The following is a 256,789-nucleotide window of genomic DNA, read 5'->3' as shown; positions in this document are numbered from 1 at the left end:
CCACTGTGTTTGAAGAGGAATTGAGGAAGGAGAGGAAAGCCATGTTTGCACACATTAACTCTCCCTAAAAAATGTGATATTTACCCCTGTATAAATGTATTCCATGTCAGTACAGGTGAATTCATACAGACACACACACATTGAGCAGAATATAGTTAGTAATTAGGATACGGTACTTGGGAATGTGCACATGAAATCATAGAATGGTTTGGGCTGGAAAGGACCTTAAGATCATCCAGTTCCAACTCCTGCCATGGGCAGGGACACCTTCTACTAGGCCATGCCACCAAAGTCTCTGTCCAACTGCCAGGGATGCCACTCCTTTTGGCACCCTGTGCCAATGCCTCACCACTCTCACAGGGAAGAACTTCTGCCTTATATCTAATCTGAACTTCCCCTGTTTTAGCCTGAACCCGTTACCCCTTGTTCTACTGCTACAGTCCATGATGAAGAGTCCCTCTCCAGCATCTGAGGTCAACCTGGATTATTGGGCAGATTGGACCACTAGATCAGGGCTTGGAGCAACCTGGTCTAGTGGAAGGTGCCCCTGCCTGTGGCAGGGGGTTGGAACTAGATTAAGGTCCCTTCAACCCAAACAAGTCTGTGATTCTATTAACTTAACTATTATAAATCCCACCTTCAATCACACAAGTTCCACCTGTAGAAAACAGCCACACAAACATGTTAAACCTCATGCAGACTTGCTTGAGATCAGACAGGACATCCCCTAAAATGTTAAAAGGGGTAAGGGAAATCAGCTCACTCAGCCAAAATTTATTCAGTATCAAAACACAGCCCTCACTTCACCCAGTGCCGACCTGAAGCTACCTTTTACATATGAAATCAGAAGCAGCAAAGGGTTATAATGTCTACACTTGGGTAAGATAAAAACCCAAGAGAAAGAGCCCCGGATCCAATTGCAATTCTAACAGAAACATAGGAGCACAATTGTCTTGAAAGCAGCCTGTGGATGTAAGCCCCTGCTTGGAACTGAAGCAGCAAGGCAGGTGTTGCCAGGTCTCTTTGGCCCTGCATGGTCAGAACTGTACTGCTACAACTCATTGCAAAACCTCCCTGGGTTGTAATTTCGTTACAGCATTCAAACACACCAGTGGCAGAGGCATCCCAGGGACTGTGTAATTCAAAAAAACACACGTTCCAGCAATTACTTTTGAGGGGTGTTGTTTTCTTTGTTTTCTTTTGAAAGAAAACCTGATCTTAACGGTTTCAATTCTTTTTCATCCAGTTGCAGCCTTAGGATGATGCGGAGTTTTAAGTACGGGCAGAAAACCATTGGGAAGAGGACGTGAAATGTATGTTTTTATGTACTAAAATATGTATAAATCCGGGCCATAAGAAATGGACTGCAAAGAATTGCATGGAACTAATTCTACCCAGGGAGGGAAGGAGCCCACAGGTTCACTCACCCAGCTTATGAAATCAGTGCAATCCCTCACTGGGAGTCATTTGCTTCTAAATAACTGTTGCCTGACTGTCCTTCTGAAGCACATCCTACATCTTCCATGTGGAAACTGATACGAGTCTAAAAGCTTGCCTGCATGCAGCCTGCTTGCCTTCATCCAGGGAAGAAACACAGCCTCCTGAACATGAAACCGGAATCCAGGACTTCTAATATTCTTGGTACTGGAAGAAGTCAGAAGCTATGAGTTTGCTGGGTGATATTGGGAAAGGCTTTTCCAGCTCCAGCCTGCCTCCTTCTGTGATAGCTGGAAGGAAATGTTTCACATAACTCAACCCACACTGTTTTAAGAAGTCAATCCAGGAAGATATTTGAGGTTTTGATAGTTTTCCAAAGGCAAGGCAGGATTTTTTTCTTTCTAAATCTGGAAGATGTCTCCTGGGACAGGAACATGACTTCCAAGGAGGCTCTTGAACCAGTTATACTTCACGCACTTTCATATCACTTCCCTGCAAATCCTGAAGCTCCAGGCACTTTTCCATAAGACCTATTACCTGCAACCCACAGGCTTGCCTGAGCTCCTCATACCCTAGAGAACCATACACAACCCATCAATTTAACCTTGCTGAGGAAATTAGGCTGCATCTGCACACAGTCCAGGGCTGGTACCACCGCTTGCCCACACATCAAATGCCCCATGTCTCTTGATGAAGAGCTCCACTGCTCTGACATGAGAAGAGCAGCATCCCTGGAGAGATGCTGCTGACAGGCCAACTTAACATGGCTTTATGATAACGTTTCTGTCCTGTGGAAATCTCATGAGCAGTAACAGAGTGATTTAGAGGAACAGGAGATGTTACTCCAGTAAAGTCAAAGCTACACTAGAACTGAAATCCGTGGTAATTTCAGATAACAGGCAGCTAGTTTGGATGCTCATCCCAGTTGATAGAATTCATAGTTCCCTTTAAAATCCAAGTAAATATGCTTACTGAACTTACCCAGGACAGACAAATGTTGATGGGACACTTAGCAGAGGTTCTCTGCGGTCATTCACTTGGCCTTAAGTACAGCGGTCAATATCCTTATGAGAGCTTCATGGGGATATATCAGCCATACTGACAGTAATCATGCTAGATCATTGGGACATAAAAGGCATGGTTAAAATACTGGTTTATGTCAACTGGAAGAGGAATTCCTGCCACATCTTCCATTGCAGTCTCTCTGCACATCGAATTACAAGGGGGGGTTGCATCTGGACTATGAACTGCTGGGAAGCAGGAAGCACGGTCATGTTTGCACACCTCCCAGAAGGATGGAACGGCAGTGCTGCTTGGCACATGTGAAAGTTACTGCAATATGAAGAACAATAGCAACAATTTGCTTTCTTCAGCCTTCAGGGGTTGGAAATCGTGGATATAGCTGGAACTTTACACGCAGCACGGGGGACTGATTTAGGCTGTAGCTGAGGATGCTGCATAGACTTGGGAACTCATGATAGAAATGAAGCTACAGACCCTTTAGTCTGTCTGGGAATTGGTGCCTGCAAGAAAACAGGGAACTAAGAAAGCAGAGCCCCTTGGATCTGGAAATGGGCTTTTCCTTTATTTTAGCCTGTTGAGAACCAAAGTACCTGCCTTATACTACACCAGAGCCCCCATGACAACCAGGTGTTCTCCCTGGATGAACCTCTCTCAGCTGCCCCTGGAAAGTAAAGATGACCAGGACAGATCCCCCTGTTATCACTCATTTAAGGGGATCTGCACTCAAGGGAAGTCTGCGCCTCCTTCTATCTCATGCTCTTTCCCATTCCCTGCACGTGCTGCTTGCCTGTGCCAAACTAGTGATGTAGTGAAGCTAATAACACACTGATGCATATTCATGACTGTCAGATAATATGTTAATGACACTATGCAAGCACATTCAATTAAAAAACAAAACAAAACCAAAACCCCAAACCCCAGGCCACTTTGTTTTGGATCATGCTCTTGCCAAGCTTTCCAAGTAGGAGGTTTTGCCTTGGTACAGGTTACTGGATGCCATCTCCTATTATGTCTGCTCCCTCTATAGTTGGTTTTGACAGTCATGATTTACTCATTATTTCAGACAGGCCATAGGTTTCTGCTCTTTGTGCCTTGGGGATGGGTCTTCTGGGGCTGGCCATGCTATCCACAATGGTGATGAAGAGGGTGTAGAGCCCTCTTCAACAGGAGTAATTCCCACCTGCTTTGAGAACTCCCCAAATGGATTGATCCCAGGGGAACAATTGCTTTTTTTTAAGCTCCATGGTTGAAATAAATGAAACAAAATGCAAAGAAATGTTGTTTGGGGTGGGTTTCACCAAAACTCATTCTTCTCAGACTCCCTAAGGACTGGAAATCACTGAGACCAGGTAGGCACATGCTGATCACAACAAACTCATGCTTTTCACCTCTGAATATCAATAAGAAATCGAAAGGTTGACCAAAAAAAAAGGCCATTCTCTCTCCTTGGACTCATATATACCCAGCTAGGGAAGGTTGCTTACCTTGATGTTTGTAAAATACCCCATATGGGCATCCATAGACTATTGAATCAGATTCAAAGCAGTGATTTGAACAAGGCTGTCTCATCTTTAAGGGCAGGTCTGCTGAGGGAGAGAAGATAAGGCAGTTGGGACTGCAATGCCTGCAGCTGAGACAGATTAGGGTGCTGGTCAGTGTGAGGAGAGGCTGCAATGAACACACATTGCTTTGAGTTCATTGCACTCCCACAAAGGGCTCTGCCCCCATCACAACTCTCAGCACACTCTATTAGGGGCAGTGGTTCAGGAATGATGTGGGGAAAGGAGAGTTATTGTCTGAAGACATTATCTGAACAGCTTCTGGTGTCTCCTACCTGTCCACAGAACAAACATGACCCTGGTTAGCTTGAAAAAACACAATCGTGGCTGCCACCACCTTGCTGCACCCTGGGGAAGAGTCCTCAACCAGCAATTGCTCTATTAGAATAGGGAGGGATCAGCACCCTTAAAGGGGCTTGTTGCTGCTCACCTGGTCTAGTGGAAGGTGTCTCTGACCGTGGCAAGGGATTGGAACTGGATGAGCTTTAAGTTTCCTTCCAGTCCTAACTATTCTGTGATTCCATGATTCTACGGTGCAGCCTCTGCCTGTGCCAACCTTGGTCTACTGGCAGCAGTGGGATGTGCTCTCATGAGTCAATCAGTTATTGCCTAAAAGTCCACAAAGAGCAGTGCAAAATGTTTTGGAATAGCTCTAATCTGGAGACGAACACAGCAATTGCATCTCTTCATCTGCAGCTGCCCCATGATAAGCTACCACAGAACACTACAGAGATGCTCTCAACCTCTTTTTAATCAAGGACAATGAAAAGATACGAATAACCTGTAGCTGCTTGTCCTGGTGTTACAAAAGCATGTGAAAACAAAGGTAACATTCAAATGTTGCTTTGTTTTTCCTCCGTTTTATTTGTCCACTTTTGGGTTCAGGGTCATACAAAAAGGAAAGGTTTGCAGACATTACAAAGCCATGCTGTGCCTAAGCACCTCATCATCCAAAAGGTTTGAAGTTTCCTTATAGTGTTTGCATCCCCATGGCACTGTTTTCTCCAGCATCTTTTTTTCCCAACAGGAGCAAAAATACCTGGAGGAGGATGAAAAAACCCCTCACACTGTGAAAGGGAGAGAATGATGCCTGGCCAGGTTTCCTCCATCTAAACTTATGCGTCATCAGTTCGAATGCATAAATCTGAGCGAGTTGTCTAGATGCCTTTTATATAGTAGATGGAGAGAAAGAAGAACTTCCCAGGTGCAGTTCAGCTCGGCTGGGAGAGATGAATTGTGCTCTAGAAGGAACCATCTCTCTTTCCCCATCGTAAAGCAAAGTCGCGGCGATAAAGCAGCTCAGACATAACCGCCTACCCCTCAGCAAGCTGCAGTTAGCTGAGAAAAACCCCACTCAAAATAACCCACAAAAAAGCCCTGCCAGCTTCTCTAAACAGCTCTTATGGTGTAACAGAATGAAAGCATCCAGGGGAGAACTGTGTCTATGCAACGTGTTTCCCACCGACCTTAAACCAGCACAAGCCCCTGACTGCAGTGAAGGTACCTGATCTGCTCGAAACCCTGGCTTTAATGCACTGGACCAGAATCTGGGGCTCCTAAAGTCTTGAGAATAGAATTTGGTGTGCTTGAGGGAGTTGTACTGGCTCAGGTTGTGGGTTTATAGCAGCGGAGAAGCTGGACAGCATAAAAGAGGCTGCAAACTCTCTTTGTGGGCTATTCATGTCAGGAACAGCATCCGACTCCCAGCAATGCAAGGGCAGACCACTGCATTACAAAAGGAGTAGGATTTTGCTGCAGATTTCCCTGACAAAAGAGGCTCCACCTTTTCCTCCTTCCCAAACATGGGAAAATTCCTGAAAACCTTTCCTGTGCTCCGTTGGAGGCTCCACCAGCACGTACACATACACTAGGTACACAGTCCCTCCCCAGGTTTGCTTTGCACATTTGCCTATTGACATTCCCCCTCCTTCCTTCTCTCCATCTCCTGCTCTTCACTTCCCCCACTCCACGGAGGCACGACTCGGTTCCTTACAACATTCACCATCACTGGGAGACCCGGGGCTGCTTTGGAAAATAATAATAGTAAAAAAAAAAAACCACCCAAAAACCAGGAAAAAGGGAGCAGAGGAAAAAAAAGGGAGATTGAAAGCAGAGAATGCCTGTCAGCTCCAACCCGCTGCCGCACCGGCGTGCACAGGGGTTGCCTTTTGCTCGGTGCACATCAATGCCTCTTATCCTCCGAAGTTATTTCCCCCTGGAGTGAACCTATCAAAGATGTTCAGCCCCTCTGGAGAGAGCAGTTCCAGATAACGCTGGATTCCCTTGTCAATTCGTGCCTACCAGGCTCTGGCAGCATTTTCTACCTGACACTCTGATCTTGACACAGACGTACAGGAGGAGCCCGTGTGTGCGCTTCTGGAGCTGTTTCCCCCTGCTTTGTAAGCAATGCAGCTGCCTTTAGACTGCAGAGAGGAAGGGAAAACCCAGTAACACTTGGCATCTGTATAGCACCCTCCTCATCTGTGATTCCTGTAGTGTCTTGCCCTCCTTTATAATTACAGTAATTAATATAATTAAGCTAATAATAATGATTATTATTTAGGGTGTGCCAAATCTTTCCTAATACGGTTCCTTCGCTGGAAATCCTGGGCTTATATTTGTAAAGAAAGTCGCTGTAGGATTTCCAAATAAATGTTTCCCCACCAAAATCCTGCTGGGAAGTCAGGATCACAGAACCACAGCATGGTTTAGGGTTGGAAATGACCTTAAAACTCATCTACTTCCAACCCCCTGCCATGGGCAGGGACGCCGTCCACTACAGGTTGCTTAAGGCACTGCCCTGAAATAGTCATCCGCTCTCCTCACCTTGATGTGACAACAGTGCTGGAAGGACCAGCCACTCCAACAGGCTCCTCACATGTCCCTAATGGTTCAGATGAGTCTTTCTGGCCACTTTGATATTTCATTTTTGGGTGGAGGGGAGACAATCTTACGATCCAATGGTACAACAGCCCACCTGGGTGGCTTGGTCACCCTTCGTCAGCGACAGCACTAAGGTGAGAGGAGAGACATCATGCAACCCTTAAATCAGCATCCCAAGAAGCCGTGTAATTACAAGGCTTTACCTAGAAGGCCCAGAGCTCATTAGCCTCAGCAATAAAATAAGCAGTTTATAGGTGCCGTAATTCAATGCTGGACCAAAGAGTGGGCACGTTGCAGCACAGCGAGCTGCAAGGCACAGCAGCCTGCCTGTAGCTTCAGCCCTAACCAAGGGTTTTGTAAAGCTCCAGCACAGCTGATGCCTCCTATGCAAAACTGGTGCCCCAAAATGTAGAACCATATGTGCCGATTGATGACTTCTTTCTATTTCATGTTTTCCCCCTGGGCTTTATGTCCCACAGAGCCTATGGAGACAGGCTGAGAACACTGGGGCTGTTGAGCCTGCAGAAGAGAAGCTGCTTGGAGACCTCAGAGCAGCTTCCAGTGTCTGAAGGGGGCTACAAGGATGCTGGAGAGGGACTGTTCATTAGGGACTGGAGTGATAGGACAAGGGGTGATGGGTTCAGAGTGAAACAGGGGAAATTCACGTTAGGTACAAGGAAGAAGTTCTTTACTGTGATGGTGCTGAGGCACTGGCACAGGGTGCCCAGAGAAGCTGTGGCTGCCCCATCCCTGGCAGTGTTCAAGGCCAGGTTGGACACAGGGGCTTGGAGCAAGCTGCTCTAGTGGAAGGTGTCCCTGCCCGTGGCAGGGGGTTGGAGCTGGAGGCGCTTTAAGGTCCCTTCCAACGCAAATCAGGCTGGGATTCTATGTTTCTGTGACTTTCCACCCAGCTCCAAAGTGGGCTGCGATCACCAGCTCAGCTCCCACACTGAGCAGGAAGATAGTGACAAGAATTGACTCTGGTGTGTCCTCCTCTTTTACTGGCAATGCTATCCTCATCCTGGGTGGTAGAAATCACTGCTCTGCAGTTAAACATAGTCCTTAATTATTCACACTGTATATATGATCTAGCTTTCTACATATCACCCAGGTCATGCCCTGGAAATAGCATTGCTACCAAAGGCAATGTGAGACCTCCTGAAGGTGTTAGTGGTGTGGGAGGAGGATCCTTATATGCAGCTGATGGTTGCTGTTACCAGCATTAGGTTGTAACATTTCCACATGAGCCTAATTAAGTTCTGTGGAGGAAAGGGAGGCCCAGAGCCACCTCAGCACCCCTTGGATACTTGAGTGAACCACCCAGTCTAGGAACCCCTCATCAGCATTACATCAGGACTTCATCATCTTGTGTCTTTAAGCATGCACACTGGTTTTGCCCCAAGGACATCACTTCTCCAGAGGTGACTGGAGAAGTAGGAGGAAGGCAAAAGAGAAGGTCAGTGAGGCAACTGTGCTAGGGAGAAGGAGGATGGATGCTACATCTAAGGCCAAGTTGGATGGGGCTTGGAGCAAGCTGCTCTAGTGGAAGGTGTCCCTGCCCATGGCAGGGGATTGGAACTAGGATGAGCTTTAAGGTCCCTTCCTATTCGGACTATTCTCTGATTCAATGGTCTGTGATTCTGTGGATTCCTGGCCATCCAAACCAGACTGCAAGGCTTGCTTGGCTGCCTTCAGCCAGTGCTGCTGTTCCAGCTGCAGTGACAGTACCCCAGTTACCCCACACACAATATCTCAAACCTAAACACTGCTATAACACTGATCACACTCCCATAGGTATCTGGGTCACCATCAGGCTTGCCTATAGAGGCTGCTGGTGTGCAAACCCCAGTGACACCATGCAGGTAGAAGAGTCATCCTGCATGCTGTCCATATGGGCTCTTCCAGCCACTGGGAGACATACAGACACCAAATGATTCCTGAAGATCTTCATGCTGAAACCAAGAGCTTGGTTTGAAACTCAGCAGCACCATATAGACCCTCAGTAGCAAATCCAGCCCTGGAGAGGACAGTCTTAGTGGCAAGCTTTGCCCAAGGGCTCACCTGTGGTACTCCAGCCCTGTAAATATAGATTGGAGACCTGAGCTTCTGCCTAGTTCATGCTGCTCCTCCTCTGGGATTTTCAATGTTTGCCAGTTCCAGGAAGATCCAATAACATTTTCAAAGCAGGATGTGAAATCGGATTATGTGGGACTCAGCCTTTGAGCAGAGAAGAGGTAACTCTCCTTGAAGGCCAACAGCTACCTCTCCTTTTTCCCTGCCTGGGACCTTCTCTGGACCTTGAACGGTGAAGCACGCAGTTATTCCATTTCACCTTGCAGCTGGCTTGTTATAATTGATTTTATTTGTCAGCTCTTTCTTCTTTAAATGCCGTGAACGGATTCATGCTACACTTACACATAAACCAGAGTTGCTGCCCTGCGACAGCAGTTCCCTGTTCTCTGTTTTCTGCTCAAAATGGGAGAGATGCATCCAAATAGGACAGAAAAATACTGCCTTATAAACCAGAAGGAGGAGTGCAGCATCTAATCCAGCCATCCATTGTCTCCCTGCTCTAATCTGTCTAAAGTCAATGGGGACAGAGAAGGAAGAAGCAGGCAACAATAACAGTATCATGGTAACCATGAGAGCAAAGCTGGAGTGGATTATCTGCTCCAGGAGTGCAGGGAGAGGTGTGCAACCTCACACACCGCTTCCCCAGGCTGCATGTCCTGGGTAAGCATTAATCAGACACAAAAGGGCATGTGTCACACAAGAATAACTCTGCTATTATTATTATTTATTGCATGTAATGCTTTAGTTTCTAGTCAGGTCAGAGCCTTGGTCTTTTCCTTTGGAGACTGAAATAGCTGGAGGCATGCGTGGCTCAGAGCATATTCTGCAGCCCCACTTTCAGCTCTGCTCAGGGATGGCACTCTGTAGTCAGACACTTCCTGCTATGTCCCCAGCAGCTTGGGCAGATGGGATGTCCCCGTGCCACCAGGCATGTCATGGAGCTGAGGGCCCAGCTCAGAGAAGGGAGGTGTGAAGAATCCCTTCCCTCCCAGCAGCCCCAGGAGGTATTCCCCCAGGGCACAATGGCATCCTGGCAATGCTCAATGTGCTGGTGTGAAGTGAAATTGGGGCAAGATTTAAAGTAAAAATTATCCAGGGAAGTTTCAGCTTTGCAAAACTTGCAGTTTCCCCCCAAATACCATTTCAAAGGGAAGCCTGGTGTCATAATGAACTGCAATCACAGCCCACCACTCCTCCTCCCTCCTCCTGTCCCAAGAACGTGTCCAATGATGGCAGAAGGAAGAGTGTTGGCCTCATGAATCATCTCAGACCTACAAAAGGCATCACCTGATGTGAAAAAAAAAATCCCCAAACCTAAACTATTTGGGGTTTTGGTCCCATCAAATAGAGCACAGGAGGCACAATTTCATCTCCTTAGAGTTGTTGGAGTCCTCTAATCCTCTCTGATGTCCAGGTACCCAGGAAGGAACAAAGGGAATCTGTAGTAGGAATTAACAGGGTGCAGAGTAATTGCCCAAGGCTCTTTATATACACACACACACACATATATATATATAGGGTCTTTAGAAATATTTCCAATTAAAAACAGACAAACCAACAAAACAAACCCTGAAAACCAAACCAGGAGCACTCTGGGCCTTCATCCTTCTCCTCTCTCTTCCCATCTCATTCATAGGATGCAGGGTGCCCTCTTGCAAGAAGCTGCAAAGACAAGAAGCCAGGAGAGACAGCAGAGCAAAACCACATACCCGAGGGCTATGCTGCACTGCTACTTCTCTCTGTGGCTTTGCAGGAGCTGCAGAGATGTGACAGCAAAATGCAGCAACTGGAGCTGAAGAGCCGCCAGCATCGTGATGGTGAAGTGTGAACAAGGGACACAGGAGAAGCTGTTAATGCAGGGGAGATGCTGAAGCAGCCTTATTCCATTTGGCAGATCAGTGCGTGACACTGCATCAAACAGTGCATTAGAGAAATACAGTGTTTGGTTGGAGTTTGGCAGGGTGTGATTTGCTTTGGCTAATGTACAGTCTGCAAGAACAAAGGAGAGAAATCCTGGTGTATTCCTGCCTCTGCATCAATGAGGCACTTTAAGGGGTGCTTAGGCTGCATCTGGATGGCAGAGGTGGCTCCCATACTGCTCTCTCTGCTCTCTTTTCACAACAGGTCTCTCCAGCTAGCACATTTAAGTCCAAGGGTTTGATTCACCAGCAGATTGTCACACTCAATGGTTCATGGATGGGACTGAGCCCAAATCCATTCTCTGTGATACTCAGCTCTGCCTCTGCTATTAAACCTAAATAACTAGCAAGTTTAGTGGCTGCAAAAGCTGCCAGGCCATTGCAGCTTTATTTAGCCACATAGCAGGTGGATTTTGGGAAGTGTTTTTTGCAGTCCTCCTTCACACGTGCATGCCACAGCCTGTCTGTGAGGTTAGCCTACCCCTAGAAGGATTAGGAGTGAGGACCAGTCCTTCCCATCTCTACTAGCTAGCAGAGCATCTACTGCAGGGAGTATTTGTGCAGCTCAAAGGTGTCTCTGATGCCATTGGAGTGTCTCATAGTGGGTTTGAGAACTGGCCACCAGCCTTGGATGGGATCTAAAAGCACCAGAAGTCTTGGAGGGGTGGATGGGTGGGTGAATGAATGGATGGATGGATGATGGATGGATGATAGATGGATGGATGCATGCATCAATGAATGGATGGATAGATGGATGGATAAATGATGGATGGATGGACACATAGATGTATGATGGATGGATGATGGATGAATGGATGGATGAATAGATGGATATATATGGATGGATGGATGGAGGCATGGATGGATGATGGATGGAGATGTTGCCAGCATTTGCCATTGCTAAACCCCAGAATTACCATGACAAGGTCCTATCCAACAATGACCTCTATATTTAGAAGGCTTTCGTTTACTTCTTCTTTCGGGAACTTGTCCCATGTATGTCTTATACCTATACCATAGCTGGCTGAATCGCACCCATAGGGTTAGGGGTGCTAATTCAGCCTCCTTCCCACACACCTCCCTTTGCCTGTCTGCAAACGCGGGCAGCTTCCCCACTTCATGGCATTATTTAGAAGCTCAATTAGTTAATAGCTGCAAAGTGCTGGTAAGATGGATAGCATTATAGAAACAGTGCTCTTGGGAAGTACTCCTGCTATTTTAAGCAAATAAAGAATGCCACCTGCCAAATCCGTGTCTAGAAGGGACAGGATATCAAAAGAGACGGACGGGGCATAACTGAAAAGGAGACAGGAATGATAATTCATCTTCCAGTTGGCATTTGGTTTATCTCCACTTCGGCTTGAATGCTCAAGAATAAGGTAGGAGGAAGGAGTTTTGTTACTGACTTACTAATGTCCCTGATGAAGGACAAGAGAGAAACTGAGCAAGAGTGCATAACTGACGGACCCACTCTATCTTCACATTGCTGCTTCTTCTTGGTTTTACCATTTCTAAGGTAAAAAGCAGGGAGGAAAACAAAAAGGAAACAAAACAGCTGAAAAAGACCTCCTGAGGTTATTTGTTAACATTGTAAAGAAACAGAAAGGGGAACTCATCCTATTACTGCTCTGTTGTGAGTCAAAGCAAGTCAGCAAGGTGCATACTTCTCTACAACACACTTTTAGCTCTGCTTTTGGCCTGTAGCCCTTTCCAGTGCTGCAAGCCTGGCCAGTGTCACAAACCAGTGCCAAACTTACACAGCACTCAAGGCTTCTACGAGTTTTCCCTGCTGCGTGCCATCATCTCTGCCGTTTGCACAGCTGAATGCCTGTAATACCTGAGTCAGGGCTGAGCGCAGTGCAAATCCCCCCGGCTATCAGGAAATCCAATTTTATGGACACGGCTAAATTTGTGTGATGTGTTGGTGGATTAATTCATGAAGATCATTGCCTGCTCAGTCCTGTAATTCAAGCTCTTTTCTTACAGGGCAGAGAGGCAGGCACACGGGTATTTTCACATCATGGGGCCAGCCAACAAGTGTCACAGCGGGATGCAGAAGCAGCATGGAAGATTGTGCTTGGCCGAAGGTCAATACGACTATTATAGTGCTGCATGGGAGTGGGCAAAGGTTTTAAATGAGCAGTCCAGATAGCTTAATTCTGATTTCACGAACATTGATGGGTCAAAGGCTTACAGCAACTCCAAAGAGTGTATGCATAGACAGTCCATTCTGGGATTTCTTTGCTGGGTAGATGTAGACTGGCCTAAATCGTAGAATCAGAATGGTTTGTGTTGGAAGGGACCATAAAGCTCCTCTGGTTCCAACCCCCTGCCACAGGCAGGGACACCTTCCACTAGAGCAGCTTGCTCCAAGCTCCTGTGTCCAACCTGGCCTTGAACACTGCCAGGGATGGGGCAGCCACAGCTTCTCTGGGCACCCTGTGCCAGCGCCTCAGCACCCTCACAGGGAAGAGCTTCTGCCTAAGAGCTCATCTCAGCCTCCCCTCAGGCAGGTTCAAGCCATTCCCCTTGTTCTGTCCCTACAGGCCCTTGTCCAAAGCCCCTCTGCAGGTCTCTTGTCAGCCCCCTTTTAGGTATCAGAATCAGTAAACCCCACCTGCTTTGTGGGTCAAGATGGAGTGGAAAAGCTTTTATCTGGGAGGCAACATGCTGCTTACACTGTCATACTGCCCATCTCCTTCTGCTCTTTGCATTTGTACGGTGCTTACTCCTTTTGTGCCTCAGTGGCAAACCATCACTTACCATTATAATTTGTCTTTGCCATGAAATGCACATGAACAGGGACATGGTTAGAGGTGTTACTAGTGTTAAAGGGAATCTTCATGATTATGGGGCAGCTCAGGATGTCAGCTTAATAGGATCTATCATCTGTATCTTCCGGATCTCCCAGCAGGTCAGAACCTCTCTGCAAAGCAGGACCATCAGTTTGGTGTTGGGATGGATCTCAAAGCACATCACAGAGGGTGGAGAAATAGAGTTTGATCTGTTTCTTGGATGGAGAAAAAGATGAGAACAGCAGAGACGTAACATGTCTCAGGCTACATGGGATCAGTTGTTGACTTGGGAATATATCTAAGAAAAGGATGGTGCCTGTACCACCCTTTTGAGCGTGTATGTGCCCACAAGGGTGGGTCCCACTAAAGCAACTGGTAGAACTTCCATTGTCTTCTCCAGAGTAAGGATTTCATCTAACAGCTCAATCCTTCTATGACTTATACGAGCATCCTTCATATAAACACTGTACAGCCCTGATGGCCAACTGGTGCAGCTGATTCCTGAATCTCACCTAATGCCCTCATTCCTGCATCAGTTTGCAGCGTGGGGAATCCCTGGAGCTTTGCAAAGTGTGATGGGAAATGGCAGAAGTGAAAACCTAAAGAAGGTTTGATCTCATGGAGGCTTACCTTAGAAGAAGAAGGGGAAAAGATGTTCATTACATGATAGGAGGAAGGACCTGATATCACCCTACAAGACACCTAAAACATCTTACAGACTGAAACACCTACAGGAACGTGGTCTGCTCTTCCTGCTCCCACATCATGCCCAGTCTCTCCCCACCCATCTCATTTTCCTTTCAACATCTAATATCTCTAACCTTCTGAAAGCAGCCAGACATGGTTCAAGAATGACCTTCCACCCCCTCCATCAAAGCCTGTCTCCCTCTCCCTTTCTTCATACCCCTCTTTGAATCAGTTTCAGATGAATGGAGGAGGCCCACTGAAAGTGCTTTCTGGGGAATTTTGTCACAATTTAGACTATTAAATCTAATGTATGATATCAGCAAAGTGAGTAGTATTAAACAGAGTAGTATTTAGCCCAAAAATATATTTAGAATATTAGAGATTGGGATTGTTTTCTCTTTCCAGTGCTTAAAATATGTTGGAAAACAAGGGAGAAGTGCATTAGCAGAAGGATCAGGTTGTGATTCAAGGCTGAAGAGTTAAGGCTCCCTGGACCATTGTAATTTTGACCCCTTCTCCAAAGCATTATGCTAGGACATAGGGCCTTTAATTACTTGAGAATATAACACTGGGCTTTGGGAGCTTTAGCTCTGCATTTTCTGGCTCTTGTGGGTTTAAATAATAATTTAATGTTCCATTAAAGTAGTTCCTTTTCTTATTTTTTTCCATTAAAATAGTTCTGGTTCTTATATTTTTTTCCCCCCCAATGAAGGAACTTGGAGAGGTTTTCGAGAGTAAAAGGAGAATTAATTAGAAAATGTGGGAAAACCAAAGAGATTGACCCTATTCTTCCCCAAAAGCCTTTTTGGGGGTACTTTAGGGGAGGCGAACACCTGATGAAACCAGGGTGAATGATGCCGTGAGACCTTTGGACAAAAAAGAATCAGCTCCACATGTTAATAACGACAAAGCAATAAGCCCATCAAAAAGAGAATCTTCACTTTGTTTCATGTGAGAGTACGTTTCAAACACATAAAGAACACAACTTTGTGGGCTTAGGGGAGGATTCTTCCACCTTTCTGTCCTTCTGATTTCACTTCTCAAATCCTTCATTCCTTGTTCCTTCAGTGAGTTAATTTCCGTGATGCCCTCTGCTCCCCTCTCATCCTACACCATGCATTTGCCTCATTTCTGCAGTCCCTATAGATTATAGGGATTCCCCTGAGAAGCCTCAAGCTTTTTATTTAAAGCTTTTTTGACAGAGAAAACATATTTCTATGGATTTGCAGAACACCTGACAAATACACAATTATTATTCTCAATTTTAACATCTTCTGTGCAGGGTTGTGGGTAAATACACCATCAGGTTTACAACATTATTGGGCTAGATATTGCTCATCCATATGCTACATATCCCCCTTATCAGACAGAGCCACGAGGTGCGGTGTCCTTCTGTTGGATGGTATTGTGAGCAAGGGATATGCCATAGGTTTTTGTGTACTTGCTTGGACATCATGACTCCTCTTAACTTGTCCAGGAGTAAACTGTTAGCAGTACATAACATCACAGCTATTAAAAGCAGAGACAGAAGATTGCATGGGGTTTAATGGATAAAATGGTTATAAAGATGGGGAAAAGGAGTGACAATCACTGCTGGTCCACAGGACACGGGGCTCCTTTCTGTTCCTTGCATCCAGGCTCAGGACAGTGATGCCACACCAAGAAGTCTAGTAGAAGGCCAATCCTGGTATTCCCACACATGTTGCAATTATGTCTGTTGCTTGCAATGCAAGGATATCCCAAAATGTATGACATACTCCACAGGGAAAACAAATTGGCAGATAGCAGGAGGAGAGAACAGGGTGACAAGTGTGTAGCAGGCACTGAGAGAAGATTGCAAGGAGTTGTAATCATAAGCAGACACTATGACTGCTGGTATTCTTGTTATTGTCATTGTTATTGTTATTATCATGAATATTAAGTAAATGTGGAGTACTGACATCAGCCCCTTTCCTACCAGCATGACCTCAGAGTCTTCTGGGCATCTTAAATCAAGAGTTAAACCATATTGTTTTCCATGGCCTTTGGACCAGGGCATTTCAACCACAGTAAAAACCTGTTGCATTTCAGAGCTGTGACAAGAATACCAGGAAGAAAAGAAGCAGAGAGAGAGTTAATAGAGTGATCTGCTGTGTGAGGTCTGAACGAAACTCATACTTATAAATGGGGACAAACGCTGAGACTGCGGATGGTGTTTGCTAAAGTGGCAGCCATTGGCCAATGTTCCCTTTCTCATTATTCCTCATTTGTGGAACAAAATCAGACATTATCTCCAGGGATGTTTTCAGATGTAAATAGATGAGGAGACATGTTCAGATGATTTTTGCCATCCCTAGTGTTTATGTTTCGTATCATTTCATGGGCACACTTCAATCAGAATGCAGCGAAACCTGTGGCCAGATGAGGGGTGTTTTGACTGAAATGAAGATTAAGCGTTACTCAAGACTATTTACAGCCACCCAAAACTAGATCCAAAAGGAAGCTGAACCATTTTTCTGGCACTTTCAGAGCCTCAGGGGTAGGAAGTTTTGTGCAGATTTATATTTTTCATATCTATATTCTTACAACTGCTCACTAATGAGAACAATTTCTCACATCCTCAGTGTGTGTAGGATGCCAGCATCGCATCCTACATACATCCTTCAACCATGGGGCTAGATATGAGCACATTTACATCTGGGCACATCCAGAGTAGCTGATGAAGCAAGCAGAGTCTGAATCAGACCCACAGCTTCAGGTCTGCAGAGTCACCTACCAGCTGCATCCTCCTCTTCATCATCCAGCCTGTTTGCTCTAGACTTGAATCATACCCAAACATAGCCAAGCTTTGGAAAACTTGAGCTCTCAGTTCCAGTTTTTCAGGCTATATCTGTAGGTTTTACTCTTTTACTTCGGTCTCCAAGTTACAGCAGGTAAAACACAACATTTCAGCAGGGCTTTGTTACTTGAAGAGGAGCGTTAATTTGGGATCTGATGGGCATCACCACAGTTACATCCCACTCAGAACTTTCCAAAGCTAACCAGCTCTTAGCAGCATTCAGATTGGGTCACCATGTGAGCTGGGTATTTTAGAGGCAGCAGGAACACACTCTTTGCACCCTTTCACTGGTCCCTTCATCTTTGGATGCGTTTTGATGTTATTTGCCTTATCAGGCCTAAACTGTAAACTGTTTTGCATGCTGCTGGGTCTGGTGGTACAGGAAAAAGGCAAGTTGAGGAGTCATGCTGCTAAAGGAGAAGCATCTTCTTAATGTGCCGTAACTTTGCAATGGCCACACAGTGCCATGGGAAATCTTTGGGGTGTTACGGCCCCATAACGGGACAGGTTGGAACTATCCTCAGTATATAACTGGGGAAACCACATTGAGAGAAGATGCGTCAGTGCACTGCATATCTTCATCATATCATATACGGTCTGGTGTGAGGCATCCCTGCCCATGGCAAGCGGGTTGAAACTGGATGATCTTCAGGTCCTTTCCAACCCTAACTTTTCTATGATTCTATGATTCCCAATTGCTAACTTGAATTACTAATAGCTTTACTTTTCTTCTCTACTGTTTATCCACATCTCACAGCACTTCGCTGTTCCTGCCTGCCTGTACTCAGATGATGAGAACCAGGGTTGTGCATCTGTCTGTCACTGCTGCTGCATGAAGCGAGCCCTCCACATCGCATACAGATGAGACCTGATGCTCACCTGTGCAGGAGCCAGAAGGAAACACGCAGGAATCACAGCTCCTCAGGTGTAAAAGTGTGACAATCACCCCCAAAATACATTTACAGTTTGTGGGGAACTGGTAGGAGACACTCTGCCAGCAAGGCAGAGCCTTGGGTGACATGTGAGGTGTCCCTGCCCATGGCAGGGGAGTTGGAACTGGATGATCTTAAGGTCCTTTCCAACCCAAACCATTCTGTGATTCTATGGTTCATTTGTGATTTTACTGTCCACCTCACAACGTCTTGTGGTGTCTTGAACCAGTGAAAGGACTGTACGTTAAACAGCAAACACCATGAGGTTGTCTCTAAGAAGCAAAGCAAAGACACATGAGCCTTCCAGGGTGTGAAAACAAAGGGCTGTAAAAGAACTCCAGATGTCAACGCTTTTCACATCCTGAATTGTTTTCCTTTTGCCCTTAGGATTGGCAATGGTGAGATTAGAACCTGGATTGTGGCTGTATTCTCCATAGTTTCTGGCTATAATGTCTGATCCCTGAAGATTATCCCTACATCTTCTTCAAACTCTTGCTATTTAAACATTTCCTTTACAAAGGCAGCTTTCAACCCTGCGTTTGAGAGAAATATTAAGCTGTTGTGTCATAGAAGAGACACATATCAGAAAGGGGCTCTTTCTGCAGCATGTGCCTCAGACCTCCCCAGCTTCTATTTATGCTGCTTTTGAGCATAAGGATAGTTTGCTTTTGTCTGTCCAACGGATTTCTGTTGCTGTCATCGTTTCTCCCCTGGGAAAGGTGGCTGTGGCTCTTTCCACCACCACAAAAGACCCCTTTTCTTTTTGTCAAGAAGCCAACGTCACAAATCTCCTGCTCTCTCACTTGGGGGTAGTGACTGACTTGGAAAGAATATCTCAATTGAGTATTAGTTTCCCCAGATGAAATATCACTTACCCTCTCCTTTGCAGTGCCAGTAATACAAATGGCCTCCAACCACTGTAATTGCTTCGTGGTAGATTGAAAAACAGAAGGAGCAGCTTTGCTGATTTGTGGTTTAGAAGATGTACAATATACGTGTCTCCAACTGATATTAAAGATGACAGATTGAAATCTGAACCACCAAAGATGGGCGCTGCAGATGATAAATTGCCCTCCAACTTTGAGAAGAGCTGGATCATGGCTCAAAGTGCAAGGGAAGGGCATACAATGAAAGCTAGAAGGCCAGTGTGTAATCTCCACAATTAGTGTAAGCATCCATCCTGCATTTGTAGAGTGCTTTCCATTTCCATATGGGTGTAAGTGAATTAGTGTGATGGGGGCTGATAGCCCCATTAGATAGCCTGCTTTCCTTTAATGGTTTGATAAAAGGAAGGTGACAAGAAGATAGATAGAGATAATACTCCAGGCTTCTTGCAGGAGAACCATTATCATTAACAACATTAATTAGCCTATAATACACTGTACAGAAACACCAGATACAACCAGTCTAAAGGGAAGTAACCTGACAATTGTCAGTAACGTGATAGCTTAGCATTAGCATATACTGATCATTGAATATCTTTATCTTCCCAACCTAGCCTTTTGAATTCCCAAGACCGCTTTACAGGCAGCATCTCTACCCAAGTCATTAAAAAGACACATGATTACTGAAGTGGAGCCACAGGGTTGGTAGCCGACTCCAGAACCTTTTGCCATCGAGTCAGCCCATGCAGAACTAGTCTAGATTTACCCTTTGGGAACTATTTGCACTTCAGGGCATATTAAAAGTGGACTGAATTGCTTCTAAATCTGACAGTCTTCCCCAGCAGGGACATGGTGGTGCCTTTGGAGAGCAACACAGAGTGCTCTGGTAAAGAGAAGTGCAGAGAATAACCCTCAGTTTGTCCATAGGAGGTAACAGAGAGAGATATATAGATAGGAGTATAACCCGACACTGCCTAAAGTCAGCCCTAGCATCCTGCAGTCTGGATGTGGAGAGATGATACATTACACTAAGGGAGAATTAAGCATTTTACTGTCACCCCTTGCAAGCAGCTAGCCAAACCCCCTAAAGCTCCTACTAAGAAGAGAAATCAACTGTGGAATCAGTGTTTCTTTTAAGGTAATCATCTTTCTCTGCAAGGGATGCATCAAGCCACTGTGTCACAGAATCACAGTTGAGTCCCTTGGACCAAAGCTGAACCAGGCACATCAAGCTCATGCTTAATATTAACTTAAACAGGGGAAGTTCAGGTTGGAGATAAGGCAGAAGCTCTTCCCTGTGAGGGTGCTGAGGCGCTGGCACAGGGTGCCCAGAGAAGCTGTGGCTGTCCCATCCCTGGCAGTGTTCAAGGCCACGTTGGACACAGGGGCTTGGAGCAAGCTGCTCTAGTGTGAGGTGTCCCTGCCCATGGCAGGGGGTTGGAGCTGGAAGATCTTAAGGTCCTTTCCAACCCTAACTATTCTGTGATTCTATGATTCTATATCAGCATTTTGTTACGAACACGGTTTCTAGTCTCCCCTAAAACCCAAACTAAATCTTCTTTGCTGAAAATTAAGCTCATTTCTTCTTATTTTTCTCCCATCAGACTAGAAGAATCGCTCTTACCGCTTTCCCAAATATCTTCAGTCTCCTGGAAGGCTATTGCTCTATCTCCATTTGGCTTCTCTTGGCTGAAGAAATACAATCCCTTCAACCTATTTTGATGATTACAAAACTAATCAAACTACTGGAGAGGGTTCCCTTGCTCTGAGCACAAACCCTTTCATAGACAGAAGCCCCGAGACTTCCTTTCATCAAGCTTTTCTGCATGCTGCTTCTTCAGCCTGTATGATGCTTTCTCCCACCAGCATAAATGCATTGAAAGAAATACTGAGGTTTAATCTAAGTGCTTCTGGTGTCTTAACAGCCTGAGGCATGTGGGCTGTGGAAACCCTCCTTGGGTTCTGGGAAGGTCTGCAGGGGTTAGGCTGATATCTGAGCTGGTTTATATTGCCTGACACCAGAGGTTATCACAGGCCTCTGAATCAGACACAGCTTTGAAACAGCCTTCACAGGGAGCTCCTGGAGAAAGAGTGAAAGGATTTTAAACTCGAGTTTGTTGGAATAAAAACTTGATTTCTCAGCTAGAGGATGGAATAAAAGTGAAATCTTGAGGGCATATTTCATCTCTTAGGCTTGAATGATATTCTACTGGATGGACACCTAAGGTTTGCTCAGCTCGGACACCCAGCCTTTAGATGGCCTACATTTGATGAGATGTGTTACATGTCTGTGCTCTATTTTTCTTTGTCTTTCCCACAAACACCTCCAGTCCAAAGAGAAGGAACTATGTATGTATGTATATATGCATGTATGTGTGTATTTATCTATCTATGCATCTGGCAATAGAGGCAAAGTTTATGCTCCTTATAACTTGGGTTGCAGCACTGTGATATCTAAAAGTATTTCTTTGCCTTCTGAAGTGGGTGCTTTGACCAAACAAACCATTCCAAGTCTCTTCTTGAAGTTATTCTGTATGTGGTTTCAGACAGACTTCAAGCTCAACCACTCTGCCTGTCTATGCAACCCCCAAAACCCTGGGCATTACGCACCCTTGCCTACAAATGCCATGGAGGGATTTCTAGCTGACTAAATCCTCCCTGATTACCTTCACAGCCAAGAGGCACAAGTAGGCACTCACAGCATGAAGTTCATCTCCAGGCATGGATGTCTCCTCTATAATGAGATGATTCTTGTCTGAAAGACTCTAAGTGGTGCATGGAAGAAGCACAAGGGGACAAATTCAGATGACTACCACTTTGGACCTCATCTCTTGCAATGATGGAGCATTGACACTGGAGAATGGTTTGTACCAGCTTTTTGCTGGTGATCTAGTAACTGCTTTAGTGAAGTGCAAAGAGAAATGCTGCCCATTCTGCTTGGGAAGGAAGGGAGGGAAGGAAGGAAATCTTCCTTGGGAGATGAAAAGTATGGAAAATGAAATAGAGCAGACAGTAGAGAGATTGACAGCTGGAGTCTGCTGGATCTATTGCTATTGACCGCAAGCTTGGTTAAGGTGGCAATTATCAGCTATGGTATCAACCCTCCTAAAAGTGGAAAGCAAATATCAATACTGAAATGTTTAAAGCACGTAAAAAAAAGCAGAGCAGAGAGAGAATGTGGGATAAAGGGAATGCAATGATTAAGACAGACAGACAGTGATGTTGCTGCAGTGACTCTTGGCAGTGCTGGGAATGAAAGTCTATGTTTCAGTGTGAGAAAACACAAAAGGAGATTAATTTGCTCTCGTGATGCCCACAGATTTTGGTAGACTGCAAAACAGATTTCCTGGGCTCTCTGAAGGAATTGCTCATAGGAAATACCCAAGTCAGGAGGGTTATTCTCCTACTTACAAAAGATACCTGGATATAGTACCTATACCTCCAGTCTGGGGGCAAAGGGATGAATCCACACCTGCCCATACATAGGATAAGGTTGAAACGGCTTGAGGTCGGTGATTTCACAAGAAGAAAACCCAAACCATCCATTGGGTTCTTGCTGCTTTGAACTTGCTGTCTATTTCCCGTGCTTGACGTGAAAATCTGCTCTGAAACTGTGTACGTGCATCAGCGTGTGTATGCATGTGAAAGCAGGGGTCAGATGGGCACGCAGCATTGTTATAAATAAAAGGAAGTGCCTGTCTTTCTGCATTGTGCTCAGAACCAGGGCTTATTTCCCTAGAGGTCCACACGTCCCCTTTTATTTATGACCTTTAATGGCACCATCCCAAATGATGGCTGCTCCACAGATGGGCCTAGTTCCCCAAAGGGAACTGTCCCGTGAGTGAAGCTTTTTGGCAGAACCAGCCACCTCTTCCTCGCTATTTGGTGCCCAGCAGATGTGCTATTGCCTGTGGACACCATAGAGGAGCACAGTGCTTTGGGATGAGGCTCATTTTGATTTACTCTCTTGAAGAGATATTGGGCACGCACAAATCCTGAGGATGCTTTTGAAGAACAAGGCAATGAGATGCCATGCAAAATGTACCCTTGCGTTGAAAGGTTTCAAGATTACAGCTTTCCAGGGTTCTTCTGTATTCAAGATCAGCATCCCAGATCCATCAATCTTCTCTTCTACCCCCATGGCAGCTTTCAATTTGTGCATCTTGCTTTCACAAAATCTCTTTTCCTGCTGCAAAGTCAGCTTTGGAAACCTCTGCCTCCCTGTCCACCTCCGTCTTCTCACATCCACAGAGTGGGCCAGGAGGCATGCTTGTCGGACCATGCCAAAAACCATGTCACTGAAACATCTGGGTAAGAGAGAACCTTCTGGAGGCTGTGGGCTCTTTTTTTGGAGGTGGAGATGAGTGTTTAAGGGTTATTTTCAATGAAGGTTATTTAGCAGATTTTCCAAATCATCCCTACTCAAAAAACCAAGCTTGCGATGGAGCAATACCTGCCCATGCTTCCTAAGATGGAGGCAGCTGCTCTCTCTTATTCTTTCACTCCCAGATTAGCCCCTGCAGTCCCAGAGAGGTTATAAAAATTAATGATGACAGCAAGAAAAAAGGATCTGCCCTGACTATGCAATAGCTGCTCCAAGACCTATGGGCAATGCCTGTGGTGTTGCTGATGAGGCCAGGAAGAGCCCTAAGGAGAACATCCCTTCCATCCCCATCCTGCTGAGAAAGCACCCATGTCCCCTGTAGCACCCAGAGAGAGCCTTGATTTACGTCTGGCTCATACTGCTCTTTTCAGATGAAGGGGAGGGAGAAATGGGGAGGAAATCTTGTTTATAGTGATGGTCAGACACAAGACCAAGGGGAGCACGAATATATGCGAGACTATTCATATGCATCTGAGGCTTTACCTCCTAAATAATGCTAAGGGTGACAGAAGGCAGCAGTGGCCATCTCCCTCTTTCCCCTGCAGGACTAGCTTAGGTTTTTCTTTATGTCAAGTTTCCAAGGCTACCTCAGGACCTAAAGCCAAACTTCCTGCACCCTCCACCTCTTCTCCCTACGTTTTCCAATGTGTGGGGTGAAAACTGAGCAGAGGGGACCAGTAACTGCAATTACAGCTCTCAAACTAGTCATGTGCAAAGACTCTAGGTAGTATATATCTAGATATTAGTAGTCTCTGTCCACAGGATGGGAATAACCTACCTCTGTGTAGCTTGTGAAAGAGAGTTACTGTTTTAACAGGGGAGTATTTCCTCAGCTGGTATAAACCAGCATAACTTGATGCCTTTCTAAAGGGCAGGATGGATGACAAAATCCCCACGGTGATTTCCCACAAAGCTTCACAGAATCTGAATGAAATCAGGACAATTCATTGCAAGTCCTTAACAAAACAAGCACACAGCTTGGTGCTTATATTTCCTCATCACTGCTATTTTTATGGACAGACAGCCACTGCCATAGTTATTTGCCCAGCATCATCCTTGCTTGCTTTACAGGAGCAGGGTTTGACATACAGGGTGTCAGGCAAATAACTTGCCCAGTGCTTCAGAAAGTCAGCAAAAGAATCAGGAATCACAGCCTGGCACCATTCAAATAAACATATCCATCCCCTGGATGCATGGAAAACTGCAGGCGTGGGATTGAAGGGATGCTGAGGAATGAGGGTAGAGAGAAAGGTGCAAAAAAGGAGCCGAGAACAGTGCCTGCTCAATGCATGTATTTGAGTGGGAGTCAGCTAAAGGCTGGCTTATGGTAACTGCATCACACATTCACATTCATCTTTCTTGGGAATGTTTTGAGTTCCCTTTACTCACTACCAAGGCAACTGATTCCTGCAGGGAAACAGAGCGAACTCACACAGAGCAGTTGTGAACAGCAGTGAGCACAGCGTCACCGCACTTGTGGGTGCACAGTGGCCAAGTCCAGAGCGGTTCAGAAGATTCAGAGGAAACTTCTGAGCATCCAGAAACCCCCCACCACCAACCTCTGGGGCTGCACAGACCAATCTGAATAGGCCACGCACGGTCCAGCCGCATGGTGCGCAGTGCTTCAGATGCGCCGCTCGGATGCTGATGGATGCTCAGCTTCAGCAAACAGCACTGCTGATGCTGGCAGAGGTTTCTCTTCTCACATCTGACTCCAAGCTTCACCCACCCTCTTCCCCAGCTCAGCTGCTCTGAACAACAGAGGAAGAAGAGGTGGCCTTGGGGAGGAGCTGGGAGCAGAGCATCTCCACTCGCACTGTTAATGGTATTGATCTGACTTATGGGCACTGTCAGAGCCTAGACTTGAACCTTCACATCCCACTCTGGGACAGAGGGAGAGACTGTCATCATATGTCCTGGAAGGACCCCTGAGCCCTTTGCTTGTAGCCCACTGTGACATGATGAGGAGGGGGCAGCTTCGGCTGTCACCTCTCCCAGCAGGGCTCACAGACATCAGCGCTAGAGCTCAGCTGGCAGAGCCTTGGCTTAGTTACAGCATCAGTGATGACCCTGTGGCCTCTGTGAAAAGTGTGCTCGGCTCCTGGGTTGGAAAGGTTGGACACCTCTGGCTGATTTATCCAGGGGCACTGACACAGACAAGCAAGATCCCAGCCTGAGGAAGTTTGTGGAAGATGGATAGCACAACAATATTAACAGGCTGTAAGGGAAGGCAGCAGAAAACCTGAGGAAGCTGCTGGTACCTGACACTTGCCTCTCAAATATAATTGCCTCTTGTCTGGTTGATGAAGGGATTTGAACCTGGTGCTTCCAGCTTTGGAGGCACAAATCTCCAGAGCCTGCATGAAAGAGCCAAGACATCACTGTACTGCTGACCCATCCCTTCAGCTAACAGCAAAGTTCAAACCTTGAGTCTCCAGCCGGCTATTCACAATTAGCAACATGCACACACAAAAGCATCTCCATATTAACCCATTGTTGTCTGCCCTTAGACAAGCCTAAGAGCAACTGTTTGCCCACACAGCACCAACCTCCTCAGTGACTGAGCAAGTTTAAGGTCACCATTGGCGCAGCCCCTTGTTTGTTGCTGTGCTTCAATCCATAGATGTTCAGGGTGGGTTTCTATCCCACCAGCCATGTCCAAACTGATCACCTGGTTCAGAGATGATTCTTGTTCCCTCAAGACAAATAACCACAAGTAAGTGCAACTCACACTAAAATACAGTTCATAAACAGAGCAGTCGATGTGAACTCTGGAAAACACTTGTCCTTCTCCATTGACTAGGAAGGGGGAAAAGGCTGATTAGCTCTGCTATAGTATCTGTATCATCTCACCATAAGACCCTAAAAAGTGATGCTGGAGACAGATCTCATGAAAAGGGAGCCCTAAGCCACAGCATCTCAGAAAATCCAACTCTAGAAATAAAGAAGAATAGAGGTAGGGAGCTGATGAAGATCAATAAAGCAGATAGGAATCAACAGTGCTGAAAAGAGAAGCCCACTACCAATTGCAATGTGAAGTTTCCACTCAGGTGGAGGAGGAGTAGTGAGGCAGGACAATATAATGCATCTCATCTTCTGGCTTCGAGTAACTAAAGCTGTTTGGGTGTTTCTTTTTCACAGGGTCAGTTTCATTGTACATTAAAAGGGATGGAGCTTCAGGAAGCACAAGCCTAACCCTCTGTGTGTCAAATCCCTCTGAACTGTTTCCTACAGCCCATTAAGTCCTCTAACTTCACTCAGAACTTGATTTCCAGTCCCTGTACTCCAGTCTATGCTTGATTATTCCATATGCACCATCAGCTATAAGGCCTGCTGCTTTTCAAGGTATGTCCACTGTGTTTCAACTTGAGGTTTTACAACAGATTAAGGTATCTGGTCCCTACACAAAGTGGGGGAGAATGATTTCCCTGGGTTTCAAAGGCAAAGAAGAGGAGAAGAGCAGAGAATGACTGAGAGCGTCTCAGAAGAGTTTGCACAGAGCAAGAATGGCCTCCTGCATCATGGCCTTACAGGTTGAACTGGGCAGCTCTCCTGCCCTTTGTCTGGGCTCCTCCAGCATCACTCCAAAGTCAACAGGCAAACACCAGATGATGATTTCCTGGTACTTTGCAACCACTCCTTATTACACTCTCTCCACTCCTATCTCTTTTGGGGTGCTGAGCACTTTGGACAAGGGTGGCCAGTTGTACACACACCCAGCACCCATCCAGAGTATGATGGGTTTGGCGCCATCCCATACGTGTGCAGGGTTGAACCCTTCAGATTCCATCCCCAAGGAGGTTCTGAATGCTCTCCCCACCCCATCACTAGCGCTGTGATTTGTCTTTCCTGATACACACAATGTTATGTGATTTTAATTTTCAGGTGAACGATGACAACGAAAAAGATAAGGAGAGATTCACATAATTCTCTCTGTTGATAAGATACATGTTGTACTCATGCCTCCCTCCTCCTCCTTACTCTGAGCTTTCACTGATTCAAGGACCTGTAACTGCGTACTCGTTGGAAACAGTTTGTCTCTGTTTACTGTCTCTGCAGGAGATATTATTGCCTCTCACAGCTTAAATTCATCATCTCTTCTTTCTGTTTGTCTTTTTCCATCTCCAGCCTTCCTTCCTGCCCTCGTTTCCTACTTGGAGAGCACTTGGATATTCAAACTACTTTTGAGACAAACCTTATTGCTTATCCTTCACGTCAAGGATATTAAGCATGTGTGCAAAACAAGAGGTCACATTCAGATAGTCTACTCTAGGTGTCTTGTTTTGGTACTACAGTGATGGAGCATCACCAGCAAAGGGCTATTCAGGGACTCACCCTCATTGTAACCCATAAAGTCAAGAAGAGAAAAAGATGCAACCCCAAATTTAACCATCTGCAGTTTGCATCACCAGTCTGAATATGGGACCTGACTTGTCTCGCACAGACAGTGGTAGTTGTTTGTTACAAGACCAGGATGGTCTTCTAGCAGAGAGGGAGTGACCAGCTACCCCGGACTCCAGACAGAAGATCTGACAGTGACTTCATACACAACCTTCATGTCCATGGGCACCCATGTGCCTTTGATGTTTTTCCACATGGGTAAAATGGAAGTAGGATTTCTCACCCCACTCTGTCAACTGTGAAAGAGCAAGATCACAGCAGTTTTCCCTGGGGAAAGGTAGACCTTTTTAGGTACTGTTAAGATCTTACTTGTGTGAGAAGGGTGTGCACCAGCATAAGGGACACAGTGCGAGGAGACCAGGCTGAGACACCAAATCACTGGTTGCATGGCTCATTTTGAAACAACAGTTGAGCTGTAGCTCTGTTATCAGCTTGATCACTGATAATACAAGAGCATTATGCTGCTGTACTCCTTGTCTGGCTTTACAGGTTTCCTAGGGTCAGTTTTAGACTGGATTCATGGCCAAGACCATTAGAATGGTCTGCTCTGCTCCTCCTCCAGCATTCACTGTCACTGTGCCAGCAGAAGCTCACCCCAGTTTAGGTAGAAATGATGGGAACATAGCACCAGACCCAGTCTGAGGATGCTGAATAAGGCGGATGGCTAACAGCCTCAGCTCCACTACCTCAGTGCCCCTACTTTGGGTTAGCTGCTGTTGTTCCTACCTAAAGAGACTTTCTGCAGTGGTGGATGGTTAGATACAAGGAAGAAGTTCTTTACTGTGAGGGTGGTGAGACACTGGCACAGGATGCCCAAAACGTGGTAAATGCTCCATCCCTGGCAGTGTTCAAGGCCAGGTTGGACAGAGCCTTGGGTGACATGGTCTAGGGTGAGGTATTCCACGGCAGGGGGTGGAACTGGATACTCTTAAGGTCCTTTCCAACTCAAACCAGTCTATGATTCTAGGGGGGCGGCACGACTCACCCAGCTCATTGCAGCAAAAAAGGAGAGCAAAAGGGTCTCGTGGCCACAGTAGAGCCAAACGAGCAGAAATGGGAAAGCTCAGCAGAGAAACTGCTGGTAGAAAACAGGCTGTCACTGGCTCCACTGGCCCTTTCCCTCTGCTGAGCTGATACTGCGGTTTTCATTTCCAGGCAGCAAGCTGGAAACGTTTCCTTCCCTGTCTGCAGATGCCAAAGGTGCCTGAGCCGAGACAGAAGCTTTCAGGATGGCTCAGCATGAAATGCACCACGTTAAACCCTCATAGTGCTGGTGCTGTGCTTCTCTGAGCACCGTGCGTGCTCCCTGCTTCCTCCGCTGTGCTGCACAGCAGCCTGTCAGGAGTGGGACACTCACAAGCCTTTGCCTGTCAGACTGGGGGATTTCTCTCCCTGTCTCTGTGCCTTTGGTGCAATGCAGTATTTTCTGCTCTAGCTGCTTTGCTCACTGGAGCCCTGTGAGTGCTGGGGAAATGAGGGGGTTGCTTTGCAAAGCCTCCCTGCATGTGTGCACCGTTCCCGTCTTCAGTGAGTCCATGCTTAGCCCAGTGATGGAGCAGGAGCATGAAGATCTTTTATGCCCTGGTTCTGCTCATGCTTTTAGCAAAGTAAAGACTGGGAAAGGAGGACCAGAAATGACGTCCAGTGGGGAAACCCCGTTTCTGGGGAGCTTGTGTGCAGAGCAGCAGCCTGCAACTCAGAAAGCATCTCAAGATGTTTCTCCTCGTGTCAGCTGATGTGGAGAGGGATTAGATTGTACACCAGCAGTGTATAGTTTGTCACATCTATATTTGACATCTGTTTGATGGAGGAAAAATAGCTGGGTAAATTCAGGTTTTTATCACTGCCAGTGATAGGGAAAACCCCATGCGCACCACCTCATGGCTACCCCCTTCGTGGAGGGTTAGCCACGTCCGCCCCACAGAGCACCAGACCCATGGCTTGTCCATGATCCTAGAACACCAAATCTTGTTTTGGTGGATTTTAATTTCAAAAACATCCCTCCAAAAACTGTTCTGGCTTTGTTTCAAAGGTACAGGGGGATTTGCATGCAACAACTGTGAAGTGCTAAGTGAGCTAATGGACATGTAGTGTGGGGACCAGAGAGCAGGAGCTACCCAGGAAGTTAAACTGAGGATGTAGATACATCTCATTGGTAGAGGCTGCAACCCAAAAATGCTTGGGTAACCCACGGATTGCTGTTGCAACCATTTCTGGCAGAAACTCAGCCCTACTGTATGCATAGGAGTTAGAAAATGCATAAACTGAGCTGTGGTTTCCTGCCCTTATGTAGGAGCTCGCCTCCATCCCTTGCACTGCAACAACTCACACCTTCCAGCCAAACCTATAGAGCTTCGTCTCAGAGTAGCAGTACCCTGCTCCTGCCCTACTGCTCGTTCAAAGGTACAGAAAGCAGTTTTAAACCTCACACAACACTCAGGTGTGCTCAGTAATGTGTTTAATGGGGGAAGGAAGGAAGGAAGGAAGGAAGGAAGGAAGGAAGGAAGGAAGGAAGGAAGGAAGGAAGGAAGGAAGGAAGGAAGGAAGGAAGGAAGGAAGGAAGGAAGGAAGGAAGGAAGGAAGGAAGGAAGGAAGGAAGGAAGGAAGGAAGGAAGGAAGGAAGGAAGGAAGGAAGGGAGTGCAGACAACACAGACCTGCGTCCTTCTTTCTCACTCCTGTCCACTCTAATGACAAGCAGGCAGTTTCTCCTTTCCCAGAAGCCATAGAGCTTGTTTGAAGCAATTTGGAGGCAATTGAATGAAAAGGAAGAAATGAGTAAATATTGCAGTTTATGGATGGCTGAGTCAAACCCACAGGCGATAATTAGAGGCCAACAGTCCCTTTTATGCCCGCAGTAAGAAAGCGACTTAAACTTGTTCCATTTTAGTTCCAAATAGGAGGTGAAGCTGTAGTGGGCTGGATTGTCAGTTATGGCACCTTTTAATATGCATCAGGAGGAAAAACCAAAACAGAACAGGTTTTTACTTTAATCTAAATGCAAAGTAAATTTCTCTGGTTTCAATCCTCTCCTTCTAGTTGAGATGCAAAGAAATGATGCTGGGGGAACAGAGAGAACACAACTATAACTTCCTTACTCTTTTCTCCCTTCATCTGCCCTACAAATAGTTTTTGACACAGCTGTTTGCCCACCTGGCCCCTTGTTGGCACAATTTATGATGGTTTCTTGCCTTCCTCCTTACCTACTTGCAGTCTCAGCCTGGCTGAACAAACACAGCTCCAAAGTGTGGACAAGCTCTTCCCTGTGAGGGTGCTGAGGCGCTGGCAGAGGTTGCCCAAATAAGTGGTGAATGCTCCATCCCTGGCAGTGTTCAAGGCCAGGTTGGACAGAGCCTTGGGTGACATGGTCTAGTGTGAGGTGTCCCTGCCCATGGCAGGGGGTTGGAACCGGGTGATCTTAAGGTCCTTTGCCTTTCCAACTCAAACCATTCTATGATTCTATAAAAGGTATAAGGATTTGCTGTGTAATGAAGTATATCCCTGAAGATACCCAGATACAGAGACTTTATAATACTTCAGTGGAGATACTTCATTGCTGCTGTTAGAAGAGCATGTACAGCATGACAGAAGCTGAAAAACTATGAGTGGAGAAAGAGCCTTTACATTACAAAACTCATCGGCAGCTCACAAAGTACAGATGGCAATCAGGGCACCACTCCAGTGGTTTTTAACCTGACCACTTCCTTACGGCTAGACTTACCAAAGAACCCAGCTCCTGAGCTAGTCTGTTGCTCCCATAAAACATACTGAGGTTTCGTTAAAAAAAAAAGACATTTGGAAACAGCATATTTATTAGTTTTTTAAGGAAAACTCATGCTCTCTTTTTGTTGAAAACCATTTCTGAAGAAAATTGCACTTTCACAGGCTCCCCCCTTCTTTTTTTACTTCCTTTTCTCTTTCCTATTCCTTTCCTTTCCCTTTCCTATCCCTTTCCTTTCCCTTTCCTATTCTTTTCCTTTCCCTTTCCTATCCCTTTCCTTTCCCTTTCCTATTCTTTTCCTTTCCCTTTCCTATTCCTTTCCTTTCCCTTTCCCTTTCCTTTTCCTTCTGCTTTTCCTTCTCATTTTTATTTTCATTTTATCTTTCTTCTTTTTTTTCTTTCCTTTTTTTTTCACTCTTCTTTTTCCTTCCTTCTTTCTTCTTTTTTCTTTTTTTCCTTCCTTCCCTAAACACTAACAGCAACAGAACTCAAGCAAACAAATCCAAGAATCTCCTATGCAAAAAGCTCTAAGGCTCCTGACTAAACACCCAAGTGAGGAGATTTCCCACAAATGCCCAGACTCCAGGAGCCCCCATTTTTATCAGGAAAACTACAGCCATCAGAAACTATTCCTGGCTTTATGTAGGGACTCAGCCAAAACTCTCTGGATTCTTTGCTCTTGTAAGAGGTAAGATGCAAGATGTAAGATGCTGTGGTCAGCTTTTGGGTTCCATCACACAGGAATAACTGAAGCTCTTTACAAAGCAACTCCAATCATAAAATCAATCATTTGGGTTGGAAAAGACCTTTAAGATCATCAATTCCAACTGCTAATCCAGCACGTCCAAGTCCACCACTAAACCATGTCCCCAAGCACCACATCTATATGTCTTTTGAATACCTCTAGGGATGGTGACACCAGCGCTTCCCTGGGCAGCCTGTTCCAGTCCTACCATAGGACAGAGAAGATGAATACTGTCACCATACTGCTGCAAACACCAGTCCTGCCAACTGCAGAGTGTCGGGAACCACTTTCCCACCTCCTCCCTCCTCACGAACCATTTGGAGCTCAGCCACAGCCTTGGAAGAGGGCCCAGATATTTATGTTCCTGGACCTTGGCTCATGGCAGCCAGTGTTTGGTTTTGAAAACAGCTGCTGATTAAACAGAAATCCCCTGCCCAACAAACAGAAAAGAATCTTTTTCTTCCCCATTTTTGCCCATCCGGTTCTATTGCCTGGGCTGGAACAGGACTGCCCTGCTGGAGAAATCTCTCCTTGCCAAATTCCGGCAGTGGATGCACTGCTTTGGCTCACACCTGTATTGATGTTTCCAGGGACTAAGAGCCTGCAGAATCTGGGAGATAGTTTGGATGATGAAGGAAAAGGCTTTTCTCAAATGGATAAACCAACACTCGTTAAAATTCCAAAGAACCTTCATTTCCATCGACTCCGCAGGGTGTGATTTCAGTCTCTAACACCTTTGCTTGCAAAGCAGCCTTCACTAGTGACAGCCACTGCAGTCCCCAAATAAGCATCTTACAGAGCCCTTCATAATGCTCAGTTTCCCAAGATAGAGCAGTGATGTGACAATTCCAAAGCACCCCAACAAGCTGCCATTTTGACACCAAAACAACTATGATTTGGCCTCCAAGAGACCACGACCACCCTTTTCATCTCCAGCACAAGGTTTGGTTACCCCCAACTGGGCCCTGTGCTTTCACACTGATTTTGATTTGTATTGCAGGCGACTCGAGTGCTTTCAGCTTTGATGCAGACTTTGTAGCGCATGGTGCTGTACATGCTCCAAACATTTATAAGTTAAAGAAAGCAGATATTGTTTGGGAACAAAAATAATGTGCCATTTTGAAGGCAGGGTATGGCTGGAGGCTGACAGCTCTTTACCATGCGCTCATCCACAGCGTACTTGTTTCTCGTACTTTAGTTAAAGTTAGTTCTTCCAAAGGCAAATTGAGATCTTGTCTTTGAACTACAAAAAAAGATGCTGGAGGATTTCAGTGATGCAATTTCTCCTCTTTTTGCTTAGTCATTTCTGCTCATCTCTGCACAAGCAGCTGAAAAGACATCCAATATGCCTTGGACAAGTGACCACCAGACCTGGCCAGCAGTCCATGACATTCAACCCACTGAATGTCAATACCCTTCAGTTGGCCGTTGCTCTAGTCTGGGTTAACTTGTGAGCCAGTGACCTGGAGGTGAAAGCCCTTCCTATTCCCTTACTAATCATGGTCAAGCCGAAGAAACTCAGAGGGCATGGTTACGGGAAAAATGGAAGTCGATAGCAAAGCATATTCACAAGTATTTTTAGTCCTGAACATCAAGGAGCCACTAAGTCTATTGAATATAGCTCTGAAGATAATGTGTATAGATAGAACTAAGTAAAGGAAGATAAGAGCTCTTAACTGGCATATTTCTTGTCAGGCACCATGGAGCACTCTTCCCAGAGGATGTGTAAATGCCCTGGTCACTAGAACTGCTTGAAACTCTCTTGCCTTCAGTAAGTACAGAAACAATCTTGTACTGGCCATGAAATGATCTATCAGATCCTTCTGACTCTCATTTCTAGCATTTAGTCCCTTGGGTCATCTGTTCCCTTCAGTGTAATTGCCTTACTTCCTGGTCTGAGGTGGACTCACCTCTAATCCACAGAACAATGATGCTCCCATTAGTTTTCATACTTGGTCATGCCTTCATTGTACAGCAGATCCTTACTATGGTTACCAAGAAAGAAGAGAGCAAATTAGTATCTTCATTTGCAGTCTACTGTACATGATGCTGGTAGACCAATCATAGCTTTCCTAGCTTTTGCATGCTGTATTTGGCAGGAGATGGAAAAACTTACTCATAGCCATACCTCTATGCAGAGTATGTCTGATTCCAGTCTGCTCCCATACAAGACCACAGGATCAGCTTATGACAACTGAGAGGGAGGTGAAAAGCCCTAAAATAGTCTTCCTCATCCACAAGTCCTCATATTAACCCTCAGAATAACATAAAATAAACGTAAATGCAGTAGATCTGTCCAAAGATCTTCCTCCCAGTGCACAAGCCTGCTTCCAACAATGAGCAGATACCTAGAGAGAAACTATACAGAACTGGGCAATTATAGAATGATCCATTCCCCAACTTATGCACTCAAGACCCCATTCATCTTTCCATCATGGCTGCACTTCTTCACTGGGATGACATATTTGGTGGGTAGGTAGCTTTGAGGCAGGCATATGTTCAAGTACGTTACTCTAACTCTGATTTACATCAGCCTAGAAAATCTAGAGACTGATGGCATTTGGTGAAAGAAATGAAGTGGCCTTGGAAGAAGTGAAAATGATTCAAATGGAGTGAGCATCTTGGACAGGACCCATTATTTAGAAAGCTCAGTTACCGATAGAAACTGCTTTTGGATTAAGGTAACCCAAAGGATGTTCAAGGGGCGAGCTAGAGAAATGCTGCCCTCGAAGGTCTGAGTCCATGTGTCTGGCTCATATTTCATAGGAGATTCTTTCCTATCCTCACTTCTCCTTGGATGGAAAAAGGAGTAATTTGCTGCATTTGACTCAGGGACCAGAAAGTACAAAAGCAGCATTAAAGTCAAGTATTGAAGGAAAAAAGATTAACCCCCCCCCCCAACGCAGTTTGTTAATGAGGTGTAGGGCAAGTCTTGCTCTATTCAGAATCCATACACCCAGCCCAGTGATCTGACAGTGGGAACAAACTGATTTCAAAACTCACCAAGAAATAGAAAGCAATTGAGATAGGTCTTGAACCTAGAAACATAGAACGGTTTGGGTTGGACAGGACCTTAAAGGTCATCCATTTCCAACCCCCAGAGACACCTTCCACCAGACCAGGTTGCTCAAGGCCCCATCCAACCTGTCCTTGAACACTGTCAGGGGTGGAGCATTGCAATTTTATTTCCCCCAAACCAGGCAATTTCAGATCTGACTCGTCTCAAACTGGGATGAAGCAAGAAACCGTTCCCACACACGTATCTCAGTGGTGCACAACAGCCTCCTGCAGTTTTGCCTCTGAAGTTTCCTCCATACGGGTGAGCCCCCAGGAGCCGGTGCAGGGTCACCCTCTTCCTTCCCCTGCCTGCCCAAGTACTTCACTATGTAAACGATGCAGAAACACGCACGAGCTACCCCCTAGTCACTCTGAGCTTGAGTTTAAGGCCAAAAAAAGAAGCAGCTGCCTCCAAGTGCAAGCCCACGATGCCGCCCGTAGTTAGATGAGTATTGAACTGCCGCGCCAGCGTTTTTTACGGCAGTTTAAAACGCTATCAAGGCGGCATCAAACTGCCTTTTACATCCAAACCCAAATGGCTATGGAATGGAGCCCAGAGTGAAATGCTAAATTGGATCCTATCAAATCAGCATCAGATCACACCGGCTAAGTTGTAATGAATGGCTCCTAACGACAGAGTTCATCATTATAAAGTAATGACAAAAGATACATAGCCATCGAGGGCTCCAGCAGTGCAACCAGCCGCCACCCATCACCTACCCCTTCCCCTCTTTCTGCTGCCTGCTGTTTTGTTCCTATTAGGGTGAAGCCTTTTTTTCTGGGGAGTGTTTTGCTCCCTTTAACTGGCAAAGGGTTTCAGGGCTCATTCAGGATAAATTATTCAGTCTAAACGGATGCGCAATAAATCTTCAATGGCAAACAATAGATGATTCTCCCTTTAGACACACCGAGCCTACAAATCTAATCTCTTGCTAAGCAATACCGTGTCCCACTACAGCTGCTGATGGCAAAATTACAAGGGCAGCATTTGTTCCCTTATGTGCATCTAGATTTAGATTGCCATAGGGCCTCCCCTTCCCACAGCAACACAAGGCAACCCAGCACTGCATGTGTGAACTGGTCACCGTGGGAGAGAGAGACAAAGAAATGGCTCACTAGCCTTCAGTTTGGAAAAGAGCCAGTCATGCAAACTTTGAGCTATTTTGCTTGTTAAATAAGGATGCTTTAAAAGGATAGAGCAGCTTGTGTAAGTGAATTAGGATTAGTAGTCCCGTGTATTTTGCTGAGATTTAAGCCTCTCACGTAGCTGAACTTGCACTTCTTTTCTTGGAAAGCATGGTCTTAGCATGACATCTGTACTATTTACACCAATTTTACCCACTCTGAACCCAACAGACCTGTCTGGAAGAAGGTGAAGCCTCAGACCCACCTACAGCGCTCAAATCTCTGCCCTGTCACTGAAGCCAGCTCCTTTTTCCTCCACCACAACTGACAGCACAGACTGATTTTGCAGCATCTGGAGGGTGGTTCTGCTCCTTAAGGAGCTCGAAACACAGAAAACCCCCATCACAGATTTAGTGCCAGGAATCAACTGAATGAACACTGTGGCTAGCACAAGCTTCGGCCACCAAGTGGAAATGGCTGTCAGTGGATCCTCGGCAAAGCCACAGTTCCCCTGGCTGAGGACTTGGCCTTCTGTGTTTAAATCCTTCATCACATTGCACCCACTTCTTCCTGCCATCTGCCAGAGGCGCCGTGCCCTGGGCCAAGTCTGGTGCCGGCTGCTTCTCCCTGCACAAGCCTCCCTAGCCCAATATATGCCCAAGTGCTTTTGCACACTCCAACTGCTCTTCTCAACCCATAAAGAAGCCAAGTTGGGAGCTCTGCTGTCATTTCCCCTACCCCCACATCAGCTGTAGCAGGAGTGAGCAACTGCTTTGGCTTCTCTTTACCTTTCAGGGCCATCTGCACAACCTCAGACCTCGTGCTAGGGGAAATGGAGGAGGGCCAACAGCACCTTCATGATTTCACCCAGGAAGCAAGTTATAGCCTGGAAGCAGGAGGTTTATATACATTCATGAAATACTCAGGGCTTCCTTACGCTTCTTTATGGCTGTGGAGTCCTCTGGGAATGGCATGGACTCCTAATGGATGCTGCATTAGCTAATCCAGTGATTCAATTACTTCTAAATACTCTCTGGTGGCCGGGGCCAGTCTTCCTGCTCACTTACTGGAAATAGTTGCCCTTCCAGGGGGAGGGGAGAAGAGCTCCCTTTATAGGAAACATCCCCCTCTTTCTTCTGTTCATTGTCTATCCACAGGTACTGATCAGCCTCCAAGGGCACAGATGGAGCCAGACAGACCTAAGATCCAGTACCTGTCTCCTCAGAGGTCCAGACACAAACCCTTTCTGGCTCCACTATCAAAAGAGATGAATGAGGAAGGTAGATTATATCAGCTCAATAGGCACAGCAATGCCCCGATGGCCATCAGCTTGTGGGAGCTGGACCATATCCATCTAGCACAGGGTAAAGCCAGAGGTGCTCAGTCTTGCTGACACTCAACTCTGTAGGTTTGTCCATCTAGGACCAGAATCCAGGTGATTTTAGGGGTTGCCCCATCCATTTGCTGCAAGGTCATTTTTCAGCTGGACACCACAGAGTCCAGTTTTGTGCCCCTCACTACAAGAGAGACATTGAGGTGCTGGAGCAGGGCCAGAGAAGGGCATGGAGCTGGTGCAGGACCTGGAGCACAAGTGGGATGGGGAAGGGCTGAGAGACCTGGGGGGTTCAGTGTGGAGAAGAGAAGGCTCAGGGGGGACCTGATGGCTCCCTCCAAGTGCCTGAGAGGAGGATGGAGCCAGGAGGGGCTGGGCTCTGCTCCCAAGGAACAAGGGATGGGACAAGAGGAAACGGCCTCAAGCTGCACCAGGGCAGGTTTAGATGGAGCTGAGGAGCAATTCCTTCCCCAGAGGGTGCTCAGGCATTGGAACAGGCTGCCCAGGGCAGGGCTGCAGTCACCGTCCCTGGAGGTATTTAAAAGACACGTAGATGTGGTGCTTGGGGACATGGTTTAGTGGTGGCCTTGGCAGCGCTGGGCTAACAGCTGGACTCGATCTTAGAAGTCTCTTACAACCAAAATGATTCTATGATCACTAAAGGGGATGACAAAAGTAGGGGTACAAGACTCTTATCCAAGCAATCACTATATATTCCGCTTCCCAAATTCCTATTGCAGTTTTAATGGGACATTTCTTCATCTCTTACCCTAAGCTCTGCCTCTGTGGATGAACACAATTCAGCGCTGCATCTCAGACAGTCATTGTCTTAGGCATATGCATAGGCATCACCTGAATGTCATACAGCAAATCCATGCTCTTTTCACTAATGCTTTGCTGTATGGCCAGAGCTTCATAAGCCTAAGAAGAGCATTACTCTTAGTTCTTGAAAGCACAGAGGAGATGAAAGACAAATTCAACACGCTCAGAGAACTAAGAAGCTCATGCCAGGGAAGAGCAGGTTTGATCCTGTAATGAAGGAGGGCTGCAACCAGCTTCATTTGGCTATACACATACAAAATACTGCTCCCCCCTGGAAAGTAATCAGCCAGACCATGGGAGGGTCTGCTTTTAGCCTCAAGTGGGTTTTACATCATAATGCACTTCTTTCTTAGAAACAGGCACAAAAAATGAGGAAAGATATGCACAGAATGGGAGGGCCAGGTACAATTCCTTTTGATTTGTCAGGGATGAGCCATCAAAGAAGATCCACTTTTGGCTTTACTTTTACATTAGGATTGCTATATTCACTTTTGACCAGGGAAGTGCTAAAGTACATACAAAAGACATTGTTTGCATAGTCTCAAAAGGGAAAGATAAAACCTTACAAGCTTCTTCTACCGAAACCTTCATACGGCCCCAAACCACAAGACAGACATTCATACATTGGTTCATAACCTTAAAAAGCAGAAGAGATCAAATATATATATTAAAAATATGCATAATATATATATGTAATACATATGTATGTATATACACAATACACATGAAGTATTTCAGAGAATTCCCTACGGTGAAGAATCAGTGTTTGCAACATGCTGCTGCAGAGCATGGAGTCAAGCGATGTGGAGCCACATTAATTACAGTTTCACTCAGTGCTTGGCCCAGGCTTGGGCTTTCGGGAAGGAATTGCTATTTGCAAGTGGTTTAACACCCCGCTGCCACTGCTCCCGAGTTCCCATCTCGGAGGGGCAGGAACAGTGCTGCTTGCAAGCACTTCAGCTCACTGCTGCTGTGACAAAGGGAGAGCAGGGAGCATTTGCCTGAGTGATGTTCCCAGGAGCAAAGCACGAGCAGGGAGCTCAAATCAGGGCTGATCTTCCCATCTTAACAGCATAGGGCAAAACGTTCAAGACTCTGCCCTTCAGAGCTGGTCCAGTATTCTCAGAAAGCTCAAGCTCAGATACTAGACTCAAGTTTCAATAGAACAAAAGATGTCTTTTGTGTGAGGACCACACCGAGGCTCATTTTGGAAGGAAAGTTCATGCTGAGGGCTTAGTTTGGATGGAGACATCTGGCTTTGCAGAACACAGTGTAGGTACGTGGATGTGATCTGTGCTGGGCCACCTGGTCTCAAACGACCTTAGACTGAATTACCGAGATATATCCATTGCATGGTTCTGTTAGATAACTTATTCCTGACCGGGTGGGATTTCCATGGAATTTAGGGCCAGCGCTGCCCTGCCAATATTGCCCACAGCAATTTGCTTAAGAGCTGGGTGCAGTTTAAGGCAGGCTGCTGTAGAAGTCCTTTTTTAGCATCAACAAAAACATAGCTCTTTCACCATTATCTTTAGGGAAAGGCCTTAGGCTAAATCCTTCAGTCACAGGTGAGACACAGAGTGTGGACGGGAAGGAAAGCCTGCATAAGTGGCAACACAGGACATGCAAAAGGCTTAAATTCAAGGAGAATCAAACAGATACAGCCTGAAATTCAGATATAATCAATTTTCTTTGCATTGTAGAGCTAGTTTAGATAGTGGAAATTACGAATGAGGAAGGATTGGGATAAAGTCACCTTGGAAGCTGGAACAACCGAAGTATGAAGTAACTTGGTTCTCCTAATCCAGGAGGTGCAGAGGTCCTGCCATTCATTGCCTTGGTAGGCCTGGAGGCAACCACTTGGTTGTGGAGCCACAAGAATGGGCAACCAGGTGATGGACATGCTAGACTTTAAGCTACCTGCCCTTGCCTGTGGGTTTAATTTAGGGCTGTACTATGATGGTTTATGTCAAGAGTGATTATGACTTTCTGCTATCCAAGGCTGTCAGACCATCACCTCCTTCTGTCAACGCAGAGAGGCTGGGCAGGCTGTCCAAACAACCACTTTAATGCACATACTTTGAATATGAAGCCTACCTCCCTCCTTCAACTATGGAAAACCTAAATGTGGTGGTCCTATGTAATTCACAATCTGAGGTGTTCATCACTATTGGAAGCAAGCTGTGTACTGCAGCTGGTACCTGCATCATTCCTGGAAATCATAATGTGGGTATGGCCCTGTTTGAGGAAATTCTGGACAAACAAATACACTGTCTGCACTCCACAGCCATAAAACACTTCTCAACCTCAGGCATTTAGAAGGAGCCATAGAGGAGGACCAAAGGCATTTTCTAGTACTACTTGTTCACCCCACTGATGGCAATGATGGAGTTAATACAGCTCCCATCTACATGTTGAGCAGGCAGCTTGCCACAGGCTTGAAGTCTGGTAAATAAGCAGGCACATCTTGGCTCACTGGGAACAGATTGCTAACTCAGTTCAGCTCAGGGTGAGATGCACCACTGAGTGGCTGTCGTTAGCGGAGAGGATTCAGTGGTCATGACTGCGTGTCACTGTCACAGGCAGAGCTGCACGGGACTGGAGACCCGGTAAAGAAGAAGTGGGTTTGGTTCTTGACCAAGTCTTGACGTCCTTGCTCCACCAGTGCTCCCTTTCCTGGTGTCAGCCTAACCTCTGTTCAGTAGGAGTAGTGGGTGTTTTGTGTTCCTCCCCTGGCAACCAGCCTATGAGCACACAAGGCTGCTGCAGCTATAGTTACTTCTCAAGGGCTGAATATTCCCTGGATCAATCCCTAGACCTTTCCCTCGTGCTGATTCCAAAGCAAGGACCACCAGGTTTGTTAGTATTGCTGACTTACTTATCTGAGGTCCTGCAGAGGCCTGCTGGAAACAGGAGAGACCCCAAGTATCATCACACTATGGCAGAGATGACATACAGGATTCAAACCAATTTAGTCGAGTTATGGGACACTGATGGGCTTCCCAGGGCAGAGGTGCAATCACCGTCCCTGGGAGCATTCAAAAAATACACAGATGAGGCCCTTAGTGACATGGTTTAGTGGTGGGCTTGTTAGTGCTGGAGTAAATGCTGGACACGATGATCTTAAAGGTCTTTTCCAACCCAGTTTATCCTATGATTCTATGATGGAAAACTGAATCTTGTAAGGGTCTAGGTGGGGGTAAGGTGGACACATTAACCATCCCCTCTCCATGCAGCCACCTCCCCATGGCTGCTAGAGGTTGTGCATCTGGGCACCTCCTAAGGACAATGAACAAGGTCCATGAGGGAACTTCCTTCTCCAGTGTTCATTCTGGGACCAAACTATCAGCTGGGTTTCAGCTAATGGAGTCTTATCACCAACCCCCCTTCTAAAACCTGCCAAGCCAGGAAATACAGATACCAGGAAACCTGTGCACTGCAAAGGCAACTTAAGGAACACGACAGGCTGAGAACATTGGGGCTGTTGAGCCTGGAGAAGAGAAGCTGTGTGGAGACCTCAGAGCAGCTTCCAGTGTCTGAAGGGGGCTACAAGGATGCTGGAGAGGGGCTCTTCTTCAGGGACTGGAGTGATAGGACAAGGGGTGATGGGTTCAAAGTGAAACAGGGGAAGTTCAGGTTGGAGATAAGGCAGAAGTTCTTCCCTGTGAGGGTGCTGAGGCACTGGCACAGGGTGCCAAAAGAAGTGGTAGATGTTCCATCCCTGGCAGTGTTCAAGGCCAGGTTGGAAAGTCTTGGGTGACGTGGTTTAGTGTGAGGTGTCCCTACCCATGGCAGGTGGGGTTGGAAATGGATGATCTTAAGGTCCTTTCCAACCCGAACCATTCTATGATTTTATGATTATACATTTATGGGAAAGAAACCCAGCAAATTCACAGCTCACCCTTTGCTGTTGCCTTGAGCTGGAGCTCAGACACAGAATTAAGGACTTATTACGTGGGCTAAAGCTAAAACCCCATGAGAAGTCATCGGCATAGGGCACGCAGTGCACATTGGAGCAGTTCCAGCTCAGTCCAGCAGCAGCCGGGGGGATTCCATCTGCTCCAGCCAGCCTTTAGCAACACCACGCTTGCATTTCATTTGTCCCTCCCCCGTGCAATTATGAGGATCTACACGGGAACCTTGTCTGCATCCCCCCTTTGCTCTCAGCATGCAGCAAATTCAAAGCTGTGCTGCCAACATCACAGGGCATTGGAATCAGCTGCAGTGGCACGAAAGCAGCTGGAAGGTTTGCAGAGCTGCAGAGGGGTGGGCCGGCTCCTTGCTCTCTGCTGCTAAAAAGCCTGAAGAATGTTTCCATGAAATCCATTGAGGAAAACCCCAGGATCAGTGATAGAAGGGGACAAGAGGTTGTTATGGAGAAAAAAAAAACCTCTCTTAAACCACACAGAAATGTGAAGAGAGAGGCTCAGCAGAGGCACAACGAATGGTGAGAAATTATCAACAGCTTCTAGAAATGAAATGACCACGGCACTATAAGAAACCAGCTCTAAAACCCCAATAGGAGATGGAATCCAGACTGCGTAACGATGCGACTTTACCACAGCCCCTACAGTGATCAGCAAACAAGCCTTCCCTTAGCTCAAACTGCATAGCTTTTGGGGTAGAAAGGTTGGGAATTGCATCTCTGCCAAGCTGAGAGCAGAGAAACAACTGCAGCGAAAGCTTTGCAGGGCAGGACCTGTCTCTTATCACACTGACTACTTGGTTGATGCTTAAATAACATAATGAGAACTGCAATATGGGGACAAGTCCTTCTGCAGCTGCTGATTGCCTGCTAAACCCAAAACAAACCCCACCAGCTCCTTGAATCCACCCCAGTCCATATCCCTTGCTCACTGATACAGCTTTTTCTCATATCCCTTGCTTACTGATGCAGCCTCTTCTGTTCCTTAGTTCTGCTCCTCCACCCCTGACCAGGGATTCAGCTGTGCCTGTTGCTTTCCCAGACCCTTTCTCTGATGTGGTACCTGATGCCACCTCCTGCCCCTTCTCCACTCCTTAATTTTGGTGCATGCATGTCCACAGTTTTGTTGCCTTCCATCCAGCTCTAGCCATACATCCACTTGCCCTTTGAGTAGCAACACTAATGATGTGGGGACCTCAGACAGTATGGAGGAGAGCTAATTTGGCTTCCAATAACCCACACTGTACCATAGAGAAGCTCGAGGTGTCCTCCTTTCATTCCAATATTTGCATTTGCAACCTTACTTCTTGAATGCAGAATTTGATAGCAACCTGGCAAAAGAATGATGGTTTAAAACTAAATGCCAAGTGGCTTCACCTCCGTGGAGGATTTCTGTGGCAGATACTCAGTAGAGTTGATTAGACAGAAATAGTCTCTCACTCTCAGACCAGGCCTGGCCCTCCCTCTCAATTTGGGTGGTGAAAGGGTCTGAAGAGGGAAATCTTTCTCCTTTTCAAGTGCTTCCCCCTCCACACTACAAAGTGTTGTTTCCACCTTTGTGTGGCCTGTGCTGAGTGGGAGCATGCAGCACATCAACCTTTCCCTAGGAAGCAGACTCCCAAGGAACGAGTTGATGCCATTTTGTGAACTTTAAAGAGGAGGAAGCCTTTGTTTCTTACATCCTTTTAGGTGCTGATCAATAGTGAAGCTTCAAACCTCCACAAACACGCCTTTCCCTGCAGTCAAACCAAGCCTTGAGGCTGCCTTTGCTCCTTCTGACGACGGGCAGCCTTTCTTCTAGCCTTGCTTCACCACCCCTCCTGGAGGGTCTGCCATCAGAGGAGGACCCAGGATGTGCACGTTCACTATTCAAGCCAGCAAACAGCTCCACCACCTACAGAGCCAATTAGTAAGAAGGGATGGCTGCCATGGGAGCAGTGACCGACCTGACTTACCAGGGTGGGCGAGCAGAAAGGGTGACATCTCCGTGACACAGGGCAAGCCATCTCAATCCCAGCTGCATGTCCACCTCGTTCATAATGCAGCTGGGCCATTCACTGCTTTTCCCTGTTGCTTTCGATACAGGATAAACAGGAAAATCACTGATCATTAGCAACAACAGACAGAAGGATCTCAAGGGCAAACTTTCCGTATTAGTCATAAAATCAGCTCTCCTCTCAGGCAGTCTGTCTCCCTGTGGCAGGTCTGTTCCTCAGAGCATCTTTAAAAATACAGGTTTTATTTCAGCCGTGCCAAAAATCAAGGCCGCCTTATGCTAGACACAACACGACTTAAGCAGATCATCTCTGCTCTGCAGAGCTTAAAATTCACATAGTCAAGGCAATGTGTAAAGGGACCAAGAGACACAGGGCGGTGAGCTGACTTCCAAAATCATATTGCAAATGGGTTTCAGGGCTGGGAATACCACCATGGTCTCCAGCCAGAGGCAGGATCACTGCAACACAGTGCGACTGCCCCATTAGTGATGCATTTAAATACTCCAAGTGCTGAAGTGTCTATCATTTTTCTTGCACCCTGCTCTGCACCCTGATCACCAGGAACTGATACCTCTGATACTGAGCCTCAAGTACTACTCTCTCCTCATCATAACCTAGTTTACTGGACAACATAGCGTTCTCTCCCTGTTTTTCACACACTTCAGAGCTCTTTTAGTCTCTTAGGGTGAACTCTGTCACTGCCTAGCAAAACCACAGGTCTGCTCTTTCCTAAATCCCTTTGGTTTGTCAAAGTCACACAGGATAATACTGTGCCAGATCACCAATACTGACACTGCAGTCCTTTAGCGGTACATAGAATAGTTAGGGTTGGAAAAGACCTTAAGATCATCCAGTTCCAACCCCCTGCCATGGACAGGGACACCTCACACTAAACCACATCACCCAAGGCTCTGTCCAGCCTGGCCTTGAACACTGCCAGGGATGGAGCATTCACAACCTCCCTGGGCAACCCATTCCAGTGCCTCATCACATGCACAGGAGCAAATTACTCTTATTTGTAGATTTGCAATGAATAGTGCTTTCCACCCAGAATCTGTGCCACTCCTTCCCCAGTTACTGACCCACAATGTAGATACATGACAAAATGGCACCAGCATGTCACACATTGAACTCAAGCCTTGGCAAAATTGGGTCAATTTAAAGCAAAGCACTGACCTGACAACTTCTTCTCATCAAATGAGGTGAGATCAGCAGCATCCCTCTTTGGGATGCAGATGATCACTCAGGCTGGATTTATAGGGGTTAAAACAATACCTCTGACCTCCTTTGGGACCCACAACACCTGATACCAGACCAACACCACATCCAAACCTGTATGTCACTGCTAAATCAAAGCTCACGGTTAAAATAACCCTCCATGGTTGCAACATCCTTTGATGAGAAGACCATTCCTTTGGCCAGCAAGGGAAGAGGCTTTTGTGCAGCATTGTCCACCTATATAGAAAGAAACTAAAGCAGCCATGACTCTGTCTTTTCTCCTTTTTAGTTTTTTGTATTTGATCTTGTACAAAAGTCATTTGGAATCATGTTCTGCTGGAGAAAAATCAAATCTCACGTGGATCTTCATCTGGGCTGGTAGGTGGCACCCTGTAATGTTTTCTATTAATGATTCAGATATGGGAGATCATTGAATTTGCTGGAGATAATGAAGGAAGGGCAGTGGTTAAGACTCAGAAGGACGTAACCATTTTGCAGGCTGATCTTAACAGAGAAGGTGAATAGGCACTGAAGTAGAATATGAAATTTAATGTGGCTAAGTGTGAAGTGGTGCACGGGGGTAAGAGCAATCTCTGAGCTAAGTGCATTTTAAATGATGCCGAATTAGCCACACGAAGAAGTCAGAGCCAGACTTAATCAACAGAACCAACATTTACTGTCATTGTACAGTGGTGTGATAGAATGTCTCAGGGTCAGGAGTCCTCAGGAGGTCAACACGAGAAGCAGGTGAGGGCAACGGTGGGCTCAGCTAATGACTTTCTCCTGATCCAAGCATCATTCTCAGCTGCTACTTAAAGCTGTCAGGCAACTTGGGCTGCTCACACTCTGTTTTCTGATCTTTATTGCTTTGCCAAAGTTTAATTGGCCCAGCTGATGCTTCCCAAGCTGGGTGTCTGCTGCAGGCTGGTTAGTTAGTTGTGCTCTTATTTGCCAGAGGAGGTGGAAGCAGGGAGGAGGGAAGGAGACTTGGGTTTCAATACGAAATGAGTGCAACTCATTCCAAGGCAAAATGCATCAAGCAAACCATTAAAAAAAGATTCTAGTGGCTTTCTAGGGGAAGCAGCATCACCTCTTCCCTCCTTTTGAATAGTGATTTGACATGAGAAAGGAGAGATGGAGTCATTCTGATGCCTGGGGAATGGCATTTCCTGATCCCTGAGGGCTGTGCATTTGCTAAGTTAAAAACCTCCCCAACTTCAGCTTTTCAATTACTCCAGAAAGGCTTGGGAGTACATGGTGACTACACCCCCTGAGCCATTTGTCTGCACTGATCACGCTCCTTACCCTCATCCAGAAAACAAGGACACTTTAAGACTGGCTAACCCACCACAGCGAGAGCAACCTGGAACTTCCCTTGCAAGAGTCCCCCCTCTTATTTAGGACAAGAACTTGGAACAAGGCAACTTTTGGCCAGAAATTCATTAGGGTCTTGTTTTGCTTCCCAGGCAATGACTGAAGGATAGGATAGGATAGGATAGGATAGGAGGATAGGATAGGATATTTCAGTTGGAAGGGACCTACAATTACCATGTAGTCCAACTGCCTGACCACTACAGGGCTGACCAAAGGTTAAAGTAAGTTATTAAGGGCATTGACCAAATGCCTCTTAAATACTGACAGGTTTGAGGCATCAACCACCTCTCTAGGAAGCCTGCTCTAGTGTTTGACTAGCATTTTGATAAAGAAAAGCTTACTCATGTCCAGTCTAAACCTCCCCTGATGCAGCTTTGAACCACTCCCAAGCATCCTGTCCCTGGATCCCAGGTAGAAGAGCTCAGCACCTCCCTCTTATTTCCCTCTTCAGGAAGCTGTAGAGAGCTGTGAGCCTCCTTCTCTCCAGACTAGACAAACATAAAGTCCTCAGCTGCTCCTCACAGGACGTTCCTTCCAGCCCTTTCACCAAAGAACATAAAAACAATGAGGTAGAAGAAGACATTGCCATAAACAGATGTTGGCTGAGAGTATCTGGAGTGATGGGACAGACATTTGCTGCAACCCAAACCATAGCAAGGCATCATTTGGGGACTGTACTAGTGGGTTTGGACCAAAACATAACCAGAAATCATGCTCACAGCCTGGATGATCGCATGTTGCTGCTGCCAGCCCAAGCCTTGGCTTGTGTTAGTTTGTCAATGCAGATATAGGCTGGTGCTCCCATCTCTTCTCTGCTGTCACAGACTCACATGCTGATCAACACAGAGCACCGTGTCATTCCATCAGGGTTAGCACAAGCAAAGTTGTCTGCAGGATGAGTCTGAGTGACAAGTCTGAGTGACAAATCCCAGTGACAACCAACAGAACAAGCAAGAAGGAGGAATTCATGGAAATACAGCCTTTATCCTTAAAAAGAAGAGAAAGGAAAATATTTATAAACCTGAGACAAAAGAACAGTGGAATTTTCAAATCAAAGCTAGGAAATGCCAAAATGACCAGGGTGCCTACTTTAACCCAACCCCTTTCATACATACTCGTTATATTATAAACTTAATTACATGGTTGCATGGGTTTTATCTCCAGCACTTGCCTCACAGGATACGAGGTGCTTCTTGAGTCAGGCACCAGGGTTTCTCCCTGTCATTCAGTGACCCCATCCCTTACTTTCCTGCACACGAGCCTTGCTCAAAAGGCAGCGTTATACCTTTCAAATCCTTTTCTCTGCTGTTCCCCCATGCCAGAGGTTTCACTGGTATGAATGAATTTACTTTCAAAACACTCTCCTGAGACGAAGCTGTAGTATGATCTTCCGAGTAAATGCTAGGAGCTGAGATACAGAGATAAAAAACAGATACCCATTATGGCTGTTTGATTAGAGCTTGCTGTGACCCATTTTTTTCCAAAAGGTTAGCCTTTTTTTCAGAGCTTTCTTTGTTAGATCCCTAAGGTGCCGTTCGTTTTAGTTGCAATTTTACCTATTCAACATCCTCACAAAGTCGACTGCTTGGTTTCAGTGAATGGTCATCAAAGAAGATTTTAGTCTAAATTATGCGTGATGAAAGGACTTTTGTGGTAGAGTCAGGGCTGAAACAGGGCTGGCCACAAAACAAAAATCCTCTTTTGAATGAGGAGAAATGAATAATCAAGATTTCATTTTAAATCTATTTTAATGAATGGGACATCTTCTGCAGTGGATGAGGGGGCCAGAAAGAATGAGAGTCGTGGGTAGGTTGTATTTCTGGAATGAGCTAAAGCCAAGCTTTAGTCCTTGCTCTGAATCAAGCAGAATCAAGCTCTCCTGAAATCATTCAAAGTTTTAGCAAAAGATAAATTACTGAACAAGTCACAATGTAAGAGGCAGACTAATGGAACAATCACACACCTCTGAACTTCTGGGTTTTCCCATCTATAAATGAGTGCCCAGTTACCTGTCACTTAAAGCCTTATCCTATACATCATAAGCCTTCCTGCCTATGCACCAGGAAGCTTTTCCACCAAGAAAACATATGGGGACAAGATTTCAAACCAGCTCTACATTTCTCTGCCTGAATCTTGGCACTGGCTTTGCTCCCCTTCGGTATCCCATCCACTTCATCACTTCTACCACTGCTGTAAACCCAGCCTTCATATCTCTGCACCAAAACCCACTTAAGAAAATGCGGTCTTTAGGGGAGTTTTCCATCCCTTAATAAGTCAAGGAAACTGGAGATTGGGTAAATCCTAAAGTGAAAAGTGAAAATGCAACACACTCAACGGGAAACAGAGTAACTAGGGCAGGAAGGGACCTCTGGAGCTCTCTGGTCCAGCTCCCCATGCGAAGCAAGGCCAACTCCAAACTTAGTTCTACCTTTGAATTTAGATGAGGTTGCTCAATGTCATCCCCTTGAACTGTGGCTTTAGCAAAGAAGAAATCCAGTGTCATGGTTTAACCCCAGAGAGCAACTCAGCCCTGTGCAGACAGTTATTTATTCTCCCACAGTGGGATAGGGGAGAGAACTGGAAGCTAAAAAGTGGGTTGAGATAGAGACAGTTTAATAGGGAAAACAAAAGCTGTGCACACGCAAAGCACACCAAGGAATTCATTCACCATCTCCCATCACAGGCAAGTATTTATCCATCTCCAGGACATCAGGGCTTCATCACATGTAATGGGGACTTGGGAAAACAAATGTCATCACCCCAAATATCCTCCCCTTTCTTCCTTCTCCCCCAGCTTTATATGCTGAGCATGACACCATATGGTATGGGATATCATTTGGGATATAGCTGGGATATAGATGTCTCAGTTATGTTCCCTCCCAACTTCTTCTTCACCCTCAGCCTCCTTTCTGGTGGGGTGAGGAGCAGAAAAGGCCTTGCCCCTGTGTAAGCACTGCTCAGCAGTAAGAAAACATCCCTGTGTTACCAATACTGTTTCCAGCACAAACCCAAACCACATTCCCACAGCACCTACTGTGAAGAAAACCAACTCTATCCCAGCCAAAATCATCCAGGTTGGAAAGGCTCATCAGCTATGGGTAAACACTAATCTCAAGGGGCTCTTCTGCCTCTTTTCAGAAGGTTTCTGAATACATTTGCCCTATTGCAACAGAGCAATAAATTGTCTTGTTCACATCTCACCTGCAAGATGTGCACGTCTCCATGCTTTGCCCTATCCCCAAAATATCAGAGCTTTATGAACCAAATCGGCTTTACTTTGCAGGTGGGATGACTGCAAACCACACTTGCTCCTCCCTCTGAAGAACTTCACAGGCTCTGTCTAAAGCACAACCATTTAACTGCATTCATCAGTATGTTCAATGCAGCGTAACGCCAAAGAAACAAGTACCGAGCATGTAACTAGCCAGATGCATGAGAAAGGTGATCTGCCAGGCCAGGGGAGCATCTCGTGAGAGGCAGCCTAGATGATAACCTCCTGTCCCCTACCGCTGTGGAATTAGAGCCTTTATCCTAATGCATGTACCCACGTGGGCACCGGCGACCAATATCCTGCCCTTTCCCAACTTTTGAGAGCTTGTCTTTGTAGCCTTAGTGTCCCCTTAATGTAGACTTTTTGATGGAATTATTTATTTACATGACCAAGCAGCCTAGAGGGGCTCGCTTCCAAGGCTTGCGTGAGAAGGCTGTGATTACTCAGGCTTTGCAGAGGATGATTAAAGCAGCGTGACTAAAGTGTTCAAAGTGATCTGTCCTAAAAAAGGGCAACGCACAAAGTGCCCTCTTCCTGCACGCTACAGCTGCTGTCTGTATTCACAGACAGATTTGTTAACTGCCGTGACAAAAGGAAGTCCTTCTTTCTTCCCTTTCTCATCGCTTTGGCATTAATCAAATGCAACGTGCACTGGGTTTTACTCCTTCCAGTTGCCTGCCCAAACTGTTGACTCATTTCCAGGTAGCTACACGTTCACCAGCCTCTTGACAGCAGTGAGATGGGAGACGGGTCCCCAAAGGCATAATTTGAAGACAGTGTATTTTACAGAGCTGTCAAGAAGTTCTTCATTTGGGCTGCTGAGCCTTTATTACTAGAGACGTCTTGTAAGACAGAGAGGACCCAACTTGCATCTTGGATTTCAGGATGAGTTTGCAAGACTGATAGAAGAAAAAAAACCCAACAAACCAACAAAAAGAGCCCTTCTCTTTGAGCTTATCTGAGCTGCTACTTGCCAAGTGAGATAAACGTGGGCCCTCACAATCTGATTATCACAGTCGTTTCACAGGCTTGATACCATCTTTAATCCAAGGGCCACTATGAAATTAAACTGGCTGATCTGGTTGGATAGTGGCAAGGGTTGAATAGCTGAAGGATGAAAAGGAAGGGTGTAAGAGGGGAAGATGAAGGAATTTCTTTTCATTGCTTGGTTTATACGAAGTCAGCCTAAATATTCATTGTGGGTGGCAAAGTTTGGAAGAAATAGTGATGGGGGGGAAGGAATACAGCAACAGAGAATCTTCATATGGGGAAGATGAGTTTGATCACACATATATTCCTTAAATCTAATGCTTGTTCACATGCCAATGTTGGATGGTACTTGCTTTTAGTATGCAGGTGGAATTCGCTCCCTGATCCAAAATGAGAAAGGAAGGAACAGAGATGGAATTTAAAAGTATTTCCTTGGTTTTAGAGCATTCTCCAGCTGGACAAAGTGGATAAGATGCACCTCTGAATTGCAAAATGAGTCCTGAAGAGCAGTAGGTGCCTTTTACCCCAACCTGTAAAGGTTTCCATGAAAACTGTGTGGTCCTGCAGGAAATAAAGTATCAGCACAGGCACAGGGCCTTATTCAGAAGAAGGTGCCCAGAAAGGGGAGAGGAGGATGAAGCTGCATCTGAACATGGGCTTGAGGTTTACATGTACAACAGTCGCAGGAGGCATCTCAGGAAGGGGCCAGTTTTCCACAATGCAAGACTTATCCTTCTAAATAATTCCCTCCCCATCACAGTCCCTAAGGTAAAACTGCCCCAAACTGTTACATATTTTTCACCTTCATTTTTCCTCAAATAGAGGATGAAAGGGAGGAATTCCAATCCACATTGTTTGATTTTTTCCACAAGTGACAAACCAACTCCACCAGTTTAGTGGACTTAGTCAGGTTTGCACTGATGTCAGTGAGATGAGAGGTTGGTCTTGGTGACACAGAGTAGTCCTCACATAGTCACTGTCACCGCGGGCATCTGGTTTGCTTCTGGTTCTGTTTAACTTCCACCTCAGCAGCACCAGCTCCACAAAACCAGAAGCAGCAGGGTTCTGATGGAGAGGTGCATTGGACTGTAAGGCTTTCATGAAGGGAGATGGGGTTTTGTCATCTCATCTTTGAAGAGCCAGTGCAGCAGGCAAGTGTTCGAGCTTGGCTTGTGTCGGCTTTTACAAATGGAGCGATGTGAAGAGTTAGGAATGGAGGGAGCTTTTCATCTCTGAGCGAGCTACAAATCGAAGGTGAACCTCATTAACTTGGACACTTTGTGTGTGCAAAAAGAGAAGCATTTCACCTATTGAGAAGCTCTTAATAGGTGTTGGGTTTTTTTTTTGCTAAATTATCATATTAGCCAGCAGATAATTAACAAGCATTTTCTTAATGTGATGCTCTACTGATAAAATCTCATTGTCTATAAATCATCAAGCCACTACTCAAAAAGAAGGGCTTTTTAATCATGCTGGGCATTATGGGCAGAAAATACAGGACAATTTTAATTTTGGGGGAACTTGAAGGCAAAGACAAGAATCTCGCATCTGTTGGGGGCATGCATGGGGTGCCTTAAGGTAAATGAAGCACTTAGGGCTGTTTTTAAACCACTTTAGAGTACTTAATGGCCACTGATATGTCATTATTGAAATGGCTTCCTTGGAGGTACCCTGGCAGAAGTTTAAGAGCATATGACAGATCCAAGTGATACTTTAGAGGAGATGGGGGTGGAGTTCCTGTAATTGAAGAAGAACCACAGAATCATAGAATGGTTTGGGTTGGAAAGGACCTTAAGATCATCCAGTTCCAACCCCCTGCCATAGGCAGGGATGCCTCACACTAGCCCATGTCGCCCAAGGCTCTGTCCAACCTGGCCTTGAACACTGCCTGGAAAGGAAAGTGAGCCAAGATTAAAGCTTTAAGGTACCGTTTGAAAGTGGCATGGGATCCTTAATGACCATAGAATCAGCTAGGTTGGAAAAGGCCATCTGGGACTTTTTCCTGTCAGAAAGATGCCTGCTCCAGCATTATGGTGGTGTGTTGGCTCCAACAGCAGAGAGCTGCTAATGCAGCCATCACTGCATGGCTTGGACAGCAAAGCTTGGGGAGTTCCCCTAGCACCAATCCCTACATCAGTGGCCAGCAACACTCATTATACACCATGTCAGAAGGTATTGCAGGTGGCTCACCAGTAAACCCAGTGTTGGCAGACAGGCTGGAATTAGAAGCATGCTAGTCCCATTTGCACATGAAGGAGCTCCCACACTCTGCAGCTCAATGGTGCATTTCATTTGGGTTTCTACCAATTTCTACTCCATGTAGCCATCAAAACAGTATTTAAGAGTGTTCTATGTTAATTCTAGTCCCCATCTCTACATTTCTCGCATGAAGTGACTTAGGAAAACTGTGGTTAAACCAGAAGTTGACCTGCAGTTTCCCAAGTCCTTCATGTTATTCCCAGCCTGATAGGACAATGTCTACACAAGAGCATGGTTTTCACTTCTGGCTACATGAGGAGAGGTGGACAGAGGTACCTCTGAGTTCCTGATACCAAACACACTCCCCTTTTCTGGGTTGTTTGATGGGGCATTTGACAAACCTTCCCTCCCAAGCATAACCGACTTGTGACTCATTTCCACCCAAGTGCATCCTCCCAACTCTTAGCTGGTGTTTCCTCACTGAAAAAGATCCCTAGTTCAGTCTTTCCTACAGACACTCCTGGTGCCAACCCAGAGCGTACCAGTAAGGCCAGGGATGGATGGGGTTTTGATTAACCTGCTCTAGTGAAAGGTGTCCCTGCCCATGGCAGGGGGTTGGAACTGGATGAGCTTTAAGGCCCCTTCTAACCCAAACCATTCTATGGTTCTATGAATATATTTGCTCTTTCTGCAGAGCAACCATGGGGTCATTGGCAGCAATTTCTGAGGTGTCCTCATAGCTTCCCTTGAACTGCCAAATTGCTTTCAGCCTGTCCTCGTGGTTCTACTATGTCACGTCTCTGCCTTTCACATCATCTTTGCCCTCTGTCTGCAGAGGAACTGGGGCAAGGGAGGATGTTGCAGGGAAGAGAGCTGGCAGAGGATGAGCTGAGACGAGTCCAAGGCTCTCCTTGTCCACATTTCCCTGACACCTGCAAACTGCTCTGGCTCCAAGTGACACGGCAGCAGCTTTCTTCTTGGCATCCAGCCACTGTGACCGCTTGCTGCTGGCACTGTAGGCTCACAGCCAGCTGGCCTGGGTCAGAGGAAGTTGTGCATGGATCAGAAAGTGAGACCAACCAGAGCTCAGAAGCAAAGAGAAGAGGAAAAGAGCAGAACAGAGAGAAAACCTTCAAGGCCAAACTGTTCCAGGGGTCTGGGTATTAAGATATTAATCCTTCATTTCTAGTTGATAATCCATAGCTATGCAGAAAGTCCAGCTGCCCTCATGAATACTCATGAGGCTGTGGGCATGGAAACAGACCTCAGATCTTTTTGCTCATGTGGAAAGCTAACTACTGCTTGAATGAAATGAGACTCCCTTCTGATGGTCCACAGTGCCAAAACTGTGATGCATCCATTGCTCAGCAGTTCTCAGCCCATCTGGCAAACAAGCATGAACCTGTGCCTCCAAGGACCGCAGAAAATTAACTTAGTTCATGGAATCATAGAATCATGGAATGGTTTGGGTTAGAAAGGACCTTAAAGACCATCTGGTTTCAACACCCTGCTACTAGACCAGGTTGCTCCAAGCCCCATCCAACCTGGCCTTGAACACTGCCAGGGACAGGGCAGCCACAGCTTCTCTGTGCATCCTTCACAGCGATATACCAGTACCCATTACATGTCCACATCCTTAAGATATATAACCCACCCTTATGTGGCCAGAAAAGTGCAGGACAAATATCCTGATGCTCCAGCTGCTTTCCATCCTTCCACATTTGATGTATGGAGATGAGAAGCAGAGTCCCAGTGCACCAAACACCCAGAAGTCTCTAACAGTTCATTGTGAGATGCATCCTAAAAGGGAAATGCTAGAGAACCCCCAGGCACAGGGGAGCCTGGATAGATACTGGTGAAGCAGAGCTTAGCTCCTACAGCCTGGAGATGTGAGAAGTGAAAGGCTGGTTTCACAGCAGGACTTTTACACAAGGAGTTTGGCAGGGGATGGTTTGTCTTGTGCCCCAGCCCTGGGTCAGCACAGAGCGAGTGGGTGCTGCTCTGCCTCTTCACAGCTCCCATAATAAAAGAAGGGACAGAGCTGAAGACACAACATGAGGATCAGAGTGAAAAATCACTCAGATGACTGCATCAGAGTGAAAAATAAGGCGGGGGGGAGGAGGGAAATAGAGCTCTCAGCATGATCACATGTGTTGGGAGGGCACTGGGACCCAAGCATTTGTGACACGCACTTGGCACTTGGCACTTGCTTTTATATCCAGCAACAGAAGGACTTGTTAGAGGCAAATAAAGACCACTGGGAGCCTTCATCCAGAGCTCAAACAGTGAGTGGAAACTCTTCTATTAACCCTCCCTCCCTGCCAGCTCCTCTCCTTTTCTTTGTTATCCTACCTCTAGGTCACAGCCAGCATCTCAACTGGAATTACCTCCGGCTGCTGCTGAACAAGCTCTGACCTCTGCTGCAGAGATTCTGGGGGCAGAATGTCCTGGTTGATCAGTGTGAGCCAATACACCCTGGCCTGCTTCTCCCTCCAGCCAGCAACGTGATGGGGTGAGGAGGGGGAGGTTGTTACAGCAAATCTACTCCATGATTTATGGGAAAGGAAAATCCACTTGGAATTTAAAACCGCTATTAGCTCCTTTCGGCGTGCATGTGCCTGCATGTGTATGAAATATATATATACAATATAAACCTTTATAAAAAATAAAACATAATAAAGAGGGGAGGGGGAAGAGTGTTTGCAAGCCTTGCAGGCAAAAAGCACTGGAAATGTGCAGCAAGATTTATAATTACCATAGCATTTGGGCACAAAAGCTCGGAATTGAATTGCTTAGCATCCCTTTCTGTCTCCCTGCACTCTTCCTTGCATCACAAAGCTCTGAAGCACCATTTGAAGTTTCAAAAGGCACATTTTTGTGAATGAGATAATCAGCTCTGACTAATCGGCCACGTGTCCCAGCGTGTAATCCATACACCTTCCAAGGAAGGGAACAAAGCCACGTCCAACTAATCCCCTTGGGTCATGCCTTGAAGTGTGTCGCATGGGCCCTATGGCAGAGAGGAAGCAGGAAGGATTATGCTGTCAAGAGCAGACCTATGTCTGTGTTCTTACATCAACCAGGACCTCATTATGCATAATTCCAGGTAATGAACTCCAGGAGGGATGCTGTGCAGCAGTGAGCCATTTGTCACACTTTGGGCCCTATAGTGATGGTACAAACATGACCCTATTGACCGGCAATGCAGAATCCATGTAGGAAAGCACCCAGTGCTGCGAGCCCCAGAGCCCTGTGCCCTGCAGATGGGACAACCTGGGAGGTACATCTCATCCATGAGACTGCCATCTCCTCCATCACTTGAGAAAAGGTCTTAGCTATCACTTTGTATGCTGGCTCAGAGATGAAATCACTTTCCAGCCCATAAATGGTGCCAGGCAGCTAGACTGAAAGTTGCAGAACCAGGGGGGAAGGAAAGATGGGGCTGCCGAGGCTGTATCCTTGTGCTTGAAGTACCCAACAGGAAGAAGAGGAGCTTTACAGGGGTCTGGGCTGCTCATGCATTTCACATACAGAGCCACTGGATCAAACAAACAGCAAAACCCATGAACAATCTCAGGAGCTCTTAAATTCCCTACCTCCTCATTGCTGTGGAAGAGGCGTATACTGTGTGGGGAAGGGTGAGCAGGAGCATGAGTGCACTTGTGTGTGTCTGTGGTTGGCAAAGAGCACATTTCTGACCCAGTGGCCCATGCCACATCATCTGCAGGGGTAAATTTGCTGGTAAAAGCAGACTCAAAGCTGCCTCGCTGAAACAAACACTCAGGAGTGGTGAACATCCTTCCTAGGGATCTAAACTTGCTCTGCTGTTAACAGACTGCACCTCAAAAAGGCATAAAACTTCATTCTCTGGTCTTCAAAATCCACCCCCAAAAAGAGAAGCTGTTCCTGTTACACTGCAATGAAAACAACCCAGCCAAAGAGCTTTGGAGAGCCCTACTCCCTCCAGACAGGGGAATCTCTCTCCCTGAGATGCTCACAGCCATACACGGATGACTCTCCATGACTCTCCAAAGGGAGCCATCAGTCTCTTCCAAACGCTCGCCAGTAGTCAGCAGTGAGAGGCAATGTAATAATCCCTTTTATTGGGTCAATACATCAGCTGGAAAACAGAAGCTATTCCTTTCTTTAGGTGATGGCCAGAGAGTGACCTATGTGAGCGTGCAGGCTGGTATATTATAGCTGTTCGGCTGGCCCGCCTGGCAGGATGGTGTATTTACCTCTCTTGGTTTGTCTCTTGATGCTTTATTGCATTTCCTGCTGTGAGCAGCCTTAATAAAGCATCTTTCTGAAGGGCTCTCTGCTGCCTAGTAAATATCCTCCCTCATCTCCAACGTAGATAGGGATCAATCAATCAGAGGAAGTCCCTTGGGATGCCATGGTGCATCAGTAAAGGCGAGGGACCAGACAGGCAGGTGACAGCAGAAGGATTGCAGTGTTTCTGCTAGGAATCATCCCCTTCCCTCCTGCTGCTCAGCAAAGAAATAGAAACAAGAGGATGGGAGAGTCCTCCAAAGGTGGGAAAGGTTTCCTCTTTTCTCCTCAGCAGCCTGGAGGGAAACCCACCTCCCTGGAATCAGGCATATGGGTGGCTTTGTGTAAAGAGCATTAACACAGCAGAATGCCCTGGGCTATGCTCCAAACAGACATTAAGATCTAACCAGGGATTGAGGAATACCACACATGCAAGGATTTGGGAACTTTTCTGTTGACATGTGGGTCAGGACTAGGGTGTAATAATCTCCATGGGTAACGTTTGATGGTGCCTCGTTGGCTTTGTGCTGCTCAGGAACCACGTGAAAGGTCTTTTCTAGGTGGTGAGCCAAAGGATGGCACCAGCTTGGTGGGTGCAGAAGCTGCCTGTTGCGAATCCAGCCTGGGTCTGCTGAGTGTCAGACAGGGCATCTCTCCTCATGGATAGAGTTTCACTACTGATAAAGCCTTGACAATGTTTTATCGCTCCCTGTGCTTCCCAGCATTTCAAGCATCTCCCATACAAACTCTTTGATGCCTTTCAGAAAGCAAAGATCCAAAAGGTTAATTTATTGCTCCATTATTAACACATTACAATGTCAATATCTGCCTTTGGTGGCCTGCAGTGCCAGATGGGAGAGTGGAAGCTCTCCTGGAAGGAAGCTGCAACCATAAGTAACAATGACCTTTTAATTGGCCCATTATAAGATTGGAGCCTGGCCACTACATTGGGAGAGTTCACTAAGCAGTTAATCCATTTAGTAGAGTCCGGATCTTTGGAGAGGATGTAAGTGGTGTGGCTGTTGTATGAGCTGCATTTGAGAGTCATTAAAGGGTTCCTTTCTGCAGGAAGAGTCACATTTTAACAGCATTAGCTCCCGGCTCCACCAGGCAAGCCCTTGTGAATTATCCTACACTGAAGCTCCAGCTATAGATTTCATCTTATAGTTTCATGTGTATAACAAACAACAGCTCTCAGACATCCTAGAAGAGGGCTTCTAATGCAACTGGCGTGTGGGAGCAGACAGTACATCCAGACTTGGGAGGGAATTAAACCCAAGCTCTCTGCAGATGGCTCCTCTCCAGCTGGCTGGAGGACAAGAGGCTGTGCGTTGGGTAGGGTATTCACAGGCTGTGTTTCATTATTTGGCTCCTTGCACGCTGACCAACGTCTGGAACAGTCTGCAAGTGTGCATCCAACATGTGCTTCCACCTGTAGGTGTTGTGGACAGTGCAGGTACCTCTCTGGCCAACTGGTCTATGCTCCTCCATCACCACATCTGTGAACAAGCTGAGCTGTTTCTGTGCTGGTACCAACACTCGAAAGGCTTGTTGTAAGGGGGAAGTGTCACTGTTTAGTTATAAAACCCCCTGAGCAGACAAGACCTGCCAAATTCTGTCCTCTAACAGGGAGTTCACACGTAGCATAAAATAACAACAAATTCAGAAGGATGTGGGATTAGGTCGGGGAAGGAGATGAGGCTGCATCTCATGGGTGACTGGGTGACAGGCACCCTGTTCTCCTGTCCTGCATGGTGGGGATAATTATCAGGGGAGGAATAAGAGGGGCCATTCATTAATACATATGTGTTTTAAGGCCCTTCGGTGGTTAAAATGTAGTTAAGCCTATGCAGGAAACAAATGCTGAAGTCTGAAGGCATGATTTGGAGCTCCAGATTGTTCACTGTATGGTGAGTCAGTGGTGCCAAGGGACTTAAAAGGCCACATGGCAGGACCTGGACACAGGCTTGTAATTCTGGCCTTCAAGACCCCCACAAAGTCCTTTATTCAGGTAGCATGTCAAGGTGGTGAACAAACCAGCGTGAAGACCAGCAAGCAGCACTTCACCACTGCATGGGCTAACTAAAGAGATGCTACAGACAGAGAACCTGAGTTAAACCTTGAAGCCAACGGAACTAGTTCTGCTTCCTTTCCATGTCTGCCCTACCTGTCTTTCCCTCTGGTTTATCTACACCAGGCTGCTGTCCCCTTCATCTTCCAAAAATGATTATAGCTAGTTGCAGGGAACCCTCTGAAACCTCCATGGACAATCCTGGCACATACTCAAAGACCCCCGAGTTACCAAAGAAGGATAAGGATGGATGGTAGTGCTGGACCAGCAAGGACAATTGAGGGGAACCATGGTGTAGGGGATGAAAGGGATGAAAGCTCATGCTAGGGAGATGCATGGCCAATGGGATGCCCTCATTGCTCATGTGTTGCGAGGTTACACCAGGGTGACAAGGCAGACTTGAGCCGCCCCTCGCTTCTCCTGGCAAGCATGGAAGTGGGATGAACTGCCCCATTGACAGAGCTGTAACTTGCCCAATCTCCACCCATTCATCCTTGCACACTCCTATCTCTCTAAGTTTCTTTTCCCCAGAGGAGCTAATGATCTCGTTGCCATGACCTCCCACCCCGGACCTCATCTGTATGGCAAACCCAACTTTCATGCTCAGCAGTAGCCCAGATTAGTGCCTTGTAAATAGAAGTGTCTTTGTGCCCAAGCACTGACCTTTGACTCAGCTCCTGACCCTAGCAGATTTGATGTGTCTGGCTATTTGTCTTGCTGCTCACTGGGAGGAAGAATAGGAGAGGGGAGGTGGCACATGACTGGGAGCTGATCGGAGCAGGGCTCTATTCTTGGCTCCATCTCAGACTTCCTCCCTGACCCTCAGCAATGACTTACTCTGTCTATTCCTGGGTTGTGCAGGGTCATGCTCTTCTGTGGTGGGTACCCACTGGAAGTGATTGTAGCAATGAGAGGATCAAAGGGAGTTGGATGCAATTTGGCTGGAGCCTGTACTGCTGCACTTGAGCCTAAAATCGACTTTCCAGAACCTCAGATGGCCAGGGACTGGGAGGGAACTGTGCAGTTTTACTGCCATAGCTTCATCATCATCACACCACAGCTCTCCAGAGCACAGCCTCCTCCTCCCCCTTGCAGGTTAAATCCAGACCCTACATCTGCACCTCCCTCCTCATCACTGAGGACACTGGTCTTACTGCCATCCCTCCACCTATTGCTCCTGTGCACCTGAATCCTGCCATCATCTCTGCAAATCTCTACCACCTCTCACCCTCTGGCTGGTCTCATTCTTTCCCTGTTCCCTTTCCTTTCCTCTCCTTTGAGGATTAAGAAGCAAATTTAGTCCATTTCTAAAGAGATACCAAGTCCCAGTTATTCTCCATCTCCTGCCCTCTCCACGTCTTGGTTGTCCCAGAGGCTTGGATTTCTCCCCTTATCCAGTCTCTGCAGGAGCCCTCTCTCACAGAAAGTCAAGGTACAGCTTTACCATTACAATCAATGTTTCCAGTATGACCAATTGTGTCTCCTGGAAGAGGGACAAGTTAAATAATCCATTAAAATGAGGGGAATGGGAGCGATTAGAGAACTATAGAGGAAAATGCTGGCACAACTGTGTGATGGGAGTCTCATAGAGTTGACTCATACTGGAGCAAGGCTCAATGGGGAGATTTCTTGTCCCTACAGCCATGCCAATGCTGAACTCTCCAGTTCATGAATCACAAAGAAATGATGCCATTCTGGGCTGGATTTGTGATGGTGAGCATCAGGCAATACACTGGTGTGAAACCTACACCCAAGAGGTCTGTGCAGACCCTCAAGCAACACACAAATAACATCACCCAGATACCAGCTCCAAGCCCACTACCTAGAGAGATTTGCTGGTCCTACTCCCATATCATTAGGGCAGGAAGGATGAACTGCTTTTAAGACATGGGGTTGCCAGTTGCTTCATCATCAGCCTCGTATCATTCACAACTGTATTTCAGAGCATTCAGTGGCAGAAAGAACAAGGGAACACAAAGCTGAGCATATTCCCAGCTGGGGTGGATGCGTTATCCCCCAGGCTGGATGTAGGTAATGGTCTGATTCCACTCTCAACACCACAAAGGTCAACGCCCAAATTCTTGGAACTCATTTAAAAGTCCAGATACAAGATTAATTTGACCTTAATTGCTTTCAGCACTAATGAAGTACATACACTTGGCTTTGCTTAATCAGGGAAACTTCCAATGGCATTAAAATGTCTAAGAATACGAATCCCTGGAGATTTAAAAGCAAATAGTTAAAATCAACTTAGATCCAATTATCATATAAATCACTAATGACCTGGGTAAATTGGAAGCTCTTTGGCTCAGCCTCCAGGGAAGCATAAACCAAATAAAAATGTACATGTTACCTGGATTAATACCCAGGCTCAGGGGACTTCATTGCAAATATTCCAATCGGATTTTTCCCCGGTGACGTTGTTATTCATTGCAAAACCCCAGTATTTCAAAGCAAACCGTTTCCAGGGGAAGGATTTGATGAAACTTTCAAGCAGGAACATTCATATCTTTGTGTTCAGCATCCAAAAGCTGTGTTCACTCAAGAATAGGCAATCATTCATTGCTGGGCACATTCCTGCTGCATACTTTAACTGGAGGGCAATTAGTTATTTCCGGTCCCATCTTTCTGTGATCTGCTCTTCATCTCACTCATGGTCACAGCCTGATGCTCCATTTATAAAAAGAAAGAAGGGAAGAAAGAGAAGGTGATTAAAGGTTTCGGTTTCGGTCTAATGAAAACAAAACCTTGCAGATGTTTTGCTACGTGCCCCCACATGATCAGATCAAGTTTTCTAGATGAGTTAATGAAAACAGAATTATAGAATCACGGAGTGGTTTAGGTTGGAAAGGATCTTGAAGCTCATTCAGTTCCAATGGGCAGGGACGCCTTCCACTAGAGCAGCTTGCTCCAAGCCCCTGTGTCCAACCTGGCCTTGAACACTGCCAGGGATGGGGCAGCCACAGCTTCTCTGGGCACCCTGTGCCAGCGCCTCAGCACCCTCACAGGGAAGAGCTTCTGCCTAAGAGCTCATCTCAGTCTCCCCTCGGGCAGGTTAAAGCCATTCCCCTTGTTCTGTCCCTACATGTTTGCATAAAAAGTCCCTCTCCAGAGTTTTTTATAGCTCCCCCTTAAGGCATTGAAAGGCTTCAATAAAGTCTCCTTTGAGCTTTCCCTTCTCCAGGCTGAACAACGGGCTGAAAATGCTCAACAGTACTTGAGTGGTGTAGATGTGGGGATGGAGCAGACATCAGGATGGACCTATAGGCCCATGGGAGAGAAGGTTTCCTTTACCCATCTCAGCTGGGTAAAGGAAACTCCCTGGTCTGTGTGTAGGCAGAGCCATGAGAGATGATCACTGCCACCGTCACGGAGTGGTGAATGAGATTGATAATGCAGCGTATTGATGTGAAATGGGAAATACCACCTCAGTGGTACAGCTTACCCATCACTGAGCCCACAGCGAGGAACAGAGACACTTGCCACCACCCGAATTGTCCTCAGGGCCAGGAGGAGGAATGTTGGCTAAAGTGGGGCTGGAAAGCTGCAGCTTCAAGGCTTATCGTAACAGGAGCTCCTTCCAGCTGGTGAGAGGATGAGTTTGCTCCTAGAACAGGAGATCTGCTCTGATCCTATAGTCCCCTATAAGGATCCTCAACAAACTGATAAGGATCGACCTGATCAGATCCTCCCCAAGGGCTCAATGGACATGCCTCAACACCAAGGCAAGTTAGGGAGCTGAGCACCAACCCTTCCATGTGCAGCATTCCTCCCAAAGCTGGGTCTGATGGTGCTTTGAAAGGCTAAGAAAGAAATCAAGCAGGGCTGCAGTGTGTGGCCTGAAAGGACACCTTCCTCCTGACCACTGTGATTAGATGAGATCCTGCTGCAGGCATTGATTACCCTGATGTTATTCCTGATGAACTACATGCTTTTAGCAGTTGCTTTCTACTTTCTTTCACTGTGGTCTATTACGAAACTCTTGGATCTCATTTCATATTCATGTATGGCCACTGCTGCATCCAGGCACCGTGTGCTGAGCTCCCCACCCAGACACTCATCACATCAGGCAGTGCAGCACAATTTAAAGCCCGCCTAAGCCAGTCCAAGTCCTCTCAGTTTGTCTCTGAGCCTGAATAGCAAAGCTAAAGGAAGATCTTTATATCTTTGCAACCACCAAGTCAGCTGCGTGCGCACAGAGAGGGATGCTTGAGGGTGGAAAACCACATCCCTCCTCCCGTGACATGTCACATTTGGCCTGGAGAATTTGCTTTGCTCTGGGGAATCAAGTATTCATCTGTAGGCAGCTCATGACATAAAAATAGGTCAGATCTTGTTTCCTCTCAGCATCCTGGGATGTATTTTTTCTCCTTGTTCTGGAATTACTCTCCTTGTGATCCCAGCAAGCTGAAACAGGGATTTCCCTGTACACAGTGCAAGAGGAGCATCCGTCTGCACACTTACGTGAGACTATCAGCTTACCCAGGCTCTTTGTTCCTGGGTATCACTAACAGAATCACGGAATGGTTTGGGATGGAAGGGACCTTAAAGCTCACCCAGTTCCAGCCCCTGCCATGGGCAGGGACACCTTCCAGTACACCAGGTTGTACCAAGCCCTGTCCATCCGCTTGGGATGGAGAGACTGGAATTTGCTCTGCTGGCTGCAATCCATCCAGCAAACCCCAACATTTCCAAGGGAGTATCCAAGGCCAGGGCAGCTCAGCACCCACACTGGAGCTTCCCTGGAGTCAGTGGGATGCTGAGACATCCCCATCTCCTCCATTGAGTCTAAACATCGGAAAACAAGGATTTGGCTGTTGCTAAGCTACACAGAGCAGATCAGTGCAATGGTGAATGCAGGGCTGTGCAAACTCAGGTCCTAAATCCTGGGGTGAGCAAAGGGGCTTGTCTGCAAGCCCAAGGACATGATGCCCGCAGCACTGTCCAGGTTGCAAATGCTGCTGCTGCATCATGCTGCTGGGGCTGAGAAGCCAGTGTTACCCTGGGGATGGGCAGCAGGCAAGGATGCTTTAAGATGTGTGTTTTAAGATGATGAGGGCTTTAAAGAGCTTAGCCCTTTGCTGTAAAAATAAACCCAAATGCCTTTATGTAACTCCCAGCCCCTCTAAAGCTTCAAACACATCCATGGAAATTAAAAAAGGAGAGATTTAAATCTGGAAAACCCCTCAACCATCAAAGTATTTCACCTTAAAACCAACACAAAACCCCACAGGCAAAAGGCCCTAACAAACAACAAAACTTCAAGCAAAGCCAATAGAACCCACACCCTGAACAGGGGCAGTACAGCCGAGCTGGGAGGCTCCATCTCCCACCCTCACTGGTAGCCCCCTAAATGTCATGGTTCAGACCCCATCAACATCAGGGCAGACCCTTGGGTGCTTTGCCTGCAAGTTTCTTGCAGTGGGGGCTTTTTCTTGTCTTTTTCCTTTCCCACCACTGCTACTTAATGAACAAACCCTAATCAATACTCATAATAAAGCTTCCTAGGTGGTAGGAGGGAAAGAGACAGCTCAAAATGATCATTGTAATGGGAGGATTGATTCTCCCTCCCGTAACTCGGCTCTGACTTCAGCTCACAAACCTGACCTCCTGCTTCCATCGGGCTGGTTATGGCCTTGCTAGTGTGGACATCATAGAATCATGGAATCAATAGTCAGGGTTGGAAGGGAACTTAAAGCTCATCCAGTTCCAACCCCTGCCACGGGCAGGGACACCTTCCACTAGAGCAGCTTGCTCCAAGCCCCTGTGTCCAACCTGCCCTTGAACACTGCCAGGGATGGGGCAGCCACAGCTTCTCTGGGCACCCTGTGCCAGCGCCTCAGCACCCTCACAGGGAAGAGCTTCTGCCTTATCTCCAACCTGAACTTCCCCTGTTTCAGTTTGAACCCATCACCCTTTGCCCTATCACTCCAGTCCCTGATGAAGAGCCCCTCTCCAGGCCACATCACCCATCGTGCAGACACCCTGAAGGCTCTAGCAGAGCAGGAACCGCAGCAGACAGCCCATGATATTGTCAGCTACAGCCTGAAAAGATTCTTCACCACCCATCACCAACACATTATTGTTTTCCTACAAACTGGTGGAGTTAATATTACATAAAGCCACACCATCTCTTCATAGGGGCTTTCAGGAGCAGAGCTCAGACTGGCCTGTGGCCAAGGAAGAGATGTATTAGGCTGACTGGGGAAGGTTTATCTTAGTGCCTCCAAAAGAGGGATTTTAGGGATATTTCTCATTGGAGCTCCTTTCCATGTTACAGGGTTTTACAGCAAGTGTTTTCTGTCTCCAGAGCAACACTGCTACACTAGCACAGATCACAGACAGGCTCAGTGTGTCTCTGTGGGGGAAGAACCAACTTCCCTTGATAACCAGGATCCTGGTTCTGCCATAACCACCAACACTGGGAGCAACTAGTGCCTCTGCACAAACCACTGGAGGCTGGATCTAGGGTGAATAGCACCAGCAAGAGGTCTGCAAGCTTCTGTACAAGGATAAGAGATGGCATTTGAATAGCGCTTACTGTGTTAGATGAGGGCTGGCACATGCACACCCCGATGTGGCTTCATCAAGCTTTGGTTCTCAATCCAATTTGCCTTTACAGCATCATTGGCCTGGGCTGGGTTTGAGTCTTCTGCTCCTCACAGACTTCTCTAGGGCTACCCAGGGGACCCTGTACTATGGCAGACCTGTACCAGGCACCTCTTCTTGTATTACTGATAGAGCAACTGTTGAGAAATGTGCCAGGGATGAATGTGAAGCCTGTTTTCTGCGCAAAGGATGTAGAGAGCAACAGTGTCCCTTGCTCACATATGGGCAGTGCAGGGTATGGATGTCTTAAGCTAATGAAAGGGTGTTCAGAGCAGGCACGTGATGGACATCATTCACCTTCTACCAAAGAGAGAACTCACATCTTCAGTTTCTGGAGCTACCCCAGTAGCTGGTACTTCCAGGATGCTATTGGATGTACCTTTAGCACAAACACTGATGCTGCTTTTGTTCCACGGCTAATAGAGATGGAAACAAAAAGGGATCGCAAGCTGCAGCGACACAGAGAACTTAAGAGGGAAGAGATGAATCTCTCCATGTTCAGGATGCAAAGGACTTGTTTGAACACAGATGCATTGTTCCATCCACACGCCCAAGCGAGCTCACCACCACCCTCCATGGGAGATGAGCATTCCCAGACCCCCGGATGATGAGCAGCCAGCACAGTAAGCAGAGATTTGCTTTAATGCCATGTTTTTTGTCCCTGCTGTGTTCCCAGCAGCAGATTTAAACCCACCACAGTCTGGCAGAAGCCCGGCCACAAGCCCACAAAGGAGCAGCCAAGTCGAAATGAAGACGAAGCACTTGGAGGGTTTGATGGACGAGAGGCAGAGCTGCCTCCAGCCTGAGCCACTCATACAATATACAAACGAAGACACAAATCAATGCAAAGTGTTTGAGCTCCAGAGAGAAAGAAGAAATCAGCCCATCCATCACACTCAGACACACGTCCGTTTGAGTCCGAACCCTGACAGTGCTTTTTGACAATGGCAGCAGCTGGATTAATACAAACTGGGATGTACATGAGGCAGGACATGAGGTCCCACTCCCTTCCCTTAGAGGCAAACACTTCCCAGTCACCTTCAGCATCATCACTGAGACACAAGGATTCTCCCAGTCCTTGAAAGAAAGGATTTAGCCCCACTTTAAGGAAGGGACAGTGAGGAGGTAAGTGCTACCCCATGGCTGAGCTTTAGAAGGAAGACTAAGGGGGGGTTAGCTGAAACAAACAGCTGAGATTGGATTCAAAAAGAATGGAATCAGCACTACAGAAAAGGTAAACCAGCAAAAGGTGACACCAAAATCTGCCTGACACAAGCTCTGCTCACAGCTCTTGTCCCAGCATGTTCCTTGGGATCCAGTTCTGGCAAAGCTGGTCACACTGGAGAAGGAAATGGGGCCATGATCGGTCAGGCACCCTCAGCTTCCAAGTATCCCCTTGCAGATGGGGATGGAGAGTGGGTGATGAGCCTGCAGACCATATATCCTCAGTTTCTAGCTCTGATGGAGTACAGAAGAGACCCTCAGGGCTTTCTGTCCATCTCCTTGTGTCAGCGCTTTATTAAGGAGGTGGCTGCACTGAAGTGAATGCATGACTGTTAAGGTGGCAGTCTGGGGTTTATTAAGCTCTGTTTAATATTTATTCTTTTTTGAAGGGTTCTGCTCAGTGATTTGCATCACTGGGGGGTTTGGGGTATACAAATTAAGCATTAGCTGGCTTTGACAGGGGCTGGGTGTTAGCTTTTATCTGATGCTGGGCACTTCTGCAACACTGAAGGAGGCGGTTGTCTTCTCCTCAGCCCAGCTATCTGAAACATGAGGGTGTTTTACAGCCTGCTACTTCATCCAGGCTTAGTCATCCTCTTCTTACTGCAAACTCACAAATAACCCATCCTAAGGAATAACTGTGGCACCACTTTATCAGGCTTATTAGGACCGCGGCTATGAGACAGCTCTGAGGACTTCAAAGAGCCCAAGTACAATGAACAAATGTAGAAAACAGATTTGAGGATGAGGAGGAACTTAGTCCTGCAGAGCATCTCCCTGTGCACTGATGTGTGAGTCCTCAAGAGAGACTCTTCCACATTGCATTTGATCTCTGGAACACCAAGGAGACCAGTTTCAGGCCATCTGCAGACCCCAGTGGGTGCTTTTGAATTGCTCGTACTTCATCATGGTTTCAACCTGCCTTTGCCCAGAATAATGCAGAAGTGCACATCTGGATTGGGTGATGCTGATCCAGCCTCCAGCTCAGCTGGTCTGAATCTTGTCCAGGAACACTAATGCAGAGGTGCATTGAGATCAGTAAGAAACAAGCTCCCGAGCATGCCTAAGGCTGACCAGGGTCACACAAGGAGACCAGCAGCAGCTCAGAATTGAACTCAGATTTAAAACCACAAACTTATTTCTAACCCTGAATCGCTTTCAGGTCATTCCCCCAGCTCACGAGGCACAGAAGGGCTGGAGCAGGAGCCTCCCAAATGCCTGTGAGAACCAGCAAAAGGAAGACTCGAAGTTAGCCCGATGGGCACCCCAGTGATCCCTATAAGGCCCAGGAGACACGTTATGGGGAGCACTGGCTCCCTGCTGCCACTGGCTGCAGCTTGTACACATCAGAGCAATTTCAAGGCATTACCCTGCAGAGAACAGCACGTATCACAGCCAAGGCCAGGTTATTTCAAGCCCTCTCCCTCCTTCTCCTCTGCTGCTGGGTTGCGAACCCATCACTGATTCACCTTCAACTGCGAGCAGCTCCAAGGTCCTAGACCAGCAGCAATCAAGTGGCATTAAAGACAATATCAGTCATCCCTTTTAGCAGGATGGCTAGTGTCAGGAGAGCATCTGCAAATAGAAACAGGAGGATTGGCTGTCCCTTGTTCACTTACCTGCCTCTCCATCTAGAATGCTCTGAGACCCATTGATTAATACTTGGCACGTCCACAACAGGTTACAGGTTCCAAGTGCTGTGCAAACATTAACTCATTAACCCCCTTGCCGTGCTGTGAGGAAGGGGAGAGCTGTCATCTCCATCATACACGTTGGTAACGGAGCCTGGGGTTACTGGTGAAGAGGAAGAACAGGCTGGTTTGGCATCAAGGCAACAAGCTGTGAGTCCTCTCTTGCTATTCGTGACCACAGAGCAGTTGCATTCATTTCCCTTCCTCTGCAAGCAGAAGGGATAAACCATCCTTTTTCCCTGAAAATGGGAAAGGGCAGAAACAGTCTCCATCAGAGGCTGCAGCTCTTCCTCTGGTCTTGTCCAAGAAGACCCATGTCCTGATGGGACATCCATATATGCCAAGACCAAATCGAGCGCTTCCCCTTTGTGTCTGATTCGTGGCAAGACCTGATGAGAAACCAGAAGATGGACTCATCAAAGACACTGGTCGGACCTTAAACTCTTGGATAGAGGGAGCACGTTTTGTGCCAGCCCATGTGGTGCTATCAATGATGCTTCAATGACCACATTGATGCTTCAATGACCACAAATGATTCCTCTTTAATGGGCAAAGTTAGAGTTTGTGCAGTGGCCAAACATCTATCAGGAAGGGGTGAGGTGGGTTTCATCCTGCGCTAGGGTGGGAAAGGATGTGGCATCCCTTCTGCACCTTCTGGAAGCACATAGGGTCTTCCAATCTAAACCATTCTACAATTCCCTGATTCATCCAAAACATCCAAAGCCTTTTCTGCAACAGCTCCTGAAACCTTTCCCTCACCAACCTCCCAGACAAGGGGTTTCCATGCCCAGCCTGCTCTGACAGTGCTTCTTCCTCTGCAGAACATGCCCTCAAGCCCCAAGCACTACAAATTAATGCCCAGCAGCTCTGCTTGCAAAGAAAATGCTCTTTTGTTACTGTCTGAGACTGAAAGAGCCATTGGGATATGCAGAACGATGCTCTGATTCCATGCCATCCTCACACAAAGCAGCATCTCTCCTCACCACGCCTGGGCTCATCTGTTTGTCTTCCCTTTCTACCAACATAAAGTTGGTCAGGAAGAGATGAAAGCCAGGGCACACCACTTACCAGGCTCTGCTATCTCTCCCTGAGCACCCCATGCTGCCCACCCCACCTCAGAATCTGAGTCTTAATCTCCAATGACTCAGCCTTCCTTTGCTCCACACCCTCACTATAGGACCCCAATGTCCCATTTTTTGTTTAAATCCCTTTCACCCGTCAGGAATACCCAGAAAATGCCTGGAATAAATGTCTGCTTTTTTAATAAGAGCACACACTAGGATTCAGCACTGAGCTGAGCCCAGCAGCTGTGAGCAGATGTGCCCTAAGGTCAATGCAAACCCTATTGTCATTCACCACCGCTGCCCTGACAGGAGCAGAGGTACAGAGCTATATCTATTAGAGCAAACTAGACAAGGTCAGGGCACAGGATCAACCTCCAGCACACAATTACCCATACCTTTAAGCTGCTGCTGGGTTGTCACAGTCTTGGACCACAGTGTGCAGCTTTGCAGATGCTGGCCGGACCTTGGAGGTCTTCGTGGACCAAAGGAGTCTTCCCAAGACATACACTGGGTTTGTTCACCCTGTTTTGGAGACCAAGAAAATATAAGCGTGAGGATAAAACTATGGCATGCTGTCCCATGTTACTTGTGATAATGACAGGCAAACAGCCCTGGGCTTATCTGCAACTGCTCCTTTGAAAATGCCACCTCACTGTAGAGTTTGCCTAATGCCAAAGCATCACCAAGGGTGGAAGTCATCCTACTGCATTTATAACAGAGAAGGGGGTAAAGAGAGTTGAAGGAATAACATTGCCTTCTGTATGGAAAGCAGACACCCATGCTATGCACTATAAGCTCTAACAGTTGACAAGAGCATGGCCCCTTGTAGGAGTGGTCAGAGCTTAGTGTGACACCACATCTGTGGTTGGCCACCATCCTCCATGCCACCAAACGTCCTGCTGGAACGAAGGGACTGGGTGATACAAGACACAGCCCCTGCCTGCCTCTGATGGTCTGCTCATTGCATCTTTGTCAGCTGCTGAACTCAGAAAGCCCCCATGAGTGGTGTTTGAACACAAAGGCATGAGAAGCAGCAATGGGGAGAGGAGGAATGGAGAAAAAGGCCAGGTTGGACAGGACTTAGAGCAAGCTGCTCTAGTGGAAGGAGTCCCTGCCTATGGCAGGGGTTGGAACTGGGTGAGCTTTAAGGTCCCTTCCAACCCAAACCGTTCTGTGATTCTATGACATCTTTAGGGAGGACGGCTCCCTGGCAGTGGGCTGGATGGGGCAGATGTAACGGTAGGACATATGTGTGAGGAGCTGGGGCATAGACTGGCTCTTGTATCCGCTCCCACCATCCAAGCTGGCCAGACTGGGGAAAAGAACACGCTGAGAGATTTTCAGTGTGCTGCCTGTTGCCATGGAAACCCCTTCCCCAGCATCCCACGGATGCTCACCTTATGGGGTGGCCACAAAGCCCCTGGAGAGGACCAGCCCTTGGGAATGGCATGGGGCAGGAGCAGCAGAGAAGGGGTGGCCGTGGCACTCAGAGGTGTTCAAGCAGGATAGGGTCAGGTTCTGCACACCTCCACTGTGGGGAACTGCAGCGGTGATCCCTGTGTTAGCACTGGCACTTCCTGGCACTAAGCAGGAAGACTGGGATAACACTGAAGAGCCTGCAAGGGCATCCTGGAAGACAGAACGTGGATGGGTGTTAAGACAGGGATGCTGCCAACTGATGAAAACTCCCTTTGGTCATTTCCTCTGGAGTTATCCATCATGGAGTATGGAGACACACAACCAGAAGTGCTCAGGTCAGCCAGAGCAGGGTGAATGCAAGGCAAGAAGTACATTTAAAATAACCTGCTTAGCATCAGACATATCCATATCAGCTGTCCTCATGCATCTGCCTGCCATGGTACCTTTCAGAGGACACCTGGTCTCTTCCGCCCATCCCACACTTAGACCAACACTGAGGTGGGCACAGAAACAAGCCCAAACGCAAAGGTGTTCAAAGGGAGAGTACAAATCTCCTTCTCCTGTCTCCCAGGGTGGTGGTGAAGGAAGAACGGTCCCAGCATCCAGACCCGTGTTCACAACCTCCCTCTCCTCCACCACCTCAACCAGTTCACATAAGTCTTTGCAAGTCCGTATCCGCAAGGAAAGGAGTCTTGGGGCAACTCTGTTGTCTCTCAGAGGTGCTGGAGAAATGCTTGGAGGTGGTAAACCCCACCTCAACCCATACACATGGCTTTAGATTGATGCTCAAAGGGAACCTGAGCTCACACTCGATCAGGACTCACATTCTGAGCCGTCATTTCAAGATGTTGCAGGTTTGGTGTTTGTTTTGTGCTGCACAGTATTTATTGTGTGTTTGCTGCCGTGTTTTACCCAACTGCAAGAGATACATAAACAGCAACTGATCAAAGCAATGCATCTTTGCCATCGAAAAGCAGGCGAGCCAGATGGAGTCAATTAATGAAGATGTTTAGCAAGACTAGAGTTTAGTTCATATGCAAACAGGTTCTTCCTCGAAGCATCAATCTAATCCAATAACCAATGTGTGGGGGTGTAAGAAGTGCTGCTTTGTTCCGTCCTTTCCCTTACAAAGAGCTGAGTGAAACTTTTGTTGTTGCTGTTTAATCCTGGCGAGAGGCTTGGAATGAGCAGCGCCAAAAGGTGATTCCAGCCTCACCTTCGTGGTTTGGTCCTGCTGCTTTCGGCAAAAGAGGAGTCGAGCATTCAAAAGCAAATTCAACGCTCAGCCTCTTCTCTGAGCCTGCCAACAAGGGAACTGATTACAGTCAATAGCAATGATGTGGACATCACAGCACATGCACTGCACCCGGCCCAAATCCTGTCCCTTATCAGATGCTAATTCAAAGTGTTATGTCAGATTTCATTTTGATTCTACAAGATATTACCAGACATAAAGTGTTATAATGCCCCGAGTGACAGCCCCTTCCATCACTCGGAGCTCTGATCCACCCTATAACTCACATTTACAGCCCAGCTTTATGCCACGCATTACTGATCAATTAGCTGGGGTGCAGCAGTCAGTGATGCCAATCCCTGCTTGATGGCAAGACAAGAGGAGCCAGCAGCCTCTTCCAGGACTGTGGCTGTATGCAGACCCTTCCATGGGGTTATGAATTCCCAGGGGCTGCAGTGATGAGATCCCATCACTGTCAGCATCTACTAGAAGAGAGAATGAAGTGCTTTAGCTGGCTGGAGAGGAAGGAGCAAAGCAGAGCAAGGAGGTGCTGGGACACTGGGGGCCAAACAGTGATTCAGGGCTTATTAAATGGGTCAAACTTGTCCTTTCTTTTCATTTGAATCAAAAAGAGGAGGAGAATGGCTCTGGCTTTCTCCATGGCAGGTCATTGTGCCAAAGAGTCTGCCTGTCCCAGCAGCTATGCACCAGAGGTGGGTCTCATAGGGAAGCTGTGCATTTGGCCCCTGGGATGCTCCAAGAGCTACAGGAGAAGGGATATACTCAGGGACCTCACATCTCCTGCTGCTGAGGAGCCCCAGGCCAGCCCTTGAGTCAATACAACCCTCCTGCTTCCATGGCTTTTACCTGCCCTTCCTTCCCTTGTCACACTGAACATGAAAGGTTTTGAAGTCTGACTGTCGCATGGGGTGGAGAGGTGGGATTTGATTGTAGCAAACCCTGGCTGACTAAACACAGGTAGCACTGCGCATAGCAGGGTCTGGAAAGATCCTTCAATTGGGCATCTTCTGATCTTGGGATCTACAGAGGGTCCCTTCACCTTCACAGACCAGTGAGCTGGTTACAGCCCTCCCCAGTCCTCTCCTGGACCTTCTTTGGAGATGGCAATACGAAGCTGTCACTACAAAATACAACAAGCCCACCAAAGTCTCCCATCCTCCTGCCTCTTTTGCCACCAAAAAGTGTGACTGAGAGGAAGGTGAGAGAGGCCCTTGTCCAGCCGCCGACCAGTCCTACTCCATCAGACCCTTTCCTGCTTTGAGACACATTGAACCTGAACCCTAATGTGGCAGAAGGCTCAGGGGACCTCTTTATCCAGGAGAAACACTCTTATTTGGTGTTTATCCTCCTCATAGTTACTATAAACCTGCCCTTGAGGCAATGCTGCTTCTTCTCCAACTCCCCCTCCATCCCATCAAGCACACACTTAGAGTTTGAATACACCTCACCCAGCAATGGAGCCATCTATCTCCATGTCTCACCAGACCCTGTGCTCAGAAAACCCAGGTTAAAGATGCACAGAAGCAGATTTCAGACTTTCTCTGTGTAAAAATCAAGAAATACACCTTTTCCTTCAGCGAGGACCTGGTTTGGTTCCCCCCCATGGGATGGCAAACGGAAAACAAAGAAGAGGTAGATTTTAATGAGAGATGTGTGTGCTTGTGTATGTGCATTCCTTTAGCAGCCATAACTCTAGCAACAAACCAGCCATCCTCAACTTCTAGATAACATGAAGTTTCCGACCCTAAATGAGACCCAAAACGGCCTGAGATTTGCCCATGTCATTCTAACACTTATATAGGAAAGGCCAACACTGTTCTAAAACCCACTGGTACCCTGACTGTGCTGCAGAGCAGACACCTCCCCAGCTGCCTCAACCTGCAGCAAGCTTTCAAACCGAAGGGATCAATAGCAGCTCTTACAAATTATCATCCCGAAATGAAAGGCTTGGCACTGCACATCCACTTAGGAGCTGTAGCTACAGCAAATGAACATGAAACCCAAGTCGGTCCCAAGTGAAGGCGCGTCTCTGAGATGCTGGGAGCCTAAAATGGCTTTTATCACTTAAATTTATATTAAGTACAAGCAATCTTTGGTGCTTCCTTCTTTAGGGTTTTGCTTTCAGTTGGCTTCTTTCCGAGTCTATTTTAATGGGAGGTTTCCCAGACGTGGAGACGAAGCTGCTGTCAGTCATGTTTCTATTTATGCTTGCTGAGGATGCTGATGGGCACCTGAAGGTACAGAGTAGGTCTGGTTAATAGAGGTGAGCGTGCTCAGGGCTTGGGCTTGAAATCTCTCTGTTCGGAGTTATCACAGAATCCCAGACTGGTTTGGGCTGAAGGGACCTTAAAGCTCCCCCAGTTCCAACCCCTGCCACGGGCAGGGACACCTTCCACTAGAGCAGCTTGCTCCAAGCCCCTGTGTCCAACCTGGCCTTGAACACTGCCAGGGATGGGGCAGCCACAGCTTCTCTGGGCACCCTGGGCCAGTGCCTCAGCACCCTCACAGGGAAGAGCTTCTGCCTAAGAGCTCAGCTCAGTCTCCCCTCTGGCAGGTTAAAGCCATTCCCCTGGCCTGGCCCTACAGGCCCTTGTCCAAAGCCCCTCTCCAGCTTTCCTGCAGCCCCTTTAAGCACTGGAGCTGCTCTAAGCTCTCCCCTTCAGGAGCCTTCTCTTCTCCAGGCTGATCCAACCCAGCTCTCTCAGTCTGCTTTGTTTTAACTTCATTACAAGAAGGAAGAACACCACGCTCTCCATGCATGTCCAGAGGGCTATGGATTAGGATGCCTGGCTTGTGCTCTTGCTTCTTGTGCTGCTGCTGTGGAAGCAAAAATAGCAAGAAGCCCATTAATTGCACTAGAAAGTGCTCTGATCCCCATCCACGAGGGTAATGAGGCATTCAGTGCACACTGATTTCAGTGGCACAGGGGTACCCAAAGCATTTCTGAGGATGTGGACTGACTGTGTCAGGACCTGTGCTCCTGTGAGTAAGGGGATGACTGTGCCATGTGTGGGTTTAGGGTCTGGGAGGCTTAGCTCCAGGATGAAAATGATCTGCACTTCGATGACCTGCAGCAGAAACAGCCAAGAGAAAAGAGGTTGATAAGGAATGGTTAACCCCCCCCAAGTTATTAATATCATAACATTACCTTCTGGGTAATGCTGTAATTACCTTTAGGGCCACGAGGATGCTCAGGGGCTGGAGCACCTCCTGTGTGAAGACAGGCTGAGAAAGTTGGGATTGTTCAGCCTGGAGAAGAGAAGCTGCGTGGAGACCTCAGAGCAGCTTCCAGTGTCTAAATGGGGCTACAAGGATGCTGGGGATGGACTCTTCATCAGGGACTGGAGTGAGAGAACAAGGGGTGATGGGTTCAAAGTGAAACAGGGGAAGTTTAGATTGGATATGAGGAAGAAGTTCTTTATTGTAAGGGTGGTGAGGCACTGGAATGAGTTGCCCAGGGAAGTTGTGAATGCTCCATCCCTGGCAGTGTTCAAGGCCAGGTTGGATAGAGCCATGGTTTAGTGTGAGGTGTTCCTGCCCATGGCAGGGGGGTTGGAATGGGGTGATCTTAAGGTCCTTTCCAACCCTAACTATTCTATGATTCTATGATGCTGGGACAGGGAGTACTGCACTGAGAGTGGTTCCTGAACAGGAGGATGACCCCATGTTTTCAGGAATGGCCCAGCACAGCACAGGTACTTTGAAGACCACTGAGACCCCTTCTGGCCTTCCTAGGACTGTGCTACTGCTTCTGAAACAGCTTTTGCCATTGGGTGGGATTCACTTAACCTCAACCCCCCGCATGAAAGAAGACCATCCAAGATCTATGGCAAGAGGAGCACATCAAAAGGAGTTCATATAAACCCAATGGATGAGCTGAAGCAACCTTGGGATAAAACACCTTTGTTCATGAAGGGAAAGAAAGACAAAGTCCCTTAGCCTAGAAGCTCACAGATACAGCATGTTTAGATCCCCAAGATGAGATCCTATCTTTGATGAGGGGTCAGACCATGCAAACACCTTCAGGAGTGCCAGAAGCCTTTGTACAAATGAAAGTTCCTGGTAAACGGGCACAAAGAGCTAGAAGAGCCCTAGGACAGGGCAGCTGAGACCAGCAGAGCTTGTTATTATGTACCTGGCTAAGGAGCCTTGATCCTGAGTGTGTCCAAGCCATCCCTTAGCAATAGCCCTAAAGGCAGAGCACAAAAAGGGTGTTTCCCCACAAGGCTGGGAATGAAGAACTATTTCCCGTCAGTAACTTCTCCTTTGATGCTTCTTTAGGACCATTTTTGTCCTTCTTGCAGACTCACAAATGCTCTGCAGGGATGGGGTTCACTTGAGCATCCTAGAAGGGGCACCAGTGAGCTGGGACACCTTCATTACCCCATTGTGGGGTGATGTCCCCGCATCGCCACATTCCTATTGCTTTTCCCAGGATGGGAACATAAAAAGGAATTCGGATTCGGTTCCTTTTCCCTCCCCTGATTCCCTCAGCAAAGAGGAGGGAACAAAATGAAAGCAGGTTTGAGTGACTTTCGCTGGCAATATTTCATGCCCCTAGTCTGTTCTTCCCCACTGAGTATTCCCAGCCTGAATATTGAGTAACCCAGGCTTCAAAACACACTCGGAGGTGATGGATTGCTGCTGGATGCAGGCTGAAGTTTTAAGCCAACAATTGCTTTTCTCTGAAGGCTTTTTTCCCCCACCAGAAACCGGAGGAACAAAACCACCTTTGAATTGTTTTTATGCACAACGCTGTCTCCTGCACAGTAACCGGGATCTTCAGAGGATGCTGGGTTATGAATAGCTCTCATTACAGGGGGAAAAAATGCCCATGGTTTCTGTACGTGCGCCCACTGTGTGTGCAGGGGATTAATCACCCCTCTTAAAGAGGATCAGAGCTGAACTGATTGGAGCAGAAACCTGATGTAAAGATGAAGGAGGTCACTTAGAGCCTGCCGGGGAGTCCAGAGCCTTCTCCTTCCCCCTCTTCTCCTGCAGCAGGGAGGAAATGAGCCTCCCCAGAGGCAGACAAGATGGACCTCAGCAAAATGAAGGTCTCTGTAATGCCATAAATCAAGGGGTGAGTAACTTGTGCCTGGGGGAACGGATTGCTTCAGAACCGGAGGCAGAGTCAAGGGCTGAAATTCAATGGAGGGGCAGAAGACACCTCCAGGAGCACGGTATCAGTTTGGTGTTTCTGCTGCTTGGTTTCAACTTGGATGCTGAAGCTGCCACGTTGTGCATCAGCCTCAAAGTCAAAGTGAAAAGAGCAATAAATGCTTTACAGTGAGGGTGGTAAAACACTGGCACAGGTTGCCCAGAGAGGAGGTGGATGCAGCATCCCTCCCTGGAGACGTTTGAGGCCAGGCTGGATGTGGTTCTGGGCAACCTGATCTAGTTGGAGATGTCCCTGCTCATTGCAGGGGGTTGGACTGGATGAGCTTTGAAGGGCCCTTCAACCTAAACTATTCTATGATCCTAAAAGGCAAAAAAATCCCCAAACTAACCACATCAACCACATTTAATAAACAGCTGGTCCTGACTGATGGACATTAACTTCCCACAGGCAACTTTTGGGTCTCCCTGGGGATGCCATTGCCTGGCCTCAGCAGCTCCTAGTCTGAGTAAGTGCCCTGCACTGTCACAGGCTGAGCTCCAGTGAAACAAAGCAAGTAGCACATGGCCCCACAGGGCATCGAGAGCAATAACAAGTGGTGTTTTGATAGTCGTAAATCAGGCTAGGGAAAGTGGTTATTGGGGCACTGCTGAGCCAGGGGGCAGAGCTGCTGAGACAATTCAGCTTTCCAATGAACTATGGGTGTCCCAGGGAGGAGAAAGTGTTTCTGTCATCATCATCGACTGGTTTGGGTTGGAAGGAATGTTAAAGCTCACCCAGTCCCAACCCCTGCCATGGGCAGGGACACCTTCCATCGGAGCAGGTTGCTCCAAGTCCCTGTGTCCAACCTGGCCTTGAACACTGCCAGGGATGGGGCAGCCACAGCTTCTCTGGGCACCCTGTGCCAGCGCCTCAGCACCCTCACAGGGAAGAGCTTCTGCCTAAGAGCTCATCTCAGTCTCCCCTCGGGCAGGTTAAAGCCATTCCCCTTGGCCTGGCCCTACAGGCCCTTGTCCAAAGCCCCTCTCCAGCTTTCCTGCAGCCCCTTTAGGCACTGGAGCTGCTCTAAGGTCTCCCCTTCAGGAGCCTTCTCTTCTCCAGGCTGACCCAGCCCAGCTCTCTCAGCCTGGCTCCAGAGCAGAGCTGCTCCAGCCCTCGCAGCATCTCCGTGGCCTCCTCTGCACTCGCTCCAACAGCTCCACGTCCCTCTTGTGCTGCTGCCCCAGAGCTGGATCAGGACTGCAGGGGGGGTCTCCCCAGAGCACAGCAGAGGGGCAGGATCCCCTCCCTGAGCTGCTGCTCACGCTCACCTTGACCACACATCTTGTGCCTCCAGAACAGACCAAACACAACTCTTTGGTTCAGCTTGTCCAAAGCAAAGCTCAAAAGAAGGAGTAACACAGCTACAGAGCCCATTCTGGTGGGTAAATTAAACATTTTACACCCACAGGTTCTCTCCTCCAACACCTACAGAGCATTTTCCAGATGAACACAGTTACTTCCTCCAGGCTGGGGAAAAAAGGACTGAAAGCGCTGGACAATACACCCAGAAATACTCAAACCAGGAATCACATTCCCTGCTGCCTCAGTGATCCCCAAGAGCATTTGGCATCGCTTGCATGGACCAAAAGCAGTGCTATGGTTGGTTCAAGTCATGGGAAGCAAGGTGAGACCGCCTTCTGGACCCCTTGCCTCGGGACCCATCACCTCAACTTATGCACAGGGTCCCCTCAGACCTATAGGAACCTCAAACCTAGCATAAGGAAGAGGACATGGAAGACCATGAGGTCCAAAAGGCTGACCCCACGTAGCAGGAAGGCAATAGAGAAAGCATTGCCTCCCCAAGGTTCCCTGAGTCACCAAGGTTTGGTACCCACGGGCCTAAGACGCTATTTGGTTTCTTGGTAACAGCAGCAGCAGCAATCATCAGCTTCATTCTAACCCCCCCAAAGTGCCACGATTAAAAAGCTTCCATTTAAAGAGGGGAAAGAACCCCCCAAACAAGACCACGAGACCCGATGGTGATTCATAATGAGCCTGTTCTAGAGGCTCCCCAATGGCTGCACCCTCCATTCGAGGCAAACACACGGGGTGTGGAGTGAATGATTTTGCTGGATGGTGCCACCAAGGCAGCGTGCTGGGGCCAATAGATCCCAGAACACACACACACACACACACTGCTTACCGTTAAGAGCAGCAGCCACACGTTACCCCTCCCTGGCAGCCTGAAGTGGACTCACAACCCTCTTGCTTTACTGGAGGCTGTTTCGCATCCTCTTGCTGCTGACACGCAGCCTTTGCTCCTTCCTCTGCAAGAACAAATACCACAGGCACAGATCTGGTGCACTGCTCCCTTTGCTTCACCCAGATGGCAACTGGGGAGCAAAGAACAAGAGCTGGGAGATTTCCTTTCTACTTGGTGCTAAAGTAAGAAGGATTTTGCCTGCTATGTCACTGTGTTACCATTTATCTGCTCTGGCCTCAGCTCCTATGTCCCATGCTCAGCATTACTCCAGCATTTCCTATTAGACCCCATCCCAGACTGGTTTGGGTTGGAAAGGACCTTAAAGCTCATCCAGTTCCAACCCCTGCCACGGGCAGGGACACCTTCCACTAGAGCAGCTTGCTCCAAGCCCCTGTGTCCAACCTGGCCTTGAACACTGCCAGGGATGGGGCAGCCACAGCTTCTCTGGGCACCCTGTGCCAGCGCCTCAGCACCCTCACAGGGAAGAGCTTCTTCCCAATGTCTAATACGACAGCAACAGGCTCAACTTCAAGGTGCTAAATACACGTGCTCTGCTCCTTCTGCCTCTTCTGTGTGCCTGGAGCTGTGTCTGGATCCTGCTCACAGACCTCTCTCTGCGATGCCGATTTCTTCAGGCAAAAGCAGAGATTTCCCTTTGTCCACCTGATTCCAGGGGTGGAACCTTCAGTGAAAACCCAGATTACGAGCCCTTTCCTTACCCATAAGCACTCAGCTGCTGCCACTCAGACCTCACCCACCTCTGCAAACACCTCCTTTGGAAAGCATCGGGCTCTGCTATTTAAAGGCAGCTACGGTGGAATACAGACTTCTTGTTTGCTTGCTTTTTAAGAAGAGCCAGATGAGGAGGTGTTCGAGCTGACATTGACCTTTCCAAAACAGCCCAACTGTTAATAATGTTTAAACTGAGAGGGGAAAACCCTCCCTCACTACCTGACATAAGAAACAGGGGAGACAACAGGGAATTCTAATGGGAAGCCTAGCAAAAAAGCTTTCTGTCCATTAAGGTCTACAGGACCTCATCTCCTTGCCCTGCTCTCCTTCATCCACTAAACCCTTTGCAGAATTAAACCCTTATCTCATAATATGATAAACCTGTGGGCTACTTTGCAAGGAGATGATGCCCTGGGTTAAGGAATGTGCAAATCTCTTGATATCAGGTTTTAAGGAACAGAGAAGGGCTCCAACATATGCCAAATCCCTTCCAGCCCTGCTATTTCTATACCAGCAACAGGTGAACATGAAGAAGAACCTGCTCAGCTTGCAGTTTACTTGGGAATACGATCCACTTCTTGCAGCTCCAATGCCAGCGTTCCCAGATGAGGACCTGCAGTTTGATCTGTGCAGTCGACCTTCCCTTTGGGATAGTGGGAACAGCTGCTCTGCCCCCGTCCACCTGCGGGACTTGCAAAGGAAGGAGGGATGGATCCTGTGTAGGGGGTTCAGAGAGTAACTGTGCTTTCCTATGATGGCTGAACAGGGAAAACTTGCCTCCGGATCAGCCTGGAGAAGAGAAGGCTCCTGAAGGGGAGACCTCAGAGCAGCTCCAGTGCCTAAAGGGGCTGCAGGAAAGCTGGAGAGGGGCTTTGGACAAGGGCCTGTAGGGCCAGGCCGAGGGGAATGGCTTTAACCTGCCAGAGGGGAGACTGAGATGAGCTCTTAGGCAGAAGCTCTTCCCTGTGAGGGTGCTGAGGCGCTGGCACAGGGTGCCCAGAGAAGCTGTGGCTGCCCCATCCCTGGCAGTGTTCAAGGCCAGGTTGGACACAGGGGCTTGGAGCAAGCTGCTCTAGTGGAAGGTGTCCCTGCCCATGGCAGGGGTTGGAACTGGATGAGCCTTAAGGTCCCTTCCAACCCAAACCAGTCTGGGATCCTGTGAGGGTAGCCCACAGGTGAAGGGTTGTACAGGATCTAGTACAAGGTGCATTGGAACAACCCTCACCTCCCAAGAGCAGCAATGCCATGGGGACACATGGAAATGGTTGTCCAAAAGGTGCCCTCAGCAGCCTTAACACCACCACTGGGCTATCAGCTGACTTAGGTCCTCCCCTGCCTATGGCACAAGGGCTTTTAGATGTCATTGGAAGGCAGTTCAAAGTATTTGGGGCACAAACCCAATGGGAAACAGACCTTTTAGGGATACTTTCAAACCATCCCTTCTTCTCAAGGTCAGATGATGCTTCACACAGAACAAGGGTTAACCTGGCGTGGGGTGGCTGCAGCGCTACAATTCAAGGTGCTCCCTCCAGCACAAGGCTGTGTTTTCTTCCCAGCAGTTACTGGCTTGAGAGCCAATCAAACTAATTACCTTAGTGATTATCAAACCAATTTCCTCTCTAATTACCAAGTGTCTGTGTTTACCCTGACCTGACATCCTTGCAGAGGAGCCCTGGCTCAGTACCCCATGCTCTATGGGAACCTGCCTCTTCTGCACTGACTCAAAGACCCAGGTCCTCTTCACACCTTGGTCCTCCTCACACACTGTTCAGGATGTCTCTCTCTTCCTCAGAAGCTGATCTAGTTCCTTTGGCTGGTGAATGCAAGTGTGCATTGCAGTGGTGGTTTTGCTGTCAGGCAGACTACAGAAGGGCACACCAGACTATGGGAGGGCACATTACCTTTGCTGCACATGGGTTTCTCTGGTAAGAATATCCTGAGCATGGTGCTGTGGGAGCAGAGCCACAGTGATGACAAAACTAGAGGTGTACTTGACTCCAGGCACTATTCAATTCCTTTCTCTCTTGATGAGTACAGCAGCTGAGAGGAAACTGGAAGGTGACTTGAGATGACAGATGTTCCTCTCCAACACAGAGCTGAAACCAGCAGGGTGTTCATACAGCAAAACCCATCACTGTCAACTGACCTCACCTCCCCAGGCTTACTCCTTTGCATTTTCCAGACCTTTACTTGAAAGTTGCCTTGGGCTCTCACAAGCCAGGGTCTGACAGACACTCACCACTCTCCTAAACCTCCATGTGACAGTGGGTGCTTAGCCCTGAAAATCCCAGACTGGTTTGGGCTGAAGGGACCTTAAAGCTCCTCCAGTTCCAACCCCTGCCACGGGCAGGGACACCTTCCACCAGAGCAGCTTGCTCCAAGCCCCTGTGTCCAACCTGCCCTTGAACACTGCCAGGGATGGGGCAGCCACAGCTTCTCTGGGCACCCTGTGCCAGCGCCTCAGCACCCTCACAGGGAAGAGCTTCTGCCTAAGAGCTCATCTCAGTCTCCCCCCTGGCAGGTTAAAGCCATTCCCCTTGGCCTGGCCCTACAGGCCCTTGTCCAAATGTCTCTTTTAGGCAGACCTAGTGCTTCCTTGAACAGAAGTGTCCAACATCACCTCTCAAGTCTGTTTCCAAAGAACAGTGTCCTGCTTGAAGTCCAGACCAGCAAGAAGAAAGAAGTCAAAGACTGATGAAGGGACAAGGCTGCAGGTACTCAAAAGGAGGGGATGGGAAAGGTGGAAGAGGTGGCAAGCAGAACCTCATCCCAGAAACATTCACAGAATCACAGAATCAACCAGGTTGGAAAAGCCCTTTAAGCTCACCCAGTCCAACCTTAACCCAGCACTGCCAAGGCCACCACTAACCCATGGCACTGAGGCCTCGTCTCCACGCTGTGTGAACACTTGCAGGGACGGTGACTGCAGCCCTGCCCTGGGCAGCCTGTTCCAATGCCTGAGCACCCTCTGGGGAAGGAATTGTTCCTCAGCTCCAGTCTATTCAGGGCTGCTGCTCTACTTTAAAGGCAAAAGATGTCCACAACAGGGACAGTTTTAAAGTCTATACCCTGTTTGTTGCAATCAGCCCCCCCCCCAAGCTCAAGCAGCACATGCCAGAGATGCTACCATTTATGATACAGAAGACGTTTAAAGAACACAACATCTCAAATGAAGCCCAAAACATAGCTGGAACAAAGAAAGCAAGACTGACTCTCATTGCTCAAGGCTGTCAGGATGGGAAACCAATAAACATTTGGCAGTAACACAGACCTTCCCTCCCGACATAGCTCTTCTCTTGATTTTAGAGTCATCTGGCCTGAAAAACATCTGCTTTTCCTCTGTGCTGCATTGTGCTGCCAATTCTGAGGTTGGCAAGGATGGATCTGCCAACTCCTTGGCTCTCTGTTACAAAAGAGAACATTATGAAGGAGAATTTGTGAGTTAGCTGATTTGTAAACATTACAGCAAGCCACCATGTAAACACGTTGCTTGTGTCCTTATTATTTCTCTCAAGCAGTTTACCTGGCACCTGATGCTGAACTCCAGGATCTTCCTCTCCACCTGATATTACTGTTGCTTCTTCTCGTAGGAATAAAACATAACCCTTAATTAAACAGTGCTCAGAAAGCATCTTGATAAAGAGAATAGAAGAGTCAGTGGCAATATTGTGAACACAGCCTAAATGAGATCCACAGGTGCACTCACAGTTGCATAGTGGGATGCAGTTCAACATGGCCAATTAAAGACACAGAAGAGGTAAATAACTAGCAGAAGGCACATTGCTTATTTGACACTGATGCTGTTACTATTGCAGATCAAATCTTTCCTAAGGTTGCTGGGTAAGATGAACGCAGCAGTTGGTGTCTGAACAAACCCAGTTAAATCACACTGGGTACTTGCGTGAAGATGCTTTGCAGGTTTAGGCACTCCATGCCCTTTCATTCACTTCTCAAGGAAGGAAACTTGTGGTGCATGAATCACAGCACACCATCACGTGGGATCCTTTTAGGTTGCTGTGATGGAAAACAGTTCTATGTCAGTCCTGTTCCTGAAACCGAGGTTGGTTATGCAGAGAAGTTCTATGCTCTAAAGCTTTGTCAATAACATCTGCTGGTGAAACATGATTGACACAGCAGAGGGAACACCATCCGCCCCTGAGGAATGGAAAGAGAGACAGACTGAACCATCAATCTTGTGCATAAAATACATTTATTGTTGGTACAGAGTGAGGCATATTCGTCAGTACTTGATAGGACCGAGGAGCACAACAGAATCATTTCATGTAAATAAAGGCCATGATACATCTTAAGTGTTGGATCATTAACATCATTCCAGCAGAAGGCCCGGAGAGAGACTTCATTTAGTGACATGATTTGTGAAATAAGTTAAAGCACAATTTAAGTCATGACACATGGTAAGGAAAACAGGCTGTACAGTGAGGAGCAGGGGCTGACCTGCTCACAAAGTGCCAGCCCATCCCGGCACACCAAGTGTTACATACCTGGGCCTTTGACAGGGAGTTTTAGAGGAGATTCTACAATGAAATAGCAGCATTTGTAGGATATTTCCCCTTTCTCAGGTCGGTGAAAGGTTCTTTTCTTTTCCTTCCTTCAATCACCACTAAGTGGATTTTACTAAGACTGAACAGTATCTTCGGCTCTGTGATTTCTGATGCAATAAGATACAGGTCTTGGCTTTTCAAATGGTCACACTGATTGAGCCGTGATGGCTGCTGCTCTTGAAATGGCTCTTCCAGTTCTTCTCTTTATTGGCCTGCCCTGTAAATGGGCTGTCATATCATTCTCGGGGTAAAAAATGCTCTTCTGCTGAAATTAGTTGATGGTCTTGTGCTTGATTTGGACAATGCCTTTATCCTCCTCTCCCAAGCATGCTCTGCTAAGAAAATGGTCAGGGAAGGGGGAAGAGAGAGGGAGAAACACGTTTTCAGTAACTCAGACTTATTCCAGAGACTCCCTGAAGTTTGGCTACAATTCTTACTTAGGATTTGCAATTGCTTAAATAAAAATGCAGAAAAAGAAACACTGTCAACACACACATCATCACAGAGACGAGTCACGGGAGCAGAAGGAAGCTATCTGAGGAATCCACAAGCCAGCCATTTGGAGACTTGCAGTAATGATTCCTCTTCATACATCCTAATGCTGTCATGGCTCTAGTGCCATTGGCTATTAAGGAAATTAAAACTCCTGACCTTACAATAAGATAAATCCCATTCCCAGCAATTACATACTCAAGGAAATATACCCTGAAGTCATAGAACGCTAAGTATCCCCCCTGCCTACCTCCTTCCTGTGTTCTGAGTCATACCCAGAAGCTCAATAGTCTGAACATGTTGCACTGACCTTGTCCTTCATTCATCACCTCCCTCCCATGCACAATTGGCCACCGAGAGCTAAAGTAAAGATCTGACAAGTGGTCCAAGAGTTATTCTTCCTGCCACACCAGACAGCTCTGCCATTAAGGTCTTGACTCCAGACAGGCCCTGGCCTCTACTGTGAACATGCAGACTTGCAAGGATAATATGTAAGGCTCTACTAAGAGCTTCCTACTGCCATGATCTAGAAATAAAGGGTCTGCAGAATGGGGCACAGGTATGGATACTGCTTGTCTAGATCAGTAAGGAGAACAGGCAGCGAGATGTAACAGGACACTGATAAGCTAAGCAGTAAAAGCATGCTGGGGGCAATCTCTGCTCACTAGAGGACTGTGACATTGACTGAGGCAATCAGCATAGAATCAGAGAATCCCAGACTGATTTGGGCTGAAGGGACCTTAAAGCTCACCCAGTTCCAACCCCTGCCATGGGCAGGGACACCTTCCACTAGAGCAGCTTGCTCCAAGCCCCTGTGTCCAACCTGGCCTTGAGCACTGCCAGGGATGGGGCAGCCACAGCTTCTCTGGGCACCCTGTGCCAGTGCCTCAGCACCCTCACAGGGAAGAGCTTCTGCCTAAGAGCTCATCTCAGTCTCCCCTCTGGCAGGTTAAAGCCATTCCCCTTGGCCTGTCCCTACATCCCTTGTCCCAAGCCCCTCTCCAGCTTTCCTGCAGCCCCTTTAGGCACTGGAGCTGCTCTCAGGTCTCCCCTTCAGGAGCCTTCTCTTCTCCAGGCTGACCCAGCCCAGCTCTCTCAGCCTGGCTCCAGAGCAGAGCTGCTTCAGCAATCTATTGTTCTCCCTACAAAATCCATAAAATGGGGAAGACGTAAGAGTCTCCTTACAAGAAAGGGTAGGAAGGGATTTGCTAATGTCAGGAGCAAACACAAATGTAAACCTTGAAGTCTTACAGGAGACCTAAAAAGGCTGATCGGGGTATCTGAGCATCAGTATCTGGCCAGACAGGGCACAGTCTTGCAGCCTGGACTGAATTGTCAGTGTCACAGAAGTTAGGATTTAGGAAAATGAGAAATAAAGGGACTAAAAAGCCTGTTCTCAGGTATGTCTTCAACCAAATCCTCCCAGTACTACTAAAAATAACCCAGTGAACCATTCAAGTAGATCAAGGAGTGTTCCTACAAGGATGAAGAGGTGCGCCAAGGAGCAGGGAAGCGTGCACATGAAAAGATGGTGAATGTCCTTGTGATCACAACATTCCCCAGAATCCACGGAGGAGAAGTACATGCTGACAGAATGGAAGGAGCTGGTTTTATGCTCCCCAGGTGCCATTACAGAGAAAAATAAGGGAAACTTGTATTAGTTAACAAAATCTCCAAGCTCAGTTTGACAGCATCCCCATGGAGATTGCAGTAAAACTGATGAAGGCTACTTTACCTTTACTCTTTGTGCAGTGCTATTACAGAACTTGCTCGAAGCCATCACTGGGTTGAATATTAACTTTACATAAATTTAACACTGCAGAAGTTAAGGTAGGAAATTCCCCAAAGATCTGAGTAAAATTGTGTTACTTTTATTTAGTATCCTAAGGAAAGAAATCACAGGGATTTGTTCATCACACACATATTTCTCCCCACAAAATTTGATCTTCAGACAAATGGGAGTCTTCTAGGGCTTTGGTTTTCTCTACATGTTTGTGTTTTTTTAGTGTTCTTTGCTGACTCCTGATCACATAAGAACTTAATGTATTTTAAACATTTTCCTTGTGTTTTTTCACACCACCAATGAAGGGAACCTGGTCTGACTCTTCCATAATAAACTTCCTTCAATAAATGCAGTGCTGCATGGAGATGTCAGAGCAGCTTCCAGTATCTGAAGGGGGCCTACAAAGGATGCTGGAGAGGGACTCTTCATCAGGGACTGCAGTGATAGGACAAGGGGTGATGGGTTCAAACTGAAACAGGGGAAGACCTGGAAAAGAGAAGACTGCCTGGAGACCTCATAGCAGCCTTCCAGTATCTGAAGGGGGCCTACAGGGATGCTGGGGAGGGACTCTTCATTAGGAACTGCAGTGACAGGACAAGGGGTAATGGGTTAAAACTTGAACAGGGGTAGTTTAGACTGGATATATGGAAGAAGTTCTTTACTGTGAGGGTGGTGAGGCACTGGAATGGGTTGCCCAGGGAGGTTGTGAATGCTCCATCCCTGGCGGTGTTCGGGATCAGATTGGACAAAGCCTTGGGTGAGATGGTTTTAGTGTGAGGTGTCCCTGCCCATGGCAGGGGGGTTGGAACTGGATGATTTCAAGGTCCTTTCCAACCCAAACCATTCTATGATTCTATGATTCTAAGATGTTGCATGTACTGAGCCTGACTCCAGAGAAGAGGTTTCTGTTCATCTTGTATCAGAAGTGCTTTCTTCCCGGAGCAGAGTGAAGCATCTGGAATACAGCAGCATGACTGCAGCCTGTGAGGGGAGCAGAGGTCACAGCCCCTTCTTGTGCTCTTTGTCACACAGGAGGTAGGGTGGTGGAGCAGTGCTGCTTTTGCTTTTGTCCCAGGACACTTTAAATAAACCAGCCCACAGCACATAAAGTATAACTGTGCTGTGGCTTTGGCAGTTGCGTTCTTGTCTGTGCATCACTCCAACCAGTGCACTGCAAGCAGGGATGCTTGCTGTGCAGGGATAATGTCTGCGCTCTTCAGGAATGCTTCCACCCCAGGCAGGGCATCCTGCTGCAGTTCACTAACACATCTTTCACTAACTCATCTTCCCTGTTGGTGCTGTGGTTGCTTACAGACCCTTCAGGGACATGCACTCAACTCTCCCTGACGTAATGGCACCCAAGCAGATTGATGATGAGGGCAGGATGTTTCATGATGAAGGCTCTTCCTTGCAACACCTCCAGCCACTGTCATGTTGTGTTTTGGGTAATGCCAAGACAGGATGTACAGCTGGGAGCTTGGAAGATGCTGGTTTGTGAAAGCTGTGTGGAAGAGAAGGCAGTGGGACAAGTGGTCTTTAAGGCCTCAGAAACCCAGAGCCTCTTCCCTGCTGAACTTCACAGCTTTTTGGCATAGTTTGTCCTGCCATATCAGAAATGGTCACTGTCTAGACACCTAAACCCAGGGAGAGGAGATCATGGAAAGAAGGCTACTGCTGGAACTGACCTGCCATTTGTGTTTTGTGAAGAGGAAACAGAGCCTAGGACCAGCTTTAAGGTCTCTTCCAACCCAACCCGTTCTATCAGCCTCTGATCCTACGATTCTGTGTGGCACTCAGGGACGTGGTTTAGTGGTGGACTGGGCCATGCTGGGTTAATGGTTGGAGTCGGTGACCTTAAAGGTCTTTTCCAACCTAAAAGATTCTATGATTCTAAGTTCAGGTTGGATGTAAGGAAGAAGTTCTTTACTGTGAGGGTGATGAGGCGCTGGCACAGGGTGCTGGCCATTAAAGACAAGGCCTTTTCATTGCATTGCAGTTCAGTTTTTTCAGCTGCTCTGATTTCACATATTGTTCTGTTAGAGTAGGAAAAAATACTGGAGGAGAAGGTTAAAATAATGGTTTTATTCTGAGTAGGATGCATGATTAAGAACCACTCCATCCTACAAATCACAACGATGGCTGAAACAATGCTGAACAGGCTGAGGAATAACATTTTGTAGCTGTCAAACACCAGAAGCTGTTGGTATCATTCTTAGAAGTACTTTCAAATCTCACTTGCCTGCAGAGACTTGCATCCCTCTGGAATTCAGAGGTCTAATAGGAAACCATTGCTCAGACTTCATTAAGGTATAGACTAGTTGTGTTTCCATATATGAATTTGGAGTCCATGTAGCCCAGGGAAAAATAAAACGAGGAAAGAAAAATGGCATTTTAACAGCCACCTTGTCCCTATCAGTGGGCAGCAGACCAGGATAAGTGATTAAAATGCCACTGGATGGTCTGTGTTAGTGCAGTGACTGAATCTGGAGTTACTTCAGCAGTGGGAGCACAAATCTATGCCACAGACAACCCTAATATCTTCCCCTTAATGGCTCCATTAGGTAAGTTTTTCTCTCCATTACTATTAGAATAAAACTCAAACATTAATAATGGAGTTTAATTTATCTCACTGGCTTCTCATGACTTTGGGAAAAGATCTCAAGCGAAGATACAACAATGTGTCACACTCCTCTGAATTAACAACTCTCTGGGCTTTTCTAACAAGGGGAGAAAAGGACAGATAGAGACATGAGATTACCGACAGGATGAGAAATAAGGAGCATACAGAAGAGAGGGTGAGATAATTATAAGCAAGATAGGAAAGAAAGGGGAGTCAATAAATTCAATTTATGAAAGGCACAGAATGTGCTCAGCCTGAGCACAAGTGCCCAGACTCAGCGCCAGGAAATCGGATTAGTTAACTTATTTGCTTTGCAATATCTTGGTCTATTCCCTCTAGCAAATTTTCTTCTCCCTTTGTTTCTTGTAGGCAGTGTCAGTTAACTTTTTCATTCCTGGCTCTGCTATTTCTCCCACTTCCAACCAAGCACACAGAGAAGGTAATTTTGAGGCAGTTTCTAACAGCATCTAGCAATTATTTGGTCTGGACTTCTGGGCAATCAGTGAGTAACAATAACTACAATTACAGCTGTGACACACGGAGGATGAGCTAGAAAAGACTGATGCTCATGATGAAAAGCAATTGCTCCTGCTTGCAAATGTATCCACCATAAAAGGCTTCTCTTTCTCTGTTATCCCTAAGAGAGAAACCTCTCTGAATTCTAATCCTGAAGCATGTGTGAAAGAGAAGAATAAATATTTAGGGAACACTTTTAACTACTTGACAGGTTTGGTTGAAGATCTTCAACAAAAAAAAAGGTGTTTAAAAGGGTTCAAAAACCCAACACTCGTATTTATGCAGTTTCCTTTTCCTGCACCTTCTGAACATGAATTAATTCATCCTCATCAGAGTCTTCTGAAGGAATTTCTATCAGATACAAATTGCAGTTATAGCTTAAACACGTAATGCAATTAAGCTGATTTTTTTTCAGTTACTTGAAAGAATAATACAAATTACAAATACAATAAATTAGCATTCCAGATGATGGAAGCCACGGTGTAAATCTAGTCCACTTCGTAAGAACAGGTCATCTATCTATGATGGCTCAAACCCACCCATGGACATGTATCTTGAAACTGGATTCTGGAATACAAAAATCACACAAAAGGAAAACTTACGAAATAAATTAGACACCAGTAATCCCTTGTCATAGGAATGAATGGAATAGATTCAATTTCAAGGAAAAGAATCCAGTTCAAAAGGTCATGAAGAACTGCACAGTGTAGGGAAGAAGGGGATGAACAAGATTTTCCAGCTGGAGCCACGGCTCAAGGATGGCACCTTGACAAAGCTGGTTGGACTTCTCATGCCTGGGCATCTAAGCATGGCTCAACCATCGTTCCAAACTTAATACAAAGGGTCTGTAGCTTTCTGAAAGACAGCCTCAGGCTAGGAGAGCAGGAAAGAGTTCCATGAGCAGGGAGATGTGGGAGGCTGGAGAGTTTCTGAGGACAGGCTGAGAACACTGGAGCTGTTGAGCCTGGAGAAGAGAAGCTGCGTGGAGACCTCAGAGCAGCTTCCAGTGTCTGAAGGGGGCTACAAGGATGCTGGAGAGGGACTCTTCATCAGGGACTGGAGTGATAGGACAAGGGGTGATGGGTTCAAACTGAAGCAGGGGAAGTTCAGGTTGGAGATAAGGCAGAAGTTCTTCCCTGAGGGTGCTGAGGCGCTGGCACAGGGTGCCCAGAGAAGCTGTGGCTGCCCCATCCCTGGCAGTGTTCAAGGCTAGGTTGGACAGAGCCTTGCGTTACATGGTCTAGGATGAGGCATCCCTGCCTGTGGCAGGGGGGTTGGAACTGGATGATCTTAAGGTCCTTTCCAACCAAACCCATTCTCTGATTCTCTGATTCTATAAATGAAGGAGCTCAGGAGCATAAACAAGTGGGCAGGAGGATGTACTGACAAAGGATATATTGAAGAAAATGGCTTTGAAAGGACAGGGTGACTTTTATTTGTCATCACATGGGTCCTCTTTAAGTTTCTCACTAATGATAGCAAAATTTAATATCATAAAGTGATTTCAGAGCTGCCCAGACAGCCAGACAAATTGTCCTCATCCTGCAGTGTTCAGAGAACAACCACGCTACAGCTGGGAGCTGAATTTGTCTTGCAGACTGCCAATGCAGCCAGGCTGCCTGTGCAAAAAGGAGCTCACTGACTGTATAAACAAAGAACTAACAGTAATAGCACTGCAGAAATGTATTAACCACTGTGGGCTGAGGAACAGCTTTAGCAATGCCACGCAACCATTGTCTCCTACACAGAATCACAGAATGAGAGTGGTTTGGGTGGGAAGGGACCTTAAAGCTCACTCAGTTCCAACCCCGGCCACGGGCAGGGACACCTTCCACTAGAGCAGCTTGCTCCAAGCCCCTGTGTCCAACCTGGCCTTGAACACTGCCAGGGATGGGGCAGCCACAGCTTCTCTGGGCACCCTGTGCCAGCGCCTCAGCACCCTCACAGGGAAGAATTCCTTCTTTGTATCTTACCTAAAAAGTGTCATCAACATGAAAGAAATCAAGACTTCCAACTGGTGAGCAATCTAGTTTGAGACATCCCTTTGTCATACTTGTGCCAAGTGGCACCATGTAGTTTAATCCCAGTTTTTTTTACTGCTAAATCTGCAGATACTGGGAAAATTATGCCAACAGTGACAGCTACTCCACTACACAACAGCTTCCCAAGGGAAGAGATGGAAACCCAGCATTTAAATACATTGAACCTGGACTCCACTGAGAGTACACACACACTGGGAACACATAAGAAGGGCTAATCAGATATTCCCATAGTCTTCCTCTCTTCTTCATCCCATCATTATTTCAGCGGCAGTATCTCTAACTCACCTGTTTGGCGTGATTGACACAGTGCAGGTACTGGCTAGCCAGGGCAGAGCAGCTCAGGGTCTCCTGAGCGTGCTGTCGATAACACTGAAGGATCTTATCCTGCAGATCAGCGCAGATCGGATGAGTCTGGTATCTCCTGGGGAAAGAGAAAACAGCCTTTTGGTTCCCTCCTCAAAAGGATTTCAGGAAAGATGCAACTCTTTTAGTTGTTTTTTTAAAGAAGGGAACTAAATAGCGAAGGAAAACACTTTAGAGCAATAAAGAAAGGCTTTTTCTAGAGCCAGCTGGGTTTAAGTGGGTGAGATCTGATGCAAACATCAACATGAGCTGCAGAAGTCTCGCTATTAGGACCACAAGTGTCCTTCTGATGCAGTAGTCGGGTTCCAGCTGGCAAAGAAAATTAACATCCAACTTCATATGAGTACACACTGAAGCAATGACAAAGCACACCTGATCTCACCTGCCTTTAAGACAGTCAGAAGCACAGGACAGCTTCATTCCTCTATAGCCCTATGACTACATCATGTTGCTACTTATTAAATATGGCCCCTGTACAGAAATGAAATCACCCATTAGGCTGACCTGGAGACTACAAAAACCATGCTACCTTCAGCTAATTTCACCATCTACTTTTGCTGACCCAGTAACAGCCACTAATTCTGGTGCATCCTCCTCACCATCACCTCAATTTTAATCCTGACACCAGATGTGCAAGTTATTTAGGAATTTTGTCCATTTTCTTTATGGATTTATTACTTTTACCATCTTTTTGGCTGGTGCAGTACACTTTCTGCCTGCAACATAAGCCAAAGGAAGGGAAGCTTCTCTAGTCTACTTTGTAAAATCCAGTCTCTTTTGGACAAAGATCTTGTGATTTCCATTAATTCATAAAATGTCATCCACACTGGTAGTGCCACAGAATTAAAATGGGAATCAATACTTCCCTATCTCAAAAGGAAGGGGGGTGGTGAAGTGTTTCAGAGACAAGAAGTCAATTGAAATTTAAAGCTAACAGGACATTTACTTTATAAATACTTTTTAAGGTTCTGATTTCTGTGAGAGACACTCAAATCAGAGTTAAACCCCTCTCACATCAAAGATAAAAGATTTCAACAGTAGGAAAAAACTCCATGAAAATGTAAAGAACCATTTACAGCTCCTATGCCTTGAAAACAACCATCTTCTTTATGGGTGTGAACGACATCTTCCCATTTAGCCTACGAGGAAAGCCTGGCAGTGGCTGCTTTAACATCCAGCTCACATTATTTTTAGTTCAATAAGGTTGTACAAAGCCCTGAGACTCATCAGCCACAGCATCCTTGGATGAATATTCTGTTCCTTCCCATTTTGCTGATTGGCCAAGGCAGATCTCTGCTACAGTAAGACAGTGAAAGGCGAAGCACGATGATGTTCCTTAGGGGGACTGACTTCTTGGCAATCACTCAAGATGTAGTACTAAGGAAAAGGAATGTTAAATCACCTTGATTTTACAGCGTGTACCTATATAAAACATCCCTCTTACTCTTTTCATTCATTACCCTACGTCTGTGACTACCAGAATTCAAATGCATTCCCAGGTGCTTACACACTTTCTGATCCAACTTCTGTAGAGTCTTAGGTATGAGGATTTTCCCTTAATCCCCCCCTCTGCTGATATCAGCAAGCACTTCAAAAGAGTGTCAGGCATCAAAATGTGTGACCATAAACTGCTGCACACTGATTACGGAGGGGTCTGGATCGGGATGGAGCACGAGAGGAAGCACCACGTACGCTCTCTGTAGATGTTAAGACTCACAGCGGTGACGATTCAGGTCCAACTAAACCAGAGCTCATTTTAAATGCCTGAGAGCCTGGTCTGGATTGATAAACCAATAGAATAGACCATGAGTTAACAAAAAATACACTTGGAACATCTAGCTGTGCCTTTATTCACAAGCCATTTTAAAGTGACTTCTTCTATAAACGTGAAGGGGGAAGGAAATGGGCTGCTGGACACTTTGCTATATAAACTCAGTAAATGTATTTGAAGCCATTTCAAGAGGGGTACTCAAACCCACATTAAGGAGCTGTTTTGATTGCTTTATTCCCTGAACCATGCCATTAGTGACAGTTCCAAGTCCACGTATTATTCTTTATTTGAATGCTTCAATGGACTCTTTATGCTGCCAACCATACCGGCTCCCTATAAGACACATCATCTCCTGCCTCACAGTTACTTGTTCTCATACTATGACTTTTTAGATGTGATTTTTTAAGACATGCTCTCAGCTCATTGCCTGTCCTTCCAGGCACTGCAGGCCCAATGCAGGTCAATGCAAACAGGGCCACTTCCTTCAAGTCAACAAAGTCCATTTTCTTGGATTAAGCTGTTGAAGGAGAGCACCGTTTCCATATCGATCTGCTGTGCTTGTTACGTTACCCTAATGCACTATTTGCACTTTTGGGAAAACACTAAATGAGATTAGTGTCTAACATTAGATGGCCATAAACCACACGCTGCAGGATCTCCCATTCAGGAAAGAAGGTTGCATCGTGCATTATGGTAACCCCACCAAAGGGTCTGTGATTGATTTCTCTTTGGTGGTGAATGACAGGACTCTCAGATGGATGGTCAGAAACTGCCAACAGCAAGGAAACTCCTCAAAAGGGAAATGAAATACCGACCTAACAGAGAACTTCCCTGAAGTTCCTATAAATAAGGGTCATTTTACAGCATTATTTAAAGAAAAACCTTGTAAGTCAACAGCGCAAAACCAGTAATTATCACAGAATCATAGATTCATTATATAGAATCTATAGTGAAAACATGAAGTTTTAAATACCTGAATGGATAAAGCAACCTGGTCTGCTCCCGGAGCTGACCCTGCTTCAACCAGGACATCCCCTCCCTGAACTATCCCACGTCCTGAGAGAGAGACCTGTGGTTTTGGGATATATGGCAGGGAAATTGTCCCCCAGTTCTATGTATTTATTCTCTTAGGAATTTCACAACTAAACCGAAGGTCAAATACACACCTAGGAGTGAACCAGGGAACCCTGCCACGCCTCCATCTCCAGTGCAACTCAATGACTACCTTACAGAATGAACGCACGTGAAAGCTCAAATGCCTTTCTTGGCTGAAGCCAATATGAACTGTGGTCTGATGTGCACCCTGCACCACACGGCACGCTGATAACAATGGGGTTTTCTTATGTTTACTTGATCTGCTTTCCCCTTTTCCAGCTGCTCCTCAAGCACCTCGCATGCCGGCAGAGTATTTGTGTGCGCTAGAAGAAAACCTCCGAGGAGCAGCACCCCCACCTCTTCCATCAAGCTGATGCACCGCAACCTCATCAAGGTAAGAAGATGAAGACACAAAAGAGAATGAGAGAGTGTTTTAAAGAGAAATATTCTATGCTAAAACACGAAGGGAAACTTTAATGAAGGGAACTTTGTACTCATGTAGCCTCTCTCAAAGAGCATAGCTTATTGTACTCCTGGGGGCTCCGAGAAAGAAGCCCCTTCATGGCATTCAAACAAAACGTCTACTAAAGAGGAAAAGGGAAATCACCATGGTAAGCTGTACAAGCTTTGTGATAAAACTGACATTGTGACTGAAGGAATCTGAATCGCTGATGAGCTTCCAACTGTGCAGGTATCTGGCATAATCCCACCAGATCGGGACTTGAGGCAATTGTCACTTAATACGGGGGGAGATAAAATAGCATGCAAGGCAAAGAAAAACAACAGTGCCATTAGATGGCCAGAAGTAGCCAGGGCTTCATTTTATTCCTCATTAAAATGCTGACACCTATCAAAAGCATCTGGTTTTATTTGTGTGACCTTTGGCGTCTGAGGCTACTTCTGTGCTACTAAATAAAACACAGCAGAGATAATCCTCTGGGTCCAGCACAACCTGCATCCCTCCAGCATGAAATCTTGCTTTCCCTTCCAAACAAGCAGCTCAGCACATCCAAATCCAACCAGCAAACTGGGGATAGTCCCCAGCATGTGCTGGAAAGCCTTAGCTCCAAAACAAACCCCTATAAATGAACGTGATACCAATGACACCCAATGCACCAGCACAGGAGGGTGCTGGAGCTGATGTCTTGACCTGTTTTATTTACTCCTCCTGATGTGATCAGATTCCAACTGCACTAGGGAGCGTGCAAAGCAAAACAAAGAAAAGAGGATGATTCTGATCTCAACGGGCTTATAATGCACACAAAGATAAGAAACAACACATTGAGGCCAACAGATGGTGAAACAAAAGGAAACTGAGGCAATCTGCACCATCACAAAACAGACAAGAGGAAAAGGCCTCAAGTTGTGCCAGGGGAAGCTTAGATGGGGAATTGGGAAAAAAATGTATTCACCAAAAGGGTTGTCAAGCATTGGAAAAGGCTGTCCAGGGAAGTGGTGGAGTCAGCATCCCTGGAGGGCTTTCAAAGATGTGTAGATGAGGCCGTTAGTGACATGGCTTAGTGGTGGACTTGGCGCTGCTGGATTAATGGTTGCACTTGATGGTATAAAGATCTTTTCCAACCTAAACAATTCTATGATAGGCAGCCCACCAAGTATAACAACAGCCTAGTTGTTTTCAAGTGTTTGTGAGCAGCCAAGAGGAGTTTTAGAGGCTTTTGTGGGCAGCGAATCGATGAATGTTGTCTATGTCTAGCAGAAATTCCTTCTGAGAGACACTGAAACGTGGTGCTTGTTTGAATAGTGGATGAGTGAGAGATAGAAGGGGGCAGCACGCACGGGTCAGAGAGAAAATAAACAGCGAATTGGAAGCAGCATGGAAGCACAAATGGGACATATGTGGCTTCGAAAGTGAAGACGTGTGACTTGCACGGGATCACAATGATGGGGAAGCCAGTGGCAGGATGAAAGGAGATGATGTGAATCCAGGGTAGGAAACAGCACTGCTTTCAACAGGTATCATCAGGGCAAGATTTCAAAGCGAAAATGAATGTTGCAGTAACTGGTAGCCTGAGTAGTGATGGATTTAGCTAAGCAGATGGACAAGAAAGGCTGTGTCTGAGATACTTTACATAGAGTCAGCAAGAGCAAAACATAAGCCTAGCTGAGAAGACCTCAAGAGAAGGTCAGCTCAAAGATGAAGCGTAAGCAACAAGTCTGGAGCAGCAGCAAGACAGTGGTATTTTCCATCCTGACACAAAAGGTGGTGAGGGGGTTATTCCTTTTTTAAGGGTATCTCGTCCAAACAGAGCCACTTCCAACAGCATCACTGCAGAGTGAATACGCAGGACTTGTTCATAGAACAGAGAAGAGCTGCAAAACAGATAGTGGGACAAAAGGGCATATGATAATGAAGGTCCTTACTGCTGCAACCAGTATTTTTAGGTTTGAAATCAATTTACTCCTTATATTAAATTATTTTTAAACATTGTCTTCGCACATGAAGTGTAGGTGATGACTTGAAAGCGCATTATGAAACATGCAAAGCACAAACCAAATGGTTCTGTTCTTCTCAAAAATCATTTGGAAGTTAATACTGCAGATCTGAGTTCTGAATATCTACAAGTGATGCTATGAAGCAGTCCATAATCAAGCTGTGCCCACACAGAGCCCTCAGAATTACCGTGTGGGAAGTGCTGCCAGCAAAAGATCAAGTACTGTGGAGTTGATTCTTGCTTTTATTTACACATGAGTACATAGTGTGACTTCTGCAAAAGGTGTAAAGGAAAGAATTTGCCTAATGAATCTATGATGAAATGGTGATCGAGAACCACAGTTGTTTCTGCTCTACAGCTGAGAATGCTAAACACGTGTAGTAATACTAAATAAATGTCTTCTGCACAAGTTGGAATACAACTTATTCCGCCTGCTGCTATACGTATCTTTTGTGCTACTAGAGATCAAGTCCAGTGTCAATATTGCCCCTGTTATTTTTAGCTTCTTTTGCCTAAAATCCCAGCACTGACAAAATCATTGGCAAATGTTTGTCATCCTCTCATTTATTTCATCTCTCCCCCAGGCTTCTTCAAATAAAAACCTATTTCAAACGTTCTGACCTTTGAAATTTAAGGACGGAGATGAGGAGGAAAGATTCCAGCATATTCATACACTCTGCTTGAAGACAGACATTTAATTATGTCTGAAGAGTACTAAGTCAAGTTCAGTAGGTGGACAAAAGCCTGGTTTAACAACAAAGCACAGCAGACAGTATGACTGACCTTTACAGATGCTTTTTGTTTATGTAGTAAGTATTTCCCACCTGGTACATTGGCAGGATATCAGCTTGTAGTGTAAGCAAAGTGGAAATCATTCCCTGTATTGCAACAACTTATTTATTGCATTCAGGGAGGAAAGAGCATCTCTAAGATTAACAGAGAGAATTTACAATCTCAAATCTGGCAGAGCGCATAAATACGAGCAGAACTTCAAGGAGTGAGTAATTCCACATTTGCATGTGTAAAGTTATGCACATTCTTAAATCCCTTGTTGGGCTGGGACTTACAACAGGAAGACATTAGGATGAGAACCAGAAAAAAGATTTTCTGGTTGTGAATCCTAATTAGACTGATGAAGGAGTTGCCAAGGTAAATGTTCAGATGTTTAGGATATAATATTAGGACTAGATCTCATCAGGCTTGAAAGACAACTGCAAGTGAACGTGAGATGGATCTGTGAAATTATCAATGGCAAGAGATGAAGCTAGTGAGGTTTTTCTAGAAGCATTTACGATGACAGAATAATTCAATCCTTTCCAAACAACACATCATGAAAAAAATCACGGTGAGGCCCTAGCACAGGGTGCCCAGAGAAGCTGTGGCTGCCCCATCCCTGGCAGTGTTCAGGTTGGACACAGGGGCTTGGAGCAAGCTGCTCTAGGGGAAGGTGTCCCTGCCCGTGGCAGGGGTTGGAACTGGAGGAGCTTTAAGGTCCCTTCCACCTCAAACCATCCTATAATCCTATGAAAAGCTGGTACTTACTGCTAGAGGATACTGGGGTTACCATAAGTTCAAAAGATAACTACACAGTAACACAAGAGTCACTGTATAGTGACAAGTCCATCAAAGAGATTCTAAACAAAAATACAATGTTTGGCTCAGGAAAGCCCCACTCCACCACTTGTTGGAAGGCAAAATGGTATCACTGCATAATTCCCCCGTTTTACAGTGTTTCCTAAATACCCACTCCTACCCATTGCCCGATAAGCTAAGGGGACCTCTGAGCTGACATGCTGTGACTGCTTATACTCCAAATAGCTTGATGAGCAAGTCATCAAATGAATACAAGACTCCTATCAACCCCTACAGACAAAATTAGATTGAATACTTTGATTTAAATTGGTCTGAATTGACTTCTATTATCCCAAAGCACTATTTGTATACAAAATCCCTCTCCCTGAAAAAAAAACAACAAAGGAACCCTTAAAATACAAAGTACATCAACATATTATTATACAAATGTACCTTACACACAGCTGGTCCTTGCAGCTGCAAAGGGAACAACGTGTTGGAATTACCCATATTTAGGATGCACATTTTTTGTACTTAGCTTAAGGAACAGTTTTTACTGAATGCCAGGATACTAAAATAAATAATCACAGATAATGATATGAAATTTAGACTTCTAAGAGGGACGTGAATGTCTCTACAGTGGGAGAAAATAACATGGCAATTATAATCTTTAATCGGAACAAACCCTGGAAGGAGCAGTTGAATCTACATGGAATATACTGTAGCCATGTAATGTATCTCTATGCCAACCGTATCCTGGGCTGCATCAAAAGGAGTGTGACCAGCAGGTCAGAGGAGGTGATCCTGCCCCTCTACTCTGCTCTCATGAGATTCCACTGTGTGCAGTTCTTATGCTGTTGTCCTCCCCATAAGAAGGACATGGAACTGTTGGAATGAACCCAGAGGAAGCCATGAGGATGATGAGGGGCTGGGGCACCTCCCAGATGCAGACAGGCTGAGAACATTGGGGCTGTTGAGCCTGGAGAAGAGAAGCTGCGTGGAGACCTCAGAGCAGCTTCCAGTGTCTGAAGGGGGCTACAAGGATGCTGGAGAGGGACTCTTCATCAGAGACTGTAGCGATAGGACAAGGGGTGATGGGTTCAAACTGAAATAGCAGAGATTTAGGTTGGATATGACGAAGAAATTCATTAATGTGAGGGTGGTGAGGCACTGGAATGGGTTGCCCAGAGAAGTGGTGGTGAATGCTCCATCCCTGGCAGTGTTCAAGGCCATGCTGGATGGAGTCTTGGGTGACATGGTCTAGTGTGTGGTGTCCTTGACAGGACAAGGGGCAAAGGGCTTGGAACTAAAAGGGTCTTAAGGTCCTTTCCAACCCTAGCTAGTCTGATTTTATATATAGAGAGAAAGAATTTCTTGGTCTTGCACTGATCAAAACCAGTTCTCAAGTTTGGCAAGCTGAGAGACAAAGATCAATCAGCTCAGATACACATAAGTCCGTCCAACTCAGCGGAACAAAACCCAAACCAAACCCACCGCAAGAGTCAAATCTGCTCCGTCTGAGCTGAGCAAAGCCCTCCACTGCCATGCCTACGTGATCAGCATATCAACACTTGCATTGCGAGCCTCCTAATGTAAATCACAGATTATTTTTAGAGTTTGCATGTGGCATCACTCGAGCTCTGTCTCATTACTCCGCCCTCAAAATTATTTAATGAAGAATGGCAAGGTTCCACTGGCTCAGCTGTTCGTGAGTAGACCAAAGATCATCGAGGCAAACAACACCAGGTGGTGCCATTTCGTACCATTAGGACTTCTGGGGGCTTTTTGGCACTATGGAGATTTAGGCTGCAGCAAGCAGCGAGGGAATCAACCCTTCTCTTTAAATGCAGCTAGAGCTCATGATGAGGTAGATTGGGTGTCTGGGAACTACAGTTAATGCTTTGGCTGATGTTCGTCATAGAAGTGGCTGATGCAGTGGTTTGCAATCGTTGCCGTTCCAGGATTACTTGGCTATATTAATGAGCATTACATACTATGTAAAAATACAGTGCAGTATTTCTGATTTTTAAATGAAAAAGAACTTAGTAATAATTCATCTCAGTCTCCCCTCGGGCAGGTTAAAGCCATTCCCCTTGGCCTGGCCCTACAGGCCCTTGTCCCAAGCCCCTCTCCAGCTTTCCTGCAGCCCCTTTAGGCACTGGAGCTGCTCTCAGGTCTCCCCTTCAGGAGCCTTCTCTTCTCCAGGCTGACCCAGCCCAGCTCTCTCAGCCTGGCTCCAGAGCAGAGCTGCTCCAGCCCTCGCAGCATCTCCGTGGCCTCCTCTGCACTCGCTCCAACAGCTCCACGTCCCTCTTGTGCTGCTGCCCCAGAGCTGGATCAGGACTGCAGGGGGGGTCACCCCAGAGCACAGCAGAGGGGCAGGATCCCCTCCCTGAGCTGCTGCTCACCCTCTGGGGGTGCAGCCCAGCACACGGGGGGGTTCTGGGCTCAAGCGCACACTGAAGCCGGGTCATGGGGAGCTTCTCATCAACCAACACCCCCAAGTCCTCATTCCTGCCCCATGTTAATTTTCCATGTACTGTTACCTCCCTGTGCGTGTAAAACACAGACGCACACACAAAAAGAGCCAACAGACCTAAATAAAGGCCAAAAGCCCAAATGTGCAGCATAAACCAAACACACGGGAGCACACCATGTTTTAGATTTATTACTGCCACTTATTTCCCAGGAGCTATACAACTCACTTCAGGCTTTGTAAACCCCTGAGTAACATGGTCATCCCAAAACGGTGCTAATAAAATCTTCACAGCACCTTACCCTACTGCACTAAAACCCCAGCTTTCCCTTATATAGGTTCTATATAATGTGTTCTAATAAGAAGAGCGATTTCTCATCTATAGCAAAGGTCAACTACTGCACTCAGCGTGAAGCACCACAAGACGCTATCTCGTGGCACGTTATTATCCAAATATTACTCTCTAGAGCAATATAAGTTTAACTGTTTTCTTCAGCCGTAAGAGGCCCAAAAGCCTGTTACTGACCACAAAACTAAGATATTATCAGTGGAAGGAGCGTACAGAAAAAGCAATCAACAGTTAAACACTTCAAGCATCGTCGCTCCTCTGGGTGATGATTACTTGAGGGAATTGAAGGTTGCAATCTTAAGAGAGAGGAGAATAAATGCCTATTTTTCATTTGGGCATGAAGTTATTTAACAAACAAGGCTTGGATTCACCCTGACAAGCTACAGAGGCTCCGTGCACTTCCCCAGGTCTTGCTGTGGCGAGCCACCCTTTCCATACAATATAATCAGCTGGGCTGCAACAACAACAATGTGTTAGCAAACACACACAGAGAGTAATAATCACCCTGCAAACATGTTGATAATAAGCTGGTGCTGGACCTTGCTCTAATATATCTTGGTATCTTAGTTTTAATGTGCTTGTACAGCGTGCTATGGAACTATTAAAACATAACGCCCTCTTAGCATCCTACTAGGGAAAATGCACTGTTCACCATGAACAGATAATGAACTGAACTTGGTGATGAGTTCTAAAGCACAATACTGATGCTTTTTTTAAATTATTTTCATTACTTTTCATTATTTTAAATAATTTTTCACTGCCTGCTAATGGATGTTTCCCTGAGACTAATACTAGACATGATGGTACCTGGAAAGCAGTTTAACAACAGAAGGTAGAGGGTATTCACAGAATACTGAAGTAGTTTGGGTTGGAAGGGACCTTGAAGCTCACCCAGTTCCAACCCCCTGCCACGGGCAGGGACACCTTCCACTAGAGCAGCTTGCTCCAAGCCCCTGTGTCCAACCTGGCCTTGAACACTGCCAGGGATGGGGCAGCCACAGCTTCTCTGGGCACCCTGTGCCAGCGCCTCAGCACCCTCACAGGGAAGAGCTTCTGCCTAAGAGCTCAGCTCAGTCTCCCCTCTGGCAGGTTAAAGCCATTCCCCTTGGCCTGGCCCTACAGGTCCTTGTCCCAAGCCCCTCTCCAGCTTTCCTGCAGCCCCTTTAGGCACTGGAGCTGCTCTAAGGTCTCCCCTTCAGGAGCCTTCTGTTCTCCAGGCTGCCCCAGCCCAGCTCTCTCAGCCTGGCTCCAGAGCAGAGCTGCTCCAGCCCTCGCAGCATCTCCGTGGCCTCCTCTGCACTCGCTCCAACAGCTCCACGTCCCTGGTGTATTGGGGGCCCCAGACCTGAATGCAGGGAAACATCACTGCTTACTTGTTGGAAACATTGCATGGAAACATCATTCCTAAATCTCAAAGGTCTTACGAAGGTCTCTCCTTGCACAGCTGCTGTGTTCTGGCAGCATTAATTAGACACTGGGTTATTTAATGGAACTTCAATCTGGTCTAAGAAAGTCATTCTGATGCTTGGTGTTTTATAACCTTATCCCCTATGATTTTTAAGTCGCTATTTCTTTTTGCTAACATCTTCCAGTAGTTTGGTAGCAGGGTGCTTTTAAGTTACAGTACCTCAAGCTTGACAAACTTTAGATCAACCACTAACATCTTTCACAGTTAGGTCATGCCCCTTGATTTCAACTGGTTCTCACGGGAGGTTTACTACTAATTGCTGCTAACTTTCTGCTGCTGTGGCACATCTCCTTACAAAGGATGGTACCAGGCTAAGAGAAAGACACTAATTCTTCTTGCCATTTGCAGATGGAAACTGGGGATCCTTGACATCCTGCTGGGAACTTTGGTTTTGTTTTTAAGGGGTCTAAATAGAAGACAGCCTGAAATAACCCTTACAGGAGAACAGTAAGACGTGAAAAGAGTAATAATGTAGGGCAAAAATACCCCAGTGATGCAAATTGTAACAGAAACAGCATGTTTTTTTCTACAGGTCGTTCCTCCTTCTCCTAGCATCACTTCTACAAGCAGGTAAAATTTAAATGACCTCTTTCGTACCATGCCACAAACAAAACCGGTCTCCTTTGGGGTTGCTGCTTACACAGACTGGCAGGATCTTACCACGCTCATCCCACTTTGTGGGAAAGGTGAGTCTACTGTAAAGCTAACATGGCAGCGAGTGCAAGCACCCTAGCAAAGGTCCAGAGAGCTGAGAGAGGCAGTAATGAACATAATTATAGCTAGTTATTGTTTGGTCTACTTACAGCCCAATTTTATAATGCTCCTGCCAGCAGAGCTATTTTCTGTGATGTCTTTTTCATGCAGCAACCTTTTCCCAAATCAAAGGCAAAGCAATACTCGGCGGTTTCTCCTGCAGCCTGTTTGACAATAAAAGTTAATACTGAACCTTGACTGTTATCAATCTTCATAAACGTGTCCATGATACAGCAAGCCTGTTCCATATTACACCGAGTCTGTTACTAATGCATGCACAGGAGCAACCCGGCTGCTTAATGGATCTCCTAAATGGCTTGAAACTGGGACCCGTGTTAAGTGACAAGGAAAGTTTTAAAGGAATAACTGCTTTTCTCATTTCGCTCACTCTGTGATAAAATGATTACAGATTAGATCAGGTCTGTCCTGAGAAATGTGTCTTGTACTATGATATGAATTTACACAGACAAAATAGAGACCCCTGGAAAATATACATAGTATTCAAGGAACTATAGTGAGAAGTGTGAATTATCAGTGTTATTAGTTCCTTTTAGCAGAGATCTATGGGACCAAGGATTTTGATATTCAAGCACTGAATTCAAAGCCCGATGGAACAAACTTATTTGAGTGGCACACACATCCTCTTAAGGAGAAGAAGGGGGAATGCCTGATCTGTATTAATTTGGGTATTATCTGAAAGCAATTAGTTTACAATGCTTATCCAGGACAAGAGGGTGCTGAGCTTGACCTTCCCACATCTGTACTGCAAGGATCCTAAATATGAGGTTTACCAGGTACTGAGGAACTTGAAGACAACTTCTGCCCCACACAGTGTCATGCTGTGCAACCCGAGAGGAGAAACAAGTCCCCAGGTTTAAAATAAAGAGAACCTGGGGTAGAGCCATTACATAGATAAGCTTCATCCTTAATCAATCACACTACCAAAACCTCTTTGCAGACTGTCCAGAAGAGTATCTGCAATTCTCTACCTAAAGGAACCAAAATATTTAATAGAAGAGCTGGTGAATTGGCTTTGACACTGAATTTCTCTATAAAGAACTCGGTTTAAAATCTACATTGATGCTGCAACTGCATCTTTATATCGAGAGGGTTACAACCATTTTTTGGCCAAACTACTGTGTCTAGTCAAGGCAAAGGGGAAATACTAGATGTGATGGAAGAGAAGGGAGTGCATCCCATCAGCCCATGCAAGAGCAAGATTTCACTCACAGTAAAGCAGTGTAGACAGAGGGAGTCTATTACACACGGATCTATAAAGCCTGTCTCGCAAAACCTTTCGATCCTGATCTTCTTTTGCTTCCAGTAATGTGTACAGCACAGTGCAGCATCTGCTATGGAATATTATCCATCTTAACATACCCTAGACAGGGGAGTCCATCTTTATAGAGTTTATAGCCACAGACATGGCACTCGAGTGGTCTCCTTAAAGATACACTTAATAGTTTTATCTGCTTCATTCAGTTCCTTCCTCCAGGCTTTAATGTGGGCTTTAAATGTTCCAGGACTATACTTTGATTTTCGACTGCAGGTAGATGAAGGGGAAGGCAAGAGAGTGGGAAAGCAGCTTTATGACATTTTTTCTTTAAACATTGATAAGTTTTCCAATTTCATTTATAGATCCTCTATAGAAACACACAGCACTTGAACTGACAAAACTCACTGACACTTCACTGCCCCATCAACAGTAATGGGAAAATAGTTCTCCTACCAAATAGCTTTGTGTCTTCTCCTATTCTATTAGGGTTAGAAGGTGGTGTGCTTTTCATGCTTCTGCGTGTGCAGCCTGCCACCCAAATATCAGGTCACATCTATGCATCCGAACTGTTTTAAAATGCCAAAGTAAATCCAAAATACTTAGGAAATCCTCCCTTCAAAAACAGCAGGAAAAGAGGTTTGATTTGCTAAAGAATGAAGCTCATGTTGAAGAAAATCTGATAATGCATTTATCAGATACTGTAAACACCTGTAAAACATCAGTTAGGGCATTTCATAACCAATACATGTATTCTCTATAGATGTCAGGGCTCATGCTTTAAAAATGAAGTAATTTAATAACTGAGAGAATCAAAAAGCATGTTCAGAAAAGAGTTTAGCATTTTGCACGCAGTGACAGCACAAGGGGTGATGGCTTTAACCTGCCAGAAGGGAGATGGAGATGAGCTCTTAGGCAGAAGCTCTTCCCTATGAGGGTGCTGAGGCACTGGCACAGGGTGCCCAGAGAAGCTGTGGCTGCCCCATCCCTGGCAGTGTTCAAGGCCAGGTTGGACACAGGGGCTTGGAGCAAGCTGCTCTAGTGGAAGGTGTCCCTGCCTATGGCAGGGACTGGAACTGGAGGAGCTTCAAGGTCCCTTCCAACCCAAACCAGTCTGGGATTCTGTGATTCCTATTAAAAATGCCAATGGAACAGCAACAGGTTGCTGGGTGACTGTTGGAAGATACAGAAACATTTCTCGACCACCACAGGCCTCATGGACACATTGGGCTGAAACCCTGACTGCTAAACATGGCTCAGATCTGATTGAGATTCATCTTTATTTAGGCAGCCCTAAGCAAACAGGACTATAAAAAGCAATATTGGAAGACAAACTGTAATTAAAAGTGCAGCTCTGCTCAGAGAAGAAGCCATTAGAGCATAACTATTCTCTGCATGCCTTATGTCTTACCTATTTCCCAAAGTAGAAAAAAAGCAATGTATTTTTCATACCATTGAGTCTTTTTAGATCATTTTACCTTTTAGCTACAGAGTAAGGCTGGTGCAATATACCTCAAGCCAGGATTGTCAAGCCCAGTAATACTTTTTACTACAGGAATTAACGTTTTACTCTTGAACTAATATCACAAGAGCTAGGAGGCAACCAGGCAGCTGAACTACTTTATGCAACATCCTAACACTATTTGTACAAACCTGCTTTTCTGAGTATGCCAGCACTTTGCAACAAAGCATATGATTTGATATTTGTTTAATGTGTACTTCGGCTTTACACTGTGATTTCACTTAGATGGAGTCCAAGTAGAATGACTGCGGTTTCTTTTTGACCCTGATTTAGCCCGACACTACTGGAAGGGAGAAAGAGAAAAAGAGAGGGAAGCCTGGTTAATTACAAGTGGTAGCAAATGAGCTGTAATGGAGGTGTTATGAATGTAAATCAGTGACACCCGATCCAGCAAGAGCAGCATCTGTGCATGCAGCTTCCAAAGTAATGAGATCATGCTGATGTACTGGCATCCTGCTTTGATCACTTCATCTTGTTCGAGAGCTCTGATGGGAAAACAAAGGTCAGTGGCACTGACCTCCCTTCCCACAGCTTGCACACGCACTGCTATTAGGGACTGATCAAGGACTGCTGTCTTTCCACCCCATGATTTCAGATGGTTACATCGTTGGGGGCCTTAACTAAACAGATAGCACAACCTCCTGCCATGTGCAGTGTCATGTTCTAACATGTAGAGGTAATTGGCAATTCATTCTTCACCCTGTAACCAGACAGAGGTGCGTGCTGCTTAGAGAAATCATACCATTAATGCTGCAAAACATGGCCCCTTCCAGAAAGGGAGGTTCGCTTCTGTGTGCTCCCAAGTGGGGGCTGTGAGATCTGTAGGCTTTGATCTCACAGATGGCTTGGACTCATAAAAAACGTCCTTAGGAAAGGTATTTGTAAATCTCAGCACCAGAAGATTACAAAATACAGAACAAATTAATAACAGAGACTGAGTTTAACCTTCCTGGGCTTAATACTGTAATTGGGAAATCATCTACTCGTGTTAATACAAAATCCCAACAAAGGATGCTTAAGGTATTAAAACAAGAGGCTTTAGTCCCTGAGAAGGAGCATGAAGCCAGATGTACCACTGCAGTGAAGAGTCAGTCCTCGTTGGCTGTGCGTGGCTCACGGAGCTGCAGTCAGCAGCAAGAACTGCCCTAATGAGAGCATCCATCAATTTTCAGGAAACTTGGTGGATTTCCAGCACACCAAAAGAGGGAATGTGCCAATTTAACTATTGGCCACTGATGCGTGAAGGAAGAGTTTCCCTCACTTGCTTTCATAAGGAAGACCATAAAATTACTTAACGTTTCAATGTAAGTAAATACAGAAAACCTATGGTGGGCTGAAACGTAGAACCATAGAATAGTTAGGGTTGGAAAGGACCTTAAGATCATCAACTTCCAACCCCCCTGCCATGGGCAGGGACACCTCACACTAAACCACCTCATCCAAGGCCTTGTCCAACTTGGTCTTGAGCACTGCCAGGGATGGAGCATTCACAACTTCCTTGGGCAGCCCATTCCAGTGCCTCACCACCCTAACAGGAAAGAATTTCCTCCTTAGATCCAATCTAAACTTCCCCTGTTTCAGTTTTAACCCACCACCCCTTGTCCTGTCACTACAGTCCCTAATGAAGAGTCCCTCCCCAGCATCCCTACAGGCCCCCTTCAGACACTGGAAGCTGCTATGAGGTCTCCACGCAGCTTCTCTTCTCCAGGCTCAACAGCCCCAACTCTCTCAGCCTGTCTTCATACAGGAGGTGCTCCAGTCCCTGATCATCCTCGTGGCCTCCTCTGCACTTGTTCCAACAGTTCCATGTCCTTTTTATGTTGAGGACACCAGAACTGCACACAATGCTCCAGGTGAGGTCTCACAAGAGCAGAGCAGAGGGGCAGGATCACCTCCTTCGACCTGCTGGTCACGCTCCTTTTGATGCAGCCCAGGATACGGTTGCTTTCTGGGTTGCGAGCGCACACTGAAGCCGGCTCATGTTCATTTTCTCATCCACCAACACCCCCAAGTCCTTCTCCGCAGGGCTGCTCTGAATCTCTTCTCTGCCCAACCTGTAGCTGTGCCTGGGATTGCTCCGACCCAGGTGTAGGACCTTGCACTTGGCATGGTTAAACTCCATGAGGTTGGCATCAGCCCACCTCACAAGCGTGTCAAGGTCCCTCTGGATGGCATTCCTTCCCTCCAGGGTATCAACCGAACCACACAGCTCGGTGTCATCGGCAAACTTGCTGAGGGTGCACTCAATCCCACTGTCCATGTCAGCGACAAAGATGTTGAACAAGACCGGTCCCAACACCGATCTCTGAGGGACACCACTCGTTACTGGTCTCCAGCCGGACATTGAGCCATTGACCACAACTCTTTGCGTGCGGCCATCCAGCCAGTTCTTTATCCACCGAGTGGTCCATCCATCAAATTGATGTCTCTCCAATGTAGAGACAAGGATGTCGTGTGGGACAGTGTCGAAGGCTTTGCACAAGACCAGGTAGATGACATCAACTGCTCTACCCCTGTCCATCAGTTCTGTACCCCATCATGGAAGGCCACCAAATTGGTCAGGCAGGATTTCCCCTTAGTGAAGCCATGCTGGCTGTCACCAAGCACCTTGTTGTTTTTCATGAGCATGCTGCCTTTGAACCCATCAACCAGACTCACCAGAAGAGGAAAGGGATGATCAGATAAAGAGGCATGTTTGCCCTCATGGTTATCCTACTACAACATTATCTGATAATAACTATAGAATCACTGAATGGTTTGGATTGGAAAGGATGTTAAGAGCATCCAGTTCCAACCCCAGCCACGGGCAGGGTTACCTTCCACTAGACCAAGTTGTTCAATGCCCTTTCTAACCTATCCTACTCTTCCTCCCAGAATATCTTTTGTTATTTTAATTACTAGGTCATATCAAATAAAAAATTCCTAGTCATGACTTTGTGCTTTACTGAAATTAATTTCAAGATTGCTTTCTCCATTCCAGGCCATAGAGTAGCTAACTGTGTGAGAAACTGGTGATACAGCCCAAGGGGAGCTTTAATGAATGGACCCACGACTTCTGGAAAGGAAACAAAAGGGATTATAGCAAACATGGAAAGAATTGGCTTTATTCCCTTCATTAATGTGCTAAATTATGAATAATGGATTTTTAAAGTTAATATAACTCACAAAACAATTCAATGCCTCAAACCTATTTCCTACCCAAATAAGCACATTTAAACTTCACATGACAGCTCAAATAATTCCATGAAAACACACATCCCCATGCAACCAGACTCATGATTTGGGGCTTACCAGAAAAACACACAGTTATTATGCCTGAATCCCCCTGCTCCCACTCGCTTCAGAATGAATCTGCATCTAGCTAAAAAGTGCACAATTAATATTTCATCCTGTTGAGTACTCTCATTCCTAATGGACCGTATTGATCAAAGGAAGAAAGTTAAATATCTATGTTGCTGTCGGGAAAACTAAAGTTGTCATTTATGAAATGATCACCGTTTCATAGATAAATGTACTGAATAAAGGGTTTATGGAATTTAGATATTGGGAAGCTGTTCAAAGGATATCCTCTTATAGGGGTTTGTGGGTTGCAGAGCAACTGAAACAGGGGTAACTACTGAAGCCAAAGGCCCTTCATGAAGCCAAGCTGCTGAAGCAATAGGCAGCTCTATCCAAAAGGCAGAAACACGTTAATTCTTGCCTCCTCACTCTGATTCAAAGGCATGCATAAGGCATGCATGGTGCAGAAGGTTTCACCAGTCGAGGGAATGTACTGTCAAAGCAAAATCACTCATATAAAGTAGTAGCAGAAAGTCAAACACATTGCTCGAGTGAGCTCCACCACGGCAGCCCTCAGGTAAGTCTATTGGGACAAAACACTGGCTGAAAGGAGTGAGCAAAGAGAACAGATCCTGTTTTATTCCTTTAGTATTCAAAAGGAACAGGATTTTGGATGTATGAGAGAAGTAAGAGAGACTGAAAAGATCTGTAGTCTCTTTATCAGTTTCTCTTCCTACCTGAAGCGGGTCTACGTGTTCTGAATCCAGACTGGTTTAAACCTAAACAGGGGTGACAATGACACCCACTCTGCAAAACACCATTTACACTTGGCTTGTGAAGTGCAATGCCATTAGGTAGCAGACAACAGCACTGCTGAAGCTAACGTGAGAAACTCTCACTGCCATGCCACCCTCTGCACAGTATCAGCACAACTGCCTGTGCAGCTACACCTGGGGAAACAAAAAGGGGATGGGATGGAAGAGTAGCAAGAATGAGAAATAAGGCTCTTCAAGACCTTCTGCTGTTAAGAAAAGCTCCATGGTTTAAGCTGGATGGATGGTATTTAATTCTATGCATTCCTTATAGCATGGCTTACAGACACACCAGTCTTAACACTCTTGTGTGGGATACTGTGGATAACTTGGGACCATCATCTCCAGCTGTATCATGTGAAAAAAGAATTCAGGCTAAGAAAACAGGGAGACAGGCTGAGAACATTGGGGCTGTTCAGCCTCGAGAAAAGAAGGCTGCGTGGAGACCTCAGAGCAGTTTCCAGTGTCTGAAGGGGGCTACAAGGGTGCTGGAGAGGGACTCTTCATCAGGGACTGGAGTGATAGGACAAGGGGTAATGGGTTCAAACTGAAACAGGGGAAGTTCAGGTTGGAGATAAGGCAGAAGCTCTTTCCTGTGAGGGTGCTGAGGCATGGGAACAGGGTGCCCAGAGAAGCTGCGGCTGCCCCATCCCTGGCAGTGTTCAAAGCCAGGTTGGACACAGGGGCTTGGAGCAAGCTGCTCTAGCAGAAGGTGTCCCTGCCCATGGCAGGGGGTCAGAACTGGATGAGCTTTAAGGTCCCTTCCAACCCAAACCATTCTATGATTCTATAATATGACCAGCAATAGTATCATTAGGTCAAACAACACCAAGACAATTGTTTCATGACAAAGCACTGCATGTATGTGCTATACATGTAAGAGAAAAGATTAAATCAGGATGTTTCTATTTAAAGCCCATCGTCTTTAGCTGAGCAAAGGGAGCTCAACAAGAAGGCAACAATCCTGCAGGCTCTGCCCAAGGATTTCTAAATAGCTTTCTGTTTTCTGTTACTAGAGGAACACTATAAAGTATTTAATTAACAACTTATGATCTGTACCTTTAGTTTTTAAAAGCAACTAATGTTAATTGAGGTAGCAAAAGCAACTGCTAGAAATGGGAGTTTCTCACCAGCGCATCTGCACAAGCAGAAACAAAGCAAAAACAATTTGCCTGGATATCTCCAACATGGATTTCTGTGTTATAGTAGTATGTGAGCACAACAAGATAGATATTGAAGATATCTTCATTAAGAAACTACCAATATTCCTGATATACAGATAGTGCAGAGGTGCCTTAAAAGTCACCAAATGTGCCAAACATCAGCAGCGTAACAAGAGCAGTGAAATAAACCCACATTTCTCTGGTCTCAGCCCAATGTTGCCAATAAAAACCTGATTTTCTCTTTAGCCTTTTGGGTTTTTTGGTGTCCAGAAAACTGGCATCTCTGCTTTGTGAGATTATTACATTTGAAGACCCAAGTGTCACTGTTACTCATTTTATGTGGCCTCATTACAAACTTCCTCAGCTTCACTTCCCAGTCCAAAAGAATCTTAGGTGAAACACAACTTAAACTCCTTTTATTTCTCTATGTTGACATTGAAGCATCAAACATAACCATGCTTTAAATTTTATTCCCAGTAAACGTTAATAAACCAAGCTTTGTGATACAGAAGTCACCAATTAAAGGAAGAAACTGATGGTCTGACCTTTATTCCTGTTGACTACATCCTGAATCAAACCCCCACTGAACACACTTTCAAGGCTGTAATAGCTGTTGCTTGCCTATCACTGAGCCCTGACTTCCATCGGGGAGCAGAGCAATGGAAAAGATCGAGGACAATGTGAACCATATTGACTTGACTTGCAAAACTGTTCTTAAAACATCAAACTGTGTGAAAACTGTACCATGTGAAGCAGCCTGAGCAAAGCCCAAACCAAAGGTGCTCCTCCAGTTCCCAAAAGGCATTCCTCCTGATGCAGGGTTCATGATAAAAAGTCTCGTAGTAAGAGAATGAAACTGGGGAAATTGAGATGGGATCTTATGAAGTTCATTCCTTTGAGGGTGCTGAGCCACTGGCACAGGGTGCCCAGAGAAGTTGTGGCTGCCCCATTCCTGGCAGTGCTCAAGCAACCTGCTGTAGTGGAAGGTGGCCCTGCCACGGTTGGAACTGGATGAGCTTTAAGGTCCCTTGCAACCCAAACCAAGCTAAGATTCTATGATTCGATGAATAAAGCCATCAAAATCCATAATTCAGAAACAAACACCCAAGCTTCCAGATGATGCGAAGAATCCTGCATGATTAAAACTGTCAGCGCTGGATCATTTCATCCAGGAGTCTATTGTCCGCCCTACCCTACCCTACTTGTCCTGGGTGCAGCTGTATACATAATAACATAAAATAACATTTATTTTTCTCCTTCTTAGTAGCTGGTGCAGTGCTGTGTTTTTGACTTTCAGCCTGGGAACAGTGCTGATAACACCGATGGTTTTAGTTACTGCTCAGTCATGTTTACTCTGACCAAGGACTTTGTGAGCCTCATGCTGTGCCAGGGAGGAGGGGAAGCCGGGAGGAAGCAGAGACAGGACACCTGACCCAAGCTGACCAAAGAGGTATTCCATACCACAGCACGTCATGCCCAGTATATAAACTGGGGGCAGTTACCTGGAAGGCCCAGATCACTGCTTGGGTCGGCCTGGGTATCGGTCGGTGGGTGGTGAGCGGTTGCATTCTCTTCCCTTGTTATTTCCCTTATCATTATTATTATTGGTGGTAGCCGTAGTGATTTGTGTTATAACTTAGTTACTAAACTGCTCTTATCTCAACCCATGGGAGCTACATTTGTTCATGCCCCTCCCCATCCCTCCTAGAGCAGGGGGTGAAAGAATGGAGGGAGTGAGTGAGCAGCTGCGCTGTTCTGAGTTACCAGCTGGGCTTAAACCACAACACCTACCCTACCCTATCCCATTTGACTCTATTTCAATCTACTCCATTCCATTCAGTTCTATATAAACCCTGTGTCATGATGCACAAGATCCAAAATCTGGCTCCATTGCAGACACAGGAGTTTGGAAGTGACACTGAAGGGACACACTGAAATACCAGGAAAAACCTCCCCCTTGATTTATCGTGCACAAACACCATCAAAAGGAGCAGTCAGTCCCCAAAGAGGACTTGAATTGTCTATCAGGAACTATGTTCTTATCAAGAAAACAGCAGCAAGAAGCAACTCCACACTGTCTATGGGAGAGCAGTGAAGGAGCAGAGGAATGACTAGCACTAGTGCACGGCTACAAAGTCTATTCTCTACTGTAAGAACCAAGACTCACAGAAAAGAAAGTAAAAACATTGATTGTAGGCTGAATTTGCCCCATCTCTATTCCTAAATGAATAATGAAGATGTTCCTTGGCTCTAGACATCACGAGGGAATAAAACATCGCCACTGCAGCTGCCAAATTTCCCGCTCCCAGCCCTTCAAATTAAAGACAAAAACCCACAATAGAAACACACAATTTGATTAGTAAAAGTTCAGCTCTTTGCCCAAAGCCCAGCTCTTCCTGTAATATCGCATTCTTTTCTTCTTGTGTAAACTTCTCATTAGAACAGAGACATCTTCATAATATGATAATTCTGGTTGTAATGTAACCGCGGGTAACATAACTCCTACATTAGAAAAGGCAGCATGCTCTAGTAATGTTGGTTTAATGCAATTTGTGTACTGCAGGAACTGACTGAATCTGGTCATTTAGGATTTGATCAATGTGAATTAGTGTCTTAAAGAGATGAACCATTTGATAATTCAGAATTTGATCAATGTGAATCAGGCCCTCGCAGAGATAAATCGTTTATCATGGATATTTTGGAATATCAGTCTGATCCAGGCAGCGCTGGAAAAGGTAATAACCAGGCATCAATAAGGACTGCAGACAAAATACAGAAGACCTGCCAAGCTCTGTGATACAACTTGATGTGGGATATTTGTTCTCTTCCATTTTAATGGAGCAAATTATCCCTAAAGACTGATAAAGCCCCAGCTGATGTAATTTCGGGGACTAAATGGAGGGAGGAAAATCCAGGAAATATTTAAGTAATTATCCACTTCTCTTTGCTCTTGAAAAGAAATGTGGCTTCAACAGTCGAAGAAATGCAAGTGATCTCAATAAAACTTCGCAACTAATTCCCGCCATGTTTGAACTAAAGCGAGACCGTTTCTCAGCGATACCACAATTAGATCGATTAATCTCGCACTTAGAACCTGAAATCACCCTGACACGCAGCACATGGGTTTATGCATTAACAAAATTCAGCAGTTCAACCTTATTTAATTCCCCTTTTACAGCCAATTAAACCAGCTCTTTAAACAAGCCGTGCTTGAAACTCTGTCCTCAATCCTCACATGCAATTAAACTGAACATGAGAAGTGCCTGGTGACACCAAAAGAGCATCATCTTTAGGTCTCACTAAATCATTCATCATTTACCCGTCAAGTTACGTACAAAAGGCAGCGATAAAATAACATCTGCTGAATTGCAACCTCCAATAAAAAGACATGGCATTTCAAAGGGTTTTCTATCAGGAAAACTTTGAAATGATAAAGTAGTATCGATATTTCATGCACTTTATCAAATCTCCCACAATTTATGCACATACTTCAAGTACCTTTTTCTTTTCATTACATTTTCCTCTTGTTTTTTTTTTTTTAAGGCAATGGACCAAAGCTAATCAAAAAGCTCCCAGTAATTTGTCAGGAAATTCAGCTTCAAGTGCGAAAGTAGCACAGCAATTTCAGTAATGGCATTATAGCAAAGACTAGTCAAAGAGGTGATTTCTATTGATACCTTTAATCTCTAGAAAATTAAGAAAAGACCAATCTCATCAAGTGTTAGGAATCTCCGATTCCCTGTCTAAATCCCTCACCCGTAAATACTCTTTGCTTCATGCAGATAAACTGAAAAATCCTTCAAAATGGTTTTCTTAAAGTTTTTAGACATTGCCTGAGGCCCCTGCTTTATCAACCAGCTCCATTTGTGCAAATATGAACCCCAAAGTATCTGATTTACTGAACAAATCATTAATACATTAGGGGGAAAAAAACAAACCCAAATCCATTTCTTCCATCTGGCACAGTAACTACTTAGAGCTATCAACATGTACTTAAAATCACAAGAAAAGCTTGTTTTGGAATAATGAAAACAAGATTAGGCAATAACTAGATTTCAACACCTGAAAATGCCCCGCTGCAAGAGAGGAAGGGGAGATTCCCCCTTGATGGGAACCTTATCATATGAACGACAGCAAGTAACAACGTACTGGGCTTCTTATACAGAATGGGAAACCCTCCAAATTATGCTTAAATCAGACCTCGAGTCAATGACCACCCTGTCCCTCTTGTTCAAGGAACAGGCAAATTCAGTCCTCAGTATACTCTGCACCATTAACCAGTGCAAAGACTTTATATATATACACTAGAAAATACTAAACAATTCATGATGCTAAAAGACAAAATAGTTATCTTACACTTAAGAACTTCATTGATGTCATTATCAGCAGCTCAAAAGGGCCTTTTGTTGCTCATCAAAACCCAAAACAAAACACAAACCAGAAGAAAATCCCTCCATAAATCTAAAAATCTCCACAGAATAATGCATTTTATACAGCAGATTTTGGTTACTGTAAGACTAAAAGGTTGTAAAAACTTCTCTCCGTATCCTTACTAAAATGATAAATGGAACCTTCTGCCTACCAGATGAACCAGCACAAAGGGAAGAGCCCAAGGCTAAGGGTCAGAGTCCCTTTGATCCATCAATTACTGTATCTTCATTTAACTATCCTCAGCATTAATAAAACTTATTTAATTTGACCTTCTGACCATTGTTCAGGGCAAAGGGAAGTTGCTCATTTAAATCTTTCACATCATACAAGCAGAGGGTGAATACTATTGTAATGCAAAGCTGGAGCTACATTTTTGGTGCTCCATTAGAGAAATAAAGTTAAGGAATGGATGTTCTGAATAGTTCATGCATCTTATCAAATATTAATTAATTAGTATACTAATAACCACACATCTAATTTCTATGCAGCTTATGGATACTATGCCCTGGCTTCCAAAATCTACGAAACTCTCTCATTTCAACAACCAGCACAGACTGATGAGATCTGTAATAAGAGGAAGGGGAACTGTGTTGCAATTTAATGTGGATAAGAACTCAATTAGGTGCCAGGCTCAAAAATAACTGGAGAGAAGACTTACTTGTACCGAGATGACACTTCATCAGCAGCTTTTTGGTACTGCTCCGTGGTAACTTTGTAGAACTGGGCACTCTGGAAAGTTGGAAGAAGAAAATAAATACAGATTTCATACAGTATCATTTATATACATGCTAATATCTAGTAAATAAAGCTAATTTGGATACTTATCCATTTTAATTGCTCATTAAAAACCCCCAAACCTAACCCTCAAATCAAGTACTCTACAAAGTTTCAGAGACAGAATCACACAATCATAGAATCTTTTAAGGTTGGAAAAGACCTGTAAGATCACCGAGTCCAACCATTAACCCAGCACTGACAAGTCCACCACTAAACCATGTCCCTAAGCACCGTGTCTACATGTCTTTTAGCTATGTCCATGGATGATGCCTCAATGATGTTTTATTGTGGTATTTGTTGAAATCAGTGTTTCCTCTTGGGTCTGGAAGGTTATGCAAAAGAAATGGCTCTTAGGGAGGAAACTATAAAGAGACAAGGAGTAAGAATCACATATTTAGCACTAGGTGCTGTTGGAGCTTTTCAAGCTTCTCCATTAGAAAAAAACCCAATCAAAATAGTAAATCCTTATTTCTCTGCATGTTCCTGTCTGTGTTACTTACACATATATCTCTACCTAGCTTGCATTTGACAGTCGAGTCAGTCGTCAAAGTTGTGCAATAAATTAACTACGGCTTTACTCTCTCTTTTGCTCTTTGCCTTGATAATGCCTCTTGCAGTGAGTTATTTTAATATTCCAAACTTCTAGGTCATTTCAGTCCATTTCTAATGTCAATTTTTAAAATCAGGCAGTTTCAGGACGTATTTTCATCTCACCTAAAGCCAGGAATGCCCTCCACTCGGTTCCACCAAGGCAAGACAAGAGTGAAGCATCAAGCAACAGAACTTTTCAATACTTAAAAATGGCAAAGTTTCTCAGGGATATAGGATACCGGGTGCTTTGGGATGCAGTCCTGAAAGGTAAAGGAGTCCAAGAAGGCTGGACATTCTTCAAGGAGGAAGTCTTCAAGAAACAGGAGCAGATCATCCCTGTGCACTGAAAGATGAGCCAGTGGATGTGGTTTAGTGGTGGACTTGGCAGGGTGAGGTTAATGGTTGGACTTGATGATCATAAGTATCTTTTCCAACCTAAATGATTCTATGGTTCTGTATTCAAAGAGAAATCACTGTAATGTTGTGATGCTTCATGTCTAGGTAATATATACTTGGTATTTTTCATGAGGTTTTCATGGCTTTAGCACAGTTGGACTTAAGATGTAATAACTAAGGCAACTGGCTTCACAGCTGGAGGAATAAAAGCAGCTCAAAACTTCTCTAAACCCATTTTTCAGTGGTGGGGCAAACAGGTTGTGGAGATGTATAAAGGTTTCATTGGTACTTGCAAGAACTCACCCATAGCTTTGTTACTCTTGAGTCACCTGGCATTCCATGTTAACATGGCAACAAAAATCTTCCAGTCACACTCATTACATAAAGACCATTCTGAATCCTTGTTTTAACAGCCTACCTCTTTATACCGTGGATTAAAGTTATTTATGCCACAACATTGACCTTTAAAACGTTTCACATAGAGGCATGGCACAATGCAGACCATGGAAAGCATAATTTCAATTTTATTTTGGGTAAAATAAGCAGTTTTATGTATCAAAGACGTTGATGTATGAAATAGTAACATGCCTAAAACACTGTTAGGGAATAACATATTAACCCCCCCTGTAACTGGCGAGATCAGTCTTGTAAAAGTCAAAGATGACACGGTCTTCTTATCATTGGGTTAGTAAACCTGCCCTGTATCAGTGCCAGAATATGTTATGAGAAATGCAATTAAGAAAGCCCACTACAGCAGAAACACTTGAGGGGAACTCCAAAAGAAGGCAGCTTTACGTACAAAGCTAAAAGCAAAACTCATTCTTCCTTTCCATTTGAGGATCACATCTCCTGAGGTTCTTCTCCTTCATGAATTCCCATCTTGGTACGCACAGAACTCCCTGACAAAGACTCCCAACTCCAGACACAAAATTGCATTGCAAGTCTCATATTTTACCACAAATTATAACAAATTGTGTAACATCCACCGCAGGCAAAGGTCACGCACAGATCACAAAGAACACGGTGGCCTCACCGCACCTCTGTTTCGGAGGTTCAGACCTCATCATTCATTCGCACTGGAATGGAGGTTTCCACACGTGTAATTTGGGGTCATTTATTTTTTCATAAATCATCGTTGGCCAATAAGAAAATGAAAATGAAATCCTCCTCACACCAGTGACCCCCTCGCATTTACCAATCTCAGCTGCCCAATGACAGTCACGTCCAGGTTCCCTGCATGTAGATGGAATCAATAGGTATGCGATTAGACAGCAGACTGACTACGGTGTGAGTGTGGACAGGTCACCGTTTGAGATGACGAATAGCTCTCTATCATCCTCCAGTCCCCAACCATGCTAACATTTACCATAATCTTATTTGGGCTGCGATTTATCTTTCTTTTCCCTGATCAATAAAGATGAACACAACAGTTGTAAGGATCGATTGCCATTTTTTATCATTTTCAAGCACGAAGGAGCATTTCTGACACAAAGACAATATTCTGAGGGTACTTGTTCTACTGTCTAATTGCAGCTCAAGCGATCACCTGAGCTGCTATGTATGCCATGAGGTTTTAATCCCACAGTAGAGTTGAACTACCAAGAAATCCTTTATTATCTTCACGTGTGCCATGTTTCTTGAATCAGATCTTCCTCTGAAGTTCATTCAGGCTCTTTTAGAAATATACTCTATACTCCACAGAGGAAGTTTCATTTTATAAGTCCTCTCTAATCCTCAGTAAGAGCTCAGTGGTCATTCATCTAAATAAAAAACTATAATATAGCACCGTTAACATCGTATCAGTCTCCAGATAAATACATGTATGTACCCTGTGGTACATACAGTCTGCGTATTCATGCACTGTTTAACTCAAGAGGGGAGATAAAAAGCTACGGGGTCCAATTCTCAGGTTATCAGCAGTGGCAAATGATCAGAGAGTAGCTGTATCAGGCCTGTGGATCTTCACAGTTCCAGCAGATGCTGGTTTGGCCCCAGAGTGTGCACGGATAGGGAGGACAGAGGGAAGGGAACAGAAACGACTCTTGAAGTTCTACAAGGCAAAGCGCCTTGGGTCAGTGCAATCCCAAGCACAAATACAGGGGAAGGGGAAAGAAAAGGCCTTGGGGGTGCTGCCTGATGAGAAGCTCAACATAACCTGGCAACATCAACTGGATCCCGGGCTGCATCAAAGCAGCATGAGCAGCAGGTTGAGGGAGTGGACTCTCCCCCTCTACTCCACCTTTGTGTGATACCACCTGGAGTTCCAGTTAACTCTTCAGTGTAAGTCTCCTACGCCTCTCAGTCTCACAGCATTGACACAGCACATGGTACTTGGGCCGTTCTTGCCATCTGGGCTTTGGACTGGTCAGCATGTATTTTGATAGTCCAAGAGTAACAGTTCTCAAGGGATGAGTAAACCTGAACCTTCACTAGCATTTGGGCAGCAACATCAAGTAGATAAATACACTGTGGGAAACACTGTTCTTCTCTGCCTACCCACCTGGATCTGTAGGGCACAAGGTTTTTGTAAGATAAGCAAAATCTGAGTCAGAGGAGGGAAACTATTGTATTAATATATGTGTGAACTCATGTTTTTATAGGCATATCAGTTGTTCCACTGGAGTAATAGAAGCTGAGTAGATTTTCCAAGGACTAGTAAAAACCAGAACCTACAAAGTATCCAAACTGCTTAACTCTAGCTTCCCTAAAGAAAATTCTGCAAATGCAAAGCTCCAAAGTTACCTATTAATCATCTTTTCAAATACTATAACATTGTGTTAGTTACCATACAGTTTTGTTGAAGAACCTGCAAAACTTCACGGTGTTTAATCAAGTGACATGTGTAACATTAATCTAATTGACCTGAATAGGACCTCCATGGGTTAAATTATTTGCTTAAGTGTTTATGGCCTGAAAAATCACATATAGGTTGCAACTAAATTGACTGACAAGTAGTTTTTCTATGCTTTTCAATTCACAGAATCTGTCGTGGTTTAAACCCAGTCAGGTAATTCGTTCACTCACTTCCCCCCCTTTCTTGCCCTCCCCCTGCTCTCGGAGGGATGGAGAGGAGAATCGAAAAGAATGCAACTCCCACAGGTTGAGATAAGAACAATTTAGTAACTAAGGTATAACACAGATCACTACTGCTACCACCAATGATAATAATGATAAAGGAAATAACAAGGGAAGAGAATACAACACCTCAGCACCAACCGACCGATCACTCGCCCCCCAAGCCCGACCAAGCTCCGACCGATACCTCCTCCAACCCTGCAGTCTCCCAGCCCTTCCGGCTCACTCCCAGTTACATCCTGGGCATGACGTGCTGTGGTATGGAATACCTCTTTGGTCAGTTTGGGTCAGGTGTCCTGTCTCTGCTTCCTCCTGGCTTCCCCTTCCCCCTGGCAGAGCATGAGGCTCACAAAGTCCTTGGCCAAACCAAAACATCTCTATCAGCTCTGTTCCCGAGCTGAAAGTCAAAACACTGCACTACACCAGCTACCAAGAAGGAGAAACATGACTGCTACTGCTGAACCCAGGACATTATCCACCCCTTATTCCATACCATTCACGTCATGCTCAGATCCCACATTTTCAATATACTCTTATCTTAGTGCATGGAACAGTCCCTATAAAGCTACTGAGTCCATCTGGTCCATGATGCCAGGCTCCATCTCTTGTAACAGTCTTTCAGAGCAGGAGAGACTGTGTGCAGTGTTCACACTTGTGAATAACCTGGGCAATAGTGTCCATTGTTAAGTCCACCCCTCGATCATGAGTCCATCTCTATGTTGCATCTCTGCTCTGATGGCCTGAAGTGCCATGGGCCCACCAGGCTTAAAATAATTCACTGTCCCCTTCAGCAGTTTCTGCAGCTTGTTGCTGGGGACTCCACACAGCTGCCTTCCATCTCCGATGCTTCCAAAGCACTGGAGGGGCCCAGTGGACTAGATACTTGCCCATACTGTCACACACACCCTGCCACTCATGACTGTCCAGCCTTGGGGAAAACCTCTTGGTCCCCCTATATTGTCGTCTAATCCCAGACAAGACCCAAACCTGACTCTGCTTAACTTTTGAGATCAGACAAAATGGTTGTGGGTAGAACACAGTCTGTGTGTGTGCCATTCTATAATAGAATGGTTTGGGTTGGAAAGGACCTTAAAGCTCATCCAGTTTCAAGCCCCCTGCCATGGGCAGGGACACCTCACACAAGATCTTGTCACCCAAGGCTCTGTCCAACCTGGCCTTGAACACTGCCAGGGATGGAGCATTCAAAACTTCCTGGGGCAACCCATTCCAATGCCTCACCACCCTCACAGTAAAGAACTTACCTCCAACCTGAATTTCCCCTGTTTCAGTTTGAACCCATCACCCCTTGTCCTATCGCTACAGTCCCTGATGAAGAGTACCCTTCTTCTAAAAGAAAGATGGAGGTTAGTTGCTCTGGAGGAGGAAGTGCCTTTTCAGAGCTACCTTGAAAGAAGGGGAGGGAGAGAACCTTAGGCTGGCATTGTGGGAGAGAAGCTAAAGAAAAGACGACTTGAATTTTAAATCTACCCAATTTCCCCTGGGAAACACAGAGAGCCAGAGCAAGTGTAAATAATGCTACAATTCGGGTAGAGCAAAATAAGACCTGACCATGGGCACAAGTATTTTCATTGTGTTTGCCCCTGAATTAATCTTCTCTGAATAAAAGAGCAGAAGTTCCGTAAAGAGCACATAGGAGCAGAATTATTTTGCTATCCAGCTCTGCTTTCAAAGGCCTGGGTAAGAAACCGCATTCCTGCCGAACCTCGGGTCATCTGTTTTGTCTGCATGTGGGACCTCAAAGCACGAGTGCATTTCTGACTCGGTGTTGAAGAAAAACCTTCAGATTTGCATCCAGAGAAAGTTCTGAAAGCTGCCGTGTCATCCAGGCTGAGAAAAGGTTATCTGAGAACTTGAGAATCCTCATTTAATTTCACTAAAGACACATCACCTGGATGCACTATTGGATTCCACATGGGCTGAGACTGTTTTTAACCGCAGACACACCACGACTTATCTCGGCACTGAAATCTTTCCTTTAAGCACTTAGGATCTTAAAGCCCTGAACAGATTCAATATAAGGCAGTAACAATCATGCAATCTATTAAATTTTCCCTTTAATTTAATAGTTATGTAGTTAACAGCTTCTTTGACAAAGACGTGCGACTTGCACACAAAAGAGACAAATCTGGCCTTCGCTTCAAATTAGGGCTGGGAAAAGACAAAAACTGAGCACAGCTTGACTTCAGCTCAGCTCAGCACCTGCTCCACCCACCAAAGGAACCAAGAGCTTGGGCTGTTTGGCACCTTTGAGAATCAGGGGAGAAGTTTTAATTTAAAGGCTTCTTTTCCCCTTGTTATCCTCCCCTCAAAGCATCGGCAGGCAAAGATTATCATGTTCCCTGGCTGGCACATTGCAAAGTTTTCTTTGCTTCTTTTTTAAAGCCATTTCTGCTGCAGTTAAGCTTTCTTTTACCCCTTAATTGAACTTCAGGCCATTTCATCTTGGTCTCTTTTACAAACCCATTTGGGGATAATATGAAGCATTTTGTTTTATTCATTCTGTTGATGCACAGCCTGAGATTTATGCTCCTTAAAACAAGATTTCCAGCACCAGGAGGAAGGAATAGCTCTTTAAGCCTACAAAGTTGCTTCACAGATTTAAATCCAGTATCAAGGCTGACACAGATGATATCCAGAACAGCCACTGCTGTCCAAAAAGACCTATTCCAGCAGTTGTGCACAGGAAACTCATGCAGGAGCATGCTTGGGGATGGAGAACACACACTGTGAAAGGTGTATGATCACCAGATCACGTCCCACTGTTATGCAAAGTATAAACAGACCATATGGATTACAAAGGAAAAGCCAAGATTAACTGCTAGAAGTACATAATGGGTGGAGAACGGATTGAGAGCAGCCCTGAGGAGAAGGAACTGGGAGTGTTTGTCAACGAGAAGCTCCCCATGACCTGGCTTCAGTGTGCGCTTGAGCCCAGAACCCCCCCCGTGTGCTGGGCTGCACCCCCAGAGTGTGAGGGACGTGGAGCTGCTGGAGCGAGTGCAGAGGAGGCCACGGAGATGCTGCGAGGGCTGGAGCAGCTCTGCTCTGGAGCCAGACTGAGAGAGCTGGGCTGGGTCAGCCTGGAGAACAGAAGGCTCCTGAAGGGGAGACCTTAGAGCAGCTCCAGTGCCTAAAGGGGCTGCAGGAAAGCTGGAGAGGGGCTTTGGACAAGGGCCTGTAGGGCCAGGCCAAGGGGAATGGCTTTAACCTGCCAGAGGGGAGACTGAGATGAGCTCTTAGGCAGAAGCTCTTCCCTGTGAGGGTGCTGAGGCGCTGGCACAGGGTGCCCAGAGAAGCTGTGGCTGCCCCATCCCTGGCAGTGTTCAAGGCCAGGTTGGACACAGGGGCTTGGAGCAAGCTGCTCTAGTGGAAGGTGTCCCTGCCCGTGGCAGGGGGTTGGAACTGGATGAGCTTTAAGGTTCCTTCCAACACAAACCAGTCTGGGATTCTATGAAATACCATTAAAACATCAAGCCATCTTTAATCAGTGAAGCTGCTACTGAAAGAAGAGGAGGAATTGTGGAAGGAGATACCAAAAAGAGAAGACGCCTGTTCTGTTGTTCTATGATTCTAACATTCTATGAACGTTACCTACTATAGTGTGCATATATCACAGTTCCAAATTATATCAAGTTACAGCTTTATAAATATATGACCATTTTTTACAGCATCTTTATCTGAATTAAAAAGCTCTATTTGTCTCTAAATTGATTTTAATTAGCTATTGAAAACCAGGCATATAACGTCATACAGCTCCCTAAGTAATAATGCATCTTTATTCTACCTCAAATGCTATTAAAATGATATATGAATGAAGCAATTTCTTCTGAAATGTCACCAGATTGGGCCTTTGCTTGAATGTGTAAGTTATTTTTCATATGAGTTATGACTTCCCTCATTTGGTCCAGCTGCACTATTCATGTAGCTCTTATGGGGTTTGACTCCAAAGATCAAACGAAGGATGTTCAACTCCTCATTCAGGGAACCTATGTAACGCTTATGACTTCTGCTCTCGTTTAGGTTTCTAGGTGCTATTATGAGCTCCTTTTGAGGGGACTGATAGCCCTCATTGGAACTGTCATGAGAACCCACTGGGTGGACAAGAAAGTTCTCTGTCCCTGTCCTAAGGTTGAAAATAATAAGGATTGTAGGAAAATCTATTCAAATGGAGCATCTTTCCATGAAGGAATGGTTGCTGCCCAAAGCAAACCAGGATTTCAATTCTGAACTGCAGCATAAACGTAACCTTCAGAGAAGCACCCAAAAAGATCCCTCAATGAGAGGCTCTGACCATGTAATGAGGGTGTTCAGGACAATACAGGAATAGCCAGAGGCTAAAGATGCATGGACAGATCAGGGGATGTGCTTTCATAGCAGAGGAGAACATTTTATGTGCAAGAAGTGGGAATCGTAGCTGTAAGGCAGGAAGAGAGAAGACAAAGTGGAAGAGAAGCCCCATGATTAAAATTCCCTTCAGGGTAGTGATCTGGTTTCCTGAACTAAGCCTACAGAGGACATCTGGATATTAGGAAAGTTAAGGCTAAGGCTCATTTTCAGGGTTTTGGTGGAGTTTGCCTGAAGATACTTATTTCTCATATAGGCTCAAATTCACCCTCTCTTCTGCCCTTTAAGCCCTTTATAAAACCTCATCTGCCCCTTCTGTCCTGGCTCTAGATGAGAGTCCTCCTCTGATAGATGTCTGAACTATTAGGGATCGAAGGAAGGCTTCTGGACACCCATGCCACCACACAGCCATCTAAAGAGAGATAAAACAGCAAACAGGTATCCAAAACAGTGCTGAAGATGCCAGAGACCCACTCAAACACAGGAAGCAAAGGAGAAACACAAGCTGCATCTTGACAAATACCCGGCAAGAAAACAATTCACTTCCCCACATCATTTGATTCCATGATGTGTGTGTTTGTGGAAGAGAAACATTGAGTGCGCAGCAAGTGGGGCAAAGCACTTAACTCAGTTATCAGTAGAAAATGGGGGGAATAGCGTATTCTTTGACCTTTTCTTTTACATTTCCATTTCTGTTTTTCAGGCACCAGTAACTAATATCTTTAACTGCAACTATTAATGGCGCTGAAGTTTCTCCCAAGATATGCTTCGCTTCCCTTTTCTGCCCTGGTAGAACATTGATCTCTACTTTTTTAACGCTCAGAGCTGCCACAGAAAATGAAAACCTTTGTGAAAAGGACAAATCTATTCAAAGTTCCCACAGGTATTCAGCCAAGCATCTAATCTGCATGTAATTGTGCTACAGCCTTTAATACAAATGTTCTCAACCTTAGAGATGCCCATGTAAATGCACAACTGTATTTACATCTCCTACCGACGACAAGATGCCACCTCTAAATGATTCCTATTTACACTTTTCCTTCTCAGCCTCTCCCCTTTTCACTGTTACACACTATAAATTACATTCTCCCTAAGGTACCAGTGGGTATTATTTCTCCATGCCCTAAAGCAAACTTCCCTCCCCAAAATGGCATAGGAACATGGGAAGTTGCCAACTGCTGAAGCACATTGGCATGGGTATTGCTGTTTCCAGAGGTGATGGCCAAGAAATCTAAATTGATAAATCCTTTCTCTCACTGGTATCAGGTACAGACTGCAGTGCTAGGAATAATACATTCATAAGAGAAGACAATCTGAAGTGACCCAGGGAGATGGCTTTGCAAACCTGTAACAGAGATAGCGCTGGGTTCAACGTAGCTCTACTACAGCAGCTGTATTTTGAAGATCATGCTCCTCCATCCTCTGCACATAGAGAATTAGCTGGGAAAATCACTTGAAATACTACCTGTTTCAAAGTCATTTTGGACAGCTTTCAGAGGCAGACTGATATCCCAGTTAAGTGGTTAAAAGAGTAAGAGAAAATTGCTTTTCTGTGAATTATGGGTGAAAATGTGGCTGGATCATCAGGGTCTACTTGGAGGCCAGCTACATGTGGGGGCCTACACTGCACCCATCCCTGTTTAACATCTTTATCCATGACCTGGAGATGGAATGCATGCTTACCAAGTTTGCAGGGGACACCAAATTGGGGCACATGCCCTACAAGAAGCCAAGGAAATATGACTTGTTTAGCCCAGAGGAAGATCTTAGGGAACTTAACAGTAGCTTTAAAAGCCCTTAGAGAAGTTTATCAACAAGATGGAGACAGGCTCTCTACTGATGTGCAGTGGGAGAACAAGAGACAATGGCTGTAAATCAAAACAGTAGAGCTTCAAAACAGATGTAAGGAAAAATATTTCCCTCCAAGGCTTAATAAGCAGAGGGACAGGGATCTGTAGGGGTTGTGCTATCTCCAGCCTTGCAGGTCATCAGAGATCCAAGTGGACAAAGCCTTCAACAACCTCACCTGTCTCAGTGTTGATCCTGCCTTGAGAAAGGGGCTGCACCTTCCAAGGCCCCCTCCAGTCCAAATAATCCTAGGGATATACATACTTGCAGTCAGTGATATATATCCGATATCAGAATGAAAATCTCTTTTGGCTCGTAGATGTGCAATCTGCTCCGCAGCTGTACGTGAGATTCATCTTGTGGCAGAAGCCCAACATAAAGAATCACAGATTAGCTCCATCTTCTTTCAAATAAATGGAAAATAGCTGGGTTTAGCTTTGTTTATTAGATCCACCACTATCACTGCTCAGTCAGATTGGCTGCCTGAGGGCATAATGAGTGGAAGATTACCATTTTCTGAAAAGCACAATGCTGCCACAAAGAACACTTTTAGGCAGCAACCCTCAAGAGATCAAGAATAAAGTTCTGGAAAGAAATGCTAAAATATTCCATCTCTCTTAATGCAATTGCCCTGGCGAAACTGTCACCACGCAGGCTTGGTCCTGTCTCCCTGTCACAGCTTTAAAGTGTTTTGTCTGAACTGATACCAGGTTGTGGTGACTTTTCTCAGGCAACCATCTCAGCACAGGGAATGCTAATACTGAAACTCATTAACGAGTTGGATGCTACCAAACTCCTCGTATGGTGGAGTTATGAGCTGCAGTATTCAAGTAAGATAAGCTTATTATTCAGGACCACTTTAATATAACATGAGCCGGCTTCAGTGTGCACTCGCAACCCAGAAAGCAACCGTATCCTGGGCTGCATCAAGAGGAGTGTGACCAGCAGGTCAAAGAAGGCGATCCTGCCCCTCTACTCTGCTCTTGTGAGACCTCACCTGGAGCATTGTGTGCAGTTCTGGTGTCCTCAACATAAAAAGGACATGGAGCTGTTGGAACAAGTCCAGAGGAGGCCACGAGGATGCTCAGGGGACTGGAGCACCTCCTGTTTGAAGACAGGCTGAGAAAGTTGGGGCTGTTCAGCCTGGAGAAGAGAAGCTGCTTGGAGACCTCAGAGCAGCTTCCAGTGTCTGAAGGGGGCTACAAGGATGCTGGAGAGGGACTCTTCATCAGGGACTGTAGTGATAGGACAAGGGGTGATGGGTTCAAACTGAAAGAGAGGAAGTTCAGGTTAGGTATAAGGAAGTTCTTCCCTGTGAGGGTGGTGAGGCACTGGAATGGGTTGCCCAAAGAAGTTGTGAATGCTCCATCCCTGGCAGTGTTCAAGGCCAGGCTGGATGGAGTCTTGGGTGACGCAGTTTAGTCCAAGTTGTCCATGCCTGTGGCAGGGGTTGGAACTGAATGATCTTAAGGTCCTTTCCAACCCTAATGATTCTATGATTCTAATATTTGTATTTGGTCAGACCAACAGTCCTCTTCAGATATTGCTGGCACAAATACTCTAAATACTGGTATCTAGTTGTCTACATCACTGTCAGGTGAAAGGCTTCTGCTGATGCCAGGACCTGCAGGTCAGTAAAGAGGAGGTGAATATGGAGAGATCATCTTCTCAGTGTGCGAAGCTCACAATCCATGTCAAACCACCTACAAGTTGTCAAGGCAAGGTCTTTCAATCACAACTTATCGACTGACTGACAGCTGATGCTGTACAACAAGACCTAAGCAAAACTACTTATCAATAACAGGTTTTGGTGATTCTAAAGTGCTTCAAGGATGGTCTTTTGCAGCTGCTTTGAACACCACGTGTCAGCAGTGAGGAAATACCAGGACTGGTACAACAAGAACGCTAAGGGTATAAAATATTGCTTGGTGAAAAACATTGTGTGTATTTGGATGAGTGATAAGTACCTGAACCCAAGAAAACTACATTTTACACTCACTCTGGATTGAGAACTATGCTTATATTTAGCGAAGCAAGACACTAAACGAGCTCTGAACATGTTTAAATCAAAGTAATGTGGGAAATTCTCTATGTTCTTACAACAGTGTGTCCCAGCAGACCCATTCTGTTCAGAAACAGCCTTTGGAAAGAAAAGCAGCCAAAACCAAGGCAGGTGGCCTCCTCACTTAAAAACCTGCTAAAAAAAATACAGGAACTAGGAAAAAGAAACCTATTAAGTGTCTCAGTATGCCACAGTGTAATCATCAGCACCGAATTCATTGCTCTGGAAGTTAAAAACATGGGTCTACTGCTCTCAAGTAATAAGGCAACATGCCACAGAACTCCTACAGCTGGATGATACGTTAGGCTAAATAATTCAAATGCAGACCTCTGAAAACAGTCATAACTTATAACTATGTTTCATGACCTCGAGAGATGATTCCCTCTATTTACTGGGCTTCTTTTTCCTGCATTCTTGGCAGGTGCTGTTTATTCCTACTATCCATTTCAATTCTCCCTCCTGCAGCGCTCAGTGCATCTTCCGAGCCGCAGCCATTCCTGTGCCTTTCAGCCATCCCACACAGGTATTTAGTGTATGTTCTGGCCTACATCCGTATATTCTCCCACTGTTCTTCATTTTTACTTTCCATTTTAAGTGATCACTTGTGCTATACACCTCTTATTTCTCCAGACATCCACCGCCTTTCACCTCTGAAGAGCATTTTAGTTGCCTTGTGAGAACACACTCTGTTACAGATATAGTGTCGTGCCCCCACCCCACATCCACTTACCTGGCAAACATTATGAAGCTGTTATGAAGCAGGTCTGCTAATCCTTCTATCCCTGTTGGCATTTGTCTCTTTAGGATGAGTAACTCAACCACAATCCCTGAAGGTATTTAAAAGACACACAGACATGGTGCTTAGGGCGATGGCTTAGTGGCAATGTTAGGTTGACAGTTGGACTCAATGATCTTAAAGGTCTTTTCCAACCTAACCAGTTCTATGACTGGCCATGCCTAACCTCAGCTACTTATAGGCAGACGTTTAAACTGTTGTTCTTTAGTTTCTTCCTTCCTAGTTTGTTAACTGTGTCAATGGACAGCAAAACATTCCCTTTCTAAAACAACGAGATGGTTTCACCAGACTTCAGTAGTATCTATCACCAGCAGCTACTGAGTGAAGCCAGCTATTTAATGCAGGCTAGATGTTTCCACTGAAAGCTAAGTGACAGGAAATGCATCAGTGCCACAGACTCTCACCAAGGAGGATGTAGAAAGACATTGTAACTTAGACCGACTTCTCTGCGGCAATTACTCTGTTTCACACTTGTACTATGCCAATAAAACAGCAAAATAATACATAACAGCTGAGAGAACAGTTACACACAGAAGCTCTTTTCAAAACAGCAGAAACCCAACTGCAGTCGTTTATAGTTCTTTATTCCTTACAGCAACAGGTCTAGCTAGATAAATTATACCTCTGTATCGATTAACAGTTGCCTGATAAACAGGTGGAAGTACCTGCCAGTTCTGATTCTTGCACTGCACTCTACATAACAAGTTATGTGTATAATCACGTATGGGAGCATTCAGAATGCACTTGATATAGTCAATATTTCTTCTCTTCTTTTTTCCTCCACAGTACCAAAGCTACACAACAAAACCTTCCATACCTCTGATTTGGTCAGCTATCTGAAACCCATTATGGGAGAAACATCCATGTTCCTATTACAAGATCTAGAAATAGCTTGTGGGATCTATACCACTGTAAGCTTACTGAATACTACAGAGCAGCTCTTTGCGATGCTGTGTGCACTGCTGTAGTTATGTATTAATTTTCTCCTTGTAACAAGTGAATCTGTAGCTTTATATTGTTCACTCAGAATAATACAGGAGGCACCTTCAGAGGCTGCTCATTCCACCCTCCTAGCTCAAATCACATCCAACTAGACCAACTTCCTCAAGACCTCGTCCACTTGAGTCTTGAACACCTCCAAGAATGATTCCTCATTTATAGTAACCTGTCTCCTGTGGATCATGCCACCAGGAACTGTATTTATGGTACCTGTACACTGAAGCTATTTACTCCATCTCCATTTACTCATCTTTCATACTATTTCTGAAAGCCTGGACAAGAACAGAAGTAAAATCCTGCCAGTAAACTCAGAGCCACATGAAAATAAGTTCATGTATCTCAAAACTTGGTTTAATTACAACAAGTAGTCAAATAAAAAGACATTGTATGGCCCTTCAAATATGGTCATAGAATGGAATCACAGAATGGACCGGGTTAGAAAGGATCTTAAGATCATCCAGTTCCAACCCCACTGGCACGGGCAATAAATCCTTGGTCTGTTAACCACTGGTAAAACCCCCACTTCAAACACATTCCACACACGGTATGGTACAAACACACCCAGCACCTTAAGCTTCATTCTCCAATAAGAAAGCACAGGTCTCGTAAGGCTCTTTCAAGTTTTTATGAAGTTCGTTCAGTTTTACAGGTACCTGAAATCGTCTCTTGTCAGTTCATGGCAACAATTCAAAGACAAAAAAAAAACAACACTGCAGTTTTCTGCATTTAAAAGGGTCATTTTCTGCTTTTGGAAAAGCATTAAAAGAAAAACCCTTCACATTTTCTAACAAAAGGAAGCCCAACCTCCGCTGTTACCAATAATTCACCTTACCTACACGCAGCAATAGGCTGTTTTGCTCAGTGAAAGCCTGCTCAGCTGCAAGAGATTCTCAAGCCTTCAGCATCCTGCACCTTCTTTTAAACATATAATTAAGGACAGCTCCAAGAAATTAAGTGACAGCAGTGGCAGTACATTCTTAAGAAGGAAGGAAGATAATGAAAGCTGTTTGAAAAGTGCAATGAATACAGTATGCTGTGGATTCATTTCAAGGGGTGTGCTGCGCTGGCAATGTGTTATTTGGTAGGGTTATGTCAAAAAAGGAAGAGTGTATTTATTCACTGGTATTAAAGGAGAGAAGACAGCCAAGATACCAACAGTGTTTCCTATAGACACACCAAACTGAACGGCTTCATCTACAGGAAACTGTCTGAAGGTGTTAAATAAGGAGGCAGAGCTGCTGAGCGCCTGACACCCAGGGTAGGAATGGTACCCCCTCAAAAAGGGCTCCTGGTCTCCTGATTTAATACCATGGCTCTTCTCTTATTCCAAAGTATATAAAGCATATAAAGCTTTTCTTTTCTCCTTATGCTTCACTGAACAATACACAGCTTCTAAAAAAAGATTATGAAGATGCTGCGAGGGCTGGAGCAGCTCTGCTCTGGAGCCAGGCTGAGAGAGCTGGGCTGGGGCAGCCTGGAGAAGAGAAGGCTCCTGAAGGGGAGACCTTAGAGCAGCTCCAGTGCCTAAAGGGGCTGCAGGAAAGCTGGAGAGGGGCTTTGGACAAGGGCCTGTAGGGCCAGGCCAAGGGGAATGGCTTTAACCTGCCAGAGGGGAGACTGAGATGAACTCTTAGGCAGAAGCTCTTCCCTGTGAGGGTGCTGAGGCGCTGGCACAGGGTGCCCAGAGAAGCTGTGGCTGCCCCATCCCTGGCAGTGTTCAAGGCCAGGTTGGACACAGGGGCTTGGAGCAAGCTGCTCTAGTGGAAGGTGTCCCTGCCTGTGGCAGGGGTTGGAACTGGAGGAGCTTTAAGCTCCCTTTCAACAGAAACCGGTCCAGGATTCTATGATTTAGAAGCCTGTTCAACAGGTTAAGCAAGAAAAGAGTAACTCAAAATCATGCCTACATAATTGTAGACATTTTGCAGGATAAAATGGTTAATACATAAGACTGCAGGTTTTAACTCATTTCTCCAGGCAATTAATTGTGCAATATCTCCCATAGAACTTAACAGAGAATTCACTCTCAATATATTTGGTGATTGCATTGTTCTTTCCTTGCTCAGAGAAACTGAGGCCATGAAAAACTGGTGGATTTTCAAGGTATGAGGCAGAACATTCGGATTTTCTGTTCAAACATTTACTTGTTACTCAAAGGCTGAATTGCCACTTATTAAACTAAATAGAGGCACCTTCTATAACAGAGGTCAAAATGCAAGTATTTATACCTGTGGAAAGCAGCAATTACAGTTTACAGCATGTTACTGCTACCAGGCACAACGATGCTTCTACTTCGAAGCACTGAAGGGAGGGGAGGATTAACTACTTAAAACGGGAGCAAACTTGGCACCAACAGACATGTGAGCTGGCACAGAGCAACAATTATCTGCAATGCTTTTAAAAATACATATGGTCTCAAACACCCAAACCCATATTCTGTATTACTGTTACAGCCTATTAGGAATGAGGAATATCTTCTTTGGGCTTTGATAGATGTATAGACAAGCACACAATAGATTTTGGTGTAGGAAAAGACATCTTTAACCGGATTATAGTGGTACCAGATATGGAAACATTGAAATGTTATTAAGGTAAGGCATTTAAATAACATCTAATTCTTTTCTCAGGATTAAGACATATGTTTGCACTCCTCTGCTATGGTTTATTTGAACCGCTTCCTAATTACTGCAGCTCTGTTTGTGTGCTGTAGCGCGCATAAATCCATATTCCTATGGGATGACAGCCCATGTAAGGCAAAGGGTTAAGCTCTGACATGGGGGGGGGGGAAAAACCCATAAAGATTTCAAAAGTGGCAGGAGAGTGTCTGCTCATTTCAAACACATGATTATCTCCCCATATTTCAAAAGGAAAGGCCTTCTGAGGCAGAGAAATATGCATGTGAATAGAAGCATATTGAAAAGTCGCAGCATTCAGGTATAATGCTTTTCAGTTGGAAAGGCAGAAGATGGGGGGACTTTCAATTCTCTCTGACATGTTTAAAGAGCTGAACATGCCACCAGCCTGGTATTATCATTTCTGTCCCTTCTCCCAGCTGCTGATGGCTTCCTTCCTCTTTTCCTAAGCGGTGGTGATATCCCAATTAAAAACTACAGGAGCAACAGCGATCCCTTCTGCAGCTGAGCTGGATCTATTTCATACAGAGCACGTTATCAGACACAGACCCATAAACAGCCTGAAAAGCAGTTAAAACAGAATATGAGAGAGAAAAAACCTTCACCTTGGAAGTATCAGTGTAAAAATGACACATTATTTCTCCAGGAAGGACCTCGCAAATACAGAAACTCAATGCCACCTATCTCATCCCTTCTGAAGGAATGGGGAGCAAGGGATTTTAAAGGAATCTGGGTAATGCCCGAGACGAATTGGTTTTGTTCTCTTTAAAGCAAAAACTTGGCTGCAAAGAAGCTGCCACCAAGTCCATTATTCCGATCGTCTTTCTTCTCTCACATTTTCCACAGTCTTCCTCCTAGAAACCCTTCTGGTCATCTTGAATCTGAGTTCCTTCTCCCACTCTTAAAGCCCAATACTTTTAATTTCTGAAGAGTTCCATAGAATATAGAAAAATATGGAAATCTGCATTTACATACTGAATTCTCAACACAGGAAAAGACTTCATCTTTCACTCCCATGGCAAAGCCTGGCCAAGGCTGAGATCCGTGCCACAAACGCTGTTACAACACAGTCTTCCCCTCTCTGCAGTGGGCTTAAAACGTGATCAGCATCCTAAGACTTCTGCTCAACTGGGACATCTGGTCCAGGTCATGGCTTGCCTAGAAAGGCTGGACCAGATGATCCTTGAGGTTGCTTCCAACCTGGGATTCTGTGATTCTACAGCTCTTACTGTGGTCACACTCTCCCTGACGTTAAGACCCCCTTGCACATGATGAACACAATAAAAGGGCAATGAGAAAGACTATGCACCTGTATGAGGACACTGTAACACAGTAAGGAGCAGTGATTTCCTCAAGCATGGTGTTACCTGTGTCCTTTTCACAAAGCCATCCCAGGCAGCAGCATTCTCTGTGCTTATCCTCAGTAGTGCTTAGTCCTCAGTACAGGGAAGACATGGACTTGTTGGAGAAGGTCCAGAGGAGGGCCATGGAAATGCTGAGGGATGGAGCACCTCTCCTGTGACAGAAGGCTAAGAGAGTTTTACCAGGAGAAGAGAAGGCTCCAAGGGGACCTTACTGTGGCCCTTCAGTTCTTAAAGGGGCCTATAATAGTGAGAGGCTTTTTAGCAGGGCCTGCTGCGATAGGATGAAGGGGGATGGCTTCAAACTGACAGAGGAGAAATTCAGGCTGGATGGGAGGAGGAAATTCTTTACAATGAGGGCGGTGAAACACTGGCAGAGGTTGCCCAGAGAGGTGATGGATGCCCCATCCCTGAAGACATTCAAGGCCAGGCTGGTTGTGGTTGTGGTCAATCTAATCCAGTTGAAGATGTCCCTGTGCATTGCAGGGGGGTTGGATTAGATGAGCTTTGAAAGTCCCTCCCAATGCAAACCAGTCAATGACTCTACCCTCCAGAAACAAGGATGAAATCCACTCTCCCTTCTTATCTGCACACATGGTGAACCATCAAAACCTCTCACGGAAAAGGCTGTGTCTGAATCCCAGCTTATTGCCCAGTGAACCTCAACCAGCCCCACAATATCCATCAGTTCCAGATGTCAATGGCCTGTCTCTAGCCTCGTGTTTCAGCAGCTCCTCACAGAGCCCTCTCCCACCGAGGGCCGAGTTATTAAGAAGTGCTTTGTCAACTCAGATTGGCTTGATCGTTTATTTCCCAAATTCCTTTTCCCATCATTTACTCATTATACGCCTCCTCCTGATATAAGAGGACATTTATTAGCTTCTGCATTTATTGTGCTGGCAAATAGAAACATTCTGCAGCATTTCCTAGGGATTCTCTCATTTATCTATCGCTTACAGGGCTGAAGTATTTTTAGGGGCAGGAAAAATTAAAATATCACTCAGACTGACAGCAGTGAAAATGAAGCTGGTGTGTGCTCAGGAAGGTTATTGCAGCCTTTAGCTTTACAAGGCTATTTACAACAACGTATGGAACATTTCACATCAACGTTATTGCTTTACAATGGCAAAAATCACTAACTACTGCTTAGGCAGGAAAAGGACTCATAAAAATCACAAGATTCGTAAAATCACAGAATCATCAAATCACAGAAACATAAAATTGTTTAGGTTGGAAACGCCCTTTAAGCTCATCCAGTCCAACCATTAACCCAGCACCACCAAGGCCACCACTAACCCATGGCACTGAGGCCTCGTCTCCACGCTGTGTGAACACTTGCAGGGACGGTGACTGCAGCCCTGCCCTGGGCAGCCTGTTCCAATGCCTGAGCACCCTCTGGGGCAGGAATTGTTCCTCAGCTCCATCTAAACCTGCCCTGGGGCAGCTTGAGGCCGTTTCCTCTTGTCCCATCCCTTGTTCCTTGGGAGCAGAGCCCAGCCCCTCCTGCCTCCATCCTCCTCTCAGGCAGTTCAAGGGAGCCATCAGGTCCCCCCTGAGCCTTCTCTTCTCCAGACTGAACCCCCCAGGTCCCTCAGCCCTTCCCCATCACACTTGTGCTCCAGGCCCTGCACCAGCTCCATTGCCCTTCTCTGGCCCTGCTCCAGCACCTCAATGTCCCTCTTGTAGTGAGGGTCCCAGAGCTGAACAATCACTGCCCTGGCCCTGCTGCTACACTGGTGCTGGTACAGGCCAGGATGCTGGTAGCCTCTTGGCTGCCTGGCCACAACCTGCTCATGCTCAGCTCCATCAGCACCCCCAGGACTGCAGGTCCTTTTCCTTGAGCAGTTTTCCAGCCACTGTTCCTGAAGCCTGTAGCATTGCATGGGGTTGTTGTGACCCAAGAGCAGGATACGGCACTGAACCTTGATGAACCTCATACAACCGACCTTGGCCCATGGATCCAGCCTGTCCAGATCCCTCTGCAGAGCCTTCCTACCCTCCAGCCGATCAACACTTACACCCAACTCAGTGTCATCATTTTAAAGAGAAAAGGTGCTCAGAGAAAGCTTTAATGCACATACATTAAGACATCTTTAAATGGAAAGTATATTTAAATGAGGTACTTGCATGAAGGACAGAATAGAAAATATGGGAAAACAGAGCCTGGCCTGAATTCCACTCTTTCACATCCAAAGCTCAGCTTGCCCGAAGTAAAATTACTGGCAATTAAAGTATAAATATATTTAAAAGATAAATATGTTCAAAGGAAAACATTTCTATCAGATTCCCATGAAACTGAAAGAGCCTAAAGGATTATCTCTGGGGAGTTATTCCACGTCTCATGGAAGCAGTAAATTCTCAAGATTTAGTTATACCTATATTTATATAACTAAAATCTCTAGAAGGAATCCTAAAAATTCAGCGTTCGACTTCTCAGGTGGTTCAGTTTAGAGGGGCAGTTGTCCTGGGTTCAGCAGTAGCAGTCATGTTTTTTTTCCTTTGTGTTAACTGGTGCAGTGCTGTGTTTTGACTTCTAGTTTTGAGAACAGCGTTGGTGAAGCCGATGTTTTCGGTTGTTGCTAAGTGATGTTTACCCTGACCAAGGACTTTGTGAGGCTCATGCTCTGCCAGGGAGGAGGGGAGGCTGTGAGGAAGCAGAGACGGGGCGCCTGACCCGGGCTAGCCGGGGAGGTATTCCATACCACAGCACGTCATGCCCGGGGTGGGGGGTAACTGGGAGTTGCCCGGAAGGACACGGGCTTCCGGGTGGAACTCGTTTTCTTGGCCGGTGGTATCGTATTCTCTTCCCTTGTTATTTTCCCTTATCATTGTTTTAGCTGATAGTAGCGGTGGTGATTTGTTGCTGGACTGTTCTTGTCTCAACCCGTAGGAGTTGCACTCTCTCGATCCTCCTCCCCGTTCCTCCGGGAGCGGGGAAGGGGAGAGCCCCGGTGCAGGGAGGGGGGGGGGAGACGAACACGGACCTTGATTGTTGTCAGCTTGGCACCACTCACTGGGAGTGAGTGAACAAGTTACCTGACTGGGTTTAAACCACGACAGTTTTTTTTTTGGCGCCCAACGTGGGGCTCGAGGGGTTGAGATAAGAACAGATCTGACTGGATTGATAGTCACTCGTCACAATGCTGATTTATTGGCTCTCAAGGTTTTTCCTCTTGATCTCACAGTTTCAGTATACCATATCTTACGTCCATCCGGTATTGGCTGTATTAGTGTTTTTCAAGTGTGGGGCTTGGGCTAAGGTTTTTATCCCATTGTACTTTATGGTAATGACTTGTAATACAATAGAATCATTGATCATGAAACTGATCTGGTTTATGTTCCCAGTGTGGTCACCACCTTTATACTTTGGGAGGTATATGATGGAGGTGCTTAGCAATTACACATCTTTTTTCTCCTTCTCAGGTGCTCAACCTGTGAAGGAGACATCCTTTTACCCTCCTAGTCGTCCCCCCAGACCATTTACATTTGAGAGTTTTGAATTTTTTAAATGGCCTTTTAATGCTCTTGAGACTTGTTTGCTGATGGTGATGGGAATCACCATGCTAACACGCATACAGAGTGTGTTTTGCCCACTACTGATTTCAAGAGTTAAGCAGATTCAGGTTTGGGTCTTGTCTGGGGTCAAACGACGATGTAGGAGGACCGAGAGATTTTCCCAGAGGCTGGACAGCCATGAGTGGCAGGGTGTGTGGGATAGTATGGGCAAGTATCTAGGTCAGTGGGCCCCTCCAGTATTTTGGAATTTCACTACCGAACAACTGCAAAATCCAGAAGAATTAGTAAAACACTTAAATGAGGTGTGTGGTCATTCTGGCCATACCAGAGATGGACAAATCACGGCAACGTGCTGGGGCTTGGCCTATGCTTACAGGGCCTTGTTCAACACTATCCAGCACCTTCAAAAGGAAAAGAATGTCGGCGGATTTGAGGGCAAAGCGACAGTCGCTACTCAAACTTTGGCTGCAATGAACTGCGCAGCTACCCCAGTGGCAAGTACAGCAGCTGCTCAAACTTCAACTGCAACAGACAGCGCGGTTACCCCAGCTCCAAGCACGGTAGCTACACCACCCCCAGCAACAAGTACAGTCGCTACTCAAACCACAGTGATAATCACTGCAGCCAAACCAGAGGACCAATTCGTACCAATATCAGTTGCCCCTGTACGCAAGAGAACAAGCAAAAAGGAGGCAAAAAGGGTGAAGCGAGATGAAGAACCAATGAATTCACCACCCGGTCCAGAATCTGATCAGGAGTCATCCTCACATGACGAAGAAGAAGAAGAAGTAACTTCTCGACCTCGGACCTCAACCGAGCTGCGGAATATGCGAAAAGATTTTACCCGTCAACCAGGGGAGCACATCATCACCTGGTTACTCCGATGCTGGGACAATGGGGCCGATGGTCACGAACTAGAAGGTACAGAAGCCAAGCAGCTGGGATCACTTGCTAGAGAAGGGGGAATTGACAAAGCAATTGCAAGAGAGAAAAAGTCCCTCAGCCTTTGGAGGAGGCTCTTGGCAGCTGTGAAAGAAAGGTTTCCGTACAAGGACGATGTTACGAGTCGTTCGGCCAAGTGGACTACTATAGACAAAGGCATCCAGTCTCTGAGGGAATCGGCCATCGTAGAGATGATCTATCACATCAAGCCGAATAACGGGGATACACCTATAGATCCAGATGAAGTTGAATGTACACGACCCATGTGGCGAAAACTTACACGGAATGCACCGTCATCATATGCCCATTCATTGGCAACAGTGACCTGGAATGACATAGTACCACTAACAGTGGATGAAATGGTTCATAAACTCCGAGAGTTCGAAGACAATCTCACTCCTTCCATCATCTCAGCTGTGAAAAAACTGTCCCAGGACCTCGACAAATTGAGGGACGATGTATCTGATTTATCCAGCTCCTCACGTGTACCAACACGCGTCTCAGCTATTAACAAAAGACGTCCTATTGTTCAAGAGAGGAGATACAGAAGGTATACGCCACGGGGTACCCTATGGTTTTACCTGCTGGATCACGGAGAAGACATGACAAAGTGGGATGGAAAACCTACTTCAGCTTTGGAGGAACGGGTGAGTGAACTGAAGAGGGGAGCAAGGGCCAAGACTGATCGTCCCATGAGAGCTACGGCTTCAGTCTCTGGTGAGCAGTTTCCCAGATGGAGTGGAAGAGCTGATTTTACTCCAGCTCCTGTGATAACGAAGAATAATCCCTTTCAACACGACTTAAGTGTCCAATGCTGTGACGACCATTAGAGGGGCCCTGCCTCCAGCCAGGTGGAGGTAGGGGACAATCGGATTTACTGGACTGTGTGGATCAGATGGCCTGGCACATCAGTCCCACAGAAGTATAAGGCTCTAGTAGATACCGGTGCACAGTGTACCCTGATGCCATCAAGCTGTCAAGGGGTGGAACCCATCTATATTTCTGGAGTAACAGGAGGATCCCAAGAGTTGACTGTGCTGGAGGCTGAAATCAGCCTGACTGGGAGGGAGTGGCAAAAGCACCCTATTGTGACTGGTCCAGAGGCTCCATGCATCCTCGGCATAGACTACCTCAAGAGAGGGTACTTCAAAGACCCAAAAGGGTACCGGTGGGCTTTTGGTATTGCTGCTTTGGAGACTGAGGAAATTGAGCAGCTGTCCACCTTGCCTGGTCTCTCAGAAGATCCCTCTGCTGTGGGGTTGCTGAAAGTTGAAGAACAACAAGTGCCAATTGCGACCACAACAGTGCACCGGCGGCAATATCGCACCAACCGAGACTCCCTGATTCCCATCCATCAGCTGATCCGTAGACTGGAGAGTCAGGGGGTGATCAGCAGGACCCGCTCACCCTTCAATAGCCCCATATGGCCAGTGCGAAAGTCTAATGGAGAATGGAGACTAACAGTAGACTATCGTGGCCTGAATGAAGTCACACCACCATTGAGTGCTGCCGTACCGGACATGCTAGAACTTCAGTATGAACTAGAGTCAAAAGCAGCCAAGTGGTATGCCACGATTGATATTGCCAATGCATTTTTCTCCATTCCTTTGGCAGCAGAGTGCAGGCCCCAGTTTGCTTTTACTTGGAGGGGTGTCCAGTTCACTTGGAACCGACTGCCCCAGGGGTGGAAACACAGCCCTACCATTTGCCATGGACTGATCCAGACTGCACTGGAACAGGGGCAAGCTCCAGAACACCTGCAATACATTGATGACATTATTGTGTGGGGCGATACAGCGGAAGAAGTCTTTGAGAAAGGGAGGAAAATAATCCAAATCCTGCTGAAAGCCGGTTTTGCCATAAAACGGAGTAAGGTCAAGGGACCTGCACAGGAGATTCAATTTTTGGGAATAAAATGGCAAGATGGACGTAGACAGATCCCCACAGATGTGATCAACAAGATAACAGCAATGTCTCCACCAACTAATAAGAAAGAAACGCAAGCTTTCTTGGGTGCAGTGGGGTTCTGGAGAATGCACATCCCAAATTACAGTTCGATTGTAAGCCCTCTCTATCATGTGACCCGGAAGAAGAATGATTTTAAATGGGGCCCTGAGCAGCAACAAGCCTTTGAGCAAATTAAACGCGAGATAGTTCATGCAGTAGCCCTTGGACCAGTCCGAACCGGACCAGATGTAAAAAATGTGCTGTACACTGCAGCTGGGGAGAACGGTCCTACCTGGAGCCTCTGGCAGAAAGCTCCAGGGGAGACTCGAGGTCGACCCCTCGGCTTTTGGAGTCGGGGATACAAAGGATCTGAGGCCAGCTATACCCCAACTGAGAAAGAGATACTGGCAGCCTATGAAGGGGTTCGAGCTGCTTCGGAAGTGATTGGCACTGAAGCACAGCTCCTCCTGGCACCCCGGCTGCCCGTGCTGGGCTGGATGTTCAAAGGCAGGGTCTCCTCTACACATCATGCAACTGATGCTACATGGAGTAAATGGGCTGCACTAATTACACAACGAACTCGAATAGGAAATCCCAGTCGTCCAGGCATTCTAGAAGTCATCATGGACTGGCCAGAGGGCAAAGATTTCGGAATGTCACCAGAGGAGGAGGTGGTGCGTGCTGAAGAGGCCCCACCATATAATAAACTGTCAGAAAGTGAAAAGCAGTATGCCTTGTTTACTGATGGCTCTTGCCGTATTGTGGGAAAGCATCGGAGATGGAAGGCAGCTGTATGGAGTCCTGGACGACAAGTTGCAGAAACTGCTGAAGGAGAGGGTGAATCGAGTCAGTTTGCCGAGGTGAAAGCCATCCAGCTGGCCCTGGACATTGCTGAACGAGAAAAGTGGCCAGTACTTTATCTCTATACTGACTCATGGATGGTGGCAAATGCCCTGTGGGGGTGGTTGAAGCAATGGAAGCAGAGCAACTGGCAACGCAGAGGTAAACCCATCTGGGCTGCTGCACTGTGGAAAGATATTGCTGCCCGGGTGCAGAATCTGGTGGTGAAGGTACGTCATGTAGATGCCCATGTACCCAAGAGTCGGGCCACTGAGGAACACCAGAACAACCAACAAGTGGATAAAGCGGCTAAGATTGAAGTGGCTCAGATGGACTTAGATTGGCAACATAAAGGTGAATTATTTTTGGCCCGGTGGGCCCATGACACTTCAGGCCATCAGGGCAGAGATGCAACATATAGATGGGCCCGTGACCGAGGGGTGGACTTAACAATGGACACTATTGCCCAGGTTATTCATGAGTGTGAAACATGTGCTGCAATTAAACAAGCCAAGCGGTTAAAGCCTCTTTGGTATGGAGGACGATGGTTGAAGTATAAATATGGGGAGGCCTGGCAGATTGACTATATCACACTGCCACCAACCCGCCAAGGCAAGCGCCATGTGCTTACCATGGTGGAAGCAACCACCGGGTGGCTGGAAACATACGCTGTGCCCCATGCCACTGCCCGGAACACCATCCTGGGCCTTGAGAAACAGATTTTGTGGCGACACGGCACCCCAGAGAGAATTGAGTCAGACAATGGGACTCATTTCCGGAATAACCTTATAGATATTTGGGCCAAAGAGCATGGCATTGAGTGGGTATATCACATCCCCTACCATGCACCAGCCTCTGGGAAAATCGAACGGTACAATGGGCTGTTAAAAACTACACTGAGAGCGATGGGTGGGGGAACTTTCAAGCATTGGGATACACACTTACCAAAGGCCACCTGGTTGGTCAACACCAGAGGATCTGCCAACAGGGCTGGCCCAGCCCAGTCAGAACTTTTACATATTGTAGAGGGGGACAAAGTTCCCGTGGTGCATATGAAGAATTTGCTGGGGAAGACAGTCTGGGTTATTCCTGCTTCAGGTAAAGGCAAACCCACTCGTGGGATTGCTTTTGCTCAGGGACCTGGATATACTTGGTGGGTAATGCGGGAAGATGGGGAAGTCCGATGTATACCTCAAGGGGATTTGATATTAGGGGAAAACAGCCAGTGAACTCAATTGTATGCTGTTGCCTGCTGTGTAATGCTTTTATAGCCCATCAACTAGATGTCTCCAGGTCACCAGCGACTGGCCCTGACTTCCCTCCAGCCATCATCCCAACAGAGAATGAACTTGGAACATCATGGACCGAATGGACTCGGCAGCATTATAGGGATTGGTCCATGCACTAAGAAAATGATTTTTTTCCTCTTGGTCTGTATGTATATGGATGTATATATGTGGGAGAGCGATGGTGTATTGAAAATGTGGGATCTGAGCACGACGTGAATGGTATGGAATAAGGGGTGGATAATGTCCTGGGTTCAGCAGTAGCAGTCATGTTTTTTTTCCTTTGTGTTAACTGGTGCAGTGCTGTGTTTTGACTTCTAGTTTTGAGAACAGCGTTGGTGAAGCCGATGTTTTCGGTTGTTGCTAAGTGATGTTTACCCTGACCAAGGACTTTGTGAGGCTCATGCTCTGCCAGGGAGGAGGGGAGGCTGTGAGGAAGCAGAGACGGGGCGCCTGACCCGGGCTAGCCGGGGAGGTATTCCATACCACAGCACGTCATGCCCGGGGTGGGGGGTAACTGGGAGTTGCCCGGAAGGACACGGGCTTCCGGGTGGAACTCGTTTTCTTGGCCGGTGGTATCGTATTCTCTTCCCTTGTTATTTTCCCTTATCATTGTTTTAGCTGATAGTAGCGGTGGTGATTTGTTGCTGGACTGTTCTTGTCTCAACCCGTAGGAGTTGCACTCTCTCGATCCTCCTCCCCGTTCCTCCGGGAGCGGGGAAGGGGAGAGCCCCGGTGCAGGGAGGGGGGGGGGAGACGAACACGGACCTTGATTGTTGTCAGCTTGGCACCACTCACTGGGAGTGAGTGAACAAGTTACCTGACTGGGTTTAAACCACGACAGCAGTATTGCCTGAATGTGTTACCTTGAGAAAGAAACACAAGCAAACTATCTCACCGAGTGCTGTTTTAACACAGTGTTGATTCAGTACAGTATTTGTTCCCAAACTTCAGCTTCTGTCAAGGAAAGCGGGTGGGAGGAGGGAACAGACCTGGGTGAAATGAAAGCTGCTTATTCATTAACTCCCCATATGTTAAAACATTTTGCCACATCTCATGAATACGCTCAGCTCTCTCTTTTAACATTCAACTGACAAATTTCTTTGGTTTGTTCCATTTTGCCTATTAAAATTTCTCTCTCCTGATACTTTTCTTTGCTTCTTAAGAGGAGAAAAGGGACAAGCAAAGCTGGAAAGATAACTGCAAACAGATGTGGAGGCAAGTGCTAAAGGAGGCTCAGGCAACATGACATGTTTATGTTTAACTGTAAGAATCCACTGGTTTGTATTCATAAAAGTGAGCAGTGCTGGATGAACAGCCTGCCCAGCCTTGTTAGCATCCACTAGTTGCCTCTGTGGAACAGCCATCCCACAGGAGAGATGTGCTTGATCCCACACCATGCAGTCAGGTCCCGTTTGCTGTGATTTTCAGCCCTTCCATCAGACAAGGCAAGCAGTCGCAGAGGAAAAGTGTTATCCAGCTCTCCCGACAGCATGATTTCGGACACAGGAATAAGGAGGAAGACTGAAGGAGCTGCCCAACATGCTGCTTTCCAACAGCTTTGGTTTTTAATACTGCCTCGTGTTAGAATCAGAATCATTTCAGTTGGAAGGGACCTTAAAGCTCACCCAGCTCCAACCCTCTGCCATGGTCAGGGACACCTTCCACTAGAGCAGCTTGCTCCAAGCCCCTGTGTCCAACCTGGCCTTGAACACTGCCAGGGATGGGGCAGCCACAGCTTCTCTGAGCACCCTGTGCCAGCGCCTCAGCACCCTCATCTGTACTTTTCATTTATAGAAGGAACACGTGTACGTGTTCAGACTTCACAAGCACCAAAGTGACTTCAACACAAACTGAAACTCTCTCGGGGAAAAATAATGATTACTGATGACCAGTTATCATGGGACCATAAATAAATTCCTATTTTTTAAGTATAGCAGGAGGTCAGTGAATGCTGAGATCTGGAGCAGTGATAATTGTATACCTGAGGAAAAGTTAAGGATAAAGAACCCGTAATTCAAGCAGCGAGGACTTAAGAGCTGCAGGAACAGAAATGGGCTTTTGAAAGAACTAATCTTTATAAAGCCAGATGATAGCTGGACAAACACAAAGCACTATATAAATAGCCAATTCCTGAGAAATACGATTTCCTTGTTTCTTGGGTCAGTAAATCCCCTATTAACTACCAAAATCCCCAAGAGTTTGAATTGTAAAGGTTTTGAGCATCCTTATTTCCAGTCAAAGCGTATCCCACCTCTCTGAGTGTACCTCTGCATAATACAGACAGTACCTTTCCCCATATCTGAGGCAATATCAGTGCCAAAATTCAGTAGGAAATTACACTGGGGCATCCTATAGGCAAAAAAAAGAGGCTTCAGGGTGAATTTAAAAGTGCATTTTAGGCCAAAAAGCAGAATGAAATATAGCAGGAAGAGTGGAGGGGGTTGGAACTAGATGATATTAAGCTCCTTTCCAATCCTAACCATTCCATGATCATGTATCAGAGTCAGTTCTGGACAGGTATGCAAGAAAAATGTAGTAAACCAGAAGAAACTTGGGAAAAGAAGGTTGTAAGAATGATGATGGGTTACAGAGAGATACTGATAGAGATAAAAGAAAGGAAAAAAACCCTATAACTCTATTATAAAATATACAAAGTATTAGAAGAGTCTTTAAAGATCACATAGAGACATCCCTGATGCAGGACTAAGTTAATAGTTTGCATCCAGTGCACCATTATCCTTTGGTCTTCTGCGAAACAAAACCATGGAATTATTCAGCTTCTGCCCCAAACTAGAACTACAAACAAAGCAAAAACCATCCCAAACCACGGGTTTGCACACAAAGAGGGTTGCAAACAACCTATATGAAGCTAGTTGCTTGTTAGAAGTTATCAGGTGCCTTATTGCACAAGGGCAAAAATAATGGCATGTTAGTTATCGCACCACTTTGGGACTCCCTTTATCTAAAGTCAGACATACAGAATGGGCAACTAATCTATAAGCAAACATTTAGAGAAACATCACTACTACTATTCAGTGTGGAACAATTCCTTATTTTGTTATTAAGCAGCATTCCAGCGTTGCTATTGATTGGATATGTGATAGTGAAGGGTGAGAGTGAAAAAGGTATGTTTCACGGGGAAAACGTCTCGGAAGAAAACACTGTGTATTTGGTGGGCTTAGGGAAGAGAAATAGATGGGTGAGGTGTGTATTTAATAACAAATATCTTATCTACTGGTTCATATATAGTAAATAAGAGAGAATGAGCAGGAGAAAAATAAACCCAAGGCTTAAAACCAAGTGTTCCAAGCACTGGCTGTGGCTCAGCAAGATACGGTGGTAGAGCATTAATGCAGCACTCCAGTCAGAAGGCTACGGCTCAGTCTGCCTTTGTCAATCACGTTGAGGTTTCAGATATTGTAATTGGTAGCAAGTTGCCTAATCTCAACCTGCCAGGCAAGAAGCATTCAACAAAAGCTCCAGCCCCCAAATATAATGACATTTGAAGAGAGGAATTTCTCTAATATTGGCAACATGAAGCAAGATCACAGCTTGGATTGACAGCTTTATTATGCTCAACTGACAAAAACATTATGCGCTGGTCAGTACTAAAAAGGGTGGTTTTCAGGAGCAGTGTGCCAATACAAAGCACTGGGAAACTCTGATGAACTCCTACTTTTATCTCCTTGGTGCAGCATATGAGCTCAGACACAGGAAAGGCTCTTGGCCCGAGTACAGAATGAGACATTAAGATGTCTTGATTTTATATCCACGTCTCCAATTTGGGGAGAACAGCAGGAACCTGCTGTGGCAGCTGAATATCTGTTTAAAAAGCTAAAAGATACCAATAACTTGACAGAAATAATACAATTCATTAATAATGATAAGATATAGGGTGGAATTTGCCAAATGGAAGCCATAATATGTGTTATCGCTTCTATCTGAGAAGTGGAAATGGAGTTAATGTACTGAAATACAGGCTCTGTATATCAATACCTGTGTGTGTATATACATACATATACATATATATATAAACAGCTATTTGATACGGGGGGGGGGGGGGATAAATAGATAGGCAGCCAGATAGAAACAAGAAAAAAAACAAAGAGAACATCTCATAAAACCAGAAGGGGGTAGGAATGATGGAACTGTTTTCTTTCAAATCATGGATATTTAGAGACTGCTGCTATGAAGATGGGTTAAAATTCAGTATTATTGTTGAGCAAGATAACACAGGCATGCTCACTTGGAATTAAAAGAGAAGCCTATAGATTGCCATTCAAGCAAGTCTATTCTGAAACGTGGGAGTTTGGTTAGGTCAAAGAAAACAGAGATATTACTGGAAGCACCAGTTTAAAAAGCAGAAGAAAAAGACCAAGCATCTTTAGCTGTACCACATTTGCCAAATTCAGCTCTCCAGAGAAAGGACTAAGAAGCATCTCAGTAGAGGGAGCCTGGAGAAACTCTGAATGTTGAGGAAGTTACAAGAGATTCTCTCTTATGGAGCCAGGCTGAGAGAGCTGGGCTGGTTTAGCCTGGAGAAGAGAAGGCTCCTTAAGAGGAGACCTTAGAGCAGCTCCAGTGCCTAAAGGGGCTGCAGGAAAGCTGGAGAGGGGTTTTAGACAAGGTCCTGTAGGGACAGGCCGAGGAGGAATGGGTTCAAACTGAAACAGTGAAGATTTAAGTTGGATATAAGAAAGAAATTCTTTACTGTGAGGATGGTAAGACACTGGCACAGGGTGCCTCGAGTAGCTCTAGCAGTGTTCAAGGCCAGGTTGGACACAGGGGCTTGGAGCAAGCTGCTCAAGTGGAAGGTGTCCCTGTCCATGGCAGGGGGTTGGAACTCAATGAGCTTTAAGGTCCCTTCCAGCCCAAACCATTCTATGATCCCTTTACAGACCATGTTATCAATGTTGCTGGCACTGCGCATTACAGCTGCTTTACTCATCCATGGTAAGAAAGATGCAAAGTGTAAGGCAAATGTGGAACAGTGATTACTCCGGTTGCTACAGGTTCTGTTTAGAACAGAAATCTCTTTGAGCAGTGTTTTGTATTGCAATGGGCAAACTGGAAAATCCTGCTGGTATTACGTGTGTCCAACACACTGCACTTCAACAACAAGTACAAGCTGGCAACTCCGTCTGCTTTGCACCACAGCTAATTCCATTTCTTTGCAGGAACAATGACAAAAGGTTTTCTGAGCTTTCCCCGTGTCTCCCCTAAGTGCTCAGTACATTCTACCACCAGCCAAAACTGTTTCCTAATCTGCTGGATTCAGCCTCAAGTCTCAAAACACGGAACCTACATCGCTGCTATTTGATTTTGAGAGACATGAAAGAATGCAGTATGGATGCGTGGAGAGTAAACATGTTTGCTCTAGCAAATACAAACTCCTAAACACAAGAGGTGAGAGCAGAACCATCCTCTGCTTATGGAATCCTTGCTGATACAGTCAGGCAAGATCAAAGGAAGGGAACAGACTGATAAAACAAATAGAAACAAAAAACTTTAAACTGCTAAAATATGTTGCAGGGCATAAAAATGGTTGTGGTTGTTATACTGCCTCAGAATAGTCCCCCCTCTGTTATCTACATCTTGCAAACTACAGCTGACAAAAGCCATAGCAAACAGATTCTGGTTATTTAGTTGTTGAGATCTGAAAAGGTAAACAAGGCTCTGAAGCCTCAGAACAAATGTGGAACTCGCATTGTTTCCATCTCAGCACTTATGTTCATTATGAACACCTACAAAAAGCCAATACTTTGCTGTGAAGCTGAATCGTGCATCGTCTCCTTTTCTGAGCACCGGGACTCGTGCTGCAATGTTGGTCCATTCTAAGCCTTGAATAGAAAAATAGGAAGAGATCATTAAATTATCATTCCCCTGCACAATTGGTATAAGCATTTCCTACCAACAGGATTAGTATGAACGCAGGACCCCCGAATAAAGCTGCTCAGCGCAAGGATGGCAGTTTAGCGTCTAGCAAATTTGATTTCTCTGAAAATCCTGACACATCACAATAGCAAAATCCTATTTACTGTGGCAAGTAGGATGGATAATACTATTTAACACCTGCTATAGTATGTGCCATCAGCTTTGTGTGCTGGGTGCTCATCTTAGCTTAAGGTTAATGCTCCTTGACAGCCTACATGGCAAGTAGAATCCCCAAATTAAGTGCTGAACATACGATTTGCAAATCCTTCCTTGGAATTTAAGGCATGAAAGAAAAGGATGCAGATAAGAGCATCACATTGCCAGAACTTAGGTCTACATCCCCAGGCTCTGATCTGGCACTACGCTCTGTATGGGGCAGGGGTGTCCTTGCACAAGGGCCACTAAAGTCATCAAGGACACGCACAGACATGATAGAAGGGGAAAGGAAGAACTATCAGGGCAGTAACTCATTGACTGTTAAATCTGTAGCACATCTAATAATGCTGAAACCTCCAAATGCTAAAAGAATCTATCATAGAACTTAGGTTGGAGAAGACCTTTAATATCATGAAGTCCAACAATTAACCCAGCACTGCCAAGTCCACCACTAAAATAAGGCCCTAAGTATGACATCCACATGTCTATTAAATCCTCCATGGATGGTGACTCCATGACTTCCTTGGGCAGCCTGTTCCAGTGCTTGACAACCCTTCTGGGTTGCCTACTGTTTTCCTCCCAAGATAAATTGGGGCTACTCAGCCTGGAAAAGAGAAGCTGCCCAAAGATCTCACAGCAGCTTCCAGTATCTGCGGGGGGTACAAGGATGCTGGAGAGGGACTCTTCATAAGGTACTAGTGACAGGACATGGGGTGATGGGTTCAAAGTGAAACAGGGGAAGTTCAGGTTAGGTATAAAGGCAGAAGTTCTTCCCTGTGAGGGTGCTGAGGCGGTGACACAGGGTGCCCAGAGAAGCTGTGCCTGCCCCATCCCTGGCAGTGTTCAAGGCCAGGTTGGACACAGGGGCTTGGAGCAAGCTGCTCTAGTGGAAGGTGTCCCTGCCAGTGGCAGGGGGTTGGTACTGGATGAGCTTTAAGGTCCCTTCCAACCTAAATCATTCTATGACTCTGTGATAATATCCAGTCTAAATCTCCCCTAATGCAATTTCAAGCCATCTTCTCTTGTTCTATCCCTTGTTCCTTGGGAGCAGAGACCAGCCCCTTCCTGGCTCCATCCTCCTGTCAGACAGTTGTAGGGAGGGATAAGGCACCCCCTGAGTCATTTCTCCAGACTAAACCCCCACCAGGTCCCTCAGGCGCTCCCCATCACACCTGTGCTCTAGAATAACTCTATCACCTTATACCACACACATATTCACATGGATACTACTTAATACTACTAGTGCAAGTATTTCTATGCACAAGCATAGCAACTTAGCCCGAGTGAGAAATACCCTGATTAACATGGGGATACATATCTTGTTCATTCACACTGATAAACTAAGTAGTTTTGTCATACAGCAGTGTATTAAAATTAATTTCCTTCTGCTCCTATGACTAGGGGCATGGTTCTGGTAATGATGCATAATAGTATTATGAAGCAGCAGAACATGAAAACAGTTGGATTTGATGATGAAAATTTGAATTAGGGAGAGCTGCATCATTCTCAAAGCAGTAGAAGAGTGCACAATCACACCTCATCACACACCTCATCGCATGTGTGATGCCAGAAGTAGAACCAGAAGCAGGAGAGGATCTAGTCACACTTCCTTCATAGCAAAGATATCCAAAAGGAAAAGCAACTGGGTGAAGGCATGACAGGGTGTGAGCTGCTCTGCAGGCAAAATTAATGCAACTGCTGATGTTGACTGTTGAATTGTCCCAAGGAACAAGGGATGGGACAAGAGGAAACGGCCTCAAGCTGCACCAGGGCAGGTTTAGATGCATCTGAGGAACAATTCCTTCCCCAGAGGGTGCTCAGGCATTGGAACAGGCTGCCCAGGGCAGGGCTGCAGTCACCGTCCCTGCAAGTGTTCACACAGCGTGGAGACAAGGCCTCAGTGCCATGGGTTAGTGGTGGCCTTGGCAGGGCTGGGGAACGGTTGGACTGGATGAGCTTAAAGGGCTTTTCCAACCTGGCTGATTCCATGATTCTGTGACTGGAATTTACAATGTCAGACATGCAGAGATGGTTCTGAAGCCTACAGCCACCAGGGGTTGGAATTGACATGGAAACCAGCATCATAAAAGGACAATGGACATGGAGAAACTGAACAGAACAACAATAAATATAGCGGGACAGAATCACAGAATCCTAAGGGTTGGAAGGGACCTCAAAAGATCATCTTAGTCCAACCCCCCTGCAAGAGCAGGGTAACCTAGAGTACATCACACAGGAACTTGGCCAGGCGGGCCTTGAATATCTCCAGTGTAGGAGACTCCACAACCCCCCTGGGCAACCTGTTCCGGTGCTCTGTCACTCTCACAGTAAAGAAAGTTTTCCTGATGTTCCCATGGAACCTCCCATGCTCCAGTTTACACACATTGCCCCTTGTCCTATCACGGACATCACTGAAAAAAACCCAGCTCCATCATCCTGACACTCACTCTTTACATATTTGTAAACATCGATGAGGTCACCCCTCAGTCTCCTCTTCTCCAAGCTAAAGAGACCCAGCTCCCTCAGCCTCTCCTCATAAGGGAGATGTTCCATTCCCTCAATCATCTTTGCTGCCCTGCGCTGGACTCTCTCCAGCAGCTCCCTGTCCTTCTTGAACTGAGGGGCCCAGAACTGGACACAATATTCCAGATGCGGCCTCACCAAGGCAGAGTAGAGGGGGAGGAGGACCTCTCTTGACCTACTAACCACACCCTTTCTAATGCACCCTAGGATGCCACTGGCCTTCTTGGCCACCAGGGCACATTGCTGGCTCATGGTCATCCTCCTATCCACCAGGACCCCCAGGTCCCTTTCCCCTTCACTACTGTCCAGCAGGTCAGCCCCCAGCCTGTACTGCTACATGGGGTTGTTCTTCCCCAGATGCAAGACTCTACACTTGCCCTTGTCGAATTTCGTCAAGTTTCTCTCCGCCCAACTCTCCAGCCTGTCCAGGTCTCGCTGAATGGCAACACAGCCCTCTGGTGTGTCAGCCACTCCTCCCAGTTTAGTATCATCAGTGAACTTGCTGAGGGTACATTCAGTTCCCTCATCCAGGTCGTTGATGAAAATAGTAAACAGCACTGGTGCCAGCACCGACCCCTGAGGGACTCCACTAGTCACAGACCTCCAGCTAGATTCTGCCCCATTAACCACAACTCTCTGCCTTCTTCCTCCCAACCAGTTCTTGATCCATCTCACTACCTGATCACCAAGCCCACACTTCCTTAGCTTATCTATGAGGATGCTGTGGGAGACAGTATCAAATGCCTTACTGAAATCAAGAAAAACCACATCTACCGCTCTACCATCATCCAGCCACCTAGTTACTTCCTCATAGAAGGCTATAAGGTTGGTCAAACATGACTTCCCCTTGGTAAAGCCATGTTGGCTGCTCTTAATGACCCCCTCATCCTTGATATGCCTAGAGATGGTGTCAAGAATTAGTTGTTCCATCACCTTTCCAGGGATGGAGGTAAGGCTGACCGGTCTGTAATTACCTAGGTCCTCCTTCTTGCCCTTCTTATAGACTGGCGTGGCATTTGCCATCCTCCAATCCTCAGGCACCTCTCCTGTTTCCCACGACTTACCAAAGATGATGGAGAGTGGCCCAGCAATGACCTCCGCCAGCTCCCTCAGCACCCGCGGGTGTATTCCATCCGGACCCATCGATTTATAGATGTCCAGATTGCTTAACTGATCCCTAACCCAATCCTCATCCACCAAAGCAAACTCCTCCTTTATCCTGACTCCTTCCGGGGCTATAGGAATCTGGGTCCCCCGGGGAGAGTCTGCAGGAGTAAAGACAGAGGCAAAGAAGGCATTCAGCACCTCTGCCTTCTTTATATCCTCTGTCTGCAGGGCACCCACCTCGTTCAGCAGTGGGCCTATATTGCCTCTTGTGTTAGCTTTATCTGCTATGTATTTGAAGAAGCCCTTTCTATTGTCCTTGACCCAACTTGCCAGATTAAGTTCCAAGGAGGCTTTAGCTGTCCTAATTGCCTCCCTACATCCTCTAACAACTGCCCTATATTCCTCCCAAGTGGCCAGCCCCTCCTTCCATAATCCATAGATTCTCTTTTTCCATACGAGTTTGCCCAGCAGTTCCTTGTTTAACCATGCTGGTCTCCTGGCTCCCCTCCTTGACTTCCTACTCATTGGGACACTCTGATCCTGAGCTTTGAAGAAGTGGTCCTTGAATGCTGACCAACTATCTTGAGCCCCTTTACCACCTAGTACCCTTTGCCATGATACTTCCCTTAGCAATTGACTGAAGAAGCCAACGTTTGCCCTTCGGAAATCCAGAAGCGTGTGGACACACATGAGACAACATCAGAGAAAGAGGCTGTAGGATTGGGATTCCAGGTAGCAAGCTGCTCCATCCGCCCCAGATGTTAGCTTCCCTTTTTCTTGCTTTGTTTTAAAAGAACAATCAAATGGTTTAAAACACCACTAATGCCACCTTATTAGAGTAATTCATTAAGACTACGTAGGGTACACATGTCCATGATTTGAACACTGCTACCTCTGGGTTGTTTTTTTTTGCTGTAATGAAGATACACCATCAGCCTGTAAGCAGACAATGAAAAACACTGACAAATTCTTCTCCAAGCTTAATGTGCAAACCCTTAAATAACAGCTTTCCATCCCAATCAGATATATCCTATGAGAAGGTGATTCCTTAACTCCTTTGTTAAGCTATCTCACTTCCGTTGCTGCCGTGGAGCATATAATAACTCATATCTTATGTGCCATCTTTGACCTAGAAAGACTGGCAGCTGTTAAGGGAATCGCTGGGTTTTTTGGGGAAGCATGAAAAGGTTTTTAGCACATAAACCAAATTTATGAACAGATATTGCCCTGGAGAATAGAACTGTTTATGTTTTAGCATCCCAGCTGTCAGTGGCGCACAGTTACTTGGGCCTGTATTAATCCCCTGAAAAGGCTGAGCATCTTCACTGAAATAGTTTATAATTGACAGCCTTCATCTGGCGCTGAATATGGAGAATAATTCTCTCCATAAGGAGCACACTGTGCTGACACTAATCTGTTCTGTTGTCATCTCCCTTTATTATCAACGTCTGCATTGTTTTTTTTCCAGCAGCACTGAAGAACACAAATAGGAAGCGTCTAATTGAAAAAGGTAAGTAATCAAAAAGCCAATTAATCATCCAGATGAGCTCTGACACTCCATGATGCAACAGACAGAAATACCGCATACAGAACTCGAGTACCTTTAAAGTGTGCTTATTTGATGTAAGAATCATCTGAGAATGTCATTAGCATTCCCTGTCACAGGTGACAGACTCGTACTGCACATTTCTTCACCCCGGTGTTACTTCTCTACTCTCCACTTACTCCATGCTCCCATCCTGCCTCCCGTTCCCATCTTTTCCCTGCTCAACAACTCATAGGCTGACTCCCACTGAAATCAGGACAAGTTCAGGAGGTTATTGTTATTAGGCTCTGTAATTTCCAGCACGTTAAACCTTTCCAGAGCTTTTCTTCCTAAAGCTCTATTTCTATCCAAATGCTCAAAAAGCACCAACACAGCATCTCACAAATGACCTTAGTAATGGCTGCAGGCCCAGCAGCAGTGAAGCTGGGATTGCAGGAGACACGACCCCTCCGCTTTTGCAAGTTTTCATTCTATAATCTCCCCATCTCTGAAAAGTTCAAAGTTAGATTTGGAGCACAGAGTTCACCTCCTTTTAAAGCTCAAACAACTCTTTCTTAGCGTAGAAGAGATATGCACATGTACTCCAAAACCAAACCGGATGACAACTTGGCAAAGCGAAGGTTTCTTAGCTTACAAATAAAGTCAGAATGAGAAGACAAATGTTAGTATTATGAAAGCTCCCGTCTGAAAACAGACCAAACATCATCCATGGCAGAAGACACTCAGCTCCAATCTGCCTGCTGCAATCCTGGAGACTTCCAAGTCCAAGAAGAAAAAACAAGAGATGGCAGAGTTCCTCTATTCCACACTACTTGGGGGGGGATGATGCTTCAGTAGTACTCAATACAGTTGTTTAAATTTAAAGCCCATTATCTCACTTGCACACAACAAGGATATATTGACACACATGTAAAAACATGATTCCACATTGCAAGTCTTCCCTTACTAAGGGCAACCAAAGACACTGTATCAGTGACCTACTTCAACATTAAAAATAGCTATGAATACAATCTTATTTAGTGCATAGCACCTTAAAAAGGTAAAAGAGAAGCTTTCAAATGAAGAATCACAGCTTATCACGCACCCTGCACTATGAATGACTGCCCAGAGAAGCTGTGGCTGCCCCATCCCTGGCAGTGTTCAAGGCCAGGTTGGACACAGGGGCTTGGAGCAAGCTGCTCTGGTGGAAGGTGTCCCTGCCTGCGGCAGGGGGTTGGAACTGGATGAGCTTTAAGGTCCCTTCCAGTACAAACCAGGCTGGGATTCTATGAATTACTCCACTGTAACTATAAAATGGAGGGCTGATAACTGATATCAGAGGTACAAACACCCCATAAGAAGCTACTCTGGATGAGATACTGAAGATGCTTTTTCCTCGAACACTAGCAAGTTATTTGGGAATAAAGGAAGGCATTCTGTAGAGGGGTTTTTGTGAAGGATCTTCATTTTAACTGCTTAAATAATGCACCATTTTAGAATCATTAAACTAATTTAATCTCATCCTTTCAAACTGTTTTTCATTGCCAAGAACATGGACTTCATTAATGTCATCTTCAAAAAGGTAGGACAAAACATGGAGACAGTATCTGATATGCCCTCTGTTTAAAATATTCATTAAGACTAATTATACACACTGATAATTCATGCAACATGCTCTTCTTCCTAATCCATAAAAACAAGGGCTTTTCTTCTATCCTACTAAATTGCATAAATGAATATAGATCTTGTTAATACTGTTTTCAAAACTAACTAGAAAGGAAATTCATATTAATCAACAATAGGTAGGCTCAGGATGAAGGCAGAGGGGTACAGGAAGAAAATGGATTCAGGCTGAAGATTACAACCAACCTGGGATCTGGAAAGTGATGACAGCAGTAATTATTTGACATTAACAACCTATAAAATAATACCCTATAAAGAATAAGAATGCTAAGAGCAATATGTTAAAATACTGTAAGCATGGCACACAGCTTATCAAGCTGTTTTGTTCAGTTTTGAGTCTATGGGAAAAAAAAAAGGCTTTTTAAAGCCTTTTAAAAAAGCATAGAAGTGCTTTTTAAATGTGGCATAAACAACTTCAAACTTTTCAACTCATTTAAGCTCTACATGAACTGGTGGCTTTGGGAGGAATCACTCCAACCAACGAGAACAACTGGATTTCAATGACAAATCAGTGTCTTATCTCCACACCTCACAGGTAATTTTAAGACTACTTGGTGATACTCACTTACACTGGCTCTTCATCAGTGCTACTACAAAAGTTACCTTGTTCGGATCATGTCTCTGTATGCAATTACTAGGACAGATAAAATCACACTGCAAAAGCGAGAACTTAGTGAAGCAAACAATATTCCCATCTTTAAATCTTATCAAGCCAGAAGCAGTAGCAGTCCATACAGAAACAAACCCCTCTGGCACAGCTTTAAGCTTGATCTCCTTAGAAAAGTCATCTTGTTTAACAGTAAAACATAACCAGAAAGTCAGCAGCGGAAAGGAACAGAAAACTCTTCATTAAAAGGGAGAAGAGGCTCACCCTTTCCTCCAGTCGAGCCAGCTGCTCTTTGTAGTAGGCATCGTGCTTCTTCAGTTCTCTGTCCTTCTCTTCCAGCTGCCTGGCCTAAAAAAAGAAAGAGAACCATAAAGCTGGATCAAGAAAGAGCCTCACTTGCAAAGCAAAACATCCACTATAAATTGTACCAGTAAGGAATGTAAGAACGATTGAGAACTGCAGTCTATTAGCTTTTGCCAAGCGGTACATTAATCAGATGATGATTGCTGCATTGAAAATGGAGAGAGATTGTCTATTGTACTGGGCTTTCTCCTTCCCCTCCACAGCTGTGCCACAGTTTGTCCAAATGCAGTTGGAAATGTCACGAAGACGGAACCAAGCACACTCATGCTGAGATGAGTATTTGGGTTTGGATTGGAATTAACTTTGCAGATCCCTCCTGAACTTGGGGAAACTTCCTCAAGCTACTGAAAACAAAGATATGTAGAGCTTGAATATTTAACTTGATTTGGTAAAGCTACAAGTGGGCATTTTTGACTTGAGAAAAGCTGAACTTGCATCCACCTATTTCTAAGCAGCGGTTATAAAGATTTTCTTTGTTGTAGCTGTTTTGCCTTTAAACCCCCAACTCTGGAATGCATTTAGCATGTGCTTAATTCTAAACACATAAATCTTTGGGAAGAAGCAAATGCCTATATATTGGCAAAAGCGGATCTAAAACATACATCTGAAACGCTGATGTCCTCTTGAAACAGCAATCCTGCCTCTGGTCGCTCTGAGATCAGCTGAAGTACCTGACTAAGCAAGTTCAAACCCTTTACTGTAGGATCATCCCCATGTGGGCCTACAAGAATGCTGGAGAGGGACTCGTAATCAGGGATGGTAGCATAGGACAAGGGGTGATGGGTTCAAAGTGAAACAGGGGAAGTTCAGGCTGGAGATAAGGCAGAAGCTCTTCCCTGTGAGGGTGCTGAGGCGCTGGCACAGGGTGCCCAGAGAAGTGGTGAATGCTTCATCCCTGGCAGCGTTCAAGGCCAGGATGGACAGAGCCTTGGGTGACGTGGCTGAGTGTGAAGTGTCCCTGCCCATGGCTGCGGGCTGGAAATGGATGATCTTAAGGTCCTTTCCAACCCTAACCATTCTATGATTCTATATCCAGTAACTTAAAATAACACAGAATAATTCTGAACATTTATCTTTTGAATACTAATATGAGCATTCATTTAAGAGATATTACCTGTAGCAGTACCGAGCAAGCTGACAGCTTTTTGGCTTTTCATCTGTAGTATGTACCAATATCTACTATTAAGGGGACTCGTTAAGTACCACGAAACACATTCAAAGAGCACACATGCCCACAGAATACATACAAAGCTCTGAGTTGTCCAGAGAAAATACTAGCCAAGTGTTTTTTAACAAGCTATGGAGGATTTAATGGTTAAATCACCAGCACAAATTCACTGCAGGCTTGGAATGTTTTAATAATAAACTACCTTAGTGACTAATAATTAAACTATCAGTGGTCATTACCACAACTGCCTGTTCAATAGTAGTCATTTACCTCTAACATATTATCTTCACACAGATACTGAGACTACAAAGCCAACTTCCTGTTTTAGCAGCATCAAAGGAGGAGATCCTGTCCCACTTGCAGCACTGTGTGCAGTTCCAGTGTCATCAGCATAAGAAGGACATGGAGCTGTTGGAGCAAGTCCAGAGGAGGCCCCAAGGATGAGCAGGGGCTGGAGCACTTCCCTTATGGAGACAGGCTGAGAACATTGGGGCTGTTGAGCCTGGGGAAGAGAAGCTGCGTGGAGACCTCAGAGCAACTTCCAGTGTCTGAAGGGGGCTCCCAGTCTTCATCAGGGACTGGAGTGATAGGACAAGGGGTGATGGGTTCAAAGTGAAACAGGGGAAGTTCAGATTAGATATGACTAAGTTGCTTAGTGTGAGGGTGGTGAGGCCCTGGTACAGGTTGCCCAAAGAAGTGGTAAATGCTCCATCCCTGGCAGTGTTCAAGGCCAGGCCGGACAGAGCCTTGGATAACATGGTCTAGTGTGTGATGTCCCTGCCCACGGCAGGGGGCTGGAACTGGATGATCTTAAGGTCCATTCCAACCAAAACCATTCTATGATTCTGTGATGTAAAATGCTAAACTGTTGTGCTTTTGCTACTACAGATCCAGACTGTAGAAGCGCATCAGAAATATTACACAATGTACTGTGCTGTACTTCCAGAGATACAAGACTTGATTCTCTTTGTCAAGATTAGGAGGTGGGCTTTGGTTTTGAAGGGGGTTTTGGTAAACAGCAAAGGAATAAAATGAAAACCGCGGATTTTTGGTTGTTCTTTGCTTTACTACTTACCTTTGCTTCTATATCCTGAAGCATGTAAAAAAAATAAATCAAAGTGTCCAATTAAATTTATTATATAATGGGGAATAGAAAGAATGGAAAACACATAATGCATCAAACATCTCTCTAACACAACACATTGCTGAAAACTACTTGGCAGTTGTTCTTTTTTAGCACAACTTCCCCCCTAATTCCAAAAAGCACAAAGCCAAGTTTTAATGCTACTTAGGTGAACCTTCTCCTCTGCCAACCACCCCAGCTTCAGTATAGTGCAATGAAGCACATGCTACAGCTCTCTTCAGCACCATTTAAATGAGCCTTTATTCACTAATTACAGGTTTTTACAAAGCTGATTAAACTAAATGTTCTGCAGCCTAATACCACGCTTTGGATTGATCACGGTTTGGCTTCTTCTAGATAATCCCTGTATGACCTCCCAGAGCTGATGGTTACAGAAACAGCTGGAAAATCACTGCAGATCGTGCCTCCCCAAAACCATCCTCTCCCAAATAGCTAAAGCACTACTTCAGTGCACTGCCATAGTTACCCATACATGAATATTTGATGCTTAACCACTTCATGAGCCCCCAAATGTTTGCGAACTCAAGAATATTCCTTTTGTGCAAATGGAGTTAAATAGGGCAGGGACAAAGAAAATGTGCAATTAATGTTCCATAACACTCAAGAGAACTTGGTTAAGTTTTAGTTCTTACAATTCAATAGTGCTTCACATGATTCTACTGATGCCCTGAAACCAAGCAGCAAAACTGACTTTGAAAGCCAGTAAGACAGAATAAAACCCATGCAAGGGCATCACAACTTAACTCACTCGCCCTATTACTGGTGACTCACAAGAGTAGAAATCTTCAGGGTGTCTACACACAACAGATCAAGGGCACACTAATGATGGAGGAGATGAAACACATCCTCTTCCCCTGAGTCCAGCTGAGTTTGAATTCTTCTCATCTGTGTCCTGCTTCCTGACCAAATCATATCATAGAATGGTTTGTGTTGGAAGGGACCTTAAACCTCATCCAGTTGCAACCCCTGCCACGGGCAGGGACACCTTCCACTAGAGCAGCTTGCTCCGAGCCCCTGTGTCCAACCTGGACTTGAACACTGCCAGCGATGGGGCAGTCACAGCTTCTCTGGGCACCCTGTGCCAGCGCCTCAGCACCCTCACAGGGAAGAGCTTCTGCCTAAGAGCTCAGCTCAGTCTCCCCTCTGGCAGGTTAAAGCCATTCCCCTGGCCCTACAGGCCCTTGTCCATTCAAATAAGATAAATGGATTTGATTAACAGTGTCTGATCACTCAATTTACATATATAAAAGACAGTATGAGCAGGAGAATGCAAATAACACCCATCTGGTGTTAAGTGCCCTGGAAAGTTTGGTTTATTCTGGAAACTGTTAGCTTTTTGGGTTGATATTTGGGTTTGGTTGCCTGACCCCTAGGATATCTAGTGATCGAAACAGATGGACTAAAGATATGGAGGCCAAGAAGTGAATTATAGTCATGCTGCCTATTACCCTGATCCTATCAAAGCTTTTATACCACTGATAAAGTAGAAATATTAGATTATAAGAATACTAAATAATACATTTATCCAATGGTCTCATTCCCTATAGTGTGAAAGGAATTGGAAGATTTGGTAGACCAGTAAGAAATCCAGAAATCAAAAAGCTTCCATAGAGCTACAGCCCTGGCATCTGTGCAGTAATGCAGCCACAGCAAAGTTCAAAAGATACAGTAAACAGAGGATGATTCATTTATACAGGAGACAATACAAAGATGCCAACGGGAGAGAATTCACTGCAGAAATAAAACCCTGTAAGGTAATAGCATATTTATGGGGCCACAGCAACATGAGCCCAGTGAATATCAATTAGCTGTAACAGAATAATTAACAGTAGCCATGTATTCAATTAGCTGAATGCTGCACTCGAGGTGTAAATGAGTTATTGGACCGGTTTCATTTCTTCTTCACAAAGTAACTCTACTAAACAAAGCGTCTGCTTGGGTGCTGTTTAGAAAAGAGCTTCCAAAAGTGACCTTTGAGAGGCAGCCCATCTTCCCATGAGTACCCAAAGTGAGAATCCCAACCCAGCTCACTGATGTGAAATACGGGTGCTTCAGAATCACTGGGATGTTGGGCTGAGGTCTAATGGCCAAGCTAGGGTTTCATTTTCAAAAGGAGTGTCTGGATTTAGGACAGCACTGGGATGAGTTTCCATCACCCCACAAGTGGGTGCCTGCCTCACACACTGCTGCAGGGACACTTGCAGAGCCGTGCCAAGCCAAACTCTTCTCATGCTGGATACAGCAGGTACACATGAGCTGATTATGAGCTGGCAGTGTGTCCTTGTGGCCAGGAGGGACAAGAGTATCCTGGGGTGCATCAGGAGGAGAGTGGCAGCAGGTCGAGGGAGGTGATCCTCACCCTCTACTCGGCCCTGGTGAGGCCACATCTGGAGCACTGTGTCCAGTTCTGGGCTCCCTGGGACAAGAGAGACAAGGAGCTGGTGGAGAGGCTCCAGTGGAGGTTACAGAAATGATCAGGGATCTGGAGCATCTTTCTTATGAGGAGAGATTGAGGGAGCTGGGCCTGGTTAGTCTAGAGAAGAGCAGACTGAGAGGGGATCTCATCAATGCACATCAGTATCTCAAAGGCAGGTGGGAGGAGGATGGCTCCAGACTCTTTTCAGTGGTGCCCAGTGACAGGAAGAGGAGCAACGGCCATAAACTAAAACACAATATGAGGAAGAGCTTCTATTACACTGAAGGTATCCGAGCACTGGCACAGGCTGCCCAGGGGAGTTGTGAAGTCTCTCTGGAGACATTCAAAGCCCTCCTGGATACAACCCTGTGTGCCCTGCTCTGCGTGGCCCTGCCGTGGGAAGGGGTTGGACTGGATGCTGTGCAGAGGGTCCTTCCAACCCTAATGCTTCTGTGACTCATTTTGTCCTTTCTAAGGTAGAACAGCAAATAAGCAGCTGTCAGATAATGTATGTTAAAACATAAAGGATTCAGTTAGCCGGATACAGCAAGGTTTGAGGTGGGTGCAGTTTGCAATTGCTCTTCTTTAAGGAGCTGCAGGGTATAAACCATTATCAGGCAGTTTAGGAGAAGTTTGTAGGCAGGTTTCAAAACCAGCTCTTGAAGCACTTGTAAACCCAGGTTTACAGCTGCCGAGCTCTAAATCCATTAACATCCACCAAGTTTACAGCTGAACACCACTGATGCGGCTCCAGTTTGCATTTTGCTATCAGAAAAGACTAATTTGCTGCAAAATACAGTCTCCAGCCTTAGATTAAACTTATAAATCATTATCAGCCATCTGAAAGTGCCCTGCCTAGGTCTTGCCAAGCTGTGTCATGGTCATTTCCTCATCACCCCCCCCAAGAACATCACAGAACAATGAAAGGATGGATCTCCCAGGCTACATTTGAGGCTGTGAGCGAGGCCAGGCATCGGGTCCAGGGGCTGCAAGAGCATCCTGTCACAACGGGTTTACAAGACTAAAGGGGTTTTGCCAAATGAAATGCTAACTACAGCAACGAGGGCTTTTCTCATGGGAAAGGTCACATGAAATATCTCTCAGGCAGGCCTGTGTACTCTGAAGAAAAGGTTAATGGATTAACAGGCAAAAGAAGGTGGCAGAGGAGGGCTGGCCATCAGCAGTGCCAGCAGCACAGCCACTTCACAGGAGAACTGTGATGTACTGCTACTACAAGAGAGCACACCTCAAAAAGTGATCTTTCACCTTTTTCTACTGTATGCTTCACCCATTGTTCACTATGAGGGTACCCAAGGAAGCTGTGGCTGCCCCATCCCTGGCAGTGTTCAAGGCCAGGTTGGACACAGGGGCTTGGAGCAAGCTGCTCTATGGAAGGTGTCCCTGCCCGTGGCAGGGGTTGGAGCTGGATGAGCTTTAAGGTCCCTTCAACCCAAACCACTCCGGTTCTGTGATTCAGGTCATAAATAATAGTGAACCTTGCCAACAAATCTGTTAAGTTGTGCCTTTATAAGCCATATTAAAACTGCCTTTGCTAAGACCTTTGCTGGTCATTCTTTGAGCCACCTTAAACCACTCGCTTCACAACACACCATTCTGTTGCTGGAGATTGTACATTCATTTCCCCACTTGAGGTCTGCTGGATGAGTTTACCTATAGCTTCAAGCAGGGTGTGAATCCATAGGCTCCTTGACACTGACGCCACTCAGCTACAGACACTGACTGTCAGTTGTGAAGCAGTTATTCAGCATTTGATGTGCTGTAAATAGCTCTGCCCAGAAACCCTTTCGCAGTGGGATCCATTCACCCATCACACATAGCCCCACGCATTCATGTCTGCACACTGATAAAATCAGATTAAAATCGTTTCTTATTGTGTACCTTATTAAGGTCAGCAAAACTGCAATGTTCATTCACTGCCCATAGTGTCCCCAATAAATATCATCAATTTCTACATTCAGTATATGTTCAATTGAAGCATTTAAACTGCCAATCTTCTATTTCCACATATAAATACACGTCACTCTGAATGAGCACCAGGAGTAACTTATGGATATTCCTAGGAACATATGCTTCTCCCTTCCCCCTCTAATAATTCCCCTGTGAAGCTATTGCTATTCACAAAATCCCTCCTAACCACAGAAAATGGTCCAGACACATCACTTCAAAAACCCCTGTGTTCATTTCCACTTGCAAAGGTAGAGAATAGTTTGGAATTAGAAACAGCAGCAACAATAACGCATCATAAAATATATCCCTTGACAAGTGTAATTAAACCAAGCTTTTATAATTACTGCTACAGGACGGTGTCTAAAAATAATGAAGCCCTAAAAGAATGAGTAGTGCAGATAAAGATCACATGAGAGAAGGCTAATGGAGAGAGATTAAGAATTGAATTAATGACAAGTTAGGCTCCAGTCTGTACCGAACCTGTGACACTGAGCTTCATGTATTAACTCCAGTTATAGACCAAAGAAACAAAAAACAAATGTAGATTGTGTCAAACAAGAAAGTTATGGCTTCAATTTCCAATGTAAGCCAGAGGAATAATGCAACTGAAATCAAGAACTCATAGAATCCCAGACTGGTTTGGGTTGGAAGGGACCTTAAAGCTCATCCAGCTCCAACCCTTGCCACGGGCAGGGACACCTTCCACTACAGCAGGTTGCTCCAAGCCCCTGTCTCCAACCTGGCCTTGAACACTGCCAGGGATGGGGCAGCCACAGCTTCTCTGGGCACCCTGTGCCAGCGCCTCAGCACCCCCACGGGGAAGAGCTTCTGCCTAAGAGCTCAGCTCAGTCTCCCCTCTGGCAGGTTAAAGCCATTCCCCCTTGATATAATCACTTGATACGATCACATCATCACTTTAGGGGGATCCAGGTTTCTTCCACCCCCATTTATGTTATGATCCTATCCTCAAAACAAGGGGCAGAAAGATCAGAGAATTGTACCAACCTCCCCCAAAATGAGCAACATGAGCACTACAGAAAAGCTGCACTTAGAACCAAACTTTGCTCCTCACGGGGTGAACCATCTGCTTTGTGCAATCTGAAATCAACAGATTCTGAAGATTTTAGTTTCTTGAAAAAAAAAAATAAAAGAATTAAAATACACTCTTGCCTACCACATTATTAGCAAGATGCAGAAAAGCCTCATGTTCGCATGCAAGCATAGTTCAAAGTATAAAAGAGATGCTAAACAAATCTGTGTTGCATACATGCATGTCAAGGGGAATAAAAGGCAGGCATGACTTCTTTCCAAAAGCGTGTACGTGCTTTCCATTTAACTAACACAGTCCAACAAGATCAAACGTTTTATAGACTATCTGTACTGCTGCCAGGTATTTGTAGCAATTCAAATAATGTCTATAACCATCTCTGACAGCGTCTGATGCTTCAGTCAGATGTCAAATATGTACAGTTTTGCACTAATCTTAAAGAAGCATAGACTGCTGTGTGCGAGCCAAAGTGGATGGCTTTATATAGAAATGGAGCAAGAGAAGTATTATCCTGTAAAAGTCAGGAAAAATAACTGCTGGTAAAGACTATGTTCAACTTCAGCTTTGTTGTTGTTCCATTATAAGTTATGAACGTTTCTGTTCTTTTTTATTGTGTTCAGAATTCATAGAACCCCAGACTGGTTTGGGTTGGAAGGGACCTTAAAGCTCCCCCAGTTCCAACCCCTGCCACAGGCAGGGACACCTTCCACTAGAGCAGCTTGCTCCAAGCCCCTGTGTCCAACCTGCCCTTGAACACTGCCAGGGATGGGGCAGCCAAGGTTCTCTGGGCACCCTGTGCCAGCGCCTCAGCACCCTCACAGGGAAGAGCTTCTGCCTAAGAGCTCATCTCAGTCTCCCCTCGGGCAGGTTAAAGCCATTCCCCTTGGCCTGTCCCTACAGACCCTTGTCCAAAGCCCCTCTCCAGCTTTCCTGGAGGCACTGGAGCTGCTCTAAGGTCTCCCCTTCAGGAGCCTTCTCTTTCCCAGGCTGACCCAGCCCAGCTCTCTAACAACAATGCCACAGAAGTATTATGGATTTCCTGGATGAAATGAACAACAGAAAGATAAATAAAACGTACTAGTAAGCACTGTGAGCTAATATGTGATGTACTTTAAAACAATACATCACATAAACCAAAGGAGAACACTAGGAAATTCCACCCTTCCAGAAGGTGTTCTCACTCCAGTTCACCACCAAAGTCAAAAACCAAGTCAATGAGCAGAAACTTGCACCTCAGTTGCCTACCACCTAAATATTCAGAGCAGAGAAAAGCTTTCCATCTAAGAATCTTTATTCTTGCTTCGAGAATCTAGCAGCACTTGTCACTTTGATATTACATTATTACATTTCTAAAAGCCACAACTTAGTACTTCTGCCTTGTGAACTGAAGATTCAGTAGATGGGAGATAAGCAGCGAAATAATTATTATAGATGCTGCATTAATACAAGCAATGAAAACTCAACATCTCATTGAAGCCCACTTCAAAGTCAATCTCATCTGAAATCCTACAGAAAACTGACTGTATCCTGGGTTTATCAGAGTCTAGTGGCATCAGGGACCACGCGTTCTCCAGTTATTTTCCATTATATCCTGCTTCTTGTCTTAAATGATCAAAACTACATATGAATTGATATCATCTCCTTCCAACAGAAGCTGCATCGTTGGAACTGGCTGCTCAAGTCTGTTATCCTGGTAACCAATTTCCACTAAAGGCAAAAAAATTATGATGCCCAAGTAGGTAAATCCACCTCTGCATACAAAATAAGAACACATTTATTTCTTCTCAGCTATTCCAGTTATTGATTTCTGCTTAAGACGCAGAATTGAATCACCTGTAGCTACATCAGGTGTTTCTCAATGTGAAAGATACATTATGAACAGGACCCTGGATGTTTAAAAAAGCATTAACTTAAAAATATCTTTAAGACAATAGGCTGTCTTTTGGAAATTATATCTTATTAAACTGAGCTTTGTAGCAATAAATAAACCACCAAAACTCATTGATTCCGTCTCAAATAATGCAGCCATACTGCTTAGCACTATTCCAAAACAGAGAGTTCTTCCTACTTAGGTTGATAATACTGCTACTAGTAGGTGATTCATCAGGGACTACAGTGATAGGCCAAGGGGTGATGGGTTCAAAGTGAAACAGGGGAAGTTCAGGTTGGAGATAAGGCAGAAGCTCTTCCCTGTGAGGGTGCTGAGGAGCTGGCCCAGGGTGCCCAGAGAAGCTGTGGCTGCCCCATCCCTGGCAGTGTTCAAGGTCAGAACCTTGGGCAATATGGTCCAGTGTGAGGTGTCCCTGCTCATGGCAGGGGGTTGGAACTGGATGATCTTAAGGTCCTTTCCAACCCAAACCATGCTATGATTCTATGATTTAAGACAAAAGTTGTAACTGAGAAACAAGCTCATCTTTTAAATGGGGAATATGACTTCACAGTGAAATATTTAAGTCTTTAACCCCAGCATTGCCAAGGGAACATCAGTTTGGTCAGTGTGGGGAACACTACAGCTTTCACAAAAGATCTTTTGCCATCAAGACACATAAAAAGATCCACATGATAAAGAAAGCATTTATAGCTAATTGGTATGTCATCTATATCAAGGCTATACAGAATTTATCGCCGGTGAATAAGTAATTGCTTTTTATCTCTTTTTTACTCCTTGTAGTGTCTTAAAAACTCAATTCAAGCAAATAATAGGACAGTTACGCAGTTCTTCCCATTGTATCTCTAAAGTACTTCACCATGAGACCCCCATGTGATAAGAAAAGGTACTATACTTGATTAAATTACTAAATACAAACTAAGATGGAGCAAAGTTAGTAAGCAAAGCCTTGGGAAAGTGAGGGAAAACAGCAGGAAGGGGGATACAACACATTGAATGTTCCTTCTATTTTAATTAGCAATCTCCAATGCTAGTCTTTCAGAATGTGCTTTAAAGTTTCAGCAACTAATAGTGAAATAAACCCACAAGAGAATTACTGCCTTGAATAAAGTAGCTCTGGAAGGAGCGGGGATTGATTTATTTATTGATTACTGGTGAGCATCTCCCTTTTATATCATCCTATAGCACGTGTCATTGAATTTCTGTGTCCAACTTCCACTCACTGCACTTTTATTTCTCTTCTCATTTGATTGCAGAGTCTCTAGGGCAGAGCCTGGAACTCGCTACACATCTGTGCAGTGTTTAACGTAATTATACTTCAAGCTCTGCTGGCGTTCGTATTATTCTAACTGGAATAACTAATATTCGAAGCCCAGAGAATATATCTAAAATTGATGGGAAAAGCAAACTTCATACAAGAAGGAGACAAACGCTTCATTTTTGTAAAGACAACGCTGGAAAAACAGATGAAAATGATTTATATTTTACTTTTTCAAATCTCTGCCCAGTTCAGATGGCATTTATTTGAGTGTGACAGTTATTTAGGACTAAGCAACTAAAAACCCCCAAACTTATAAATATCATAGGAGGCAGATAATGTATGTAAGAGAGGGTCCGACACTACATTTCTGTTCCTTCTTCTGACATCCTTGTTATGGAAATATGTTGACACAACATTTAGAGTGATTAACATAGCAGGGCACAGACAAAAATGTGGTTACAAAACCAACAATCTTTCTCACAACGGGAAAGAATAAGGCAGTTTTCTAATGGGATATTCAACAAATAATCCAATTCTATCTTATACAAGGGAAAATGCAAAGTGAATAATCATAAAACCCAATTAAATGCTCAAAGGTTTAATATTACTCGATAGAAATGGCCAAAAAATCCAACCAGAGAGGATTATGTGGTCAATGTCCAATATTTCAGGCAGTTTATGACTAAGATGATGACAGTTATGTGGAGAAAGAGATATGTTGATAGCAATAGGGAATTATTTTAATCATGATAAGCTGTTGGAGTTACAAGGCCTGGGCAGCCTGATGACAGCAAGGATGAATGGAAGATGATACAACATGGAAGCAAAAGCCTGCACCAGCCACGTGAAGCATCTATATTCTGATTGTAAAGCACCAGAAAAAAGACTTTTCCTGTAGGCAAGCCAACAAAAACTTGTCCTGTGTGTAAAAACAGCCAAATAAAAACACAGAGAGATTTCTGAAGGGGAAAAGAGAATCATAGCATCAACTGGGTTGGAAAAGCCCTTTAAGCTCATCCAGGCCAACCGTTCCCCAGCCCTGCCAAGGCCACCACTAACCCATGGCACTGAGGCCTCGTCTCCACGCTGTGTGAACACTTGCAGGGACGGTGACTGCAGCCCTGCCCTGGGCAGCCTGTTCCAATGCCTGAGCACCCTCTGGGGAAGGAATTGTTCCTCAGCTCCATCTAAACCTGCCCTGGGGCAGCTTGAGGCCGTTTCCTCTTGTCCCATCCCTTGGTCCTTGGGAGCAGAGCCCAGCCCCTCCTGGCTCCATCCTCCTCTCAGGCAGTTGGAGGCAGCGATCCGGTCCCCCGAGCCTTCTTTTCTCCAGATTAAACTCCCCCAGATCCCTCAGGCATCACACTGAGATCGTGTTATTTGACATAACCAAACCTCCAGATCCTCCCAGAGCCCTGGTCACTACAGCCCAAAACTTCAGAGAAGAAAGAAGCTGGGGATACCTAAAGACCAAACCCATCAGAAGTACTTTGTGTACATCCTAGATGTATACAACATAATTAAATGTTCAGAGGAGGTGAGTCAGGCTTCTCTTATTTACTCCTTCCCACAATACAAGACCGAGGAGATATTCAGTGAACAGTGAAATTGAAAAGCAACAAATTTGAAACCAATTAAATGCATAATTAACCTGCAGAACTCATTGCCAGGACTTATCAGAGGAGCCAATCGCTGAGCAAAACCCAGAAAAGGTGAGAGGTTTGTATGAACTCTGCAAACATCCACAGTTACACCTATAGGGTAGCAGAGCCTCTGGATTCCTTTGAGGACTGTATACCTCATCACCATGATAATAACTGGAAATATTGAAGTCTGTCATGCATGAGTTATAAGAGATTAAGGAGAAAACTTCATCCTTTTTGTAGCACCTGCATGGCCCCAAACCTACTTTGTTTCTTGTGGCATGTGACAAAACCCATTATTTGAGTCCAGAATTTGAGGCACTTGCAGTCAGCTGCTATGATGCTGCATCAACATAACCAAGAAAGACATAAAAGCCCTCATAAAGCCTTGCCAACTCTTTTCTTTCACAATCAAGATGACAATTCATAGAGGGATTGTACAGACCCATACAACAAGCTTTGGGAAGCCTTCTTGCAGAAGTGCCTCCCATCTCTGTGTTGGTAACAGCTAAACAGTGTAAGGAACTGATCTTAAACAAAACTCAAGGTGTAAAACAAAGTATCTAATCAGCAAGGGAAAAAATAGCTAACAAGTTCATTTCAATCCGGCTGAGACAGAAAGTGGAACGCCAAACTGGTTCAAATGACTTGTACAGAAGGAAAGATGCAGTCTCTCCACTCAGCGAATTTCCAACCATCAGCCTCATTGTTCTTAAGACAGAGAAATTCACACAGCACAAAGCACAATTTCCCAGCTTAAAGAAGAGAAAAAGTGCTGAGAAGCACACTGAAGACAATGACACTGAATCATAGATTGGCTTGGGTTGGAAAGGCTCATCCAGTTCCAACCCCTGCCACGGGCAGGGACACCTTCCACTAGAGCAGCTTGCTCCAAGCCCCTGTGTCCAACCTGGCCTTGAGCACTGCCAGGGATGGGGCAGCCACAGCTCCTCTGGGCACCCTGTGCCAGCGCCTCAGCACCCTCACAGGGAAGAGCTTCTGCCTTATATCCAACCTGAACTTCCCCTGTTTCACTTTGAACCCATCACCCCTTGTCCTGTCACTACAGTCCCTGATGAAGAGCCCCTCTCCAGCATCCTTGTAGCCCCCCGCGCCTTCAGATACTGGAAGCTCCTCTGAGGTCTCCACACACCCATGCTCTGAGCATTCCATGCTCTCAGTTTGCCAAAGCAAACCAACACTGATGGCTCATGGGGCCTCTCCTTCTTTACCTTCCCCAAAAAGCATGACAACAGCAAAACTATCATCACAGCTATAACTTACACCCTGCTCCAACACTGCAGCTGCTTAACTACCCATCAAGGGTGAGGAGAAATTAAGCCTGTAATTTCAATCAAAACAATAAGAAGTCAATCCCTTGAAAATCAAGTATTATCGCTGTAAGGGCTGGGTAGGAATAGGTGAGAAGGTCCCACTATGATCCATCACTAGAGGAACTAGTAATCACCATATTAGCTGTGCTTATTGCTGTAGCACAAATAGAGCAGCTCAACCTCAGCCATGGATTAGGATACAGCTGTGTTCAGTGCAGCACGAACACAATATGGACAATTAGTGGAAGAACACCTGCAAGATTTAATGTAATATATAATCAAGAGAAAAAGTGGCAAGAAAACAATGAAGTGAACAATTAACATCCAATAAGCCATATTGTGGGAATTTTTTCCATCCTTAGAGAGCATGAGTGGTAGAAGGCACAATCACAAATAGCAACAACAAAGCTATTGCTGTAAGCTATGAAAGTGCTGAGGCACTGGCACAGGGTGCCCAGAGAAGCTGTGGCTGCCCCATCCCTGGCAGTGTTCAAGGCCAGGTTGGACACAGGGGCTTGGAGCAAGCTGCTCTAGTGGAAGGTGTCCCTGCCCGTGGCAGGGGGTTGGAACTGAATGATCTTAAGGTACTTTCCAACCCAAACCTGTGATTCTATGATTTATGGAACTTACCCTACCAGTTATTATAACCTGCAGAGATGGAAATGTTATCAGTCATCAGGACTATCCTTTCATTTGTTTAAGCAGAAAAGAATTAGGGCTCCAATACAAACAGCTCCTGTCTCAAGGCCATTCCCTATCAACACAGCAGTCTTACAGCATCCCAACACATGACCCTCAAATGGAGTAAGCATGGCCCTGGGCTGCAGGAGCACAAGTTGGGCCCTCCCCTTCAACTGCTTTTGCCACCTCAACAAAGATTTCCTTCCTTTTCCTTTCTCAGATCATCAGGGATGCCTGCGAGGAGTCTGTACAGTGCTTGAGAATCTACAGTCCATACATTTGATGAAGGAATACTATTACCTTAACATGACCATTTTATGTTGTGGGTGAGAGTATGTAAGTAAGAGCAAGCACTTAAATGTGCTTTATAGAAAAGAGGTTTCATCCCAGTCAATAGAATGCTTCAAATATAAGCTGACAAGTACTTTATAATAATGGCCAAAAAAAAAACCCTCTTACACGTGGGGAGCTGCTAAAACCTGTCAGTTCTACACAATCTTTGGGCTTCCCAACATTTGGAGTGCTAGAAAGCAAAGCTCTTGTCTGAATCTATGAAGTGGGGTTTTTTAACTGCATGCTTCAGCCTCATTTGTCATGCAATACAGACTGTTCTAGCTCACAGTGAGAATTAGTGCTTAATTTTGTAAGCGTGGAGCAACATACCAACTACTTGCAGGAGTAACGCCACTGCCATTTGCGTGGAACTGAGAAGAGCAAAGAATTGGTAGAATTAGATTAATTCAGAACTGGTAGAGAAGCAACATCTTTCCTGTGTCCTTAAAGAGGAAATAAAAGCTTCTGCAGAACAAAATGTGACAGATCATAAACAGGTAAAAAGATGGGATAAAATGTGTATCCATCCCACATAATAGTAAGTACAAGACACCCCGGTGAGGTTTCAGATGCTAAACCAAGATAGAGCTTTGCAAGGAAAGGAGAAAACCTGGTCTAGGGATTGAAGGACTCTCCCTTGTCTTCCAAGTGCCTCGGTCTGGTTGTCAGATAAATACAGGAGTCGTGGTGACAAATCAAGGCAGAGTGCTTGGGAGATTGACTGGAAATGTCAGGCAAGGGCGGAACTCTGGTTTTATCCACTTCTTTCTCCTCTCATCCTGTCTTGTGAATTATAAGGTAAGGCAGATTTCAGAGGCAAACAGCAGAAAAGAAGTATATAATTTGCTTTCTATGTGCTGCTCTATGTAATTCTTCATTCAGGAGCAAAAGCACCTAAAGCCACTCTAAAAGAGATCCTTCTTTTATGCAACTTTGGGTCCAGAGGACTAACACAGACAATATAGGGGAAGAGATTTCAAAAGGAACTCTCAAAAGAAGAAAAACATCATTACACTACAGAAAACATATATATATGTATCTTGTATATATAGAAAAATACATTTAATTGTGCTGCTACTATCTGCAAGATCTCACATCTATCTGTTTCACAGCTATTTAATCTTACCTGAAACTCTACCTTTATTTAACATGGCCAGGGATGCAGGGGCTAAAGAAATGAATTTCCAACAGAAATGATATTTTTCTTACAACAGCACTCATTGTGTGGCAACCTCTGACCACACAAATATTTATGTGTGAGAAAATACCCAGAAAAATTCTGGTACATTTATCACCACAGAATTATACAGTAACAGAATCCCAGACTGATTTGGGCTGAAGGGACCTTAAAGCTCACCCAGTTCCAACCCCTGCCACGGGCAGGGACACCTTCCACTAGAGCAGCTTGCTCCAAGCCCCTGGTCCAACCTGGCCTTGAACACTGCCAGGGATGGGGCAGCCACAGCTTCTCTGGGCACCCTGTGCCAGCGCCTCAGCACCCTCACAGTAAAGAACTTCTTCCTTATCTCCAACCTGAACTTCCCGTTTCAGTTTGAACCCATCACCCCTTGTCCTATCACTGCAGTCCCTGATGAAGAGCCCCTCTCCAGCATCCTTGTAGCCCCCTTCAGACACTGGAAGCTGCTCTGAGGTTTTGTGGTCACCATTCCCCCTTCTCCACTGTGCTGACTTCCAGGCAGCTAAACATGGCAGGGGCACCAGGATGGGAAGGGGACAAGCCCCTCATCAGAACAGGAATTATCCAGACCCCTGACCTGCATCTCACTGGAGGAAGAACAGCCTGGATACCATCATAGCATTGCCCTCATAACAAAGTGCTTTCTTCTGAACCACATCTTTGGTTCTGAATACACCCTCAAAAGTGACAAGCTCATTCCAACTTTTGGAGTTTCCAGTGCAAACAGTTCTTACCTTTTAGGACCCCACTGCTGCCAAAAGCTTATCTTACTCTAAGAACTAAAGAAATACTCTAGAAAACATTATTTTTACACCAAAATATATGTTCTAGCAGCAAACAAGTACATCTTCAGGGAATGTTGGAAGGATTTCACATTCAGGACACCCAAAGTGTAGTAGAGCTCATAGTGTAGCTCTAAGCGACTTGTATAAGAAATGCAGGCAGGGATTTGGGTGTAATTACATAAAAAGGAAAAGCTGGAAAGCAAATACACCTGGTTTAGGCAAACAGGCTTTTTTTTTTCTCCCACCCCAAGTATATCACTACAAACATTTTTGTATGTGCGTGAGTAAATATTTAAGTATTTATATATTATTATATATTCATATATAAAATACATATAAATACATATTTATGCATTCATAAATTTTTATATCATAGAATCCCAGACTGGTTTGTGTTGGAAGGGACCTTAAAAAGCTCCTCCAGTTCCAACCCCTGCCATGGGCAGGGACACCTTCCACTAGAGCAGCTTGCTCCAAGCCCCTGTGTCCAACCTGGCCTTGAACACTGCCAGGGATGGGACATATACATATATTCATGTGTGTGTATGTATATATACACAAATATATATATACAAACATATATATGTGTATATATAAACACAAAAAATCTTCCTACCTTGAACTCAACAATTTCAACAGTGAACTTCTTGCATGTTCATTCTCAAAATTAAAGGATTAAGACAAAAGCAAAGGGTTTCCACATGCTGTTATGTGAACATTTCTAACTGGCACTTGGTTAAAAAGCAGTTTCTTTTTGAGGCTTCAAATTTCTCCCATTTTAATCCATGTATAAGGATGCCAACTGATACCAGGATCCCATCTGAAATCTACCAGTGAATTTTGTGGTACCAAGCCTAGGACCTTGATTCATCTGCAGGGAGGGTTGGTTGTTTTTCATATAACAGGGAGTATCAAAGATGCTCAGTATTTGACTCATTTCTTTGTTCAGCTCCCAAAATTCCAAAGCCTTAACCCAAGCATTCCCAAACTGCTAAGAAGCAGCAACAGGCTTTCAAATGCATTTTGTGCACAACAACAAAACAAAATCAGAAGTCAGATAGACAAAGACCTACCCTCGTAATTGCAGGCTCCAAAGGATGCTCTGCATAGAAACAGTACAAACTAACAGCTCGATTGGGAAGTGTAAGCTCAGGTACACTCAGGGTCTTTTGACCTACCTAAGAGCAAGACCTCTTCTTCTCTCCATACAACTACAGTTTTCCACCTGACATGTATGGGAAGAATAACTCTGACAAACGTTATATTCCTCTGCCTGCCTGTAGGTATACAGAGGTTCACAAAGAAAAGCCACTCATCTGAGGCTGAGTACCACAGCATGAGTAAAACCATAATCAGAGCTCATCTCCTGGTCCAGGCAACCTGAACCTCTTCAGATGTTATTCAGATCAAGACTGTGATAAACGATGAAGACACAGAAAAGTAATACATGTGGAAGTATTTATTAGGGGAAAAATGGGAAAACCCAGAAAGATCCTGCAACAATATGTAGAGAGATGATATAATCCCCCCCTAAAAGGAGACAAAAGATCTGAAAGCTTCACAATATGGCTAGGAAGGTGGGTGAGGAGGTAGAAGATTTATTCCTCCCAAAGCAAGTGAGAGAAAGAACTGGAACCAGCATCCCAACTACTGCTGGGGAAACCAAAACTCATGTTAGAGATACGAATCACAGACTGATTTGGGTTGGATGGAACCTTAAAAAACACCCTTTAGGCACTGGAGCTGCTCTCAGGTCTCCCCTTCAGGAGCCTTCTCTTCTCCAGGCTGACCCAGCCCAGCTCTCTCAGCCTGGCTCCAGAGCAGAGCTGCTCCAGCCCTCGCAGCATCTCCATGGCCTCCTCTGCACTCGCTCCAACAGCTCCACGTCCCTCTTGTGCTGCTGCCCCAGAGCTGGATCAGGGCTGCAGGGGTGTCCCCAGAGCACAGCAGAGGGGCAGGATCCCCTCCCTGAGCTGCTGCTCATGCTCTGGGGGTGCAGCCCAGCACATGGGGGGGGTCTGGGCTCAAGCGCACACTGAAGCCGGGTCAACACCCCCAAGTCCTTATCCTCAGGGCTGCTCCATCCAGTCTCTGCCCAGAAAGATTCTTTCCTCTCCATTTCCACAGGGATAAAAAATAAGCCCTATCCTACCAGCAAAACAATTATCATAGAAGAAAGACTAAAAGTTGCCCAGTTCCGCAGCATAGAATCACAGAATGGTTTGAGTTGGAGGAGACATTAAAGCTCCTTTAGCCCCAAGCCCCGACCAACTTGGCAAAGAAGAAATGAAAGACAAAACCACGCTGCTGCTTTCCTCATGATGTCTGAAGTAAAATTATTTCTCATATGCCCAGAGTTAGAGAAAAAAGATACAAAACTTGAGAAATGCATAATTACTCTTGTAAGCAATGCAAAGATTGCCTTGGTACGAGAAAAACCCTCTGCATAAAACAGAATCAAAACATCTAAGAGATTAAGTTAAACAGAAGAGGTTAATAATTTCTACTATCGTCTCACTAAGGTTTATACAGCCATAAAACCATCGTGGCAAGAAAATTTAGATTTAAAGGAGATATTATGGCTACAAACTTTCCCACTGTTCTAAATATTAAATTTTTATAAATTAATATGCTTATTAGCAATATCATACCAGAACCGTATCAGTGAGGCTATTCCCCCTTTTATTTCTACACTATTCCCACTACTGGTGAGCATGGCTTAATGCAAGCACTCTTTGCAATAACGTATGATCGCAGTGAATCAATAAAACACGTTATCATAAAACCTGGCTCGACTCTGACCTACTGCTTTCACCCCCAAATGCTCATGTATTTGCACATCAGAGGAAAAATAATCTACATGCCACCCTTGCCTACACTTGGGAATGGGAGACCTGAAAACACTGCTTCAGGTTGTGGCTTAAGAGGCAGAGTGCAAAGGTATCCTCCTGTCTGAAATCACTGGTGGTGGAGCTAAAACTCCTGAAATGCTTCATAAAGAAAGGAAATAATAATGGATTCAGAAAGGGGTTGGGTTGGAAGGGACCTTAAAGCTCCTCCAGCTCCAACCCCTGCCACGGGCAGGGACACCTTCCACTAGAGCAGCTTGCTCCAAGCCCCTGCGTCCAACCTGGCCTTGAACACTGCCAGGGATGGGGCAGCCACAGCTTCTCTGGGCACCCTGTGCCAGCGCCTCAGCACCCTCACAGGGAAGAGCTTCTGCCTAAGAGCTCATCTCAGTCTCCCCTCTGGCAGCTTAAAGCCATTCCCCTTGGCCTGGCCCTACAGGCCCTTGTCCAAAGCCCCTTTAGGTACTGGAGCTGCTCTAAGGTCTCCCCTTCAGGAGCCTTCTCTTCTCCAGGCTGACCCAGCCCAGCTCTCTCAGCCTGGCTCCAGAGCAGAGCTGCTCCAGCCCTCTGCTAAGGCCAAGGAACTGAGTTACAAACACTCCTTTTTTAGGAGATTTGAGTGATTTTCTTTAGCAGAGCTTTTTTAAAAAGCTTTAAACAAACTGCAGTCTTTTTTTAGAGCTGTGGAGTATATTTTTCTTTATAAATAATAAAAAAAGCAAGCACTCAGCATGCAATAATAACCAAACATCCAAGAGCCCCACGCCTTGAGAGAGATCTAAGACAGGAACAAATTAACTTAATCCTATTACTTGAAGGTCCAGGCCTGAAAAGAGCCGCTGAACCCTTGTGGTGAACCTGTGTCACTTTGATCTTCATTGTAACAGAAACAGCAAAGTGACATGCTTAAATGGAAATCACTGCTAACAGATGAAAGCAGGGCAGAGCACCCCATGGATTAAGTGTGTTTAGAAGAGTCAGAGGGTGAAAAATAAATAGGAATCATAAGTTTTCAACAGCTCTCTTCCCCCATCTCGGGTCCTTCTTCTCAACTGCTTCCCAAAAGTGCTTTGAATCCCTATAAATATGAATCACATAGCAAGAAGAATGTGGGAACCAGGCTGTGAAGTCCAGCACATCCACAACATGGTCATTTATCTCTTTTTTTATACCAAAACACAGAAGCTGGTGTTAAATTATCGACCGCATGGACAACTATTACATGGATTACACCCAAATGATAATGGAAGGGCATGTAGATAGGAAATTAAATACAGGAGACGCGATGATGGAAGGAAGGCTCAGTTTGCTGAAGCTTATTCTCCAAAATCACTGCTATCTGAGCTATCATCTGCACTCACCAGTTGAAGGTCACAGTCTGGTTTCCTCAAAGAAATTCCTATTATGAGCTGCAGCCCTTCATTTTAATTTTGCTGAGCTAATAACCAATATGTGAGAACTGCTGATCGAAACAAAACTGTCCTTTAAAACTGCACCGACATTACAGGTAATATAGAGAAACACAAGGAAAATTTCATACACATAAAATTTACACCGTATGTATGAATTTTTATATAGATATTTACATTTTATATATGAATTTAGATATACACATTGTATATAAACGTGTATTTTTATATATATAAATGCAAGTGTATAAAAAACATTGTCTCCAATCACTGAGGAGCCAGCAAAAAGCCAGTGCCAGGTAATTCTGCACATATTTAAGTACTTTATATGAGAAGCCCTTTGAGGAATAAAACCTCCACTCTCACAAAATAAACCTGGCTACGGAGTTCTTCATGGGCACATGAAGAAATTAACCCAAAATTCAATACCCATCACTGCAGAGGGTTAGAACTATAAGACCTTTGGGGGCCCCTTCCAACCCAAGCTATATTATGCTGAGGAAACAAGGGATTCTACAGAGCCCCTAGTGCAGGAATGAAGCTGCGAAACTGAATGTCATACACATGCTTACTTGGGCATAGTGCTGCAAAACCTGTCTTTTTATTGCTAAAGAAGTACTCATTTTCTTTTGAGGTACAAGATATTATCAGCCTAAGCCACCTTCACTCTGTTTTTCCTACACCCAACTTGGATTTCAAAAGGAAAACGGAAGTATTTTAGCAAATACAGAACAGCTAGGTCTATTAGTAAATACATACTATAGCTGAATTTGGGGGTTTGTATTTTACACATTATCACACCCTCCAGCTTTAAAATCATTTCCCACCCCAAGCAGAAAAAAGAAAGTTAAAATAAGTACAAATAGGGAAAAGAAAACGCATTCTGTTTGCTTTCTGCATTATTTTTCTCTCCAAGTAAAGCCTCTCCGTTTATACCCCCTCCATCCCTTCTGATTGCCATATCTGACAAGATACAGAAGAAGATGATCTTAATAAGGTCCTTTCCAGCCCTAACGATTCTATGATTCCTGCAAAGAATTAAAGCAGTGAGGTTGCTGCACTGCAGGGAACTACCACATGAGGGATTCCAAACTGATGGGAACAACACAGGAAGTCCAGCGAGGGAAACCCAGGAGATCATGACATGGAAAAGGTTGAAAATACAATGTTTACTTTTAAAATGACAGGTCAAACTATGCACATTTAGAGAGATGGTCTATGTATTTCTTACTGACTTCCTGCTCTAGAAAGCTACACTAGGTTGTGCTGCTTTCTGAAGCTAGGGCTTCATTCGTGCATTGCTTTTAGCAGGATAAAAACCACAAAAAAAAAAGTCATTTAAACTATTTTCAATATTTGAAGCTTTTCCGTTCTGCAGAGATGTCAAATCGAAACCAAAAATCATACAGGCTGAGAGAGCTGGGCTGGGTCAGCCTGGAGAAGAGAAGGCTCCTGAAGGGGAGACCTTAGAGCAGCTCCAGTGCCTAAAGGGGCTGCAGGAAAGCTGGAGAGGGGCTTTGGACAAGGGCCTGTAGGGACAGGCCAAGGGGAATGGCTTTAACCTGCCGGGGGGAGACTGAGATGAGCTCTTAGGCAGAAGCTCTTCCCTGTGAGGGTGCTGAGGCGCTGGCACAGGGTGCCCAGAGAAGCTGTGGCTGCCCCATCCCTGGCAGTGTTCAAGGGCAGGTTGGACACAGGGGCTTGGAGCAAGCTGCTCTAGTGGAAGGTGTCCCTGCCCGTGGCAGGGGTTGGAGCGGGATGAGCTTTAAGGTCCCTTCCAACACAAACCAGCCTGGGATTCTATTAAATACACCCCCTGACACACAAATTTATGCATGCACTCATTTCAAATTCATATTTCACACTTCCTATTTTCAGCATTATTCTAAGAACTCACACAGATTCCCACCTAGCGCAGTGACTCTGACGTCTAAACTACATTTGAGAGATGTCGTCCTTTAAGCAAATGAAAAATGGTTTCACTATACTGCTCGGGAATACGGGGCAAGAAGGGCAAACAGCTTTCTTCCATAAGGCCAAGCTCTGGACAGTCTTGCATGACATGATCTAGCGTGAGGCATCCCTGCCCACGGCAGGGGGTTGGAACTGGATGATCTTAAGGTCCTTTCCAAACCAAACAGATCCTGTAACTGCCATTAGTATCAGTTATTTGGGTACTAATTTGTAATTCTACTACCAACTCCTTTAACTTTCACTACAATTTCTCACACAAAGCAAAAGGCCATCTAATAAACGAGAAGGCACTGTAATGTACATTCATTATACAGGTAAGCAGTCACAGACATTGATGAACCACCATTTAGTTAAATTCATGTACCAATGGCCATCTATTTTATCTATACACCAATCTGGAAGTGGATCTTTCTGAAAGCCACTTTGCAGGAAAATATCCCCTTCTATGTTATTGTAATCAGGATTTTAGATGCAAGACTCATCACAACACAATAAATTATAGAATTACCGAGTCAGAGAATCATTAGGTTGGAAGAGACCTTTTTAGATCATTGAGTCCAACCACTAACCCAGCACTGCCAAGGCCACCACTAAACCATATACCCAAGTGCCACATCTACATGACTTTTTACCTGCAGGGATGGTGACTCCAGCCCTGCCCCGGGCAGCCTGTTCCAATGCCTGAGCACCCTCTGGGGAAGGAATTGTTCCTCAGCTCCATCTAAACCTGCCCTGGGGCAGCTTGAGGCCATTTCCTCTTAGGTTCATAGAATCATGGAATAGTTAGGGTTGGAAAGGACCTTAAGATCATCCAGTTCCAACCCCCCTGCCATGGGCAGGGACACCTCACACTAAACCATATCACCCAAGGCCTCGTCCAACCTGGCCTTGAACAGTGCCAGGGATGGAGCATTCACAGATTCCTTGGGCAACCCATTCCAGTGCCTCACCACCCTAACAGAAAAGAATTTCCTCCTTAGATCCAATTTAAACTTCCCCTGTTTCAGTTTGAACCCATCACCCCTTGTCCTGTCACTACAGTCCCTGATGAAGAGTCCCTCCCCAACATCCCTACAGGCCCCTTCAGATACTGGAAGGCTGCTCTGAGGTCTCCACGCAGCTTCTCTTCTCCAGGCTGAACAGCCCCAACTTCCTCAGCCTGTCTTCATACGGGAGGTGCTCCAGTCCCTGATCATCCTCGTGGCCTCCTCTGGACTTGATCCAACAGCTCCATGTCCTTTTTATGTTGAGGACACCAGAACTGCACACAATACTCCAGGTGAGGTCTCACGAGAGCAGAGTAGAGGGGCAGGATCACCTCCTTCGACCTGCTGGTCACGCTCCTTTGGATGCAGCCCAGGATACGGTTGCTTTCTGTGCTGCGAGCGCACACTGAAGCCGGCTCATGTTCAGTTTCTCATCCACCAGCACCCCCAAGTCCTTCTCCTCGGGGCTGCTCTGAATCTCTTCCCTGCCCAACCTGTAGCTGTGCCTGGGATTGCTCCAACCCAAGTGTAGGACCTTGCTCTTGGCATGGTTAAACCTCATGAGGTTGGCATCAGCCCACCTCACAAGTGTGTCAAGGTCCCTCTGGATGGCATTCCTTCCCGCCACCGGATCAACCGAACCACACAGCTTGGTGTCACTGGCAAACTTCTCCCATCCCTTGTTCCCTGGGAGCAGAGCCCAGCCCCTCCTGGCTCCATCCTCCTCTCAGGCAGTTGTAGGGAGCCATCAGGTCCCCCCTGAGCCTTCTCTTCTCCAGATTAAACTCCCCCACATCCCTCAGCCATTCCCCATCACACCTGTGCTCAAGGCCCTACACCAGCTCCACTGCCCTTCTCTGGCCCCGCTCCAGCATCTCAACATCTCTTTTGTAGTGAGGGAACAAAAGTGAGCACAGGATTTGAGGTACAGTCTGACTTGCTGGCTTGCATTTTATTCATACCCATAAACACTCAATCCTATTGTCACCACCATCAAGCTCTAGGCAGTCAGATAACTCCCTAAGCTGTGTGGCTACCCCACCACCTCTCCTCCTTGCCTGTGCCTTCTGAAGGAGTTTGTAACCATCCATGGCAGCTCTCCTGTTTACCAGTTATCCCACCATGTTTCCGTGGTGGCAACCATGCCATAGTTTTCCTGCTGCACAATGGCTTCCAGCTCCTCCTGTTTGCTATTCATGCTGCATGCACTGGTGAAGATGCACTTCAGCTGGGTTATAGATCCAGCCATCTTTCAGGGGGAGAAGCCCTAATTCCTATATGAACATTTTAAGGTGTTAGGAACCATGGAGGCCCATCAATAATCCTTCTGTCTTTCCTGCCCACATGGATCTCCATCCCCTGCCATCACTGAGACAGCAGACTGAACAGTATTGCTAGCACACAGTCCCTCAGACATCAGTGTGCTACCCCCAGGCTTATCTGTAGTAACAACCTAGCATTTGGGGATGCAGTTTAAGAACTACCTCCTGGATTTAGAAACTCATTTCACCCAGCACATCATTTACCCAGTAAAGAGAAACCTGTGTTTCCCCCCACTCAGTGTACTTTGGTATTGCATCAATGATGATAAAGTGAGAAGCTCAAATACAGACACTCATCTACACTAACGCAGACCACGTGAAGCCACATTCATACGCTGCAAAACAAGACTCCTACTGAGTGAGTAGGCGTTGTGAGAAAAGCAGCTCATTTCCTACTACGCGTGGAGTCACGACAACCACCAGCTGAAGGTTTGAAAAGCACAAAAAACCCCTTTGAGCTACAGGAAAAAAAGCTTTAAGATTAGAAATCATTTCCAAGAAAATTGTTTTGGTGTAGAAACACAAAGTGTCTTCAATTTGCTTTTAAACAGACCTTTGCTGGTGAGGTGGAGGCTTCTAAGAAGAACAGGCTTGGCATCAACCAACTGCATTTCTCCTGTAGCATGTTCTCACCAACATAAAGAAACCTGCTGCTGCCCTACACGGACCATCCCCATCAAGTGATACAGCTAAGGAGGAAGGAGAGAAAGCAGTCAAAAGTGACATCCGTTCAGAGGTCACCTCTATTACAGCAGCTTGACTGGCCAGCAGGCAGGCATCATAAGGTCTTCAAGCGTATCATGAAGTACAAGACTTTGTAAGGCAGGACTGACAGGTCCAAATAAGGCTGGGCCATCACTTCTGGTCTTTAGTCAAGAACTGGGCATCCCCAGGATGGACAAAAGAGGGAAAAGCCACTGATACATCAGAACAAAGAGAGACTACAGAAAGAGAACCGAACCAGTCTATTCAAAACACTACAAAAAATGCTTGCATAAGGCTACTAAAGACAATGTTCGTTATTATTTATTCAATGGACTAATAAAACCATGCATCCCTTGGGCTTCTGCCACCACATTACCCATCTGCATATGAGCCCTTGGTTTTCTTGAACATCTCAAGCCAGAGAACAGTGTTTTTGAGGGGACTTCACTTTTCAGTTCCTCTGATGCAACCTCAGCTTGCAGCTCCTTCTTCCACCATGATATAATCACAGAATCATAAAATAGGGTTGGAAAGGACCTTAAGATCATCTAGTTCCAGGCCCCCTGCCACGGGGAACACCTCACACTAGACCATGTTGCCCAAGGCTCTTTCCAACCTGGCCTTGAACACTGCCAGGGATGAAGCATTCACAACATCCTTGGGCACCCTGTGCCAGCGCCTCAGCACCCTCACAGTAAAGAACTTCTTGTATCTAACCCAAACTGCCCCTGTTTCAGTTTAAACCCACCACCCTTTGTCCTATCATGTGCCGCTCTGGATGTTTCCACTAACTCAAAGTTGGGAATTTGGTGGCTACACAACAACCCTGCTCAGTATAGTGCTTCTACACAGAGCTGGTCCCAAATACCTATCAACTGCCAAGCCAGATCAGACATAACACAGAAATATGGCTACCCAGTCCATTATACTAAAAGCAATTACTATTCCTAGATATAGTTAAGTCCCTGACTAGAAGTCATTAAAGCTCCACACAAAGCTGCAGACCATAATGGACGTTAATTCAATGCCCTCTATTCTGAAAGCACTACTTGCCCTGCCTGACTAAACTCATATGGCTGATTCATTTTAGGCTGAACTTACCCCAGTCTTCCTCCTTCTGCTCTGTCTAGCACTACGGCATCTTGGTACGCCGAAGTTTAACAATACCAGTACTGTATTTTTCCTCATTTAATACCAAAATTTCACATAGATCTTCACACCATAAATTGCTGCTGCGTTCTAGCACATCAAAAAAATATATTGCTGTGAATAGTGTGAGATAATATACTTAATTATATACTGAACTTGTAAAAGCCCTTTGAGAGCCCCCAAGACAGAATTCATTCTATGGAAGCTCTCTTTATTAATAAAAGTACTTAGACCAATTACTTTGAACTTCTACAGACAGTGCCTTATTTCAAACTATTTTAATCAATCCTCACAAAATCTCTTGGCAACAGCATACAGGAAGTGTACAGAGGCAAAGGGAGCCGTGGTCTTTCAGCCAAGCTACCAATTCTTTCTGGTTTATTATTCACTTTGACCATGCTTTTGGATTAATTCAACAAAATAAAACCAATGTGGCTTGTCAGCCTCCAAGTCCTCCTTTCTTAAAGGAATTGTTATATCCAGCAATCTGGAGGATGATCGGGGGCTGCAACACCTCCTGTATGAAGATGGGCTGAGAACACTGGGGCTGTTCAGCCTGGAGAACAGACCTCTGAGCAGCTTCCAGTGTCTGAAGGGGGCTACAAGGATGCTGGAGAGGGACTCTCCATCAGGGACTGGAGTGATAGGACAAGGGGTGATGGGTTCAAACTGAAACAGGGGAAGTTCAGGTTGGAGATGAGGCAGAAGCTCTTCCCTGTGAGGGTGCTGAGGCGCTGGCACAGGATGCCCAAAGAAGTGATGAATGCTCCATCCCTGGCAGTGTTCAAGGCCAGGTTGGACAGAGCCTTGGGCAACATGGTCTAGTGGAAGATGTCCCTGCTCATGGAAGGCGGGTTGGCACTGGATGATCTTAAGGTCCTTTCCAACCCAAACCATTCTATGATTCTATGAACATTAGAGAGGCTTACAGAATTTTCCATCCTTTACTACTCACAAAGTAACTAATCATTCAAAGAGATTTAAATTCATTTGGGTCAAATGAGACTCAACATCATCTTCCAAGTCTAGCTGCTCCCACTGAACAGGCTACTGATGCCACCGTCATGCTTATGGAGTTGTTCCTGTGGATCTAGTGGTGGAAGAATTAGTTTAGCTCACACCATTCAACTGCTTCAGCAAATAGATGTTGCCCAAAGCAAATTAGGGAAGTTGACATGAATTGCTGCTAGGCCAGTTGGTGAGGGACAATCACCTCTATGAAGGTGAGGAGCTCCTGAAGCCTTTAACTATTTCCACTAATATTACTGTAAGATGCTCCTCAAAGAGACTGGAGTCTGTCCAGGAAGTAAATGATAGGGGTGAGACATCGACTGACTTTCCACTTCAGCTTCAGTCCTCAGTGCCAAACAAAGTTATGTGCAATGGCGTACGATTTATATTCTGTGGGATTATTAATATATTCCACAGATGAAATTACAGATGCCTTCAAAGCACGAAGCCATTTCTTCAAGAGAACTTTAATTATTACATATCAAAAAATTGAAAACGGCTTTATTTTACAAGCATTAATTTTATCATCTACTGGGATCGAGTGAAAATTGCCACAGAATTATGGGTTACTACGAGTTCTACTACATCTTTGAACCCAAATATACGCTTGAAGACGATGCACACCACCCCGTTGTTTCAAACTGGCAATTTATGTTTGGTTAAACAGTCTGATGGATGTTAACCAAGAAAACAGGAATTGCTCAGGCGTAGCTGCTGTTACTGGTGTTACTTGTTTGTGATTTAGTGAAATCACCAGCAATTGTTTTGTAGGTAATTAAAGCATAAAGCCAAGACCTGTGATTTTCAGCCTTTTGAAAGCAATAATCATTAGAATTCCCAGCCCCATTTAAATGCTTGCCATCTAGGATCACCAGCATCATTTCTGTTATCATTCATTCCCTTTGTAGGGCTGTTATTAGTGGCTTTATCTGAATCATACCCCGCTGTCTGCTATTTTACTGAACACTCACTCCAAAAGTCCATCTCCAACAGATCTGGATCCATTTCTCACTCACGAGAGGGGGGCTGAATTTTAGCATAACTCTTGATTCATCCCAAGCCAGACTTCCATTAGCATACAAAACCATATCTGAAGTCAAATACAACTTGAAAGACTGGACCGTTGTTTTCTTCCCATTTGTTAAACCAAAGACTGCATTATACAAATTTCACAATTCCCCTAAGTGCCTTGAAAATTACAACCATTTTAGTCCATGATTCACTTTCATGCAGACTCTGACTGCATGCAATTTCCCTCCCTCCCCATCTCAATTATATCTTAATATTATGGGGGCTGAAATGCATTAAATAAATCATATTTCATAGCAAAGCAATAATACTTACATGCATTTCAGAAGAAATTGTCCTGCATTAGAAATGTATTTATAATGTCATTACCTTATTTTCCACATTGACTCAAGTATGAGGCAGCAGCGACTGCTCCAAGCTACGGATGGAAGCTTTTAGCAAACCTTATGTTTATTCTGCTGCTGGTAATTAGCTGGTTTAGTTAATATAATCCAACATTTACAAACAGCAATTTATCCAATATAGAAACTCGCTCCTGTAATTAGTGAAACATTGTTCTTGATTAAGATTTAATATGCTGGTTGCTGTTGCTGCAATGTACTACATAAAGGGAACGAACACTGATTTGTCAGAGGACAGTTCCTAGTCAAAGTAATCTCCTGGCACAGCATCAGGAATTTCATTCTCTCTCAACTCTTTTGTGCATGATTTTATCCCATTTGCAAAGTTCAAATGTTTTAAAGAGAGGGTAATGACAAAAGGAAATGTAAGAGAGAACTACACACCCTCAAAGAGGCCAAAACTACTTGATTATTCTTTTATCGCAAGACAAGGTGATGCTTAAATTGCCAAGACCTATTAATGCTATTCAAAAATATTTTGAAGAACACACCAAGAAAAGGAATGAAATCTATGCCACCATTTGAAATTCAACACTAAATATGCTAAAATGGCATTAAACTGAAGTAGCAATTGTTCTATCAGTTGTAAAAGTGGAGTATCGGGCTGCTTTTTGCGTAGGAGAATAAATAAGAAGAACTGATTGTCAGAAAGAATATTCTTTGTGAAAACATTTCAGTTCATGGCAGAAAACTTTCAAGTAGAAGTTTAAGGCCTATACCAAACCCTGAACTGTAATTTCTACTAACAGCACTCAGGCTTAACTCCAGCAGCGTCACTGAGAGAGAAAGAGGAGTCCAAGACTCTTCTAGCGAATCGCTCATCTGAATAGACTGTTAGCTGCTAGGAATTGCACATTTGATGCTTGCATTATCAAAAGCAAATGAGGCAACTCAGAGTGAAGCACCATTTCAGCTATTTAGAGTTTCAGGACATGTAGCACATTCCAGTAAAATACACAAGGAATGTGCTCAGAAGCAGCAAAGACAAATATTAACGTCTGAATAGAGAGCTGGTTATCTACAAGTCTGAAAATCAGAGTCAAACCTGACTTTAAAACTCCCTGTTTTAAGGATGATGTAGGCTAAAAGATTATTTTTATCGCTGAGGAATTTCAATGGTTTACAATGATCATTAAGCTAAAGGGGAAGTATGAAATCTTCACTAACAAACCAAAGGATATATTTAAGAACACCAAACAGTAAAAAAAACCTTTAAGTTTGACTGAGGAAATATACACATTATCTACAAGTTTAGTATAAACTGGGGTAATAATGAATATTCCAGTCCAGGGATACAGACATCCTCATAGCATTACATAAGGTGCTTACCCCCTTTTGGTAATGACAGAAATAACCAAGATAAACTGAACAAAGCTACATATATTTTCAAGCAATTCTTAGATACCTGTGGAATTCAGAGTAAGACTCAAGGACTCACTTTTAAATGTATTCCTACAATTAACCCAGTTACATACATATAATGACCAAGGGAACAGTGGAGGAACAGGGTTTCAGTAACAGAGAAAGCCAGGAACACTATTATACTCATTAAAAGGCTCCTAAAATGACTGGCTTATCTTTGCTACAGAACAGAGCAAGCAAAGCATAAATTATTTATGATGTGTAACAGTTTAATGGAGTATAAAATAGCTTTTTTTTCTTCTCAGTAGTAGTACAAGTTCTGTGTTTTGTTGTCAGCTCCACTCTCAGCACTGCACTCTACCCATCCCCAATTGACATGCAACTACTTTTCAATTGTTCTGTATAAACTCTAACTTGAAGGCATTATTTATACCACCTATTTAGTTTTTTGCTTCAAGTGCTATCACAGTATCCTACCGAGAACTGTTGAACTGCATGAAATTCAAGTAAATCACATCACAGGACTGCTGTTAGGCCCTTTAGAAGGTTGAGGAAGTCCTTGTAGCGAAAACTGCAGACAACCTGACACTGTGACATCCAAATCACCCTTGTGGGAAGATGCACTTAGATCAACTTTCATTTCCCCTGTGGCCACAGTCACTCACTCCATAATCTGACAGAACATGCTCCAATCTCGGGGAACGTGTGTGAATAGAGATTTGTGATTTCCCAGGGGACCAAAGGGATTTTAATAGTAAATAGTTAAAAGCTTAAAAAAAAACAGAACTACAGAATGTACATCACAAAGGAGAAAGGAAGCGACTATAAAACTGCTAACTCCCACCAATTCTCCACAAATGATTACAAAAAACAAGTATGTTCTTATATAGATTCACAGAATAGTTTGGGTTGGAAGGGACCTTAAAGCTCATCCAGCTCCAACCCCTGCCACAGGCATGGACACCTTCCACTAGAGCAGCTTGCTCCAAGCCCCTGTGTCCAACCTGGCCTTGAACACTGCCAGGGATGGGGCAGCCACAGCTTCTCTGGGCACCCTGTGCCAGCGCCTCAGCACCCTCACAGGGAAGAGCTTCTGCCCAAGAGCTCATCTCAGTCTCCCCTCTGGCAGGTTAAAGCCATTCTCCCTGTCTTATCACCCCAGGGTCTTGTCAAAAGCCCCTCTCCAGCTTTCTTCATTATAACTCTTTTTCTCATTTATTATCTAATTCTTTCTAATTTATTATAACCTTGTGTGACATGGATGTGGGCACCACTACAATATTTCTATGGTTTGGATGCAAATCACCTTCATTGATTAAGATGCCTACCCAAAGAAGAGAACCACATTTCAGCTACAGCCCCTCGAGCCATACACAGAGAAACGGACACTTCAACTAGATCATCTCCATCATAAAAGCTGACACCTGAAACAGGTCAGAATCGCATCCTAAAAGCACCTATTTCTCTTCCATTAGAAAGAGATCTGAGGGTGAAAAGTTCTGGCACAGCCGATTACACCTGTAACTACTTGAAAACGCGGGCAGGAAAAGGTACCTCTGCTTGCAACTGACTGCACAGCGATGCTGTGGGTAAGACCTTACAGCAAGGCCTCCACGCAGTAGATAATCTAAATACTAAGCTTTTAAGGCAGCATAGACAGGAGATTCCCCTAATTAGATCTGTTCATCCTCTGCATAATTAACCATCACACACTTGAAAGCAAACCTGAACTGACACTAAAGCTTACTCTGTGAATGAACTCGTGTATTTTTCCTCCACTTTATTGATCAGACTTGCAGCGTCAGCTATTGGGAAAAGCAGCAGTTATTTCCTTACTGTTCCACCACCTCTACAAAAGCCTTGTGTCAACCTCTGCACAAAATAAATTTACTTTCCATTCATTTTCCACTCCACAAAGCCCCAGGCTATGGAGTGGCAGAACCAAGAAAAGAGTTAAGGATGCTGCACGCTTCATCTCCAGCTTTTCTGAGGGCCTAAGCTAAATTCATTTCATCCCCATTGAAAAAAGAAAGAAAACCCTTCACTAACAATAAATAATATTTCCTTTTGTTCTGCTGAGAAGTTTGAGCATTCCCACAGTTTCCAAGGAATCTGATAGCTGCCAGGAGAGCGGTGCCCACCACATCGATTTCAATGCACCTCCTCCGTCTACCCCCAGTAAAATCAAATTACACTTCACCATGTCTGCGAGCCTCCGGGAGAAAAAACAGCAGCAAAAAAACCCACAAAAGAACAAACACTGATCAGATTCAATGCATTTTTGTCAAAGCCTGGCAACAGTGTTCTGCGGCAATATATTATTATATATTAGTACATTATTAATGTATTAGTGGCAATAGTGTTCTGCATCTACCTCCCTCCAACTGCCTGAGAGGAGGATGGAGCCAGGAGGGGCTGGGCTCTGCTCCCAAGGAACAAGGGATGGGACAAGAGGAAATGGCCTCAAGCTGCACCAGGGCACGTTTAGATGGAGCTGAGGAACAATTCCTTCCCCAGAGGGTGCTCAGGCATTGGAACAGGCTGCCCAGGGCAGGGCTGCAGTCACCGTCCCTGCAAGTGTTCACACACCTCAGTGCCATGGGTTAGCGGCTGCTTGGTGGTTCTTTTGCAGAGAAAGACAGCTGAAACTAGAGACAAATCACCCAAATATATGGACATAAATGAAGAATGGACTGAGGAAGGGCAGGAGGAAGCTACCAGGTTTGGCAGAGGTGGGAAGAGGCAGAAGGTTTAAGAACTGGGGTACTGGGAAAAGTTTAATAGAAACACATGTCTAAGAAAATAAGAACAGAATTTGGGAAGGAAGCACCCACATTAAAAAAGAATAAAACCAAACCCCAAATATATTCCTATACAAAACACGGATTGACTCAGAATTCCCAACTGTCAAGACTTGTTTGTTTTCAGGATAACTTGTAAAGCTTACAAAAGGCATGACAAGATTAACATCCCGGGTTTCTACACTAGTTCGCATGGAACAATAGTAATAACATTGTCACCAGTATCTAAAATCTTACATGAACGTAAACGTCTTTCTTTTCATGGGACATTGGAAAGATGAAGAGAAGGAAGAACATTCAGTGTTTTAAATAGAGAAAACAACTGTCAAATAAGCTACCCCAATAGTAAGATAGCAACAACATCATTTCACAGGTTATTTTACCTGATATCTCTTATCTGTTGAACTTCAGCTCCAAACCCTCTGTTTCTGAAATCATTAAATCCAATATATTTATCACCTTTACATTTTCTCAGGCACCAACCTGTCAGCACTCTCTGAACAGACGATTTTACATAGCTTTTGCCATTATATTCCACAGCCAATGGACGCTACAGGCCTCTAAAATGAGGCATACAAATGCAAATTAAGTATTAAATGAAAAAAAATCATTTCTAGTGCTCTCAGATCAGTTAATGCTTTATATCCCATCCCTACAATGCAAGTCAAGGGTACAGAAATCAAGACCAATACAATCAAATTACTTCACCAGATCCAGGTACCCAACTGAGAATGACTAGAGCCTTATTTTTTAGGATATATATGCAATTATATCTAATCTCTAAAAGTAACCACCTCTAGGAGAATTTACAAGCTTAATACTCCTAATTACTTGTTGAAAGCCAATAGTGCTGTCACACACACACAAATATACTGTGTGCTAGTACTACAGAAGGCAAGCAGGCAAAAGTTATCATGTGGCTGAGCACACTGCAACCAGCAATTCAAAGTGGGCAATAATGACAATACAAACTCGTAACATCCACTCTAACAACCAGTTAGCCACTGTTCATAAAAGGGTGAAGGTTTTCCAGCATCTGCTTCGTCCAGTAAGATGTCACTGGAAATGCTGCGCAGTATTAGTGGATCAATGCATTTCAGACTTGTCAGGATACTTCATGCTCATCTTCCAGTTAAGCATCTCTTACCCCTCAAGGCTGAGTGTATCTGCTCCCCTAATAGACTAGAGCTGACCATCAAAAAACCCCCAAATCAACAAAACAAGGATGTGAAATGTTTGATACATTTTGATTCTTCATGGTTTGTGACCCCACGTGAAGGCAAGCACACACTATCACACTGACACACAGCAATTACATGGTCACCCTCTTTCCTTGATACAAACTACTTAACTACATTTCTACTTGATAGATCTTGACCACTGGCTTTCTACTGGAGGGCTGCAAGATGATGAAGCTACTCTTCTAGATCAGCTTAGTTTTGCCATAAGCCTCAAAAACTAACAAGAATAAGGAAGTAAAACTAGAAAACAAGCAAGAACATCTATCTCAAATAAATGAGGGTTTGCCTTAAAAAACCTTCCTTAAGGTGAAGCATCTTAATATAAAAATTCAAAATGAAGTTTTAATCATAGAATCATAGACTCATAGAATAGTTAGGGTTGGGAAGGACCTTAAGATCATCCAGTTCCAACCCCCCTGCCATGGGCAGGGACACCTCACACTAAACCATCTCACCCAAGGCCTCGTCCAACCTGGTCTTGAACACTGCCAGGGATGGAGCATTCACAACTTCCCTGGGCAACCCATTCCAGTGCCTCACCACCCTAACAGGAAAGAATTTCCTCCTTAGATCCAATCTAAACTTCCCCTGTTTCAGTTTTAACCCATTACCCCTTGTCCTGTCACTACAGTCCCTAATGAAGAGTCCCTCCCCAGCATCCCTATAGGCCCCCTTCAGATACTGGAAGGCTGCTATGAGGTCTCCACGCAGCTTTTCTTCAGGCTGAACAGCCCCAACTTTCTCAGCCTGTCTTCATACATTTTAAGACATAATAGAACACAAAAGAAAACTATTGGCATTATTTTCCTGCTCTACAATAACTCACTTGCAGGTAGCATGTTCAAAGAATAATTTTCAAGTTCAGTATCTTCTTCCGTCATCATTACTTTCAAAAGAAATAACCATGGGATGCTTTTCTTCTCATGTTCAAACAGGCAGATAAAAGCGAGAAGGAAAATTAAACTATTAAATGAGTTATTACAAGGTAAAACAAAGATGCGACTGACCCACTTATCTGAGAGTACTTAGAAGACACCCCATTACTAAGAGAGAAACAGTATCCACTCATTATCCTTCCTTCCAACACTCCTTTCCTTCTTCAGAAGCATTAAAACATTGACTGATGTTCTACAGAACTACTTCTCTTAGCACATGCACTAAACCATCGCTGTCATGACCTGACTATTTGGTGGCCCTTCAGTTTCATGCTACAAATGACTCTGCTATAACTGCATACAGTAATACACATATACTGCACACTGTAATATTCTTCCCTCTGAGAAAACATTGCAGAAGTTTTTTGGCTATTCATATAGGAACCACCCAGCAAAGCAGTGCAGAAAGCTCCTTCTTGGGTTATTCAAAGGCTTTAAGATAGGCACATGGTAGGAAATGGACTCGAAGTCAACCTGTATTTACCTCTAAAACTACTTTAATAATCTTCAATTCACCGACACCCGTCATGTGTACATACTCCACCACTGCACTCAGCCAAAACCATTCACCTACACCTAAAACTCTCCTCTCAGTGTCATAGCTTCTTTCCTTTGTGTATGCTAAAGTAGAAATGACTTGGAAATGCAACCATAAAGGGATGCTAATGACTCTGAATCCTGACAGCTGCGGCAGAAACAAGCCTGTTGGCTCAGGCATAGCACCATTACCTATCTATCATAAAGTACTCAGCACTTGCTCATTTATTACTGCTGCCTAGCCCAAGGGGGGGGAAAGAGGGAACAGCAAGAGTTTCTTTCTCCAAAGCAAAATCATAAGCCACTTACTTCTCCTAATGTCACAATCCCCACTGTTTATCTGCAGGATAATTAGGAAAATGAGAAGTAATGAGAGTTTTTTATGTATTTACAAACGTGATTTGAATTCAACCATCACACAAGACAATACAAACAGGCTGGTGGATCTGCCAAGCTCCCAACCGGATTGTATCAGCCATATTAACCACGTAGCAGCGACACAAGCAAGTGGTATCAGCTTCTCCTGCCGTAGCTTCCCAACAATGAAAGCTGACAAACTTCTCCCATTCCTTCCTATAATTTAAACAGCAAAGCTGACAGCTGAAACCAGGTTCTGCTTTCAAAATTGGTTATAAAAACCAAATGTTTTGTAGGTTCAATATTGAAAGGGCCTGTAGGGACAGGCCAAGGGGAATGGCTTTAACCTGCCAGAGGGGAGACTGAGATGAGCTCTTAGCCAGAAGCTCTTCCCTGTGAGGGTGCTGAGGTGCTGGCACAGGGTGCCCAGAGAAGCTGTGGCTGCCCCATCCCTGGCAGTGTTCAAGGCCAGGTTGGACCCAGGGGCTTGGAGCAAGCTGCTCTAGTGGAAGGGGTCCCTGCCCATGACATAGAAGTGTCTCCCCCTTCAGTACCCTCAAGTGTAAAACCCAGTGTCGGGCATAGCTGTGAATATAAAAGTTGGTGGGACATGGTCTAATCCTCTCCTTAGTTACATGGAAACTCAAGATCTCTTCCACTCCTCCTCCCACTCTTTCCATTCCCAAGAAATACCATCATCACAAAACTGCCTGGAAAAGAGGGAGACAACAGATCTGGCAGTAGGAAGAGCTTTTCCATTATTCCAGGATTTCTAAGATGTTAGAACATGCCCACTTACTCCTGAACACGCTCTGTCAACTGAACTCAGCATCCAGATACTCAACCCCTCTCAATAAAATGGGATTTATATGAAATTAAGGGGAGTTATACAAAACCCAAAGGGATGTCTACAAAATCAAAATCAACTTAAGCCATAAGGAACATTACATGGACCACTCTGTCATCTTACTGCTACACACAACAAACCCTCCGTACTTTTCATACATTTTCATATATTTTAATACATACATACATTTCCAGCTCCATACTTCAAAAGGAAGGGCCCTTGTCTCAGAACTTGCTTTAAACTGAATAGCCAGAGTCCTGATTATAGCCAGTATATATTACATATAGAAGTAGAGTGGAAATGATACAACAGCAACATCAAGACCACTCATCAATATAGGTGGCTAGATCCTTTCCAAAATGTCATCTTGGCTTGTTCCCCTTCTTTCAGCTGTTGTTCCTAAACAAAATACGCATGTTCCACATCAAAGAGGCCTCAGATAAGTTACAGATAGCAGGATTTGCATTCATTATTCAGGTGGTCATTAGTAAAACAAATTGCTCGCAATTTCCAACCCCTCCATCCCTCAACCAACTTTTCTTCTCCTAAGTCTTCTAATTCAACCCAAAGGAGGGAAGGTAACAAGAGTACTCTAAAGGAAAGACATGGGATTATCTGTCCAGCCAAAATTAACCTAACCTGACAGTACACACCTATTATATGGAAGTCAGAATGAGGGTCTCAAGTCACAGTAAATTGTTTTGTAGAAATCATAGAATCATAGAATAGTTAGGGTTGGAAAGGACCTTAAGATCATCAAGTTCCAACCCCCCTGCCATGGGCACGGACACATCACATGGAGGACACTGTACTGTATTTCAAGACTTCTGTCAGATAAGCACATTTCAATCCATGGCATGTATTTGTACCATGTCATGTCCTAGTACAAGTCTTTTATTCTGTCATACAACTGACTAAGGGCACATACTCCAACAGCCCCTAAATAATCCAAAGGAGTCTGGACAGGAGTATGTGTGCCCAGACAACCAAGAAGCCACCAGCATCCTGGCCTGTATCAGCACCAGTGTGGCAGCAGGGCCAGGGCATGGCGTGTGTGACACATGATCACAACACGATTGTGCCCCTTCCCTGGGCACTGGTGAGGCTGCACCTTGAATCCTGTGTTCAGTTCTGAGCCCCTCACTGCAAGAGAGACATTGAGGTGCTGGAGTGGGGCCAGAGAAGGGCAGTGGAGCTGGTGCAGGGCCTGGAGCACAAGTGTGATGGGGAAGGGCTGAGGGACCTGGGGGGTTCAGTGTGGAGAAGAGAAGGCTCAGGGGGGACCTGATGGCTCCCTACAACTGCCTGACAGGAGGATGGAGCCAGGAGGGGCTGGGCTCTGCTCCCAAGGAACAAGGGATGGGACAAGAGGAAACGGCCTCAAGCTGCACCAGGGCAGGTTTAGATGGAGCTGAGGAACAATTCCTGCTCCAGAGGGTGCTCAGGCATTGGAACAGGCTGCCCAGGGCAGGGCTGCAGTCACCGTCCCTGCAAGTGTTCACACACCGTGGAGAAGAGGCCTCAGTGCCATGGGGCAGTGGTGGCCTTGGCAGGGCTGGGAACGGTTGGACTGGATGAGCTTAAAGGGCTTTTCCAACCCTGTTGATTCTATGGTTCTGTGATTTATACATAAACCTTGTGCTCAAAACTTCTGAAGAACATGATTTAACCTTTCTTTTCATAATATCTTGAGGGCAGAAACGGGACTCCTCTCTGGAAGAAGAGAAGTTACCTGTAAAAAGGATTAATACGCTTGCTTTTTGCCCATCCACGACAAGGAATGATGATATTCATTTGAAAAGCTAGCATAGCAATTTTGTTAGCCATTCAATAAAAAGGGAGTAGCAAGAACAAATTGGTTAATGAATGAGGGAGGAGAAAGAAGAGGATTATACACTGAATCTATAAAAATGAACTCAATTTGAATCCGACCAAAAGGACAAATCGATGGAGCAGCAGGCTTTGTAAAGCACTAGATCTTCATCTGGATGCTGAGATAACACAGGGATTAATTTTGTTTCTGTCAAATATCTTGGGGTTTGCTATATAGGAATTAAAAAAAATAGCATGTTTTAATAGCATCGTTTTAAAGGCTGTTTGACTACCAAAAGACATTCCTCTCACAATCAAAGAGAGATTTGGAAACAAAGAAATGCTCACTGTATGCACCTTACCTGTCTGTTTTTACTGTGCTTTTCCTGTATGCCAAGCTGATATCCAGGAAAACAAACTTAACCATCACATAGAAGAATTAAATCCCACAAATCACTGTAACAAGTTGCCAAGTAAAAAACTGAATGGAGGAGGAAATTATTTCTATTGGTCCATTGAAACACATACTTCAAATGCAAACAGATATTGTAAAGGGATAGAAGAGAGATACAGCTAAGTGGAACAGGCTGCCAAAAGAAGCGGTAAATGCTCCATCCCTGGCAGTGTTCAAGGCCAGGCTGGACAGAGCCTTGGAGCAAGCTGCCCTAGTGGAAGGTGTCCCTGCCTGCAGCAAGGAGTTGGAACTGAATGATCTTAAGGTCCTTTCCAACCCAAACCATTCTATGATTCTAGCTCACAAGCCCTTAATGGCAGCTTCAGAGATGAAATAAAACATTTGCTTAACAGTTCACGTGACAGATCATCCTGGGATTACAACCTACAGCATGTATCACCCCCCGGCTGTTTTAAATTATTTCTACTGTTTAACTGCATCAAGGAGGGGGAGAAATTGTTCACTCTTATTAAAAAAGCAATTTTAGACATATAAATGTGTCTTTACCATTTTAAGGCAAATCTATTTGTCCAGATAAAATCATTTCTCATTTGGTAGGAAAACCCATTTCTTGCATTGCTGGAAAAAAAATAATCATCCATCTCTCATTTGCACAGCAACAGCTTCTTTTTCACACAGTTTCACATCATCTATTTAGCATCCCACAAAATACAGAAAGCCACATCCCTATCTCAAACTCTCGCTGCTACCACAGAACTGCCAGGAAGAGAGGGAGGAAGAGTCACTGAGAGAAGACACATGTGCCACAAGAGACATAAGCCACAACCATGGTATTACCTCATTACGTTTAACCAAATGAAGAGTCACTATGATGACTGCCCAGAGAAGCTGTGGCTGCCCCATCCCTGGCAGTGTTCAAGGCCAGGTTGGACACAGGGGCTTGGAGCAAGCTGCTCTAGTGGAGGGTGTCCCTGCCCATGGCAGGGAGTTGGAACCAGATGAGCTTTAAGGTCCCTTCCAACCCAAACTAATCTGGGATCCTATGAAATAGTGTCGGATGACTTCCCCCCCCCCCAAAAAAGATGGATCACATCCTCAATATTCAAAAATAACTCCTTCCATTCTTGTCTTTTACGACAGACACAACCAAAACCAGGTTACTTTTGTCCATATCACACGAGTGCTGATACAAGAAAGACTTTTTGCTGCAACAAAAACACTATTTCTAAATCAAAAGAACAGCAGCTCGTAGCAAAACAGAACCATGAAGAATGACAGAACCATAGAATGGTTTGGGTTGGAAGGGACCTTAAGATCATCCAGTTCCAAACCACTGCTATGAGCAGGGACACCTCGCACTAGACCATGCTCTGTTCAACATGGCCTTGAACGCTGCCAGGGATGGGGCAGCCACAGCTTCTCTGGGCACCCTGTGCCAGCGCCTCAGCACCCTCACAGGGAAGAACTTCTGCCTAAGATCTAACCTGAACATTACATATTTCAATTTGAACCCATCACCCCTTATCCTATTGCTACAATCCGTAATGAAGATGAACATAATCCTAAACAAAATTATATGAGTAAATCTCCAAAAATCTCCACTTTCAGAGATTAAGAGAAAAATCTTTCAAACTCCTAAAACTGAAGAACAAGAGACAAAATTGCCACCAGATTTGATTCTGTACCATGTGGTTTCCAACCCTTAAGTCTCAAATAGGAGCCTGTAATATTTTTACTACCATAGATTGTGAGTTATAGCCACCAATCATTCTGTACTTCTCAGGAACAGCTTGACCCTACAGTGAGCAATCATGTTTCGCTTCAGGCTATGTAGTTTACCTCCAATGATTTCAGAATCATCTCAAAAGATTCATTTTTCTATTAAAATGATGAATGAGCTAAATGAGGTACGTAATAAATACTGCAGGTTGGTAAACAGCCCCCTTCCCTCTCCAGAGCTAATGCCTTAACTCATTTAGTAATATTTCCCCCTGGTATTTTCTAGTGAAGTCATCCTTAAAATATGGTTAGCAAAGGACTGCTTGGAAAGAGCAGGAAGGGTCAGGATATAATCTGCTTATGGAAAGTAGGGGACATCCTCTTGATCAAGCTAATGAATTGAGGACAGGCCAAAATGCATGCAACACTAAAGCAAAGGTCATTGTAGAGCACACGCAGGTAGCACCTAGGAGCAGCCACCCAAGGACGACAGGGGAAACACCTCAAGAGTTCAGACACAGAGAAGTGAAACACTATTTCAACAACATGTATTCAATTATGACAATAACACAACACTCTTCAGCTCTAATCTATGGAGGAAGGCACTTTGTCCATTGATTTCGGTGCTCAGGAAAGTAAAAGTATTATACATCTCAAATGCGATCTTGAGAGGCAAAAATATCCCATAATCTGATTATCACATTCACCTACGGTGCAAAAAGTGCTTTTCAATATAAGGATCCTTCTTCCCAATCGATTTTTCTGAACGCAGAATTTATTAACAGACCTTCTGGTGTAGGGAATAATTTACAAAGCGAAAAAAGAAAGAGCTTGGCAAAACCAGATTTCATTCTCTAACAGGCACTCGAATGAAAGCCTGGAACAATACATGGAGAAATACATATAATTGTACTAGGACAGAGATTTCTAATGATGGCAATAATCAAATTTTAATGTTATGGATGCAGCACATGAACAGAACAATATTTCTGTGCCTCTTCAAAAGGAAATGAGGCTCTAATGTCATTGGCAACTCAATAAAACCATTTTCCAACATACAGGGTTCTAATGACAGCTCATTTCGGTCCACACAGTGAGGCAAATATGTTAACAGTGAACTCCAAGTCATTATAGGGAGATGGAAATACAACAGGTCCTCTGCACTTTGGGTAACTATTGATTTTTTTACTCCATATTCTCTACATCTCACCCCGAGTCTCGTAATGACTCAAGTGATGGAACGTCAATAAACTATTTATGGCAAAGCAATCACATTTAAAGCCACTCAACAAGACTCTGCTCAACCCAACTATCCACAGTTCTTAGATGTGAAGCAACAATCTCCAATAAGAACTGCTGCAAAGAAGGCCAGGTCTGCCGTGAATAAAACATAACACAAGTGTTCTTGGAGCAGGCAGAAGTATGGGGACGTCAAACTGCACGGTCTTGGCTAAAGACCACACCAGAACCAAAATTCTTTCTGGCTAGATTGAAATAAAAGACTTAACTTGTAAGAAAGTTGTGGCTGTTCAGCCTGGGGAAGAGAAGCTGTGTGGAGACCTCAGAGCAGCTTCCAGTGTCTGAAGGGGGCTACAAGGATGCTGGAGAGGGACTCTTCATTAGGGATTGGAGTGATAGGACAAGGGGTGATGGGTTCAAACTGAAACAGGGGAGTTCAGGTTGGAGATAAGGCAGAAGCTCTTCCCTGTGAGGGTGCTGAGGCACTGGCACAGGGTGCCCAGAGAAGCTGTGGCTGCCCCATCCCTGGCAATGTTCAAGACGAGGTTGGACAGAGCCTTGCATGACATGGCCTGGTGTTAAGCATCCCTGCCCATGTAAGGGGGTTGGAACTAGATCATCTTAAGGTCCTTTCCAACCTAAACCGTTCCGTGATTCTGTGACTATGAAATCCTCTTTCAGGAGAGATGGGCAGAAAGAATACCATATACATGCTAAGGGTATAGAAGAAATACTTTGTTATCAGGAACACTGCTACAGGCACTTCTCAACTGTGACTTGAAGCACGTGGTGCACTCCGTCCTTTGGTGAAAACACTCAGGGATACTTCGCAAATATCATCTCTCAGAACTACCCGTACGTAAAGGTACAAAACCACTCTTCAGTGGCAAGGCCAGTTCAAGAGCTTTTCATCTTCTTCCCCCAACAACTTGCCCTCCATACACAGCCTGCAATTTCCTCAACTGAGCTATTTCTGAAGTCAAGCTGTAAAGCATATTGAGGATATGTCTGCATCTGAAAAAGGCCTCCAGGCTGGATTTGTAATGCCTCTGCTCCAGTCCACATCATCTGCCCTGACACAACACAAAAAGAAGTGAACTGCATTGCAGAGATAGAAATGGGTAGAAAAAAAAAGGTAATGAAATTCTTCATTGGCAAAGCATTGCTTACACCTAACTGGTGTACACCCAACCCTTAAAAACAAGCTGGGTCACATCATTTGATAGACAAGAGATAAAAATAAGGATAGTGGACTTCACAGAAGCACAGACTGGTTTGGGTTGGAAGGGACCTTAAAGTTCATTCAGTTCCAACCCTCTGCCATGGGCAGGGACACCTTCCACCAGACCAGGTTGCTCCAAGCCCCATTCAATTGGGCCCTGAACATTCCCATTCCTGGAAGTGTTCAAGGACAGGCTGAATGGGGCTTGTTCTGGCTAATACTTCTCCCAAGTCAGCTCATTTCAGTATCAAATATCAGTCCTACTGCAACGGAGGCAGTAGGATCACACAGCCAGAAACAGTGAGGAGCCAGAAGAGATGCAAAACCTCACTGGCTCTTCAGCACACAGAGTCTCATCACCATTGCTCTTTAAAGATTAGACCCAAAGCCTGCAGATAAGCAAAGTTAAGCTATGTCTGAGTCACTTTTCAAAGCCAACAACAACATCTGAAGGTGTTAAAGGCATCAACAGCAGTTGGATTTATTTCTGCTCAATTAAGCAGCAACAGTTGAACAAATCTTCACACTGACCCAACAAGGGATTTCAGGGTCTGGAAACTCCACTCTGAATTGTAACTTCTACGTCGTTTGGCACAAACATCAGAATTAGTGGTTTGGAAACCTCTGGATCTCCCTCAGAATTGGTTTTGAAGCAGTTGACATCCCATCAGCCACTTGTATTGAGGACTGTCCATTTGTATCGAGGGAGTCATCCCTAAGAGCTTACACAGCACATCAGCAGTTCAGTTCCCATTAGCTCATCCATCACCTCTGAGTTTCCTTCAGAGCTTTTATGAATCACACCCTGCCTTGAAGAGCTGTTACTGGTAAAACTGTCCATTTCCCTTGATGTTTTCTACTGCAGTTCAGATCTGACACCTTGTTTGAGGGGCCATCTGCAAAGAAAAGTTTTGGCATCAAAACTCCCTCCACTCTGAAGAGACCCATGTAAAAGCAATTCAGGGTATTTAGCTTCTGGTTTAGCTTCATTTTATCCAGGTTTTTTATGTGTATGAAGAGTTAATGCTAATTCTGGGGATGTAAACACTTCAAAATCTCTTCTTTCTGACATGATAAGCAGCAGCTGGTGTTATAATTGTGGAAGAATGGGAAATATTACTTCAACCTAACAATTTTCTGTCTATTTGTTAAAACTGAATTAGCAGCCTTTACAAAGAAGGCAAAATTCCTCCTTTCTAACTGCTATTTCTTCTCCTGTGCACTACTTAAACAATTTAGCACCAGCAAAAGGATTAATTTTGGAGATAATGCCACTGACATTTCAGAAACACTCTTTCTCTACAAAAAAACATCTGACAGACCAAATAGGGGCTAGATAAAACACAACCTTACTGTAGAAGTTGACAAGAACATGAAATTACTCATTCTACCTGAAAAAAAAGGTACACACAGATATATCCCCCCTTACAGCTTTTATCTATTCACCTTGGATACATGAAACACAGAGAGATACAATAAGCAATGAAGCCATGGGAATAAAAATACAAGCACAGACACAGGCTGCAGGAAACTGGATAGAGAATAGTCCCGAGGAGAAGGACTTGGGGGTATTGAGCCATGAGAAGCTCCCCATGACCCGGCTTCAGTGTGTGCTTGAGTCCAGACCCCCCCATGTGCTGGGCTGCACCCCCAGAGCGTGAGCAGCAGCTCAGGGAGGGGATCCTGCCCCTCTGCTGCGCTCTGGGAGACCCCCCCTGCAGTCCTGATCCAGCTCTGGGGCAGCAGCACAAGAGGGACGTGGAGCTGTTGGAGCGAGTGCAGAGGAGGCCACGGAGATGCTGCGAGGGCTGGAGCAGCTCTGCTCTGGAGCCAGGCTGAGAGAGCTGGGCTGGGGCAGCCTGGAGAAGAGAAGGCTCCTGAAGGGGAGACCTTAGAGCAGCTCCAGTGCCTAAAGGGGCTGCAGGAAAGCTGGAGAGGGGCTTGGGACAAGGGCCTGTAGGGACAGGCCAAGGGGAATGGCTTTAACCTGCTGGGGGGACGACTGAGATGAGCTCTTAGGCAGAAGCTCTTCCTTGTGAGGGTGCTGAGGCCCACAGACTGGGACAGTTAGATGATCAAAACTGAGGTGACTACACCGGTGAGTACATCATTCACTAGCAGAGCTCAGATACTTTGCTTCTCTCCCGATGCGCAAAATCTTACACACCTATGCTTCCACAAAAGCATGGGTTTGACAGTAAGCTCTAAAATGTCATGCACGGAAAGGCAGCAAGTCATGCTGTCCTTCACAAGAGGGGACATCCTGTAGGAATTTAAGGTGTTCCTGTCATTTCATTAGTACCTTTTCTATGTCCTTCTTCCAACTCCACAAAAAGCATCACCACAAACCTTGAAACACCAGTTCCCAGGCTTGGTAAGGTTCCAAACCAGTTAACAGCAATTCTTGATTCCTTTATGTAGGCAGTGAAGAACTTCAATATTCTAGAGTAAGTCAAAATTGCCAATAAACTTGATATAAAGGCTAAATAAACCAGTGTGATACCTACAGTAAGAACTCTCTCAAGCTTTACGCCAATGACAACAGCACCAAATGCTGCTCAAAAGCTCAGTACTAACTACAGTAGGAACTGAAGCTGTAAAGCCCCCTGGTAATTATGCAAGTAATATTCCCCATTATAAATCTTTAGCTCCTCATCAGGTCGAGGCTACAAACCCCTGCCCTCTCATGCACAATGTTAAGAATCCAAGGTTTCAAGGCATTAGACTCATGGTGCACACAGGTCACAATTCCTCTTCATTCTCCTTTGTTTCTGTATTTTAAGATGACAAAACATTAAACATTTGCTTAGCATATTCTTCAGTAATAACATAACCATAGAGGTGAAAAAGCACTGGGACACGCCTGCAAGAACTACTAATACTCAGGTGTACTCAGGTAATATTTGCTTGGTTGTAAATTGCTATACGGAAAAATAACATGAGCAAAGGATTTCTCCCTTACACAGCACAGCCAAAGCTATTGCTTACTGAAGTGATTGCTTTATTGTGTTTCCAACCAACACACCTTAGAAAGCTTTGGTCGTATTTCAGATACAGAGGGGCAAACATATTTATATGGTTGCTGACCTAAATAATCCTATTTTCTTAGGAATGTTCACAAGTATTTTAAGCTTTTCTTTAAAATACCATTTTTTTTACTATTTATACTCATGTACTTAAAAGCAACAGCATATTCATACCTCAGAGAACAATGATTCTTGCAAAGAAAAGTCAATACAGACTCAATATAGGAAGCGACCATTATATATAAGAAGTTATAAATCTGACAGACATTTGAAATGGACTGAAATACACAAGGTCAGTTTTCAGAGGATATTTTTCAGCCATATTTTATAACTACCTTGTCAGGAAGTATTTTCATCCATCAGCTCCAATGAAATATGATTCTTAGATACAGAATTTTTCACTAAGCTGGTTCCAAGGTTTGAGACAACCATCAAAAGTTCAATTTTTTGTTTTCTTCAAGCCCATACAAGACTTCAAAACAATACTTTTTAAATTTTTATAGTTAGCCAGATTTGTAGCCCAGGTATATTATGGGCTCCCTTTAAACACAATAGAATAGCATTTACAGAATAACAGAACGGTTTGGGTTAGAAAGGACCTTAAGATCATCCAGTTCCAACCCCCGCCATGGGCAGGGACACCTCACACTAAACCATGCCACCCAAGGCTCTGTCCAACCTGGCCTGGAGCACTGCCAGGGATGGAGCATTCACAACTTCCTTGGGCACCCTGTGCCAGCACCTCAGCACCTTCACAGGGAAGAGCTTCTGCCTTATATCCAACCTGAACTTCCCTATTTAAGTTTAATAAATACAAAATATAAGAGAATTCTATTATATAAATAATTAAGTTCTAGAAAAGTTCTCTTGTAATCTACAACTTCTTAACATAGAATTATCAGATTAAGGAAATAAACCTAGAATACCTTCTTACTCTTCCCCCCTCTGAAAACAGACATTTAATACTATCCACACACAAGAAGGCATACTCTATTTGCAACCTTCTGAAAGGATCAACTCCTAATTTCTTAAGGCTCTTTCTTATTCCTAAGTCAGGGATATTGGACAAAAAAGAAATAAAATGACATACTATTAACTAGTAATAAAGAAAACACAGGAGCAGCTCCGCTTTCCTTTTCCACCGCTAGTTTGAAACAAGTCTGAAGTCTTGGGGGTTGGAACCTGATGCTCTTAAGGTCCTTTCCAAACCAAACCATTCTGTGACCCTATGAAGACACGGTTGTTGGAAACATCTGAGACTTCCATAGAAGCTTCTGAACTCACAAAGCGCTGGGCCTTCTGCCGCTCCTCTTCTGTCGCAGCTCGCTCGCGGAGAATGGCTCGAGTCAAATGCTCATTTGAAGAGATCCTCTCTCGTTCCAGGAGGCGGCCAAACTCATCCCGAACGTACATTTGCTCTTGTTTCAATCTACAGAAGGTGGAGGGAAATTGACATTGAAGGTGGGGCTTCTAAATGGACTTCAGAAGGACATTGGCACAGTCACTGTAATACGTTATCAGCAGCTGAAGACACCTAAATTCAAGCATTGACAACAAATTCCAGATGTTTCTTTCAGATTGAAGTGTTTAACTCAGAATACACAAAAGCTCCAAGCCTTAGAAACAATATTCATTACATCATATCAAACACAAAACTAATCTATGAGCTTTAGGAAACTATATTCTTAACTAACAAGAACATGTGCACAGCTCTGTTGGTTCGCTGCTTTTGTTCTGTTTTTAATGAACCCTTACACCAGGAAAATCATTCTCCCCACAAGCTGGTTGGTGGGGAGGATTCCCTGTTTCCAGCTAAAAGCTTTGCAATGGGATCATGCTTTCCTACCTCTGGACACACCTTAAACCCAAATACAGCATCAATTTACCAAGCTGCAAGAAAGATCCAACATCCATAATAAACCCTTCCCAGTAAGTTGAGAGGATGAGATGAAGCCAGCTATTGAATTTGTTGCAGAGTTAATAAAGGCACCTCCAGCCCCAGAAAATCCTCAACGTTTCTATGTCACAAGCCATAAATACATTGGAAATCTTCACTGTAAGGATTGATATAAGCACATCACATCTAATTATCATGAAAATACAGGGATATAAGTTGTTTAGCTACTAAAACTTATCTGTTGCATGTATGTTTTGACACCAAAGGCAGCATTAGGGAAGTTGGAATAGAAATGGCAGCATGAAACACTGGTTTTGAAATAGATTTTTGAAAGAGTGATGGAGAGGAAGCTTAAGTATTCTCAGTGCATTTATCTGTTGTCAAGGGAGCTTCAAGAGAACAAATTGTAATGAGGAGGGTCACTTTGTAAAAGGCACCAGCATTACAGTACATTAGATTCCTCCCCAGGGAACAGATTTAAGTGAGGTGGGGAGGAAAAGAAAAGACAATTACAAGATGTATTACTTGTGTGCTCAGATACAACCCTCTGAAACGCAGCAACCAACTGGGAATCTTGATAAAAAGTTTATTAAGCAGCATCTTCAATTACTCTAGCAGGGAAAAAAAAAAAAAGAAGTCAGATTATGCAGACATGGACCAAATTCCATTAAGTGATTTCCCAAGGTCCCCCAAATTATTCCTGCAGCATTGCTATAACAAATCCTTCCCGCAATCAATGGTGCAGTCAAAACACGCCGGTTGCCTTTTCCATTGGAGAAATGATGTTGTGTCTAAGGAGGGAAAGAAGTGTCAAAATAGAAGTCTCAGCAGCTGCTTCTTGTGAGAGGCAGTGGAGAAATCCTTTCGCGTTGCCTGGGACTGAAGAGAGCTCCTTCCTCATCCTTTCTGGATTATACTTCCCACAAATGGTGCTTTCATCTGAAAAAGGCTTCTAGAGGTTTCAAAATTACAAACGCCCCAAAACTCAACTAAAAAACTCACTTACGCATTTGCATCTCATTTTTGGCACATTATCCCTGTATTTGACACAAGCTCAGTTAAGTCTTCTCAAGTCGTCTTCTTGCCCTTGGAATTACGAACCTTTGTGAGATCTCCTCTCAGTTTTCCTAACACTTAAAAAGAATGGGCTTGTAATGACAAGATAAGCCCCTGATGGCTTTAAACAGCGGCTGTCACATCCAGTTTGCCTGCTCAGTACACTACAGAGGGATGGGATGGTTTTTCTACTCTTGCCCAAACACCATGTGCCCTTTGCTGTAAGCTTGCTACAAGGTGCTGCGCTAGTGGAAGGCGTCCCTGCCTGAGGAAGGGGCTTGGAACTGGATGAGCTTGAAGGTCCCTTTCAACCCAAACCAGTCCGTGAATCAACGACAACGCAGAAACTCATCTATGTTCCCAACTCGACTCCTAACCCTACAGTGAGCCACTAAAAGGCTTTTCAGACCCTCTGACACTCCTCAGAATTAGCTGACCACAGTGGAGAGTATGGCCATGACAGCAAGAGAAGGGATGGAGATATAACGCTGGCTTCCCACAAGCAGAGAGCTCAGGGCAAGACTTGCTAGTTCAACCTTAACCAGCCCATTTAAAATGAATCCAGATATCTTAATGCTACCTTACAGACATGCCAGGTTTGAGGATCTCCTTGGCCATGAACAGCTGTATCCTACCACAGCAAAAGAGTAAGGAATGGGGATAGGACACCCAAAACTGGCACCTATAAGAGCCCTGCCAAAGTGGTATAACCCCCCCATCTGATCTTTAAGCTACTGGTTTCTAAGTACACCATATGATGAAGATCCCAGAAAGAAGATTCTGTGCTATACCTCTCTGGCTATCGTATCTTACTGCTGCTGCTGAACCAATCCCTCAAGGGAACATCATCACAATGGAGTAACGGATAGGAGTGCAGGGGAAGTCCCTCACTTCCAACTTCCACCTTTGTTATTAATACATACCTGATTCAACAAATTACTATCTGCCCACCTCTTTCTTTTCCCAATTGCACATGTAAAATGGTTTACTGAACAGTTAAGTGCTGTCTTCTATTCCAGCAGATGAATATGAAAGCCAGTATTTAATACTAACCTGCTCATTGATACCAATAATGATGTGAAATATCTATGTCAGAAATGGAAAGACTGAATCTATGTCATTCATACCCTGTCATCCAAATTTAGGTTTTGTAGTTACAGACCACCCCTCTTCCTTAAAATGGGATTTCTTGATGTCTTCCAAAAAGCAAAGAATCCCAGCCTGGTTTGGGCTGGAATGGACCTTAAAGCTCACCCAGTTCCAACCCCTGCCACAGGCAGGGACACCTTCCACTAGAGCAGCTTGCTCCAAGCCCCTGGGTCCAACCTGGCCTTGAACACTGCCAGGGATGGGGCAGCCACAGCTTCTCTGGGCACCCTGTGCCAGCGCCTCAGCACCCTCACAGGGAAGAGCTTCTGCCTAAGAGCTCATCTCAATCTAGTTTAATAAACGCCTAGGATCAAAACACCCAGTCACAAGTTGTACAGCAAGCATTTTACTGATTTTTCTTCCTTCCTTGCATGGAAGAAAGAAAAAGAAGAAATTTATACTATTTCATAATCAAGCTTCATGCAATTTAGGCCAAAGAGGTACTCGGTTTATGTTCTTCAAAAACAGCCAAGCCTGCCTTACTCATAGCAGCATCTTAAAGCAAGAATCAGAAGTCTTTCATATCTACTCGAATCCCCATTCATGTGATCAGGAACGCATCTTACCATACCTACAGAACAAAATACAACTAAATAACTTCCTGAAGCACCTTTTTCCTTCAGGGCAACTTTTACTCACAATGGAATTCCTCAATACCCCTCTCACCTGACTGAAATTCATCAGAGTTTTGACAAAAGTGGGATTTTGAAGGAACTTTCAGGTATTTGAGTTACATGATTGGGTGGCTGGGAGGGGCTTAACGAAACAAATAGAAGGTACATAGTGCTGATCCTAAACATTTCCTTGCATCATCTTACAGTAGTCTTCTTCCTTGACATTACAAATTCATTTTACTGGCATCCAGCATCTACTGCTGCTGAATAAAGGCAAACATCAGCTAAATCTAAAGTAATAAATTATATTATTATCTAGCCCAAAGTAAAACAAATAGATACATATCTACAATTTATAAGGAATTAAACAGCACAACTCATCGGTATGGTCCACTACTCCAAGTATTCCATGTAAATGGATCATTTAAAATGACAGTTTTAATTACAACAAATATAAAGGCTCAATGGAATGGTTTTCACATTCAAGCACAAAACTCTAGTTAAGAGACAAGAGACATTATGCATTACACTGATCATTTATACAGAAAGAAAGTGGGTTTAAAAGTGCTGCTGCAGCAGAGCAGGCTGCTGGCTACACATTTTTCTTTACACTTGATAGTTTGAGTAAAATCCTTCTAAATCATTAGGAAATACTGTTCCAAGATGTGTCCTGCTATTTCCAGGAGGTGATTTAATGAAATACAGTATGCAATGCTATCGCTTTTCCATAGTGCTAGCTGAAAAACACACATAAGGCATTAACAAAAACCACAAAGTACTGAAGTTTGGATTTACACTTTACAGTATTTCATGCTCTCAACTGTTATATTGCACACAATCAGACACAAAAACCAACAACTCCTGCCTTTCTAAAGCACTGCCTTTTAGGACTTCAATGCCAAGGTAATGCTATAAAGAAAAATCTATGTACTTGGACTTTATGCAATTCAGTAACCAAGCGGTCTGTGATTAAGTCACTTATAAGCCCTAAAGCTTCTGCCACTCAAATTCTACATCTTAACTTTTCACCCATCCTTTAAATGCTTGATGATTGTCTCTTATTTTATCAACTGGGAAGTACAGTCCACAGCTCTCACAGAATAATGCTGTCATCTAGGCTGGAAGGGACCTCATGTGATATCAGGGTTAAATGCCTTGCTGGTGTGGCGGAAGTATTCTAAAACCACCTTTGACTTTTCAGAGAATCCCAGACTGGTTTGTGTTGGAAGGGACCTTAAAGCTCATCCAGTTCCAACCCCTGCCATGGGCAGGGACACCTTCCACTAGAGCAGCTTGCTCCAAGCCCCTGTGTCCAACCTGGCCTTGAACACTGCCAGGGATGGGGCAGCCACAGCTTCTCTGGGCACCCTGTGCCAGCGCCTCAGCACCCTCACAGGGAAGAGCTTCTGCCTTAGATCTAACCTTAAATATATGTGAAGTGGGAAGATGCAGCCAGTTTCACTCTCCAACTACAGCCCAGCAGAATTAGACATTTAGGAAGCCAACAAAAGAGCATCTCTGATGGGACAGTCTGCTTTCTGTATCTCCTAAGAAATGCAAAAATACATTAAAAGAGGCATAATAAAACTTTGCTACAGTCTGGAATTAAAAAAAAAAAGCCATCCTTTTCAGGTCCATTTGCAAATGAGTTCAAGAGAACAAATATAAAACCATTAATTTTATCACATCCACTTCTGACACAGCCCTGTAATGGTGCACAGCATGACCCACGCTGGCCACACCAGCAAGATGAATAATTCAATTCTCAATCTAGAAGAATTCACTCTGTTGTTTACTTCAAAACATCCATTTATGTCCTTCTTGAGAAACACCTGCAGATGTGAAAGATTCCCATGAAGGGAAAAGCACCTTTTAATTCACAACAGCAGCAACATGTGAAGAGATGTTGAAAAGAAAATACACATTAGGTTGGGGGCTTGATGGCCATTACATGCTTTCTTCGAAATTAAGACTCCATAGGAAATCTGAAATTGGGAAGCAGTTCCCTAGTAAAAGCAAATGCAGGGATTTATCATTTGCAGCCCTTATTTCCAGAGCTTGAAAATTTATTATGCTATCAAAGATTAAACATTTGCTTTCTGTTGCCTGTCAGGGGAATGATTACTTGCCAGTTGTGGTGTCTTTATTACAATCTCCAGGCTGCACAATCTGATGGATCTGCGGTGATCCAAGATAAACTCATTCAAGTCCAAACCATGAACTGTGTCATTTTTCATTACCTCCAGCCAAGCAAAATCAAAATATTTCCTGTTTCAGAGGCCACTATCAGGAAAATGATCCTCTTCTCTATAAAATGTAGAGGAAACTAAAGAGGTATTAGTCTTTCAAGTTGGAAATGATTGTTAAACTTGAACTCCAAGTATGAAGAAATAAAGCATTTCTTATCAAAAAATCATAGGATCATAGGAAGATTTGGGTTGGAAAGGACCTTAAGCTCATCCAGTTCCAACCCCCTGCCACAGGCAGGGACCCCTTCCACTAGAGCAGCTTGCTCCAAGCCCCTGTGTCCAACCTGGCCTTGAACACTGTCAGAGATGGGGCAGCCACAGCTTCTCTGGGCACCCTGTGCCAGCGCCTCAGCACCCTCACAGGGAAGAGCTTCTGCCTTATCTCCAGCCTGAACTTCCCCTGTTTCAGTTTGAACCCATCACCCCTTGTCCTATCACTCCAGTCCCTGATAAAGAGTCCCTCTCCAGCATCCTTGTAGCCCACTTCAGACACTGGAAGCTGCTCTGAGGTCTCCACACAGCTTCTCCAGGCTCAACAGCCCATAGGGGAGGTGCTCCAGCCCCTGATTATCCTCATGGCCTCCTCTGGACTTGCTCCAACAGCTCCATGTCCTCCTATACATTCTTACAATAAGAAATTCTGTCATTAACACCATTTTGCTAATTTTACCCTTCGTCCTTCCTCTTTCATGATCTCTGAGCAGTCCTATACAATATCCCCTCAACTCCAAAAGCTTCCACTGACTAAAACTGAGTACATGTTTACAACAGAAAGTGTTCCTCATTTTTGCTTCCTTTGACACTAGCAAGTTTGTTAATGCATTCTGACAGACTTGCACAACATCCAAATCTGTTTTGAACAATACAGTTTAGGCCATGATGCAATATTAATGAATGAATAATGTTTCTGAGTACTGAGTTTCAATATTTAATGAGTGCATGCTGAACACGCCATAGAAAGCTGCGGCTGAATATCACTGTAGCTGACAAGGGATTGGAAAAGATGAGAGACACACCAGGAAAACAACCCTAACCTGAACTGAGGTCTGAGAAGTGTGAAATAGATATTTCTCCTACTCAGTTACTAGTAGCTGATTTTTCACCTGACCTCAAAGTCAGATAAATCATGTGAAGTCCATCTGCCTTTACAAAATGTAGCTAAGGAGTAAGATTCAGAAACAACCTATCTGAAAGACAATGCCTTTTTCTTCTCAAAAGTCACAGAATAACAACACTAAGAAGTTCTTCTATTTAGAAGTTACTTTCTAGAAATCTTTACACATTAATATTCTCTATACATAGAATCCCAGACTCATTTGGACTGGAAGGGACCTTAAAGCTTATTCACTTCCAACCCCCTGCCACAGGCAGGGACACCTTCCACTAGAGCAGCTTGCTCCAAGCCCCATCCAACCTGGCCTTGAACCCTGCCAGGGATGGGGAAAACAGGTTTTAGTCACATCAGATTTGCACAAAGCAGGTGAAGGGGGCTATTCCTGAGGAGGGCCACAAGGATGATCAGGGGCTGGAGCACCTCCCATATGAAGACAGGCTGAGAAAGTTGGGGCTGTTCAGCCAAGAAAAGAGAAGGCTGCGTGGAGACCTCATAGCAGCCTTCCAGTATCTGAAGGGGGCCTATAGGGATGCTGGGGAGGGACTCTTCATTAGGGACTGTAGTGACAGGACAAGGGGTAACGGGTTCAAACTGAAACAGGGGAAGTTTAGATTGGATATAAGGAAGAAATTCTTTACTGTTAGGGTGGTGGGGCACTGGAATGGGTTGCCCAGGGAGGTTGTGAATGCTCCATCCCTGGCAGTGTTCAAGGCCAGGTTGGACAGAGCCTTGGGTACCATGGTTTAGTGTGAGGCATCCCTGCCCATGGCAGGGGGGCTGGAACTGGATGATCTTAACGTCCTTTCCAACCCTAACTATTCTATGATTCTATGCCTAACATTAGTAGCAACCCCTGTCTAAGTTAATTGACAAACTCACTAGAAATGCTTGATAGCTCTCATGATTATGGTGCCTGCAGGAAGAGAGGAGATCAAAGGTACCAGTAACAGTTCCAATCCCTGTCCCACGCAACACTCTGAAGTAATGTAACTTCTTCAACACACCAGCCCATTGCAAAAGCAAACCCTTCAAATCCAACCTGATGGACTCGAGAGCTAGAAACCAGCTTCCCACCTTACCACAAAGTGTACTTACCAGCACTGCTAAACCCCCTCTGCTGATTTAGCACAGCTGTAACCTAGTAGCCAAGCAACCTCTAACAGCTCAAAGAGAAGTTAAATGAGGAGGAAGAGTGAAAGAGAGGGCAATTGCACACTCACAACATGGGCTGGAAAGGTCTTTACCCTCTGATGAGAGCCAGCAGCATCTCTGGAACATGCAGATTAATATTATGAAAACAAATATAAACATTACCCCTTTCACGTGGGGATTTTTTGCCTATCTACCTCAAACTGCACACAGTAATCTGAGTGAGATTTTCGAATGATCTTAAACTATATTACTGTTACTTTTCTATGCTTGCACTTTTAAATTTAACAAGAACTCCACTATTTTATCCCATATCCTCATTTTCCTCATGGTGAACTACTCCTTAAGGCTAGCCATACATATAAAGTAGCACTTCCATTCATTATGAATTCTACTGAAAACATAAAAATGATAAGTGATCCTAAAATTTATCCCTAAGCAGCAAGTAAGCTTTTCCCATACTGTTATGTCCTCCCTCCAACACATCCCATCATACACTTGTCTTTTGTCAGTCACAAACCGTATGACAATTCACAATCCAGGAGTGCAGCCCACTTTAGGATCTGCTCTGGGAGCAGCTCTGTGGGAAGGGACCTGGGGATCCTTGTGGACACAAGTTCAATAGGAGTGAACAGCGAGCAGCTGTGGCAAAGAGCCAACAGGATGCTGGGGAGCATCACCAGAGATAAAGATGTCGTTGTCCCGCTCTACTCAGTGCTTGTCAGGCCAAGCCTGGTTCAGTTTTGGTCCCTGCTCCACAAAGAGCTGTGGACAGGCTGGAGAGGGGCCAGAGAAGGCCCACAGAGGTGATCCAAAGACTGGGAAGCCATGTGAGGAAAGCCTGAAAGAGCTGCATGTGTCCAACCTTGAGCAAAGAAGGCTCAGAGGAGACCTTATCCCCATGTTCCAGTATTTAAAGGGAGTCTACAAAGAAGATGGAGGCTCTCTTTTGATAGGAGTCACATGGAAAAGACAAGGGGTGATGGACACAACTTACTGCTAGGGAAATTCTGAATGGACACAAAAGGAACGTTTTTTACCATGAGAACAACCAGCCACTGGAATAATCTCGCCAGGGAAGCGGTGGGTTCCCCAACATTGGACATTGAAGATTAAGCTGCATGGGCACCCTGAGGCATCTAGTCCAGCCCATGCTTTGTCTAGATAGACTGGACCAGACGATCCTTAAGGTCCCTTTCAAAGGGGTATTCTATGATTTTTACATTTGTTCTGGACAAATCTAGTAGCAGTAACAAGGAAGGTAAGGTATTAAGTGCTTTGCTTTACTCTTTAGGCTGAAGTCTATTGTCCAACACAAGAAAACACTGACCTTACTCTTAACCACGATAGCTCATATTGGGTTCCACCTTGCCCCACTCAACCATTTCTTCCCGTTCCCTCAATTACCCCATACTTCAAACACTTCTCAAAACAACCTTGAGGCCAGGTAATGACATTCATTTGAACATGTTCATTCATTTCCCTTGTCCAGCTGCCTTCCAGCCTCAGCACATCCATCAACTGAAACTATCTCTGCTGATGGCCAAGTGTGCAGGTCCTTGATCAAAAGATCAAAGAGACACTAATTTCAAAAACCCTAATTCCAACCAGCTCTTCCATTCATCAACGATAATTGCACAGACAGCTTCTTACTGTGCACTGCAATATGGATACTGACTTAACAGTCTGATGCCTGCTCATCCCCTGTAGAAGAGGGTTGAGTTGACTTTATTAAGATACTTCAGTTCTGGTGGGGTTTTTAGGGGGCAAGTGCTGGGTGCTGAGAGGAGAGAAGGTGAGTAAGGGGGAGGGAAGGGTGTTTAATGAGATTTAATAATTACACTTCATAAAGCCACTGTTTCTAAAATATGTGCATATAGAGCAGCATTATACAAAGACAGAATAGAGGAACAAATCTCTACCTTTATGCCAGAGGCATAATCACTGAATATCACTCCTCCTGGGATCTGCAAAGGCAGTCATGAAATTATGACAATATTAACTATCCCTTAAAATGAAGTGACAGTTATAAAATTTATTAGTATTATTAAGTGGATCTCTGCTACATCTACTCATATCATCTGATGGGGGCTACAAGGATGCTAGAGAGAGACTCCTTATCAGAGACTGTAGTGATAGGACAAGGGGTGATGGGTTCAAACTGAAACAGGGGAAGTTCAGGTTGGAGATAAGGAAGAAGCACTTGCCTGTGAGGGTGCTGAGGTGCTGGCACAGGGTGCCCAGAGAAGCTGTGGCTGCCCCATCCCTGGCATTGTTCAAGGCCAGGTTGGACACAGGGGCTCGGAGCAAGCTGCTCTAGTGGAAGGTGTCCCTGCCCGTGGCAGGGGGTTGGAACTGGATGAGCTTTAAGGTCCTTTCCAATCCAAACCAGTCTGGGATTCGATGATTTGCTACTTTACAAAATGAAGGAGCTCAGCTGTTTGAAAGTAAAGGTTTGTTTAAAACTGCCAAGAGGGGGAAATAGTTTCTCTCTTCCCTACCTGAACCTAAAACTATGAAGCAGTATTATTTTTGTTAATGTCCTTTCCAAATAAATTCCCTGGTTTAAAGTCATTTTCCCATCTCTTCTCAAAATAAAGATGAAGGTTGGAATACAAGTTGTCAGTTGATAAGCCAACTTTCAAATTCAAAGTGAAAAATAATCCCTTGAAATTGGAGTTTATAAAGGTAGGAGTGAATTATAGCACTGCCTCCTCCAATTTCCACTTCCCGTCTCCAAGATTCAGCTCTGTATATACTGAGAACAAGACATAATGGTATTAATGGAGAATCAGAGCAGCAGGAATCCTGGAGAGTAACTCTACCATTGCCAAATAGCATTCAGCCTGGCCTTGAATGTCTCCAGGGATGATGATCTCTCTGGGAAACCCATGCCAGTGTTTTATCACCCTCATTGTAAAGAATTTATTCACCACATCCAGCCTGAACCTGTCCTCTGTCAGTGTGAAACCATCAGCCCTCAACCATGCACTCAACTTCCATGGTTTTAGAAAGGTACAATGCAACCTCATTCAGAAGGGGGCTTACACTTCCATGAGGGAATTATCCTCCCAACAGAAGGCTGTCCAAAGAGGCATCACCTACAACAGTTCTCCTGATCACAGTACTTGTTTATAGGTAAATCTCCAATCAAATCCAAAGCATCTTCACCCTTAAATCATGGCTTCTTCCCTTGCCCACAAAGGGACAGTTTTCACCCAGCCTGATCCTTCTCACTCCCTCTTATCCTGTGAGGGAGCAGCATTATTACTCCATAACCCTTCAGACTTCACCAATATTATATCTATTCAAGAATATATTCACTTGAAATCTTTTTGTGTGTGTGAGATCAGACAAGAGAAACCTCTGCTGTGAGAGGGGAAAAAGAACCCAACCTTTGAGCTGGCATGACAAGGCAAGGGGATTAGGAGCAGTTCAATCTGTGGAAGCAACGCCACAACTTGCTGCCGTCTCCATGTGTCATACCACATGTTGCCCACCCCGAGACTGAAGTGGCCTTTTGGACACTCAAAATAGGTATATAAAAACATCATGATGTTTTTATAACGTTAGTTACACGCACCAAACTGCTCTGTGTTGTCTTGGTAAATGAACAGCACTCACCACTGCTCAGCAGTCTCTGATTTCACACTCGGAAAAAGCTTCTCTGCTATCTTAGTGACCATTCTAATTCATCTCTTCACTAACTTTACATCTTCAGATATGGAAGGAAAGAGTCATGCACACACACATCACATTCACAGACAACAGGCCCTTGTAAGATGTCATACAGGCCTATCTGCCCAGTTTAGATGCAATTTCATAGAATCCCAGAATGGTTGGGGTTAGAAAGGACCTTAAAGCTCACCCAGTTAAAACCCCTGCCACAGGCAGGGACACCTTCCACTAGAGCAGCTTGCTCCAAGTCCCTGTGTCCAACCTGGCCTTGAACACTGCCAGGGATGGGGCAGATTTATGCCTTATTTCTAACTTAATTTATTACTATCTTCCAAAGTCCTGTTTATCACTATAAAATATCCAAGTTTTCCTCTCTCAAATCAATAGCTTGGGTTTATTTAGATGCACTTGAGTGTCATATTACATAAAGGTTAAGCTTCTCAGCATCTGTGAACACAAGTCATACTGTATAAAGGTGTATGAGCAATGACAGCATAATTATCCACAGACTATATCAATGTAGCAGTACCGACAACAGAGCTTTACTTCGGTAGCCCTTCTCACTGCAGAGTGTGTCCAGTGTGGCTTTGAACACTGCCAGGGATGGGGCAGCCACAGCTTCTCTGGGCACCCTGTGCCAGCGCCTCAGCACCCTCACAGGGAAGAGCTTCTGCCTAAGAGCTCAGCTCAGTCTCCCCTCTGGCAGGTTAAAGCCATTCCCCTTGGCCTGGCCCTACAGGCCCTTGTCCAAAGCCCCTCTCCAGCTTTCCTGCAGCCCCTTTAGGCACTGGAGCTGCTCTCAGGTCTCCCCTTCAGGAGCCTTCTCTTCTCCAGGCTGACCCAGCCCAGCTCTCTCAGCCTGGCTCCAGAGCAGAGCTGCTCCAGCCCTCGCAGCATCTCCGTGGCCTCCTCTGCACTCACTTCAACAGCTCCACGTCCCTCTTGTGTTGGGGGCTAGAAGAAGCAAACTCATCCTTACACTGAATGACCAGCAGAGTAAAGCTTTGATGCAGGGCTGTTATACCAACTCTTCCACTCCTGAATGAGATTATCAATTGGTTAATACCTTTAAATGCCTGGAGTTTGGATTTTTTGTGACAGTATGGTCACTTGTGTCAGAAGATTTTAAACTCTTACTCTTGATTTATCATAAGTCCAAACCATTACAATCACTTTACTGCTTTCAAGTATTAGACTCATAGAATGGTTAGGGTTGGAAAGGTCTTTAACATCATCGAGTTCCAACCCCCCTGCCATGGGCAGGGACACCTCACACTAAACCATGTCACCCAAGGCTCTGCCCAGCCTGGCCTTCAGGGCCTGACAGGGATGGAGCATTCACAGCTTCCTTTGGCGACCCATTCCAGTGCCTCACCACCCTTACAGTAAACAACTTCCTCCTTCTATCCAATCTAAACTTCCCCTGTTTCAGTTTTAACCCATTACCCCTTGTCCTATCACTATAGTCCCTAATGAAGAGTCCCTCCCCAGCATCTTGATTTCCAGCTCTCTATCCCACTGTCAGCAGTAGAGAAGATGTAATTTTCCAGGCTGTTTTCTCACTTAATTTAAACACTATCAAGAAGTCCCTGTGGCAGGAGACTCCATTACAAGTGTTTGCAAACACAGTAAGCTTTCTGTGCCCCATGAGAAGAACACTGCAAGAAAAAGCCAGTCTCCTGGTTCAACAGAGATAATTCACTAGGAAAATAGTAGTTTCGGAAGAAAATAGATCTACTTCCAAAAAGTTCTCATGGAATTTAGCACACTACCCATACAAAATAAAGATGCATTAATATGCTCCTCATAAATTTACCTCAATAGAATGAATATTCTAAATCAATCATTTGCTTTTTCTTCTCTTTTGCCCGTAAAGTAGAATAAACATGTTATTAAACAGAAATCAATAGCGAGCTTGAAAACATACAGTAGCACAGAAGAAGGTCAAGCCCTGCTATTGATTTTAATATAACATTTTTGGTGCATAGTTTCCCAAAGGGTTCTTCTCCAATCTCGTGTTTCATTCTTCTCTCAATTTACATTTACACTGGTGGATTTGCTGCTCTCTTCTGCAAACGCTGTCTAACCCAAGAAGTTTCCTAAGAGCTTGTCATCAATGCAATGCACTGCTGAGACGTGACAAAACAAGGTCGGGGGGAAGCACTCACACACATCTGAGTATCAATTAAACCTTAAAGTGAATTGCAGCTATGGAGGGACCCTCCCCCAAGCACAACACCAACACAAAAACACATACAGAAGGTAATGGCTGCAATCTCAGCACCTACCACAGCGAGCCACCTTTGTGCACCAGCATGTACGTGGCTTTAAAAGCCAATTTAGAGTTTAGAGAGATTTTCTTTAAACAGATGAGGATGTTTAGAACTAGAGAGGTTGCAATAAGTTATCCAGCTAATGACAGCTAAAATGCCACACACCATATGGAGCCCAGCTAGCCAAGTAGAACAGACTCCAGCAATTCATTACTAGGGAGTGTTTGAAAATCTATCATCTGTATTACTAAAGAAAAGCTTTTTTCCTGTGGCTTTCAAAACAAAAGTTGCCAAAGTCATCGCAGGAGACCACAGAGTCAAAACACAGGAGAGCTTAAGAGTTATCAAAAGAACTGCAGAATGGTTTGGGTTGGAAAGGACCTTAAAGCTCATCCAGTTCCAACCCCTGCCACAGGCTGGGTCACCTTCCATTAGAGCAGCTTGCTCCAAGCCTTGTGTCCAACCTGGCCTTGAACACTGCCAGGGATGGGACAGCCACAGCTGCTCTGGGCACCCTGTGCCAGCGCCTCAGCACCTTCACAGGGAAGAGGTTCCTTATCTCCAACCTGAACTTCCCCTGTTTCAGTTTGAACCCATCACCCCTTGTCCTATCACTCCAGTCCCTGATGAAGAGTCCCTCTCCAGCATCCTTGTAGCCCCCTTCAGACACTGGAAGCTGCTCCAAGGTTTCCACACAGCTTCTCTTCTCTAGGCTCAACAGCCCCAACTTTCTCAGCCTGTCATTTTATTCATTTTCTAAACTATTATTTACTTGACAGTTTACATTTCAAAAGCACAGATTCTTCAACCTAATTTTAAGACACACAAAGGTTTTACAGAAGCATTTGAATATGTAACATCTTCCCCACTAATCTTTCGTCAAATAAAGGGAACACTGCCAAGCACTACTGCCTATAAAATATAACATCGGGAACATGACAAGCCAGTCTGCTCCCTACCTTTCACAACCCAATGCACTGCCCATGAAACCTGCATTATTGAATACTTGATGGAAGTTACTGATAGGAGTCAAATGGCAAAATACTGGAGTTACAAAACAAAACATTTCCATGTTGTAATCACATTTTGCTCCACTCTTGAGCAATCAACACGAAACTTAAATCTAACCCAAGGTTTCCTGTTAAAGCCCAGTTCAAAAGAGGACAGATTTCACTGTAACATATTGATTTCCTTTATTGCTGACTCAAAAAGAAGCCCGTTTTTTTTTCTGGGACATTTATATAGTCCTATCTAATTATAGACTCCATCAACCTAACTCAATTAAACAGGAATATAATGATGTGTAGGAAACAATTGAGATATATGCAGACAATTTAAATAGTACTAATTACATTCTCATTTCTTTAATCCATCATAATGAACCCTTCTTCCCATTCTCAGAACAGAGGACAATATGGAGGTTAATATCTATATTCAGTGTGTAATCATCTATATAGGAAAACCAGTGCAATAAAGTACAAATGAACTCACAAGTCAGTTCATTGCGCGGCCAACTCAATTCCAAATTCCAACAGGATTTCTTCCGTTGCTAATAAAGCCACAGTACCTTAGCAGACATTGCAGAATATGCTTCAGAACTGCTGCATCCAAAATCTGCCACTGCATTCTGCATGACCCTAACCAGTGTTTCACATAACCTCAGAGAAAACACGCTTAAGAAAGTCCTGTTTCAATATACAGGAAGATATTGAAAGAGTTTTCTACTAGTAAACTGTTTTAATTCAATACCTTCTATCTTCAAAGCACTACAAAGCAGTTCAAAACATACTGCAGCTCACAGAAATACTTAGAATTCACAGAAAGAACTACCATTTCTATTGCTGTTAGGAGATACCTTTTGATCACACGGATGGGTTACAGGTAACCCACCTCTGCATTGCTCTCAAGCTATTTCCATCTCTATACCACAAAGTGAGCATTTGGACTCAAAAGAAAATCAAAGATTGAGTTTGAGAGACTGCAAAAAGAGTCAGGCTCATGAGGTCAAAAGCCACATTTTGTATCAGCTCTTGCAAGGAAACTTCAGTTAAGTTGTTGTTTTAACATGTATTTAAGATCAAAACCTGCTGTATTAGCCAAAGGTCTTACCTACCGCTTTGTCTCAGGGCACAGAATTCAACTGCTTACAGTAAGTAAATAAATAACAGTAATAAAAGCATTGAGTACACATTTGTGTTCAAGACTGATTAACAAACCAACCTTCTCTTTTGAGCTTCAGAATCCCTCCTGGCTCGCTCTAATGCCAGTTCTTCAGCTATTCTCTTCTTCAGTTGTTCATCGATAACTACAATTAAAAGAAAATGAAGAGAAATGTTAACACAACATCTTTCTAATTACAGAAAAAACTGCATAATACAGCGCTCTGGTTTATTTTCTTCTTTCTAAAGCAGCTGCAATGCTTTCTTGTGGTTTAACCACCTTTCAAACTTAAGATACACTAGACTGCCTTTAAAAACTACCCTTATTTAACAACTTTCCTCTCAGCAGAATCTTTCAAAGACTAAAAACCATACAGTATATGTTAAATACATTTTTCTCATGAAATATGCCTTTATAAAGTAAAATTGGGGAGGATGCAACTGAGACCTAAACAGTAGAGTCATAAGATTCTGGGTTCTATTCATATGGAACCAAGAGAAACATCTTCCTGTGCAATTAATCAAGTACTTTTAGACATATATTTTACCCAACAAGGTATTTATAGCATCCTAGATATCCATACTCCCTGTTAGAAAACAGATTTTGCCTCAAATTCTCCCAATCTGGTTTAAACAAGCAGGCATGGAAAGAATCTTTTCTTCACTTAGATGATGTCAGATGAACCAGTTGAAAGGCTGGTTAAGAACTCAGAAGCAACTTCAAGTGTATGAACAAACTTTTCAATAGAGAAGTAGGAAAGCATGAGAGCCACTAACCCTACACAATTGAAAGACACCTGTAAAGCTACCAAAGTCCATTCAACAAGGTTTTGAAACACAAACCAAGTCCATTCCCAACTCTTTGATATTCAAGGGCTCAGTCATACAAACCACCACACTGATACCATGCAGTATTCACTATCTCCACATCCATAAGCAATTGCATATTTCTGAGCCAAAGAGATCAGTAGTAGTTTGTAGTTACTCCCTGTAATAGAAATTGTGGTAATAAAAGTTTCCATAGATTCTGAGACGAAAACATCGTGAAAAGTTGTTTCAACCTAAGAAAAAGCCAACAAAGAAAAACTTTGGAGATGTTTTCTCTCTATCAAATATTAAGTGACACACACAGAGCAGGAAGTAAAGAAAGGAGAAAGAAAATAGTCATCTAGTAGGAAAGAATAACATTTTCCTATCGGGAACATATAATAGCTTGATAGCCATAAGTTATGCCAACTTCACTGGAAAGGCATAAACCTCCATCATTCCCCCAGGTCCTATATCCCTACAGGCCCTTGTCCCAAGCCCCTCTCCAGCTTTCCTGCAGCCCCTTTAGACACTGGAGCTGCTCTAAGGTCTCCCCTTCAGGAGCCTTCTCTTCTCCAGGCTGACCCAGCCCAGCTCTCTCAGCCTGGCTCCAGAGCAGAGCTGCTCCAGCCCTCGCAGCATCTCCATGGCCTCCTCTGCACTCGCTCCAACAGCTCCACGTCCCTCTTGTGCTGCTGCCCCAGAGCTGGATCAGGACTGCAGGGGGTTCTCCCCAGAGCGCAGCAGAGGGGCAGGATCCCCTCCCTGAGCTGCTGCTCATGCTCTGGGGGTGCAGCCCAGCACACATTGGGGTTCTGGACTCAATTGCACACTGAAGGGGGGGTCATGGGGAGCTTCTCCTCACCCAGCATCCCCACATCCTTCTCCTCAAGGCTGCTCTCAGTCCAGTCTTCCCCAGCCTTTGCTTGTGCTGGGGTTTTCCCCTACCCAGGTATAGAACCTTGGACTTGGCCTTGTTTAACTCCATGAGGTTCACATGGGCTGACCTCAAGGTCCTACTGCTAAAACATGTAATCTCACTCTAAAATGCCAATCACTTGAGTGTGATATAGATGTTGAATTCAGGGCAATACAACCCTCATCTGCCTTCAGAATCAGTAACAAAACCGCTTCCTTACATAACTCGAAACCAGACAACCACTTTTTCAAGCACTATAACATGAAGCAATTGCAATACAACAAGCAGTGCCCCCAGAGATGACATTGGTATAAAGTATTCATGCATAGAGACAGCATTCAACAACTGTTGCCAGTTGGAAACCTGTGGAGATACTAGGGCTGAGGGGCAAAAGCCATCACCTCCTTTTTGTACCAAGCTGATAGTTACAGTATTTGCCCCGAAAGTAGAACACCTGGAATTTAGATGCTCTTAAGATGGACAGGTTTGAGTTCAGTGGAAAGCTCCAACCACCAAGCTACCATCTAATTGCAGCAGATAAACCATTCATTTCCTTTTTCTTTGACAAATACAGCTAAAGAAAAAGTGTCTTCCAGAGTTCTAGTGATTAGAAAGCATAACGGACAGATTTTAGGGCCCCCTTTTGGAACCAGTTGTCTTACATTAGGCAGCAACAAGGTTTTAAAAACTAGAGACATGAAATGACCTCTGCTCCAGAAGCTGGCTTTATCTGCAAATATTATCCAACATCATTAGCCCAGGTTCCCATTAGAGTTAATAGATTCCAGTGTTCAATTCTTTGCATCCTAATGTAGACTTATGAAATAGTGAATTTTATGAATGAATGAAGCAGCTTCATCAACTATATGGGAGTCTTGGCCAAGTAATTCAGTTATAAACATCTTAAGTCAAGTAGAAGGAATCGATATCCATCTGGCAGATGCAGCCAAGGCTTAGATGACAGAAAGAGTTGCCTTGGGGAATGGTGGGGGATCACTTGCTAACAGCAAGTGAGATCCCAGGCTAAAAATACATTAATATATGTGAAAATTCAGAGGTAAATATGAATCTTCAACAGATTATGATCACAAACACCAGATGAAAATGCAAAACCCCATTTTATTGGGAATATCTCTACTAACTATTAACACTGCTCCATTATTCCCTGCTCTGAGGCTATGTGAGGATACTCTGCTTGAGAAGACATGGAGCTATGTTTCCAAAGATCAGCTACTCAGTTCAAATGGTATCATCAGAGCAGAAAAAAGGGGAGCAAAACAACAGGCTATCACATGGATCCTGTTTCTGTACTACAGCAAGTATTCATCTGCCCATACCTCAGTAAGCATCACAAGCCGAAGTTTTAAGGTTCTACATTTGTACACTCAGAAATGATTAAGCTGTCATAAAAGCAAACAACTGATTCAATATCACAGTTAGCTTATTCACAGAACAATCTGAAAGCCTGAGATCAAGTGTTTCTTACTGCAGCTCAACCCAAATACCTCAATAAGGGATTGTGGTGATAGGACAAGAAGTAATGGATTTAAACCCAAACGGGAAGTTCAGGTTAGATGTACGGAAGAAGTTCTTTACTGTGAGGGTGCTGAGGCCCTGGCACAGGGTGCCCAGAGAAGCTGTGGCTGCCCCATCCCTGGCAGTGTTCAAGGCCAGGTTGGACACAGGGGCTTGAAGCAAGCTGCTCTAGTGGAAGGTGTCCCTGCCTGTGGCAGGGGGTTGGAACTGGATGAGCTTTAAGGTCCCTTCCAACCCGAACCAGTCTGGGATTCTATAATATTTCATGTCTTTTAATACTGGACCTTGGAGTACCAAAACTTGCATAAGTGTATTGCTCACGGCATCGACATCACGAAGTTCATCTTTCTGCTGTGCAAAAATGAGTACAAGAAGCCTAACAGACCATAAAACGTTTTGAGTCATAATGAGAAGAGTCAGGCATCAGCCAATAAAGACACTTGACCTTAATCAATCAGGTTAGCCATCGATCAGGCAAATACTAATAGGGAATAAAAGCAGAGCTATAGATCATTCACCAGCAGTATTGTAAGATATCATTGCGTAGCTGGCAAATGGGAGCTTTATGATGTTTCAGTGAAAAATTGCAGTTCTACAAGTAGGAGGGGTTTGTTCTGAGGGAAGAAGCAGCATTTAAAATGAGAAAAGCTCATTTATTAGAAAGAGGATCAGAAAAAGGAACTGGTTTTAAATAAAAGCAGTAAGATTTCTCTCTGTTGGCAATCTCTGCTCAGACTATAGATTAAACCAGGCAGCTGACCATTAAACTACTGGAATATTAGAACCCAGTGGCTGCAACACTGCCAGAATAAGCATGACTCATACATAAGTATAGAGCAGTTGCCAAAAATTACATAGCCATTCCCACCACCACACACTTGAGTATTTTAAGTTCTTGAGGATACTGAAATCAGTGTCAGCTTCATAGTAAATGTATCCCAGAGCTGACACATCAGGAAGTTTTTCAAGTAATTCCATTTAGGAAGGTCACACTTGCATCCCAGTGCTCTCTTAATGTTCCACCAAGAGCCAAAATGAATGCAGCTCCAGCATTCCAATCACAAGACAATCCAGATAGATGATCTATAATAGGAACTATGCTTAAAATGCCAGTGTTATAGCCAGAAATAGCTCTTCTCTGCCCTCTTAGCATGTGAAGGGTGGATGCTGATAGGTGTCTGATGAGCAGTATTCTCCTCAGGGTAATGGCAGCGGAGTACCACAAGCTGCAGGGGCAGAGGGCTCATTATCATGCTCAGACCTAGCAGCAGGTTGTAGAATGCTGAAGAGTGACAAAACTGCTCCATGTAACACCACTGCAGACACAGAATACCACTACGTGGTAAAACCCATGAAGCTCCTGTCTGGATCTTCAGAGACCAAGCAGTGAGGATCAACAGATAAGGACACTTGGCCATTTTGATGGCCTCTGGGATGCAATAACCTGACATTTCTTATTTGTCCACCTACTCCTCTGGAGAAGTTTACAAGATAGTCATTTACATCTAATATTACAGTATAAGTGAATGATGCATTTCATAAAATCCCAGACTGGTTTGTGTTGGAAGGGACCTTAAAGCTCATCCAGTTCCAACTCCTGCCACGGGCAGGGACACCTTCCACTAGAGCAGCTTGCTCCAAGCCCCTGTGTCCAACCTGGCCTTGAACACTGCCAGGGATGGGGCAGCCACAGCTTCTCTGGGCACCCTGTGCCAGCGCCTCAGCACCCTCACAGGGAAGAGCTTCTGCCTAAGAGCTCAGCTCAGTCTCCCCTCTGGCAGGTTAAAGCCATTCCCCTTGGCCTGTCCCTACAGGCCCTTGTCCAAAGCCCCTCTCCAGCTTTCCTGCAGCCCCTTTAGGCACTGGAGCTGCTCTAAGGTCTCCCCTTCAGGAGCCTTCTCTTCTCCAGGCTGAACCAGCCCAGCTCTCTCAGCCTGGCTCCAGAGCAGAGCTGCTCCAGCCCTTCTTCCTCCCACTCTAAAACAGTTGCTGTATAGAAACATTCAGCATGACACTAAGATTACAGCAAGAAGGTGGCACCCAAAGCTTTATCAACACTTGTTAGGTAAAGGAGACACCTGCAGCCTCAAAAAGGTTACTCTGAGGAATCAGGAATACAACATGGACAAGTTCATCAAGCAGCCTCTAACCTGCAGAGCTGGAACCTGCCATTAGTATCACATACTCAAAAATCATTAATGGAAACTGCATTTATTAGCAGGCACCTTCACTAACTCTTCTCAAAAGGGCAGGTGCATTAAGCTGTTAATTAAGAGACACTTCAGTTAAGATACAGTTGAGCATCTTTTAGAAATTACTTTGCTAAATGGTCAGCAAATTCATTTACAAAAAGGGAAAAAGGAGACTAAACCATTTCTCCTTTTCCTTTTCATCCAGCTTTGCTATTGAAAATGTCCAGTGAACAGGGCATCTTTCAAAGAGCAGCTTCTCAGAGGCCACGCCGGCATCCACAGATAAGGCCTCCAGGCCACTCAAACATCCTCCTTAAAGAGAGAAAACTTTACTGTCACAAAAAACACCTCCGCGGATAGATGCGGCAAAAGCCCTCCAGGCAATGTGTGTCAACTGACTGACCTGGTGGTGAAAAAGCTCCCCCTTACAGGTTAAAAGCACCCTTGGTTCAGTGGATGCCTCTTGTTTGTCTTCGTGCTGGAAGGGTACTTCCAAGACTAACAGCTCTAGGTCCATCAGCCTCTCAAGTTTCAGAAGATCACTCCTTGACCCAAGGATCTCTGCAGTGCTGTGGGGCTGCACTGGCTACTTCTGCTTTCAAATAAACACATCATAAGGAAGGTCATGGGGACTGTAAGCAACCTGGAGAGGGGCTTTGGACAAGGGCCTGTAGGGACAGGCAAAGGGGAATGGCTTTAACCTGCCAGAGGGGAGATTGAGATGAGCTCTTAGGCAGAAGCTCTTCCCTGTGAGGGTGCTGAGGCGCTGGCACAGGGTGCCCAGAGAAGCTGTGGCTGCCCCATCCCTGGCAGTGTTCAAGGCCAGGTTGGGCACAGGGGCTTGGAGCAAGCTGCTCTAGTGGAAGGTGTCCCTGCCCGTGGCAGGGGCTGGAGCTGGATGAGCTTTAAGGTCCCTACCAACACAAACCAGTCTGGGATTGTACGATGACAACCAAGTACACGGCTTGGATGCAACCCAGAGGACTAACACAGGGGTGAGATGCACAAAACCAAGTGCAGAGTCTTCAACTAAGTGCCTGAATGCATCAACAAGAGAAAAACGAAGAAGATACATTTGCAATTTGGTTTACCTCTTTCATTGCCACTGAGTACAGGCTGTTAGGAAAGGGTAGCTCTAAAACGAGTGGTAAATTACTATCGTGGATTAAAAACAGGCGGAGACAAAATAGAGGACAGAAAGCACTAGAAATGGGATAGCTAAACTGAGACTAAACTTTGCACATGAATAGTCTAAAATCATTTTAATCAAGACTGGAAGACTCAAAAAGGGAGAAAATAAGGCCAGACAAGCTGAGCAGCACAATGGTATACAAATTCAGTGCTGACAAATGAATAGCCACACGTACTGGAAAGCGGACTGTGATTTTATCTTACACACTGCTTGGTTTTTAAATCAACCATAATCACATGTAAGTCCTGAGCACTGCACAAAGAACGTTTGTTTAATGGCCAGCCTGGCATGAGAAGGAAGAAAGTAGAAAGGCAAAGAGAAGGTCCAACATTAAGTATGAAATACATAAAGAGTGAAAGAATATGAAAATAGATATAAAATGATGCACCTCCACACTTCAAGCACAGTGTTTTATCAGGCTTTTCACACAAAGCCAAGGATAAGCTTTGCTGGGATCTTTTTCATTTCCACCAAAACTTATGACTTAACACAATGATCACTTAGAAAAGTTCTCCAAACTGTTTTGTCCCATAGCTTATGTTAACATCTTCTTTCTTTTAAAGCAAATGGGAAAGAAAAATGTAGTCTTTAAAACAAAGCACAGAAAAAAGGGAGAGGTGTCAGTCTGGGTTTTTGCATTAGAAGCACTAAGCTCAGCTGGCTCCTCACAGATCCCCATTGCATGTTTCTCTGACCACTCACTTTAAGTCAAGCTGTTCTCTCTTGTCCCTACGTCTTCCCTGAGCACCTCTCCAGTGTCCAAACTTCATCTCTCCTGCCTCCTGGCTTGGCAATGCACAGCACAGGCTGCAGTTGCTTTGCCAGAACAGGCTGCCCAAAGAAGTGATAAATGCTCCATCCCTGACAGTGTTCAAGGCCAGGCTGGACAGAGCCTTGGGCAACATGGTCTGCAGTGAGGCACTCCTGCCCATGGCAGTGGTTGGGAACTGGAGGATCTTGAGGCCCTTTCCAACCCACACCATTCTATAATTCTATGTGCAGGGTGATAAGCCTTCAGCGGAAGAGCCCAGGCAGCTTTAGACCTTGTGTCCATAAAGGCTTTAATCTTACTATCTCTTTTCTACCTGCCTTTGTTTTATCCAAACCTCTAGAAACGTCAGGGCCTTGAATCTTTCAGCCCTCCCTTAGGTTTGGCTGAGACAGATGCATAAACTTAGAAGTTATCAGAAGGCAACTGGTGAATGTCCACTACCACACAACTCTCCCTTTGGGAAACATGAAGGAAAGTCCCTGGCAGTGTTCACGATCAGGCTAAATGAAGCCTTGGGTGAGATGGTTTAGTGTGAGGTGTCCCTGCCCATGGCAGGGGGTTGGAACTGGATGATCTTAAGGTCCTTTCCAACCCTAACTGTTCAATGATTCTATAAACCACACAGGAATACTGGAAAGAAACCCTGAAATGGCTCAACACAGGAGAGAAGGTACAGAACAGAACATAATATAGGCAGCCTTGGGCTTCCACTCAGTTTTGCATCACACACTTACGGAAGCTCACAACCAAGCTGAGAGTGCAGCTTTTAACACTTTTTTTTTCCAGTATTTGACACACACAGGGGACAATCTAGTGACAAAATCTTCCCTGAAGTCAAGAACAGCAAGCTCAAGAGCAGTGTGGGACAGAACACAAAAGATCACCAACAGCCTACATTACTTAGCACAGTTTCAAGCTATGTACTAGGTAATGCCAGAAACACAGAATTAACAGGGTTGGAAAAGCCCTTTAAGCTCCTCCAGTCCAACCCTTCCCCAGCACTGCCAAGGCCACCACTAACCCATGGCACTGAGGCCTCGTCTCCACGCTGTGTGAACACTTGCAGGGACGGTGACTGCAGCCCTGCCCTGGGCAGCCTGTTCCAATGCCTGAGCACCCTCTGGGGAAGGAATTGTTCCTCAGCTCCATCTAAACCTGCCCTGGTGCAGCTTGAGGCCGTTTCCTCTTGTCCCATCCCTTGTTCCTTGGGAGCAGAGCCCAGCCCCTCCTGGCTCCATCCTCCTCTCAGGCACTTGGAGGGAGCCATCAGGTCCCCCCTGAGCCTTCTCTTCTCCACACTGAACCCCCCAGGTCCCTCAGCCCTTCCCCATCACACTTGTGCTCCAGGCCCTGCACCAGCTCCGCTGCCCTTCTCTGGCCCCGCTCCACCACTTCAATGTCTCTCTTGTAATGAGGGACCCAGAACTGAAGATGAACATTTCCTTCTTGCTGGAAAAACTACTTCCTAATTATTTAATGCAGAATTCCTTGCATTCACCTCTGTAGCATCTGGTATTGACAACAGAGCATCAGCGCATTCAAACCATCGATATGATACAACCAAGCATCTCTCCTGTCCCTTTGCACATTAAGTATGAACATTAACCAGCTCACTTGGGACAACGTACCTTCGGGCCGTCTCCAAACCCATCATCTGCCTCAGAAGCCAGCAGGGCAACTGCAGCTTTGGAGACATTAAAGTTAATGAAGATGTCCCAAGGAAATTCCAAACTGCACATTAACAGTCATAAATATTGAATCAGGAAGCATGTGTCAGCAACCTGGTACCTCCACAGCGTCAAGCCATGCGCTCATGAACACATTATGGGTCTTTCCACAGTTAACACGCTCTGACCACCCACACTGCAATTTAAAATGCATAACATACAAATACCCTCAGTTTACTCATTCTAGTTAATAACCACTCCAGTTTGGGCCATATATCACACAAAACCCATCAGCATCAGTGGTCATTTAAGTTGAACAGCAGAGAAGAGACAAAATATCAAATTCATTAATCTTCATTTAGAAAGTAGCCAACTAAATAGTACCATACAATAATTTCCTCTAGACCAGGAAAATAAGTATACACTTTTTTTTCTTATTCCATTAAACAACAAGAAAATGTTGTCTAAGTTACCTCAAGTAGCTGACCATGGCAACAAAACTTCTTTCACCCCTGAAATAGGTTGCTTGTGGTGTAGGTTAACATGCCCTGGTAAATCAATGCAAGAGAGTCCATCTGCACCTACCCATGCTACCTGTGTGGACTCAAAGCTCCAGCTCAGAGCTGTCAATCAGGTCACTTTTATGAGCACAAAATTCACTGGGAGAATCAAGGACTTCAGTTAGCTTTGGGTACCAGTAACAGTGGCAAGGAACTCTTATCCTGGACACCTAAAACACAAGCTTTTAAGAAAGCCATATAAATATTCCCTGCACACGAAAGAAAACAGAAGACGTCCAGTTCTGAAATCAAACTGATTTCAATGTGGATTAAAACCACAGCAAATGGATTTAGTGTGCTGAAATGAGGTGGTGCATCAATGACACCATTAAATATACTCTTCCTTCCTTCATTCTTATTTTTCAAAGAGCCTGATTTGCAGGTAGCAGCACAGAAAAGGAAACAAGGAAGTGCTGTGACTGTACATCAGTATTCCTGGCATACAAGAGTAAAACAGAATGTAATGATTTTCAAACTGTTGTATCTGGTCTTCAACCCTCAGAAAAGTCCAAATTAGCCTTTGCACTCAATGGAAAAAATAACAAACCATCCCTTCATCCCACCACAATAAAGATAAAGCAATTAACTTATTCCTGGATTTTATAGACCAAAGTACCTGTTTCTTTCCCTGCCTCTCTCAAGAGCAGAGGAACCCCCTGGAAACTCAAAGGAAGTTCACTGGTGTATGTACAACTGAACTATCAGAAACAAGTGTCTACATGTGCCAGAACAGTCACTGTCATGAGTGACTTTATTACACATATCATGTAATGGTTTGAGTTGGAAGGGACCTTAAGGTTCATTCAGTTCCAACCCCCTGCCATGGGCAGGGACACCTTCCACTAGAGCAGCTTGCTCCAAGCCCCTGTGTCCAACCTGGCCTTGAACACTGACAGGGGTGGGGCAGCCACAGCTTCTCTGGGCACCCTGTGCCAGCGCCTCAGCACCCTCACAGGGAAGAGCTTCTGCCTAAGAGCTCATCTCAGTCTCCCCTCTGGCAGGTTAAAGCCATTCCCCTTGGCCTGGCCCTGCAGGCCCTCGTCCAAAGCCCCTCTCCAGGTTTCTTGCAGCCCCTTTAGCCACTGGGAGCTGCTCTAAGAGCAGCCTAGAGCCTTCTCTTCTCCAGGCTGAACAAGCCCAGTTCTATAAAGACAAGCTGAGAGAAAAGTCTTCATTTACCATATTTATTATGAGCCACAGATCAAGGCAGGGTCACCATTTAAACTGCTTAGGTTCTTCAAATATAATTATTATTTTCAGAAGAATAAACTCTAATTTCAGACTCATAAAAATTCAACTACCATCACACATAGCAACTCTCGCATTGAAATTCACACTTAGAGGCACTTCCTACCACCATGGAGTCAGTGCAAACACAAAACACACCTCCAAGGACAAATCTCTATGAACTGTTCACTACTGGCCATACGCAGCAATACTTGAAGCAGCTCAAAGGATAATGAAATATGAAAACAATGCCATTAAATTTGCATAATATACCAATAGTTCATATTTTAGTTTCCAAAGGCACTTGCATACATTACATTCTCTATTTTACAATGTAAATGTGGGGATTAATCAATTTATACTCATTTAAATTAGTCACAAGATGGTGCAGGAGCTCGAAATAACAAAGCAAAGTTAGTTCATGTTCTATTTGGAACCTTCTTTTTTCGGTATCCTGTTACTGATGTAGCTTTAGCAGTAAATCCCAACAACAAACTTATGAGGGGGCTGGAAAAAAATGAAGGGAAAGCAGGATTACAAGGTCTTCCCCTGGGATTCTTTGAATTGGGTTCTATCTGCCTGTGCTTACCAGCTGTATTTAACAAAAATAATTCATTTCATTACTCCCCAGCCTGGCCAAGGTTACATTCTGATAAGCAAGCAGAAATATCAAGTGAAGAAATGGATGTACACAAGCCACAGAAAGGAAATTAATAAGTAGAAAATCCTGAGGCTAAAACTTAAAATTAGATCTTGTTAACCAAGATACAAAGGAGAAATGGAGCACAGAATAAAGTGGTAGGAAATAAAAAGTAAGGACATAGGAGCAAAGCTCAGCGCCAGAGAAGGCCACCCTGCTGCACCCAAGAGCCTGCACAGCTAGCAATTCCAGTCACTGGTGGCTTAACAAGAAATAAATATGAGCTCTTCTGCTACAGATCCTCATAGAGTATCACAGAATCATGGAATGGTTTGGGTTGGAAGAGACCTTAAAGCTCCTCCAGTTCCAACCCCCTGCCATGGCAGGGACACCTTAGAATCACAGAATCATAGAACAGTTTGGGTTGGAAAGGACCTTAAGATCATCTAGTTCCAATCCCCCTGCCGTGGGCAGGGACACCTCACACTAAACCATATCACCCAAGGCCTCATGCAACCTGGTCTTGAACACCACCAGGGATGGAGCATTCACAACTTCCCAGGGCAACCCATTCCAGTGCCTCACCACCCTAACAGGAAAGAATTTCCTCCTTATATCCAATCTAAACTTCCCCTGTTTCAGTTTTAACCCGTTACCCCTTGTCCTGTCACTACAGTCCCTAATGAAGAGTCCCTCCTCAGCATCCCTATAGGCCCCCTTCAGACACTGGAAGCTGCTCTGAGGTCTCCACGCAGCTTCTCTTCTCCAGGCTGAACAGCTCCAACTTTCTCAGCCTGTCTCCATACAGGAGGTGCTCCAGTCCCTGATCATCCTCGTGGCCTCCTCTGCACTTGTTCCAACAGTTCCATGTCCTTTTTATGTTGAGGACACCAGAACTGTACACGATGCTTCAGGTGAGGTCTCACAAGGGCAGAGTAAAGGGGCAGGATCACCTCCTTCGACCTGCTGCTTCCACTAGAGCAGGTTGCTCCAAGCCCCTGTGTCCAACCTGGCCTTGAACACTGCCAGGGATGGGGCAGCCACAGCTTGATGAGAACAATCAGCCACTGGAATCACCTCCCTAGGGATTTCCCAGCATTGGACACTGTTAAGATTCATCTAGGACAGGGTATTAGGACATCTAGTCTAGAACATGCTTTGCCTCTAGAGATTACAGCAGGTAAGGTCCTTCCCAGCCTGGGGTTCTATGCTAAGAAATAAGTTACTTCAGCAGGTATTGGCCACAAGTCATTTTGGCCTCCTGTTCCATTTAAATAACTAAATAAACAGTAATAATGAAGCAGAACTATCACATACCTTTACAATACCCTCAGACTGACTACAACAGTGCACAGACTTGCTACTCCAGCTGTCTGTGCTAGGAATTCCTACCATACATACACTAAGGCTTTTCTTGCTGAATACAGTGAATAAAAGCATCAGGATCCTGCAACTCAATATTTAAAATAAATACATTGTAAGCAATGATGGGAAGGATTTAAATTCTGCTATCAACAGGATTAAATGCAATGTTCTTTCAGGACAGTTGAAGTTGCCCCATTCCTCATCTTTACAGTTCATAAGCTTACTGTAAAGCTGTTTTACCTGACAGGATGGGGAGATTTCCTGGAATCTCTTATTTGCTTGAGCAAAATAAACCCTGAATTCTCTTTCTCCACATGCATTTCAATTAACATCCACCACTAGAGAGGACAGTGCAGTAATCACATATTTCCACACATAATAGCAAGGTAAAAGGGTTTATAAACTCAACACATAATAGCTGGGTAAAAGGTTTACCAACTAAAACAGCTCTTTAGTTTTACATTTAGAAGTCACTACTAATTGCTAAGAATTACTGCTATTGCACAGGCCTGCACTCCCAAATGGGACTCTCCCTACTAACAAGGCTACATAAATAGCCAATTCTGATGTTCAGTTCATCCACCACCATTATCTTTAAAGAGGATTCTCCTGCTGAGATTGCACACTATCAGTGGCCCTGAAAAGTCCATTTTACCCAATTACAGCTCTGGATTGCAACTGCTTTGGACAGGAATAAGAAGATTCCTAAAGATGCTCATCACTCTGAATCAGAAAGCCCATCTGGTGAGGGTATTCCACATACCTTCCCACTGGAGGTAATACAGGCTCAGAGAAGCTAGCTCTAAGCATTGAATTTTAATGTCAAAGGTCCACATGCCAACTGTTTCGGGGGGGGGGGGGGGGGGCATGCTTTTACATATATGTACTACAAAGCATAAGGAACAGGTCTTATTACCTTAAGAATACTTCTAATGAGTGACTGGATGGGATAAGCTAACAGGAATAGGTAACAACATGAAGAATAATGTTGCTTTCTGATACAGTGCAAATGACTGCACTACATGCCAACAAAGCATGCCAAGGAACAGCAGCACAACCACTAACTCCAGGGCCTGCCAAAACCTAGTCTGGCCTATCTGCAGGTATTACCCCAAAGCATCTCCTCCCTTCTCATTGACACAAGCTCTCCCAAATCCCACAGCTTCATTGATGGCTTAAGCCAGGTTGGACAGGGCTTGAAGCAGATCCAGGAAGGAGCCTTCCATATCCAATCTGAACACATCCTTTTGGGGAGATTTCTATGAGTGCAACAACAGTCTTACTGTCCCTGTAAAGTACATTGCAAAGTGCATTGCGGGGTATGCCAGTAGTTATTTTCACCTCACAAACCAGTTCAATAGGATGAAGATAACCTGTGATAAATGGTCAGGGAGGGCTGTAACTGTATCACTGTCACTAACCCATTTGCAAGTTAGCAGAAAACAAGTAAATGAATTATCCTGGAGAAATGTGCCTTTAATTTGGAGAAAGTTTGTTTAGAACTTGTAAAGTTATTCTGGGAAAGAGGGAAGAGAAAAACAAATTATATAAGAGGCCATAATGCAACAATACTGTGAAAAAACAAGCAGGGGACGCGTGTTTTGACAGGTAAAGGTTAATGAAAGGAAAGACAAAAGTGTTTCACCCAGAGATAACACACATCAATACATCTGCTGACCCCATTAACCGCACTTCACAGCGGTTGGAGTTGCATGGAAAGATAAAGTAAAATACCAGATTTCTACATAGTCCATTTAAAGCAACCCAAAAACTTAGCACTAAATTTTAAACGGAGCAAAAATTTTCCAGTAGAAGCTGAATATTCAGCAAAAAATAAGTGTAACCACCTCCAGATCAAGTCATTTTATTTATCAATGACATGGGCACTGCAACTCTGCACAGCCTGACAGCATTCACCTCCAACTAGGTACAAAAAAGCCAGCAGTGACAAATAAGTGGATCTTTAACGGCTGTTGTGGTGCATTCAAACCTAATCTCCTGGATATTCAAATCCTAACAACAGGCTGATATATGGATGTTTTGTAACAGCGCAGAGAAAACAGTAATTCCTGAATTAGTTTATTCAGCTCAGATGCAAACTACAGCACACTCAGTCTCATGACTGCTGAGTGGAGGAGGATACATGGAAAAGCATTTACACAGGGTTTGTTAACAAGGTGCTGCAAATGAGACACACTGACTCAGGGAAGTGCAGAAGAATCATCAAGTACTTTCTTATGACTTGAGGATAATGTTTCCAGTTTCCTACATCACATACAGCAGCATGTTTACTCTAGAAAACCTTCTGGAAGCCAAGCATTAGTAACAAAGCAACATACATGTAAAGTTATTAGTCTGAAGAAGAATAGGCCTGGGGGTACCTTAACCCTCGCCACAACTGCCTGAGAGGAGGATGGAGCCAGGAGGGGCTGGGCTCTGCTCCCAAGGAACAAGGGATGGGACAAGAGGAAACGGCCTCAAGCTGCACCAGGGCAGGTTTAGATGGAGCTGAGGAACAATTCCTTCCCCAGAGGGTGCTCAGGCATTGGAACAGGCTGCCCAGGGCAGGGCTGCAGTCACCGTCCCTGCAAGTGTTCACACAGCGTGGAGGCAAGGCCCTCAGCACCATGGGTTAGTGGTGGCCTTGGCAGGGCTGGGGTAAGGTTGGACTGGATGAGCTTAAAGGGCTTTTCCAGCCTGGTTGATTCATGGTAGAACACAAGTCAGATTAGAAGTAGCCAACGTGCACATTTCAAATACATGCACCACAAAGGTGGCATCTGTTCAACATCTGTCGCTGACATGGACAGTGGTTGAGTGCGCCCTCAGCAAGTCTGCCGATGACACCAAGCTGTGTGGTTCGGTTGATCCGCTGGAGGGAAGGAATGCCATCCAGAGGGACCTCGACACGCTTGTGAGGTGGGCTGATGCCAACCTCATGAAGTTTAACCATGCCAAGTGCAAGGTCCTACACCTGGGTTGGAGCAATCCCAGGCACAGCTACAGGCTGGGCAGAGAAGAGATTCAGAGCAGCCCAAGGAGAAGGACTTGGGGGTGTTGGTCCATGAGAAAATGAACATGAGCCTGCTTCAGTGTGCGCTCACAGCCCAGAAAGCAACCGTATCCTGGCCTGCATCCAAAGGAGCGTGACCAGCAGGTCGAAGGAGGTGATCCTGCCCCTCTGCTCTGCTCTCATGAGACCTCACCTGGAGCATTGTGTGCAGTTCTGGTGTCCTCAACATAAAAAGGACATGGAGCTGTTGGAACAAGTGCAGAGGAGGCCACGAGGATGATCAGGGGCTGGAGCACCTCCCGTATGAAGACAGGCTGAGGAAGTTGGGGCTGTTCAGCCTGGAGAAGAGAAGGCTGCGTGGAGACCTCATAGGAGCCTTCCAGTATCTGAAGGGGGCCTATAGGGATGCTGGGGAGGGACTCTTCATTAGGGACTGTAGTGATAGGACAAGGGGTGATGGGTTCAAAGTGAAACAGGGGAAGTTTAGATTGGATATAAAGAAGAAGTTCTTTACTGTGAGGGTGCTGAGGTGCTAGAATGAGTTACTCAAGGAAGTTCTGAATGCTTCATCCATGGCGGTGTTCAAGGCCAGGTAGGACAGAGCCTTGGGTGACATGGTCTAGTGGAGGTGTCCCCGCCTGTAGCACAGGGGTTGGAACTGGATGATCTTATGGGTCCTTCCAACCCTGACTATTCTATGATTCTATGAACCTAAGGGCACTTTCACGCCTCCAGAGCAAAGACAATTTCATTGAAGAAAGTAAAGGGGACTTGCAAGGCAATGTAACATATCTTCCTCCAGCTCCAACAAAAGTGGCTTTATATTAAACTATCAGCAAACAACTACAATTTTGTTCAACTTCAAAATGTGGCAACTTCAGTATTTGCAGCCCGATATTTAGCACTTCATTACTGCTTGTAATACCAACTGAAAACTGTGCACAAGATGAAGCTCATGTTTATGACTATTTTCACAAATCAGAAATTACATAAGGGACAACTGCCAAAATGTTTAAAATTTTAACAACCACCAGAATCTAACACCTACATTTTTAATAACAGGTAATGAGAGCTGCTAAAAGCCACAGCTTTTTCCCATGACTGGTCTCCAAATCCGTGTAATACTCCTACTGTATCCACCCCTGATAGCTTTTTAGTGTTATATGTTGTTCGCAGTAAAACAAGAGACTACAGAAGGATGTAACAAGTAGCCAAGACTTAATCCAATGCCAGCCTAAGAATAAACTTCCTTGACTAGACACCAAGTAGCACACACAAGAGCCAGTAGCATCTCCAATACCAGTGAGTAAAGTCAAGAATTCAATAAGTACAGGGAAAAACAGGACTGTTCCAAGGGCAAGAGGTCAGGGATGAAAAACCTGAGGAGGAAAAGTAATCTGACTGCCAGCAAAGATGGTTCCAGTTAATTCAGAAGTACGAGGTTTGCTTTATCTTTGAGTAAAGCATTCTCTCCTCTCTTGCAAATAACAGAGCAGACCAAAAGGAGCCAGTGGGTTCCTCAGTCTCTTCACTGACACAGATACAGGAGACCATTCCTTAGTCAAAACCTGGCTGACAGAGTGATGTGATATCCAGTGCTGCTTCTCCAAATACCAGTTTCCTTCGAATGCTGTTTAGCATTGAAGCCACTCTTCTATATAATCACTACCTTTATTAATTCTTTATACCAATTTCTGCAGATAATACTCTTTCTCCCTAAATCACATAGTACTCAACATCACCCTGTTAAGAAATAACACTTACTAACATCAGGAATAATTGAGTCCTTTCTCTCAGGATAAACTGCCTCCTCCTCACCAAAAAATAAAGAGGAAAATCAAAACTTCAAGCACCTTGGATGAACAGGACAAGGGGGAATGGCTTTAAACAGACTGAGGGGAGAGTGAGATGAGCTCTTAGGCAGAAGCTCTTCCCTGTGAGGGTGCCGAGGCGCTGGCACAGGGTGCCCAGAGAAGCTGTGGCTGCCCCATCCCTGGCAGTGTTCAAGGCCAGGTTGGACACAGGGGCTTGGAGCAAGCTGCTCTAGTGGAAGGTGTCCCTGCCCATGGCAGGGGTTGGAGCTGGGTGAGCTTTAAGATTGTTTTCAACCCAAATCAGTTTGGGATTCTATGAACCACTCAACTCACCTCTTTCTGTATAAAGCTCCGGAGATTAAGGAGAAATAGAAGCCTTTCACAGGATGAACCCCCATATCTCACCCCAGCCTCAATGACTGACTTAGATTAAATGCTTATTTTTCGGATGCTTAACATGAGATGAAATTAAGCAGAGTTAATGAAGCTAAAAATGATAATTGGATAAACTGGCTCCATGAAGCATTGTTGGTGGTACACAACAAAAGCAAAGGGAAGAAATAATGTCCTTTCTCTTGTTTAAACTTAGACTTCCAAAACCAGGCTGTAGTATCCAAGAACTGCCACTTTCAGTCTGGTGCTCCCCAAAACTTCAGTAATCAGTCTCAACATGAGGTTGTTGGAAATCAAGGAATTCAATACACATACAAACCAGTGCGAGGAGTAAATTGTTGCTGAATTCAGCTACTGATAAAAGCAGCTGAAACTGCATTCTGATCCCCTGAGGCAGAGGAAAAGACTCCTTTAAGTGGTTACCTCCTGTTTAACTAAAAAACAACTAGTACAAAGCTTTCAAGAAGCAGCACTATACAATATACTTAACCTGCCTCATTTGACAAGTGATGAAGAGCTTTAGTAACACTTTACTGCAGCCTGGAGATGAAACAAAAAAAGAAAAAGAAACAAAGCTTTTCTTTTCATCTTAATGTGATAAATCAGACATTTAAAGTATGCTTTAATATCACACTGAAGATTCTCTACCTGGTAAATAAATTGTGATGGAAAGAAAAGCAGCATTTACTATTAAAAGCAGGAGGGTTTATTACTTGGAGGGCTGCTTGTCATGTTGAAGGAACATCATATCTAACAAGTGGTATTCTTAAATAACACAAAGAATATAAATGCATTTAAGCCCCCCTTCTACTTCATGTCAGTGGAGAGAGGATTTGGCTAAGAATATATTCACTATAAAAGCAGACAGGGTGCTGTATAGCAGAGAGAGAATTCCCTTGCTATCAAGACTAACGGTGGTGAAAGCAAACAGTTCAGATTTAGTCATTGGGTTTACTTCATTAAAATTATCAATACTTCTGATGTTGTTCTTTAAGATAGCAAAAGCATTCAAGCCACACCGAATGACTTCTGAGTCCTTTAAATTACAAACGCTTTTATCTTGGCAGCTATCTGGTCTTTTTGACCTCTAATCCCAGGAAGGTCTCTGAAGGACAAAGGAGGAATAACTGGGGTTTATCCTGGTGCCCAGACACAGCACAGACAAAAGAAGTCAAAGGCTGCAATTGCAAGAGGAACTATTACACAGCTCAATGCTTTCTGGTGGCAATCTTCAGCACATTTCACGCTCAAAAGAAACCAAGGACCCGAGCACATGTGAACCACGATTCCTGTAGGAAAGTACATGAGAGATTTCTAACAAAGACCACAGCAAATGTATCTCAAACAGGCATCATAGAATCACAGAATGGATTGGGTTGGAAAAGACCTTAAGATCATCCAGTTCACATCCCCTGCCATGGGCACGACACCTTCCACTAGAGCAGCTTGCTCCAAGCCCTGTGTCCAGCCTGGCCTTGAACACTGCCAGGGATGGGGCAGCCAAACCTTCTCTGGGCACCCTGTGCCAGCACCTCAGCACCCTCACAGGGAAGAGCTTCTGCCTTATATCTAACCAGAACTTCCCTGTTTCAGTTTGAACCCATCACCCCTTGTCCTATCACTCCAGTCCCTGATGAAGAGTCTCTCTCCAGCATCCTTGTAGCCCCCTTCAGACACTGGAAGCTGCTCTAAGGTCTCCACACAGTTTCTCTTCCCTAGGCTGAACAGCCCCAATGTTCTCAGCGTGTCATCATCTTCTGCCAAATTTTTATTTCTAATGGACAGTGTAACTGAAAAATAAAAGGAAAAAAAAGCAGCACATTGCCAGGGCAAATTTTATTTAAGACTAGATTTAAAAAGAAAGAACACCAAAACTCAAAACAAACTCCTGTCTTTTCAGGAGTCTGTCCTCAGACACTGGATAAACTCTAGCTGCATTCTCAAATTCAGCCCATTGGAATAATCTCCCCAGGGAAGTGGTGGGTTCCCCAACACTGGACACAACATGTTAAGATTTAGCTGGATAGGGGACATCTAGTCTAGGTCATGCTTTACCTCAAAAGATTTTATCAGGTGATCCTTGAGGTCCCTTCCAACATGGAATTCTATGATTCTATAAATCCCTTACTGCACTGGGTTTTGATTTCACAAGGTCCCATTTCAGCATCTTTGCATCTTCGTACCATGTTGTGGACAATGTATGCACAACTTCTTTTCCCCAGCTTCACTTCCTTTTCTGGTTTTAGAGACAGTTTCCCTACCTCTCTTACTGCCACACTAGAACTTCATTGAAGAACCACATACCAGCCCCAACAGTTGTTTTTCAAATGATTTTCTGCCGGCTACTGGAAGAGGATGTTTTGGCATACACACATCTTGTGCTTCCACATCCAAAAGCAGGTTGTTTTAACTTCTAACTCACAAGCCATATCTAAGCAAACACTTTGGATATGCTTGTTATAGTAGCTACAACAAAAACTGCTTTATATGTGTACCACACAACTACTCCTAAAGATTTTTAGAGCTAACATCTGCACTCAGTAAACCCTTAATAGAGCACATGCAGCCTTAAGCAGAATAGCATGAAATTTCATTTCACCAAACCCACTGGAGACCCAAAAGCACACAGTGTGCAGTACATAAGAATTACCTGTTTCTAAGAACATCTAGAACCAAAAATGACACTTCTAAATGAATGCCCATTGAAAGAGAAATCCTGACTCTCTGCAAAAAGCCACTCAGAGAGAACAATTGGTAGAAGAGAAAGACTATTAAAGAAGCTGTCATTACAGTGGCTCTACCTCAGTCCGAGATGTAGTCACTTACGCATTGAGTATAACAGGACCTGATACAGAGTGCTGCTTCTATAGATTTCATTTGGAATATCACAATTTCGCTATCAGTTGTAAAATGAGAACCCTGAAATCAATCAAATGTCCCCCTAACACATGACAATATATATAACAATATTTATTGGAGAAAGCAGTTTTCTGCCTTATACTCACATGGGGGGGAAACCAAACAAAATACAACTTAATCCCACAAGCTCTATTTGCAGAGCCTTTGCAAACCTTTATTTGTTGCTTTAGTTCCCTTTAAAACACTAACAGTAAATAAAGCAGGAGCAGAAGGAGAGAGGGGGGTGGGAATCAATTACTGCAATTCTGGCCTCAGATGCCTCCCACACATGGGCCACTTTCTTTATACAAAGTTGAGCATCATCATTTCATTACCAAGAAAGAGGGAGAAAAAAAGAAAGGGACAGAGAGACCTCTTCTAACCCACCCTTCCAACTGCATGATCAAACCTGAACCACATCTAGATCATGTCAAACTCCAGGTTAACATGAACATAAATGTAATTTCTTGGAGCACATTTAGGTGGGTGTATTTCATGCAGCTCATTACTGTACCGAGATAGAAGAATTTCAGGGGGCTGGCTGTTATTTAGCTCTTATCACTAATTTACCTGCAGTTTTTTGTTTAGATGAAAGAAAAGTTAATCCTTCCTTGAACAGCATAAAATATCATTTCAGTATTAGGGGAAAAACATTTTAATTCTAGTCTATGGATTAGTCTGGTCACCTGGAGAAGTCTCCTGAAGGGGAGACCTTAGAGCAGCTCCAGTGCCTAAAGGGGCTGCAGGAAAGCTGGAGAGGGGCTTTGGACAAGGGCCTGCAGGGACAGGCCAAGGGGAATGGCTTTAACCTGCCAGAGAGGAGACTGAGATGAGCTCTTAGGCAGAGGCTCTTCCCTGTGAGGGTGCTGAGGCGCTGGCACAGGGTGCCCAGAGAAGCTGTGGCTGCCCCATCCCTGGCAGTGTTCAAGGCCAGGTTGGACACAGGGGCTTGGAGCAAGCTGCTCTAGTGGAAGGTATCCATGCCCGTGGCAGGGGGTTAGAGCTGGATGAGCTTTAAGGTCCCTTCCAACCCAGACCTTCCTGTGATTCTACACTGCTGGACACTAAGTTACTACAGGAACAGACATGATCAGCCAGCCACAAGGTTAGCTGTAACATCAAACTACAGCTGTAAACACATGACATCTGCATGAGAAGTTCCAACACCTTCTGGCATTCGCTCTTGCTCTACCTTTAGACATTTGTTAAAGGGCTGCTGTTGCAAGAACATCTCAGCACTTGAAACACAACTAAAAGCAGGAGCCCAAAGGTAGTGTCTCGATGACATCTTGAAGACAAGACTTCAGAGAAGAATTCAAACACTACTGAATTGGACAAAGGTTGGGAATATAGTGAGAGAGCACCTCAGGCACATCCAGGCTTGCACTCGCACCTTGAAGTTCTGTTCACAAGCATGATGCGAGTTCATAAGGTTCTAGATGTTCTCATACAATTACATATCTCTTCCATTGTTAATCCAAGTCTTTAAACCATTAATTTAGGGCTTTTTGCCTATTTTAATATTCTCCTTCTGTCTGCCCAACCCTCTTAATCACACCCCACCTTCTCAATGAGGTTACTACTGTACTTCAAGGATGCAGAGTGAACTGAGCTCTTCCACAGCCCTGAACTCCACATTTCTATGAACTAAAAGCAAAAACAGATAAATTGCATTATTTGCCAGTTTCCCCTTCTAATTTCAGCACCATTTTACAATGGCATACCCAGCCACCTGAAAGCCCTCACAGAACACTTGCATGTCACACAGACAGTGAGAACTTTAATTTATGCAATACTTGATTCATCTCCTATGAATAATTCCACCTTCCCTATACTCCTGCAAGCTGGTGACATGAATGTCAGGCTCAACTAAAGATTTGCTGTTGCAGTGACAGCACTGAAAGTTTGGCATCTTTAGCAGACTGTGAGTAATAAGATGTTTCACCTTTTGATAATAAGGTACTTCAATCAATAGTGAACCTTTAACCCAAAGAATATCAAGACACATCACTGAAAATAGAAGTTAACTCCAAGTAACTCAGTGAGAACTAAGTGGTACTACAGCAAGCCACAGGAGAGCAGGAGTGAGCCCTGCAGCATCATGGATGCAGGAATAACTCTTCCTCTGTGTGCTACTGTATTATACAACAGAGTCATAGAATGGTTTAGGTTGGAAAGGATCTTAAGATCATCCAGTTCCAACCCCTGCCACAGGCAGGGACACCTTCCACTAGAGCAGGTTGCTCCAAGCCCCCATGTCCAACCTGGCCTTGAATGGTCCTTGATGAGGTTCCTGTTGGCTCATTCCTCCAGCCAGCCTAGGTCCCCCGGGAGAACAGCCCTGCCCTCAAATGTACTGGCTTAATCTCCCTAATTTGTGGTCATCTGCACTGAAGAGGATGTGCTCCATCTACCTCCTCCTCCTCCAGGACATTGATAGAGCTGCTACACAGGACAAACTCCTTCAGACCACCACATGATACCAGCCTCCAGGTAGATTATGACCCATTAGACACACCCTGACCACCAAACAGATTTGTTTTTAACACGATTTGTCATCCAGGTATGTCCAAACTGCAACATCCAGAGCCAGTGTTAAATACCTTGATGAGGCAGAGGTAGATGACATTTACTGCTCTCCTCTCATCCACAAATCCACCAGTGTTGTGGTCTCCCTCTGCTTCCATCTCCTGCTTGGCCTCATTTTTACACTGAGGCTCTATCATGGTTAACCAGACCAGCCTCTCAATATATCTACTGATATCCTGAATACTGGAATGGACTGTTCTTGTACTGGGAAGAAGTTGTCCTTAAGGACCTCACCTTTGCCAAGCTTACCCCTCAGAGCTGCCTCCTGCAGGATCCCACCAACGTGCTCTCTTCAGAAGCAGAAGCTTGCTCTCCTACAGTTCAGATACATCGGGGCTGGATCTCCAGAACCTAATTCTTCAAATACCCATTCCTCTACACCTGAACAATACTTCCTTATAGATTTCCAACTGAACTACCACACTTAAAACTCCACCAAGACACAGAAATCATTAGACTCAACCAAGACAGAGTCACCAACACAACAGGCATCATTCCAAGTGAATGAATAAAGTTTAGAAAACACATTATTCCCCACTGCAAGGTCTAACCCAATTCCTGGGGACGCAGCAGCAGTGCTCATTTTATTACCCACCCACCCAACACACAGTGTTTTATGACATGGTCCTTTACTAATTGGTTTTGTGAGGACAGTATAATAAAAATAACAAATAAAGCAGTTAAAGAAAAACGACAAGAGAGAAAAATCCTCTGTGGCCTCAGTGTAATCTGCCTCTGCAAAGGGAAAATGGTTGTCTGAGCTGCAGAGATTCTTGGTAATTTTTCAGCTCTCATTCCCTTTCCCTATTATGACCAAGGCTTTAGGTATAAGACACACTCCGAGAGAAAAAAACCTCAAACAACACCTAAAACAAAACCTAAAGCAAGTCTCGTCTGAGCAAATGACTTCCCATCAATACTGCTTTAGGAATTCGAGACGTACTTTAAAGATTTTTACACCTGTTAAATATTTTAGTGCATTTAATATTACTCACAAGTCAGAAAATGATGCAAGCAAGCTGGGATGCCTTAAGACATAGTGTTTAGATGTCAGATTTCACTGTAAGTGTAAGTAATTTCATTTCCCAACTCCAAACTGAAGTCAATAAATTCATCATCTATTGGCAAGCAACAAGATCCACATTCTTTTGATGTAATCTAATCCATTATTCCTCCACCAAAAGCTATCAAAGACTTGACTTAAAGAAAGGGCTGGTTTTAATAGCTCTAATGTTTCTCCCTTTAGATATATCTTCATAGAAAAGTGTTATTTGTCTACAATGTAGAAAGATATAAAGGCAGGGAAACCAACTGCCTGGCCAGAGCCAACCTCCAAACACCACCAGCCAGGGATAATTCTCTCAAGGAGCAGCAAGTGATCTGCTCTGTCACAGGAACAAGTCACTGTCATATAAGTCATACACAGGAGAGGAAGAGCTGTCTGGGGAGAGGTCTCTCATTACCATAGTATCAAACAATGTTTCAGGTTGGAAAGGACCTCTCCAGCATCCTTGTAGCCCCATTCAAATACTGGAAGCTGCTCTGAGGTCTCCACGCAGCTTCTCTTCTCCAGGCTCAACAGCCCCAATGTTCTCAGCCTGTCTCCATACAGGAGGTGCTCCAGGCCCTGATCATCCTCGTGGCCTCCTCTGGACTTGCTCCAACAGCTCCATGTCCTTCTTATGTTGAGGACACCAGAATTGCACACAGTGCTCCAAGTGGAGTCTCCAAAGAGCAAAGTAGAGGGGCAGGAGGAACAGTGCAAGAAGCTTTACCAAGAAACCAAAAAGAACCACCTGTATCACAGAAAAGACCCTCAGATTTGGGATCCAGCCCCCAAAGCCATCAGAGTAGCTCACTATTAAGAGACCAGAGTACTTGCTTTGAAGCAAGTGCCCTTCCAGTCATGACACCTCATGAGTCAAACACTCTAAAAAGGTAGATGTCGATACAAAAGAAACAAACAGGTTGGACTGTTTTTTCAGAACCAAAGAAATTAAACAGCTTGTAATTCCTCATCACAAATCATTCAATGAAAGAGTAATGCATGGTATGGGAACATGCAGTTAACTATAATTTAATCCTCTTATATACAAATCATTTTAGCAACTGAGATATAACATTGATTATACTTTCCTGGGGAAATACAAGCACTTCACCTAAATCACTAGCTCTTAAAGCAAAAATATGCATAAGATTTCCCAAGCTTGCAAAGCCATCAAGTGATTAAGCTTTTCAATACATAAAACCCAAAAGCATGAAAAAAAGCACTACTTCCAACACAAAGAGAAACAAAATTAAGGAGCAAGATACATACATGTGAATTAGCAAAGAATTACTGGTTATTACATCCTTCACCTCCAGCCACCATGCCCCAGAAACAGATGGTCATTCACAAGACCACTTCCCTACCTCAAGTTTAAGGATGTAAAAGCAACAAGCACCTTTAAAGTAGGCAAGATGTGCAAGTATTATTGTATATAAATCACAGAATGGTTTGGGTTGGAAGGGACCTTAAAGCTCATCCAGTTCCAACCCCTACCACAGGCAGGGACACCTTCCACTAGAGCAGCTTGCTCCAAGCCCCTGTGTCCAACCTGGCCTTGAACACTGACAGGGATGGGGCATCACAGCTTCTCTGGGCACCCTGCGCCAGCGCCTCAGCACCCTCACAGGGAAGAGCTTCTGCCTAAGAGCTCATCTCAGTCTCCCCTCTGGCAGGTTAAAGCCATTCCCCTTGGCCTGGCCCTACAGGCCCTTGTCCAAAGCCCCTCTCCAGCTTTCCTGCAGCCCCTTTAGGCACTGGAGCTGCTCTAAGGTCTCCCCTTCAGGAGACTTCTCCTCTCCAGGCTGACCCAGCCCAGCTCTCTCAGCCTGGTTCCAGAGCTGAGCTGCTCCAGCCCTCGCAGCATCTGAAGTGCTGACTTTGGGAGGAATTTCTTTGTAAGCATCAAGGCAAAAGGCCATTAAGGAACACTGAGAACATTAGTATTTCTGAAGCACTGATAAGAAGCCCTACTTGAACCTTGCAGCTTCACAATCAACAACCATAAATCACGCTGATCACTCAGATATGCTCTGATCTCTGCCATTCATTTTTACTCTTTTAGTAGCTACAATGTGTTCACTGTGCTGAAGTATTTCAAATTAGAGTAGAGGGTGCCTGTCACAAATCCCATGTCATGCATTTGACCAGGCCTCAATGATGATGTATAAAGAGTTCAGAAATCCATCATCTCAATCCATCTCTGTATAAACTGTATGCAACTTATTTCCACTACCTCATGATAGGAAAACAGCATATTGCAATGTTTGCTTAAGTCTATTTCAACAGAAGCTCAATACACTAAAATTCAGTGTTAAGAAAGAATTATCGCTTCAAAACTCAACAGATATTTGCAATTAGTATTTGCTTTTCCTGTTTTTTATAAGTCTTTAGCAATGGATAATAGAAAGAAAACCAAGTAGAAAACCAAGTCTAACATTGTGTTTTACACTTTAATGTCGAGGAGAAGAAAACAAAGAGTAATTTAATTCCTCTAAAAACCTACAAACTACTTCAAAAGGAGATGAGCCAAAAAAGTTAGTGTCAAAAATCATCTCTTTGAGTCACTATAACGCTCTGAAAGGCACATTTGATTTTCTTCCTCACATCAAAACCAGAAACCCATGGGTATACCTGCACCTGATGATCGGTTCTGAGACTGTGGCCTTCCACTGGGTGAAGAAGGTTCCTTCATACGATCAATGACACTGTCAGAGAGCTGCAAAACATAACCCCAAACAGAGTCAGGCTGCATCTGCTCCTTGATCCTCATTCCCCTCCTCTTTCCCCCCACAAAATGAAGTAAAACTTCAAAAAGAGCACATAAAGCTCCAGAACTACGTATGACAGATGCTAAAATTCTATGCACAATGCAAAATGAACTATTTCACTTCATTTGTAGAGTGAACAGCATCCCTGAGTGCAAACAATTTCACTGAACAAGATGATTTTGGCTCTCACAGAACACAAGAAACTGATACAACAGAACACAGGACACAAGGAAAAGTAAAGGCAACGGCACCCTTTGTCATGCTGCTGGCAATGATTCAGCCTTTTGCCTGTCACAGTGATTCTGCTGACAGTCAAACCTCACACTGTGCAGTTGTATTTAACCCTGGAGGAACTTCATCCTGATAAAGCCCTCCAAAACCTTTTGCGACACAAGTGGTCACAGCAAGTCACTACGTTCATTCTCATGTTGCCACATGCACGCACAAATACGCTGCCCAAAACTAAGCAGAATGAGAGTAAGAGCAATGCCCACTTTCATATGAGTTGTAGTCCATGGGTAAAGTTAACAGAAGGTAAAGAAATAACAACATGAAAGCTTTTGTTTTCCAATGTAAAACTTGCTGTTGGCTTCCTCCAGCACCAACTCTATCAAAATACCCTTTTATTGCCCAGGAGAATGAATTTTAATGAGGAAATTCTTTATTAAACCTCTCACTGGCAGAAATCCATGTGACAATGACTGGGCCAAAATCTCGCACCTAACACAGCCTAAAATGCACAAGTGTAAATGTTCTTCAGTGTAAGCTTTCTTAACCCAACCCTTAAAACTCTCAAGTTAACTTCACAGCTAGTTTTAACTGTAAACAGTTGTGTACATCCCACTTTTGGCTGCTTTGTTGATTAACAGCTTTATTGATTAACAGTAGTTATTTAATGCAGCTACATGAGCCTAGTACACATGATACCATTCAGGTTTTATTCCAGGGATAGCTTACAAGAATTCCCAGAGTCCTTCCCAGTATATAACTATGTCAGAGCAGCTGAACTCTGCTGTGAGCACTGATATTCCTGTCACTTATTTGCCCAAGAGCATTAAGTGACCAGAACAAATCTCAGGATACTGAAACAAGCAGCAGTGACCATTCTGCAACACTCCTCTCTACAAGCAGCAATAAAAGATAACTTATTACGACTGCTGGTATGAATTAACAGTGTCTTTCACTGAAAAGCTTCCAAACTGCAAGACTGAGCATGGCACAAGCTGTCTCCTGGTATCAGACAGAGCCTTGGGTGACATGGTTTAGTGTGAAGTGTCCCTGCCCGTGGCAGGGCGGTTGGAACTGGATGATCTTAAGGTCCTTTCCAACCCAAACCGTTCTATGGTTCTACGATATTATAAGCACAGCATCCCATAAATAGACAGGAATGCTCCCGCAGGTACACAGGAAGTGGATACACGGCGTGTCCGAGAGCAGAATATGGGAGAGGAAAGAGCTCTCACATGTAGAGGTCAGGGAAAGACAAAATAAGGTCTTACAGTTACATATGCCTCCTATAACCGTTCTGCCGCCTGTCTTTGGTAACGCGGCCGGGACCAAGGCTCCCCTACCGCAGCTCCCTACGCACAGTGGGCTTCTTGCCATGACAGACCCCCCGAGAGTGCCCCTCAGCTGCCCTAAAACACCCAACCCGAGAGGCGGGCAGGAGTGGAGGTCCCTGCGGGAGAGGGAATGGAAACGGGGGAGCGGAACCTCGAGGCGTGAGGGGACGAGGCTGCAGGTACAGGAGCCAACAGCGCTGAGGCGCTAAGAACTGAGAGAAGGACCAAGGAGGCCGAAGGAACCCGGCCCCCCCTGAGAGCCCCCGCCCGGGGGAGCGCCGCTCTCACCCTCACGCCCTTCACCACCGTGATGTTCTCATTCTCATCCGCCTCGAAGGTGACCCGCCGGGTGCTGCTCCCACTGCCGCCCATCTTCGCCCGGCGACAGCAGGCCGCGGGCAGGGACGGCCCCAAGGAGACTCACCGTCCCCGCTGCCAGGATACCCACCAACACCGCCAACCCTTATTGGTCCGAAGCTCGCCTCGCCCCACCCTCCGCCCGAAGAACGCTGGTTTCTATTGGCTGCGGAGCCGTAGCCGTGGAAACCACGCACCCCCGCTGAAGAGCGCCGAGGTCCCCGACAGGGAGCGGAAACTTTTCCCGTGAACTTGAGGCGAGCTCGGACTACAACTCCCATGATGCTTCGCGGCGGGAGGGCGGGGTTGGGCTTCGGCTCACGGCGCAAAGCCCTCTGGGTAATGTAGTCCTCGCCATGACGAGCGTAGCTCCTCATGATCCTCCCGGGGCACAGCCCCGCTCTGAAGCGGCTTTCGGGACCCCCCCTCCCCTGCTCTGCGCGTCCCGCTGTGCTCCTGCCCTGTCTCAGCAGGGCCAGTGACACCGTGTGGGGTGAGTGCCCCGGGTCCCTGCTGGAGCTCCAGGGCCTCAGCTGTGCCTTACAGAACCCCAGACTGGTTTGGGTTGGAAGGGACCTTAAAGCTCATCCACCTCCAACCCGTTCCACGGGCAGGGGCACCTTCCACTAGAGCAGCTTGCTCCAAGCCCTGTCAAACCTGGCCTTGAATGCTTTTCCTCACAGTAAGAGTGTAAAATTTCCATTAGCATTGCCACTTAGGGCATGTAATTTTATCTCCAAGAGATATACAATGTTAATAACATATAATACATTTTCTTTTCAGGCTATAGTATCAATTGCATCTGGATCTAGCTGTTCTGTGCATCAAATCCTCGCTGCAGATCCCATGGCCTGTCTCGATGGATAGAAGTGCAGAAGTGCGTGCTGGAAAGCTGTCTGAAAGCAGAAAAGGTTGTTCATTAGTGCATAATGTTAGGAATAAGGATTGCATTCTGCATTCAGGCATATCTCTGAATTTCTCTAGCCTAAGAATGAGGCTAGAAATATCTTTATACACCTGGAATATTGAATATTATTGCTCAACACCTGCCTGAGAGGAGGATGGAGCCAGGAGGGGCTGGGCTCTGCTCCCAAGGAACAAGGGATGGGACAAGAGGAAACGGCCTCAAGCTGCCCCAGGGCAGGTTTAGATGGAGCTGAGGAACAATTCCTGCCCCAGAGGGTGCTCAGGCATTGGAACAGGCTGCCCAGGGCAGGGCTGCAGTCACCGTCCCTGCAAGTGTTCACACACCATGGAGATGAGGTCCTCAGTGCCATGGGGCAGTGGTGGCCTTGGCAGTGCTGGGGTAAGGTTGGACTGGATGAGCTTAAAGGGCTTTTCCAATCTGGCTGATTCCATGATTCACTGAATATACGTTGTTCTGTCTCTCCTACCATCTGGCCTCATTATACAATGAAGCCGCAGTCTCTTGGTGGGACTTCTTACACTGGCAACACACAACTAATAATAACCATGATAAGTGGGGAAATCTTTTCTTCCCTCCCCTTCCAAGTCCCTCATCTGCTTGGCTCAAGGAAGGATGGCCTATTTGTACTGAAGTGACACCGCATCCTTCCCCTCCCCTTGCAAGAAGTGTGTCCCAAAGTGCTTCCACAATGATCACAACAGATTATTGCAGCCTGTGTCACTTGACGTATTTCATCTCTCTGAATCGATGCAAACATCATGTTGGTTGCATCAACAGAACTGCTCATATGTCCTTGATGTATTTTCAAGCCTTTTTTATTTGGATGTAAAGTGTCTATCAGCCAACATTTCAGCAGTATCTGCCTTCCTTGGGGCTTAAGATATTGCTGAAGCATTGGCTGATAGCCACTTTACTACCAAATAAAAATTGCTTGAAAATATATCAAGGACACAGGAGCTGTTCTCTTGAGGTATGTGACGTGATGTTTATGCCTGTATTTATAGATGTTAAACTGGTTTCTATGAGGGGGCACTATTAAGAATTCAACATCCTGGTAACAGTATGTTTTTAAGGGAATAAATGGGCTGTGCATCTATCTGCCTTGATACTGTGTGAGCATCACAAACTGAGCATACTGAATTTCTTCTCTTTTCTCCACTGGGAATGGTTTTAGGGGGTCAAATCGTATTTGTTCACTTGGTAACTGTTGTGGAAATGCACATCTCCAAATCAGAAGCAGCTTTTGTAATGTATTTGTCCTCTGTTGAGAGGGTTCTGAGAATATACTCGTCTTGCTCAACAGAAAGATTTATATTTAGGAATGAAGGTTTTCACAACTGCTATTTTCTACCAAGGGTTTTTATGATTGCTTTGTATGACTTGAAATTACAGAACACTCTTAACTTATGCATAGGTTTTAGGAGGGGAAAAAGAACAAATGGGCAGAGTTGCTTTGGGTCATTTTGTTGTGTCTGTAAGGTTCATTCACTGTAAAAAGAGCAGGACTGTGGTACCCCAGAATTTATGGCTCCCTTATAATAGGTGGGAATGAAAGACTGTTTGCTGCAGGCCAGAGCTATCTATCTGTCAGAAGTTTTTCCCTATGGACCATCAAACCTATCTGAGAGCTCTTTCAAGGACATGGCTCAATGAAAAAAGGATTAGAAGTTAATGTTAGAAAAGGCTACAACGAATTTGCAGTTAAGAATCATTTGGTAACGACTGGAATGGGTTGCCCAGGGAGGTTGTGAATGCTCCATCCCTGGCAGTGTTCAAGACCAGGTTGGATGAGGCCTTGGGTGAGATGGTTTAGGGTGAGGTGTCCCTGCCCATGGCAGGGGGGTTGGAACTGGATGATCTTGGGGTCCTTTCCAACCCAAACTATTCTATGATTCTATGATTCTATGATTCTATGATTCTATGACTGGCAAATAAACTCATGTCTGGTTCACAGCTCTCACCAGCAATTCCAAAATGGAAAAAGGAGTTATTCTGTGCATAACTTCAAGCAATTTGAATGTTCACATAAATAATATTCTTGTATTAAGAGCACTGTCTATCAGTGGGGTACTCAGAGTTGACTATGCTATCTGGCATAGAAAAACCCAACTTTGATTAAACTGACTAATGCAGCAGCAGTAATCAAAACATCAAACCAGAGCTTAGCACAGAATGATTTGTTACTACTCAGTAGTGTTAATCAGTCTACTGGAGTCCTTTGCAACCAAGCCAGGCACTTTTGATATGCACATTACCTCAAACACCTATGTCCCAGTCAGAGGAACACAGAGATACAAATGATGAAGTGACATGCCCAAGGTCATTCAGTGCCAAAGGACCAGGACGTCGGTCTTCTCTATCAGTTCTCTTCAGTGGTTGCTAGAGAGTACATTTCTACCCAGCAAAAAGATAAAGCAAGAGCAGAATGACAAATAAAAACATAGCAATCAATACAAACCTATTAACTGCTTCTGATTCTCGTTTGCTCTGAACCCATTTCTGACTTGTGTAAGCAGAAAATCCATCTCAAACTGCTAAACTTCAGGTATTTCATTGTGTAGCTGAAAGACAAGCAGTATCTTCTTAGGTTA

General features: G+C 45.0%; 1 protein-coding gene and 1 long non-coding RNA gene across 5 annotated transcripts; both read right to left on the bottom strand.

Annotated features, from left to right (window-relative positions):
• Positions 1-2,390: 2,390 nt before the first annotated feature.
• Positions 2,391-3,661, bottom strand: LOC133276751 (uncharacterized). The gene is made up of 2 exons (XR_009745986.1): positions 3,512-3,661; positions 2,391-2,769 (listed from the first exon to the last, which is right to left on the bottom strand). It is a non-coding gene; the product is annotated as an uncharacterized LOC133276751 (long non-coding RNA).
• Positions 3,662-85,462: 81,801 nt separating this feature from the next.
• CHCHD3 (coiled-coil-helix-coiled-coil-helix domain containing 3) lies at positions 85,463-253,382 on the bottom strand. Of its 4 annotated transcripts, none has more exons than XM_061467975.1 (8): positions 253,202-253,382; positions 251,215-251,299; positions 224,013-224,097; positions 207,874-208,042; positions 159,300-159,374; positions 118,725-118,795; positions 93,572-93,707; positions 85,463-86,168 (listed from the first exon to the last, which is right to left on the bottom strand). In XM_061467975.1, the coding sequence occupies exons 1-8, from the start codon at positions 253,283-253,285 to the stop codon at positions 86,142-86,144; spliced, it is 732 nt and encodes a 243-aa protein (XP_061323959.1). In that variant the 5' UTR covers positions 253,286-253,382; the 3' UTR covers positions 85,463-86,141. The 4 variants fall into 4 exon arrangements, with proteins under 4 accessions (XP_061323959.1, XP_061323960.1, XP_061323961.1 ...); XM_061467976.1 differs by having other exon boundaries at positions 85,463-86,165; XM_061467977.1 differs by having other exon boundaries at positions 159,300-159,383; positions 207,898-208,042; positions 253,202-253,380.
• Between the last annotated feature and the right edge of the window lie 3,407 nt (positions 253,383-256,789).

This window comes from Pezoporus flaviventris, unplaced genomic scaffold (genome assembly GCF_033815535.1).
Source record: "Pezoporus flaviventris isolate CSIRO_AGI_PZ_B2104156 unplaced genomic scaffold, CSIRO_AGI_Pfla_v1 ptg000046l, whole genome shotgun sequence".
Taxonomy (NCBI): domain Eukaryota; kingdom Metazoa; phylum Chordata; class Aves; order Psittaciformes; family Psittacidae; genus Pezoporus; species Pezoporus flaviventris.
This window is presented reverse-complemented; position numbering and strand designations above follow the sequence as displayed.

Coding starts and splice junctions, on each gene's coding strand:
- CHCHD3 (XM_061467975.1), bottom strand. CDS start 253,285: ATGGGCGGCAGTGGGAGCAGCACCCGGCGGGTCACCTTCGAGGCGGAT. Junction 208,043..224,012: donor TCTGAAGCTCAAAAGAGAAG/GTTGGTTTGTTA, acceptor CACCTTCTGTAG/ATTGAAACAAGAGCAAATGT. Junction 86,169..93,571: donor GTGTCAATCACGCCAAACAG/GTGAGTTAGAGA, acceptor CCATTTTCTTAG/CAGAGCATGCTTGGGAGAGG.